The sequence below is a fragment of the Canis lupus genome, chromosome 13 (assembly GCF_003254725.2).
Source record: "Canis lupus dingo isolate Sandy chromosome 13, ASM325472v2, whole genome shotgun sequence".
In the NCBI taxonomy this organism is placed as follows: domain Eukaryota; kingdom Metazoa; phylum Chordata; class Mammalia; order Carnivora; family Canidae; genus Canis; species Canis lupus.
The window spans coordinates 42705405-42993762 of record NC_064255.1 but is presented as its reverse complement, the minus strand read 5'-3'; the positions used below and the strand labels follow the sequence as shown (position 1 = coordinate 42993762).

General features: G+C 38.4%; 1 protein-coding gene and 2 long non-coding RNA genes across 23 annotated transcripts; 1 reads left to right on the top strand and 2 right to left on the bottom strand.

The window, feature by feature from the left end:
• Positions 1–48005: 48005 nt before the first annotated feature.
• LOC112652340 (uncharacterized) lies at positions 48006–68491 on the bottom strand. 2 transcript variants are annotated; one of them, XR_003131382.3, is made up of 4 exons: positions 67907–68491; positions 54041–54403; positions 53418–53534; positions 48006–50211 (listed from the first exon to the last, which is right to left on the bottom strand). It is a non-coding gene; the product is annotated as an uncharacterized LOC112652340 (long non-coding RNA). The 2 variants fall into 2 exon arrangements; XR_003131381.3 differs by lacking the exon at positions 53418–53534 and having other exon boundaries at positions 67907–68484.
• Positions 68492–72282: 3791 nt separating this feature from the next.
• On the bottom strand, positions 72283–106617 carry LOC118353819 (uncharacterized). Its single transcript, XR_004813223.2, has 4 exons — positions 106479–106617; positions 104095–104189; positions 96001–96229; positions 72283–73880 (listed from the first exon to the last, which is right to left on the bottom strand). It is a non-coding gene; the product is annotated as an uncharacterized LOC118353819 (long non-coding RNA).
• Positions 104397–266827, top strand: GABRA2 (gamma-aminobutyric acid type A receptor subunit alpha2). 20 transcript variants are annotated; one of them, XR_007401660.1, is made up of 12 exons: positions 106563–106695; positions 109323–109438; positions 155788–155855; positions 175629–175849; positions 178204–178286; positions 182964–183107; positions 184153–184305; positions 212901–213103; positions 218753–218932; positions 224448–224627; positions 226498–226612; positions 266524–266827. XR_007401660.1 is itself a non-coding variant. In XM_025435663.3 (11 exons), exons 2-11 carry the CDS (start codon positions 106625–106627, stop codon positions 224742–224744), a joined length of 1536 nt encoding a protein of 511 aa, XP_025291448.1. In that variant the 5' UTR covers positions 104397–104532; positions 106618–106624; the 3' UTR covers positions 224745–232482. The 20 variants fall into 20 exon arrangements, 13 of the variants coding, with proteins under 13 accessions (XP_025291448.1, XP_025291447.1, XP_035565954.1 ...); XR_004811296.2 differs by lacking the exon at positions 266524–266827 and adding an exon at positions 225533–225659 and having other exon boundaries at positions 226498–232482; XR_007401661.1 differs by lacking the exons at positions 224448–224627; positions 266524–266827 and adding exons at positions 219849–219985; positions 225533–225659 and having other exon boundaries at positions 226498–232482.
• The last annotated feature ends 21531 nt before the right edge of the window (positions 266828–288358 follow it).

Sequence of the window (288358 nt, the reverse complement as noted above, 5' to 3'; positions counted from 1 at the left end):
TTGTTCAGCATTGTATTTGTAGGATTTGGCATTGTAAGTTCATCTCCAATACATTAATTTGTTATTTGATGTTTTTATCTTTATTGTGTTCCTTCTACATTCTTTTGTTTTCAGTTCTCTTTTTAATGCCAGAAAGTCTATTTTCCTTTTCCTCTTAGTCCTAAAATGTAGCCCTTTTGGATCCTAAACCAAACCTGGGAGCCTCCCATCCTTAGTGGCCTCTGGACTCCAGTTTTTGTCCTTGTGCATGAATCTCTCCAATGCTCTGCTGGAATTCTGTCCTTCAGTGATCTTCTCTATAATTGGCATTTGCCCTCTGGAGAAAATACGGTCCTATAATCTAGACTTATCTCCCTGGCCTTTCTTTCTCTCCCATATCTTGGCCTTACAATTCCTGCCTTGGGAATGCCTTAGTATCACCAAGCAAGTTAGTTTTTGTTCCAGATTTTTCTTATTCTTCTTATTGAGAATGTCACTATGAACAAATGGGTTCATCTTTACCAGAACCTTTTGATAAAGTTTTAATCATTCTTTAAGATAACAATATTCTAGGGCACCTGGGAGGCTCAGTGGTTGAGCATCTGCCTTCGGCTCAGGGTGTGATCCTGGGGTCCTGGGATGGAGTCCTGCATGGAGCTCCCAGCAGGAAGCTTCCTCCTCCGTCTGCCTGTGTCTCTGCTTCTCTCTCTGTGTCTCTCATGAATAAATAAATAAAATCTTAAAAAAATAGCTAATATTCTTAATGCCTTGAATTTACTGTAAGTGCTGTCATCAATTTAGAATTTTACTGATTATTTATTTTTAAGTGGAAAACTCGTCATTCACAAATGGAGTAGCTTTCCAAAACATTTAAAACCTTAAAAGAAAAGATCAATTATAAAAGCTTATTTTTACTAATTCTGTTCTAGAAAAGCTCTAGGAAATCACATATAGGACTTCTAAGTGCTGAATTTAAAATTATGTTTCCTTGAAAAGAAATGCAGACTTTTAGCATAATTTTTACAAAGTATTTTCTGTCAGAAATAAGTTTAATACTGACTATAAACCAATGTAACTTGAAGAGAAAATTTTGTATTCTAATTTGACATCTGACCAAAGAACTTGGAGAGAACATTCATATTTAGATGAAATGTATTTATAAAGCTATTTCATTATGAAAAATTTTTTCTAACTTCATTGATAGGAGAGGATCAGTAACTTCTCTATGTCACACAGCAAGTAAGTAACAAAGATGGACCTCAAACACTCCTAACTGCTCTAAATAATCCAGATGACTCATAGCATCACCAAAACCTCTTTATTTTTTTAATAACAAATTTATTTTTTATTGGTGTTCAATTTGCCAACATATAGAATAACACCCAGTGCTCATCCCGTCAAATGCCCCCTTAAGTGCCCATCACCCAGTCACCCCCACCACCCGCCCCCCTCCCCTTTCACCACCCCTAGTTCGTTTCCCAGAGTTAGGAGTCTCTCATGTTCTGTCTCCCTTTCTGATATTTCCTACCCATTTCTTCTCCCTTCCCCTCTATTCCCTTTCACTATTATTTATATTCCCCAAATGAATGAGACCATATAATGTTCTCTCAAAATTCCCCTTTAAGAAGAAGTCCAATGGAACAATCCACAAAAACAGGGACTGAATAGATGTCATGAAGACACTAAACTCATATCTTTCAATAGTAACTCTGAACGTGAACAGGCTTAATGACCAAAAACTCTTTAAATCTTAGTCCTTGTCTAGATGCTATGCTCTTCCTTCCCTATATTTCTTAAAACAATTTCTTGAAAATGAAAGAGCAATGCCTTCTTTGTGAACTTCATCACTTCCTTTTTTTGTAGTTCGAATTAGTAAGGAACATTTATATTTCCAAATTTTTGGAATTTTTCAAAACTAGACAAACAATACCTTAAGCCAATGGGTAAAGATATTAAAGACTGGATTCTTGCTTTCGCTGAAAGGTTGGACAAAATTATTTCAAGATCACCTGCCAAGTTCAATAGGATACAGTGTTACAACTAACTTCAAGTTGTTTTATTATTTAAAATAAATAATTTTAAATGTTTTGAAAATAACTGTAAAACATTTTATAATAGTGGTTTTTTTCAAATATATGTAATGTTAATGTGCAAATTACTTTAAAAGTTTTTGAAATTTATATAAGGACCCCATAAAGCTCTAGGACTATTTTCTCTTTCTATTTGCCACTTACAATTCTCTTGCTAAATGTATATAATTTGTTTTGCTATAAATAGTCTATCTTTAGAGCCCAGCCAACATGGTGTCTGATAATGACTCTCTGACATCAATCAGCAGTGCATTTCTCTCTCAAGAAAATGATGTAGTTTATGTGTAATGTGTATTGTCTTTGTGGTACATAAGTATCTATATGGTAATTAAACCATCAGCTAGTGCAATCATGTGTTATTAGGGGGAAATGCTTGTGATTAGACTAAAAGATGATTATTATATTAATATTTCAAATGGCAGAGTGTGTCTGAGGAGAAGCTATTTCTAGAAGGATCTGGGATGCTGTCCTTCAGACGCATAGGCCAATCTTAAATTCCATAACTAAAATCCTAACTACATTAATCTAACATGGACCTGCATGACTTTTCCCACAGACGACTAGAGATTCACTGGATTTAGAGAGAAGAGGGAAGTAGAGTATGCAACCATAAGAGGAGCATCAAATCAAATAAATACTGAACACTTCCATCTGTACTCAAACAACAGGCTCGATGCTACTGGTTATAGACACAAGTTCTGAAAGCTTTGCCTGACCTCAGAAAGGCTGTATTAGCAAGAAGGCAAGAGTATGCCCATGCTTTTTAATTGAACAATGCAATATAAATGTATTCGTTTTTTATTGCTGCTGTGACAAATGATCAGCAGTAGATTAAAGCAACACAAATTTATTATCTTTCAGTTCTGCAGCTCTGAAATATCATCAGGCTAAAATATAGAGGTCTCTCAGAGTTGATTCCTTTCTGGAAGCTTTAAGGGGAGAATTGATTTCTTTGCCTCTTCCCATTTCCAGAACCTGTCCACATTCAACCCCTTGGGGCTCCATCACTCTATCTTCAAAGTTAGCAATATCAGATTTCTTTCTTACCCTTCCTCTATCGTTGTATCTCCATCTGGCATCAGAGGAGAAAGGTTCTCCACTTTTAAGGACGCATGTGCTTAGATTGGTCTCATCTGGATAATCCAAGTTAGCATTATCTAGTATTCTTAACCTTTATCATAACTCTAAATTTCCCTTTGCTGTGTAAGGTAACATATTCATAGATTTTGAGAATTAGAGTGTGGACATTTTGGGGGGGGTGTCATTATTCTGCCTAACAGACGTACTGAAAAGGTAATTTAAAAATGAAGCTTAAATTATAGTATAGATAAAGGAGAGAGAGAGAGAGCTATGTGGGCAAGATGGAAAGGAAGAGCTTATCACGGAGGTAGAGGATAAAATGATTCTGAAAGTACATTATTTGCTTTTTGATGTCTTTTCTGCCTCTTGAATTAATTTTATTTCAGAATAATCAATTATTTTATCAGGGTTTTCCAAGTTATTAACATAGATGATAAATAACATCATTTTAAATATTTTCTCAATTTATCCACAAAACATCCCGACTGTAGAGGTATTATTATTATCCTTGCTATGTAGATAAATAAAATTAGATTAAGTAAATTGCCTCAAATCACATATCTTGTATGTATTTATTTTATCTTGTATGTATTAAAACTAAATTCAAACCTACCTGATTGGCACCTGTGCCCACAGTTAACTACCATACTCTATGATGCTTGTTTATATTTTCCTTCGAAAATCTAGTACTTGTTGTGGTATTTTCCTTTTTAAAACCATGTTTATACTTATTTTCTAGATATAAAATATTATATTTGATGTTCCTTACATGCTATTTTTGTATGTTATTTTCAAGTGTATTGATTTCTCCTTTCATGTTTATAATTTTCTTACTCCTTTTTTCTTCTAATTTATTTTTTCTTCAAACATCTGGTGTTGAATGCTTAATTATATTTTCTTCAAAAAGTGTAAGGCATGAAATTAACTTCTGAGTATGAATTTTACCGTATCTCAAAAATATTGAAAGGCAATATGTTCATTCCAATTATTTTAAGAAAGTTGGTAATTGCATTGTTGAAATTTTCCCCCATGGGAATTCATGACTATTACAGACAAATAAAAATCAAGAAACCAAAATAAGTAAGTAAGTAAATAAATAATCTTATCACCTAGAGATCTAGAGGTGTCAAGATAGTTCTGGTTAGTCATTTGGTGAGCAGGATTCAAGAATAAAATTTTTGTATATATTTACAAAAATAAGATAATACATAAACTGTTTACTTCCCTTGTAGAAACATAAGAAAGAGGTGTTATCATGTCAACAAATCTATCTTTTCATCATCATTTTTGCTGATTGCATAGTAGGCCTTCAATGAAGATATTATAATGTATTTAAGTCTCCCTAATTTTCCCAATTTTGCATTAGTATAAGCAACATTCCCTTTTATAATATAGTTAACTAATCCTCTATAATTTTCCCAATTTTGCATTAGTGTAAACGAACACAGCAATGAACATCTATGTACTTCTGGCTTTGTCTATCTACTCTTTCCATAGATGCTATTTGCCTCTGATTATCTGCTTTGTATAAAATAGTATTAGTATATTGCTAAGTAAGTATATGAGTTCTCCTCTCAGTTTTCTTGGAGCTGAATCTCTTTACCAAAATGTGAGTTTGAGCTAGTCATTTAGGCCTTCTGTGCTGGTTTTCTCATGCATGGCTAAATAATAATACTGACCTCATGGGATTGTGGTGAGAATTAAATATGACAGTTCATGTAAATGATTTACAAAACTGCCTGCCATACATTGTCAATAAATGTTAGCCCTTATAATTTGGATTTATTCCTAGAAATGAAATTCAAAGTGTCAGAGGGAAATCACATTTTATGGTGATGTAAGACTGCTAACATACCATTTGAACTTAGAAAATGTTTAAAAGATAGCTTCTCCTACAGTACACAGGTGTCTTAAAAAAAAAAAAAAGCAACTAATGAAACATAAGCCTTTCCTGATTTTAGACATTGAATTCAAAGAGCAGTTCTAGGGGATTAGTTTATATCAGGGAAAAGTATCCAGAGAAATAGGTGGAAGATTCTGTTACTTTGAAAATGAAAGAAAAAGCAATAAAATACACACCTAAAAACAGATCATTAATATTCAACATGTATTTCCAATTGTTTTATTGTTTTCAATCCAGTTAGTGCCCATACCATAATATGTGTATAAATATTGTCTTATGGAGTCATTTCATATGTCTGTAAAACTATTAGGAAAAATTTATATTTAAAAAATGAAACTTTGCTTCAAAAAATAGAACTGTTGTATTAATAAAAGAAGCTTATGTTAGGGAAGTGTAAAAATGCCATCTGTGAATACTGTTAATGCTCAGTTAGCCATTGGATATCTGCTGGCTAGATTTTCTGTCAGAAAAAGAATCATTTCTAAAAAAAAAAAAAAAGAAAAAGAAAATCATTTCTGTAGATAAGAGATGATGGTTTCCAAAAAATCACTAAAAATGCATACATTTATGCCAAGCGTCCTGAATAATAATGTAAATAAACAATTTTTTGGACTGAATGTAACTCATCACAAAATGGTTACTTGGTCTATTTTTGTGGGCCAACCCTAGATTAATACTTCAGGGGCAGAATGACTTCTTGACATCAGGAAGGCTATGTATCTAATGCTATTCACAGAGAGTTCACAGGACAAAGTAGAAGAGAGGAGAGATGCTCAGAAAAGGAGCCCTGGAGATCTGCTGAAGGTCCTGGACCCTTCCTTGAGTCTTCAGCTGATACCAATCAGTGGTTTTATGTCAAGAAACTGCCCCAGGCTGGAGAAAAAAGAAAATACCCCAAACAGTAATGAAAAACCATTCCAGGAATTCACATGGACCGGGAGATGTGCATGTGCACAGCAGGCAAAGTGAATAAACCCCATAATTCATAAGGCATTGGGTAGCAGACTCAGACAAACTTTGCTTCAGAAATGGGGCAAAATCAGCCTTAAATAAATGCTTTTCTGATCCTGCCAAACGAAGACTAAAGGTTTTGAAGTAAATTAACTGTCTTGTAGGATAAATTTCAAGAATACTTACTGAGAAGTACAACAATATACTTGTATATACGTCTATACTATACGTATGTATGCATTAGTGTAAGTTTCTATCCTATAAACATCGTCTGTTTACATGCATATGTGTAGACTTACGTGTACAACTGATATCGCATGTTTTGATGAACAATATATTTTCAAGTAGAGAACCACATTATAGGTGAGTACTTCATTAGAAGTGTGGTGCCCATGGTTAAATTTTCTGATTTCTATTTTAGGATTCTGACAAAAAGAAGGACAAATATGTGAATTATACCTTCACACAGAATGACAGCATGATACATCACACAAAAGATTTACATTATAAAATGTATTTTGGCAGAATTACATTTTCATCTGGCACACTGCAACAAGAACACATTGAAGTAGATCATTTCATATAGTGCTATCATCCTAGTTTATCACATTAAATTAATAATTTGCTGTATGAATTCAACTGGGCCTGTAGTTTTCTTTGCAGTCAACTTTAAAATGTTTATAGTTTTAAGGCAGTAATAAACATAATGAGTTTATACCTAGTTTTATATTTCTGCATGTCAAAGAAATAATTTAACTGAGACAACATGAGATTATTTTTGGGAAGGATTTCATATAGTAATTAAGCTAGATTTTTCATGGCCACTGTATTATATGGGGAAAGAAATTCCTAACAGGTCCAGGGGGTTGAAGTCATGTCTGGAAACATTTTAACTATTGACTTTGGACAAGATTCTTGAATTCAAATGATGAAAGCTGCTGTCTAATTTAGATTTTTTGATAATTTTCCTCTTTTCCTTCATTAAAATGCAACTATTTGCATTCCATTTACTTTGGCCTTCTGTACTATCTAAAGTAAAATAAACAAAAACAGAAACAAAAAAACTTGTACCTTGCCAGAAATTGCAACCCAATATCTGCAGTAGAGGGAGATTTGGGAGAGATAGACCTCTTGTTTCCTCTTGTTACTGGAACCATGCTTTCTCCCCGTATATTTCACTAGTGCAGTATCAATGTAAAGAAACACAGAATCAGCTTGTATGTATTGGTGGCAAGCAAGGAAAAACAGCCTTAGGCAAATTAAATGAAAAGATGACTTATTAGGAGTCTGTGAGATACCAAAAGCTAAAAATCTGGCTTTAGAATTTAAAAAAAAAAAAAAAAAAAAAAAGGACCGACCCCAGTGATCTAAGCAGGCAGTGGAGACAATCACTTCAGAGCACCCCATTTGAACTGAAGGGGCTCCATCCATGTGCTGTCTGTTATGCCATCATAAAACAATTATGCCAATGCTTAGTAGCTTAAAACAACCATTTTATCATGCTTATGGAGTCTGCATGTCAGAAATCCAGACAGGGCCCATCATATTGAGACCTTAGCTAGAAAGACTCAACAATAGGTTAAGGCACTGTATTGCTGGATGCTGAAATTATTTCCAGGCATCTTCTTCTTCTTCTTTTTTTTTTTTAAGATTTTATTTATTTACTCATGAGAGACACAGAGAGAGCCAGAGACACAGGCAGAGGGAGAAGCAGGCTCCATGCAGGGAGCCTGATGTGGGACTCGATCTCAGGACCCTGGGATCATGACCTGATCCAAAGGCAGATGCTCAACCACTGAGCCATCCAGGTGTCTCTCCAGGCATCTTCATTCTCAGTTGACAGTTGATGCTAGCTGTAAGTTAGGGCCCTCAACTGGAGCATTTTCACAAAGTCTCTCCATATACTGTGGACTTCTTCATAACATAGTGGCCTCAGGGTAGTCAGAAATTTTATGTGGTCACTCCAGGTACTATAAAAAAAAATGTCCCAAATACAAGGCAAAATTTTCAAGCTTTTGGGGACCTACTTTTAGAAGTCATATACTGTCATTCAGCCATATTCTATTGGTTGAGTTAGTCATAAGCCAATTCAGATTCAAGTGGGAAGGATAGACACTTTGCAAAGGGAGTGTGGTAACTTTCCTGACTAATGTAGAAGACCATGCAGGCGGGGGGACGTTGTGGTCACCTTTGGAAAATATCATGTCATTACCTCTTTCCTATTTAGACATAAGGACACGTTTGATTTCAGTGAGCATCTGAATGGACAGGTTTATGCCTATATTTCTGTCTAGAATCTCACCTCCTTTACCAGGAAGAACTTTGTGGAGAAGATGATCATCTGATTTATTTTTATTTTTATTTTTATTTTTTTTGCAGGTTATTAATTGTTCTTTTTTAATAATAAATTTATTTTTTATTGGTGTTCAATTTGCCAACATATAGAATAACACCCAGTGCTCATCCCGTCAAGTGCCCCCCTCAGTTCCCGTCACCCATTCACCACCACCCTCTGCCCTCCTCCCCTTCTACCACCCCTAGTTCATTTCCCAGAGTTAGGAGTCTTCATGTTCTGTCTCCCTTTCTGATATTTCCTACCCATTTCTTCTCCCTTCCCTTCTATTCCCTTTCACTATTATTTATATTCCCCAAATGAATGAGACCATATAATGTTTGTCCTTCTCTGATTGACTAACTTCACTCAGCCTAATACCTTCCAGTTCCATCCATGTCGAAGCAAATGGTGGGTATTTGTCGTTTCAAATGGGTGAGTAATATTCCATCGTATGCATATCTTCTTTATCCATTCATCTTTCGATGGACACCGAGGCTCCTTCCACAGTTTGGCTATTGTGGACATTGCTGATCATCCGATTTAGAGAAAGGGAACTATTGGAGGGAAATGGAGGCTGGAGGAAATATCCAAGAGGAGATTTAGAGTCCAGTGTGCCTTTTGGTATCATAAATGTCACAGCAGCATGCAAAATACACCAAGGGCAATGACTCTATGAACTTCATAAGGTTTCTTAAAACTTTGAATTTCCTTGTGTTTGTCTGTTTCTTCAAAGAGATTTGAAGTGAAAACCTTCATACCAAAAAAGCATGTATTTGTCTTCGAGCGTACCAATAAAATGTTGAGCTGAAGTAAAGATAAACCTCTACGGGGGCAAATGTGAGCAAGGAAGGAGCCTCAGGAGAAAGAGTGTGTAGCGTTAACAGTTAAAGAGGAAGGAAAAGCAGGCTGGGCCTGTGGGGATTACACAGGAAAAAAGAAAACAACAGGAAACTGGCCTTCACCTTAAACATAACCCTTGGGATTTTGCAATCTGAAATTCCTGGAAAGGTGATACAGTGGCTTACAGCAAGTCTGAAGTTAACTCTGTCGGCTATGTCAAACTAGATCCAAAAAACATAAAACAAACAAACAAACAAACAAAAACTTAAACATGATAAACATCTGGATGTCAGCCAGGAGCTGTGTGCAATGGCTAATGCAGAAGGATGATTCTTTTATCTTAGGCCCTTCCATTGATTCTACCTCTTTTCTCCTTTTTTCCTCTCTCTTTTCTGTACTTCCCACTATTTTTTGTTTATCTGTAAGTCATGTTTAGTGTTGGCTCTCCTTTTACAATTAGTGAAGGCAGGAGGAGAAATGAAAGTATTAAAAATCATCTAATTCAACAGTCTCATTTTAACAAGAAGGCAGCCTCAGAGAAGTAGTGCCGTGCTCAGAGTCAGCGTGGATGCTTGGTACTAGCAGAGTTGCCAATGAATGTTGCTTCCACGTGTTTCCTGGTATATGAACCTGCCTTTCCAGCCTTGCTTGAGGCTGAAGTCCCAGACAAGGAAGATGATAAAACTATCAGAAGGTCCTATGCCAATTTGAGCTCTCTGGGAAGGTGATGGCATGAGTAGGAAAGGCATGAGATTTGGGGGGTAAGGTACCTATGAAGAATAAAGAAGAAAAAAAGAGCTTTCAGATCACAATGCTAGTCTGACACTGTGAAGGAGGAGGGAAAGGAAGGAAGAGACCCTAATTCCTATATTGTTCTGAGACAATGTAAGCAAGGCTGTTGGAATGTCCAGAGTGAAGATTGATCGTCAGAGGATCCCACATTGGGCAGCAATATCTCAGCTCTAAAATCACTTGTCACTGTTCAGCCGTTGGCTGAGAGCAGCCTGGAGGTGATGAGAACACTGCAGTTGATCCCAAGTGTGCAAGCTGCAGACTTCGGTTATGCTCCTTGCAGCAGATTCTCTCTTGAAGCCATTCTGAGTCACAGCTTGCAATGACTGCTCGGTTGGCTCCCGTGTAACCTACGTCACATGGGTCTGTGTATTAAAGTGGGCAAGTGGATCAGTTATCTTCTGCTGTGTAACAAATTACCACAGACATAGTGGCTTGAAACAGCATAGAGGTATTATCTCACAGCTTCTATAGCTTAAGTCTGAGCACAGTTTCTCTGGGTCATCCACGAGGCTACAGTTCAAGTGCCTGCCAGGGCTGGGTTCTCATCTGAGGCTCAACTGGAGAAGGAGATGATTCTCCAAGCTCAGATGGTCATTGGCAGAGTCCAAGTCCTCACAGATTGTCCAATTTCAAGCTTCATTTGCTTTTTGCCTGTTGACCAGAGACCATCCTCGGTTCCTTGCTATGTGGCTTTCTCAGGTAGGCAACTTACCTTTCCAGAGCCAGCAAGGAGGAGATTCTTCCGGTAAGATGGGCTTTATAATCTTAGGTAATGTAATCCTGTACATGTAATCGTGTTTATCCCATCATTTTTGTTGTATTCTGTTGGTCAGAAGCACGTCACAGGTCCCACCCATACTCACTCAAGGGGAGGCGACTACAGAAGGGCATGAGTACCAGGAGGTGTGGACGATTGGGGCCATCTTAGACTTCTGCTTTAGAGAGCCTGTATTTATTGGGCCCACGGGGTGACTGAGCTTTTGTATATGCGAGCATTTGAGTTCTCCCCTTTAAGACTAAACCTTGAGAGATTCAAATATAGGGGTGTTCATTATCTCAAATTATTTTGAATATTCACAAGTAGAACAAGTTTATTCACTTGCTGTAAGTTATATACATCATCAGAATGGGTTTGATAGTGAAAGTTGGGAGACACTAACTATGTAAGTGTCCTAATGACTGAATATATTTCCCCCTGCCCACTCCATTGAATTCCACGCTGCCAAAATACCCTTTCACTTAGATTCATCCAAACTGGATTAAGTCACTTAATATTCTTGAGCATCAGTTTCCATACTCATTAGTCTCCTGATCCCATCTTAGGAACCTTAAGTGCCTGAAGTTATCCCCTCAAGTATGAATGCTCTCCCCAGACTTTGCAATCACCTCCTATAGGTCTTTGTTGAAAAGCCATTTTCTCAGTGAAATGTATCCCACCACTTTATTTTAAATTGCAACCTACCCCTTGCTTCAGTGCTCTTGATTCTTTTTACCCTCCTTGACTTTTATTCTTTCTCACAGTATTTATGGCTTTCAAGTACACCATATATTATTACTCATTTATGAGATTTCTTTTTTATTGTCTGTCTGTGCCTTTCAGAATATAAGTTTTATGAAAGCAGGGATATTCACCACCTTTGTTCATTCACCTAGCTCAGGTATTTAGAGAAATAATGTAGATAGTAGGAACTCAACAACAAAAAATACTAATAGAATGAATTAATGTCTGAAAACAACTCTCTGGGATACATATTATTATTACCTTCAGGTTACAAATGAGCAAACAGATGCACAAATAGGTAAGCAACTTTCTCTGGTTGTTCAAATGATAATTGACAGAGTCTAGAGTCAAATTCAGGTCGTGTGATGATGGAGACTGAGCTCAAGACACCAGGCAATATTGCTTTGCATGGAAAGAAAGAAAAAAACATGCAGACCTGAAACTTTCATGTTGCCCATAAAAACAGATAACCCTTCTTAACAATTTTGCTTCTCTGTCCTATTACTATGTCTCTAGAAGTTGAAGCACACATTTTCATAATTTTCAGAAAAATACAACAATAAACAAGTCCATCACACAGATGCATATTTTACATTTAAGTATCGTTACATTTTCCCCTCCAATAGTACACACAGTATTCTCTCTCCTAGAATTCTAACATTTTCCTTAGCAAGTAAATCTCAATAGTAGAAAGGAAACAAATACTATTAATAGAGTTCCTTTTTATCTTTCTAGATGAATTCATCTTTCTAGATGAATCCTTAGCAAGGAGAATAGCTGAGTAGATTTAAATTAATGACTGTTTGGAGGTTGTCAAGCACTTTATAGATCTCAGTATTTGGTCTAGTTCATTATTCTTCGTGGATCTCACTCTCACTAAAATACATCTTTACAGTCAAGTTTCACATCAAATCTGGGTCAAAATTATCTAAGCTTGACCTTGAAGGAAACTATGAAAATAAGACGATAATTGCATGATCTAATCAGGGGATTCTTGAGCAAATTCATTGCCATTATGAATGCTTTTAATAAAAATCTTTCACAGATAGTTTTCCTAATTGCCAACTACATTGCAAGGATCGTAACAGAAGAGTGTTGGGTAAGGAGGCAGGAGACCCAAGGTCCTAACCCTAGTGTTATCGTTGTAGTACAGTGTGGCCTCATGTAAATAATTTTTTCTCTTTCAATTTCAAACATTTCATCAATTGGGGAGAGTCACCTTGTGGCTTCTGCTGTGACTTCCTGCCCTAATAAGACCTTTGAATCCATGAGAAGTGAGAAATCCCTCTTTAATAGTAAGGTTACATGAAACAGACTTTCTACTCTGAGACTATGATTTAAAGCCTGCTGAACTAAAATCTAGGATCTGAGTATATATCTAAGGAACTGGTGAACAGATGGCCCCCAGTTGTCTACTGGCTTCATTTATTTTATATTAATGATGGAAGGAACCTCAAGAAGGATGATTGTTGTACACTTTCCTTGGATCCTATATCAGTCAGCTATTATCAATAATAAAACCCATAACAAATCACTGCAAAGTTGCTTGCAACAATAAATATTTATTCATATCCTCACAGGCCAGAAGGTTGAATGGCTTGTTGATCTAAGCTCTATTGGGCAGTCTACACACCTGGGTAGCTGGTTCAGCATCCAACTCTTGGTTTCAGCTCAAGTCATGCTCTCAGGCTTTCTATAAGCTAAGTCTGGCTCTGGGTTATCATTTGGGTTCCGGGCTCATATATACTTGATGTTGTTTGTTCTAGGGACCAAGTTGATGGGACATCAGCTATTACAAAAAAAATGGTCATGGCATATTTCTGAACCACAAGAAATAAGCCAAACCACGCGAGGCTTTTACTTCTGTTACATATGCCAATATCACATTGGCCAAGGCAAGTCATGTGGGCAAGTCTAATATCAAGGAGTAAGAAAGTATCCTTTCTTGAGGTATAGCATGGTTGTAGATTTAGGGTAGTGAAGAGTTACCAATAATACTTCAATCTATCACAAAGGCAAGGTGAAGGGAAACATGTGTTCCTGAAGCTAGCTTCATGGACTGGTTTGAACCCTATCAAAGGAAAAAACAAATTCTCAATTTTGACACATCTTACAGGCTTTATCAGAATTCAGTCCCTAGTAGGGACTGGAGGAACATAGTGCTGTTCTGTTTGTGGGAGATCATGACAGTATTTTATTTAGGGTGAAGATGTCTGAGTTGCATTACTATGGGCTGGGAAGCAGTGCCATGTGGAGCAACAGTAGCATCAGTAAAACTAGTGGTTTGTGACTTCCAAGTGCTTCTTTGAGTGGTAGCCCTCACTGAAGAATATGAGGACTTGAGCAGATTTTTTCATAAATGGTCGTCTCATTTTCCTGGGTCTATCTCAAAATTAAATGGAGAAAAATAACAGGTGTTAGGACTAAAACATGTATCCTGAAAATTCTTATATTGAGTCCTAACCTCCAGTACACCCTAAGATGTGACTTGCTTAGAGATAGAGCCTTTAAAGAAGCAATTAGGTTGAATTAAATCATAAGATGAGGCCTAATCCAATAAGTCTGGTGTCCTTATGAGAAGGAGAAAAGACATCAGGGATGGACATGCACAGAGAAAGACCATGTGAGGACACAGCAAGATGGTGCTGTCTCTAAGCCAAGAAGAGAAGCTTCAAGAGAAACCAAACCTGCTGACACCTTGATCTTGGACTTCCAACCTCCAGAACTCTGACAAAATAAACTTCTATTGTTTAAGCAACCCAGTCTGGTGACTGGTATTTTGTTAACACAGCCCTAGCAAAATAATGCAGATTTTGGTATTAAAAAGAAGGGATCTACTATACCAAATACCTACAAATGTGGAAGTGACTTTGTGGAAGTGGGATGGGGAAAGGCTCGAAGAGCTTTAAGGTGCATGTTAGAAAAGTGCAAATTGCCTTGAAGAGACTTTTGGTAGAAGTATGAATATTAAAGGTAATGAGGCTCATGAGGTCTCAGTTGGAAATGAAGAATGTTATTAGAAACTGGAGGAAAGTGATCCTTGTTATAAAGTGGCAAAGCACTTGGTTGAATTGTGCTTAGTGTTCTTTTGGAAAGTGGAACTTGTTTGTGATGAATATAAATATTTAACTGAGGAGATTTCTAAGAAAAAATGTCAAAGGTGCAATCTGGGTTCTCCTTACTATTTGTAGTACACTGCAGAGCACAGGGACGATTTTAATAAGGAATTGTTAAACAAAAAGGAAACAGACCTTGAATATTCTGAAAATTTTCAGCCTAACCACACTGAAAAAAGCATGTTCTGAAGAGAACACCAAGGATTGTTGGTTGGAAGCATACTTTGGTAAAGACATTATTGGTGTGACTCTTGGCCAGCAAGCTAGGAAAGAGTAATGCTGAGATTTGAGCCAGGGATCCAGTTCTAGAGTTTGAGTTTTTACGTTCAAGTCTCCCAACTATTACATTTTGTTACAGAGCTATCTATCTACCTATCCTGTATACTAGGTGTGTATATATATTATATACATTCATTACATGAGATACACATGTGGTAATTTCTTCATCCCCCTATGGAAAAGATTTTAAAAGACAGGACATGTGAAGCTTAAGAGGAGCGAAAGTACTATAAAAATCATAGTACCATATGATTTTGCTTTTTTGTGGAATCTGAAAAACAAATCGAACAAAAGCCAAACAGAGAGACTCTTAAATAGAATAAACTGGTGGTTGCCAAAGGGGAGGTGAGTAGTATGATGGGAAAAATAGATAAAGGAGATTAAGAGGTACAAACTTTCAGTTACAAAATAAATCACAGAAATGAAAAGTACTGCATAGAGGGATCCCTGGGTGGTGCAGCGGTTTGGCGCCTGCCTTTGGCCCGGGGCGTGATCCTGGAGACCCGGGATCGAATCCCACGTCGGGCTCCCTGCATGGGGCCTGCTTCTCCCTCTGCCTGTGTCTCTGCCTCTCTGTCTCTCTCTGTGTGACTATCATGAATAAATAAATAAAATCTTTAAAAAAAAAAGAAAGAAAGAAAAGTACTGCATAGGGAATATAATCAGTAATATTGTAATAATGTGGCATGGCGACAGATGGTGACTATGTTTATCATGGTAAGCATCAAGTAATGTACAGTATTATCAAACACTGTATTGTACACCTGAAACTAATATAACATATATTAACCATACTTCAATGAAAAATTTAAAATTAAAAAAGAAAACTACCAGTGCTGAGGGTGATTGGAAAGTGAAGAGGACATTTTTCAGCATGAGAATTTGTGTCCATCAACATGATGTGGAAATGTTTGGGACAAACCTGTGTTTTCTGGAGTGAGTGGAAAAGTAACTTACATTTACTAGAAAGGGTGTGTGAGGGTCTCCACATCTTATTGTCAATATCTCATGAGGATTTTAATATATGAGGATTAGTTATCATTGAAAAATGCTGCAGGTGTCCGAAATTAATTGAAAACTGGGAAGAAACATTTTGTCTGTAGTAAGCTCATTGACAGCTTCTAAGAAACGCATTTATTTCAGTTGAAGGATAAGAAAGTTCCAGCTTACTGGACTCTTGTCAGATTTTCTTTCTTTCTTTCTTTCTTGCTTTCTTGCTTTCTTGCTTTCTTGCTTTCTTTCTTTTTTTTTTTTTAATGTGTTTTGTGGGACACCTGGGTGGCTGGTTCAGCATCCGACTCTTGGTTTCAGCTCAGGTCATGATCTCAGGGTTGTGAGATCAAGCCTTAGGTGGGGCTCCTCACTCAGCGAGGAGTCTGCTTGGGATTCCATTCCTCTCCCTCTCCCTCCACCTGTGCATGTGCATGCACACACATGGGTGACCCCTCCCTAAAATAAATAAATAAAGCAAAATCTTTGAAAAAATGTGTTTGTTTTTGAGATTATATACATCTGGATTTTTATGTAAAATTGCCATTTTTAAATGTTGGGAAGTAGTTAAAATTAAGTATGGTGAAGGCAATGAAAAGTGTCTATGTGCTGAACAGAGACCCAAGGGCTCATTTGTCATTTCTGGCCTGCCCAGTCAGAGTGATGAAAAAAGAAAAGAATAAGCAAGTCTCATTGCAGACCAGGTAAGTCTGGATAACAAAAACGTATAGTGCAGTCAGTAGGCTTGGCCACAATTACTGGTGTGGGGTTGAGGAAGGGAAATAGGTCTACCTAACATAGAAGTTTTGTTATGTGGGTCTGGCAGGTGATCTACAGACAGAAAGGAATCTATATGTGAAGGGAGGGGCATTCAGGAACCTATGATTGGCAAGCTGAAATAATTTGGAGATGCACTCTTTTCTCTTGCAAGGATAAGTTTATAGAAAGAATAAATAATAGGCAAATTATCAGAGACACCAAAATGAGACAAATGAGGCCCCTAGGGTACTGAATTTAAGAAGGTACTTACTTGCAAGGTCATGAAGATCAGGGCTTGCACAGACCTGGGAGTGAATGCGTCCTGAACATCGTGTGCCCTGGATGTATCAATTGCCTCACTGTAGTGCTGGTTTTGGTGCTTATATTATGTCCAAAACAATGATCTATTCCTTTTTCATCTGATATGGCTATATTTCTGTTTGGGAGTAGCAAATCTCAATGAAAAGTAGTAATGAAAGAGTATTGAAAAGAAAAAAAAAAAGATCTGGACACTAATGGCCTATTTTGTGATGACAAATTTACAACCATTTGCCCAAGCAAATCAATTTTTATTTTATACTTATAGATTTTCAATTATACCTCCAAAGTCTGCTATAATTTCACTTTCCTGGTTTGCATATTTATTCATTTCAAGGTATTTATTGAGTTCTTACCTAATGTGTCATAGTGCTAGGCAATCGATTATACATTGGTGAATAAAACAGAAAAGGGGGCTGCCCTTTGGAGTTGATGACAAATGAGAGAGAAAGAGACATTTAACATGTACATTAACTAAGTTAACAAGGACTTATCGTTGTGCTAAGGACAATAAAAGAAAGAGCTGACCATTATTGGTTCATATCAGATACAACAGTCAAGGATCACCTCCAAGACCTAAAGATCAGCCATCTATAAAAACTTTGGGGATGCAGTGTGATTGAGAAAAATTCCTGCCAGAAGTCCTGAGACATCTGAGAAAGTAAACTATATAACATCTTTTTTTAAATATTAAAGATAAAACTGAAACAATTCATGCATACTTTAAAAAATAGGAAGATATTTTTTTTCAAGTACGTAGAATAAAAGCAAAACACATTTGGTTATACCACGAAGATGCTGCTATTAAAGTTATTTTTTTATTTCTCTTTAGTTTTGTCTCATGCCACACTTTAATAAAATTCGTATTGCTCCTTGAACACTCTTCTGCTCTTCTCTTTCTTCTTTCTTTTCCTTCTCCTACTCTTCCTTTTTTATTCTTAGACATTTAAGATTGATTTAATTTTAATTTTAATTTTAATTCCCATTTAAATTGAGAGCCACAGTGGCTCAGTCCAACTCTTGGTTTCGGTTCAGGTCATGGTCTTTTGGGTCCTGGGATTGAGCCCCATGTTGGGCTCTGTGCTCAACAGGGAGTCTGCTCGAGGATTCTCTACTTCTGCTCACCCCCTCCCTACTCATTCTCTCTCTCTCTCTCTCTAAAATAAATAAATAAATCTTTTAAAAATAAAATTGTTTTGGGGTATTTTAAGTTTTTTGTTGCTGTTGTGAATGAGGTCTGGTGTCTATGTTTTCTTTTCATAATTTTCATAATCTATACAGTCTAAATGTTTCACTGTACAGAAATTTTAAGAATAGAAAAAATTCTAAAGAAGAAAGAAAATCACCCACAAATGTGTTATTTGGTTAATGTTTGCAGCATAATCTTTCAGGTGTATGTTTATACTTATAAAACAGAGCATCTTTGTTAGTCATATGTAATGATTATGTTTTGTAATTATCATTTACTTATATACAAGAGAGTATTGAATTTTTCTATATATAGCATGCATATGCCATTATCCCATTGTACCTAATTACTAAGACTTTTAATCAAATGCTTTATCTTCATCTATTGAAGTAATCGTTATTTTCATATTTCACCAATTGATGAATAACAGACTAGATTTATAGATTTTTTTGGAATAGTAATGACCTTGCGTTCCTGGCATAAAATTTATTCATGGTATGTTATTTCCATTTATTTTGTATGAATTTCCATAAATACTATACGAAATTTACTATAATTACTCATTCCACATATCAAAAGTTTTCTTCTTATGCGAGAATCTTCTGATAGGACTTAATACTTCCTCTATTTTCATCACTTTCCTCCAAACACTGTTATTTCATTGACCTTGCCATAGCTCACTCTGAAGTCCACTTATATGACATTAAAACATAATCTAATACTTTAGCCATTTTAATAGTGGAATTCTATTACAAAGAGAAGTGTGCTAGAAAATGTTTATCTCTTGACTCTTTAGGAAAAAAAAAGATCATAATTTGTAACATTTGTTTGTTGCCTTGGTGCAGATATTCCCACAAGCTACCAATGTGACATCACTGAACATGGATTTGAGACTTTCAGTAACTTCTAGAATCTGGCTCTAGCACCCTACTGAAACTGATGGTGCAGGAATTAGTCATTAAGATAGCTGAATATAAGAAAAGTCTTAATAGTCCTAATATCTATAAATGGAAATGGCCTTATGCAATAAGATAGGATTGTCCATATTTCATATGAATAATTCAAGAAGCTTTTGAAGGCTTGCCATTCGATATATTGCAGTACAAAAGTACCGGAACTGGAGCAGAGACCTAGACATCAATTTGAGCTTTACCACTGACTGGTAGTTAAATACTTGAGCAAATAACATAAATTTTCTAGTTTCTATATTAGAGGGAACAGGGGAGAGAGAGGGGGACTGTGTGTGTGTGTGTGTGTGTGTGTAAACATATATAGATATATATTTAACTCCAAGTTAAAGGAAATTTCAGTGAGTGAGACATAAACCAACACATTCCTTCATAAACTGTACAAATTAACCATTTCCCAGCTGCCATAAAGATTATAACTGCCTCTCAAGATCATGCTCAGGTCCCTAAGTCCTTAAGCCTTTTCTGACTATATTAAATTTTCATCCTTATTCATTTTCTTCTTTCAATTCCTATGTTCATTTTCCCTATTTCACAATGTAACATGCATATTTGTATCATTTGTCTTATTCACAGATTCGATACATCCTGATTTTTCCTTTTCAGATAGATTTAAACCCCTGAATGTTTGGAGTCATAAAGCCCCCAAATATTTATCAGATTGCCATGTGTATAGCAGCTGTCCAATTAATGACTGTACACTAAATATGAAAATAGAATCTAACTCTAAACTTGAAAGAACAATAAAATAAAGACAATTCTTGTGCAATGTTAACTTAGACCCATGATGGTATATTTGAACTTGAATTTTTGCCATTTTTATTGTTGATTGCCTAATGTAAGTGTCTGACAAATTATAATGCTTATCATTTGTTAAAGGCTTCCTACATTGCCAAGAACCCTACCAGGAGCTTTTACCATCTTTTTCATTGTTACAATACTTCCAATAAGATAGGTCATTTCATCCCTTAGTTTTGAAACAAGGAAATTGTGCCTTAGAGATATTAACCTGTCCAAGGTTATAAAACTTAAATGATTGATCCAGGAATTAAATTTAGTTGTGCCTGTCTCCAAAGCTCAAGTCTGAAAGTATGGCATCACAAGTGCCAAAAGGATGTTCCAGAAGTTCACATTGAAATTAAGAATATATTCAAATTTATGGAAAGAAGAGACGAAATGCTCTGGGTCTAAATAATACTAATGGTTGGCCATATAGAAAATCGTAAGAGAGCTACTTGAATTTAACCTTACCCTAGAAAGAACTCTAATTCTAGCCAGCAAAACTGAATCAGCCATTAATAATGCAAGGTGACGTGCAGAGAAAGACGCTTAGCCCATAAAAGTGATTCATGCACCCTCTTTCCGGAAACAACATTCCATTGGGGCAAATCAAAGCCACAAGCTGCAACTAAGGACACTATCTACATGAGCCAAAAATCACTGAGGTTCACTTTTATTTTTTGATTGTGATTCTAAAAGGTACTTGGCAAATGTTGCAGGATGTTCTGTACAAGAAGGCAAATGGTAATAATTGGGGAAAATTGGGTATTGTACATGAATGGACTTCTGGAGGATCTCTGGCATTAATTTTCCTTTTATTCCCTTTTATAAGTTTTAATTGAGAGTTAGCAATAAAACAATTTTATGTAAAAAAAAGTCATGTTGCTTTAAATTCTAACCAAAAATACCTGGAAGTAAGATAAATATTGTAATAAGATAGATACGTTAAAAAAAAAAAAAAAGCTTCGACCCCCTAGGATTACATTAATGCTTATTTTTATAAACAAAGGTTTCTGTTACACTTAAAATTAGCATTGAGGTTTAATGGTACCCAATTTTTGATACCTTGAGCTAACAGAAAAGATGGAACTAGGTTCACATTTTAAATTGCTTAACTTGTCCATACATTGAGTCATTCAAGAAGTATTTATTAAATGAATAAAAACTCTGTGAATACATGCATGTGTGCATATGTACATGTATGTGGGTACATATATACATATTTCTAGGGTTTTTACACAGGAAAAGTTATAAATACATATTTACAGTCAGATACATATGTGTGTGAATTATTGAAACATAGGGCCTGAGTAAGGAATATTCTCAATCCCTGGCCATCCTGTACCTTGTGTTATAGGAGAATAATAGATTTTAGAAGCAAAGCACTTGGCTTTGAACCCTGGTTCTACCAATAACCACTCTCTAACCTGAGCAATCTCTCGGATGTTTCTGAGTCCCAGATGTCATCTGTTAGTTCACAATAATGTTACTTTTTCAGATCTTTCAGATGTGTTGGGATAAGGATTTCAGATATGAAATATAAAAGAATCCAGATGACTCCAACATTTTAGTGTTATGTGGTCTTAAGTTCTGTATTCACTCTGAAATATTTAGTATTTCAACATAGCTATGTGGGACTTCAGTTCCCTTGTAGGCTGCATCTTTTAAGAAGGATGTGATGTTTGTGATTCTTTCTATAATGACATTTTTTATAATGACATTTTTAATGCAATAGGTACATGATTATGAGAAGAAAAAGGCAAATACTGAAACTATGGACTAGTATAGCTGAATTATCTTCACTTCAGAATTTTAACATCAATTATCATCTTAGGGGCTGGATTTATATTGTTTGTCTTAAAATACATAAGCTCACATGCTTGGTTCTTTGGTTAGCATACAACCTAGTAAGTTCAGATGCCATTTCCTTTTTTTTTTTTTTTAATATTCATGGACTAATTAAGTTGTTTTCCTGATAGAGAGTAGGCTGTTTTTATTTTATTTTATAATAGAGTGTGATTCCAGACATTTTATCAGATTAAGTAGAGTTGGAGAGAAACCAAATATATAATTCAATGGGAAAACAAATCTTTACAAAAATCTAATAAGTTCTTAGAATTTAACAAATAAGTAGCAGAAGTTTGAAACCAATAAGCACATACATGATTCCACATTTATGGAAAATTGGAAATAATATGATTGAAAAAGTGACTCACCATGAGTGGACATGATAATTATAATTTTTAATTAGATAATAATTTGAATCCGGTGATGCTTTCCTTAATTAATCTTTTATTTTGTGTAAAGGTGGCATTGACAAAGCTCTAGTTCTCATATTTAATGAATCACCTCAAGGTGTATGTATAATTTTCTTAATATTTCTAATTCCAAAATAATATACTACATTCATACTTTGTCTCCTCCATATCCATCAAAGTCAGAAACAGTAGAACCATTATTAAAATAAATGAGTATATATCATTCTAGAAAATAAGAAAGGGAACTAACAACAAATAAGAAACCGAAATGAATTCCCCCACTAAAAAAAAAGGAAAGTAGGAGGGAACTAGCACTTGTAGTTCATGTCTACCATTAGAAATAGAGCTCACACTGGTAGCTGAGGTCACCCAGTGAGGCCCGCGGCTGCTTCAGGAAGCTGCGGTTCAAGAACACTGTAGGCAGTGCTGCAAATATGTGTAAACTTAATCAGCGTATACGTAAGAAAATCCAAGCTCATGAAAGGCTAACAAACTCAACAAATAGAATTTGCACAAAGAAACATAGTAGAGCACTTGGATCCTGTCTGTACAATAAGTATATTTAGTGTGTCAGAGAAATAAACAAAGGACTTAAACCCTTTGAAATAAAAACAGGAGACTGTGAAAGAGAGAAAGGCGATGCTGGAAAAGATGGAAAGGTGATGCCGGGAAAGAAGTCAATTCAATGTGTGTGTAATTGTTGAAATGTACTTTTTGTCATTTTGAAGGTGATGTCAGAGAAAATGGTAGTTACCAGGTTTCGTTCTTCTCTTCCTTCTTCTCCTTCCTCTTCCCTTCTTTTAAATTCCAAGTTCCTTGTTTAATTTTTCTTTTTTCTTTCTTTTTTTCTTTCTTTCTTTCTTTCTTTCTTTCTTTCTTTCTTTCTTTCTTCTTCTTCTTTCTTCTTTCTTTCTTTCTTCTTCTTTCCTTCTTCTCTTTCCTTTCTTCTTTCTTTCTTTCTTTCTTTCTTTCTTTCTTTCTTTCTTTCGTTTCTCCTTCCTTCCTTCCTTCCTTCCTTCCTTCCTTCCTTCCTTCCTTCCTTCCTTCCTTTCTTTCTTTCTTTCTTTTTCTTTCTTTCTTTTTTCTTTCTTTCTTTCTTTCTCTTCTTTTTCTTTCTTTTTTTTTTTTATTGTTGTTGTCCTTGTTTTTGCCTGAAACTGAAGTCCTCTTTATTCATTCATTAGGAGATTCCATGAATTTGCATGATTACTTTGCCTCTGTGAGTTATATAGATTTTGGCTCTGTTATCCTATATTCTGAATGTATAAATAAACAAAGGCTAAATAGAGCGAATTAGAGCCAAATGCTTTAGGTTGAACATTTGTCTACTTCCTATGCAGCACAATCTAACTCTTTGATGTCAGACTCAATTTTAAGTAGTTATTGTATTTCCCCATTTCCTCCAATTTGTTCTCTTGAAGACACTGCTTCCTCTGCAGTCCCCTTAAGTAAATAATTTACAAAACACAGACTCCACTTCGGTTTTTTAAAAGATTTTTTATTTATTTGTTCATGAGAGGCACAGAGAGAGAGGCAGAGATATAGGCAGAGGGAGAAGCAGGCTCCCTGCAGGGACCCCAGTGAAGGACTCGGATCCTAGGACCCTGGGAACATGACCTGAGCCAAAGGCAGATGCTCAACCGATGAGCCACCAGGTGCCCCACAGACTCCACTTCAGACTAATTCTCACCTATGAGCTTGTGGAAACCCTTTTTATTTCCCCAGCCAGACTGCCCTCCAAGTTTGCTTCTGGGTAGTGTTACCTCCTCTTATGAAATCCACATTCAGTGAAGACTTTGGTGCTTGATCCACAGACTCCTCCATTCCTGCTGCATCTCAGTATGAATAATATGTTCTCCATTATCACTCATCCGATCTAATCACACCTTCTTGCTGTCACCCTGACACCCCCTAAATCCCCTATTTCCATTTGAAACATCCCATCCTGCAGCCCCAATGTTCTACCTTCCTGACTGCTTGTTTAACCTTTCTTTTTCTTTCTTTGGCCTCACTGAGATTTTCAACTCACTGATTTCTCCTATTTCTCATGACCTGTCACTATCTCCTTCCTTCACTTCCGTCTGTGTTCAGCTTGGACTACATATTCCCTTATTTTAGTCACTGTCTTCCAAACCTGAAACTCTTTGCCTCTATCACAGTGAGCCCAACTGTTCTCTGTGTCTCCACTTGCCCAAGAGTGTGTCTGGAGACGACACAACCAGATTAGAATAAGACAGTCCACAATTTTTGTTCACCAAAATAAACACTGCTTAAATTTTAAATGACATTTTCCTATTTGGCTAATTGTCCTACTTTCCACAATAACAATTTCAGTTCTTTCCATTCTATCCAGACTTCACCATACTAAGCAGTTTCAGAAGTCTCTTACTTCCTGTAGAAAGTAAAAGCCAGCATTCTGGAACTCCTTCAACCTCCCACCACTAAACATAAATACCTCTCTGAATCCTCAGCCATCCTCCTTTTTCCCATGTTTAAAATAGAGAAAACATTCTTTCTCAAGAGCTGCCCAGTACTTCCATTTTCTTTACATTTCTTCATTCTTTAACCCACTCCAATCCAATTAATTGAATTGAAAATGGAAGAACCACTTCAATAAAACGATCTTGGCTATGGAAACCTAAGGAATCTTAATCTGTTCCTTAACTTTGCAGCAGTATGGTCCTTTGTTCCACAATACACTCCTCTTGGTTCCCTTCTTACCATTTCTTTACTACTCAACCTTGTCTCTTGGCTGTTTTTATCCACAAGATCTTTAAATATCTGGAATATCACAGTTCCTAAGTATTTTCCTACTTTCTTTTCTTAGCCTAACCTCCTCGCACATATCCATTTCCAGAACTTCAATCAATAACTATAAACTGAATGTTACTTTATTTATATATTGAGCCAAGACTCTTTTTCCGATTTATAGATCCATAAAATTATTTGCCTACTTGACATTTTACACTTGAGTTTTCTAGAAGCATTTCAAATTTTACACTGCCCAAAATGAACTCATGACTCCTTATTTCCCTGAGATTTCTTGCTTTCCCTAGGCCCCCATACAGGAGAACTCCAAACAGGTCCTCAAGTCAGAAATATGGAAGTCCTTCTTGACACTGTTTTCCCAAACAACATTATTATGTCTTATCTATTTTACTTCCGGATCACTGGAAGTCACCATCTCCCCACCTTTATCCCACTCATCTGTCTCCTAAACTACTGCAATAACTTTCAGAATAGTTTGCTTTTATTCAAATATTCCTTCCATTAATGACTTATCAGTTGAAGGAATGTATGTGTTATTCTAGTTATCACTATTGGAACAATTTACATCTTACCTAGAAACTCATTCTTACTCTCAGATCTGGGACCAATTTAATTTCTTTGGACACTTAAACAGGTATTATATCCTTAGGCCTTTCTTTTTTTGATATTATGTAACTCTGGGGATGACTATTAAATTAATTCATGAAATCCTTCCCTCTCATATCTCTATACCCTCTCTATGGTGAGAGAGACAGACCATCAGGATGGGGATATTTGGTATTTGCCAAGGTCCATTGCTCTATGTTTTAGGATAACCTCTTCTTCTATTAGAGAAAGAAGTGTTCTAAGACCCAGATTACTAAATAGGTCTAATAGAAATTTTGCAGGTGGAACAAATACCCTTTCACTTAAGTCCTAGCTCTGCTTCTCACTGTCAGGGTTTCCATATATGACACTTTTGGTACTATGTTCTTGCTGGGCTAGTTTTATATCCCATGGTACCACCCAGTTTCTCTGCTTTTATTTATTGCTGGAAGCTTGATCAGAACTTTTTCTGATCCTGGGGTGGTTAGCTTTATTCATTTTATCCTGGAGCTTATGTTCCAACATACAGGACCCATGGAATTGTGTGTCTGTTTATTTTGATCTGATTAAGATGGTACTTCCCATTATAGAAAATGTAGAAATTCTCATAGAGCATTCAGTCACAAATCACACAGCCCAAATATACATATATACTCACAGTCATAGACGGCTAACATGGAACTGAGGTCAAAATGTTAAAATCTTGGATTTTGGGAAGATTTTGAAATCACTTGATGCTTTGATAACTAAATAACTAACTAAATATATTGATACAAAAATATAACTAAATATATTGATACAAAAGCTGATATCTGATTATTACTGCTACTTATTGACCAAATGAATTGAATATGAATTTAATATCCACTGAGGAGATAAAAGATTCACTTGATAACCTAGTCAATATACAGGTTATAAACATAATAAATACTGTTCGTATTTTATCCAAATATTTTCAAAATTATTTATTTATTTATCTTCCAAGTTTTTATTTATATTCCAGTTAGTTAACATACAGTGTAATATTAGTTTCAGGCGTAGAATTTAGCGATTCATCACTTTCATACAACACCTGGTGCTCATCACAAGTGCCCTCCCTGAATCTCCATCATCTATTTAAGCCATCCGTCCCTCCACCTCCCATCTGGTAACCATCATTTTGATCTGTTTCTTGACTTTCTTTCTTTTTCTTTTTGAATGAATACAGTCTACACCTTACAAGATGGGTTCTGCATATAAATAGAATCTAAAATTTAAAGTACATATAAAATGGAATAATAAAATCCAAAGCAAAATAGTACTATCCAATGCATATAAAATGAACTCAAATAATACAAAAGTACGTGAAAGAATCTAGCCAACAAATTGATATTGTGTCATTATTTAAAGAATGAAAGAATATTTTAACTGAATGCTACAGTGGCATTTTAGGAAGAACTTTAGGTTAAAATGGAATATTTGTTATTGGGAGAACTTATTTAAGGCCAAGACCTATTTATTGAAGGAATGTTGATCCTCCTGCCAAATCCCGTTGCATCCCTTAGCTGACATGACAGAAACTTACTGATTTTATTCCATGCATTTTCTTATAGAATAAAAAGTACTTCACCCTCCTCCCCCAATCCATAAGGCCAGATCCCAAGCAGGTATTAGAATCCAAGTCAGTAATGAAGTAAGTCTGCTTCTGATGGAATTAGCACAGATTTTAGCCATCTCCCTCTATTATATTTTTCTTCCAAGATCTGCTCCCTCAATACATTTTCTGGAACACTTTAGTATATTATCTGCTTTGCTAAAAAATGACTCACCTATTTCTTGAGGTAAATTATGTTGCCTCTCCTACTTCACAACTGAGACTAACTGAACAGCGAGTAAAATATCCCAAATGGAGCTTTTAACTTGAACACTGCTTTGGAATTATGCTTTTCCTGAGTATTAACTGCTCTACTAATGGTTGTCTAATTCTTCAAATTGCAGTTTGAATTATGGCTATTTTAGACCTACAGATAGAAAAATTCAGATGTTTCACAGGGATTTGGAGAATTAATTTTCCAAGCTAATAAGATTTACTATGTCCTAGAAGAGGAAATAAGTTAAATATTTTGTATGGTTTAATAAGACCCAAAGAAGGGAAATGGGGTCAATATCTGTACACTCACAGAAATGTCTTTAAAATAGTCTCAAAAATTATAGTTTGATTTCTAATTTCCCTAGTAATTTAATTTGCTTTGTCTTTCATCCACTTACCAAAAAAGGCAATATCGAATCTGTTCATTAGACTTTGTCTTTGGGTCCAGTGGTGGGGAGAAAATCCTAGCCCTGTCATCTTCCCTGTGAATCTCAGAGCAGCTTCATTGGGATTCAGTAATAGTTCCAAGTTCATTTCACTTCTTTAAGGCACAAAGTAGGATATAAAATGGGTCCATGCCTCCCTTTCAATGGAATTTTTAATGAATAGTTTAAATACTGTACTAATTTATGTTTTCTTTCTGCCCTTGGAGCAATGACCTAAGAAGAGTGAAGAATCTGTAACTTGACCTCATTAAACCCTGGGGAAGAGCTCATGATTGACCTCATCGTCTGTTTTTTGTTGTTGTTGTTGTTGTTGTTTGTTTGTTTTTATTTCTTTGTTTGGTTTTGGCTCTCTGTTGATGCTCCGTGGAATAAGAATAGAGAGGTGCCAGTGCTAAATATGATTTTAGACTTCATTTTCATTAATGGCTTCATTCTCCTATTTAAAGAAAGTAACTAAATTGCTGGGGGAAAAAGTGCTGACCAAGATTTGTAGCATGTTCAGCAAACTTTAATTGATGTATGACAGCGTACTAAAGACTCTGAGTACATAACCCTGCACATTTCCTTTTTTGTAACTCTAAGATTAAACTTCAGACTAACAACATTCTCTTCCAAGAGAAATCAGCATGAACCTCACCTTTTCCTAGCAACCCCATGGGGAGAAAGCCGTTCTTCTACCTGTAACTGCCAGGCTGCATACTTCAGTAGGGTGACAGTGTGACTATTGCTCAAATAGAGACACTTGGAGAGGAAAACAGAATGCTATTAATAATTAAATAAGGCATAAATTGAGATGTCCCAAGAAAACGAACACATTAAATGACAGTAGAAATCAGAATAAAGTAGGCCAAACAAGTCACTGAACTCGGATTCCAACTTGAATTGAAACCTGAGTTTCATGGTCCCCAGATCTCTCTAGATCCTCTGAGTGTGTGTGTGTGTGTGTGTGTGTGTGTGCATATATTTCAGACTTACCTAAGCAAAGCCCCAGTTTACTATTCCACACTTCCGACAATGAAAAATATGCTCTCAAGTTGTCAAGGAAATACCACGCTTTTGCTCAACTCTCACGGGTTTCTCCCTATTCTTGTCCAGTGGGTCTCAGTTTTGTTTGCTGGTTTTAAACCAAGAACATGGAGGTGTACATACAATAAAATGTACTCGTTAGGTCCACAGCTGCGTGAGTATCCCATGCATTAAGACATAGCGTATATCCATCAGCTAGAAATTGTATGTACTTCAGCTGTCACTTTCCTCTGCCCAAAGTCAGAGACTGGCAACTGCATACCTATAGTTTTTCTAGAATGTCATAGAAATGAAATCCCATAGTATGTAACTTCTGGAGGCTGGCTTCTTTCACTTTGCATAATGCATTTGAGATTTGTTTCTGTTATTGCTTAGATCACTGCTTTGTTGTGTTTTATTGATCTTTTTGGTGGAATACTATTCACCGTACAGCAGCACCACAGATGATCGATTCACTGGTTGAAGGGCATTTGTGTCTTGGGTAATTGGGTTTACAACCACTTTATCTCTGGCATCCAGATCTTTGAGTGAACATTGTTTTTGATTATTTCAGAGAATCACCCAGGGGCAGGATTGTTGGGCTGAATGGTAAATGCATGCTTAATTTTGTAAGATATCACCAATTTGCTTTTCATGGTGCCTGGTTTTCATTCCCACCAGCAACGTGAGAACTGCAGGCATTTCGCACTCTCACCTGCAACTGATATTGCCATTGCATCATTCTCATCCATTCCTGTAGACATGTGGCGCTATCACGTCGTAGGTCTAATTGGCATTCCTCTGTTGGAAGAAATGTTGAATATCTTTGCATGTGCTTATGGCTCATCAATGTATCTTCTTCTGTGAAGCAGCTGTCCAAACCCTATTTTTAATTGTGACCTTATTTTCTTATTGTTGAGACTTTCTTCCCTCCTCATGGTCTCTCCCTCTCTCTCCCCCCCACCCCACAGAAAAAGAGAGAGGAGGGGGGAAAGAAAAAGAAGAAAGAAAAGAAAGAAAGAAAGAAAGAAAGAAAGAAGAAAGAAAGAAAGAAAGAAAGAAAGAAAGAAAGAAAGAAAGAAAAAGAAAAAAAGAAAAAGTACCTGGGTGGCTCAGTTGGTTAAGCGACCAAGCCTTGATTTTGGCTCAGGTCATGATCTCAGGATCGTGAGATCAAGCCTTGCGTCAGGCACCATGCTGCGCATAGAGCTTGCTTGAGAATCTCTCTCTCTCCTTCTGCCCCTCCTCACTTGCTCTCTCTCACTCTCTTTCTCTCGAAAAAAAAAAAAAAAGAGAGTTTCTTTATGTTTTGGGCACCATTCCTTTGCAAGAGTATGTTTTGCATTTTTTTCTGGTAGTCTATAGTTTGTCCTTTCATTTTCAAACTATTTTGAAGGATAGAATGTTAATTTTGATGAAAAATAATTTGCCATGTTTTCCTTTATGATTCATACTTGCGGTGTCCTATCCAGGAAATCTTTGCCTATCCCAAGGTTGCAAAAATTTTTCTTCTAAATTTTCCTCAAGAAATCTTGGATTTCTGCATTTTAGTTTTATGTCTATTATCTACTTTATGTTAATTCTTATATGTGGTGTGAGATATGAGTTGGAGTGGGTTTTTGTTTTGTTTTGTGTTTTGATTATAGATGTCCAATAGCTCCAGCACTATTTATTGAAAATAATTCTTTTCTTTTTTTAATCACCTTGGCTTCTTAAACTAACTATATATATTGTATCTATTTTTTTGTATCTATTTTTGGACTCTTCCATTCTCTTGACCTATGAGTCTATGCTTTTGCCAATATTATACTCTCTTACTCATAGTCTTAAAATTAGGTAGTGTGATTGCTCCTCTTTTTCTCCTTCTTCTCTTTTTTTCCTTTTTCTAATGGCTACTCTAGTTCCTTTGTTTCTCTATATACATTTTAATGACAGTTTGTTGATTTCTACAAAAAAAACAAAAACAAAAAAAAAGCAAAATGTCTTGCTTGGCTTTTAATTAGAATTGAGTTGAATGCATAAATAGATTTGGGGAGAATTGAAATATTAACAGTGTTGACTCAACTTATGGATACAGTACATTTCTCCATTTATTTGTGTCCTTGATATCTCTTTAACATTTTCAGGGTTTTAGTATATAAATCTTAAACATATTGCACAAATGTATTTAAATGTGAAGAATACTTCTATGTTTGCTACAATTGTAATTGGTAATTGATATTTCAATTTCTAATTACCATTACTTAAATGTGAAATAAGATTGATTTTTGCATATTGCTATTATACCTCATTATATCTGAATTTACTTATTGGCACTAGTAGCTTTTCTTATAGTCTTTTAAAGCTATTTTTATGTAGAACATCATGGTGTATATGAATTGAGTCTTCTTTCTTTCTCTCTCTCTCTCTTTCTCTCTCCCTTTCTCTCTCTCCTCTCTCTCTCTTTCTTTCTTTCTTTCTTTCTTTCTTTCTTTCTTTCTTTCTTTCTTTCTTTCTTCTTTCTTTCTTTCTTTCTTTCTTTCTTTCTTTCTTCTTTCTTTCTTTCTTTCTTTCTTTCTTTCTTTCTTTCTTTCTTTCTTTCTTCTTTCTTTCTTTTCTTTGTTTTCTTTCTTTCTCTCTTTCTTCTTTTTCTGTCTTTTGTCCTGGCTAGGACCACCAATATGATGTTGATTAGGAACAGGGAGAGAAGAACACTTGCTTTGATCCTGACACAAGTAGGGAAGCATTTACTCATTTATCATGAAGCGGGATTTAGCTGTAGTTTTGTTATTGTTTTGTTTTTGCTTTTATAGATGTGCCTCATCAGGTTGAAAATGATTCCTTCTATTCTTAGTTTGTGAAGATATTTTTGTCACAAAGGAATTGTTGAATTATATCATAGGTATTGTTTGTTTCTACTGAGGTGGCTATATGTTTTTCTTATTCGGTTTATTAAATGGCAAATTAAATTGGTTTTCATAGGTGAAAATGCATTCCTGCATTCCCAAGATAATGCCCACTTGTCATGCATTATGTTTTATACATTTCTGAATTTGATTTGCAGTATTTGTTGAGGCTTTTTATGACTATAATCATGAGGGGTGTTGCTGTGGTTTTCTCTTCTTGTAATATTTTTGTCCAGTTTTTGTATTAGTGAATCCTGGACTTGTTAAGTGCACTGGGGAGGGTTTTTACCTTCTACCTTCTGGAGGAGTCTATACTGCTGATGTTATCTTCTTTAAATGTTTGGTAAAATTCATTAATGATGTATCTGGGCCTAAGATTGCTTTCGCTTTTAGTTGTTGGTGGTAGAAAGTTATTAACTTAAAATTCAAAGTCTTTAATAAGTATATAATTATAATAAATGCATTATAAATATAGAATTATATTCTATGTATAGAAATATATGCTTCTAGTAACATATGTCTTCTTGAGGAATCTTTGGTACATTGTGTCCTTTGAGAAATTTGTCCATTTTATCAAAATTATATGGTTTCACTCATACGGGGAATATAAGAAATAGTGAAAGGAATTATAGGGAAAGGAGGAAAATAAGTGGGAAAAATGAGAGAGGGAGACAAACCATGAGAGACTACTAACTCTGGGAAATGAACAAAGGGTAGTGGAAGGGGAGGTGGTGGGGGGATGGGGTAACTGGGTGATGGGCTGAGGGGGGAACGTGAGGGGATGAGCACTGGGTGTTATACTATATGTCGGCAAATCAAACTTCAATAAAAATAATTAAAATTTTAGAATTTATGGATATCAAGTGGTTTATAATATTCCCTCATTAGACTATTAATATTAGGGTGACCTGCTGGTGTGTCCTCTTTTTTCTTGCTAATATTATTTATCTTTACATTCTTTTTTCTTAAGCAATATTGCTAAAGTTTAGTGATTATATTGATGTTTTATAATAGTCAGCATTTGGTTTCATTTATTTTATTGGTTGTTTTCTGTTTACAAGTTCATTTCTACTTTTGTTTTATTATTTCTTCCTTTTGTTTGACTTGAGTTTCATTTGCTCATCTCATTCTAGTTTCTTAAGATGAAAATTAATATAATTGTTCTAAGACATATTTTAATATCATCATTTAACAGTATTTTTTCCTGTTTATTAGCCACATCACAGAAATTTTCTTTTTTAAAGATTTTATTTATTTATTTGAGAGAGAGAGAGAGCATGAGCAGGAGGGAGGGATAGAGGGAGATGGAGAAGCAGACTCTCCCCTGAGCAAGGAGCCAGACATGGAGCTAGATCCCAGGACCCTGGGATCATGACCTGAGCCAAAGGCAGATGCTTAACTGAGTCACGCAGGTACCCTACATTATTTTCATTTTCAATAAAATATTAAAAATATTTTCTGATGCTCCTTGTGACTTCTACTTCAACCCATGGGTTATTTAGAACTGTGCTGTTTAGTTTTAGGTCTACTGATGAGCTGAAGGCATATGCTCTTGTTCTTTATTGCCAAGTTCTTCTATTTCTATCATTTTCATTTAATTCCTTTCTATAGTTTCTAATGCTCTGCAAAAACTCCTCATATATTCATTCTTGATATATATCTTTCTCATTATAACCTCTAACATATAGCTATTTTGAATTTTCTACCTGATAGTTCCAACATCTGGTCATCTCTGAGTCCTTTCCTATTGATTCATTTGCCTCTTGACAATGGATTGTTATTCTTCCCCCCCACCCCTTTTGGCTTGCATGTCTTGTAATTTTTCTTATACAGTATACAATATCTTTTGTAGAAAACTGGTAAAAACTGTCAGGGTCAACTTTTTTAGATCTCTGCCAGTAGCACCCAGTGAAATGTTTAATCAAAACCCAGCTGAATCCCAGTGAAGAATAGTGAGCTTCAGGGTATTTAAACATACTCTGGTCCCATCTCCTGCTTTCTAACTCATAAATGTCTTTAAAAAAGAAACCAAACAAGTCTACAGGTACTAGAAGGAGTAAAATGAACCTTATTTGCAAAGAAATGTGGTTGGGTTATTTGTTTGTTTGTTTGTTTATTTACCTGTCTAGTGGCTTCCTGTAGGACCATTACAAAAGGCTTGCCTTTAACTCACCTACCTCACAATTCCCCTAGTGTTGAGGCAGCCCCTGCAGAGACATTTGTTTAAAATTTCTACAGGCAATTATGTTAGTTGCTGTTGCCTTGGGAAATGGATGACAGTTGGAGCAAACAATAGACTTAACTAAAAGTTTGGAAGGAAAGGCTGGGTATTGAGATGCATAAGGCCTTGGTAAGCTCTGACATATTCCTGGAATTCTAGAAGGCGATGCACATACCCATGGCAATGCTATTTATGATTGGAGTGACAATTGTTCACTGGTGGAGGGTTTCTCTCAGTTTGTGTTCCGCTCTCGGTTTTAGCCATCCTGGATACCCGTGCTACAGTGGTGTTCTATTAAGCCATTCTTGTTTTTCCCCAAGGTTGGCTTGTACTTGGTACTTGTCTCGTGTGGTAGAGTTCTTCAAGGCTTAGGCAAGCTCAGTGTGGCCTGAGATACAGGTTTCTGGCAATGTACCTGCTCCCCCTTCCCATGGTAGGCAGCCAAACTGTGACTTGTGTTTGTGGTGGGCATAGAAGACATCCCTATTGGTATCAGTGTAGAGTGATACGCTCAGAGCTGTTAGCTGCCCCCTTCCCTGGGGGTTGAAGGCTTTTGCTTGTGTCTGGAAGTTGTCTGCTGCTGCTTCAGAGACATAGGATGGATTTTGAGAGGAAAGGATGGAAACCTGTGACTTTCCTAGGAGGGATCCAAGACCTTCCTGCATGCCCACCAATTAAAAAGGAGACCCTCTCTTGTATCTCCATCTGTCCTCAGTCTTTCTTATGAGCACCCGATGGAAGTCTGGATGGATATAAGTCTAACTGTGGATACAAATTTCCTTGTTTTGATGGTTCCAGGGGTTCTATGTAGTCATTTCAATCTATACCCATCCTTCATAAATGTATGAAAAACTTGGCTAATTTCTTCTCACTTGCTTGTGTGGTGGCACTATCTGTTCTCATACTCTGCCCTTCTGTAATAAGCCAGTCCTGTTTTTCTTGGGAGAATCTGTCTCTCCTTAGATTTCAGGTTTTTTGTCTGATTTAGGAATTTAGCTCCATTATGTGCTAAGAAAGAGTTATTTTTGTGGTTTATCCATGTGGCTGTTACTCATTATTATCAGGAGAGTGGCAACACCTTCTCCAGAACTCTACGTCCTAGACATACAGGGAACCTCCAGTAAATTTTTGAATCCTAAAAATATATGAAACATTAAAATGAAGGAACGGTAAGCTAAGTCTTCTATGTCATGGTTTCTGTTCCCTAACTGTGGAAATTTATGGAATAAGTTATAATACGTTTTTCTAGAATATTCTTCACGAATAAGACATTTATGACACAGTCATTTCTTTCATGTGACTCAAGTCACTGCTATAAAGTGATTAAAATGTAGTTACCGGACAGCCAGGTGGCTCAGCGGTTTAGCACCACCTTCAGCCCAGGGCATGATCCTGGGGGCCTGGGATCGAGTCCCACATCAGGCTCCCTGCATGGAGCCTGCTTCTTGCTCTGCCTGTGTCTCTCCCTCTCTCTCTCTCTCTCTCTCTCTCTCTCTCTTTCTCTCTGCGTCTCTCATGAATAAATAAATAAAATCTTTTTAAAAATGTAGTTACCCTTTAGCAAAAGGATATTTTTATTTTTATTATTTTATGAAATTGCAATACTTAAGAGTTTTTCTTAAAATGTTTGTCACATGCTGACAAAAGACATTTGAAGAGTAGAGGGAGGACTTGTGTCACTGTACAGATTTTGTTGTACATGTTTTTAATATAAAACTACTAAAATTTTTAAATAATAGACTTTCACACACTGAATTTATTTGTTTTTTGTTTGTTGCATTCCTCTCACTTGATGGTTTTGTACAATTTCCACCCCCAACCTCCAACCAACTAGAAATATTTTTTTATCATGAAACAGAAAGGCTTTTCAAAATTTATGTCACACTATGTGTGGATACTCATATTATCACCATCAATTACTTTCCTATTATTATGTTATCATTATTAATTATTTCATGATTCATGTCTTTTACTGGCTCCATCTAAGCATTTGTTTGAATATTCACCTTTACAGAAGGGTACCTTCTACCTTATCCAGTCTAAAATAATAACTATCCTCCCCAATATCACCATCTATTTGGCTACATTGTTTTTCAGTTTTCCTCAAAGAAAATTAGAACATGACATTATATATTTTTTCATCAAGGAATATGGAGCCTTTATTTTTAACATAATTACTGTATGTTAGAAATATGAGAGTATTTTTTTTAACAAATGTAAATGATTACTAGAAGAAACAATGACAAAAACAACTGGTATTTTATGTGAACCCATAAGAGCTTAAGTTTCAACATCAGCCAAAAAATTTGCATTTTAGTTTCACATCTGACTGTTTTGAGATCTTTCTTTGATTTTTAATGATGCCCTAACAGGCATTGTGATAGCAGACAACATGAGCTAAGAAAGCATTCTCAAACATTGTTATTTTGCCAGTCTCCAGTTCATCAAGGTACTTGTTTATAACAGCATGGATGATAGCCACTTGTTCATCACCAGCCATGAGAGCACTGTCCTTGTTTCAAGAACTCAGTCAGACACACACTAGGACTCAGGAATTGTCAGTGGCAGCATTGAGGTCAGAACTGAACTGGAAAAAAAAAGTAGTGACCTTAGGATAATGTGGCAATTCGTCATAACTGCGACCTTGTTTATAGCCCTGGTTTGGATAATAAACCCAACGTGTAGAATGGACAAACCAACATCAATGAAAGGTAATACCTTTGAAGAATAATTCTACCTTACTCACGGGAATGAACTTGCAAGAGGGCTGGGATTTGTTGTGCACGTTGGCATACCTCAATGCTGCAAGAGTGCCGGGTAGACAGGCAGATTTTGTGAATGAATGCAATGGAAGTATTCATTGGATGAATGAGTGAATGAATGTACAAATTTTTAGCCAAATTCATTCTTTTTTGTGTATCCTGATATGAAAACGCCCGAGAGGCATCACATCATCCCGTATTTCCAACCAAATTTTAAAGTATAAGAAACTGGAGAAGCAAAATCTGGCTACAAAGTGTGTACTAGTAGATGAGAAGAGAAGATATGGGTTGTAGAGGTTGTAGACATAACATAATTAGAACAGATATATATTTCAGAGATACAAAGAAGGTAGATATCAGGCTACCAGATAGCAGCAAGGATAAACTGAGTGAGCAGAGAGCTCTAGAATTAAGAGGAAGTGAGAAATCTGGAACAAACAGTTACTAAAGGATCAGGTAATATTAATAATGTTGGAGGGGGCAGGAATAAGGTTTTAGCCACCCTGTAACTTACATCAGGATGCCTAACTTCCATGTGCATATTACTATTTTAAATGTTAAACATTTGCATTAAAACCTATTTACACTCTTAATTTACCTTGCAGAGTCTCCACCATATGTGTATACAGCGGAAAACTTATTACTCTTACACATTTCAGATGATGATGTCTCAAATGAATGAAGGAAAGGAAATGTTAATTCTTCTAACGAAGCCCTATTCTTTCCATATCAATTCAGGCCTCCTTATCACATCCTGGCCTCCAGTGACACAGAGAAGACGTCTCTGTTTCTTCCAAGGTGATACTAATAAGAGCTAACATTTGTTGAAAGTTGACTCTACATCAGGCACAATTTCTCATCTCTTTGAGATGAGAAGCTAAAGCAAAGAAAAATTAAGTCATTTGCCTAGAATTGTTCAGCCAGGATGCAATCCAAGAAGTTTGGTTTTACAGCCTGTGAGTTGACCACTATGCAAAATGGTTTTCCCAGTGATAACAGTTCTTTTGAAAACAGGAACAGAGCAATGGTTGCAAGCCTGAATATGCTGCTATCATGGTGGGTTGAAGTTCATCACTATCATCTTTATGAAAGTCTTGTTTTCCAAGTCAGACCTGAGTCAATGGCCAGCCTGTTCACAGGGCCTCCAGGATTCTTGGCATACATAACATTCCCCAGAGTCTGTAAGCCAGACTCTCTTCTCTATGTATGACACATTGTGAAATTGAGCCCCAGAGTGGGCTCCACACTGGGCATGGAGCCCGCTTAAGACTTTTTTTTTCTCTCCCTCTTCCTTCGCCCTTTCAACCCCCTCTAAAAAAACCCAAACCCAAACCCAAACCAAACCAAACAAAACCAATTCTTAAAATCTATCTTACAGGATTGTGTGGGGAGGCAGTTTTCTATGTCATTAAATGGCAAGAAGTATCATGGGTGGTATTCTTGAGAAGGTTGTAAATGGCTCATTGTCCAAAATCATCTCTCTCACTAACATGACCAAACATTATTACTTCTACAGTGTTCTCTCTTTTCTAACCTCATATAAGCCCATATAGAGACCAAAGGATTTAAAGGCACATCTGCTTACTTTACAGCTTTATCTAGGCCTGACTTTAATAATCACGATGAAATTTTCTTTACTCAAACAATAAAGGACTCAAAATTGTCAATTATGTCACCTTTGGTAGTCTCACAGCACCTTGGGAATGGTGAAGGGTAGAGTCTAATTTCCCCAGTTTACAAATGGAACCCTGAATAAGGTTATTAGTTTTCAGAGTCCCATTATAGAGTGAAGGCCAGACAGGTACTAGGACAACTATCTGCCAGTGTTTTAGTGACTGTTGTTAGGACTTCCCCGTACCACTAACATCTCCATAATAAAAAAAAAAAAAGAAAACCAGGCTTATAAAAAATGCATAAAATCAAGAGAATCGTGGTCACATGGCCATGTCTGTGCTTAAAAAACTGGGTACCAACCTATTACATACACCCTTTGTTACATATATAATTCTTATAAAGTTGTTACTTTGGAAACTCCTTTTGGTGGACTAGCTTTCCTTAGGAAGGGTCAGCAGGCTGGTCATATATTTTTACTGTAATTTTAGTAATTGGTCCTAAGTGCTCTATTACCTGCATAAGAATGCATCAGCAACACTGTGAAGATTCAGACCCACTAAATTAAGGAGTTACAGATTGTTTAGAGAGATGATATTAACATACGTGAAATAAGATCAGAATGTCTAAAATAAACCTACAAAATGTGGTGACTCTTACCACTAGTACTCCAGGAATTCATAAAAGAAGCAAATTAGTGAGCCCTAGAGAAGACAAAGAAGAGTGCACCAAAGAGCTGCTCTGAAGGAGCAGACCCAGGGTCTGATTCAGAACTCACTTTCCATCCAGGGTGGCAGGCCTCATAACTTCCCTTTAGCAATTTTTGAACATTACTGTTGACCCATCACTGCCATATGCTGCCTATTTTTTTTGCCTTATCAAATGTGAATATTGTTTTTATGTCCCTGTATTACCATAGGGTATGTGTTGGGAATATAATTTGTTTTTTTAGTTCATAAATACATAAATCAAGAGGAACCATAGCCTGATCTGATATAGAGAATATCATAAGATTAGAGTGTTGGCCTTACGTGTTGAGTTGTCTTTCTTGAGGAGGGAGTGAGTATATTTTGTGGGCAGGAAAGAAGAGAGTAAATATTTGTGACAAAGAGAGTAAACCATAGTAGACTTTATACGTTTTCAAAATAGTAGCTGCTCCTTTTTATGGAAGTATTATACACCCCAGTTCTATTGACATCGGGTGTGGCCATGGGATTTTCTGTGCCTCCTCATGTGAAAAGATGTCCTTTTCATGTTGTAATGTGCACACATCAATACCCTTCAACTGTACACCGCTTTGCGGACATCAAGCATCTCCAAGTGACTTGCTTTGTCTAGAGAAATGTGAACATATGTGAAATGTTTAATGACCCCTATCATTTGTGTGTGTGTGTCCTCCACAAGAAAAATGTCATTGTCCCAGGTGAGACTGCGCTATCACTTTGAGACTAGCATAGAGATTGTGTAAAGAGAAGCACAGAGCAATTGGGATGATTAGCACAGCATGCGTGAGAATTTCCTTCCGTTGTAAACCACTAAGAACTAGGAATTGTTTATTATCACAGTGTAGCTTATCCCAGCTGACTGAGACAGAGAGGTAGCGTTCATATTAGCGGTAGGAAAGACATATCCTCGTAGGACAGTAGCAGACATGAGTCAAGAACGTTGCACAGTGTTTTTGAGGAGTGATAGAGAGGTGAACCTGAAGAGAACAGAAGTGCTGCAAAGAAGTGAGGTATGAACATTTGCATGTATGTCTTTTTTTAGGCCTGAAAACCAGGCACCAGAGTTTGGACTTGATATGGTAACACTGCTAAGCATTTAGGTTTTTAGCGAGGGGCTCACACGATGAAAACCCATGTAATGATAACTAATTTGGCTATTAATTATAATCAGAAAAATTGGATGAGAAGGCAACAGAAATTCTGGAAAAGCTAAAGAAAGGGCTGATATTATTACCTGATCATGGTTGAAATGTAGCCCATACCAGAGGAGCTAGGAAGAAAGTGAGGAACAGAACAATTCTTTATGAGTAAAACTATGGAGTTCTCTTTATTTACAGAACATCGAGAATAAAGAAGAGGATGAGTCAAAGGTAAACCTTATAGTTTCAAATCTAAGGAGCTGGGACAATGGAAACATGATGAACGGTGACAGGTAAATTAGTAGAAAGGGCTAATTTTGATTGAACACTTTGTGTTTGGAGTAAATATTTTATTTTTTATTTTTATTTTTTTTGAATTTATTTATTCATGAGAGACAGAGAGAGAGAGAGAGGCAGAGACACAGGCAGAGGGAGAAGCAGGCTCCACGCAGGGAGCCCGACGTGGGACTCGATCCCGGGTCTCCAGGATCATGCCCTGGGCCGAAGGCAGACGCCAAACCACTGAGCAACCCAGGGATCCCCAATTTTTTTATTTTTTAAGATAAACCATTCAGTGAAAAGTTGGAGAGCCTTCTAACCCGGATCAGCTATCAGGTCCCATGATAGAAATTTTTGAATCATCTTTGTAGAGATTATCACTAAAGCTAAGTAAATGAATGAGTCTCCCCAAATAAAACAGCCAAAATACAAGAAAATTTAGGTTGGGGGATTGGAAGGAGGCAGAGAAGTTATAGCATCAAGAAGTAGGATATGCATTTCTACTACATAGAAGTATTATCACAGAATTAACTTTTTTCCCCAAAGTTGGCTTATTTTGGCTTCTCTGTAAGGTCACTATTGGCTTTTCTTGTTTCACAAATGACATAAACTAAAGGGGGTGGGTGGGGAGGAGTTAATTTTGTTAGCGCTGCACTGATAGACATTGGCAGAACTGGAGCTCAAGCCAGAACAATCCTTTCACCCCAAACTTGGTGCTCTTTCCACTTTGCTAATGGATTTTTCTACCAAGCACCCATTCTTTTGAAAATAACAACATCTATACACACTTAGCATTTGAGAAGTCCTCTAAGTTTCTCTAATCATTCCTGAAGAAGGCATGACACAAGACTCAGAGCAATCTAACTCTCCAAGAGACGTGCCTCCACTCTGGACTCATGACTTGTTGATTTACCCATTCTCCGCACAGAGTCCACTCACCATATCGAACCCAGAAATGCTGCCAGCTTGTTCACAGGGAATGCTTCAGACTTATTTCTCTATTACTTTTGAGAACCAGTTCCCTGAGGCAGTAACAAAGCTCCTGAGCAGCCCTTTCATCATCCCATCCAAAATATAAAGTATCTTTTAGCTTTGAAATTGAGCATCGCGAGGGCTGGAAGGGCATAATTTATCCCATGTTCCTATGAGTCACATATTTTAACAAAGCCCAACTTGTAATCTTTTGTCACAATGTTGTAAAAGCTTTTCTTCAGTATTATTCCTGTTCTTGCTTAGATTATTAGGAATAATTTAAGCTATAATTAAAAATAACATTTTAGCTCCCATTCTTCTAGTAGGCATTTTACAAATTATTTTTTTGTTTGCTTCAATCCAGCACTGTGAAATTACCAGCAAATGTTTGGATTTTGGTCCAAACATATGCATTATTTATCGAGTACAAAATAAAGAAAAGTGAAATTCATTGCCATTGCTCTTAGTTGTTTTCTTTTCCCTAAGATTACCTAAATAATTTAGCTTCATAAACTACCACACTTCACTTTGGAAAAGCAGGCCTAAAGACTTTGTTGAGTTGGACCTAGATGTTCAGGTTTTCTGATTGAAGATGCATAGAAAGTGAGCAGCCCTAAGCAGATGTTGGGTGGTATCTGGTGCAGAGGTCTCTACGCTGATAGCTCAGTTCTCCGGGCTCCAGCTCGCCTCCTAGGAGATTGCAGACGAGACTCCAGCAGTTTCCTATTGACCCAGTTGATTGGAACCAAAAACTCTCCATACATGCGTAGCATAGCCCCTGGGAGAATAAAATAATCTAAGCAGAGCTGGATTTGAGAAGCGCTTAAAAAGCCTGGAATTTTCTCAGCGTGCCTAGCACCAGCTGTGATCAGAAGATGTGGTGTGTGTGGTTCTTAGGCTTCTGGATCAATAACTTGGCAGTATGCAGGAAGATGAGCCATTTCACTTCTTCTGCAAGGTAAGAGATATTTCCATCCCCAAATAGCTCCTTTCACTTAAATAGCAAAGTCATACCAACCGAAACTCCTTTTCCAGCTTCATTTGGATCAGTAGATCATCTTTTAAAATGCAGATATCCTGGACCACTTATGGGGTATTTAATACTAGAGTGGAAAGATCCTTCAGATTCCTTTTTTTCCCTAACATTGAATAAAACCCATTCACTCTGAGGACAGTTAAAGACCAGACTTCTGAGGATCTTGAAAGCCAAGAATCCTCTATATTGGTTGTGTTAGGCAATGCTGAACTTTCTTGCACTTCTGCAAGAATGAAAAAAATATGGTTTTAAAAAAATTAGCCCACAATTTCTTGGGTGTGGATTAGATCATTACAAAATGATAGACAAAAAAAAAAAATGATAGACAAGCGCAACCTCAGACCGATGAGTCAGTGGACATTCCTTATTTCCTGCTCTGTCACAAACCTACTATGTGATCATGGACAGTTCATCTTAGTTTCAGTTTTGTCACTTCTAAAATGAGAATGTTGGAGGAAAAAAGGCAGGAACAGACCCATAGATAAAGAGAACAAATGGATTGATGATTGTCAAAGGGAAGAGAAGTGGAGGGATGGGCAAAATGGGTGAAGGGGAGTGGGAGGTACGGGCCTCTAAGTATAGAATAAATCCCAGGGATGAGAGCTACAGCACAGTCAGTAGTACTGTAATAGTGTGCACAGTGACAGGTAGTGACTACACTTGTGGTGAGCAGAGCACAATGCATAGAGCTGTCAAGTCACTATGTTGTGCACCTGAAATTAATGGAGCATTGTGTGTCACTTCAATGCTCACTTGACACTTCAATAAAACACAACACACTTCCATTAAAAAAATAACAATCCTGTCACTTACCTGAAAATCACTGATTAAATCACATTTCACAAGAAAAATAAATAAATAAAAATTTAAAAAATGAGTGTGATGTTAGTTTTTTGTAAATTTGTATATATGCTTTATTTTTTTGTATATATGCTTTAATTAGTTTATTGAGATAGAACTGACATGAAATTTTATTAGGTTCAGATGTACAACATATTATTTGATAATATGTATTAATAACTTATATTACGAAGTGATCATCGCAGTAAGACTAGTTAACATCCATCACCACACAGTTACACATTTTTTTCTTGTGATGAGATCTCTAAAGATTTATTCTCTTAGTAACTTTCAAACATGCAATACATTGTTTGTTTATTTAATGATTTTATTTACTTATTCATGAGAGACAGAGAGAGGCAGAGAGAGAGGCAGAGGGAGAGGCAAGCCCCATGCAGGGAGCCTGATGTGGGACTGGATCCCTGGACTCCAGGATCACACCCTGAGCCAAAGGAAGACACTCAACCACACAGGCGTCCCGACATTATTAACTATAGTTACAATAATTATTAACTGTAGTCACACATTCCAGACAACAAGATATCACCTCCCACTTATTAGAATGGCTATTATAAAAAAGACAATAAATAACAAGTGTTGGCAAGGATGTGGAGAAAAGTTAGATTATTTTGAGATTCCTTCTAGCCCAGATTTAAAATGAAAGCAATCATCACCATAGAATCATAAAACCACGGTGCTTAAAGTTGGAACATATCTCGGCAATCACTCTACCTCCCATCCAATTCAGGAATTCTTCTGTAGCATCATTGATTAAATAATAATCTATAGCTGAAGACTAACTCTGAGATGAAGCTCTTCATCGTATAAAGCAGATTCTTCCAAGAAATAGGTGGAACAGCCAACAGCACGGTTGACTGCTGGAACTCTAGGATTATCCCTTTCTGAGTTTGAAGGGGGTCACTAGCTGAGTGACCTTGGGAAGGTTAACCTCTGTAAGCTTCAATGTCATCATTTGTTTAAAAAGATGATATTTTACCATCATTAGTACTACTATTATCAACGAAGATTTTCTTTCTTTTTTAAATTCTTTTTTAATTTTTTTAAAGATTTAATTTTTATTTATTCATGATAGACATAGGGAGAGAGAGAGACAGAGGCACAGGCAGAGGGAGAAGCAGGCTCCATGCCAGGAGCCCGATGTGGGACTCGATCCCGGGACTCCAGGATCAAGTCCTGGGCCAAAGGCAGGTGCCAAACCGCTGAGCCACCCAGGGATCCCCAAGAATCCCCCTTTCTTAATGTCTCCTTTTAGTAATTCCCATCCACTGACCCTGTCATCCTACTTCTTGGCTATAAATCCCCAACCGACTTCGTTGTATTTAAAGTTCAATACACCCTTTTCAATAGTCTTGATGAAAGCCTTCCTTGCCATTTTAACGAGCATCAGGATGATTTCTATTTAACATTAATTATTAGAAAGTTCTCCTTCATGTTGAGCCTGAGAGCATATCTAGTATCACTTCCTCCCCACTCATCCCAGGAAAGTGCTGGATGCATAAATAACATTTCTATTCCTTCTTTCACAGGAAAATCTTTCAAACACACAAAGAAAGAGATCACATATATCAAATCTTCTTTATTTCAGGTTAAACACTCCCATTTTCTTCAGAGTCCCAGATCATTATCATTTGGGGCCCTCTTCTGTGAACATATTTGAATAGGTCATGTGGCAATCATAACACTTCAAAAGTGAGCATACAATCTGAGAACACAATGACAACATTGTCTTTCTTGGTCTAGGCCCTGCAGTTCTATGAAGTTGACCTGAGATAGCGTTCATAGACGCATTAAACATTGGCAGCTGCATCACACCTTGGCACACAAGTACTGATATGATTCTGGGTTTTCCCTAACTTTGAATCTTTGCAGTTGATTTTTTTTCTTTTAAAACTAAGTATAGGATTTAAAAATAGGGTGGAATTATTCAGGACAGACTTCCTCAAAAAAGGCATTTCTAGTCATCTCATGAAACAATGATGGACATGTGTCTTGTGAACTGAGACTTGAAAAAGATGATGGACCCTAATGATGAAGTGTGAATATTTTCTAACGGTAGGATGGAATACAGAAAGGCATGGAGAAGGGAATTAAAGAAAGTAATATCTCAGCTAAAAGCTGATTTATCATTACTCACTGCTTTGCTTCCTCCATTACCCACATGCCATTTGCTAATTCTGATCTCCATGCCTTGCACCCCTTTCTTAACACTGGGGGATTTGTCTCCAAAGCACCTTAGAGCTGGTTATGTCAGTTTTCAAACTGGATTTTTTCAGTATGTATTATTTTTTTTCTTTGTTTTTTTTCCTTTTTTTTTTCAGTATGTATTATTATTCTCCTGGAACAAAAAAGCAACTTAGTAGAGAAAGTTTTGAAAGTATAGAAAAACATCTTTGATCTGAATTATATATATAGCTATTGATAGGTGTATGGTATATATACATATTATATATATATTATAAAAAATATATATATATATATACTTATACTTATGCCAGTATATATATAATAAAAATGTCTCTTCTTCCCTACAGATTCCACTTCCCAGAGGTAACCCCTGCAATTTACTTGTCTGGGTCCATCCTCCTTTTAAGCTGCAGATTCTTTGAATATGTAAACTGAATTTATTCAATGGTTTTAAGCCCATGATCAAAGATAAAGTCTTTATAAAGATGAGATCCATAAAGTATTGACTCCTCCCAGACAAAATTTCAATACGTGGCCAGTATTGCATATGACATATTACTTAAAAATAATACATAAGGGTGAAAAGGAGAATTCACTACCCTGTAACACAATTACCCGGTAAGTGAGCAAATGTTTTTGTCTGAAAAAAAACTTGGCACAAACTAAGCATTCTTGATGCCATTTAGACCTTTAGAAATTACTCTGGGAAATAAGCTTAAGTTGCACCCAGATAGAGGAATTTTGCCCAAAGACACAGGGTTGTTAGCCTTTTGTGCATCTCAGCAGCATCCAGCAGCACTAAAAATGAAAATTGGATTTAACTATAGCAACAAACATTGTCACATAGGGTAGACGAAACAAAAGTAACCAGGAGAACAAGCGTTAGAGATGATAAAAGCTCAGTATCTTGGCAACCTTTTGTGTTGCGTTATTTTTAAAAAATGGATAATATTGTGCTCTATTTCTAATTTATTCAGCCACTTGCTGAGTGATAGCAACGTTATAACTACAAAAACTGTATGTCATCTTGACATTATGAGTTTTTCTTAAACACAGTAATACTTGTCTCATTTTTTTCTTGTTTAGTTTTGTTGTGGTGGGAAGAAAACCCGAAAAGAGGTACTTACTGGACTCACCTTGGCTGCCTGGCTGACAAGTCACTGTTTTGTCTAGTTTTTTTTTTTTTTTTTAATTTTGAGAAATATATTTCTTAATGTTTCTTTTAGGGAAAGATTAGAGAAAATATGATTTCAGTCTCCTCTTTTTAGAGTGGAAAGAACGTATTAGTCTGGGCATGTGAAATACATTTCATATGAAACGTGAAATACATTTACAAAGTGTATGGTAAAGGCATAAGTGAACAGGGTCATTGAAAGACAAACAGGTACTTAATAAAGTTCCACAAGTACTAAATGCCATTTCTTTTTTTTCTTATTTTTTTTATTTTTATTTTTATTTATTTTTTCTAAATGCCATTTCTTTTTTCTTTTCTTTTTTCTTTTTCTTTTTTCTTTCTTTATTTTTTTCTAAATGCCATTTCTGCGCAGGACACTGTACTGGGTGCTAGCGACGTGGGTACAGGTTAAATATGAAAAAGCCCGTGCCCTCGTGTCTTTCGTAGACCAGCAGCTAATAATAGTCTCTTATAATTTTCATGATTTATATCTTTCAAAGATCTTTTACAGCTAACATGAGGTAAATAGCTTAAAATTTATTTATGCATCATTCATAACTAGCTGGCCTCTTAGTTATTGTTCAGAAGGAGTGCGAACCATTATTAAATTCAGCATCTCTGCTCCTCCTCTTCCATCAAGGCTATGAAGGGGGGGTGATGTTCAAAGCAGCTCAAAGGCAAATCAAAAAACCTCTGTGAAGTGCGCCTCCCTCCCTGCTCCCCAAGTGCACTTGCAGGTTGAGTCCGACCAACTGAAACCTCTCAAATTTGTGAAGATCAGACCAGCAATTTTACAAGAGGCTGTGTCACAATATGTCATGCCCTAAGGTGTTTCTCCTCCTCCTTCTCCTCCTCCTCCTCCACTTCCTCCTCCTCCTTCTTCTTCCAAGGCATGAACACCTTCTCTTTTTTCAAAGTAAACTTTATCCCCAGTATTGGACTTAAACTGAAGACCCTGAGATCAAGAGTCACAGGTTCTATCGACGGAACCGGCCAGGAGTCCCCCAAATTTCTGGATATAGATTCGTACCTCCTGTGATCACCATCCGGCATATCGTAATTCAGTTAATGCCAACAAGCGGGTGTGGTGCTCTTAATCTCTTTTTCTATGTAATTTCTCCCCCCCCCCATTAGTTCTTCTGACGGTTTCGCTATGCCCAGCCCAGTCAACACTTGTCAAATCTATGAGTGAATGAATGAATGAACAACACTTGACCCTTTCTGGGATCCCCTGGAGAGCACTGCCCACCTGTGTTTGCTATGGGTGCTGTTCTGCTTGGACAAGGCCCTAACACTACTGTGATTGCAGCTGCGTCACTCCCCCCACCCCCAACCCACCCCCAACCTGTAAAGGAGTGTCTCCAAAAGACATGTCATCTGTGGCTGTGTCTCCTTTCATTTCTCATGCTTGGGACAGGCTTTCTCTGTTTTTGCTTTTGTGTCTTGTGAAACCCTCCACGTCCCAGTGATCTCTAGGAGCTGCCTGGCAATGCGTGTAAAGCTTTCAACTTTAACTTCTTCAGGATGGTTTTATTATTTCAGTGGTGTCTTCCCATCCCCCCCTTCTGAGTCTTTAGATTTTCAAATTCCACTTCCACTAAAATCCACCAGCCCATTTGCATAATGTTACCCCATTTAATTCTCACTGCAACTTCAGGCTGCAAACATAAGAAAACGGAGACTCCCGCGGGGTGAGTCAGTGGCCCAGCCCTGCAGCTGAGATGGTAAAGCCTGATGTCAGAGGGGCTCGGTGCCTGCCAAAGCGGATGCTTCTCGGCCGTGCTCTGCATCATCATCATCTGGCCCAGTTTTTGCCACCTTCTGCCTTCGTGTCTTTGAAAGATAAAAACCCTGACTGCTGATTCTTTGACATGGATCATCCTCTCATGAGAAATCTGAAACCTCCTGTTAAGTTTTCTGGGCCCTGTTGTGCTAGGAGGACCTTGAAAGGACTCCTTCATGAAGGAGCTGCGTGCAGGGGTGGGAGCTGTGATGTGCAAACACGCATTGGCCCTGGCAATGCTTAATTATACAGATCCTGCTTCCAAATCATGTTCAAATCCCCTCTGTTTATTTTCATCTTCTGTTCTCTTATTTCCATTGCACGAATGCCATTTTGCGCCTTCTTCCTCTCCGAAGCAAGTCAGGCATTGCCAGTGGCCTGGCCTGCACGTTGAGATTTTCAATATCACCTCCCTCTGTCTCCTTTGAGAGCACTGTGCCTCTTGCTTCAGCTTTCCTGGAGTGCCCTTTGTAGATCTGAAATATTTTCATCTTTGGTTTGTCCACTATTGTCAAAATGATGCCATCTGCATAAGGCACCTAGGCTTATTAACTAACCTCCGATAGCATCTCTCTTTTTAATCATTTCCATTTGTCTTCTCTCCGATTTGTTATTTATCTCTTCTTGAGAGGGTCTACAGAGCACACATGAAAATAGAGGACTGTGTGGGTAGACCTGCCTCACTCTCCTCGTCACATTAATTTATTTCTCCCCCCACCCATTGAGCATTAGAATGTGGGTCACTTTGATATATAACATCCTAGCCTATTTTAGCAGCTTATCTGGCAAACGCTATTTTGGATCCAGATTTAAAGAAAGAATTATTATAGTTAATCATCAAAGCCATATTTTTGAGTAAGCTAATTAATAATTTTCCCACCTCTCTATTTTGGCCTGTTTCAGATCTCCTCTGAAATTCACAATCAGCTATTTTTGGATCTCTGGCATATCATTTGCCCTGCGTGTCATGCCTTCTGCTAAGCCTGCCAACCTCTGCAGCGACATGTCTACGAAGCCTGGTGATCAGTGCTCAGTTATGTTTCGTGGCACACATCACTTCTGTTTTATGTGACTTATCATTTTCTCTCTGAAAGAACATTTCCTTGATTTCTAATTTCCCTTTCCGTACCGTCTTATTGTCTATTTTTAACATGTCAAAATGAACCCTAATTTCCTCTTCTTTGCATACTCCATATTTTCTGTCTGATATTTTATTCTTGTCTGACATTTTCTTTATACTTTCTACCTCTATGATATACACAGGTTCTCTCACCTGTATTTAGAGTTTTGTATGTTAGCTTTCACTTATTTCCTCTTCTTTGCTGTTCTGTTCTTGCCCTTTCCATCAAATGCTTCCTCAGTCTTATAGAATATTGACTTTCTTCTTGAATGCCTTGTCTTTACTCAGCCTCTTTCAAAAATCATTCTTCATATACTGGCAACTTTTTCACATACTCCCTGACATCTGATAAGGGCCATCTAAGCTGCACTCTCGTAATCAGTCCTCCTAGAAATTCTTCCTACCCTAAGAACTCATCCTCTGTTGACTGAAGGTTAACTCCTTTAGCTCTAAAACTATCCTACAAAAACCTTTGTAGGCTTTTTTCAAGGATGAGGTTGTCTGCTATTGAGCATCAGGAAAGGCAAGGGACTGAGGTAGAGATGCAGGTTTCCCATGAAATCAGCCTGGAGTGGTTCTGCGTGGCAAGGTGGTGGCCCAGTCAGGCACTTTTTGTCAGGCACTAACGAATGGGGCTTTGGAAGGGGAATCAGACTTCACTTCTTTAGACAGACCTGTAAGAGAAGAGCAGGGCCCACAGCTCTAGCATCCTGACTTCATTATCTTAAGTCTTTTTTTTTTTTTAAAGATTTATTTATTTATTCATGAGAAACACAGAGAGAGAGAAAGAGAGAGGCAGAGACACAGGTAGAGGGAGGAGCAGGCTCCATACAAGGAGCCCGATGTGCGACTCGATCCCAGGTCCCCAGGATCACAGCCTGGGCTGTAGGCAGCACTAAACCGCCGCGCCACCGGGGCTGCCCTCATTATCTTAAGTCTTTGGGCTCATCTTCATCATCCTTCCCTATCAGCTCTAGTGAACTGGACTTCATTTCTCAAATGAACCAGATCTTATTGTCCCTCGCCTTAGGCCCTCATGCTGTTCCCTCTTCCTGGAACAGGTTGGCCTCCCATCCCAACATCCAGTCTTTACCCTTTAGTCTTGGATGGGGTCTTTTCTGTTCTCATTCCTCGGGTTAGATACATCTCATATGTGTTCTCATAACACCTTAAATATACCCCAATGTAGCTTTTGTCATGCTTATAACTATTCGGGCCAGTCTCTAAGTTCTCTGAGAGCAGCACATGCTCCTCTCAAAGGCGTCCTTCAACAATGTGGCTGGAGGGACAGACTGGAGTCATGCTACCTATGACACTTACTGGTTGATGGACTTGAGAGGGTTGCTCTCCTCTCTGTGCCTCATTTCCTCACCTATAAATCAGGGATGTTATACTTGTCACTTTTTGTTTCTGATAATCAAGTGTTTAAAAAAATTCCCAGCCTGACTCCTAGTAAGTGCTCTGTGAAGTGGCTATAAAGTTTATTACAATAATAGTTCTTAGTAATTATTATATATAGTTATATTACATAGTATTGTATATAATATATAATATGTATTGTTATATTATATTATTTTATTTTACTAGTCACAGACACAGTCCCAGGATATCTAGCACACTATTTGCCATAGAAGAGTGCTAAATCAATGCTTGTTGAATAAATGAACAAATGAAAGAATGAACAATATTAAAAATAACGCATTCAGGTAAACAACCGAGGAACACAAGACAATGTATATAACCTAGAACATGTGAGAATGGGAACCTCCCAGAGGCTATACTGGGCTCTTTTTCCTTGTGATTGGCAGATAGATCTAGAAAGGAGCAGACCTTCTGGGGGAAACTTCATCTAAAAATAACTGGGCACTGATAATTAGTATGTGCTTTAGCGATATCCTTTGTTATCTCAGGAAACTTCCTTCCTGGCCTCTTTCCAAATTACACTTCTGCCAAATTTCTCAGCTTTATGAGAAATCTCTGCTTTTCCTATGGCATTATAAGAAGAGGGAACCTCTTTCATATGTTACAAGCTACATTCCTTCTTATGCACTAATCCTACCAACTCTTTCACATCCCCCTTTTCACTGACTTTGTTTTCTCTTTGACAGAGAGTTAGCTGGGGCATGCAAATAAACATCCCACAATCCTATGCTCTTCCAAGTTTCTAGCTATTTTTTGTATAGACTATTTGTTGTTGCTGTTACTCCTTCCGTTCTTATCGCCTTTATGGATAAGCAACCAACGTCTTCTCAATTGGTTGTATGCATAAAAAAGCAGGGTGTTTGTACATTCCTCATTCTTCCTTTTTCCTTTTGAGATATATAGACATTCACATGTCTAATCCCATATCAAATTTTCCTTGATATTGCTGCATCCAAATCTTAATTTTCCATAACCCGCTTTAAAAAAAAATTCATTTATTTATTTTAGAGAGAGAGGGAGTGGGTAAGTGCACCTGAGCAGGGGAAGGACAGAGGGAGAGAGAGAGAATCTCAGGTAGACTCCGTGCTGAGTGTGGAGCTGACATGGAACTCCTCTCACCTTCCTGAGATTATGACCTGAGCCGAAATCAAGAGTCAGATGCTTAATCAACTGAGCCACTCAAGTGCCCCTTCCACAATCCACTTTTGCATTTTGCACTCATTGACTTGATAGCTATTGAAAACTTACAGTGTGGTGTAAGGAAGGTAAAAGCCATAGGTCTTTTAAGGAAGTGCATTGTCTTTTATAACATTAATTTTGTGGTGTTTTGCATATAGTAATAGTAAATGATAATAGTAATAAAAATTCTAGTAAAAATATAACATTTATTCAGCCTTTCCTATGTATCAAGCATTGTTCAAAGCAGTTTACATAAAAAACTCACCTAATTTTCACAAAAAGCCTATGAGTACTATTTGTATCCCTACTTTGTAAATGAGGAAACTGAGTAACAGATCCTAACAATTGCTTGTTATTAAACATACGTTGAACAGAAAGATGTAAATTTTTTAAAAAAATTAAACAGCCTATTATTGTTAATCTAATGAGATTAAAAATTGTTAATTTTTGATATGGTAGATTATACAAGCTCCAAGGAGGGAAAATTATGATATGTGATGTCCTGAAGTAAGTTTTGAATTATGGTTAGTTTGGTCATTGGAGGATAGAGAATATGTGGAGCATAAGAAGAGAAAGAATAAAAATGCAAAATCAACTAAGTGTGGACTTTGACATGGTCTAAATATTTTATACTTTTTATCTAATGTAGACCTCAAATTATTCACATGAGATAGTTCCTATTATTACCTCCATTTTATAGAAAAGAAAATCGAGGTTCAGAGAGCGTCAATATGTGGTCAAGGTCACAGACCTACAAACTGAAAAAGGAAATTCAAGAGACCAATAGCAAACATGAAAAAAATTCAAACTTACTAGTTAAGAAATGCAAACTAGTATAAAGAAATACCATTTTCACTATCAAATCAAGCAAGATCTTAAAAACAATATTGAACTAATGATAATAAAATGGTTGTAGAATGTATATAGGCAATGAGAGTTTTAAATGTCACAAACTGCATGATGAATAAATTGGGAATATATACACAGTGGTCCTTAAACTATTCACTACTTGATCTCAATGATTACATTTTTAAAATTCATAAATAAATGAAATTAAAATACAGGTTTCCCCTGCTACCTGAGAGTGGAACATGCCTGTGAAAACTTTTGTAAACCCAAACAGCATAAACTGAAAGAGCAATTACCACTAATTTACATGGAAAAAAATTTGAACATTCTGAGATCCCACAAATAATCTCTCTGAGGCTTTTCTGATACCTTAGGATACCCCTTGCTCACAGATGCACAAAATAAATCGAGATAAAGCACAGATGCTCACAGACAGAGTTCAAAGCTATGGCAGCTTGCTGCTGAGAGGCTGAGCGTAGTGCCCAGGGAAGGAGCTTAGCGGGGCCCCTCTTGCTAGTGGGGTATGTGCTGTCTCCATAACAGCTCCCTACAAAACAAATGGTGAACATTATTTTCACTTTTTGCCTTGCATCCTAAAAGCAAAAATCCTCTCCAGATCTAATTTGGTCAGCAAAAACAGGAAATAATGCAGGTCTTTTGTGAAAGTGAAGTGGTGTGAAACAAACTTTTAAAAAGTGGGAGGTATCAAAGGGTGCCTGGGTGACACAGTCAGTTAAGTGTCCGACTCTTGGTTTCAGCTCAAGTCATGATCTCAGGGTCTTGAGATCAAGCCCTGTGTCTGTGTCAGGCTCCTGGCTCAGCGGAGAGTCTACTTAGGACTCTCTCTCCCTCTTCCTCTGAGCTTCCCCCACCCCCCTGAGTTTTCTCCCCCCCTCAAATAAATAAGTAAATAAATCTTTTAAAAAACGGGGGTCAGTATGAATATTTACTTAAAGTCTTTTCACTGTGGCTGAATTTATGTTGGGAAAAAATTGGAGAATAACTCAAGTCTGAAAACTAATTAGATGGTTGGTTATATGTAATGCAGCGTACCTTTATACAACGAAATGTCGCATTGCTGGTGCTTTCAAAGACGATCTTTCAGAATGTGTTAGTAAAGGCTGAAGTCAAACAGAAACAACCCTGGATTATTCGGATTAAGTTCTGCTAAAGTAACAAATATCAGCAGTGTAGAGGCTTAAAACATAAAGATTCATTCCTCATTGGTGCAGCATCTGCGGTGGGTTCGGCAGTGCCCCGGGGCAAATGGAGATGAGGCCTCAGTTGGCTTCCAAAGGGTAGATCAGCCTGAGATTTCGGGGTTCACTTCTAATCTTCAGCACCTCAATCCAGTAACCTCAACTAGCCTTGCGGTTTTTGGTAACTGCAAAGAGGTGGGAAACGTATTCCTTTCACCTGCCATAGATTGCAAAAATTAGTGAGATAAAATTTTCTAAAACAGGTGTATATTATTGATCTCAATTTTTTATTGTTTATAACATCATTTAGATACAGATATAGTTATAGATAGAGACAGAGATACATACCTATGCGTCTAAACCAAGGATCAGGGCAAAGGGCCCTTGTCAGATCTGGCTAGCTGCTTGTTTTTATATAACCAACCAGCTAAGAATGGTCTTTAATGTAATGAAAAGGTTGGATAATATTTGGTGACACATGAAAATTATCTGGAATTCAAATTTCAGTGTCTTTAAATAAAATTTTATTGGAAACACAGTCATAAACCTTCATTTGTCTTTGACTGATTTCAGATTCAGCAGAGGAGTTGAGTAGGCACTACAGAGATTCACATGACCCACAAAGCCTAAAATATTTACTATTTAGGCCTTTTCGGAGTTTGCTGATTCACTGCCCTAAATACTTAGGAAAAGTAGGTTTGAAAACAAAATTGTCATAGTACTTACTTGAATGTTCGGGATTTAAGATTTTTTTTAAATTTTTAATATTTCTATTTTCTAAGATTTCTACAATGAATAGATATTATGGCCATGTTTGGGGAAAATTAGAAAATTAATAAAAATAAAAGTAACTCATATGTAGAATCACTACGAATATTCTTTACATGAGTAGTTGCAAATAACTGCCTTCTCTCTAGAGGCCTCCAGCCTACACAGGAGAGGAGGGAATCATTGCTGAAGGGCTGAATTCCTTTCCAGTCTCTTGTCCCAACCCTCTCCCCCTCATTCCAGGCTCCAGCCACACTCCCTTTCTTTCTCTGCAAATAAACTCAACTCATTCTGTCATCGTGGCCTCTACACTTGCGTCTCCCTGGAGAGCCCTTCCTTTAGATTTTCACGGGGCTGACAACTTTGTCATTCAGATCTTAGCACAAATGTCACCTCGTGAGGGATCTCTCCTGACTCCTCTGTGTAATGCTGTACAAAATCTCAGTCAGTCTCTATCACATTTTCCTGTTTTTTTTTTCTCTATGCACATATCACTATCTGCTTTGTTTCGTTCATCTATTTATATTCTTATTGTCTGTGAGAACTAAAACTCCAGGAACACAGACTCCTTATCAGTCATCTGTCACTGCCCTATCCTAGAACATTGGACACTGAATACCAAAGGACTCTATAGAGAAACTGAATGAGTAATAATTGTTTCAATTATAATGCTAAAGGGTAATGTTACACACACATTGACATCCTGAAGAAGCCAGTGGGAAGCCAAATCCCTCCTGGGGAAAGTCTCTGTAGTCAGCAAAATCCCTACCTTGTCTTAGTTACCTACTGACAATTGAATTTTGAATTTAACTGTGCCAGTGGTGAAAAGAGTCAGTGGTTCTTACATCTGACATGATAGTATTGCTGATTGAAGGAAAACATGCAACTGTAAGCAAATTTAGTGACAAATAATTCAGAAGAATGTCTTTGAAAAGTCATGACTTATGGGTCCACTAATAGTGCTTTATTTTTCCACCACATGTGGATGACGGGACAAAATGTATGAATGTGTACCTAACCAACATCAACGTTTATTGGATATCTGGCTTTAAAAAAAGATGAATAAAAGATATTTCTATTTTTAAGAAACAAAGAAAATGAGGGAGAGAGATCTGTGTAATCAGGTTGTAAAGATGAAATATTATAAAGATAAAGTGCATCATCAATATAAATTTAAGATAATATAATAGCCAAGTCTATGTTATGAGCTTCATATCCCAAGTCTTAACTGCTGATGGGAGAAAGTTAGATATTCTTGGAGGTCAAAATGAAACTAAGCTTTGGCATCTTAACCATTTGCCTATGGGATTTCTGAACTTTCTTTACTGTTAGAGGAGGACAGATAAGACTCAGGGCTTAACCAAAAAAGAAGTCTCTTACAGTCCATTATTCTTAAGGGCTAAGACTTGATCCTCTTCTTCATGTTATAGTCTTGGGAATGCTGTCTCTGTTTTGATTTTTTTTCTATAATATGTATTCATATAATATCTTTTAAAATATATAAAACCAGTTATTGTCAAACATGAGTTTACTGGATTTAGGCATTCAGAAAAATAAAAATGTGTGGGAGGAGCAAACTCCATAGATGTAGGGCAGCTAAAGAATCTTGCCCTTCCTCTGAATGTCTTTATCTGTCACATGCCCTTACATTTCTTTCAACTCGTAATTCTCATCAATTTTGTTTTTGTTTTTGTTTTTGTTTTGCATACATCCACTTGGATTCAACATCAATCTTCTCTTTTAAGGGGTCCATTATTAAGGATAAACATTTAGTATTAGTGTCAATTAAATGACGTTCCTATGAAATGCAACGGGTGAAGGAGCAGAAAATACCTAATGTCCAGAAGCAGAAAATATCTAATCTGGAGACAGGTAGCAACTGTGACCTGCTCTCCTTGGAAAATGTTTGGATGCTTGGTGCAATGCAAACCACCTTGATCTGTTATATGGCAAAAGACAAATCCCACAAGCTGTTATTTATCACCCTAAGATACATTAAAGACCAACATGGTGGTCCCAGAAAGATATTTAAAGTCCCATCACTACTGCTTTGACAGATAAGATGTTTTGTCTATGTTATTTGGAATATCTCTCAAAAACAGCATTTACAGTACAATTTACCGTAATGACTTTTATAAACCAGGTGTTGCAGTTTCTCTTCCAACACTGTCACAAAGTCAGCTATGTCCATTAAAATCTATTTCCTATTCTTCCTGTGGATAAAATGAGCAACTCTACTGTAATGCTCGTCTCCATTGTAGTCAGCTGGAGCTGTAGGACTGTGCCTCTCAATGTGAGGTGAATAAATATTATGGGAACCACTTCTAGGCCTGGACCATACACCTTCATCCCTCTGAATGCCAACAGAATGTCAACCCATGCTGAAGAAGGCTTAGCTCTCTTGGATGCATTGCTCCCAAACTATCCAGTCTGTGAATGAGATGTGCAGCAAGGTGGTCCCCATCACTCCCACTGCCCATAAAGTTCACCTGATGGTAAGAAATGAACTGCTAAAAAAAAAAAAAAAAAAAAAAAAAAAAAAAAAAAAAAAGAAATGAACTGCTCTTCCCACACAAAAATTTTATGGAGTGTTTTATCTTAGTGACTAATTGCAGTAAAGAATACAGAAGTCCAACAATAGGTCTAATAGCTCTCCTTCATGACCATAGTGAAGTCTCTTAATTCCTTTAGCCATTTGCACAAATGAACTTTGAGCCTTTAGGGAAGAAAGAATATCTGTTCATCTCTTCTGTAAGTATTCAGTGAGTATGTCCCTCATGCTAACCACGTGTCTACTGGACCCACAAGGGTGAACTGTGTAGTGCTGGTGTGTATTGTAGCTGCGGTTGGGTGGTTCCAGAGCCACTAGTCATAGGATCAGTTTGCTAACTCCACAGGCAGCACATCTATGGTGTTGAAGCAGCTCCTCTGGCTTCTCTTTCTATAGCATCTTTGGGAATTGTTCTGACTGAAACATATTTCTTTTGACCTCCCAGTGAGTCTGCAAACCATTCAATAATTCTCTGCACTGAATGGTTTTCTGCTTCAGCTAGCTTCAGTGGATTCGGCTCTCTGAAACGGAAACCTGGACCCCAAGTATTAAGCATTCCAAGACTATATCTTCAGATGTCTCAGTCTTTGAACTCCAGTTTGAGAAACATTGCAGTTAATGTTAACTGTAATTATTTTAGGGTTTGGGTTGATAAATAACAGGTGACTGCTTATCCAAATTATAAAACAAGAATGGAAATTTATCACTGTCCAATTATAAGAGGGTCACTCAGATAATTCGGAGTAAGTTCATTTTTTTATTAACAGAATGAAATAGTTAATAAAAAAAATCGTTCTGTGTAAATTTGCAGACACCCAGGGAAAAATCCTAGTTTATGGCATATGGTGACACAGTGCTTGGCACAGTCATGAAAAAGCGCTCCATCAATTCTTCACAATTTTTTTTAAAGATTTTATTTATTGATTCATGAGAGACAGAGAGAGAGGCAGAGACACAGGCAGAGGGAGAAGCAGGCTCCATGCAGAGAGCCCGATGTGGGACTCGATCCCGGGACCCCAGGATCACGCCCCGGGCCAAAGCCAGGCGCTAAACCGCTGAGCCACCCAGGGATCCCAATTCTTCAACAATTTTAAACATAATGTTATTGCTAAATGCCAAATGAGATATGATGTGGAAGTGCTCTCTGAAATGGTAAAGTGCTGTACCCATTGTTGAGAGTATCATCTACATAAATGCCTCACATTTCCTTGGTACCATAGGGACAATAGTCCAGTGTCACATTATTGTAACTGAAGGATAATCCTCCGTATATTTTATCTATTGGAGGCATAAATAGAAATTACATAAAGCACCCTTCACTCCACAGACAAGATTCCAGTTAAGTAGCATTAGTATAAACAAGAGGAGTCCAATAATTGAACGCCCGTAGTGATTCTCTAGGTCAAGATAGAAGTCTACGCGTAGAACAGTTTAAATTACTGCTTCTCATGTTCTACTTCACTTTGGGGATCTCCAGCTGCCATTATAACACCTTTCACTAGACTGAACTTGCAATTGAAAATAAATCAATCTTGAGGTGATTGAAATTACTATTGCCTGACTTCTCTTACTTTGTCATTCCACAGGAAACTAGCATCACAAGTGGATAGAGAATGAGCTGACATTTTTTTCTTTCATTTGGTGGCATCACAGGCTTCGAGAAAAGTTAATCATAATGTTATTTTTTTTCTCTGAACACTAACACATGAATTATAAGTTTCAGCATCTGTTTTCCATATTTATTTCAGATATATTATCATCCTCAGTTCATATGTCCTCTGAACTCGATATTAAAATCTCCTCTTAGTTCCAGATCTTACAATTCAAAAATTAAAAAAATCCCTGATATAATATTTCTCTGTATATATCAATATATAATACCCCATGGATGACCTAAATTGTGTAGATCATTTTCTTGATTAATTTCCTAGGTAACAATATTCCATTTTCTTTGAATTCATTAATTCTACTTTTATTGCTCATGACATTTGCATAGTCACTCACAGAACTTCATTTTTGCCCCCACTGACTTCTTCAAGCCCTTTCTGCCTGAAAGACAATAAAGAGAAAAAGCTAGTAGATCACTTCTACTAACTCATAGCTGTTTTGTTCATTCCTTTATAGTCAAGCAACCAATATGTTTTCATTTACCTCATTGTTGTTCAGATTTCACCTCTACTTACTGCCTCTCCACCACGCAGGTCTCATCCTACCTCGCACCTGCAGTCAGGTTTTAGCCACCCTGCCAATTTCCTGATGCGATTCCCCTTTCCCCTCTTCACCTCCACACATTTCTTTGACCTGGTCCCAGCCTCTGAAGGTTATTTATGAGGCTACAAAATTGTTCAAGAATCTATACTCATTCCCCTCTGTCTCTTGCAAATGTTACCAAACCCCAATATTGTAAGACTTATGAAAAAGAGTTCAGGCATGAAAGTGAACAAATGTAAAGATGTTTCTTTGCTACTCAACACCATAGAAACTACAGTATGCTCATCCTCACATTACATTGCCAGGAGGGCATAGAATAGAGAGGGTATTGAGCAATTCCCATATAGAATGTGTTATGAATTTGGAGGGGAAGGGAGATAGCATTAATATCCAATGGAATGCCAGTGTTTTCCAAAACACCATTAAAGGAAAGCTAATCTGTGAAAATCATTTTGGAAAAGCCTGTTGTTAAAATCTGACCATCAACCCACCCATTTTTAAAATCTCAACAATCGTCATGAGCCATAATCTAGGTGGTCTTGTGACACAGTCTACACAAGGCTTGTTCATTTCTACTTCTGTGGAATCGTTTCCACTTTGTGTGTCAGACGTTCCCAGCTAAGATCATCTTCCTTTCCCTCCTCACTAATGATTGCCAGACTGCTATGATTTAGGTCAAAATCCCCCATCCCCCCCCAAAAGCCTTCCTTAATGATCTCCATTTTAGGCTCTTATGCTTTGTGTTAGAGCCATAGTAGATATGCAGATTTTTACTCTTCCATCTAAGGATTACATCCCCATAGATATCAACCTTGTCTTTCTGATTGCAGTGTAAACTTCTTTTCAAAGTGTGAAATTTTGAATTATTTTCTTAATCCTTACTGTGTATGCCTCTAAAATGAGTCACACATAATTTTTTAATGTGATAACTTCCTCATATAAATTGTTGTTTGTATCTACAAATGTAAAATATCCTCCGGCTGCTATACTGAGGAAGCACCCTGCCAATATCCCTGGATACATTTTAAAAGGAAGGTAGCCTCATGGTGAGTGAACAGCTGACAGTGACAGACATTCAGGACTTTCATGTAAGTGAACAGTATCCCTGACAGCTTATGCATGACCCAAGAAAACATCTTGCAATATACTATAAAAGAAGGAACTAAATGGTTTTCAGTAGAGACTTCATCTATAGTGTTTTATAAGAGACAATATATGTATATATCCTACATCTATAATACAAATTATGTAAATGTAAGTATCAAGGGATTAATGCATTTAGGAATGAAATATATTAAAATTTTAGCACTTTTTAATTCTGAGTGATGGATGCGTGAAGGACGATTGTGTTCTTTGTAACTTTCCATGGATTCATATTTCTTCTAAAAATGAAGATAGCAAACCATTCTGCATAATTAACAAGATTTTTTTTTTCTGGAGAACGCTTTATACCTTGATGTCACTTGATTTGAATCCTATAGATCATTTTGTATTGAGTCTCTATGTGGCAGACTTTTTGAGTATAATTGCCTCCGTTAGTGACCCAAGTGTACTGCTTTGCATGAGTTAACAGTTTTAATTTTAATTACTACTTTAGAATTTTGTTATATAAATTGCACAACGTGGTGATTAAGAGTGTTGACCCCCCTGATGCAGTCAAAATCTGCATATAACTTTTGACTCCCCCAAACCTTAACTACTAATAGCCTACCGTTGACCAGAAGCCTTACCAATGACACCGCGATTAGTACTTACTTTATATGGTGTATGTATCATATTCTAAATGCTTCCAATAAAATATGGTAGAGAAAGGAAAATGTTAAGAAAATAACAAGGAAAAAGAAAGTACATTTACAGTACTGGACCGTATTGAAAAAAGTCTGCATATGAGTGGATCCAGACAGTTCAAACTGAGATGTTCGAGGGTCTACTGCACCTCATTTTCGGTACACGTGGGTCTGCTCCAGACAGATACATCCACACTTGACTTACTGAAAAACTGTCCAGCTTCCTGAGTCTGTTAGGATGAGAGTCAGACTGTAAAGCAGGGTTTCTCAAAGTGTGGTCAATGGGCCACCTAGAAGAATCATCTGGACAAGGGCTTGGCTTTGAAGTGAATGGGAGCCTTCACGCATGAATCCCAGGCACCTGTGTCTATGTTCTCACGCACACGAGGGAAGAACATTCTTTCTAGACTGTTGAGCATAAGGCTTTTGCTAGTTTTCTTACTACAGGTATCAGGCTTCTCTTGGTAACACTTCAATCTTAGCAAATAATTTTTTATTGCAACTACATTAAAACTTACTATTCCATGGACACACTCATGCAAAATGTCCTGTACAACTTATTATCAAATATTAAAAATAGAAAACTCTTCTGAAGAGTGGAATTCAGTAATTATAAATTTATTTTAAAAATTTTATGGGGGAAAATATGACTCCTTATGATACTTGTAGTCTAATAATTTCTTTATAATTTTTATGCTTAAGCAATACTCTGCTCACTGTATAAAATCTATTCTATGTTAGTGTGTCACCTCATTAAAATTATAGAGACAGAGTTGACTTTTTTTTTTAAAGGAAAGAAGACAATGAGACAATAGCCTAAGGATTAAAACATATATGACTTTGTCTCAATGCCTTGGACTTCACATATTTATCCAGACATTGTTTTAAATTTGGCTCTTCCTTGAAAATATATTGGCACTTCATAAAATTTAAAAAATATTTTAAAGCGATATTATTCAAGGTATGTTCTGTGGAGAGTGAGTGACCTCTGTACACTCTGAAAGAGAATATTTAAGATTTCATTTTGACTAACATGTGAGTACCAATTAGCAGTGCTCCTTGTTCTCAGTGTCTTGTCTCCTGGATGCTCTGTGCCAAAAGGGCAGCAGAGGAAAAAAGCTACGATGGAAACTCTTCTCAGAAATATTCGACTACTGTCCCTGTATATACACTCTTCTCCTGCTGAAAGGTAAACCTTAATTAATTTTAAGTAGAATAGAAATCTAGGAAGTTTATTTTTATAAAGATAATAAATGAGGTAAATTTTACCAAAGCAGAATGTAGATCATGGATGTCTGGCTTTAAAAATCTCCTCATAGGGGGGCACTTGATGGGATGGGCACTGGGTGTTATTCTATATGTTGGCAAATTGAACACCAATAAAAAATAAATTTATATAAAAAAATCTCCTCATAGGGATGCCTGGGGGGACTCAGGGGTTGAGTGTCTGCCTTTGGCTCAGGTCATGATCCTGGGGTCTCGGGATTGAGTCCCACATGGGGCTCCTTGCAGAGAGCCTGCTTCTCCCTCTGCCTGTGTCTCTGCCTCTCTCTCTGTGTCTCATGAATAAATAAAATCTTAAAAAAAATCTCCTCATAAAGATATGAAATAGCATCATTATTATATTTTACGTAAAATGCATTCTCTTTTGGTTCAAAATAGTCTTAACTCAGTGCCCACACTGCTCTGACTGCCATGATATCTTGCTTTCTCCCTTATAAATAATTAAATTCCACTAAAACTGATGACTTAAGTCCTTAAAAGAAAGGACTTCCAGTCTTAAAGTCATGTTAGAATTTTAAAGCATTTTACATAAGCAGAAAATCTATTTTGTGATGAAATCAACACATTTGACTCTGTAGTTTCAAGTCTGTGATTAGGAGACATCATTTTTTTGACTCAGTAAAATTGATGTACACCATTGTCCCGAGGAGGCCGAAATCGAGGGTTGCATGTCTGTCTTCCATGCACGCTGCTTGTGGGAAAGGTGGAAGGCTGCTGTCCAGCCTGAGGAAGTTGCAGAACTGAAAGAGGATCCTGACTTGCATGCCCTGTGTCACTCCCCCACCCCTCCCCCGGGACAACTAGATTGGCAGCTAGCAGTCACTGGGTAAGGAAAGGGACCATAGAAACTCTATAAACACATGCATTTACTATCTTTACTCACATGTGTTTGTGCAATGCTATGTATTTTCCTTGGTGCCTGTAGACAAGACCAATGCCTTCTTGGCCGTGATTGCTCCCTGCTTCTCCCTCTCCCTCTCCCTCCCCAGTTTCTCAGGAGCAGATGTGCCTTTAATCCCAGGGCCCCTGCACAGCATCCCCTCTGCTCCTACACTCCTCTGTCCCAGATCCCCATCTACTTCCTTCTCTCCCTTTCCAGAAGTACCTGCTACAATGCATTTGGTATATTTTCCCGACTACAGGAGGTGAGCAAGATTTATTTTCATTTTTTTAAACTCTAATCTTATTAAAGAGTTAGACAAATGAATGGCTACGTCAAAACAGATCATTTATTTGACCATTTTGACAGAACTAACCAGTTGTTAACAGGCAGTTCAGCATTTACCAAGGTCTTTCCTTTTTTTTTTTAAAGATTTAATTAATTAATTAATTTTTATTTATTTGAGACACAGAGAGAGGCAGAGACACGGCAGAGGGAGAAGCAGGCTCCCTGCTGGGAGCTCGATGAGGGACTCGATCCCAGGACTCTGGGATCACGATCTGAGCCACCCAGGTGCCCCTACCAAGGTCTTACCCAAGGAAATGCAGGAGCCTTCATGTGCTGAGAACCTTCCAGGCCATGTTTTCTGCTTCTTCCAGAAATTTTCTCGTTTAATTTTCACAATAATTATAATTCACTTTGATAGGCCACATATGAGGCATGAGAAAACTGAAGCCCAGGGTGGCTAAGAGACTTTTTCTGATTTAAAATAGGAAAAAGCTGTGGTAGTGCTGGATAGTCTCATGATAATAAATCATTTCTGAATGAATGAAATAATGCCCGCGTGCATGAGTAAATGAATTAATGTGACACATCCTGCCTCTAATTAGCTTACATATACCATCTGGGGAATATTTACTATCTGAGAAAGGAAGAAGAATTGGGATACAGCTGGGAAATTGAAATCTGACTAATGATAAAGACCACATGTACTATTTCGATAAATTGGACTATATGACATCAGAGGAGGTGAGATCAAAGTAAACCATTTGTAGGTCACAAACATACACACAGTTGTGAATTTGTGACTGAAACCTTCAAGGCTGGGTGAGAAGAGCCCAGAAAATATTAGAGAAAAGTAAAATGCCGTTTTCTTGTTTGCTTTTATGCTTTGTTCCATGTGCACAAAGCAAATATCTGCTTATTGAAGCTCACTTATGCTTAAGTCAATAAAAAGGATGGCAGGAGAGCAAGCAAAGCCTTTATGGTTCACGATGCCAATTTCATAATCGATAGCAGTGGCAAAAGCTGCAGTCACTAATATTGACTATTAAGATGCACAGAAATGAAGCATGGAGGTTGTTTTTCTACCCTTTACCTTATTTTTTCTCCCTCACATAGCTGTGTCTTCATGAAGTAGGTTCATTCACTATTGGTCTGATTGGGTTTGACCTTTATTAACCACCCAATTTTCAAAAATTTCTCTGAAGTGATTTACAAAGACAAAAATATGTGCACTCAGCTCTGTTATGGATAAAATTTAATCCATTTATAAACTTTCCAACAACAAGCTTCCTACACAACTTCTGTACATTACTATGTTTGTATGAGCCTTTGTGTAAAAAATAAAATGATAATATTGGTTTTGCTACATTAGAGTTAAGTGAATTACTTGGGCAATTTATATAAAGTGGGAATATCCAGTGATTAAAGTGTGATTCTATAAATCTGTGATTATTTATATATTAACCTTCACATACATGTTTCAGCCCCTGCAGACATGTGTTTGTTCCGTTCCTCTCACCTGTACTTTAATTTTTATTAATGGCCCTGTTGGGATGGGAATTTTTTTCCTCTACCCTTAGAGATTCTTCTGGTTGATCTAAGAATCAAATTGACATGAGACAGATTAACAGAAGAAAATGAGATTTAATTACATTATATATGCACAGGGAATCCATATAAACATGTGAGCTTCCAAAGATAGTCAGAAAAAAATGAGATATATATGTCATCCTGAACCCAGGAGAAGAGATAGGGGCCTGGTACTTCATTGGGAAGGAAAACAATCCATAGGAAGAAGAAAAAGAGTAAATGTTTGGTTACAACTGTTTGCTGAGTCATGAGGAAACACTCAGACACAGAGAGGAATTTTAACAAACTTTGCTGAATCCCTCCCTGTTGATTGTTCCTTGTTCATATTATACTGTGGGTGTCTCTGATGGTAGTTCCCATCCTGGAGCAGGTGCTGTATCTAAATTATCTTACGGAGTTAGGGGGACTTGCACAGATTCTTCCTGAGTCTTTCAGACCTTGCTTGTTTTAAGCTCAAAAAATCTGCATGTCACAATCAGACATTTTGGGGCCACTGATTTTGAACGCCTGGAGCCCCCTGACTTTTGTTAAATTGAAATAATTCTTTCTTAGACATGCTGAAGAGTGCACTAGTTTAGAGAAGAAATCTGGCACCAGACAAACCTGGGACTGAATCTTGACTATTCCATTTTTCTAGCTTTGTGTAATATGCTATATTATTTTGTTTTTTTACCTGAGACAAACAAACAAAAAAAGAAGGATAAAAAAAAAGTTCATATGTATTTCTTTTAGGCTTGAAAGAGCTAATGCATGTAAAGTCACTTACCACAGTACCCGGCATAAGGAAACATTAAAAAATGATAGCTTTAAAGTTGTCTGTATTATTTTTCTTCTTCGTCGTCGTCTTTTTTTTTTTTTAACTAGAACCTGCCTCATTCACAACTAATAATCAAATCACAATTTACAAAGAGATGTTTGAATATGAAACAAACTATCTGGACAATTCAGATTTTACAATTTGGATATGAAATACAATGAAATTGAAGTACTGACCAAAAAGTCAATGATCTATTTCAGTTTACTGCCTGAGACATGACCTAACTTTGTTAAAAGGTAGTCAGACAGACAGACGAAATATATGCATTTATAGAACAGTTATCACTTTGGTTTTGCATTATTCATTGTCTCTCATTTGTTCTCTAGTACTTGACATGCCTTCAATGCATTTTTAGTTTGGGCATTTTATTAATTGAAATTTCAATTAATCTAAAGTTATCCAGGAAGATTGGAAGCTGCCAAATTTGTTTTTTTTTCTTTGAAAACTTCATTGTGCAGTAATATTCATAGCTACACCCACTCTCCAGCAATTTTGAGTTGTGTGGAATGAGTCATGCAGACATATGCATGTGTATTTTTATCTGGCTAGAAAATGTCATGCCCATCGAATTCTCAGTCTTCCAAATACATGCACTTCTGGGCTTCAAACCTCTTTCTCACTTGCATAGAATGCAAGATAGGGAATGCTGTTCTATAATGTATGTAAGTTGTTTCTTAAATCACCCAGTGGAAACTATTTGGTGCTTTGAAATGTTCTTTTAATGAGAACTACTATTGTGTATATGATTTTTTAATAAACCATTTTTATAAAACCTAAGAGAAAAATAACACAGGTCATTATCTGGAATACAAAATGTGAGGTTGCCTAATAATTAATAGATATATTTTGTTATTTTTGTTTGTTATCACATACTGTATGAAATAACACAAAATGTGCTACGATGGATATCTTATGTTTGAATATTTCTAAGAAAGTTGAACAAACACATGATGAGATTGATCAAAAATATTTTTGAATGATAAGAATTTAAGTTAAATTTCCACATTGATTGATGAAGTATCCGTTATTACTTACTATTATATTAAGTACCCCATAACAATTTGATTTGGCTATCTTACTCCATCAAAACAACTACTTCTACTTATTACTTTCATCTTTCGAAAATAATTTTATGTTATTAGCCTTGTTTAAAGTTCTTTTGACATTTCCCTCACCCTGATACTTCTTACAATCTTGAGAAAATCAAATACTTTGGCTCAAGAATGTCTTACCGTCCACATTAACCATTGAATTATTTGAAGAAACCTAATCTTACTGATCTTGCTATATGTTCTAATTTCCTTCAATGTGATGATGCAAACCAAAAATAAACAAAGATAGCTTTTCTTTAGATACAATACCACCAAAACATTGCAAAAAAGTGACGGTGCCCCTCAACACACGCAGACACCACCTATCCACCCCACCTCCACCAAATGTCAAACTTATTTGAGTCCAGGCCAGAAGTCAGATTTATTTGCAACTCTGCGTTCTGGCCGTAATCACCTTTCCAGCTTAGTCTCTACCATACTGCAGGCATGACTCACCCTTTTGTCAAGTACTCAACACTTCCCAGCTTCTGCACAGGCTTGGTCTTCTAAGGAAGATCGACATTGTGTGCTGGCTGAGGACTGGTCATATGGCTAGAAATGGGGGAAGATAGGGCTGGAGAGGTGAACTGGATCCAAAGTATGAAAGGTTTTGACCCTTTGGATATATATTCTGAGTTGCTTTTATTAGGCAATAGAAATATATTTATGATCTCATAGTAAGAAAGTACTGGAGAAGGATCAACAGTCTGGAAGTTTAAAAGATGTAAAAAAGTGATAAAATAGTGAATGAGGAGAATGCAGCTACATGGGAAGGAGATGGACTTCAGCATACTGGTAAGAGCATAAATTCAAATTCTCGCTGCCCTCCTTACCAGCTGCAGAGATTTGGACACATTACTCAATTGCTCTGATCTCATCAATGAGGACAATATAGCCTCTCCTTATGGATTTGTATGAGGATGAGGATTGAACAGAACAATACAAAGTATTTAGCATAGAGCCTAGCTCAGAGGGAGTCCTCAAGAGATATTGCCTATTTCATTATTAATATTGTTAAGTCAAACGACTTTGGTGGCATATTGGCTCTGAGTGCCAAGATGAAAGAAAGAATAAAAAATCATCCTAAGATTTCTAGCTTGAGTGCCTAGAATGAGAATAACATCAACAGAATTTGAGAAAACAGGAGGCAAAAGAGCTAATGAAGAGAAGCCAATAACTGAATTTTTTGTCTTATCTTTTATTTGAAGGGTTGGCGGGGTGTCCAGGTGGAATTTATTCCGTAGGCAATTAGAACCCGAGGCCCTTGTGGTTACAAATGAGCTGCCAACTCACCATGTGGTAAAAAGTTAGGCTATGACAAGAGCCAAACAGATAACTGTATTTTTCATTGTGCTTTTGATTTTTATCCAGTGAATTAGATTTCATTAAACTGATCATCATGATCATACAGGAATCTAAGTCTGTGTTGAATGAAATCTAATCAAAGACATAAATCATTTCACAATCAAGGCTTATAGTCTAGTCTCATGGATACTGACTCTGAGTCATTTCCTACACTTACATAATTGTATTGTATGTTTTTTTTTTCAGAAGAAGAATGCAGGCATAATTTTGTGCATTTTCATCTACAAAAAAAAAAAATGTTTCTATTGCCTCACAAACACCAAAGATGACTCAGGGAATCTCCCCATAATCAATTCAGGGAATTTTCTCAATGTTGATGACTCCAAGAATTGAACTGTGCTGTTTGGCCTTAGCTGGGTTCTCAATGAAAATAACATTATTCATATCCTGGTGATTTGCCAACACGTTCACTGGAGCAATTATTCTAAAATGTCCTTGGTTTTCTTCACCTGCCCACTCCATTCCTTTACCTGTCTCTTTCAGATTCTCACATTTCCTCTTTCTTTTGAAAATCAAGTTTGATTTCTCAATCTCATCTATTTTGTATAGAAAAATTGCTATGTTCTCTCTCATTGTTTCCAATCTCTACCTTGCTTCAAGATGCTCACGTTATGGGGCACCTGTGTGGCTCAGTTGGTTAAACATCCAACTCTTGATTTCAGCTCAGGTCATGATCTCGGAGTTGTGAGATTGAGCCTCATGTTGGGCTCCCTGCCAGGCATGGAGCTTGCTTGAGATTCTCTCTCTCTCCTTCTCCCTCTCCCTTTTCCCCCCATACCCACACTCCTGCTCTCACTCTTTCTCTCTCTAAAGAAGAAAAAAAAAAGGAGAGAGATACTCACTTTATGATTTTTCTCTACTGCTGATATATAAGGTACATGTTTTGAAAATGTGACCTTCCAGAACAGCTCCAAGATCTGACCCCCTAGTTGTCTTTTCATTTTAGTGTCTTCGACCTCACGGCCTCTGCCCTTAAACATATCTGGTCTATAGTTTCTGAATCATTGCACAGTGAATGTGTTTCTCATAATAGAAAATAGTAAAATCATTTCCACCCAAAGATTGAAATGCCCAGAATAACTTCAATAATGAATGCAAATAAGAAGTTATTCACATTATCTTTATTCCCACTCATAGGAAAAAAATGTTTCTTCTCCCTGCTTAGCATCTTTAGTCCCTATTTTCTGCATGCCTCATAAGATGCTGGTCCTGCAATGCCTTATGTTGGACTTAGTTCTACGCTCTCTGTCTTGCTACATAGCAAGCACCTTGTAGCCTAACTTAATTTTTCATATATTTTTATATGAGTATTGATCATAATATAATGATTGAAGAAAATTTATTTGAAGCCAAGTTACATTAAGATCCTTATTTTAAAAGAAAACATAAAGATGAAGGCTATACATAGGGGAAATAGCTGGTATTTTATATGAACAAAGAACACAGTAACTCCCATCATCTTGGTATTTTCAGGCATGCTTGGGGAGGAAAAGGCAAATAACTATATTGCATTCATTATTCTTATTGAGTCCTATCACCTGATTAAACATGCCATCTGATTTATTTATTCCATAAACACATGATGATAGGGCTGAGAACTTGCCCTTCCTTCCTATCTCCTTCATAGACTGAATTTGTATCATTGAAAATACTGTCTTTCTGACGGGAAAGGAAGATGAGGGAATTGCTGTTCAATGGATATAGAGTTTCCCCAGATGGAAAAATTTTAGAGAATGTTGTACAACACTAGGCTTATATTTAGCAATATTGGGCTGTACACTTAAACATTTGTTGAGAGAATAGATCTCATGTTATGTGTTCTTTGCTACAATAAAAAATAATAACGTCTCTGAAATATGTAGTCCTTCCAGTGTTCACCTAAAGTTCAGTCTTCACCAAGTCACCTATAAAATGCAAATGTCCCCAGAAAATCATACATTACATCTCCAGTGTTCTACAATAGTGCTGTGCGAGGTGTGGTCCAATGACTGGGGCTGGTCTGTGAACTATTGTTACTGATCTGTAATAGGTCTAAAAAATTGAGAGCATGAATACAGAAATTTTTACAGAAATTTAACATTGCTGCATTTTAAATGTTTATTTTTCAACAGTGTGTCTTTATAACAGATTCAAGGGAAATAGAAAGGAAAGAAAGGTTTTTCTTCACAGATAATTTGCTTCTCACTGGGGACCTGTTCCCAAGATCCCGTGATGCTAGATCTTATGGATATAGCTTAATGCTTGAAGGATTTTTAGTGCAGGAAAGTGGAAATAATTACTTTCTATAATGGAGAGTACCCTTGTGGAATTCAGTGTCCCAGAAGATACCACAAGCTGAAAGCCTACATCGATATCTTAGATACATAAATAAATTTAAGGGTGGTAGTAAATTATACTATGTCCACAGTTATGGTAAAGAACAGCCCAGGATTTTCATTAATTTCTGAAGCAAATTTTGAGGGATCATAAACTCCTTTGAGAATCTGATGAAAAACACTGTTCACTGTTCTTGAGAAAGAAAAAGTTTCAAAGGTGCATAGGGACAAATACTTGCATAAAATTTTGGGATATTTGCAGTTTGAGTTGAAGGTAATCTGGTTATAAACATTATACAGTAGAAGAGGAAATCTTAAAAGTTCTCATCACAAGTAAAGAAACCATAACTAGGTAGGATGATGGATGTTAACTGGACTTGTCATGGTGATCATTTCTCAATATATACAAACATCAAACCATTATGTTGTAAACCTGAAACCAATATAATGTCACTTATACCTCAATGAAAAAAAAAAGAGGGGATTCCTGGGTGGCTCAGTGGTTTAGCTCCTGCCTTTGGCCCAGGGCGCGATCCTGGAGTCCCAGGATCGAGTCCTGTGTTGGGCTCCCGGTGTGGAGCCTGCTTCTCCCTCTGCCTGTGTCTCTGCCTCTCTCTCTTTCTCTCTATCATGAATAAATAAATAAAATATTAAAAAAAGGAAATACACAGGAAGACTATGGGCATTCAGGTGTCTACCCAATGGGAGTTTAGTTTAACTTTGATCCAGAATGCTTTCTCACCACGTAGTCAACATAATGAAACATGCTTTGGTGACCCCCACATGGTAAGACACAGAAGTCGGTGCTTGGGATACAGGAATCACTAAGATAAGGAAGCAACAAGCTTCCAACTGAGAGAAAATGCTGCTGCAACAAAAATTCATTATTAACAGATGTCATAGAGAGAACTAACTGCCTTTATAAGCTCTGCTCTTAATATTCCCCATCCCCACCCTCAGTTAGACCCTCTCTTTTATCTCCCTTCCTTACTGCTTCGTTTCTTGGATGACCCTTACTCATTTTTCATGACTCAGAATACTAATGATGATAATGGTAACACGGTCACAATAATGATAATAATTGTTAACATTCATTGAATTTTTTAGGTAGTAGTCATACACATACACATACGCATACACACACATCACAGGTATATGAAATTTGCTCTTTATAATAGCCCAATAAAGGAGATACCATTTTACAGATAAAGTATTGCACAGATGGATTAATTAATTTGTTCAAGATAACATAGCTATTAAGTGATAGAAGTAGACTAGAGATCTCATTTTTGCGGAGAATATTTCTGGGGTAGGTTTATTTCCCTTCTTGTGTGCTCTCAGGTAGCCTGTGTTGATCACATTATAAACCATATAAGAGTTACAGTTTATCACAGCTCAGAGTTCATGGGATACTTCCCTAACTAGATTGGATTCCAGTCTTGTTCATGTTTTTAAGTATCGTTAGTAATGAGCACAGTATCGCTAGCACAGAACACGCAATCAATAACTTTTTGTTGGATATGAGTATAAGCAGATGAATAAGTGCTTGGACAAATGAATAAATGCTTGGATGAATAAATGAACCTAATAATTAAAGAATGATTAACCCAAGGCTGAATGAATGGATCTCATAATTAAGGACCGTAATTAGTAACAAAAATCCTGTCAGGAAGAAGTGACATCCTTGTTTTCCAACTTGGTTGATGAAGGTTATTTCTGTTGGTTCTGGAACAATGGAGCTGCATTTCCCTTGACTACTCGGGGCCGATCCTACAACCAAAAAATTAACAGCAACAATGGAATGAGGGACCATATGCCATCGATCTGCATTTCTCTCTTTGTATCAGCTGGAGACTCCCACATTGACCATGAAGCGCTACCACAGTAATGATAGTTTCCAAAAGAGAAAAATCAATCAATATCTTGTTTATTAATCTACATGGTATCAAACCCCTGCCACAGGTTTTCTTCTTTTCGTGAATTGTCAATCTCAAGTCAATGTAGTCTATTTAGGGCACCTGGGTGGCTCTGAAGGTTATGCATCTGCCTTTGGCTCAGGTCATGATGCCAGGGTCCTGAGGTCGAGTTCCGCATCAGTCTCTCTGCTCAGCGGGGAGTCTGCTTCTCCCTTTACCCCTCCCCCTCCCTGTTCAGGCTCTCTCTTATACTCTTTCTCTCAAATAAATAAATAAATAAAAATCTTTTTAAAAAATGTAGTTCTACTCAGTGACAACTCGAGTAAATGATATGAATTCTGAGTATAGCCTTTTCTCTAGAGACTTTTGCAATGGCCTGTTCTCTGCATCCTGCTACTATCTCTTTCCTTCCAGTCCTTCGCACAAATACCAGATTTTTCTTTCAGGGAGATTATTTTCACCATTGTACTTCTCTGCTCAAAATCTTCAATTATTTCTCAGCTACAGTATCAAAATCGGACTTCTTAGCCTGATGTTCAAGGCTTCTAGAGTTTCTCCAAACTTGTATGCAACTCTTATGTTTGGCTCTTTTCTTGCATCATCCTGTTTTACATTCTTCTGAACATACCTTGCTCCAGCAACATGTTCCTGTTGCCAAGTGGACTGGGGAGATCCCGGGCCCTGGGGCCCTGACATGGCCAGAGGGAGTCCCTGCAGGTTGTTGGTCTGATTGTGAGAATTCAAGGACAGACATGCAGCACAGTGGATGAGTAACACAAGTGGGAAAATTTGCTAACGTGGAAAGTGCACTCTGGAGACCTGAGAGCCAGTGAGCTAGAGAGAGAGAAAGAGAGAATGAGAGAGAGAGAGCTACAACCCCTGGGGGTTGGGTTTCTCTGTTTTATTGACACTTGTGAACTAGGAGGTGGACTATTTATTACTTGGGGCAGGGATGCAGGGCTTTGCATTTTTTCTTGCTAATTTGGTCAGGGGGTTTCTTTCTGTCCTGGTGTGTGCCAGCCTGGGCCTTTCTGGTTTAATCCAGCTTCTTGCGGAATGCTGCCCGGACAGGGTCCTGCCCTTCCCGCTAGCTGGCCATGACTTCCTCCAGGCCTGGCCTCCAGGTAGGGTTAGAACCTCACTAACTGCCCACTCTAATGGTCCCACGCAACTGAAAAATCTTTTCCCTTCTTTTCTGAATCTCCCTATTCTGCTTGTCTAATAGGCCTGCTAAAAACTCCATCATTGCTGCTGAGGGCTAAAGACCATACTTATTTTTTTTCTCTTTTAATTCTGTGGGATTTATTTTTGACACCATTTATTGGGCATTTGGTTTTACACTATCTGCGATCTATGTCCATTCATGCTTTCTTCTCCTACCTTGATGGTCAGCATCATAAGGGCAGAGATCATGCCTTAGACTTTGGCCACCTTCTATATGATCTCGAGTTTCAGTAAGGAGTATCTGCTGAATGCATGGACTTAGGCTCCTGGTGTAAATGCGTCATGAGAGGTGTTCAGAGCAGCACAGAATTCCAGACAGGAAACTTGCCAGGCTGAGTCATTCAGTAACTACAACATGTTTGCAATGTATTTCCTTATCTGGGTGTGCGAATTAGGAATAAAGGAATCTCAGTTTCAAGCGTAGTGAATAAACCTGGGTTTGATTGATTGATGATTGATTGACTTTAGAGCTAGAGAGAGAGAATGAGGAGGTGGTGTTAGGAACAGGGGGAGAGGGACAGACTCTGTGCTAAGCAGGGAGCCCCATGTGGGGCTGGATTTCCCAGGACACTGAGATCATGACCTGAGCTTGAAATCAAGAGTCAGAAGCTTAACTGATCCATCCAAGGCACCCTGCCTCCTTATAATTTAATCATTCATCTTAAAAACTATTGCTGCACATGATCCTTCCCTTGGATTTTATACAGATAAAGTGGTTTTGGCTGCAAGTAACAAAAACGGATTCCATAATAAGGAAACAATTATACCAAAATGGAAAAAAAAAAAAAAAAAAGAAAAAGTTCAAGTAGAACAGTTTCAGATTTGGTTGATTTTGCAAGTCAGTGATGTCATGGGGGCAAGGTATTTTTTCATCTTTCTGTGCTCAAGCCTCCTACTAGTGTAATCCCCTCAGGCTGAGCTTCTTTTTAATTGCAAAATGGATGTTATGGATTCATCCCTTTGTTGAAAATGCCACAGCATTCAGTGGGAGAAACAGAAATCATTTCTTCTTTGGTCTTTCTATATAGGCAGGGAGGAGAAGCCTCTTCCTGTAGCCCCTAGCAGATTTCATAGGTCTGATGAGTTGAAACTGGATTAGGTGCTCAATTCTACACCAATAGATGGCAAGAAGAATACTACTACTACGTTTGCCTCAGCTTTGGAAGAATTCTGGTCTCATGAAGGGAGCAGATGGGTATTCGAACAAAAGTGAGGCTGGGCGGTGTGTTGGAAGTGGAAATGTCTGCTAGTAAGACAGCCAACTGTGGGGCTGAAATTCCAAAGTGCCGGTAGCCAAGGATCCCTCTCAAAAAGGTGAATACTGCTCTTCCCCCTCTGGTTTGTTCTCAAAGGACTGATTAGGCCAAAGCGTATCCTGACGCAGGGGGACACCAGCCCATGGATCAGTGGTTGGCATCCTCTGCTGGGACTTTTATGACCGCACAATACATATATTGTTTGCATTAAATATTGGCTATGACTAAGCTTAAGGTTCTTCTAGGCACCTTTTTAAAGAATAAATTTTAGACTAGATGACTTCCTAAGCCAAGGTCTAACTTAGGGAGATCTTAGACTCAGTGATCCCCACCTCTCCTTCCATTTCTTTCTTTCTCTTAACTGGGTATTTTCAAACCTTTCTCCAGAGGCCCAAAGCTATGTCAAAATCTGTTTATTGGACGTTTTCTAGTGCTGGTCAGTTTTGCTGGAGGGTGGATTTGAACATAAGTGCCTACACCTCAATTATGTGAATTAAAAATTAATCTTTCATGGTAGAAAACAGAGGACGTTTGGGTTTCACATGCCCAAATTATAGATATCAGCTAAAAGAGTGTGCACAAGAATTTAAGAGATTTCATGAGTTTTCCAGTACTCCAAGCTACTCAGTAGAAGTCAAAGCTTGTTGAAAATATATTTCAATTAACCAGATAAAATCTATGCGGGTGTGTGCATGTGTGTGTATGTGTTGGAAGTGGAACTGAGCAAACAGTTTTGAGATGCATGCTTTATATTGTGATGCTAATTAGGTTCATGTATACTGTCTCCATCAGTTTATAGAAATGCTACTTTAAATGCATAAACAAAGTAATTAAGTTGAGTATATAGGAAAAGAAATATATATATACACACATGTATTATGGTGAAATATATATATATAATATATATGTATATATTATATATATATGTTATGGTGTTTTCAAACCACTTGGAAATAATTTTGTTTTTTCTGACCAACTGCTTCTAAAGAAATACTTTCTCAAAGATTATAAAAAAGGAATATCATCGGGATCTCTGGGTGGCTCAGCAGTTGAGCATCTGCCTTTGGCTCAGGGTGTGATCCTGGAGTCCTGGGATCGAGTCCCACATTGGGCTCCCTGAATGGAGCCTGCTTCTCCCTCTGCCTGTGTCTCTACTTCTCTCTCTCTGTGTCTCTCATGAATAAATAAATAAAATCTTTTAAAAAAGTGATGTCATTAGATATTTTCACTTTTCATTTCTTTCTTTTTAAAGTCTGTTTCTGCTTAATTGAACTGAATGCTATGCATACAACTCCCAAAGTCACCAAAGTGTTCAGAATTGTTTAGTGAATTTTATGTAAACATTTAAAAAAGAACAAAAACTTAAACTCTGATGATGTAAGATTTCTGACCTGTGCTCAGAAATCTTTTATGAGATTCTTCTATAAAAATTTTTCTATATTTTTTCTATATTTTCTATTTTTTCTATATTTCCTGTGGATAGATTGATAAGAAAACTGTCTCTCATTTGTCAAGGAGAAGGAATACTAATTGGAATATAGTTTTCAATAGGATAAATTATAATTTCTAAGAATAAATTATGATTTCTTCATCAAGTCAACTTATAAGAAATTAAAAGACATATATTATATACAGGGTTTTAGCTAAATGATTAATTTGGAACAAGAATCCTTTGTGAAGTCGCAGTTCTATCTAGCACAGTACGAGCCCTTCCCAAATTAGACCCCACAGAGTATTTACAGAGTCCAGACTTCTATTCTACTTACCGAGTGCGCTATATTTATTTCTGTGTTTTTCTCAACCTCAAACCTTTGGAACTCAGGGAAGATTTCTAAATAATCTCTGAGTTCCCAGTACTTAGCCACATATCCAGCTCACCCTGGGTGCTCAATGCCCACTGGAAATGTGTCACTCACATTTGGCTCCTTACTTTGGATCACTCAGGATACACGGTTAGAGTTGGAGTTATGTCGGGCCCTGCATATGAGGGGATCCCAATGAGCAGTCAAGGCCATCTTGCTCATGGTTTTTCCTTTTTGTAATCTGAGGCAATATTACTATACTTTTCTATTTTGCCTTTTCTTATCTATGGATTCATTCACTTATTCAAATTACATTTATTAGTGTCTAGTATATGCAGCTACTACTTCAGGTTCTGGGATCCACCTGCAAATGAGACATACAAAATCCTGCTCTCATGAGGCTTACATTCAACTTGGGAAGAGTGCAGTAAGGAAATCATCAAATGGCCATGTAACATAACGTCAGGTAGTACTGATAAACGTCATGAAGAGAAGTATGGGAGATAAAGGGACAGAAAGTTTCAAGAGATACCATCTTTAGATAGAGTGGTCAGGTCAACTTTCTGAGGTGATAATAGTTGATCAGAGATGGTGAATATCTGAGGGAGAATTTTTTAGGATTTATTTATTTATTTATTTTAGAGAGAGAGAGAGAGAGCATGTGTGTTCTAGTGGTGGAAGGGGAGGAGGGGGTGGAGAGAATCTCAAGCAGACTCCCGACCTGAGCGTGGAGCCCAATGTGGCGGGGGGGGGGGGGGGGGGGGAGGGCTTGGTCTCACAAATCTTGATATCACAACCTGAGCCAAAATCAAGAGTTGGATGCTTAATTGACTGAGCCGCCAATGTTTCCCATCTGGAGAAGAATATTCTAAGTAGAGATTAGACAAGCAAGGACCAGAGGCAGAGCCAGTGTGGTATGGCTGACACATAGCAAGAAGAATCTTGTGACTTTAGAATAGTAGGTGGAAAAAGAATGGTAGGAAGTGAGGTCAGAAGTCCTGAACATCTGACATTTTAGGATTGAAGGTAAAGGTAAGGATATTATTTTGGTCTATACACACATATCCTTATATTAATTATTATTAATTATATGTTAATTATTTTAATATAGTATGGGAAACCATTGATGGTTTTAAATAGAAGGTTATGATTCATTTTTGAAAGGGTTATTCTGACTTCTCTGTGAATGATAAACTGGAGGAAGACAAGAGAAAACAGACAGATTAATTAGAAGGCAGATTTGCCATAATCCAGGCATGGCGTGGAATGACCCCAACTGGACTAGGAGAGTAATAGTACAATGAATGAGACATGGTTAGATTCATTTTGAAGGTGAGCCAAGGGGAAATGTGGATGGATTTGATCAAGGCTGAGAAAAAAGAGGAGGCAAAGAGTGGCTAGATGGGTTTTGGCTTGAGTAATTGGGAGAATAACAGTGTTATTTAGTAAGATAGGACAGACACACTGTGAAATAAGCAGGAGGAAGGCAGAGAGGAGCTGGTTTTGAAGCAGAGCAGAAATCATCAATGTACCCTGGGATGCAGAGTCTATGATGATTACTAGACACCCAAATGCACTGTCCTGGATTTCAGAGAAGTGGGCAAAGCTGGAAGTTTAAATTTGGGAGTTATTAGTGCCTTTGATGCATAGATTCAGATGAATTCACCTAGGATTAAGTGTAGAAGAAGAGATGTAGGAGAGCAGAGATGAGAGGTGCTCCAGTGTTTATAGATCATGAAGAAGAATCTAGCAAAGGAGACTGAGGAGAAGCAGCTGTTAAAGGAAACCGGGAGAATGTGGGTCAGAGAACTAGGAAAGAAGGAAAAGAAGACAAAAGGAAAGGGGGAACAAAGAGAAGGGGCAAAAAAGGAAAGGAAAGGAAAGGAAAGGAAAGGAAAGGAAAGGAAAGGAAAGGAAAGGAAAGGAACAAAAATAGCAGTTTATAGTGAGTATCTACTTTCCTTTTTGTTTTGAATGTTTCTTCCTATTTTCTATAAACCCCCCAAAAGTGAGATTGATCTTGTGACCTAACCTATGTGTTAGAAATATTCAGTATGGGACTAACACATTCCATCTCCCCAGCTTGTGAAATGATGTCTACATGGTCCATTGTAGGATGTGCTGTTCTTGCGACCATCAAAGAGTCACCTGACTTAGCTTGCACTTAGCTCCTCACTTTGCAACATCGCTCAGGAGCTGTCCAGTAAATGGTCCAGAGGTTGGGACTATGTCTATTAAATTTATTCAGACTCAGGTCTGAAGGATATTTTATCTATTAAGATCAGCTTTGCTATAGTTTATAAATACTTTGAAAATAACTATATCAAATGTCTTCTTATCGGGTGTCCCAACAACTGGCCCCAGTGATTCCCATTGTCTACTTATAATGCACTGACTGATAACGTTAGTCACCAGTTGCTCCCAGCCACAGGCTTCTTCTCCTCAATGTCTGTGCCCTTCTACTTCCTCTTGGATTAGGATGTTTCTCCAGATTGCATTTGTTGCCAATTTGTATATGGCAATTGTATTTATCAGGGCAAATCCTAACTTGATGGGATATTTATAAATTGATATCACATGAAAACAAAATTTGCTCCATTGTTAGATATTGATGAACGTGGGTTGCTAAAGCAAGTCTGAGGCTTTGGGTTGGAGAGATAACTAAAAACTAAGATGAAATTATACAGATTAAGGAAGGATTGTAGCTGAGTCCTGGATTGTAATCAAGTTTTGAAAGCAGATTGCTTCACCTGCCTCTTCTAACTCTCATTAAACTGGAGGAGGGGAGGGAGGAGAGCAAAAAGGAGGAATGGAAGGCTGTAAAAAGAAATCAATAAAGAAAGACAAGAGAAATAAGCAAAAAAAAACAAAAAAACAAAACAAAAACAAATTGGAACTAAAAAGATGTATTTTGGATGTGATTCATGTAAGAGAGACAATGTAAAACTTTAATTCAATCCAAAGAAAATGCCACATCTCTGCATCGCCATATCAAATATTCACAAATAAATGCACGTGCATGTTTTCAAAGTTAAAACTAAAATGTTTAAGAAATGTCTGTCTCATTTTTACCAGATGCACTGTAAAACTAACTTTTATACCTACCATTGACTTTCTTATTAGATTGGTATTTATGTGTATGTATTTATTTCTGGCTTAGAATAACTGATAAGTTTCTCTAAGTAGGCTCTATGTCCTCCATGGGACTTAAACTCATGACCCTGAGATCGAGAGTTGCACGCTCTACTGACTGAGCCAGAAACACTCCCTAATGATTGATTAGTTTCATTTTAAGGGGGCCAATGTGTTGCTGCAAAACAACCCAAGAAAAAATAGCTTATTATGATGAAAGAATTTAAGAATCAATTGAACTGTCTCTTTGAACCTTTCATCCTATTCTTGTCATTATATATGCATTTATTCTTGTCATTACATATTCATTTAAATAAAGCTCAAAATTAAATTTAAAAAACATAAAGTACACTTTGCAAATTTGGCTTGAACAGTATACAGTTACCAAAATTTATCTGTTTCACATTTGTTAATTTTGAAAAATGTAACATAAATAATGTAACTGAATATACTTATTTGGAAAACACAAGATGAAACAGCTGAGTCTTCTAAAAAAAAAAAAAGGAGAGAAAATTGATTCAAAAGAAGAAAGAAATGGCGGAAAGAACTACAAAGGAAAAACGTTTCCTGTGTCAATTTAAAAATTCTCAGAATAGAATGCGTTCGTGTCTAGTTGGGTAGAGAATTGTGCAGACTTTTATGATGTTTTTAAATCTGAAAGTCTGTGTTAACCAACTTTTATGTGATTTAGTAAAGAAAGAATAGCCCAGCTCCAAGCTTAGATTTACTGGGAGTTCCCTGTGCGATAGTTCCCATTTTTGAGTATCTACTCCAAGCCAGGCGCTATGCTATCCCATTTAACCCTTTGAACAATCCTTCCAGATGAGTATTGTCATCCTCATTTTCTATATGAGAATTAGAGGCGTAAAAAGAGGCGAAACACACAGTCAATGGCCAAATAGGGGTGTGAGCTAACCTCTGCCTCGTAACCAAAGCTGCGTGTTTCACTACCCCCCAAACTGTCTCAGTTCATCTGTTCCTGTCCCAGTGTCTTCTGCAAATTGTGGGTAAAATCACCTGCCTTCCCTAGGCTAGGTCAGACGAAATGAAAAGTGAAACAGTTCCTGGTGTGTTGCAAATGTCAGGTCGTGTTTCTGATTATGATGATCTCTCAAAGAAAGTTCGAAAACCGTTGGAGAACAACAGAGTAGAGGAGCTTGTCTTAGAGAAATGGTGCTGCCCATCTGTCCCGTCTTGTCACCCCCATGCTCCCAGCAGGGGCTCTGTCAGGCTGGACACCTAGTCCTGCATTTTTCTGAAGCTTATCAGTGGCTCAGGGAATTGTCAGATGAACTTCCCAGAGAACTGCCTTTCATAATAAGGAGGAACCAGAGATTGTGGAAGTCCTGCTTCTCCTTTTAACAGGAGCCAGTGACCAGCTATCAGCAAGGATGGTTGCTCCCGATAAAAGGAAAATGATAAAATGGACACTGCAGAGAATTACTTTCTTGTCTATTATGTAAAAGGTGGGAATATTATTTTGTGAATACATTGGAACACATGCCTGATTTTGTTAAAGTGTGGCCTCAATGATGAGACCTGTGAAATATGCCTAAAAACAAAAACAGGACGACCCACCCCAGATTTATTTAGGAAACAAACAAAAAAATCCCGAGGGAGAGATAACAAAAATGTAGTGTCTTTTTCAATAGAGTTTAATAAGTCAGTTTTTAAATTTGTCACTGAACTAAATGGGTCTTGATTATATCAGAAAAAAAAAAAAAAAAGCCAAGACTACAGGTTAAAATGGATGGCGGCCACATAGAAGTGGCTTGGGGGTAATTATAATTGACATTTTACTGAACAGGATTGAAGATAATGTACCTCATGAGTGAGTTTTAGGGCAGTCAGTGTGAACAATAATAGTATTTAAGTGATAGTATCGAGTAATAATATTTGTCAGGAGCATGTCCTGCCAGAAACTCACTAATAGAGTGAATCTTTATAATCATTTTTCCTGAACATAATGTGTTAGCTTTGACTTGATACCGCAGGGAGCAGAGGGAGTAGAAGAGGGTGAAGGGAGGGTTAAGATACATATTAATTAAATAATAAGAAACCAAAAAGCAACTGTTCAAATTCCCATCCTGGGGGGCCTGGTTTCCTGGTGTCAGCAGATGGTGCTTCTTCTAGTTTCCCACAGTGTCCTAAATGAGAAAGTTTTCCAAAATACGTAGCTAAAAAAAATCAGAGTTTTCAATCTGAAATTCAAGTTAAATCGCCCAAGAAAACAGAAACAATACCTTACAGGTGAACTTTTCTTATGTGCCTGACTCGTGAGAGGACTGTGATGGGATCTCGAAAGAAAATGCTCTACTCATCAAATTCTCAAATGGCACTGACCTACTGGATTTTAGTGGGAGGGCATGCTGGTGATCACAGAAGTTTGGGAATTTGTATTTTTGTTTTCTTTGGGAAAAAGAAAGGCACAGGAAGGCACAGGGCACAGGAAGTTATGCTGTAAAGAAGTCAGTCTAGCTTTGTGCTGTGCTCCTCTGAACACTCTATGCTACCGCCCAGCCAAACAATCATCGGTATTGTTGAGGCAGAGTTGTTGGTGGAAGAGCGCCTTCTTTCTGAAGGCACAGAAATAAGTATCGTGAAGTTGATAATGGCAATTTTAGTGATGAAAAGAATAATATCATCAGCCATTCTTAGTGCTTTATAGTCGATAACGTATTTTCTTATAGGGCTCATTTGATCTTCATAATAACCATACGTGGTATACAATTAAATAAATATTTTTGTCCCAAATCTTCTTATTCAGTTTAGAAGAGGAGAATGAGGACTCGAGCAGGAAGGTCTTCAGGAGGGAAAGAAAGAAGTGAAGAGAGAGAGTCTCAGTAGGATTACTGACATCACGAGTGTTTGAAAAAACATCTGAGGATATAGCCAAGAAAGTGCGAGATAATTAAAACTTTAGGGAGAAAGAAAATACCGTGAAAGAAAGAAAACAGAATAAGAATTACCCTACTTGGCTCTCTGGGGCAAAATATTTACCTAGCCATAATCATGTATGAACTATTTATTCATTCAACTAGAAATAGTGATAAAACCAAATAGGGCCTATGAGATAGAGAGGTGGGGTTGAGTTGGAAGAGACCTAAATCCTCATAGCAGGAGCTCTGGATAATATCGGAATCAAATAATCAGAAAATATCAGTCTGTGCATGTTGTCTGAACACAGAGCAATAACCACTAGAGAAAACAGTGGGAAGGGGTAAAAGGTTGTTGTCTCTGAGGTGATGCAACTTAGAGGTGGAATTCAGGGTTTAGATTTTCAGTACACATCTCTGTAATATGGGGGGTTTTAATCCCCTGTATATGTCATTTTAATTAGAAGTAGCATTTATTTCAAATAACTTTAAAAAAATCGAGAAATGCTTAACACTAGTCAGAATGATCTATTTATAGGCTTGGTGTCCTGTCCTTATCAGCTGAGGGCAACCCCTGAGAACAGGTTGTAGGGTTAGCTGGGATCCCATATGGCTGGGGCTGGAAGTGGAAGCACCTCTTACACAGAGATGCGGGTGTGTATGCAACAGGCCATAGAAAGGAGAAAACAGATGCAGGGGGAACATTCGGCAGTCATTTTCATAGTCTAAGTAATAGAGTTTGAGTCTGGACTAAAGAGTAGAGTCAGTGAGTGTGGGAAGGATTCTAGAAGTTTTGAAGGCAGAAACAATGGGTTGGATGTTGACTGTGAGAAAAAGAGGGGAATCAACAGGGCTTGACAGCTTGGATCTGGACAATATAAAGAATGAAATTGCCATTTATGAGAAGACTGTGTGAGGAACATATTTGGGGGATTGAAGCCAGGAGTTTAGTATTGGACTTGATAAACTGGCTGTGCCTATTAAACTCCTGGGTGGAAATGTCAAGTAAGTAGATATACGAGTCTAGAATTCTGGAATAGTTTTAAGAGAGAGATATAGACTTGAGAGTCCGTGGATAGATTGTATTTAAAGCCACGAATGAATGAGGTCACCTAAGGAGTGGAGCATAAAGAGTGAAGAAATACAATCTGAAGGTGGAGCCTTAGTCACTCTGAGGTTCGCAGGTAGGGATAAGAAGGATCTGACATAGGAGGGAGACAAAGAGGCAATGGCCAGAAAAGTAGGAGGATAAGTAGGCAGGGTGGTGGCCAAGTAGCCAAGAGAAGAGAGTATTTCAAGGAGATGGGAATAAGCGATTGTTTCACATGCTGTTGAGGAATCAAGTGAATCCTGAGGAGTAAGCGATCCTTGCACATGGCAACACGCAGGCCACTGGAGGCCTCAGCATGAGCTCCCTTGGTAATGTGATTGGGGCCAAAATGAGTCCCAGAAAAAAAATGGGAATACAGATAGTGGGAACTTTGGGTATAGACCTCTTTTCCTGAGTACGGCTGAAAGAGAAGCAAATCTGTTAGGCCGTAGCTATGGGCACATGTAGGGTCAAGAGAAGGTTCTTGGTTCTCGTTTATTTTTTAATGAAGTGTGTTATAGTTTGCCTGCTGATGGGGATGGGACTATAGTCAGGGAAGTGTTCATGCTGTAAAGCAAATGGGGAAAATGAGTGGAGTTAGGCCTTTGAGTAGACAAGAGGGAGCAGGGCCTTGTGCACAGGAAGAAGACATGGGGATGGGTGCAGGATTTCCGGTTTGGTGGCGGGCGTGTGGGGGCAGGTGAAAGCTCCCTCTGACTTGTTTTTGCTTCTATTGTCCCTGGGGAATGAGAAGTAAAATAATCCACAGAGGGTGAGGCAGAGGAATTGTGGAAATTTGAGGACGGGTAAAAAGATAGGAAGTCACCATGTAGCAGATGAGGAGAGAGAAAGCCACCTGAGGAAATGCAGGAGCGTCCTAGAGCACCAGGGGCTGCCTGGGGGATCCTGGTCAGGACGTTGTGTGTGTCTGTCTAGCCACATGCAGCTGCTCAGGGGCCTGAACATGAGACCTAATAGGTCAAGAGTTGGCTTCAACTAACACTGAGTTTTTCCCAAAGTAGTTCAACAACAGAAGAGGGGAGAGAGAAGGGGTCTACACCGGGGAGCGGTTGTGTGGGTGCATCCTGGCCTCAGGTGAGAAAGACCAGAGCACGGTGGATAAGGGGGCTGTGAGCTCAGTGGGTCTCACATACTGGTGGAATTGCAGGAAATGAGGTATGAAAAAAAAGGAGAATGGGAGGTAGGGAGATGGAGGCAGCAAGGAGGGGTAAGAGGCTGGGTATTTTGAAGACATTGGCTTCAAAGGAGCTGAGGTGTTGAGGGAAGATAGGGGTCTGGATGGTGCAATGAACAGCACATGGGAGGCTCATCCACCTCAAGGCTGAGTGCACATGGGACGTAACAGGAAAGAGGGCCCAGTGTACGGGCACTCGGGGCAATTTAGCCTTCCCTGTGGATACAGATTTCAGGCTGCCTGACAGGGAAAGAACGCCAAGGTAGCCTAGTATTTATTTATTTATTTATTTAGAATTTCAATTTTTAATTTTTAATTTTCTTTTTAGTTTTTTTAAAGATTTTATCCATTTATTCATGAGAGGAACACAGAAACAGAGGCAGAGACATAGGCTGAGGGAGAAGCAGGCTCCCTGCAGGGATCCCGATGCGGGACTCGATCTGGAGACTCCAGGATCACGCCCTGGGCCAAAGACAGATGCTCAACCACTGAGCCACCCGGTGCCCCTTATTTTTTAGAATTTTTACAGTGTGCTATACTCTCTCTCTCTTTCTCTTTCTCCCTCTCTCTCTATACACACATAGAGAATATATACATATACATATATATTCTAGAAATAAACATTTTAAATATTTTTCTAATAATATATCGCAAAGCAGAAAAAAGGTGTAGTATCCATACCTATGCATTTATTCTCTTCTATTATTGGATGAGAACGAAAGGAAAACAAAACTGGTTTCAAGAAACAGTAACATAACGTGCTCCAATTACTTGATTGTCAAGCTACTTTCTCTGCATTTTGCTAACTTAAATCTTACACATTAGCACAAGTTTAAAATATTCCTTTTGTGGCTTAAATATTCGCCACTCAGCGTTTTGCAAATGACTTCATAGTATTTTGTTAGCAATAACTTCCTTTGGCTCCTTTGCCAAGTAGTTGATATCCAGATGCTCGTAAGCACAATAATGTGTTGGCATAAACTAATTATCTGCCATGTGCAACTATTTATACATCCTCACTACATTAGTAAGATATGAAAGCGATTTACAATTCCCTTTAAATAGCCACATGCACCTGCAGGCAGTTTTGGTTCAATAACACAGAAATGAGTGATAAAGATAGGTTAGGCATCTTTGTTCTTTCTGGCTTTAAGAGTTCAAACGATGATGAACAAAACAGTTCCTTTCGCTTTGCAGCATTGCAAACACTGTGACAACTTTCTCTGTAAATTCCTGAATTAATTCTGGAGCTTTGTATCTTGGAAGCAAAGAAACCAGAGTTCTATAAACTCATGGAATTCAGGCAGATAAGGCAGTTATGTTATTATTGTTATTATTATTAATTATTTGGGAGAAGTAGATAAAAAAATGTGAGATTGGTGATTTGATGTTCAAATGAGAGAAGTGAGCGGAAGAACATAGTTCTGAATTCACTTCATAGGGATTGAGTTTGAATCCTGTGTCTATACCACCAACATAACTCTTAGGCACTGTAAGCGTGGTACTTGGGCCCACAGGTTTTTTTGTTTTTTTTTAGGAGACTTTTTTTTTTTTTAAGATTTATTTATTAATCTGAGAGAGAGAGAGTGAGAGAGAGCGCAGAGGGAGGGGCAGAGGGAGAGGGAGAAGAGTCTTAAGCAAACTCCCCACACACGCTGAGCAAGGAGTCCTATGTGGGGCTTGATCTCAGGACCCTGAGATCACGACCTGAGCTAAAGCCCAGTTGGTCACTTAACTGACTGTGCCACCCAGGCGCCCCAAAGACTCAGAAAATATTTTAATTTTAGTTTCTCTTAAAATCAGAAAGAAACTATTGAATTTAATAATAATGAATATTTAATAGTGAGCCTAGGCTGGATAATAATTGTCTTTATAGTTAGGCAATTAACAAAATACTGCTTTCATTTTATTGTCATCGTTGTTGTTGTTGTTGTTATTATTATTATTAATAGAGGAAGGGTTCCACAAAGGCAAAAAACAGCCTGGGGTTTATGAAGTTATCATACAGGGTGAATGGCTGTGTCATGTTGGATGAATAACTTGGAATAACGTAACCGGGTTGAACTTTATTTATTCTCCTAATCTTTATTTTTTTCTTTTTAAAAAAAAATTGTGTTTATTTATTTGAGAGAGTGAGAGCAAGCAGGAGGGAGAGCACGGGGAGGAGGCAACAAAAGGAGAGGGAGAAGCAGGCTCCTCACTGAACAGGGAGCCCAACACAGGGCTCGATCCCAGGACCCCAGGTCACAACCTGAGCCAAAGGTAGATGCTTAACCCTTGAGCCACCCAAGTGCCTCTCTCCTAATTTTTAAAGCAGGGCTAATGGCTGAGAGGGCTGTTATAAGAGCCTGGAGAGATGCTATATATATAAAGTTCTTTGCATAGTGTCACGCACAGTCAATAAATGTGGTTTAGTATTGTTTTACTAAAAATGGAGAATCTTGCTTCCATAGTAAAATGGCTTAGGAGCTCCATCTTTCTGTCTCTGTCTCTCTCCTTTAACACTGCCTGGTATATTGTTACCGGAGGAAGCTGATTGAGAGGTTTGGCAATAGAATTAGAAAAATTCTAATTAAATTCTAATTAAAAAATTATATTGTAATGATAAGGGTGCCTGGGTGGCTCAGTAGGTTAAGCGTCTGCCTTCTGCTCAGGTCATGGTCCCAGGGTCCTGGGATCGAGCCCTGCGTGGGTCTCTCTGCTCAGTGGGAAGTCTGCTTCTCCCTCTCCCTTTATGCTCTCTCTCTCTCTCTCTCTCTCACAAATAAATAAATAAAACCTTTTAAAAAAAGGCAACTAATGGCTTTATAAGTTAACTGCTGGTTTTTAACTACCCAGTCAACTAGATTCCTTAGTATATGCAGAGCCCGTGTACTATGGGACCATGTGTCCATTTACATTTATTTTTTTATTTTGATGATTTGTAAATGAATGAAAAACTAAGTCTCTGACCAAACTCCTAAAAAATATATGACTATAGACAATCTGTTTCAATTTGATAAAGGGATTGTGCATAAACTCTACTTCTACCAGAGGAAATATGGTAGACTTCTTATGAAAAGTAATTGATGAAAATAAAGTCATAGTATCTTTCCTTCCCTGGCATCCAGGTATGGAAGCCAGAATTCCAGCCAAATAGAAAAAAACAGAAACATTCCTAATTTTATTTGCTGCTTTTTTTATTAAAAAAAAAAAAAAGATGATGGAGAGTGAAGAGAAAGAGGGACCTGAACGTTCATCTTCTCCAAATAGCCTCTGGTGTAAATGTCAATCTGCACATGGGGACAATGAAGACCTTCCCAAGGTCAGATGGTGTAAAACTCTGCTTGGTTCCCTGTTCCTGCCGTGTTCCAACCTTCCCAATCCTGGTTATTAACTCATTAATCATGCCCTCCCCCAGGTAGGGAAGCTAACAGTATCTAATGATTTCTTGGCCAGTAGCTCAGACTCGCTACCTTTTCATTTTTCTTGAACTCCAATCTGTGGCTATAAATCTGTTGTCTTTCAGTTTCAATCCCCCTCATGCTAGCATGCGCCATGGTGAGCCTTCTTTGGGGAAAGATACTAAGACTTAAAATATCTTTGGCTCTGACTTATGTACCAACAACCGTGTTCAAGAGTTGCTTTCCATTTTATCTGCAAGTGTTCTAGAAATAAAACACCTTTTCTGCCCCAAACTCTCTTATCTATGCTGTAAGTGTCTTTTCTCAGGGAGACCCTGTCCAAGTTTAAGAGCCTAGACTCAGACGTGAGTAAGCCTTCCCTTTCTGCACCCACTCCAGCCAACTTGTGTCACTATTGCTACCTTTAGCCCTATGCCAACTAGAAAGCCCTGGCAACGTTTTCTTAAACACCAGCTGCTCACTCCTTGTTTTCTCATTTTCAAACTCTACAGTTCCTTTGAACAGTTCCAAATTACTCAAGTGTGCCAAAACCAATTCGGTCCTTTAGTGAATGTCAGGTTTTCTTGGTAAACATCAGTAACCACCTCTGGTTAGAGGCAATCCTCACCCTGCAACCTCTCTAGCAGATGTTAAGTCACAGTGAAAACAAATCTTAAGCCAACATCTGCCACATAGAATACATTTATTAACAGGCAGGCATAATCACTGAACTTCTTAAGCTTAATTAAGAAGGGTTTATTCTTTCAGCCTCAGGGTCACAGATGAGCACCATCCATGAAAAGCACTCACTCTGAGTGAGGCGCAAGAGGTTCTAATGGCAGGATCTGCAGCCTGTGTAACTGGAACCAGTAGCAAAATGTCTCCAGGTAAAAGGTCCTAGGAATGGAGTGTTGCACTCAGGGCATTGGTTGTTGTCAAGTGTGGTCTTCTCATACTTCAATCATGCAAGGGTCTTTCTTAAACTCCCCTTTACTTTTCACATATCCCCAATCCCATTACTATCCCCAACAAAAGGTTATTTCCTATAGGTCTAATGTAAATTAATTAACCCAAAGGGGCTGATTGATCGTGAGACATTTCCTAGGCTAATTAACTTTCTCTAGAGTGTTAGTTAAATTTAATATGTCCATACACATATCTCATACTACTTACACTGAATTGTTTACAGTTAGTTACGCCCAGAAAATATAACAAGCAAACTAGCTGGTGGGATGGTGGTGGTGAAAGGATCCTTCAATAATGTCCTAGATGACTTAATAAAGTCAAGTGAATAAATAAAGTGAAGTTATTCAGGATTATAAATCAGGCACACTCTAGGTAGAAGTGGATGATAGGATAGGTATAGAGGGCACTTAAGGTCTTGTAACTCTTGAGTCTATAGTTTCCTTTTTTTTTATAGATTTTTTTTTAATTTTCATTTATTTATGATAGTCACAGAGAGAGAGAGAGAGACAGAGACACAGGCAGAGGGAGAAGCAGGCTCCATGCACCAGGAGCCTGATGTGGGATTCGATCCCGGGTCTCCAGGATCGCGCCCTGGGCCAAAGGCAGGCGCCAAACCGCTGCGCCACCCAGGGATCCCAAGTCTATAGTTTTCTAAAGTCAGTGTTCTTCTTTATCCATCAGGCTTTGTTAGCCTTTGCTAGGATTGCACTATTTTATAGGCCAGAACCTTTCTCACTGTTAGATAAAATGCTAGGAAAAGGCAAAAGAAGAAAATAAACAACAATAACAACAACAAAAAGAGCCAGGGGGACACAGAGTCAGGGGGCCTCTGTGATTTGAGGCCCCCAGAGGACTAGGAAGACCAAAATAATAATTGATTCTTTAGAGAAGGGATATTAAAGAGGGAGCCAAAGCAGGAATCAGGTGTGAAAGTATAAAGTGGGATCCTACTTCACCAGAACTAAGTATTGGCTGGGAATTAATCTCAACTGAAGAACTCTATTACTTACTACAACTAAGAGGACAGATCAAAATGGAACCCCAAGAAGGTTGACTTGAAGTCTGGTCATCAAATTCTGGTTCTAGGACATTCCACATTATTTAGCTCTACTTATTTTCAGAGTTTAAGGTGGGATCCATACTTGGGAGCAGTTAAATGACCTACAAAAATTTTATAGGAACAAAAAGCATCTCCTTGCTTTTTTTCCCAATGTTTTCCTAGTGTTAAGAATAGTTAGGTAATCTCTCACTCTCTCCATAGCTTATGTAGATATCCATAATTTCTACCAAATAATAGAAAAGTGAAAGCCCAAGAGTCCATGTTATCTGTAGAGAGATCAACATATTAGAATTTGATTTGGAAAAACATCAATTACTTGACAATTGTCAGGCAATGATAACTAAGAATTCAATCTATTCTTCTTTAGTTTTATTTCTGCTTTTAGATACTTTGATAAAACTTCAATTGATGTGAATTGTTGTTGTTTAGTTGGTTGCATTTTGTGAGTTAAATAGTAGAAATATTTTAGGACAATCCTCTGACAAAAGACAACCTGTGCTAAAACACCAGGGAATTCCTGCATTGAGTATATAGGTAACGATGGGTAGGTGACATCGACATGAGTATTTACAGAATTATCAGGTGGGAGGATGTTTATCTGCACAAAACATATTTTTTCACCTGTCATGTCAACTTGTTTTACGATTTTATGACCGATGGCTGGTATAATCATGCAGAATATCAATGTTCATTTGACCGAGTCAAATCCATCCATATATCCATTTATCCATTCTTTCAACAAATTTGTATTGTGAAAGGGACACAGAAATAAATAAATCATTAGCTTCCATCCTCAAAGAGTTCACATCCCACCTGGGGAGACAGGTGAACATATTTTGGCAACCTAGTGTGAGCAGAAGATGATACATAATGGGGGCCTGAGGGAAGGGCACAGGTGAAGGGCATGCACCAATACAGACGATGCACACTGACCTTTTACTTTAGTTTTTGGTACAAATCACAGATTATTTCATCAAACTGTTTCTTGAAGAGGTGGCGAATCTGTTTGTTTGCTGTGGGAATGCAAACTGGTGCAACCACTCTGGAAAACAGCACAGAGCTTTCTCAGAAAGTTGAAAATAGAGCTACCCTATGACCCAGCAATTGCACTACTAGGGATTTACCCCAAAGATACAAATGTAGTGATTCGAAGGGGCACTTGCACCCCAATGTTTATAGCAGCAATGTCCACAATAGCCAATCTGTGTAAAGAGCCCAGATGTCCATCAACAGATGAATGGATAAAGAAGATGTGTTACACACACACACACACACACGCATGCACACACTGGAATACTACTCAGCCATCAAAAAGAATGAAATCTTGCCACCTGCAACAATGTGGATGGAACTAGAGGGTATTATGTTAAGTGAAATAAGTTAATCAGAGAAAGACAATTATCATATGATCTCACTCATAGGTGGAATTTAAGAAACAAAACGGAGGATCACAGGGGGAGACAGGAAAAAATAAAATAAGATGAAATCAGGGAGGGAGACAAACCATAAGAGACCCTTAATCATAGGAAACAAACTGAGGGTTGCTGGAGGGGAAAGGTAAGGGGATGGGGTAACTGGGTGATGGGCATGAGGGAGGCCATGTGATGAGCACTGGGTGTTAAACAAGACTCATGAATCACTGACCTCTACTTCTGGAACCAATAATACATTATATTTTAATAAATTGAATTTAAATAAAAATATGTAAAAAAATAAAAATTAAAAAGAAATAAAATAAGGCCGACCTATAGTTGGCTTTACATTTTATAAATTGAATATATAAATGTTTCTAATTCTTCTCTTGGAGAAACAAAGGTAACTAATTTTCTAAGTCACTTTTTGGGTACCGATCAGACAATATTCCCCCAGGAGCTAGAAAGGAGCCTTCCAAATAGTAATTGTTGAAAGAAGGTATAAAAGAACCACCTTGTTACGGAGCTTAACATGAAACTCTTTTAGTGAGTTCAGAGATTGGCAAGCTTTTTGTCTTAAAGGATCAGACAGAAATGTTTCGGGCTTTATGGGCCACATGGACTCTGTCACAAAGACTCAGTCATTGTAGCACAGATGAGCTAAATACATAAATGAATGTGCATGGCTATGACCCAATAAACTTTCATATACAAAAGCAGGTGGTGGAACAGATTTGTGGAACAGCTATTTACTGACTCCTGAGTCTTAATTGACTAGTTCGGATCATGCTATAAATATATGTATATACAAATGTGCAAATATTCATTTAATTATATATTAATGCTAGGTAAAATACATGTCTCTTAACATACACTTGGATTTATAAGGATATAGAAGAGACGAACAGTTAGGATTTAGTAAAAATTGGTACAAAAAGATAATTATCATTTGTAATAGAATTCCTAGAGAAATTAGATAGGATAATTTTTTTATAAGATAAGAATAGGTAAGTAATAGAAGGTATGGTTTGTCCACTACAACTCCTTCATGACAAAGATCTTACCAAAGACTTGTTGAACTTGCATCCACATGGTTCCTGTGGGGGGCTGCAAATTAGTCCTGCAATCTAGCTAAATAAGGATAGGTCACCCCATCTAAGCAGAAAATACTAAGGCGAGATCTATTGGAATGCTCAATTCTTGAACCCTGGAAAACACATGTACTTGGTTTAACCCTTTGAGGTCAAGAATCTGTTGAGCTCCACCTTTACCATATAACACCGGATGAGCAGAAAACAGTCTTCCTCTTTTTGAACTGTGCAGGGTTATCTTTCTTATTATTTCCTTTTGCTGGTCTACCTTGATTGAGTTACCTTCCACCCACTTGGCATCAACAAGGTGTGCCCTCTTCTCATTTCTCATGACGTGGTCTTCAGCCATGAGTTCTCCATAGACTCTACGAATGTGGCAACAATCCAAGTTTCTGAACTGCAGTATTTATTTTTAGGGATATGAGATGCTAGTTTTGAAAGTGACATTAGACATCTTATCCTGTGTTGGTTATAGGTTCATTTTTATTCCCCCCTGCCCTCCACAACAACTGTTTATTGAGTGCTTACTCTGTGTCAGGCAAGCAACTAATTGCTGGGGATACAATGTTATGTAAAAAGAAACAGCATCCAAACTCCTGGAACATGTACTATAGTTGGGTAACATGTTAATAAAATAATCACACCCAATAACCAAAAAGAAAAAAACAAAACAAAAAAGTACTGAGACACATTCTCTAGGAGAAAGCACATATAACAAAGGAATCCAATAGAGACTTGTGGGTAGGGGCTAAGTCAGGGTACCTTATGGAGGAAGTGCTTCCTAACTTTTTAATATGAAAGCTGAACAGGTGCGTAATGGGGGCAGGAGCTTTCTGGCAGAGAGCACACGTACTACAACACCTCATGGCAGGAGGAGAAATGGCAGTAGGACACTAGGCACATTCCAGGACCTGAAAGGCTGCTGTTTATGGAGCAAGAGAAACAACGGTTCAAGGGCAGGCAGGAGAGAAGGCATCCAGGATGACGGGCATGATGGAGATCTCGATCATTTACAAGAAATAGGAAATTATCTGAAGGATTTTAAGTTCCACGGTAACATGAACAGATCTGTATTTTGGAAAGAGCACTCAGACCGCTGCACGGAGGCCAGGCTAGAAAGGTCAAGATGGATAAGGCGAGAACAACTTCGATGAGCTCTTTGACACATCTGTGCATTAATTTATTAATTTATTCATTTATTTATTCACTCATTTATTCTTTTTTTATTTTTTTTTATGATAGCACAGAGAGAGAGAGAGAGAGAGAGAGAGAGGCAGAGACACAGGCAGAGGGAGAAGCAGGCTCCATGCACCGGGAGCCCGACGTGGGATTCGATCCCAGGTCTCCAGGATCGCACCCTGGGCCAAAGGCAGGCGCCAAACCGCTGCGCCACCCAGGGATCCCTCACTCATTTATTCTTGATGAGCTCTTTGACACATCTGTGCATTAATTTATTAATTTACTCATTTATTTATTGACTCATTTATTCTTCCTCCTGTTAACACTTATTGAGCACCTTCAATATGAAAAGCACGATAAAGGATCAAAAGAGAGACAAATCATAGTTTCTGGTCCCTTGAGAGCTTATTAAAAACTTATGTATTTTTCTCCTCACAATTTGAATGTGAAATCGTTGCAATGGTTTGTGTTTGAATGATGTTGATTGACTGGCTAAGAGCAGCTGGAACCTAGAAATTTTTGCTCCAGTGACTTGTGTAATGACAACAACATAATTCGTATAAAAATCCATGACTAACTGGCCTTTTCTACCTTGCTGAAAATCTCTGAAAATGCCTTTAAAATTCGCACACTCTATCTTTAGGTCAGAGACAATTTCTTTTATTTCTCTTTATGTCGTAGACAGAGGGAGATAAATCCCTGACGTGACTTTCTATTCGGAACCTGTCCTTGTAACCATCTCGCTTCCGCTTTCACATCTGGCACGTGCTTTCTCAGTTAGGCCTCTTTTCTCACCCCTTCTCTTTTTATCATTTTTTTCCATTTTATTTCTGGAATCTACTGGATGTTTCGGCAATGGGAGTTTCTGCTGGAATTCAGTGAATACCATCCTGTCTACACCGCACCCCCTTACTACTACTTTCAGTGTCTGTCCTCAATAGAGATTTGGAACTGTTTGTCAGAAACAACCCCAGACAATCCCTCTGGATGCTTAGGTGCAGAAAAAAAAAACAAAGGACCATTAAGGGATGGAAACAAAGCGCAGATATGACCAAAGACCAATTGGTTCAGACTTAGGCAAGCAATTATTTGTATGTTGTGACTTCACGATCTTTAAGAAAGCCTTCCCTGCAAAAAAAATATTTTCTGTGCCTCTCCATCCCAGAGTTGGTATTAAGAAAGGACACACAACAAAACTTCCTTTTCACCCTTCAGAAGTCAAAATAGACCAAGTTATTTTATGATTAAATACCACCCCGAATTTTAGAGATTTAAAACAAATATTTACTTCTAGTTCATGCCGCATGTCCAGGGCAGGTCAGCTGGGCACTCTGATCTTCGTTGTCCTCACTCAAGGTCCCACTGAGTGATCGCCATGTGGGGCTGTCACTGGCCACAAGCAGACAGCGAGGAAGGAGAAAGCTTGGTGCATCGGACACTTGCTCATTCAGCCTCCATCTCGAAATGGCCCGGGTCTCTTTTGCTCACCTCTCAATGCTCAGAAGTTTCATTGTCACCTGTAATTTCAATGAGAATAAGGAAATTCAATCTGTTCACACATCCAGGCTGGAAACTGGCAATATTTGCTGGATGGATCTCTTGTCTGTCATAAGTCTTTTTGAAAACGTCTCTCTTCAAAAAGAAAAAGAAACAAAGAAATAAAACAAACAAAAAAACCCCCAAAACATCCTTGAAGGATAATTTGTTATCTCCTAACTCATAATGGAGAGTCTTGTTGTATTTTGTTTCCAAAGCAGTAGCATAAGGATACTGGATACCTGGAAGTCACACACAGAAAAAAAATAATAAATAAAGGAAAAGTGACTTATAACCATATTTTAATCTAGGGTATGCCTGGGAAGATAGCTGGAAGCTTCAATGTGGATTACTGACTTTGGCTCTCTGCATATTACAGATGCGGATCTCTTTTAAACAGAAGACTCCACGCACAGCAATTTCTTTGTCGCAGGCAAACCAGTTGCCAATTCAAAAGAGAAAGTCATTTGACTTTTCCATTCAGTTCATGTAATGAATCAATAAAATACACTTGAGTGGATTTGAGAGCACGACTTATAGAGAGACCTAACACAGAAGCACAGGCAGGGATGCCCAGGCCTCTGCAGTGCTGGCACTCACATTTGCACGCCTAAGTAGACACTCTCTTACCCATATCTACTCTTCTAACCGATTTTCTTCATACAACAGAGGACAAGTGCACAGACAGATGCAGACTTACGCTGTATATGAATATTATTGAGAGACAGACAGGAGAAGGGAACAATAGAGAACAAAAGGTGGAAATGCAGGCCAAGCTGGAATAAAAAGGAAGGGCATGACACACTAAAAAGAGGACATAAAAAAAAAAAGCAGGAAAGAGAGAGAAAGAGAGAGAAGAGAAAGAGCAAGGGAACGAATGAGGGAAGCAATGTATTCATGGGGGGGAAAAAAGACACCATAAGAGAATGTGGGTTCATGTGGAGGGTTCTGACCAATTGTCCTGCAAAGGTGGGAATGTGAATGCTGATGGGAAAGAGTGGATGGGATGGGGACATGTTGAAAAAGAGGAGTCAAAAGACTCAATAAATGTAATGGCAAGGAGCGTAACTCATGTCATCTACTAAATGTCGAGGCACGTGAACTAACAGCTTTCAGCTACTTCAGTGGTATCAGCAAGCTCCGTGTGGTACTACGATCCAGGTGTCGCCTGTACACAAGTTATCAATTCGCAGAATGCTCACGAAGATCACGCGAGGTGGATTCCTAGTTATCCTCACTCTAAACAGGTGAGAACACTAGGGGTAGCAAAGCTAAGGGATTAATCTAGGGTTGCATAGCGAATGAATAGTAGAACTAGGGTTAGGACCTGGGTTTAGCACCAGAGTCTGAGTGCTTATTGCATCTCATTTCCTTGGCAGGAAGAAAGTACTGTGGTCCTCATGGACATACGAAAGTACAGATGCCCAAGTGTTCTCTCATTCATTTATTAAGTTGTTCATCCATTCATCAATTCTTTCTTTCCTTCATTCAATCCTCCAGAATTTCTTGAGGTTATATATGACTGGTTCGGTGCGAGGCATTTGGTAGGTAAAGATGGTTTAGATGAAGCTCATTGCTTTCAAAGGGCTCGCAGGTTATAGGGTAAGATACAAAAGTTAGCACCTAAGTTCAACTGGCGGGTCTTTAGGTTTTGTGTTAAATGCCCGTGCTGTGTTCAGCAGGAGTACAAGGGGTGGTGTGGACAATTTCATCTGGAAAGGTAAGAACTAGTTTATAGGGCTGAGGCTTGACGTGTTACCAGGTAGACGATATGAAAGTGGCATTCTAATTGAAGGGGGCAGTAAAAGCCCAATGCATGGAGGCCTGAAATATTTGGTTGTTGAGAGGAACATAAATATTTTCATTCGTAAAGGCGAGGGGGACAGGATGATGTTGAAAAATTAATGCTGATAATGGAGGATGTATGTGTGCATATGCATGTGCACATGCGTGTGAACAGAGGGGTGGCTCAGTTGGGTAAAAATCTGACTCTTGAGGGGGATCCCTGGGTGGCTCAGTGGTTTAGCACCTGCCTTTGGCCCAGGGTGCGATCCTGGAGTCCCAGGATCGAGTCCCACGTCGGGCTCCCTGCATGGAGCCTGCCTCTCCCTCTGCCTGTGTCTTTGCCTCTCTCTCTCTCTCTCTCTCATAAATAAATAAATCTTAAAAAAAAAAAAAAGAAAGAAACTGACTCTTGATTTTGGCTCAGGCCATGACCTCGGGATAGTGAGATCAAGCCAAAGTTCAGGTTCCACACAGGGCCTGGAGCCTGCTTACGATCCTCTCCCTCTGCCTCTGCTCCTCCCCATCCTTTCTCTCCCCTTCTCTCTCTCTCTCTCTCTCTAAGAAAATAAATAAATAAATAATATGTGTGCAGAAAGAGCCCAGTTGAGGCTGGCAATATAATAAACAGTGGTCAACGGTGCTATGCAAAAGAGTGCACACCCTGTATTTTTATCAAGAAAGGATTGGGGATGATTGAATGACGCTATCAAATTGGTCTTGGGGAGACTCATGTTGGCCGTGGAAAACAAACTGCAGAAAGCAGAACTTGGAGGCAGAGCGACTGGTTAGTAGGCTACTGCTTATTGGGAACGCAGAAGTCCCCGTGAGGACAGAGCTGAGGCCGTGGAGTCGGTAATGGAGAGAGTGGAGAGAATGGATCAGAGACAGCGGAGAGCTGTCTTCATCTTCTCAGCAACAGAAATGTGTGGTGGTGGTGGTGGTGGTGTCGAGAAAAAGAGCCTAGAAGGACTCCCAGTTTTCAGGATTTTGGTGGGGGGATGATGGTAAGTTTGAGAACACCAGAGGAGATATTCTTTGAGGAAAAAAAAGTCTACTGGTGAGCGTTTGAGACAGAGAGCTTTGAGGCTTTCCAGTGGATATGAAAGCTGAGACTGCCCAAGGTCATGCCATTTTTAACTCTGGTACCAAGGCTCCCAATTTGTATTCCAAAGTGCTTAACTCTACAAAGAAATCAGCAATTATTTATTGTGCAACTATGAGCAAGTTCCTTTGGCAAATACAAAGAGGTCTCTAGTAAGGAGAAATGATCTACCTATTATTATTTAAAATCATTTGATATCCATAATTAATTTGCCATGGCATTATTCGCTTTTTCTTAGAAATAATTGGTTTCTATTTTCTCTTTCATGTCTCTTTGACCACGAAACACTCATAGCCTGGTTATATTTTTCATTTATTTCTTCACAATATGTATACTCTCTCTTCCTCTCAAGATGGAACAGTTTTGATGCCAAAAATAATGGTATTGAAATAATTCTTCACTTGGGACTAATCTTAGCCCAATTGAAATGTATGTAAATGGACCTAAATTAGGTCCTGGATTTCCTCTATTTTCTGATGTTGTCGCTCTTTATTGTTATTGGCTTCTCCTGCATAATTTTACCTATAAGGTGTTGTTAGTCAGAAAGTACCCATAGAAACTAGAAATATCGTTTATTCTGGACATAAACTTTTCCTGGTCCTGGGAGTTCTTAAGTGGCTTTTTGTGTCATAGAAAGTGCTTAATTACGTGCTTACTAATAATCCATTTACTAATTGGCATATGGGAACAGCTAGATCTGTGAACTCTTAATTAAATGTAAAGCTCCCCATGTCGCCTTCTTTTTCTTTAAGCTGCATGTTACTCCTTAGTAAAGCTGGTATTGTCTTGGAAACATTGAAAAGTTTTTAGAGTATACACATACGTCTAAGCCTTGGCTATTAATTTATTTGCAGTGAACAAAGTATGTTACTTCATGCTTTCCAATTTTCTCATAGTCTCTCCGAAGGCCATGACCATACCGTCATCATCCTTCCATCCAGAGGGGTCTTGTAAATTGGAGACACTTAGTAGGACTTGTTGAATGAATATATGGCTGTTATTTACCCTACCCATTAATAGTTAAGTATCTCATCCAAAGCCCCAATGGGTAGACTGCACCCAAGAAGTCAGAATTTTGGCTCATGGAGTAACGCAGAGGCAATATGGCATAGTAGTTCAGCCCGGAGGCCATGGGGCCATACTGCTGGGCTCTATCCTGGCTCTACAGGTAGGAGACTAGACTGAGCTGTCTGTGCCTCAAATTTCTCACCAGTGAAAACAGGAATAATAAAAGCCTAATCCTTACCTGTTTAAATTAATCCATGCAAAATATCTGGAATGGGATCTATTGTGTTGTACAAGTGAAGACACTGCACGGTGATTTTTATTATTTGCATTACTATGATTATTATTTGCAAAATATGCCTCAGAGGCAAAAGCTGCCAATCAGGTAGCCTCACGAAATGCACAGCATACTTCTGTTTTGCGTTACCGGAATGTTTTCTTTGCTTTGGGACGTAGTTCAATAACTGGAAAATGCATTTAATCTATAATTTCATGAAAAGAAGGCAAAAGGATTTCCTTTCAAATTACTCTTTGTGACTGTTTGATGTGAGTCGCTTTTAAAATCTCAGAAACCACCAGGATATCCTGAATGCATGATATATTTGATTTGCAAGTTAGATAAGGATTTGCAAAATTACTTTATAAACAGAGTTACTCTGTTTGAGGAAGGTAATATGCAGAGTTCATCCAATCTGGTATACGTGATACTTAGTCATTAGAAAATGAAATGTGACCTAAATACATTAATGTAACAGAGTAGTTTTGGAATTGTTTATAAGGCCAGTTACTCCCACTTTCCAGCTGTTTCTTCTTTCAGAAGCTTGGAGCCTAGTGGACATATTAGAACCATCCATCTCAATTAAACTTCCAGGGAAAAATGGAGCTTGGCCAGGCCACGGTTTTGACCTAAGAATTACCAGATGGGTACTTGCTCTAGTTTTTGTTTGTTTGTTTGTTTGTTTTGTTTTTAATGATAATTTGGTGAATATAGAACAGACTTGCCATCCAAGTAAACATTGAAATTAGTGAAGCATTCTGGGGAAAAGTACAGGATAGCACTTAGTTCTGTGAAAACAAGAAAATTTATGCTTTAGTTCTTAATTTTTCACAGATTTATATACTCATTCGAGCGGATGACTCAGATGGGAAGGTGTAGTTAAAGTGTATATATGTTTATTATATAGAATACATGGCAATATTTTAAAATTTGTAAATACAGTGAGAGGCTATTCTTGTTGAATTCTGGTACTTCTCTTCAAAGTAGGTAAAAATCGGCATGATTAAATTATGTTGTGAGACCAAATGCATCTTGTAGAAACGTATTATCCATATGCTATTCTCATTAACATCCTTATGCCTCTTTTTATTAGTTCAGATTCTCTTTCTATCAATAAGTATCTGTATATTTGTATGAGTTAGTGTATATAATACAGAAAAATGCACATATTACCATATAGAACTTTAAGATTTATGAGTTCCCCAGGGCATACAGAAAAGTAGTTCCCCACAACAGTAATGCCAAGTCTATATGGCTGGGCCCTAAAAAGGAAGCTCTCCAAAATATCTGTTCAAAAAACACAAACAGTCTTATAATAAATTTTTTAAATGTGCAATATTGTAAGATATGGGGAAAGAAAAATCAGACAAAACCAATTTTGTCCCCCCCCCGCCCCCGCCAATTCCTTGTCTTTCATTCTTGTTCCTCATGTGGAAATCTTCTTAGAGACTAGAGTATGAAGGATAAGGAATCTCTAAGGAGTGACCCCCCAATCCCATTTGTGGGAGAGTAATTCAAACAGAAGGTTCTGCGTTGCCCTAGCCTGGGCAGAAACAAATTTAGATTTACTGGCAACCAATTAGTTGTCAATTCTTCTGCAGGATTGGCTGCCTTAGGACATGCTCCAAAAGGAGTGGGTAGGAAGAGCTTAGTCACGACCTCCCCAGGCTGGCTCTCAAATCACAGGCAGTGCACTGAGCTCCATCACAGAGAGAAGAAAGAAATCAGACTGGATCTGTCAGGTACCTGCGGAAGCTGGACGATCCCTGAAGATCCCCGGCAGTGAAATACCAGCATAGATGCAGCGAGACAAGGAGAGGTCCACTGCCTGCAATCAGCTTTTCTGATTTCCAGTTCCCTTCATGTGCTTGGAAATCAAATCACAGCTACCCACTTCAGCAACGTTGCAAAACATTTTGTGGGGAATAAGTAAAAATTGTGGTTTATAATGAATTTTCGGAATCTGGTTTTTATTGAAGTCTGCCTCAAGTAAGTGCACACCCAAATCTATAGGCTGTTCTAACATAGAGTTTTTTAAAAAATGGTGAAAATCATCCCAAAGAGCTTTCAGCTTTGTGAAGTTCCATATAAATGGGTCATATGGCAATGGGATTGCAAACCTATTAAGGGTGCCAATGGGAAAGCCTAATTATTTTTTAGAAATCATTCAAAATAGATGCAAATTTTAAAGCAAAACAAACCGAAGCATCTATAATGCAGCATTAGAATCCAGAAGTTAAAAAAAAAAAAACAACTACACTGGCAAATATGAAAATAATCTATGAAGATATTTACAAAAACTGTGACATTCCGAAAAGAGACATTTTGTTGGAGCATAGCAGTTACCGTGGGGACGCAACCACGAGGTGTTCAACTTCCATCATCAAAACGTAAACAGTTTAGCAGTCGTCTAAGTGGAAAAGTGATAGAGATCTTAATGAAGATGGACCGCCAGAAAAGGAAGACAGGAAAATACAGTAGGGAGTGAAGGGTTCACACCAAGGAGAAGAGGGTTAGATCCCCTCCTTGCAAGGTCTTGAACGGCAGCTTTTTATCTTTGGGAATTTCAATTAGCCTCTGCCATGGGCCAGTCGGGAAGGGAATATTCATGAGGCTGGAGGCTGGGTGGTGAGGAGGCTGGATGGTTGGTGGGGAGGCTGGATGGTTAGTGGGGAGCTGGGTGGTTGGTGGGGAGCTGGGTGGTTGGTGGGGAGTCTGGGTGTTGGGGAGCTGGGTGTTTGGTGGGGAGCTGGGTGGTTGGTGGGGAGCTGGGTGGTTGTTGGGGAGGCTGGGTGGTGGGGAGCTGGCTGGTTGGTGGGGAGGCTGGGTGGTTGGTGGGGAGGCTGGGTGGTGGGGAGCAGGGTGGTTGGTGGGGAGGCTGGATGGTTAGTGGGGAGCTGGGTAGTTGTTGGGGAGGCTGGGTGGTGGGGAGCTAGGTGGTTGGTGGGGAGGCTGGATGGTTAGTGGGGAGCTGGGTGGTTGGTGGGGAGGCTGGGTGGTTGGTGGGGGTCTGGGTGGTGGGGAGCTGGGTGGTTGGTGGGGAGGCTGGGTGGTTGGTGGGGGTCTGGGTGGTTGGTGGGGAGGCTGGATGGTTAGTGGGGAGCTGGGTGGTTGGTGGGGAGGCTGGGTGGTTGGTAGGGGTCTGGGTGGTGGGGAGCTGGGTGGTTGGTGGGGAGGCTGGGTGGTTGGTGGGGGTCTGGGTGGTGGGGAGTTGGGTGGTTGGTGGGGAGGCTGGGTGGTTGGTGGGGGGGCTGGGTGGTGGGGAGCTGGGTGGTTGGTGGGGAGGCTGGGTGGTTGGTGGGGAGGCTGGGTGGTTGGTGGGGGGCTGGGTGGTGGGGAGCTGGGTGGTTGGTGGGGAGGCTGGGTGGTTGGTGGGGAGGCTGGGTGGTTGGTGGGGGGCTGGGTGGTGGGGAGCTGGGTGGTTGGTGGGGAGGCTGGGTGGTTGTTGGGGTCTGGGTGGTGGGGAGCTGGGTGGTTGGTGGGCGGGCTGGGTGGGTGGTGGGGAGGCTGGGTGGGTGGTGGGGAGGCCGGGTGGGTGGTGGGGAGGCTGGGTGGTGGGCCCTCCTCCCGGAGCCAGCATAGGAGGGGAGCAAATGTCGGCTTGGGCTGGAGCCCACGCAGTGCTTGTTCAGAAAGTGGTGATTAACAGGTTAAAAAGAACAGCTTGAAATATTTACCATGTAAAGGTCTTACTCTCCTCCCGTCATCTTGGAAGCAAAGCTGAAATTTACTGTTAGGTTAGCGGTGTCTGTGGCCAGGAAAACTGCACCATCTAGGGAAAAAAAAAGTCTGGATTTTTGGTTCGTAACTAACGAAATTGAAGGGTTTGGCACATATGGACTCCACATGTAATAAGAGAAAAGCAAATCGGCATATTCCCCCCCCCCCTTAAAAGTGTCTGACGTGTGTAACAACTTCTCCAAGAGCTAACCCCTCGGTGGGCTGCCTAACATTCGGCCTTACGTGCAGCACAACAGGGAGAACGTCTCTCGCTCTTTTTTTTTTTCTGTTCAAGTTGCACGTTTTGGATTTTAATGCCTGCGATAAAACGGGAGAGCAGGGAGACGGATCACACACGGCGCTGAAGGCGCGCTCCGGGGATGGCATCCCAACAGGTGCCCCTCCCGGCGGGGAGCCCCGCGCCCAGAATTGAGCCGGGTCCGCGCGGCCGGTGCCTCTGCGCGGGGTGCGGGGTGCAGGGGCGGGGTGCGTGGGGCGGGGTGTGGGTGCAGGGGTGCAGGGGCGGGGTGCGGGGTGCGGGTGCAGGGGTGCAGGGGGCGGGGTGCGGGTGCAGGGGCGGGGTGCAGGGGCGGGGTGCAGGTGCACCCGGCGGGTGCAGGGGTGCAGGGGGTGGGGCGCAGGGGGCGGGTGCAGGGGTGCAGGGGGCGGCAGGTAAACTTTTGTAGATCTTTGTTGGCCAGTCCGACCATCACGCGAGGAAGACGCCGCAGGGGAAGCGCGGCTGAGGGCGCCCCAGGGCGGGGGGGGGGCGGTGGCACGCGGTCTGCGAACCGGCTCGCGGGGCCGCCAGGGGGGCGTCGGCAGCCCTGGGGCTCGGCGGGGCCCCGGTCCCGGTGGCGGCAGGAGTGTGGAGGACCGAGCGGCGCACCCAACGGGGCTCGGGAAACCCAAGAAACTTCCCGCTGCTTCCACGCAGCGCGCGGGGGACTCGGTCCCGCGTGGACGCGCCCGGTGACCCGGGGCGGGGGAGGGGGCTGCCCGGGTCCCGCCCTCCTGCCCTCCCTCCAGCGGGGGTGGCCCCTCCCTTGGAGCCAGGGCAGGTGCAGCGCGGGGGAGCGAGGCCGTACGGGTGTCCGCGTTCCCGACTGCGCAGCGGCCCCCACCCGGGCCCCCGCACCCTGGAGGCCTCGGGGCGCCCCGCGGGGGGTGGGGGGCGGGCAGCAGCGCTCGGGGCGCCCCGGGGAGCCGCCGCAGGTGCAGGTGCGGGGAGCAGCGGGCGGTTCCCCGCGGCGGGGGGGGCGGGGGGGTCCCTGCGCCGCGGGGGAGCTCGGCGGCCCTGCCCGCGGCCTGGCTCCGCCCCTCCAGGCGTGGGGCTCGTGCCCGCTCGGCCCGCGCGCCCCGCCCCCCCCCCGCCCGCCACTACGGCCGCCCCCGCCTCCCTCCGCCGCCGCCTCCCTCCGCCCGCCGCCCGCCGCCCGCCGCTCCCGCTCCGGCTCCCGCTCCCGCTCGCTCGGCTGCTGCAGTCGCCGGCTCGCTCCCCGCTCCCGCTCCCGCTCCGGCTCCCGCTCCCGCTCGCGCTCAAGTTTCCCTTCCGCTCGGACCGGGGCCGGGCAGCAGAGCGCCGAGCCCGCCTGCCGCCGCAGGTAAGGTCGCCGCGCCGGTCCCCGCAGGGACCCCACCCCCACCCCCCACCCCGGCGGGGTCCGGTCCCCGCCGCGTCCCCAGCTCATTGCAAAAAAAAAAAAAAAGCCCCAGAACCCAAGCCCACTCGGGTAGTCCTGGCCCGGAGCGGATCTGCAAGTACGGGCAGGCTCTTGTGCAGTGCTCAACTTTGCACCCCGGGCTGGCGCTCCCCGCGGCTCGCGCTCCGCGGCTCGGGGGCGGCTGTCACGCGCGTGGATCCGGAGCCGGGGCCTCGGGCAGGGGGGGCGCTGCTGGAGGCGGGGGAGCGGGCAGGCGGGCCGCGGGGCCCCAGGGACAGCGCAGCCCGACCAGGGGGCTGGCCGCGGGGGTTGCGGGGGGCGCCCGGGGACCCCCCTGCGCGCGCCTCCCCCCTGCGCTCCCGCCGGGTCCCCTCTGCGGCCCCCACGTCCGCTCGCGGTCCCGCGTGTCGCCCTCGCGCGTGTGCCAGCTCGACAGTCCGCCCACCACGGACCGGGCTGGGGCCAGTGCGAAGTCGGAGCATTTGGTCATCCTGCCGTCAGGACAGAAAAAAAAAAAAGACAAAAAAAAAGGGAAAAAAGAAAAAAGAACAAAAAGGAACAAAAAAGAAAAAAGAAGAAGAAAAGGAAGAGAAGGGCAGACCAGACCCCCTCCCCCGCCCCGCACCTGCTCCTCCCTCCCTCCCTCCTCCATCCCCCCCCCCCCCCCATCCTCACACCTTACGCTGCTCCGAGGGAATAATTCTGCAGCTTTCACTCCGATTCTCAATTGAACCGACATCCTCTGGGGGCTCCCCGGCTGCGGGAACGGGATGTAATCTTAAGTGTATTTTTCCCCCCTTGCATGGCTTTGCGAAGAGCGGCAATGAAGGCGAAATCCGACACCTACAACATGCGGCTGCTGCTGCTGGTTGTCCTGCTGTGGGACCCGGCCAGGTGAGACGTCTGTTCCTTGGGTTGGACTTTTTAAATTCAGGGTAAAGGGTGTGTATTTTTTTTTTCTTTTTGTTTTGTTTTGTTTTTCTTTTTTTTTTTTCTTTCTTTCTTTTTTTTTTTTTTTTTTTTTTTGGAATGCGGTTCCAGGCTGGGGCGGCCTTTGAGAAGCTGAAGTATTTTGTAGAGTCCGTTCTAGGTGAAGAAAGGTTGTATCAGAAAATTGAACTGTGAAGTCGCAGAGGCTATAAAAAAGTTCACCGCTTCGTGTCTTTTTGGTGATAAAATGCCAAAGCGATCGGAAACGTTTTCTTGGAAAGAAAGGAAAATCACCTAAGAAAAGAATATCCTTTGAATGGCATTTTTTTTTTTTTTACAATGGATTGAAGTGGTTAAGTTATATGCGTTTATAATAACACCAAAATTCAGTAAAATAGCCAGCAGGTTTTTTTTTTTTAAAGCCAAACATATAAGCACAAGCTAAAAGGATTTGATTAACTTATTTTTTTTTTCTTCCTTCCTCCTTTCTTTCTTTCTTTTTCTTTATTTTAGTGGTTTTGGCTCTTTGAGTCCACATAGAGAACCCAAAGGATGTGTGAGTCTTTAACCTCTAGGTGGAGGTAGTATACAACTTCATAATCACAAACAATAAAACAAAAGCCTGATTTATTAATCAACTTTTCGTATTATTGAGTTAGAGCTCTTTTATTCCTAAAATGGTGACTGTCATGAATAGTGCTTATTTTAAAGTGTAACTACTTTTGTTTTGCCTGTGTTCTACAAACATGCAATTAATTTTTATTGCTTTCAATAACACCATCTTATTTGTAGTCTTTTCTGATTTGTAGCATCAGTGGGCATTTTTATTATCTAAATTTTGATACGATTTTCAAAATATCAGAGGACTTCAAATACAAGAGATACAAGGATGTTCATGTAACCATTCATTATAAAATTATGTCTTTACTATTTTCATTTCCCTTTTCATTTTTCATTTTCCTGTCCGAGGAATTGTCAGACTATGAAGATACTTTCTAGAATTCAGAATGAATCTCTTCGTTAGGGCTTGTTTTTAATTGAAAATTGGCTCCTCATTTAACATCTTAATATTGGATTTAGAAAAATAGAGTATGACACGTGACTAAAGAACACTTTTCAGTGAAAACCTCTATGTGGAACTTTATGATTATCATAGTGATTGGTTTTAAGATTAGCCGAAGGTAATATAGAAACTTTTGGTGCTGGGGTTTTGATGAACTGATTTGCTTACATAATTTTTAAATGTTTACCTTTATATCAGTGGTTTAATATTTTCTCTGCCCTGAAGACAACATTCCTTTGAAGTTGGTTACCCATTTTTTAAATGTATCATGACTATTTTTAGTTACTGTGTAGTCATTTAAATGCAAATGGACTCTATCAATGATATTGTATCCAATACACCTTGATCAGAATGCAGTTATGCATGATCTTTGATTTTAAGGGACTGAACACCCCATGGTCAATTAATAACCATGGAGGATCCTCAGTGCTAAACCCTATTTTGCTCTACTAGTTTTCTGTTCTATATTTGACCAGTAATGCTCATGCCAGTATTTTATTCTATTATATAAATGATTCTTTTTTTGGGCCAGTAATTTAAATCTCTGAATCATTCTAGGGGAAAAAAAAATGGCAGTGAAAAGGGACATTCTGTTTTATGCATCCAGTTGCTTCTGCACCAAATTGCTGGATGTCACAAAATCAGGTCTCTGGCTTTCTGATGGAGAAATAATGGAGAAAATCACTGTTTCTAACCCTCTTCTGGCGATATTTTAAGACCAGTTGTTCTTTTTGCAAATTTATCACGTACACACCAAAGTAGTTAGGCATTTTAATCTTTAGGCAACCCCCGTGGCTCTCCTCAGAGGCCGGTCAGGAGGGGGACTCCTCCCAGGCTCCCTGCAGCTGTGTGTGCGCCACTGCTCCTTCCAGAGCCCACCTCCACTGCCTGGCTTCAGTGGAGCCTGGAAGACAGCCAGTGGAGTTTCCCCGATGTCTATATTGCACTTGGCCATTGGGTGGAGGTATACCCTAAGTAAGGAAATAATCGTGCTTTAAAAAGAGAAAAATGACATAAAGAAAAAAAGAAAGGCACTTAAAAGGAAGATAGGGAAATCTTCTGCCTCCAAGGAGCCAGTTTATTTTCCAGTTAATATTCAGGCTGCCCAGGTGTTACTCCAGGAGTCGTTTGGGTTATTGTACCTTTCTTGATGCAGAACAACATTACTAGTAGTGTCTGTGTCTGATCATCTACAATCATAGTATATAGTCGAGGGGATGGCTTTTCGAAAAAATGAATACTCCACACTGAATGCTAAATGGTAGAAAACCTGACATTTTAACATCAGACTTTCTGATAATCTGGTATTTAGTGTCCATTTTCAACGGCTTGTTTATCTCCTCCCTAGACATGCTGGCATTTGTAGAAGTGATAAAAAAAGAAAAATGGGTGGCCCCTAATAGTTTAGAGAGACTTTAAATTCAAACCAAGGAAGAAGAGTATGTTGGCACTTGTGCAACACACAGATGTATGTGTATACGTATGTGAATATATATAAATATATCAGCTTGTAAAATTATCTGTTTAGGTTGGTGCTGGCTAACATCCAAGAAGATGAGGCTAAAAATAACATTACCATCTTTACAAGGATTCTAGACAGACTTCTGGATGGTTACGATAATCGGCTTAGACCAGGACTGGGAGGTAAAAGTAGTTTTACTTTTTTTAAGCTCTGATGAAATATAATGCTTTTAAAAGTTAAGAGTAATATTCATATGTTCATACATTTTATAGTTGGATGCATGTATTAAAAAAAACGTAGATAATAGAGAGTGAGGTATAATCCCAAATAATGAAATAAACATTATTTGGGATTCCGTTTACGCACACACAATGTATTTAACATGTTTTTTTAAGAATGCCTGAAGTCACACAGAGCCCAGACTTTCTGCATGAAGAGTTCTTAATTTATTTATGATGGCTAAGTTTTTCAAACTTAAATGATATTAAAATGAAACATTGCTGGGCAGCTATGCTTGTGTAGTAGCTTCACATTTATAGGTGCCTATTTCACCGCAGTACAGATATGAAGAATTGAGACACGTTAAAAAAAAAGTATCTGGGTTGTATTTCAACAAATACAAAGTCTAGGCTTCTATGATGATATTTCTTTTCACATGCACATGATATTTCTAAAATGTAGCCCAGGTTCGGCATTCTTGAAACTTTCAAAACGTCTTAGCTATGCATTAGCTGTAGGCCTAAATGTATTGGACTGTGGCACAGTTTGATTTCAAATTTAAATGTTAATTTTCAACTCAGAAAAACAAAACTATCTTTATCCACAAAGATAAAGGAAATTAGGCTTGGCTAAAAAGTTAATTTTTTTACTATGTTAAATTTTAACTATCCTCTAATTATCCTTAGGTAGGTGATACTAAGGAGTTTAGGTGAAGGTAAAGTAGGTGTATAATTCCTAAAGGATTCTGAATCAGCATAGTTACTCATGATACTACGATGATCTACTACATGATACTAATCAAAGATTTATGTAGTTAGCCAGGTTGTTACTAGGCTGGCAACTTTGTAATGTGAAATTTCTTGTAAAGATGTGTATGCAAATACTAGATATTTATGCAAATACTTTCTTTGAAAAATATAGGTGGTGGTTAATTCTATGTATATTTTCCAGTGTGTGGTTTGGATTGTCCAGGAGTCAGAAAAAGTAAGAAAAGACCCAACTTGTTGTTAAATAATCTGCCGTTTAATGCTGTTAGTTTTTACTGGAATCCCTGAGACGTATCTCTCATTTTAAGAGAAGTCCGGGGTGGGATGGTGGAGGGGGGGTGGATAATATTCAGAAATATGTCTCCTTGTATCATTCAGAGCAGATTCAATTGCTTAATATACACTTAGTTTTCTAAAAGGAAAAACTAAATGGAATATAATATTTCTTTAGTAATGAATATGTCTAATGAGCATGAATATGAGGAATCACTCTCCACGTTAGCATATGACAATGAACTATTGCCAAGCTTCTACTGTAGAAGCAAGAGTCTGTCATAATTCATGATGGTGGTTTAAGAGGTAGATTGCACTGAGGCAGATATTTTTCCTAAGTCATAGATTCTATTTTTTAATAAAATAAGGTCTTTATATCTGAGCTAGGCCTTGGGTTTTGTGTCTGAGTTTTTAGGGGAAATATCTGTACCTGAGGGTATGTGGCAGGAGAGTAGAAACTACCTATTTCAAGACGTGGGTCTTGCCATTTAGCTCTTCATATTTATTTTGTAATATCTCTTACATTCTTTTTTACTTCCATTGTCACTACTCAAATATGGGTCCTCGTCACTATGTTATTTGGGTTAATGCAGTAAACTAAGTGGCTTTTCTTGTCTAGTGTCTTCCTTCCCCAGTCCTTCTCTGATATTGGACATATGCTAATATTTCCCAATCAGATCAGTTTTCTTTTATTCTTACGATGCTTTCCATATGCTTGTCTCTCTCTCTCTCTCTCTCTCTTTTTTTTTTTTTGATCATATATCTTCATTGGCTCCCCAGGAATAGGGGATAGATATACCCAGGAATAGGGGATATCTTCATTGGCTCCCAGGGGGCAGGAATAGAAAAAGGTAGTAGAAGGGATATAGATCCAGGTGAGCTTCTGTTCCATCCACTCACAAAGCTGTGTCTTGGCCAGATAATTTCTGTTTCCTTTCATTTAAAATGGTCATTGGGATCCCTGGGTGGCTCAGTGGTTGAGCGTCTGCCTTTGGCTCAGGGCGTGATCCTGGAGTCCCGGGATCGAGTCCCACGTCGGGCTCCCTGCATGGAGTCTACTTCTCCCTCTGCCTGTGTCTCTGCATCTCTCTCTCTCTGTGTGTGTGTGTGTCTCATGATTAAATAAAATAAAACAAAATTCACAAAAAACATAAAACGGTCATGATATACCTACCTTTCTGCCTTATAGGATTGTTGAGAGAATTATATAAACAAAAAGTGTATACAAAGCTGGTGCTACGTAGTAGCAATTCAACAAATATCTAGTTCTTTCCTCCTCCCTTAGATTCCTCATTTGCCAGTTAAGGTTTTCTATTTTATACTTCTCAGGCTTCATTTTGATTTTTCCTCCCGTTCATTTTGTATTGCAAACACGTTTGTTTGTTTTCTCTTGATAATCCATCATATCTGCTTCCTTGGCCTTTGATTGTATTATTTCCTCTCCCTGGAAGTACTATTCTCATCCTCTCTGATGACTGAAACCCTTCCTTTTCTATAAAGACCACCTCAACCCTGGTCCTCTAGTAAAGATCTTTCTTGATTGTGTTGAAACACGTAGATTCAGTCTTCTCTCTGTTGGATTTCTTCAGTGGTTGTGGGCTCTGTCTCTCATTCAGAACCTAGTATGTGCTATCTTGGATTATTTATCACCTTTTTGCGTGTGTCTCTTGTTCGCTTAACAAGATTGTAAGCTCGTGGAGGCAAGATATTGTATCATAAATTCTCTGTGCTCTCAGGGACTCAATATTGATTTGCATATTGTAGCCACCAAATAAGTGTTGCTTGCTTGATTAACTTTTAACCAGTTGATCATCCATAAAATGGGGCTCCTCATATTTAGCTGACATTTTAATTGGAAATGTTGATGTTAGGCATCATGCTGCAGGAAGTGAGCGGCGTAGTGAAGACCTACCGAACTTCAGGTTGTGGGGATTTTGGTAAAATCCCAGCTCTGGTACTGAGCAGTCCTGTGACCTTTAAAGACTCAGCCTGTCTAGGTCCACATCTGTCATCCTAAAGTATGATTACTCATACTATTCTTGAAGTGTTCCTTGAATATTAAAGACAGTGATATATGCAAAGAATTGAGCACAGTGACTGGCATATGGTAGAGAATAAGGAACAATACCTAAAAGACTTTCAAAAACTTTCTAAATGTACTCTTGTAAGTTAAATGATTATTACTTCTGCATCCAATATTCTTAGCCTACATGTTCATACGTCATTTCAAATAGAAAGTCCAAGGAGATTACTTGCAGCGGTATGTCCCAGAAATTAATAAGGACAAAATGGGTTTGATTCAAATGTAATATATCAAACTGAGTATGTCTGTTGATGACAAACCTGGATAATAATCTTAATTATTATTTTCTTTTCTTTATAACCTTTATGTAAATGAGTCTATAGGAAAGCGCAATCAGGCTTGAACTACAAGTCAGAAAAATGGTTCTTTTCACCCGGCTCTACCCCTTACTAGATTTTACCCTAGCCAGATTACATAGGCACTCTGACTCTTGGTGTTTTCTTGGGGAAAATGGCAATAATAGTATTTTATCCTGAAAGGAGGAGGGTAAATAATAGTATTTTATCCTGAAAAAAGGAGGGTAAGTTCACATATATGATAAAGATGGTACAATACATTGAGTGATAGAATTTCAAGATATTTTATGATTAATAATAAAGTCTCTTTAAAATTTGAGTTACATCATGCCACTGAACTGCTCAAAATTCTGCAATTATTTCTACTTGGTTCAGAATAAAAATCAGATTCCTTATGGTGGTCTCCAAGGCCCTGCATGATCTGTCCCCTTATTCTTTCTCTGACCTCACCTCACACAGCCCACCTTCTTACTAACACAGCTGCGGTCACATTGGCTTCCTTTCTGTTCTTTGAACACACCAGGATACTCCTTAGAGCTTTTTCCCTGGCTCTTCCCTCTTCCCTGGATATCCTTTGATCTCATCTCAATGAGGCCTACCCTTCCCAACCAAATAAATACTATAACCTAATCCACCTTCTTAATAATTCTGATCCCACTTGCTCAGCTTCATTTTTTTCTTTTTTTTCCTTAGTACTTGTTACCTTTTCGTATTTAAGATAATTTACGTCTCTATCACTATTTTGTCAAATGCTTATTTTTGTCCCTTCTGCTAGAATTGTAGGCTCATTGAAGTCAGGGATTTGTGTCTGTTTTGTGGCTCGATTCATTGATGCATCATCTGTCTTAAGCCTCTAGGACAGTACCTGGCGTATAGTAAGCCCTCAAATATTTCTTGAATGAATCTGAATTTTATTCCATTATTTTATTTTATTTTTACTTTATTTTATTTTTACTGTGCTATCATGAAAGGAATTGACGATAGAACTTACCTTATCCTTGAATCAGAGGAGCCGTTGTCGTTTAATTAACACGCTGGCCTTCCACTATTAGCATCAGCATATTTTAGGCTGACATCTTGGTGAATTAGAGCTGTCATTATACCGGTTCCTCAGATCCTGACAATGTTAGTCGTGATTCTGTCTTGAACTGTGTGATTTGGGGTGATTCATTTATCCCATCTGTGACTTAATTTACTCATCTGTGAAATGGCGGGAGAGGATCTACTTATTCTATTTATATCTCCCAAGGATATGATGCGGTTCAAGTAAATTAAAATTCTTGAGCAAGCATAATGTGACACACAGTTGATGAGTGTTATGATTGTCAGGAACATGAAGAGAATTCTTCCAGAAGAACATCTCAGGAGGTAGTGTCTTTGAGAACACGCCGAGAAAATACGGGTAGGTCTTGTGCACTTGGTAGGCTTTACTTCTTTGTGAGCCTGGAGACCTGCGATGGGCTTGCCTTGATATCTTATCAACCAAGACCATATGTTTAGATTAGCTAGAACTAATCACTGAATTCATGTTTCTTCTTCATTTTAGCCATCAGAGCTAACAACTAGGAGTATCACACGTGGATTTTTACATTCCATAAGAGGCTTTCAAATTGTTAACTGAATAAAAAGAGCAGCTTTTGTTTTTGGGACCAATTTTATGGGGTCATTGGAAAAATGAATGTGTAGACAGGCCTCGTACACTTGTGACAGCTAACATCCACAATGCTCAACAGTGACAACTATTAGAAATGACAAGGCTTGGTATCTAAATTATAGATTCAGTCTGGAAAATCTAGATTGAGAACCATGCTTAACTGCATTTTGAAAAGCTGTTTTGAGGAGGTCATCCAGATACATTTTTTTTTCCTTCCATGCTCTAGTTTTATACTCTGAAACCTTGAAGAAACTTTATGCTTAAAGCCATTAAAAAAATCCGATGTCAGATCATAGGCTTAGGGTCTGAGGGTCAGTTTCCAACTTCACTCTTGGATATTTGCCTTCTGGCTGTAAAGAGATGGATGACGACACGTTTCTATGAATTTTAACTACTCTCAAATTTATAAAAATAAAATATAGGCTGTTTAGTGGGAAAAACTAACAGGGAGAAATCTGAGCTCCTCCAGAACCTACGAGGGATTCTGACCTCAAAATAGCATCCTATTGCTTTATAAATTAATGCTTGAGATCGGTGCCTCTGGATACCAGCACCTTCGGGTTTGAATTCTGTTGCTGCTGTATGATAACCGCCGTACTTTCAGCATCTACTCAATCTCTCCTTGCTTTGGTTTCTTTATTTGTAATATGGGAGTAAAAATGTGTGACTTCCTGGTTTGTTGGGGATTCAATTTTTTGTTTTCTTGACATCCAAAAGTCGGTGTATGGCAAGCAGAGTAGGAACTCAATCCATATAAGTGTTATTGCTGCTGCTGTTGCAACAGAATGCAATAGCGCGTGTCACCTGGTGTTCCACTTAACGTATAAAAGCTCTGACTTCTTTAAAAATGATGACTTTGTAGTAGGCCTAACCCAGTTTTATTTTATCTTTTTAAAAGATTTATGTATTTATTTTAGAGAGAGCGAGAGAGTGAGTGGGAGCATAGGGGGAGGAGGAAAGGGAGAGGGAGAGAGAAACTGAAGCAGACTCCGTGTTGAGCGGGAAACCGATCTCATGGCCCTGAGATGACGACCCGAGCTGAAACCAAGAGTCGGACGCATAACCAATGCTTTACCCGGGGGCCCCCCGTAACCCAGTTCTAAAGAAGGGGGAGGTTGTGCATTTCTTATGCAATCAGTTTCCTTTTTGCAGACACGTGTTCAGATATGTACAGGATCCCTGGAACCAAAGCTGGTCACAAAAGAAGTACGACCTATGTCTTGCTCTTTATGATCCGTGACACGTAATGAGTCAGCGTCATCAGTTCACGGTAATAAGTTCGCCTGTGGGAGAAAAGATGTATTCACGGCCTGACACCTTACTATAGGACGTTGGTGATGATGTTAGGGACGCAAAACCGAAAGCGCGTCCATCAGTCTGAAACCTGGGGTCGCACTCGGCCCTTGAATGGTGACAGCTCTGGGCTTTGCAGCCACCGGGCCCGTGCCTGATGCTTGACGGCACCTGGGAAGGGGACACGCGGTGGAGGCCTCGGGCCTCAACGAACCCACGAGGAACAGTGGGAAGCCTCCACGTGGACCTCGAAGTGGGGAGGAGAGAAGTGGGGTGCAAGGGCATCAGAAAAAGGGAGATGGGGTTGACGAGGTGTGGTGTCCGAGGAAGCGGGGTGGACTCGGGGCCGGGGCCTGGCCTCCAGCTCCTTCCCCGCCAGGGGTGGGGGTAAGGGGTGGGGGGCTGTGTTTCCAGGGAGGCCCGGGGCCCCTGAGAACGTCGTGTCCCCCCTCTGTGCCTCGGCCATCTGGGGTCCCTGCGTGTCGGAGCCGAAGGGGCTCTCAGGGCCTGTGGGGCCTGGGCCGCCACCCTCCCCCCCCCCCCGCCCCGGGCTCCCCCAAGGGCACCGGGAGCAGCGCGTTCCATGGGCTCGCGAGGGAGAGGCTGGGAGTGAGTCGGGGAGATGCCACGCGAGCGTGCGAAGGGCTCGGGTGAGGGCACAAGTGACGTCGCGGCCTGGGGTTCCTGTGTGCCTGGGACCATGTTGCGGGAGGCCGCGGCCTGGAGCCTGGACGTCCCGAGCCCACTGGGACGTCGGCGGGTCTCTGGGTCCCTTGCCGTATCTGGAGGTGACGCCCGGGGATCTTGGCCGGGTCGCCTGTGCCCCCGGCGGCCGAGAAGGGAGCCAAGACAGGCTCCCTGAGGAGGGGCAGCCTGACGTGGCTCCGCAGAGTGTTTGCTCCGCGTGGGGTTTGAACAGCGCAGCTCGGGATGTGTTCTCCGGGGAAGACGGGCTGACACAGGGCAGCGAGCGCCGCCTCCCCCCGGGGCCGCCCTCCAGCAGCATCGGGGGACGCAGAGAAACGCGCGGCCCAGGGGATGCCACTCGCGGTCCATAAACCCCTGCTGAGGCTCTCTTTTCACCTTAAACCATGCTCGCGTAGCAGGCTTTTCTCTCAACCATCGGTGCTAGAAGAGCATCGTCATCAGTCATAATCTTGAGGCGTTATTGCTCTTGCTGTTGGAGGCACACGCAGGTCTTTTTGGGTCTTGCTGGTCTTTATGGTCTTGCCGTTGGAGACACCGGCAGGTCTTTACGGTCTTGCCGTTGAAGGCGCAGGCAGGTCTTTATGGGTCTTGATGGTGTTTATGGTCTTGCTGTTGGAGACACAGGCAGGTCTTTATGGTCTTGCCGTTGGAGGCGCAGGCAGGTCTTTTTGGGTCTTGCTGGTCTTTGTGGGTTTTGCCATTGGAGACACAAGCGGGTCTTTATGGTCTCGCCGTTGGAGACACAGGCAGGTCTTTATGGGTCTTACCGTTGGAGATGCAGGCAGGTCTTTATGGTCTTGCTGTTGGAGAACAGGCAGGTCTTTTTGGGTCTTGCTGTTGGAGGCGCACGCAGGTCTTTATGGGTCTTGATGGTCTTTATGGTCTTGCCGTTGGAGACACAGGTTTTTATGGTCTTGCCGTTGGAGGCGCAGGCAGGTCTTTATGGGTCTTGCCGTTGGAGGCGCACACAGGCCTCGCTGCCTGTGTCTTCTTGCTAGCGTCCAAGCTCAGGTGCCACCAGCATTTCTCTTTTCACCATTTTTAACACCCTGGATAGATTGGACCATACGCATGACCGATGCATGTGTTTCAGGGTTATTTTTTGATTGCTGCAGCTCAATCATATTGTAGGAATCTCTATCGGTAGTGGAGGTGGCCAAGTGAACAGCTTGGCCAGTCCGCAATTCATTACGTTTCAGTGTGTTAACATGGGAAGAGTCAAATTAAATTATTCTAGTATTCTGTTTCTCGACACATGTCTACTGAAGGCTTAGGATGTGCCAGACATTCCTCAGAGGCTAAAGATGTCCAGGCAGTGGGATTGGCCCCTGGTGGTTGACGTCCCTCGGAGGATAGATAAGAAGGTACAGTACGATGCTCAAAATGACTTGAAATATTACAACGTATGTTCCATTATAAGAACATGCTAATGAGGTTTAGAGGAGAATTCATTTCTCCTGTACCCTATAACTGGAGTTGGCCAAGTTCTGTGTCTCTAATCATTGTTCATGCTTTCAACTGTTTCTTACTAAGGGCTGAGTATTGGCTGGGTCTTACTTTAAATGCTGGAGATATTTTGATGAATAAGACCCAGACTTTGCAGAAATTCATATCACACCATTATTTTGGTTCCTTCTGCCTTTGGAGTATCCTGGGCGTTGGTTTCTTCTTTCCCTCCTTAATTAAAAATACCATATGACCACCCTATTTACTTTATTGAACATTATTGCTTGTCTTCTCTCATCATGGGAAGAGTGATTTTTGGTATATTTACTGCCAGGCTGAGAATTTTATCTGTAGAGGACTATGACATCTAGAGAGCATGTCTTTTTGGGTCTGTGGCAGAGGTGTTGAGGGTATTTATGTTAAGAGTAGCATTCTCAGAGGTAGTAAGGTAAGTGGTAATTCCAGTTGAAACTTCTGGGCGCTTCTCAGTTCTCTCTTTTTTTTTTAAATGTTTATTTATTTATTTATGATAGTCACAGAGAGAGAGAGAGAGAGAGAGAGAGAGGCAGAGACACAGGCAGAGGGAGAAGCAGGCTCCGTGCACCAGGAGCCCGACGTGGGATTCGATCCCGGGTCTCCAGGATCGCACCCTGGGCCAAAGGCAGGCGCTAAACTGCTGCGCCACCCAGGGATCCCTTCTCAGTTCTCTTTTTAAAGAAAACTCTAGGGATCCCTGGGTAGCACAGCGGTTTGGCGTCTGCCTTTGGCCCAGGGTGCGATCCTGGAGACCCGGGATTGAATCCCACATCGGGCTCCCTGCATGGAGCCTGCTTCTCCCTCTGCCTATGTCTCTGCCTCTCTCTCTCTGTGTGACTATCATGAATAAATAAATAAAATCTTTAAAAAAAAAACTCTAAAATTCTTTGTGTGTGTGCCTTATTTTAACTTCTTTTGAGCTAGAGAGGAGTTAGATAATAACGAGACATCCTTTTGAAATAAAATAAATAAATTACATGATATGTCATGTAAGGAGTATTAAGTTTATTTCTTTTACATTTTTAATGATCCTGACACCACACAGAGTTCTGGAAACTTGTTTTTGACTTGAAATACCCTCGTCCCTTGAGGTACAGATCTTGTCATTTAAAAGTAATGTATAAGAATAAAATTAATGACTAAATCTAAAAATATTTCATGTGGAGGTTCATCATACTAGGGATATTAGGATGAGATGTAGATCTCTCAAATTCTCCGTTGTTTTTCTTTCTTTCCTTTTTTTTGCATTTTAAGTAACTTTGACGAAGTAGTAGTTTTGATATCTTTGTCTGTTTTTTTATACCTTTTCAAAAAATGCAAAAACTAATACATAGAAAACATGAGCCCATCTCCATCTTCGTTTGATGTAAATTGTGATGTCGATTTTTGTCATCTTGAAGTAAGGTCCTTCTTATTTCAATATTTAAAACATGGAAAAACAAAAGTTTTCACATTATTAAAAAGTACAGTAGTAAGAGCCCCATTTAAAAAATATCTTTATCAGCATTTGGGATGTTGGTTTTCTTTTAGGGGAAGGAATGCAAATTGTAGCACGAGGATTGTTCCAGGAACATGTGTGGTGACATTCCTTCTGCATAAAAGTATTTCACTATTCTCAGAGGATATGTTCAGTTAAGGCATCGTGTTAATTTGACTTAAAATACAATAAAAGAGAAGGTGTGACTCTTTCCTGATGTAGTACCCACAGGAAAAATCCACGTCAAAACAAAGGTAATGCCATTGCAACTATTTTGAGGAGATGGTTAGTAAATTGTAACAGCTTTGGGGGGATATTTCAGGAATAGGATATAATGAGTAAGTAGCACAGTTGGATTTTGTGTCCGAATAGAAGAGCAATGTCACAGGATTAAAGAAGATTGAAGAGAGGATAAAACTTGTGTCTTTTCATAGCATTCCCAGACCTGTATTTAGACTGTGTTTTGTGGGGATGCCGATGGTATTTTAGCAAGAATTATTAGAGAGACATTTGACTTGTATTAAGAAGGGAGAAGGTTCGGGTGCTTTTAGAATGGCATGTCTTAAAAGCTTTCCAAGGACAGAGAAGATCCCCAGACTTGAGACGGAGGAGTGGTTTGGGGAGGACGAGGAATGTTATGGGGGATTCTTAGAAAAGGATGAAAAAAATAAATAAATAAAAAAGAGAGAGAGGTCCACTTTACCTCTACTTCCTCAGAAGATTTTAGCTTTTGAGGCAGAGGATGCTGAGCTCTCCTCCTCAGTTACTTGAGTCGGAGAGTCCAAATATATTCAATTATATGACTTCTTTAGAAGTCTTTGCAGTAGAAGTTAAGCAAATCAGCCATCGTCAGAAAATTAGGGTAGATGGAACAAATTCGTTTCTGTTCCCACGATTACATAAACTCTCCAGTTTCTCAAGAGAGGAAACAGTGGGCTAAAATGCCAGCCAGGTTTACATGGAAGATTAAAGTTTGCATACCGAGAGAGAGGAAGGCTTAATTAAGAGAAAATGGGATCGCAAGCCTGGTGTTCAGGTCGGCTAGAGGGAACTATGGGAGGGCAGATTTAATTAGTTATCTAGGGCATGTGAGAGGATGATCATTGAAGCAAAAACTGTTAGGCTGATGATCGTGCTTTGTAGAGCAGCATAGAGTCACCCAACAGGTAGCAGAGGAAGGGAGCTTCCGACTCTCAGGATGGTGAGTGGGGTGGCTGCAGGGATCGGGGATGTAGGACGGAATAGGGCTGAGTGTGGGGCCGTGTGAAGGTCATCACTGGAGCATTCCTGGGAGGACGGTAAGTCCCTTGAAAACTAAAAATGAAAACTAAGTGTCCTTTCTACTGGTCTTGAGAAGCTTCTGTCTTAATGTTGATACCAGAATTGCAGGGTTGGAGATAACTCACAGGACATCCCTGGACAGAAGCGTGGGATCCGAAGTGCTCAGAGGGCAGCACGCCAGCATGTAAGAGGGGTGAGGTCTTTTCAAAACTGCCTCATTATTCGTAAAACACACAGCATCCAGTAATAGTGCCTGGATTCTTAGAGAAGGGAGATAAAGTTAGGGAGGAGAGTATTTCTGGAATTCTTTTTCGACTCCTGCTTCTTTCAAGGTTCCCAGATTATCCGAGGGGCTCTTGGAGGTGATTCTGGTTGTGCCACCAAGCTGATGGTATGACCCCTGACTTCAGGAGGCAGGAGGGGCCATTTGGGATTGACGTTGTCATCTGTGAAATAGGGGGCTGATGAAAAGTCCCGGGGGACCCGGCTGCTGACCCCGGGGTACAGACATCTAGGTGCAGGGCTGTGGGTCACACTGGGGGTTGCGTGCGTCTGTCGCTCCCCTTTGACCACAGCCACTCCTGGTCTAGACTTTGTCATTTCTGGTGGCGGCTTCCAATGCAGGCATCTTACTCTCAGACCTCCGACGGCCACCAGGTGCAGGGAGCAGCTGCCCTTCCTGCCGCTGTTGCTGCCGCCTTGGAACACTGGGAGGTCAAGCAGAACCTCGCCTCGGATGAAGTCAGCAGGTGCATGTGTGTGTGAGTGGATAGGAAAGTGGGTGGGAGTGAGAAGCACACGTGTCTTCAAACCCTTTTCCTTTTAGGGACCTGTCTTGTCACCTGTCATTTCTATAATTTTGCCCACCTGGTTGGAGAGGGTGGTGTGACCCTTTACCCACTTGTGTTGAAAGATGTTAGGAGAGGATGTGGTCATCAGTCCCAAGTGCCTTCTTCTAGTGCAGCTTTAACTAACGCCAGTGAGAAATAAAGGAGGGAGCAAGCATCGGAACAAAACAAGAAAATGTAGGTGAAAGGATATTATCATAGGCTTTATCAGTTAGGGACGTGTTTGTCGGAGACTAACAGAACGATCTGCCTGCAGTGACCTCAGTCGGGGTCCTTTTTTTCTGGCAAAGAAAAGGTCTGTAGGTGGGTGGTTTCAAGTGCAGACTGAGCCCGAAGTGATGGCATCAAAAGCTTGAGGAACCCAGACTGTTTTTATTTTTCCACTTCCTCTTCCTTGGTGTTGGTCTCTGTCCTAATGCCGTGTCACCTCATGATCCCAAGACGGCTGCTGCAGCTCCAGCTCTTGTGTCCACGGCAAAGGCTGGCGTAAAAGGAAGGGATGGCACTAGTAGCTCTGTTAGTTCCTTTCATTAGAAAAATAGACCTTCCCAGCTCTTGCAGCTGATTTCCACATTTATCTCCTGGCTATTTCAAGCCATGAGAGCATCTGGGAAAATTGGAGATCTATTAGAAAGAAGGAAGATGCGTTTGATATTCAGTCGGCTTCTAGCAATGCCTGTCACATCTACTGATGCTTAATAGAAAAATTACTTGATGTCTTTGTGCCTCAATTTCCTGCTCTGTAAAAATGGAAAATAGGTATTAGTTCCAGTGGTTAGTTGATTTATCTGAAGGGCTTAAAACTTTAATCTGCAGATGAATAACCTGGATAGTGATTGTCAAAAGGCAGATTTCGATTCTGACGGTGACTGTGGAGCTCAAGATGCTGCCTTTGTAACAAGCCCCCGGGTGATGCCGTGCAGCTGGTCCTGGGCCGAAGTGTGCTTCGAGTGGCCAGGAAGTACTCAGCTGAGGCCCCACGTGGTATGACCTTCGGGGGCATCCATACAGCGTAAAATGCAATGCGGAGGTTTCTTGAGGCCTCACTAAACACCGTTGTTGGGGCGGTGATTATTATCATTACTACTGCTGTCGGTTTAGGGTTTACTCTGACAATTGGGAATCCCTGATTTCTATTTCTAAAGGTTCTGGTGATAAACCTTATTTTTATCAGAATATGATCATAGACAAATTCATTGCTTATGATCTGCCTTTGCAACATCGCTGGTAAATAGATTGATCATTAATTCCTGTGGATATGGTGCATAATATTAAATACACTTTCTTTATTTAGTTGTCAGCACACTTTAAATTCTGCTCTGTAAATAAGAACATATCCCTATAACATCGAAAAATCAGCACTAGTCTCCGACAATGCCATGGTGGCCTTTGAACTATGCTTCATTAAAATGTGTTGGATTTTGCAGCTCTTACTAGTTACTATATATAAAACTATATATATAGTTAAAGATTTTTATTTTTATTTATTCATGAGAGACAGAGAGAGAGAGAGAGGTGGAGACCCAGGCAGAGGGAGAAGCAGGCTCCATGCAGGGAGCCCGACGCGGGACTCAATCCCAGGACCCCGGGGTCACGCCCTGAAGGTAGACGCTCAACCGCTGAGCCCCGCAGGCGTCCCTATAATTCTATATATTGACATGAAGGACGTCAACTAAACTAGTATAAATAATTGATCATAAGAAACTAGTTCAATCCGTAATATAGTATCGTGGCGAATAAACTTTCGCCACGTGTGTAATCCCCAGGGTAGAGAAATGATAGCGCTCTCTCTTTGTGTGTTCTATTTAAGATGCTTCAAAATTTTCTTTTTTGGACAGATGAAAAAAAAAAAGTGATCTCCTTTAAAACATATTATACATACTGTGTATTCAAGAGGCTGCCAGAGACCAGATTATAAACCTGGAGGATCCTAAATTCCTAAGAAACCGATTCTATTTTAAATGTAAAGACTCAGAGGGAAAGTGCCTTCTCTGCGATCAGAAGAGGCTGTGACGCTAAAAAAAAAAAAAAAAAAAAAAAAAAAAAAAAGGCTGTGACGGCCACAGAGTGTATAAAAGCCTAAAACCCCCTGTCCATATGCGGGGAACCCCTCGTCCCTCTACGAGCCCCGTGACCTGAGCAGGCCAGGGAGCAGCCGGCGCCTCAGTTTCTACACCACGAAGAGCAGGGGACCGTTGCTAAGACCTGCAGTGTCCCTGCCATCTAAAATGTGTCTCCTCTTGCGTGGCTTGTTTCAAGGCAAATAGAGTAGAAAATAAGGTTCTTGGAACGGGGACCCAAGGCCAGTTTTTCCTTCCCCGCGGTGGGAGGGAGCACGGCATGGGTGTGCAGAGCACGGGGCCGGGAGCACCTGGGCCGCGTCCACGCGGGGCTCCGCATCCTGCGGTGTGACACGGAGGGGCGACATCCCGCGGGGCTTGCCCGTGACCCCTGGGCTCTGGCTGCGGCTGCAGGCCCGCCCCCTCCTGGACCTTGCTGTCCTTCCCCCTTCTCCCCAGTCTCCCCCTTTGGCTTCCCTTGATCTTCGTGCTCCCCAAGGGGCTGGGGAACCTTCAGCGGTTACTGCTCATCTCTTTAATGGTTTTCTCAGAATAATCTCCTTTGATTGCATATCCCCAGGTATTGAGCCATCGGGAGGCCATCTGTGGCCCAGAAGCTGCTCTCTGATGTGGACTTGCGGGTCCTTGTCCCCATGAGGTCCCTTCTATGACCACCTGCCACTCTCAGGAGCAGGTCCAGAGCCCTTAGGTCCTCTCTCCAGACTCTGGCCTCTGATCCCTCCTTTTCTGTCCTCACTTTTCACCTACTGTCACTACCTACCTCTGCTTTAGGGTGACTGCCCTTGTTTCAGTGTTTACAATATATTTGACTTTGTCTAGCCTTTACACAGGCTCTTGCATCTGTTGGGGACATCCATGTTTCTTTCTCCGAGTTCTAGCTTAGATGTCACTACTTTCTAGCTGTGTTACGTGACTGTCACCCCCCCATACACACACACACACACACACACACACACACACAATCACCCACTACTATATTTGGCCTAGCTTAATGGAGCGTTGTGTAACTCTGCGTCCCATCTACTGCAATCCGAGATCTCTACAGGTAGAGACTTGGACCTCCTCCTCTCTTGTCCTAGCCCCAGTACCACGTGTAGGAGGTGGGTGATGGCCATACTGCTTGTTGGATAGACGACAGACTAATGATGCACTGTATACTTCCATACATGAGTTCTGTAAGATTCTTCAAACTCATCATTTTGTCACCGAGGATTGCTTTTCGTCTTGTGGTTCTGAGTAGAGTCCGTATTTGTCCACCTACAAGTGCTAAAGATCTTTCGAGAGCCATTTTTCAAATTCTCTTTACTCCTTTGCAGTCCTCCTGACTCCAATTCTGCTGTCCTCTAATGCACAGATAACAACCAACTGATTGGCTTTTTTTTTTAATTTAATTAGCTTAAAGCATTTAGAAATCAGGACATTTCCAATCAAAATGTGGATTTCGGGATTCCTGGGTGGTGCAGCGGTTTGGCGCCTGCCTTTGGCCCAGGGCGCGATCCTGGAGATCTGGGATCGAATCCCATGTCAGGCTCCCAGTGCATGGAGCCTGCTTGTGTCTCTGCCTCTCTCTCTCTCTCATTGTGTGCCTATCATAAATAAATAAAAAAATTAAAAAAAAAAAAAGAAAAAACAAAATGTGGGTTTCTATTTTTTTTTGTTTTTGTTTTTTTTTTAAACCACAGATCTGGTGAACCCAGGCTGAAATTCCTGATGACAGAAACTGAAGTAGAAAGTGAATTGATGATAGCGATTGAAACTTAAGTAACAGTTTGCTAAATGGAGGAGGTATGTCCTTCCCATTTAGCCAGAGATCTCATTTAGTTCTTGTCACTCAGCCAGGTTGCCTGCTTGGCCAGTAAATGATGTGCTGTCCCCCCACCCCCCAAACACTTGAGTATGTAGACCCCTATCCTATTTTCTGTATGGCCAGATTTTAATTTTTTACTTAAATTTGATTATGTAATTCTTTTGCTCAACATTCTTCAGTGGTTTTCCTTCTTCTCGCTTTCCAGAGCACCATCTCCAATCTGTATAACAGAAATCAGAGTAAGGGGACCCAAACTCTATTTCTCCCTTGGGCAGGTCGATAAAAGAGTGAGTTGACATGGAGACAAGACCTGAGCACATGCCTGCCTTGTAGAAGGTGGCTGAGGTTTAGCTGATTATGGCCATAAGTGCTTGAGATAAGAGTTGCCAAATATTCCAGTTATTTTTCACAAGTAGAAACACCCATTTTTACGGGAAGTTTCTTAATTTTTAAGGGCCAGCCGATTCTAATTCAAATCAAAACAAACGTCCCGAACAAAACACACCTGAGTATTACTAGTTTGCAGCCTCGGGCCCCAAACCAGGATTTTTTTAAAAATTTTATTTTTATAAGGGTTATGAAGGAATCATTTGGGGAATTTGCTAAACACAAATTTAACCAAGCCTTGGAAATTTGGTCCGTTTTGGTTTGGGCCCAGGACTCTGCATTTCATCAAATGTTCTTGATTCCGATGCCAGTTTGGATTCACTGGATGGAATCCTGTGTCTTCAAGTTTCTGTTTGAAAATGATGATATCTTCTTCCGTCCTCCTATAGTACTTCATTTGTATGCTTTCAGTTAAAAGTGAGAAGTCAATGCATGTGTAGTAAGGTCAGCCTGTTACCAGATGGGCCCCATAGCGTTTTCCTCAATAACTTTCAAGAGGGGCTTCTGTGCACTACTCTTCTGACCCAGCTCTGCTTTATAGGGTCAGAGACCTAGTTTTTGTTTATGAAGCTCATTAGTCTGAATTGACTGGCTTATGCGGCAGGGACGACTCTTAGCTTGAAGCATCAAGTTTTATTTCTCTCTCGTTTATTTGGCTCACAACCTGACACTGTCCATGGCGGGTGGATGGATCTGTAGGGGTTGGGCTCCTCTATACATCACCCTTACTCAGGGTCTCAGGCTGATGGACTTCTGCTGTTTGAAATATTGCTGGTCACTGGGTCAGGGAAAGGCCACGTGGCTAGAAGAATATTGTTACTTAAGGTTTCTGCCCAGATGGCCCAGATGTGACACAGTGTCACTTCTGCTCAGATTCTTTGCTCAGAGGAAGGTCTATAGATACGTTTCACTTCAAGGGTGAGGAGAAGTAGACTTGGACATACTCGGCCGCTTAATGACTACCATAATTAGCAAGAAGTACCCCTTTCTCGGGGTGCAGCTCGTCTTCAGTGCTGACCGATAATGCATCGTTTGGTGGCACAGGTCATGTCTTGTTTCAAGATATATAATTTATGAACTATGTTTTGTGTATAACATAATAGCATGTTTATTAGTTAATTGTCATGCTTTCTTTCTTTTTTTTTTTTTTTTTTTTTGACAAATTGGCTTTGTCATCTTTAGAGCCTTTCCCAGCTCCCAGGAATAAAGAGCCTTTGCCACTTGGGCTGTAAAATGCTAGCCTGAATTGCAGGTATTTAAGAGGAGATGGTCTTTGAAGTGTTAGCCTGAGATCTCAAACCTCCGTGACAGTAATTGCCAGGGAGAGTGGAATTAAATGGACGAGGAGCAGAGGCCACATCGTTCTAGTTCACTACTGTGTCCGCAGTGGCTGGCATGGTACCTAGAAGTCATTATTTGTCAATGATTATTTACGTGACTCCAACACTCATATACATAAAAATACATAGACAGGGCCTTACTTAGGGCAGCTACTGATTTGGGGTCCTCACGTGCATTTTCGGCCTTTAACAATCCGTTTTATCTTTAAATTTTAGCGATTTGGACTTCTGACATCTATTACAATGAGTCATCCTTCTCAGAAGCGATGTTGATTGACACATGAGTTCGGTGGCAGTGCTGAACGTTGACTTCAGTCGCACATAAAATTAGAGCCATTAGGATGGGCTTTGTACTTAATACAGTAAAATAGACGAATTCACTGGCCCTTGCTGTTACTGAGTTGGGGGCCATGTGAGCAATGAGCGTGAACAAAAGGCTGCACGGGTTCTGTGGTCTGTAGCGCATGGGGCATGGCCCCACATTCTAGCACTGAGACAGAGGTGCCCAGGGGGCCGCTGTTATATGATAGAAAATATAATAGTGGCTTATGATAGAAAAACAAAACTGCAGAAATGTATTTCGAAAGCCTGAGTAGCACTTCGAGAATTTTTTTTTTTTTTATGTTGAGATTATGCAAAACTATTCTTAGCTTCATGCAGTCCATTTAAATTTCTCAATTGTCCTGTGGCGGCTATCTGATTAAATATCATAAAATATTGCTAATTGTAATGAATGAATAATAATAACTAACATGTTTCGAGTACCAGGTAATATCCTAAGCATTTTACCTATGATTTAATACTCATTATTAGTCCCATGAGGTAGATACTTTGATGATCCTCACTTTCCTAGTAAGACAAAGAGAGCCAGAGACCAATTATTTGTCCTTCATCACACAATTATTTTGTGATAGAGGGGGCATTCCACAGGATGCATCTTTCTCCAGAGCCTTTGTCCGATCAGACGTTAAGAACCCCCAAATCCAACCAAGGTGCTGAATAGCAATGAGAATATCTCTTCTTTGGATGTCAAGAGGTCATTGTTTATTGCAACTGTATGACCATTAGCCCCTGGATGAGTGCTTCTGGAAAGAGAAGGATGGTTTGCAACACTACTCATTTATTTGCTGGGGGGGGGGGTGGTTCTTATTACCACATTTCTTGGTTAGCCTTGACTTCGACTTGTATCTGGGCCTTGGATCTGAGTTTAGATATGAGGAGACAGAAAGAACATTTATTAGTAGAAAATCTCTTAGGGCCGCGGTGAATTAAAGCCAGAATCTTTGATTTTCACTTTGCTGGTTTTACCCCTTACTTGGCGTGAGTCAGAATTTTTCCCGTTATTATGCGCAAGAATAGCTAATGAGGACACAAGATGACCATGTGGTTCAGGTAGATAAACATTTTTTGATACATAACATATTGGTACTTAGATTATTTAAGCAATTAATAATACACTGATGCAGTCATTCATACAAGCTTCAGCTTTGATTGGCTTATTGTAAGTCAAAAAAAAATTTTTTTTAACAATAACTTTGTAAAGTCTCCTTTGCTCTAAGGAAATAAATCCAAGTTGGGAACCAAGTTTTGGGTAAATGCTAAGAAACGGAGGAACACAATAAAATAATGCCCAGCCATTTAAATGTTATTGTAAGTTAAATTTAAAGAATAGGACATCTGAAAAGGTATCTATGAGAGCCAAAGAAATTAAAGATTATTAAATATAAGAAATCCTTCGAAATCTTTTTTTTAGATGCATTTTCTTTTGCCCCCATTTGACTCCTGTTAATTTTACGAGGCAGTAGAGTGTACTTTGGAAAGAGGTCAGGCTTTGGGGTCTGATAAACCTGGGTTTGTATTTTTTGGCTTTAGAAGGTTCTATTTACGTGGTTTTTGTACACATTAGCTACATTCTCTGACCCTCAGCTTCTTCAGAGGTAAAATAGGTATAACATAACTACCATTCACAGAAATGGTAAAAAAAATCAAATGACAATATGTGTGTAATGTTCCCATAAGAGTATCTGGCGTGTGTGGCAGGTCTAGTTCAGTAGTGGCCGACTTCCCAGTTGCCCTGTGATTTTCCCTAGCATGTCGTAACATGGGGGATTTGTTCACAATTTAGGAAATAATAAATTTAAATGAGAGATCCTTTAAAAATAGGACATTCTTTTTAAGAGAATTCATGAAATTGGATTATTTTTAACTACTTACCCTGGGGTTAGCTGTGATGAAGCTTTTCCTTTATGGGATGCCTTTCCAGTAGAAGTTTGTTAGAGAATCAAACTTCAGAAGTTTGTTAGAATCTATGAATCGCACAGTATTTCTTTTCACACATGGGAGCTAAATGAAAGAGAATTTCCAGCTTTCAAGATTATGTCTATGGAAGTACAGAACCAACCAGGAAAGCCAGGTGTTCTGGGAAAGCACGAGGAGGCAGGTAAAAGTCTGGTTTTTTTTCTTTTTTTCCTGGCTCTTCTTTAGAAATTAAAACTCCCATAAGGATGTTGTATCTCCTGTATACATGTAATTAAATCCTAATGTCATGACAAAATAAGGGGTTTATTAAGCTTCTAGTCATCATCACCTATTTCTTTACATCTTAGAAATGATAGCTTTTTAAAATGATTTGAAAGTGTTAGACAATAGACAGTTGTTAAGGCTGATTCCACAACTGCTGTGGTAGATAGAGTTCGAAGATGGCCCCATGGCTCCTGCAGCAAGTTTTGTAAGTCCTTTAAAATCCCCAGCACTGTGAATACATCAGGTCTCAGGAGTAGGCTTGGTTATATGGCACTTTGCCTTAACGAAAGAAAGATTATTCTAGTAGGCTTGACCTAATCTTCTAAACCCTTTAAATCTGGTGCTGGGAGTGAGAGGTGGAGAAGTCAGGAAGAGTTGATAGGGAGTTAAGGTGAAGGAGATGCTCCACTCCTGGAGGGAGCACGTAGCAAGGCACGTGAACACCCACTAGGCCATGAGACATCACCGCCAGCAAGGACGTGGAGGACCTTAGGTTTACGACTGCAAGGAACTGAATTTAGTCAACGGTTTGAATGAGCATGAAGCTCCTCAGTCCCCAGTCTCCAGAAAGGAACACAGCCCAACGGACACCTTCACTTCAGCCTCAGGCCCTGGACAGAGAACGTACTTCCACCAGGCTGGACCTCTGGCCTACAGAACTAAGGAATATGTGTTGTTTCAAGCTGGAATAATTTGCGATGCAATACAAAAGTAAGACAATTGTGATTATTGATTAAAATAGACCATTTAAAAAATGGTTTAACCTGTGCTAGACACAGTATACTTTACATTGTTTTATTCAATTCTTACAAAAACACTATGAGATTAGCATTCTGAACCCCATCTGTGAGAAAAATCACAATGCACCCAGTTTAAGTAATTTGTGCGATCCACAAAATTCTTAGTGTGTGACTCTTGAGTTGATTTCTCGGATTTCAAGTTTTGGGGTCTTATATGCCCTGTGATTGTGTAGGGATGGAATTTCATGGAGATTTCTCGGATTTCAAGTTTTGGGGTCTTATATGCCCCGTGATTGTGTAGGGATGGAATTTCATGGAGATGATAACGTGCCATCTATAGGACAAGATATGACATTGATGTGATTACTTGATCTACAAAATTTCTTATTAATGAAACCCAAGCAAGAGATAAAGGAATTTCATTTTCGTTTTTATGTGATGACATTACCAGCTGTAGGCGTTGTAGTTTTAAGCCGTTGCACGTGAACACATGATTTTCCTTTAAAATTATTATGGATAAGTTGAATTAGGTTCAACAATGTTTTTTCGATGTCAGTTTTTGCTCAAAATTGACGTTAATTCGAATAAAATCACCTATTCTGAAATAACAGACTTTTAAAGCACATTATTAATAATTCATAACAATTATTTTTATTTTTATTACCCCTGCCTGTATTAAATAAATGCCTTTGAAAAGCATTTTAAGATTGTTAATGCTTTTGCATCTTCATTAAATATTTTACGAAATATTCTCAGAATATTAACTTTGTAGCTGAAAGGCTAAACTGTTACACATTAGAAATTCTATATAATGAAGTATAGTTTTTTCTTTAAGAGTTCCACTGCTAAATTGATCTTTGAATTAGTTAAAAAAGTCATTATCTGTTCTCAAATAGGCCATTATATTGTGTTAGTGCATTTCTCCTTCTTTTCTCTTTGATGACCTCTTCTCTTTCCTTTTCAGTACATGTAGATATTTCTTGCTCCCATTTTCATTCTTGATCGTGGTCTCATCTGTTCCCAGGGATTTAGCTGCCGCTGTGTGTTCACATTTCTAAAGTCTTTTCTTAGCTTGGAGACCTCACGCCTGCTGTACCTCTGCAGGTACAAACGTCTGCTAGCTCTTCCCATTAATGTTCACCTATTAGCTCCACACATTTTTAACACTCCCCCTGCCACCTGTCTCCTTTCTGGCCTGTTGAAATCCTTTATTCTTTCATTCCCTACATTCATTATCCATCCTTCAGCATCTATCTTACTCCTGCTGCTTGATTCATTTTCAAAAGCCCCTGGTTTTGAGTATGTCTTATATGGTTAGGGCATATCTATCTTCTTAGACCAAGGATGGCCCAAAGGTTTTTGGCTTGGGCAAATTTGGAGGAAAAAACTGCTGACTTTTACTTAAATGGGAATGATATGAATCCTTGTTATTTTTGTCCATGCCTTAGCTTCCTGAGAAGATTATGAATTTCTTGAGTATAGGATCTAAGTCTTCTTGATTGTCTTATCCCCACAGCACTGAGCACAACACCCAGTGCAGAGTGTCACTCAGTAAATGTTTAATAACTGAATAAGTTGGTTTAACTTCGTCATCTTTGTCCTTCGGCAAACTGTGGCTTTGCTGCATGTAGGTCTGCTTAGACTTGAATTTTTCTCTTCTTAATAATGACCAGCAGCCATATGACAGATGCTTATAACCAGTCATTAAAACTTCAGAACAGGGGATCCCTCGGTGGCGCAGCGGTTTGGCGCCTGCCTTTGGCCCAGGGCGCGATCCTGGAGACCCGGGATCGAATCCCACGTCAGGCTCCCGGTGCATGGAGCCTGCTTCTCCCTTTGTCTATGTCTCTGCCTCTCTCTCTCTCTCTGTGTGACTATCATAAATAAATAAAAATTAAAAAAAAAAAACTTCAGAACAATTCCAAATCATTTGCTTAATAGCTTTTTATGGATTTGTTGTGATGATATCATCCAAAGATGTTTGAATCTAGCTCCATTTCTAAACTGCTTTTCCTGTTGGATAGAATATAAGTTAACCTCTACCATGAGAAATGTTTTTTTTTTTTTTTTAAATGAAGTTTCTTTTTCCAAGCTTTAAGGAATGCCGTCTTTATTACTTTGGATTTCCCGAATGTATCACATTCCTAAAGAGCTATAAGGCATTGTCTCTAGTTTCATTGCTCCCAGAAGTAGGAGGACAGGAGAGGGGACTCTTCTTTTCACCAGTTGCTTTTCTTCTTCCCACCACGCTCTTTTCAGGGATGTGAGTAGAGATCCCACTGCTCTTGCTGTCATTTAGCATTGCCCTGTAGCGTAAAAATACATGAAGAGTCTTTTTATGCCAAAAGTCATTACTTAAAAAAAAAAAGAAGAAGAATTTTGAAGGGTAGAAAGATCACCAGATGTTTTCCAAATATTACGTGGTTTATAAAAAATATATTTGAACCAGGCAGTTGTAAATATGTTGTTTAACGTATACAATACATAACCGAGTAGAGAAATACAGGACATTTATCAAATATTTGACAGGGTTGCCAGTGCCTTTGTTTTGCGTCCTACAGACTGAAGTATAATGAATATCAGGAATGACCACAATAAAAAGTGGGTACTAACGTATCAGAAATGTGAAGTCCCATTAAGGTTTAGCTTCAGAATATCTTTAAATTTGGAATGAGTGATTTGCATTAGACTTAGCAACACAAGGGGAAAGAATGCATCAGAGAACGTTAGGTCTCATAAGGAATGTATTTCAGACTATCTCCTTAAATTTGCAGTGAGTGATTTTCATTAGACTTTAAAACACGAATGGCCAGTGTTTGATAACATTCCGCAGTTCAGTGTCTATCGTTTGGTAGACTCTGGGTTGGAGGAACGTATTTTGGTTAATGCTTCTGCTACTTATTGTCTTTATGACCCTGTGTATACCGTAATATGGAAGTTCTCCAAGTTTCGATTTCCTGTTCCAAAATGAAGGCAAAATTGCAGATCACCACATTTGTAAATGACCACCTGTATCTTGATGGTTGAATGAATGGATGAAGAAATGGGCTGTGCTGATAGTTAATCCATTACCTGTGAAAACAATTCATCAATCCTTCTGTACAGAACATTAGTGTGGCTGAGACAAATAGATCTGTCACAGATGGTTAAACAGGAATTCAAATGGACGAGATCCTACCCAGTAGCCAAGCTAGTACATAGGATCCTCATAACTGACGTGGCGTGTAGATGAAAGGACTCTGATGGAAGAGTATGCAGGGAGTTTCATATGAGACAAATCTAGATCTGTTCCACGGGAGATGGTGGCTATACGTGGACCTAAGGTCAGGAGCGTGCTTATCTAGCCATTTCTACACTAGAACCAACCCAGCAAATACGTAAGCCTAGAATCCCTAACTAGCAAATGTGTGTCACTGGGATGATAATTAGAATACTCTTAAAGAAATGCCAATTCTGTATGCAGAAGCGCTGGGTGGGGTGGCAGGAGGCCCAGGGGGCGTGCTGAGTTCTGTGGTTGGGATGAAGCTTGTGAGGAGGAGGAGGAGAAAATCCAGAGAAGCCTGATGGCCTGTCTCTGCAATGGCAAAAACAACTTGAATGAGCCAGAAATTGTGCAAAGAAAGGCCTCACTGAGATCTTCATCGTCCCCCACCTGCCAAACATCTTCCTTAGTTCCTTATCTCCCTTTCCCTTCCCATCCTCCCCCTTCCCTCTTTCTCTACATGTCTGCCTGGTTCCTTCAACAGGTAAAATCCTAAATTGTGAGCTAAAAAAAAAAAAAAAAAAGGAAATGCCATCTTTGTTTGTCAACATCTTTGTTGACTTCATAGCTGTATTTATTTAGCAATGCCCTACTGTCATAGAGAAAACTATGAGAAAATAATTTTTTTAACGTTGCCTACCACAATCCAATTGAAAGTATGATATGCAGAGCATGTTTTACTTGAATATTGCAAAACAAAACACACATGCCCCATGAAAGCCCTTTACGTTCAAAGTGAAAAAAATTCCTCCTGACCCAGCATGGCATATTAACCAACAGTATCCTCTGAGGAGCTGAGTGTGGGGTGTGCAAGTGGAATTGAGAATCAGAAGTTATGAAAGATTTTCACCTGAGAAGCATCATTACCTCCCGGGGTTTCTGAAGCTCAGAGATAATCACAGAGAAAGAAGAATGCATTCGTGGCAAGAATTGTTCAGGTAGGGTTGGCACTGCTTCCCTAACTGAAGCAAAGAGTGTCGTTGTCGTCGTCATCATCATCATCATCATCATCTTCACCATCATCCTCACTTACTGAGTGCTGACTATGACCCAGGCACCACTGTAAGTGCGTCTGATATACTAACCCACATAATCCTCGTACTGACCTTAAGTCGTATAACCATTCCGGCTGGACAGAATGAAAGCTCTGTGAATGCAGACATTTTAGACATTGTGTGTCCTCGCCCGAGGACAGTGCCTAGCGCTTAGTATCATCAAATATTAGTTGAGTGCGCAGTTGAGGAAACCGAGGCCCTAGTCAAGTGAAATTCAACATTTTGGGTGAGAAGCTTGTAGAATTGCTCTTCTCCAGCTGCTGAGGGTCTATGAGGCCAGTATGAAGGCTCTTTTATTTGCCTCCTAATCCCAACTCAGATAGAACCTAGACATAAAAAAGCCGAGGCATAGAGATCAGGGTGTCCGTTTTGTTACTGATGGGCCTAGATTGGAGATTGTGGCTTAGATGTTGGTTATCCTCAAGCTCCCTAATACTTCCCCCGCCGGGGAGGATTTGGGCCTGAGGATGCATACACCTACTTCTGGTCCCTGTTCCATGTGTGTAGAACCCCAAAAGGACATTCCCAGCTCTGTCTCTAGATGACAGGCTCATGCCTGATGTATGTTTTTCATGGAAGAAAAAGAACACAAGGTACAGGTCTCCGGGGGAGGGAGATGGGAAACCAGAGAAGGTGGCAGAGCTGACACATTCAATTCCTTCTCCCAACCTCACTTGTCATGGAAGTTACTTCTCTCTCAGGGGAGACATGAACAGGCAGTGAATGGGATTGGAAGTGTTATTTCTTTTTTCCTTTTTTTTTTTTTTTTTTCTCAGTGGGCTTCTTTGGATGTTATTATTATTATTATTACTACTATTATTTTTGAGTATAGATGACATACAATTGTCATATTAGTTTAAGGTATAGAACATAGTGATTCAGCATTTCTCTCCATTATGCTGTGCTCACCCCAAGTGGGGCTGAAAAGTGTTATTTCAGTATTGTTCCCTCTGGGGAGGAGAAGGTCTGTGAAAATGTGAGGAATGAGACATAAGGGTTTTCCCTACCAGTAGGTCGAGCCCCCGCAGGGCAGCAGTGTTGTCTTAGTCCTTCCACCTCCCTGGGAAAATGGAATATGCTGCTAATTCTGAAACCATCAGTTTTGTCCCTGATTGTCCTGTGACAATCTCTGCAGACCCAGTGTTCCTGTAAATCTCGGTGATTTAGATATGCAGATTCTGGATCCCTCAAAGGCATACTTATTCCCATACAGCTGCCACCAAGCCCTGTAATTGCCTGATAAACATCAAGGAGAGGAGCTGTTCACTGCCACCAATCTGGGAAGCTGGAAAGCAGTGGCCGCTTCCGCTGAGGGTTTGCTGAACCCCCCAGATAATTGCAAGGACGCGCTGTGCCTGGGCAGGAGTGTGAAGCAGCAGCAGCAGCAGCAGCTGTGGCAAACGGGTTCTTGAATGGGAGATTTGCAGCAAGTCGGAAAATCGACTGGCAGACCGGCTTGGGCAGATTGGTAGGGAAGGACTGGACAGGGTAAAATCAGAGGTCTTGGGAGAGGAGCTCAGGAGCTGAGCCAAGGAAAGGGGATTTTGAGTTTTGGAGGAAGGATGATTCAGGTTCTATGAGGAGCCTAGGAGGACAGGGGTGGAAGACATTGATTTCAGGAGCTCAGAGGGTGAATTTGGAAGGAAGGGGGAGGTACGCTTCCCTGAGGATGGAGGTGGGCTGGGCACTGTGGGCTACAATCCAGCTAGGGATTAGCAGGGTCAGCAGGTGGGAGCCCTAGGTCAAGCAAGAGATGCCACACTGCAGCAGGCTCAGTGAAGCTGGAGATGAGGACCCGGGACTCTTGGAAGAGGTAAATCCATCAGTGCCATTATGACAATAATGGAAGCGAGATGTGAGCAGAGCTCCTGGAACCACATTTAGTTCCAAGCGGTGTGATGAGCTGATGGAGCATATATTTAGAAAGAACCTTTGAGAGTCTTACTGTTGAACCGCCATCCTAATGGACCTAGTTCTATTTTAAAGTAATGCATAAAATTATAAATAAATGAAAACAAGGCAGGAAACTCGTAGCATATCCGACTGTGATGGAGTTTCTTTCAATAGTGCTCTGGTGGTGCTGTGCCCAGCAAAGTCCTGATTATTTGCGGGTTCTTGTGCTCCGGGGGCATATTTGGCAGCGGGAAAGTCAGGAATCCTTCGTGTTTAAATGAGCTACCCTGCAGGAAGTGCTAAAGCAAATGCTTTGTACACGTAACAATTCTTCTCTTATTTTCTTTAATTTAATAATAACTTTGACTTTAAAAAGAAATTTTGAGAATCCATTTAAGAAAAGTTATTTGCAGTTAGAGGGTCTACTGGGGAGAAAATAGAGCAGAGCCTGACCCCAAAGGATATATTATCTCTTCACTGAGCTTGTGAAGGAAGGGACAACTGCTGTTTAAGGCACCATTTAGAAAGACAATCTGTTGCAGTATTTTTAAAGCATGATGGATGTTTAATCCTCAAAAATAGTGTTTAGCGCCTTGAAATGCTAGGAGTCTATTGACTGCTGTACGTTGGTCCGTATTTATACTCTTAAGAAGTGAACAGTTGCAGTTATAAGGACTATTCAGGTTAAGAAAATATGGACAAAAAAAAAAGGAAGCAAGAAATGGGGATTGAAGCCTTTAATATAAATTGCCAGCACTGATATGAGTCACCAGGCAAATGAGAAAGAAAGTGAAGTGTTGGCGTGGGTGGAGGGTGCCTCCGAAGGGAGTAGACCAGGATATTTTTATCAGAATGCACATATTAAGAGTCTACTCAGTTGATGGCTGCCTGTAAGGTATGTATAAAGTGAGTTAGCGTGTGTAATTATATCCAGGCTTCTCCTCCTCCAAGGAATTTTGGAGTCTAAGACTCGAGTGGTGCCGGGTCTGACATAGATAGGGCAAAAGTGGATAATAGCAACTTCAGATGTGAAATGAGCTAATGTGCTCGAGAGGGACAAGTCCAGGTACTGTGTTGGTCAGAGATCAAGAACAGAGGTCAAGCATTTGGGGAATTTAGGGGCAATTCCCAGGAGAAAATGGAGAATCAACACACGATGAAATGAATTAAAAGGATAACCAATTAAAATTCGCACATGTTCCTTGTGTTTTTCTTGCCTTTTTCTATAAAATTCCCATAAAACAACAACAACAACAACAACACTCGTCTCTTCTTTTGAAAATTTTTGTAAATTAGGATTAGACTCTGGGAATATCCTGAGGCTTGATAATTACTTTCTGCTTCCCCGTCTCCCAAGCTTAAATCCTTTCCTACACCTAACAGAACTCATGATTATGCAGAACTGTGTAGTGAATCAAGTTGCTATTTTCAGCAAGTCACGGTGCTAACGTCCAAAGTCTTAGAGTTGGACATGAGTTTCGATCCTGGCTGTGCCACGTACCTGCTGTGTAACCTTGGGCAAGTAACAGACTTTTCTAAATGTCAGTTTCTGCATTTGCCAGAGGAGGAATAGTACCTACCCCACAGGGTTTTGTGAGAGGAGGCAAGGTAATGAGTGCAAAATACTTAGCACAGCATTCGCATACAGTAGGCATTCAGTAAAAGATGGCTTATCTTTAATATGTTCTTTCTTAGATTTATTCATTTATTTAATTAGTCTTCCCTGGGCAGCATGTATTGCCAGCAGCTGCTTTAATCCATTGGAACACATCAGTGAACAGAACAGGCTCCTGCTCCTAAGTCTACATCTTTGCAAGTGGAGCAGAAATAAATAAGCATAGTAAATAAGCATAATATATAGTCTGGCTGTAAGTGATGAATACTAGGGTGAAAATAAAAATTAATAAAAGAGCAGGGGCATGAATAGTGGGGAAACTGAGAGTCAGAGAGCGTGCTCCAGTTTATACAGGATTGTCCGTACTGGCCACATTGAGATGTTGACATTTCCAGGAGGATTTAAAGAAGGTTGAAGGAGTCCCTTCACGTGGACAGCTGGGAAGGAGCATTTTAGGATGGGGAAGGATGAAAGCGCGCCTAGAGCAAGGAGGCCAAGTTGATGGAAGAGGAAATTAGTAGGAGATGAAGTTAGCTATGGGATGGAGGTGATGGGCGCATTACGTAGGGCTTTGTTGCCATTGCATAAGCCTTGGCTTTTACTTTGTGTGGAATGGGTAATTATTTCAGCATTCCAAGCAGAAGCGTGACAAGATTCCATCTTCTTACGTTTCATAAGATCCACTCTGCATGATGTGATGAAAGTAGATTGTTCAAGGGCAAGGATGGAAGCTGGGAGGCCAGTTAAGAGGGCAATGTTATCCAGGTGAGAGACAGAGATGGCTTGGCCCACCGTGGTAGCAGTAGAGATCGTGACAGGTGGTAGGATGTGGGGTATGTTTTGATGAGAGGGCCAACAGATTTCCTCACGGATGGATGTGGGTATGGAAAATGGAAGCCAAGGAGAATTACAAGGTCTTGTCCTTAGCATCAAGAACGGTTGTAGTCAGTATAATAGTTATGATCTTACAGTCTGTGGCTTCTTGTTTTATAGACTTGAAAAGGAACAGTGAACTCGCTCGTGCTTTTTGCATCCTCCACAGCCCTGTGCAAATGATATGCACAAAGTTGGTGCTGAGTAAATAATTAGTGAACCTTTGAGGGGTATGGGGACAACTTGTGCACAGAGAAAACAACAGGCAGGAAAAAATAGTAAGGCCCCTCAGAGAAAACTTCTCTCCTTTACAGCTTGATCTAGGTCCAGCCCTGACTATTCACGCCCCCCCAACGCCCCCCATCAAATTGTCTGATCCAGGCACTTTGCTCCAGACATTCTCTGGAATCAGTACAGATGCCTGCTGCCTTCTTGATCACAGAAAATAGTCTCCCTTGTTAAGAGCCTGAGTAGTGATCTGGCCTCATAGTTTTCTGGCCACAAAGAGACAAGTACTAAGCCTGGAAATGGACACTGGATGAAATTACCTGACTGGATAAGCCCCCAAAAAAGTCTGAATTTCCTCTTACATGGGCAAAAAGGGGAATTCAGTTCTTCTCTTTATGTGGTGATATATTCTTAGGAACTAAAGAGAACTGCCCAGTATTTTCTGGAAATGATGTATTTCATTCCTGCTTTGGATTTATATTCTCGTGAACATTTACAGATGGGACACATAAAAACTTTCACACTGAGAGGAGAAGCAAACATTATTTCTGGGAGGACCAGAGGAAAAATAAATTATGTAGCTCACTTACTATTTCTGTTTTGTCATCGTAATCAGTGAGTCACAAATATAAGCAGAATGTTGAAGCTCAACAGTTGTAAATAGAGTTCAGAAATGTAGTGTCAGTTCCAAACAGGAGAGCCAGTGGGGGGGGGGGGGGGGAGGAGGTATCAAGGCACAAATGAGATACCTTGACTTAGCTCTAACTGTCCCTGTCCCTGTAAACGGGAGGGGTTTTATCGCAGGAGGTGCGAAGGCTCATTGGTCAGTGATTCTCTGCCCTTCCAGCCAAGGGCTGACGACCCACTTCTGAGCTCAGTGAAGGCCAACCTGGGGTGAATCTCTCTGATCTGTTAGTTGGGGTTGTACCGTAGCTGCCTTTACCATCTGGGGAGTGTAAACGGCAGTTTAAAGGACGGCCAGGAATGACCAAGATAAGTAGGGTCAACGGTGGGAATCGCCTTCTGGTAAAATCCCAAACGTGTTGACTCACAAATGTGTATAGCAGATACTTTCATAGGAGGTGGTGCTGGAATCTGAACTTAGGATGGGGGGAAAATGAACTGTTTGTAACACGGTATCGGGGCAGCGAAGGAAGAAGGATTACACTTAAGTGCAAATGAAAGAGGGATAAAGCTACTCGAATATTTACACTGAAATATCTCATGTGAGAGATGTGATCAGAGCTGGGAAATTAGGTGCTTTACACTGATAAATAGTAAATCCAGTCGTGATTTCAAGAGTGGTCTGTAGTTTGCTGCTTTTGAAAAGTCAGTTTTTCATGCCTAAGTCTTGAATGTTCTTACAGATTTATCTCTTCAAATATTCTGACTTTGAAATTTCTGATTGCAAAAAAAAAAAAATGGTATGTCTACATTTTCTTTTAGTAGCAGTTGTCTAAAATAAAAAAAATATTTTTTCGTTCTGAAAAAAATGTGTAGACATAACTGGGATTCAGGGACAGGTCTAGAACAGATCAAAGAGGAGACGATGTTGCGAATCGCAAAGAATGATAGATTTTTGGAACTTGAATTAAATTAAAATGAGCATTTCCTGACCACACCTATGTGTAATATCCAAAGCGATTTTACAAGACCCCCCAGAAAATTCTGTCATTTTAATTTCACAGGTAACTTTTTAAAATCCTTTCACTTCTCTCTTGTATCTAGTGAATCTTTTCTGTTCCGTTCCTTCTGTCCCAGATTTGAGATTCAAATCTCATTTTGAGGTTCGACTCCTATGCTGTAGTCTACTTTCTTAGGTTTGTCTCCCCAGGTAAAAATCAAGGTTTCCTAAAATTCCACCAAAGGCACCTATTTATTACAAGTATAAGTTATTTAGTAAAGGGAATAGCTACGCCCCCTTGTTTCTTCTTAGCTTGCAACTGTGAGTCTCTGGAATAAAATAAGTTGAAGTGATGACAGAGAAAGATTCTGAGGCCAAAAGATAGATAAATAAATAAATGAATGAATGAATGAATGAATGAATAGAAGCATGCTTTGTGGATAAAAGGATGGCATACAAAGCCTTCGTGAATCCCCAACTCTGAGTTCGGTGCCACTTCTCTCTCCCTACCATCACCCACTTCCAACCTTCTCACACCACAACGGTACGGTTGGTGATTTTTGCCATTTATGCACACTTCTATTTGTTTCTTTTCCTTCCAAGACCACAATGGTTGCATACCATGTTCCTTGTCTTTTACCTAAGTGAATTACCTAGCGTAACAGGCACTTGAATATGTTTTACTTTGAAGGAAGAAAAACAGGACAAAAGAGAGAAGAAAGAAAATTCATTTCTCCATTTCTCCATGTCCTTCTGCATGTAGCTGTTGTTAGAAGCTCCAGATTTAAGCTAGAGTGATGTGTCTTTCGATTTAAGTAAGGGGAAGTTCAACACCAAAATTTGTACATAGATATATGTCCACACACACGCATACATATAGCACATGTTAAAATATATTTCCTTATTATTTCTTTATTTTTATTATTTATATATTATATATTACAGATGTGTAATAAATGTATAATGGTATGATTATACTGGCACTACTGAAGATACCGAACAGTCTTAAACTAAAGGAGAAATCCTTGTATTTTTGAATAACGTTTTATTATAGTAGTTATAAGAATGAGATGTAAGCTAGAGAAAAATGTTTCAGTGCAGCTCTGTGCCATATTAGCTACTGAATTTAGATGAGTGATAAATTGAATATGATTATTATATGCTTCATAGGATGATCATAAAAATAATTTTAAATTTATATATAAATATATATAAATATATATAAATAAATGTAAATAGTAAATATATATAAATAAATATAAATATAAATAGTAAATATATATAAATAAATATAAATTTATATATATAAATATAAATTTACATATATATAAATTTAACCTAGTCCAGGCTACAGTATATACAATAAATGCTTAATAGGCAGCAAGTTTCTTTTATTATTACACAATGGGAATTCAACAGATAGGACAAGTCTTAAAGGTTGCTCCATAAGTTTTTAAAAGCTCCTAATTACAGGTTAAGTGTAATCATAACATTTTCTAGTGCTTATGCCTTCAGGAAATAGCATCCAGTGATAGGTGGTAAAGTTAATTACTTTAGGAGATTTCTCTTTTCCTTCTCTACTACTTTAAGTCAAATTTATTTTTAAAAAGAAAAATGATACTATCATCAAATTAGAATATCAAAAAGCTCTGTTACAAGTACAGTTTCTTTTAAGGCTGATCCAGGAGATTTAGGGAAAGATAGCAGTGGTTTTTTTTTTTTTTTTAAAGATTTTATTTATTTATTCATGATAGTCACAGAGAGAGAGAGAGAGGCAGAGACACAGGCAGAGGGAGAAGCAGGCTCCATGCACCGGAGCCCAATGTGGGATTCGATCCCGGGTCTCCAGGATCGCGCCCTGGGCCAAAGGCAGGCGCCAAACCGCTGCGCCACCCAGGGATCCCTGATAGCAGTGGTTAGTAATATCGCCAACAAGGCTCCCCGTGCGTTTATCTCTGGAATGTTGTAGATGAGAAATGTTGTAATTTTAAGTGTGAGAACTGCATCCTACTTGAAAAAAAAGCAATTCTAATTAATACTTTTAGCATCTAAATCTAAAACTTTGCCTTAAGATTTTTCCATGTATGATTAATATAATTCAGGAATTTTACCACCATCATAATACTACTACATGTAATTTATTTCAGATTATCTAACATATAAAGATAATACTTGATTAATTTCAAGTATTGAAATTAAATTAAATTAAATTTCAAGTATTATCTTGATGATTTCATATTTAAGTGTGTCAGGATTCGTACGGCTGTATGCTTGATCATAATCTGCTATCCGCTAGAGTTGAACAAGAAGATCAAAATGAATCTCCTACTTAAGCCATATTTCTAAAGAAAACATAAACTACATGATAGCAAACAGCGAATGATAAATGATTGTTCTTAGGATGTTGCTTTATATCATTTTGTGATTATCTGTGATGCTTCATGTTACTCATATAAAGCAAAGTGCTGGGAGCTTTTGAGTGGAGGGACACAGGACCGTCTGATACCTTCTCATGCATTAAAAGTTACAAGGTGATTTGATTATTTCATTTCAGGCAGTAGTAACATCTGGAACCAACAGAAAGAGTAGTTAAATTCTTGAGGGATGGCAAGGACAGCTTCACAGGGGATTTGTGGTCTGAGCTTTTTTTTTTAAGAACAGGGATTAATTGAGAGGACACTCGATATAGAGGAAAGAACAAGTGTAAAAAAGACAAAAGAAATGAAGGAGAGTGACATGGAGTGTTGTATGGCTGAGGCGTGCTTTATGGAACAGCGTTGGACCAGGATGGAAATACGGACAAAGATCACGAAGAGTCTTATGTGTCCTGCTGTAATCTTCAAACTTGATCTGTAGGCAAAGGAGAGTCGTGGAGAAAAAGTTTGACCAGATGATCAAGAAGAAATATCACATGATTTCCACTTAGAATGAGACTCCAGCAGTATCATGGAAGGTAGATGGGAATTGGCAAGATGGGAGACAGGAAGACTGAAAGAGGCCATTCCAAAGGTCGTTGCCAGTGAGAATGGAGGGGAAAGGAGAATTCGAGAAACTTGTAGTAGGCAATGCAATTGAAAGAGCCTGGTGAGCGACTAAAATGTAAAATATGAGTAAGAAGGTCAGAGTGAGTCTAAGAGTTCGACAGCTGACATAGTGCCTTTTAGCAAGACTAGAAATAGGCATAATTTTGAATATTTGAGAGTCATGTTCAATATGAGCTTTTGAAATCGTTTGGATTGTATTTTCCAAGCGTTATACTAGAATTACATTAAAATGCTTCCCTTCTGTGAAATAGTAAAGAAAGAACAGAAAAGTCCTTTTGCAAGGTGAACGTTATTTTGCTGTTGACAGCAGTATTCTGCGGGGATGGTGAAAAGGTCGTAAAAGAGAGTCAATTAGCACGCTTTAACTTACGTACCTTTTTATAATAAAGACATGAATATGGTAAGTTTTTTTGATCCCTTGCTATTAGCAATATAAATGGGTCATATTTCTTAGTGCATTAAGAATTCTCAATTCATGTTGACATAAAGTAGTTCATGGTCTTAAAAAGATAAAAGTGTATCCTTATTATGTATTAGATATGAGAATCCTTTCTTATTAATATGCATTTGGGGAGCAAAATGTGAATTTATACGGGCATTGTTTCTATTTTTAAATTCCCCCGAGTTAGTTGTTCATCTGGTTTCTATGAGTACTTAGAGAACAACTAATAAACTCCAAGTTCCTAACTCAGGAATGCTAGATTTGGAATAGCCTGTGCCCAGACTGATATATGGACTCTGAGGGTTCTAGCGTTTCCCATGTGCTCTAGAGGTCATCTTTTACAGTTTGAAGGGGGATGGGGTCACTAGGATCTCCTCACTAGAATCTAGCCTGAAGTAATAGAAGGGTGATATCTTTGAGTACATCTTCAGTCTTTTGCTTGTCAGAGGCCCAGGTTGAGCATGTAGCAATTGCCTGATGAAACATCACCTTGAGGAACATAAATTGCTGCTGGTACCCCATACAACTTCCCTTTGGAAACATTCTCTCCCTAGTCTGTCGGGCTGTGGATGTCTCTGGACTGCACTTAGTAAACCCTTAGGAGCTATTTGTTAATGAGGCCAAATGGCCCCACCAACCTGATGGGAATCAGTTTCCCCTTCCCTTTCCTATTTGATTTCTTTCCGTAGGGCTTTGGGGAGAGAATTATGTCTTCAGTTCCCTCACCAGAGTAAGCTGAATCATGAGATAGTGAAGAAAGGCATTTCAAAGAGAGAGGGGCACTACGGATATATTACCTGGTGACAGTTCTAGGGGCCAGAATAGCCCCAAACCCTAAGAGGGATAGATAAAACCTGCAGTAATTTGAACTCAAATTCATTTGTAACCCATAATCAATGACTGTCATGAGAAGATGTACTTAGTCCATTCTTTAAGGACTTTTTGTATCCCCTTCATAAGCATTTAGTCATCTTGATTCTTGTTCAGGATTCTTTTTTTTTTTTTTCCCTCATTCAGGATTCTTAAATGAGCTATACTTTTAAAATTAATCTATTTACAGGAACAGGGAAAAAAAATCAAAGTAAACAAAACTACAAGAACAAACAACATACAAAGAAGCAACAACTAAAAAGCACCAGAAATCTTACTCTGAGAGGAAATTCCATATATTTTAATATATGGCGATATTTCACATTTCCAGATCATCACAAAAAGTCGACGACCACGATGTAGAACTATAGTGAAAGAATGATTGTACGGAAACACAGTACATACTGATTTTATTATTGTTCTTATTCCTTCCTACTTTTATAGGCACTTTGCTGACCATTCAAATGCAGCCTTGTACATGTTCTCCATTCCTTTTTATCAGACTTGTATTGGGTGCCTGCTGGGAGGATGGCATTGGGCAAGGTGCAACAATTCCTTTGTGGTACAATGCCAACAAATTGCATTAGCAGATTCAAAGTTTTCGGCTTTTGGTAGGGAACACTAAGTGCCGCGTACACAAAAGTCACTTAATAAGTATTTGTTGACTTTAGCAAAACTAGATGATGACAAATGGCACATGTAGGTGTTATGGGAATCATCCCAGGAAGCAGAATGTTCTTTGTTGTTGGTGAGAGAGCTAAAGCAAAACACAGCAATGACTAACCCATTTTAAAAGATATGCGTGACATGCTATTTATGATACTCGATAAGCAAAGATTAGGATCCTGATCCTCTCGAAGGGATGTCATCCACAGCTTGATTTTGCTCTCAGTATTGCAAGTTCATGTCCTTCTTAATATCACTGTTAATATCCGAATTACAGGGGTAAAAAGACAGTACCGCTTATTGCTTGGGTAGTTCGCTCCAGTGAATACAATTAGTATCTTTCCTGTGCTTTTAATTATTATCATTTTTTTCTTCTTAGGGTAACTGAATAACGTCTGCATTCAGCTTTGGTTTCTCTCAGACGCACCTTTGAGATACGCATTAGCTTCAGAAGTGGTACCGGGAGGCCCTGGAAGAGGCGATGGCTAGGTGGCACAGGGCAGGGAGGGGAGCCCGAGCAGGCTGCAGGGTACTGCTGGGGAGGCTGGGTTTGGTCTCCCCTCCCTCTGAGGTCCTCTAGGAAGTGGTGTGGGACATGCCTTCGAGTGGTGCTCCCTGAGGAGGAGAGAAGGCCGAGTTGTATCTCCTCCCCACTCCCATGGGTCATTGATGGATGGTTGTTCCCGGAGACAGAAGCTTCTCTGCACGTCTGGTCTGCACGTCCTGCTGCCCTGCGCGGCTGGGGAAGGCCCCAGGCGGAGGATCCAGGGGATTCCAGCAGAACCCTGGGGCACGGAGGGCGGTGGTGCTTGTCAAGGCTGGGGGGACAAAGACTTGGCAGCAGCTGGGCTGTTGGTCTTCGTGGACGTAGGCGGTGTTAGGTGTTGTCCATATAATCGTTTCAATATCAGACGTGTTACCTGAAATCATTGTCTGTTACATTAAGGAGTGATGGACGGGTATTTTGCACGGCACTTGAAATTCCTCTCCTCTCCAGGATCTTCCCTAACTTTCCAGGCACCAGACCTAAAAAGCTCCTTCCGTTTCTTCCCCACTCTCCCTTGTCACTCAATACAGCGCAGGGCACGCCGTCCCTTGCCGCCCCACAGGTGCCGGTGGCTTCCTCGCTGTGAGCCCCGTCTGCTTACCCAGGGCTGGGCCTCCACCCGGATCTTTCCTGTCCACCCCGGCGCTCCATCCGCATTGCCCATGTGCTCAAACGTCTTCCACCTTAAACAAGCAAACACAGAACCTCACCTCCTTCTGTTGCTAGAGCTCTCTTCACCCTCACGGTTAAACTTCTCCAGTTGTTTCAAATCACTCTAAGCCCTTTCCTCTTGTCCCCCTTCTCTCGCACCCCCCTGGCCTCTGCGCATCTTCTTTCTTGCACCAATGGCTCGCAGGTCTCCAAGCACAGTGGGGATTGCAGACCTCACATTGCTTGATCCCTCAGCAGAAGCGACTGCCCATCACTCTCTTCTTCATAAGGCCTTAAATTGCCTTTGTAACACTCTTAAAAAAAAAAAAAAGATGTATTTATTTATTTGAGAGAGAGCATGAGCAGGAGAGGCAGAGGGACAGGGAGAGGGAGATTTCAGTCTGAGCACTGAACACAGGGCCCCACATGGGTCTTGATGTCACCACCTTGAGTTCACGACCCTGCGATCATGACCTGAGTTGAAATCAAGAGTTGAATGCTTAACCAAATGAGCCAGCCAGGCTCCCCACCTTTATAACGTTCTTATCGTTAGCCTTTGGGACACCATATTCTCCTCTACTTTTGATTCCACTACTCTGCTGGACTCTCCTTCCTGGCTAATTTCCTGGCTCATGTTCTTTTATGAGGGTTTTTTTTTTTTTTTTTTTTTTAAAGTTTGTGCCTCTTAATCCCCTTTTTCTATTTTGCTCATCCCTCCACCCACCTTCCCTCTGGCAACCACCAGTTTTTCCTCTGTATTTGAAAGTCTGTTAGGATTTGTTTGTTCATTTTGTTTTTTAGATTCCATGTATAAATGAAATCGTACAGTATTTGTCTTTTTGTGTCTGACCTATTTCACTTAGCATAATACCTTCTAGGTCCATCCATGTGATTGCAAATGGCAAGATCTTTCTTTTTTATATATGAATAATATTCTATCATATGTGTGTGAGTATATGTATATATATACATACATATATATAGAAAGTTGAATGGATAAAGACGATACACACCACAACTACACAACTACTTTATCCGTTCATCTATCTATTGATGGGCACTTGGGTTGCTTCCCTATCTTGGCTGTTGTAAATAATGCTGCTATGATCCTACAGAAATCCTGAGGGGGAATATATTTGTTTTGCATTTGTCTGACATCAAGTTAAATAACCTAGATGAAATGGACAGCTTCATAGAAAGATTCAAACCACCAAAACTAACTCAAAACGAAATAGAAAATCTAAATAAACTTATATGAGAAAAGAGAGATAATTAATAATGATATTAAACATTTGTCAAAGCAAATCATAGGTTTATATGGATTCACTGATGAATCTTACTAAATATTTATAAGAGTTAACACCAATACTTCATAAATTCTCCTTAAATAAAGAAGAGAATGCTTCTCAGCACGTTCTATTAGTCTAGTATTACTCTGATACTAAAGTGAGACAAAGACATTGTAAGAAAGGAAAACCGCAGACTAATATCCCTTGTGAACATAGTTTTGCATACAAACGCTCAAGAAAATACTAAGAAATTAAATCCAGCAACATAGAAAAAGCTATTCACCCAAACCAAGTGAGTCTTATTCCAGGGATGCAAATTGTTTTAATGCATGAAAATAAATTGGTGTAACATAATCATATTTATAGAAAAAAGGGCAAATGATTTGTGAGCATATGCGTATTTCATAAAAAGTATATGGCAAAATCCAACTTATTCATCAGTTAAAAAAAAAACCACACCTCCCTATAGACTAGGAATAGAAGGGATTCCATTTATATGAAACGTCCAGATTACGCCAATCCGTAGACTCAGAAGCTGAAATATTTGTTCTCAGAGCCTGGAAGGAGGGAGGTTAGGGAATCTGTGCAGGGTTTCTCTCTGATGATAAAAATGTTCTAACGCTAGATAGTAGTGATGTACAACTCTATCCTAAAAACCACTGAATTGTACACTTTAAAAAGAGTATGTTTTATATGATGTGAATTATATCTCAGGGAAGGTATTATTAAAAAAAATAAACTATTTGGGTGGATGAGCGGAAGCACTGTTACTATAGAGATGATGGTAGCTTTCACAGTAGTAACGTAGAAGAGGTGAGAAGTTGTTGGATTATAGATATCTGGTTGGAGAGCCAGCCAGACTTCCTGTTGCAGACAGAGAATTTGTGAATGAAACCAAGATCTGTGGCCCAGAGCATTGGAACAACAGTCAGATACCACAGGGAATGTCATTAGTGTGATGGGTTTTGGAGAGAAAAAAAATCATTTTTGTTTGGCATATGATAAGTTTGAGAAACTTGTCAGGTAGCCATGTGGAAATGTCAGCTGGACGGTTACATCTAGGAGTCTAGACTTTAGAAGACAGCTCTGACTTAAAATAGAATTTCAGAAGTCCTTGACTACATGGAATAAATCATCAAGAAGTATAAATAAAGAAGACCAAGAACTGAACGTTGGGACGATCCAATATTAACAAGATGTTGGCACAGGAGTAAGGCAACCAGTAAGGCTGGAATAAAATCAAGAGATTGGGTTGCTGCAGAAATCAAGTGAAGAAAGTGTTTCCAGGAGAGGGAGTCTTTTCTTACACGTTCTCAGAGCATATTATCCTGTCAGTAAGTGGGTATTTATTTGATTTTGCGTAGTATCTCTCTTCACCAGGCTACAGCATTATGAGAGCAGAGGCTATGTCTATCGAAACTGACTCTGAACTAAGAGTGATCATTCATTCGTTGACTTGACAAAAAATTATCAATGTTGTCAGAGATTTTTCTGTGCGGGGTTTTTACTTTTCTGAGCAAAAGTCCCTGTCTTCATGGAGCTTAACTTCTAGAGGGTGAATGTAGACCAGAACTCTCTGTGATGATGGGAATGTTCATCTTGGCTATCCATTGCGGTAGCAATAGTGACAGGTGGATAAAATATGGCTGGTATATAGGAGGAACCAGGTATTTTATTTTAACTAATTGAAATTAAATTCAAATAGCCACATGTGGCTCGTGTCTACCCTATTAGTAGATATTAAGCAGCAAACAGTAAACATGGCAAGTCAATGAACATACAAAGCCAGGGAGAAATGTGAAACAGTTGCACTTCAAAATAGGATTTGATAAAAATTTAGGGAGCACCTGGGTGGCTCAGTTGGTTAAATGTTCAAGTCTTGGTTTTGGCTCAGGTTGTGATCTCAGGATGGTGAGGTCGGGCTCTGCTCTCAGCACAGAGTCGGCTTGAGATGCTCTCCCTCCCTCTCTGTCCCTCTCCCATTTTCCTCCTTGCACAGGCACTCTTTTGCTCTAAAAATAAATAAAATCTTTAAAAAAAATAGAATGGTTGATGTACCCCGTTGAGGTATAATGATTTCTAAGGTTGGTCCTCTTGCATGTTTTACGTTTTTTGTTGTTTTATGCGCTTGTTCTACTGCAACTGTTCATTTCCAGGCTCTACAGATAGTTTATACCAGTCAAATAAAAGGGCCTATTTCAGCATCTTCTAATAATACTACTTTAAAAAAAAAACTCGAACTTTATTCCCTTGATTTCTACACTTTCCTTTCCTCAATATCATGTTTTCCCTTTTGCTTTGATGATTGTAACATCTTCCAAATTGGATAGATTGTCTTCAGTCTCCTCTGATTCAGTCTGCTCACTGTTATGAATATAACAACATTTCTAGTACAGTAGCCTTGCAGGTAAGATTCTCCCAGAGTCCTTCAGTCAGTGCCCTGCTGCCATGGAGAGAGAGGTCATATTCTCAACGTTGTGGCACATCAGGTCTCTTTTGATGCAAGAGATACCCTTGATACCTTTGATGCAAGGAACCTGATACCCCAGTCTTCCTACTTATCTTCCTACTGAACTATTTGCAAAGGATTTTTGGAAGTAAGTTTGGTATATATATATATATATATATATATACACACACACACACACACATATATATAATATATCAAATATATCATATATATGATATATGTATATATATAATGAATATTAGTCATCACAGAGAATGAAATCTTGGTATTTGCAGTGACACGGATGGCACTAGAATGTATTATGCTAAAAGAAGTCAATCAGAGAAAGATGGATAACGTATGATTTCCCTCATATGTGGAATTGAAGAAGCAAAACAGAAGGACACATGGAAAAAGGGGGGGGAAGGAGAGAGGGAAACAAATCACAAGAGACTTTTAATGATAGAGAACAAATTGAGGGTGGATGGGGGATGTGGGTGGAGGGGGTGGGTTAGCTGGGTACCAGTTTATTTATACAGGAGAGCACTTGTGATGATGAGCACCGGGTGTTGTATGTAAGCGATGAACCGCTGAATTCTACTCCAGAAACTGGTACTGCGCTGTATGTTGACTAAAATTTACATGACAATTTAATTTTGTTAAATACTGACTGATTATCCAATGAAGAAACATTTTTTATCAGTTAATGTGAGCCCTTCTTGAAGTTATTTTTTCATTCATTTTGGAGATCTTTCAGGGCCATTTATTATTTTTCTTTCTATCAAGTACAACTATTCAGAAGAGTACAGAGAATAGTAGGATTTATTTCATGGCCGGCTTCATCAAATCTTCATGTTTGCCAAAATTAAGGTCAGTTTTAAAAGAAGGAAAATAATAGGATACATTAGAAACCATTAGAAACCCCCTCTGTAACTGTGAAAAGGTTAGTCCCCTTTCTCTCTCTTCTATGATAGCTGCCTTTCAAATCTGGAATTGGATGATTGCTCCTAAGGATCACACCTTTTATGTTTACCACATGCAGTCCTTATTTCTCCTCAAGTACTTCTTATTAACCTCGGGGTATTTTGCCTTTGGAAAATCTGTATGGAAGATCCTCTTTTGCATATTATGCTGTTGGCATTTCTAAAACTAAGAATTTAGCTTATGAACAATTATTTTGAGGTAACTCATGGTATACATTTCTGTTAAAAGCCACTTACTGTTTGCTCAAAAGTTAAATTTTGGTTTCCACTGAAATAGGGCTTTCTCTAAATACATTCTTTCCATTTGCTTGGTTTAAGTTTCTTCACTAGTATCCTGTTCCATAGGCTTTCAGCCTCCTTCTGTCAATGGACAGTTTGGGCTCTAACTTCACCAGTGATGGTCCCCATTCAGCCATTCATGGCCATTTGTAATGTTGGTGAAATATTTGGGGGAAAAGGTAATATATTCGACATGAACTGTAATTAGAAATTATTTGTCAATCCAAACACAAAACATGTAATATGTGGCAGTCATTGTGCTGAGGACTAGCGATAGGACAGTGGACAGAGGTGACATAGTCGTCGTCTTTTCATGCATCTGAATCCTGGTTGGGGAGATGCACCAAACAAAACCCCCAAATGAGTGAAAACACATTAAGGCATGAAAATAATGGCAAATTTTAAAGAGTTTATGCAAAAATGAAGTGTCGGGGAGGAAATGAAGGAAGCCAACTTCATTATACAAGGGGTGTAGTGAACCTCTGACCTGGAGAGAGGACATTTAAATAGAGACTTAAAGGCAGGTAAGCGATCACCTCAAGGGAAGGGAGAGAAACAGTAGCCAAGGTGAAGGCTCTGAGTCCGGGCCGTGCAAGGTGGGTCCACTCAATGTGATCGGAACTCGAGAAGGTAACTCGTGGTACTTAAAGCGAAGAAGAGACTGAAGGGCCACCAGAATGTGGTCAGTCCATTTATTTACTCTGTGATGGACATCTGTCCATCAGAATATTATAACAGGCATTAGTTAGCAACACAATTCGGCCTTGCGCTAAACGCATACTGGAAAATAAAAGTTGACCAGAAGCTATTATGGATTTTTGACAAATTAGTGTCGCAAGATCCCCAAATAACCGATATTCATAAAATCTTACTTCTTCTGCTTCCTTTCCTTTCCCTTCTCTTCTCTTATGGAAAGCCAAATCATAATAAAAGATAATGTTTTGAATAGATGTGTCAAATATTTGCAGTCATCACACAAAACTATTTTACCAATTCATGTTGATTGTTGGCAACTCTATTGCAACAACCAGGAGTCCCTTTCTCAGTCTTATAGCTATTGGGTATTCATGGTCAGTGTTTGCCTTGCTGACCTTCCTTTTATTGAACTTGCTTAGCTGGAGAATATTCCTTGCAGTGCATACAGCTCTCTCACTGTGCTTATGAAGTCGATAAACCATGAAATCATTTACTTAAGGTAATTTTGCATATCTGTGTTCTGTGTCTTTAGGTGTTGCTCTTGCTGCCTAGAGCTTTGAGGGTAATCTTACATTTCTCTTTGGATTCTTAGCTGCCACTTCCCTGTAGCCACGAGGTACTGGGAACACTCTCCCTTACCCTTTACTTGCCATTCGTCATAAAGTGGATATTCTTCATGTCCTTAGCATGAATATATTCACACATTTTGTCATCTTTCTTCTCTAGTTTTGCTACTCCAGACTACAGAGAATAATTTTATCTGCCTCTCTTTGGCTGAAGACTCCCTCCCTCAATGTTTACATTTTCCTTTCCTGGAACATTTAAAATCAATATCTGTAGTGACTTAAAGTTTTATTGGATTGTTTATGGAATAGGTGTGACAATATTGATTTGGAATGAGTAAGAGGAAAAAGCAAACCAACTCGAGTCCCATTTTCATAATTCCTTTCTAATAGCACATATCATTCACGTCCAGGACCAGCTGCATGATGTGTGAGGCCTAGTCCAAGATGAAAATGCAGGGCCCTTTATTCAAAAGATAATTAAGAATTTCAAGAGAGCAAAAGCAGAACACCAAACCACGCACGGGGCTCGTCTGAGCACAGGGCTGTGTGACACCACACAAGCTGCATGCCCACGAAGCTGACCCTGTGCAGGTCTTCAGGGCAGCTGGCAGCTGAGAATTAGCTTTATGAATATATTTATTGTCCCAAATGAATGTTATGGTAAAATTTAATGAAAAAAGATTTTTGAAAGAAAATAGAATATAAAATAATAAAGTTGAATAAATACATTTATTTGGAACACTATGTTTTTGGTGCAGAGGATTATGGTGAATAGAAATATGTGGCTAATGAGAAAACACTTTTAGGTTCAAGTGTAGTATTATTGACTGTGGTTTACCCTGAGAGCTTAGGAGCCACATTGCCTGGGTTCTGAAGCCTGGCTCTATTTGCTCTACCAAGTGAGGGTCGTTGGGCGCTTTTCCTTACGTGTCTCTGTGTGCATCTGTGTGCATATGAATTGGGATGGTAACAGAATCTACCTCTAGGTCTATCATGCAGATTGTTATATTTCAAGTCATGTGAAGCATCAGCCTTCAAAGTCTGCTGTGATGTTTCAAAATCCTTGTTGCTTTTTATTTTGGCCTTAGTGGATACAATATTCCAGAATTAGTTTAATTACTCTCTCCTTCATGATTGTGAATCAGTGTCCAGTATAATATTAAAAATATTTTGTGATACTGTTTCTGTGGGATTACAAATTGGACAGAGGATGAGACATTCAGTTTGTGATGATAGAAATTAAGGATGTATTATTCACTGAGGGGGGCACTTGACAGGATGAGCACTGGGGGTGATATGCTACATGTTGGCAAATTGAACTCCAATATAAATAAATAAATAAATAAATAAATAAATAAATAAATAAATAAACAAACAAACCAATCAATCAGTCAATCAATAAGGCAGCACTCAACCAGAGGGGGAAAAAAAAAGGATGTATTATTGTTTTTTCCTATAAGTACATTGGAAGAATTTTTCTTTTTTAGTCTTTTCTTTGAGCCTTTCCACTGTCACCATTTGGCTTTTTTAAAAATCAAAGATCCAAATCACCTGGTTAAAAGAGCCATCTAGTTAATTGTGTTACAGTTAGTAAGTTATATAACTTTGAACCTAATTCAAGTCGAGCTTAATGTTTCATACATTCGTAAATACCTTTAAAGGCAAGTTTGGAAGTAATCCATTGTGATTGATGTCAGTTAACTGCTTTTATTTTTTTGTCACTGAGTGATCGTATTTATAGTAATTAACAATTCATTTCTATGCTCTATTGAGAAGATGTACTTATTGACAATCTACAAACAAAACCTCTACCGTCATGAAATACCATCTGAAATATTTAGTTAAAAATCAAATTTAGGACTATATCAAATAGTAACCCTACTAACCACACTTTATTTTTAGTACTGGTAGTAAATTTTTTATAAACTGGTTCAGTTAAGACAGATTTTGAGAAACTATTAATTCTCAGAAATATGTTTAAAACAGAATATGTCTAAATCAAGTGTAGTTTCCAAGTAAGAATGTCATAATACTTCTAGGCATTTAGCATTTAGGATTGTGAGAACCTATGAAATAATTGAGTAATACAGAAATTTTTGTTTGTAAAGGTTGAAAAGAAAGTAAAAAGCAATATTCCTAAATAACGCACAGCTTTCTAGTCATTCCATGTACTTGATACCGTCTCTTTCAGTGGCTCTCGTTATATATTATCTATATTTAATCTCTTTTTCTCATATCAGACAGTATTACTGAAGTCTTCACTAACATCTACGTGACCAGTTTTGGCCCTGTCTCAGACACAGATATGGTGAGTTTTTCATTAAACAGTATTTTTTCTTCACATTGTGTTCCCATTATATGGGGGGAGGTTAGAATAAACCAGTATTTTTAGTATTACAGAATTATGCGTCTGTCTCATGTCGAGTCCATCCAAATATTTGGAAAGTTAAGGATATTTGTTTGTTTCAGTGGAATGCTATTCCTGCTTGAGTGTTTATATTAACCCTTTACATTTTACATTCCTTACAGAGTTTGTCTACCTAGCTACAGTGTGGTAAAAAATTAGTTAAATACAAATAGTTATTTTACTGAGAATCATTTTCTAGGATTCAAGGACCTGCTTGGACTTTGATAAGTAAAATCTGTAAAGTTTATCAGACGGTCGCTTCTTAACAGAATATACTTAAGATCAGGGCTAGAAATGCAGATCTTCCATTGGCATTAAGTGAGGTGGGTCCATCTCACATTTTCTAAACACACACTGTACCTACAAGCTACATACTTAGTAGGCATATGTAAATCGATCTAAAGAAAATGAGAACTTGACATTCTCAGGTTCAATGAAATTGGTATTTATTTTTCTTTAAAATGAGATAGGTAAGAGGGAAATTGGTCTGCTGGGTTAGAAAGTTAGCAGGCTAGCAACATCATAGATAATTATTGATTAAGCATCAAAATTTTAGTAGTCCGTCTTCCATCTCTACTGCTTACTGTAGTGCTCAGTTATAGACATTTTTGTTGAAATACTTTACATTCACCTTCCTTATGACCCAGGAAATGAGAATTAGAGGAAATGCCTTTATCCTTCCTTTGCCTGGTCATCCTCCATCATGTCACCTTTCCCTCACTTCTTGCCTCTCTCCGACAACCCAAGGGTCAGGACACCAAGTTTGGCAGTTTTTCACCAGGATAAACACACAAAAACGAAGTTTTCCTTTAATGCAGACATCAGTAAACATTAGCCAATTTATTGGGACCTCTCTGCCTTTTCTTTAGGAAACAGATACGCCACGTCTATTATTTAAAAATTTTGCTTTGTCTTCCATCGCAGTCACTTCTCTGAATTCATAGTCCTTTTCTTAAATTGATTTGGATGGCTGAGAATATAAAGTGGCACAGGGGTAATGACCTCTCATTTTGGGGACATGGTTGATACCCAAACACTGGCAGGTCTTTGAAGTTCTTTCAAATTCTAATGTGAAGATTTAAGTGCTTTTTTTCCCCTCTTAACTCCAGGCCTTAACCACAATTCCACAGCAACAGAAAAAAAAGTCCTACTTTCAACATAATCCCTCCCCCTCCCTTGTAGTATCTTCTACTGTGATGGAAGAGATTAATCTGCCTCTTTCCATAGGTCAATTTTAAGTGTATGGAAACTTTAAGACATGAAAGACATATTTAGCAAGAATATGTATTCCAAACATTATTGGTTGTCTGTAAAGACAATGTATCTGTGCACTTTGTCTCAGTAGATGCTTCCAAATACTAGAAAGTCACAGTGAGAATGAGCACCTAACCTCTACGTAGAGGTGGAATTCCTCTACGTAGAGGTGGAATTCCTCTACGTGGAATCAAGGAGAGTCAGAACTTCATCTGACACTGAAAAACCAGCAAGATGTAATAAAAGATGCTCTTTTATGGTTACCGTTGGTGTCTTACTACCAGCCAAAACAGAAAGGCAAATAATATAGAACTCCAGATATCAAAGTTTTCAGTGTTGTGTATTTTGTGCTGTGTATATTAATGCTCCAGTTACTTTTAATGGTTTTTGTTTTTTATTGTTTTTGCCAAGGGAATTATCCTACCTAAAAATCAAAAATAGAAAAACATATACTTCTTTTAGACACACGAAATGATTATTTTCTGGAGGTTTTGGATAAACTCATTCATATAATTTAGGCAAAATGTATAAGGTGACTTTTTTCCAGTGGTGGCAATGGATTAGACTAATCCTCCTCCTCTTTGTTCTGACCATACGGTCAGATTACTAGCACACACTTAGAAAGCAGATAGCTTCAACTCAAAATGGATAAAAGACTTGAACAGAACAATTGAAACCATAAAACCACTAGAAGAAAATATTCCATGGAAGAGAAGACATTTGACATCAGTCTTTAGTAAGGGGTTTTTGGATCTGACATCAAAAGTAAAATTGGGGATCCCTGGGTGGCGCAGCGATTTAGCACCTGCCTTTGGCCCAGGGCGTGATCCTGGAGACCCGGGATCAAATCCCACGTCAGGTTCCCGGTGCATGGAGCCTGCTTCTCCCTCTGCCTATGTCTCTGCCTCTCTCTCTCTGTGTGACTATCATAAATAAATGAAAAAAAAAAAAAAAGTAAAATTGAAGAAATGGGACCACATCAAACTGGAAAGCTTTTTCACAGCAAAAGAAACCATCAGCAAAATGGAAAGGCAACCTACACAATGGGAGAAAATATTTGCAAATCATATATCTGATAAGAGGTTAATAGCCAAAGTAAATAAAGAACTGACACAACTCAATAGTAAAAACAAACAATCCAATTTAGAAAAGGAAGACAAACTGAACAGAAGTTTTTACAAAGAGGTACAAATGGCCAACAGATACATGACAAGTACTCAACATTACTAATCATCAGGAAAATTCAAATCAGTGTTACCATGAGATATGACCTTACACCTGTTAGTATGGCTGTCATTATAAAGATAGGAGATAAGTATTTATGATGTGGAGGAAAGGAATCCTTATACACTGTTGGTGAAAATGTAATTGGTGTAGCCACTATGGAAAACTGCAAGGAGGTTTCTCAAAAGTTAAAAAGGGAACTATTCTATGATACATTAATTCCATTTCTGAGTATATATTACAAGGAAATGAAAGCAGGATTTCAGAGAGATTTCTGCACTCCCATGTTCGTTGCAGCATTATTCACAGGAGCCAAGATATAGAAACATTTTATATATATATAAATATATATATGTGTGTGTGTATATATATATATATATATACACACACACACACACACATATTTAAGTCATATATGATTCATATATCATATATGTGAGTACTTTTGGCCATGGAAAAAAAACAAAAACCTGAATTTGCAGCAATATGGATGGACCTTGAAGGTATTATGCTAAGTGAAATAAGCCAAGCAGAGGAAGACAAATACTGCATGATCTCACTTACATGCAGAATAAATTTTTTTAAAGTCAAACTCAGAAACCGAGAGGAGATAAGTAGTTGGCAGGGGTTAGGGGTGGGGAAATAGGGAGAGATTGGTAAAAGAGTACAGATTTTCAGCTACAAGATGATGAAAAAGGTCTGAGGCTCTAATGTAAAACATGGCGACTGTATTTAATAACACTATTGTATAGTTGAAATTTGCTAAGAGAGCAGAGCTTAAATGTTTTCACACACACACAGAAAGATAAATATAAATTGATTGATGTGTTAATTAACTAGATGGGGGAACGCTTTCACAATGTATATAAACCAGTCACTACTGTGTACACTTGAGAGAGCTTATAATTTTATTTGTCAATTATACCTTAGTAAAGCTGAAGTTTAGAGTAAAAAGAAAAAAAAGAAAAGAAACTGATCGTACATTTAGTGTTTCCCATCTAGAAATTCCTTGCAGGTGTTTGTTGGGAAATGTACATGCTTTTACAAATCCTAAATTCTGGGAAAAATCAAGTAAGAAAAAAATAGGAAAAGCACTATAATTCTAATGCAAGAATTAAAGCTTAGCAGTCAGCATAAGGAATTCACTGATGTCAAGTTGAAAGCCACACAGGGAATGCTGACATGTGATGTTGAAGACTCGAAGGTTAAGGACAACATGCCCCGGAACTGGGACAGGACCATGTGTGAGTGAAGCGGTCATTATCAGGCAATCATGCTTCTAGTGGTTATGGGTCTGTGGTTCTGTTCACTGCTGTCATTCTTAAAAGTAGAGTACATTTTAACAAGCAGATGCACAAAAAATGAAAGTAAAAAGCTGGTAGCTGTTGATAGGTATGTGGTCATTAGCAACAGAACAAATTAAAAATCCTTCATCTAAATTGAATTTAAAAATTTTGCTCTCTTCTGTGAGTCTGGCTCAAGAAATAAAAAAAAAAAAATTAACAGGCTTCCAGATATGCTTCAGATCTGGAGGGACACTACCACACATTATATTCAACATTAAAATGCACTCACAATCCAAATCACAGGTTAAATTCGGTTGAGTGGAATTATGTAGTTGGAAACATTTAAACAAAAAAATCACTTACTTTCATTTGTTAGTTTTCCTTTTCTGTTTTGGAGTGTGTGTGTGTGAATGTGCATGTGCGCTCGTATACAGAGACATTCCCTAAAATGGAATACATATTTAACATCTTGTAGGCTCTTGAGACCCTTGAAGGCCCTAGGCCTTTTTCCTAATGATACATTCTCCTTGAATTACCCAGCCTTACGTGGTCCTATAGAACTCTTGGTCGTGGCAGATTTTCTACATTATTTCCATCTTTATTCACCTTGTTTACTCAGTCTTACCAGTGGTTGGCTTCGAGGAAGTCTGATGAATTGCAAGACCACCAAAGAGTCACATACTGTGTCATCAGAGTCCCATCAGAGGAAAGGATCTATAACAGTAGTTCAAACAGGAAAACTGTGATGAAATGAATGATTAACTAGAACAAGGTGCTTTAATAATAAAACAGGGTAAAAGAAGACTCTAAGTAATACAAAACTAGCAAATGTAGAAGGCAGCATCTACTTCTGGGGTGAAGCGTCATGAACAGGCAAGGAACACACACACACACACCCTGCTATCTCACAAAGAAAGGGGAAAGGAGCCGGCATTTGGAGCGGAGAGGCAATATACTAATGATTGGTATAGTTTATAATGTGTGATATGGGAAAGATTTTGAGTGAGAAACAAAAGATAGTTTCATCATTTGTTGGGTATTGTTTGGTATTTGTCCAAATCTAAAGAAGAAAGATGAAGCTGGAGAATATTAAAGTTGAGTAACCTCTAATCACATGTAACACACACACTTACTCATATTGTAAACTATTAGGAAAGTTGGAACTCAAACACATATATACATTTTACAAAAAGAGATTATTTGGTCTTCATGATGACCAAATGGAATAATTTGCAATATTAATATTACTTTTGCTGGAAAGCAAGGTAAATAATAAGGAGACATTTAAATTTATGTCAGCATAGATGGCCAAGAAATGAAACTTCTATGTGACACTCTAAAGAAGAAGAAATTTATTATATATAGAAGGAAGACACATTATTATTACTCACATGTACAAGTGGTCATGAAGATACATAACTCATGTCTTATAGAAGCAGCTTGGTAATGAGAAAAAAGTGAAGAATAAATTTAATTTCACTTTTAATAGCTTAGCTGACACGCTTATTTCTATGCAGTGTGCAGAGATCCAAACCTCTACGTTTTGTTCAGGTCAGTGATGTAGATTTGTTGTGACATTAGCCTGAGAGGAAAAAGCAGCATAGCAAAAAGAATTAAGAACCAAAAGAACACACGCGTGCGCACACACACACACACACACACACACACATTGCTATTTCAGAATCATTAACTAGTGTAATTGTCCAAAGAAAGTTGCAGATCTAAATTATAATTAAAGATTCTAATTACAGTGTCTGCAATTAAGTTTAAAAATCTTTTATTTCACCATTTAAAAAATTCATGAGTAAGAAGGTAATTAAAGTTGGGAATGTACTGGTAGCTGACAGTTGACAAAGTTTGTGGTAGGCATGTGCATTTTAGCAAATTATAACTCACTCCTCTGTTGTTTTGTTTTTTCTTTTCTCCTTAGTTTCTATATAGGTCTTTTCCCATATTAGTAAACATTTTCACTGTGTGTGCATATTCCTCAGGCATAAGTGGTGTAGCTACCAATTACTGCACTAAAACCTAAACTAAGAACCTCAGTCCAAATGGTAATTTCTTGCAGTGCTAAGTGTTAGTGTTGGAAATTGAGCGGTGCAAACTCTGAAGTCACCTCAAGATTTCTGAGGCTGAGTTTCCCCCGTAGGCTATTTATTAGGAAGCAGGCAGTCGGGTAAGTTGTAACCTTGGTTTATTGATCATTTAAATCCCTTTAGTTAAAATAAATAAATAAATAAATAAATAAATAAATAAATAAATAAATCCCTTTAGTTAATACTTTTCTGTCCCTTTGAAAACAGAGTGCATTGTCTCTTACACTCACCAGACGCTGTTGAAATAAATATTACGTATTTTGGTGGTTAACACCATAGGGAGGTTTAGAGAGTCACTAGATCTCGACATTTGGTCAAAAATTGGCCCTGGACTTCGGCGTTCACCCTTCTCAGAAGTTGTCGTTTGTAAATGTAGCTACGTAAGGAAACCTGTTATAAACATGGCAAATACTGTGTATGCCACTGGGAGACTAGTCACATTTACTCACCTCGAGGTTGGCACGAAGAGGCTGATTACTGGAAGGTTATTGATATTTTGGAAGGGTAGAAATTAGACGTTGAGGGCATTCAGCTAGTCAGTTGATATTTTTCAGTACCCTCTTAGGGTCTTTAATAATGTTTCTTAAAATGTGATTCGTAGACACTTGATTGGATTGTCTCCTGGGTTTCTGTACAATCTGTGGGATCATAATTGCTAGTTGTAGGGTATGCCAGTCTGGGTTTTAACAGACTTTTTAAGGTTTCAAGGTGTTTGACTTTATACTGGAGGCAGCAAAAAAAGCCATTTTAGGGTAGGTGGGGTTGGGTACATATAGAAAGCATGTGATGGAGTCAGATTTTCTGCAGCCAATAATTTGTATTAGAGGATGGGGAAAGGAAAAAAAAATATTTTGAAAGCTGTTTTATTCCACACAAGAATGACTGTGGGTTGGGCCAAGGTAGTGGTACGAAAGATGGAAAACTGGAAAAGTTTTGAAAGATCACCACATGATAGAAGTAGTCCGACTCGGTGATCTGTTGGATGGAGGGGTTGAAGGAAGCGCAGGATGAAAGCTTCAGAGATTGGGGGGATGGCACCGTTCCCTGGGATATGATGCGCAGGAGGAAAAGATCACTTTGCTATTGTTCTGGTGTTCGGGGGGTGAGTACTTCTGTTTCGGATACACTGAGTTGGGGTCTCTGGAGAGATTTAATTGGAGATGTCAAGGTGTGGGCATCCGTCCAGAGCTTGGGAGAAAGGCTAGGGTGCAGACGGTTTGGGGAGCCATCTGACGGTAGTGGAAGCCGTGAGCAAGCATAACATTGTGCAGGAAAGGGATTTCCAGGGAAAAGGTCATTGTACTTTCACAGAAACTTGAGAATATAAGAGAATAAAACAGATTTTAGGGGAAGAGGCCGTGGAGGTCTTTCAACATGAAGGGGGGCATCCCCTTCCCTGAAACAGGCTGTGTTTTGGTCCTTAGCAACAGAAGTTAGAAACCGCTGCCTTTTATTCCTTGTCAGAGGCAGGGATGTGCAGTAGTCAGATATTGGGGTGACTTATGGCGGTCAAGGTAGGGTCCTGTATACTGAAGGTGATAGTGTTCATCTAGTAATGGGAAGAGTCCCTGGGTTTTGCCCAGGGTAAAACCTAACCTAGGGAGCGGGGGATGGGGGAGGGATCAGTTTTGGGAAAGAGGGCAAATAAAGGCAGTGGGGACTAGTTTGACTCCATCCTACCTTCCTGCAAGAGGGAGGGTTGCAGGAACCACATACATCAGGGGACAGCTCCCTTGACTTCCTAGGGAGAGGGGCATTCCTCCACCCTCCCCCATTCCTTTTTATAAACTAAATAATAGGGCAGCCCGGTTGGCTCAGTGGTTTAGTGCCTGGTTTAGTGCCTCCTTCGGCCCGGGTCCTGATCCTGGAGACCCAGGATCGAGTCCCATGTCGGGCTCCCTGCATGGAGCCTGCTTCTCCCTCTGCCTGTGTCTCTGCCTCTCTCTCTCTCTCTCTGTCTCATGAATGGATAAATAAAATCTTAAAAAAAAATAAAAAAATAAACTAAATAATAAACAGCTATGATTTCTGAACATGAAGTTATTTTTTTTTTTTAATTGCAGGACACCTGAGTGGCTCAGTCCTTGAGTATCTGCCTTCAGCTCAGGGGTCCTGGGATCGAGTCCCACGTCAGGCTCCCTGCATGGAGCCTGCTTCTCCCTCTGCCTTTGTCTCTGCCCCTCTCTCTCTCTTGCTCTCTCTCTGTGTGACTATCATAAATAAATAAAAATTTAAAAAAAATAAAAAATAAAATTGCAGGACACCTGAGTGGCTCAGTCCTTGAGTATCTGCCTTCAGCTCAGGGGTCCTGGGATCGAGTCCCACGTCAGGCTCCCTGCATGGAGCCTGCTTCTCCCTCTGCCTGTGTCTCTGCCTCTCTCTGTGTGTCTCTCATGAATAAATAAATAAAATCTTAAACATTCAATTAAATTAAAATTGCAGAGGTTGCAGAGGTTTCCAGGGTGGAATCTGTCTACTGGGGAGTCACACAGAATTTGTTTGCCTTAGACCAGAATAATGGCTGTCATCTCCTGGTGCTACTCCCGTGCATTTTCCAGGGGTTACCATTACATGTAGATTGCTGGCAGACACAGAAGGTCTCAGATCCCACGGTGAGGATTTTCCCAGCGGTTTCCTACAACACCGAGAGAGTAAAGTTGAAATCCAATGCAAGAGAGCACTGCAAGGGTAGGGAGAGAACAGGGGTGTCATATGTTATGGAAGAGCCGAGAAGAGGATGCAAATGTGTCATTAGATTAAGAACACGGAGGTATTTGCTGATCGTGGTGAAAGCAACCAGATTGCAGTGGGTTGAGCATGTGGGAGGTGAGGAAATGGAGAAATCGCGGAGGCAACATTTTTTAAGCAGCATGGTTGAGGAGAGGGGGCGAGACAGAGGGCAGTAGCTGTAAGGCATTGAAACTATCAGCGAGGCTTTTATTTTTTAAAGATTGCATTGAAAAAAAAAGATTGCATTGAACATCTCACTGTTTCTCGAACATGCCATTATCTTCAACAACTCTGCGGAGATGTCTCTCCCTTTCCTCGTTCTGTTCCGCTCCTCCTCTGCCAACTGGAGATCTTTCATTTATGCGAGGCCAGGCTCGGATTTCATCTTGTCTGGAGTCTTTGTAGGCCGCTCCAAGTAGGGTCAGTCCTTCTTGTCCCTGTGCTCTTCCACGTGGCGTCCTCACGCTCTGAGGCCTTTACCTAGTGGCTGATGGACACCTTTCCATGTCCGTGGTCTTCACTGCCGTCTGAGCTACTACAAGGCGTGAGTTGTGTTTGTTCATTTCAGCAAGATTTACTAAGAACGTGCTCTGTGTCTGTCACAGTGTGGGAGCCGAAATCCCTAAGTATAACCAGCGCTTGTCCTCAAGTTGTTCACAGTGATGTGGGGAAACAGCGGAGAAGAGTTATCAACTTTGGAACAGTGGGATCATGCTGTTATTGAGGTATTTCTGGGCGACTGTGTAGCAGAGGGTATGTGGGTATAGGATATCTATATCTGACAGGGTTTCTAGGAAAAGAAGATAAACTGGAGAGGACAGACGAGGGGAGTGCTTTAGCACAAATTGGAAGGCCTAGTTGAATTTAGTAAAATGCAAAAATATAGTGTGACTCGAGCCTAGAAGGCTTTCTGGGATCTGGGGGCGAGGGGGAAGATGAGGCTAGAGGAGAACTCACAGCCAGATCACGAAGACATGATAGCCCATTGCCCAAAAAGGAAAGCCCCCAAACCACCCCCAAGTGACACTTTAAAACACAGCGGATCTCTTTTCCCGGAGGATTGGTGCTGGCATGCATGGTTTTTTTGATCTGTGTCAACAGTCTTTTGAACGTAACTACTGTACAAAATAAAAGACTACCGGGGGGTTCGCTTAATACAGTTACAGGGACACACACATGCAAACATACACACTTGACAAACCTGTTAGATCTAAGGGTTAGGGCATTGCATGCAGGTGACTTTTCGCTGTATAAGACACCTGAGGACTTTTCTAGCATCTGCCTCTGCTGATGCCTTTCTCCTTATGGAATTAGAGCTGTTGCCCAGAATCCTTGTTACGTGTTCCCCACGTCATGACAAGCATCCTGAGTAGATCCTGTCGCTTTCTGTTCACTTCCAAATATCAAGGAGTCTGGTGCAGGCCAACTTCAACATCAGTCTTCTAGGCTGGTTAGAAATTCTCTCCTTTTCTCACCCGTGTTCACAGGTACATTTCATTTCTGATGATGCCTCTCGTTCATTCGTTCCTGGGCTAATTATTGTTTGTTTCCTATGTTCCGGCCATAGTTTGTTAGATGCTGGTGTTTTACAGCATCGAAGAAGGTGATCGTAGTCCTTGTTAGCGTGGAGTAAAGGTTGGCCAACATAGGGACTGGTAGGGAAGAGCCACTGTAGCAGAGAGCAGGGAGTTTGGGTAGTTAGTTGGGACACGACAGGTCAGAGGCCCTGCAGTGTCAGTATTGCTCCAGGCAGAGTGGAGGGCAAGGCTGGGGACTGCCAGACACCAGGCTGGAGGAGGAAGGGGACGGAGAGCTCATGCTGGCGCTTGGACTCTAAGAAAGCGTCTGGACTCCAACCCAGTGGCTTCAGAAGTTCAACCGACCCAATTCATCGACACTTCATTTTTGGAGCTCCTTTCCCCACGTTGTGACAAGCATCCTGAGGGGATCCTGTCGCTTTCTGTTCACTTCCAAATATCAAGGAGTCTGGTGGTGGCCAATTTCAACATCAGCCTTCTAGGCTGGTTAGGAATTCTCTCCTCTTCTCACTGATGTTCACAGCTATGGGATGTGCAGTGGGCACAAGGCTATGGTCCACTCTTCCTCTCCCCTTTCTGGGTCTGCTGGAGTGGAGGCAAGGGGAAGGAGATGACAAAAATGGAGGAACATCTCTTTTTACTTAGCTTATTCTGTTGGTTCTCTCTTGGCAATTAATGCCATTTGTAGAGCTGGCAAATTCAGGCTGTCTCATGGAGTGGGTTGGTGCCTTCTTCTCAGTGACCTCTTTGTTGCCCCAAACACCAGCAACCCAAGTGGCTTCCTCTTTAATGGACGTTCTGTGGCTCAGCCCATGCCCCTGGCACTTTATTTGGTTCCCTCTTGCTGCTGGGTGTCCCTCACTTGTCAGGCTGCCCTTTTGTTGAGTATGGGGGATGGGGGGAGAAATATATTTTGAAGGCGATTTGTATCGGGATACCTTCCTTGACATCCGAACTGTTTCTAAGAACTTTACACATATCACCTCACTTCATCCTTATAAGAAAAAGTAGGTTTTATTACTATCACCATTTTTCTAGATCGGTCAACTGAAGTAGTGAGATTAAATAACCTGCTCAAGGTCAAGCACCCTAATCAACCTGACCTCAGAGCCCAATTTTATATTGCTTATTATTTTTGTTCTCTTTTGATCTTACATTTAAGTCAGTTTTCAATGTGGAAAGTAGGCTTTGACAGAGATTCTAAAACTCCATTCTCAGCTCTGCAACTAAAGTCTTTTCTGTAACCTTCCATAATCCATGACTAATATCTATTTATTGGTCCATAAAAGATGGAGATTTCACTCTGACATCCTGCCTCCAAAGATTATTTTTAATGTGTTTAAGCATAATGTAACAAAAAGGGCACTGTGTTAGGAAGCACAATTGAATTCTCTCTCTCTTTTTAAATGGGTGTGGTTTCTGAAGTATCTTCCACCTGTGAAATGAGGATATTTTGCATATTTAATAAGGTTATTACGGAGTTGAAATAAAATTTTTATTAAAGTGAATTGCAATGAGCTGGTGTGACTATTCATCATTTTGGATATTTTGGTTAGATATATTTTAATAATCTACCATCAGGTTCTGAATCTGTAGTATCAGTATCTAATTTGTTCCTGGAACTTGCCCGGCCCCTAGTTGCAAAGAGGAAGCCCAGACATCTTCCCACGCAATGGTCAGAGCAGAGCGTGCAGTAGCTGTGGTATCCTGAGACTCTATGTGAGCTTCTTGACATAATAGGGTTTTATGATCTTGTATTAACTGGGTTGATTGTCACTGGGCTGCTCTGTTCTTAAGCTTCTCCAGTCTTTCTGGAGTTTTGCAATGCTAATATTGGGCTACGTGTTGTTCACACCCCTTTGAGTACCAGCTGGAAGTGTGTGAGCTTAACCATTCTTGCATATTCCAAGGGTGGTGTTTCCTTAATAGCTACATACCTGCTTCATAAATCACATTTTTCTTTGTTAAAGAAGAAATACACTCCTTGAAATGTACTCAGAGGACGCTAGCCTTGATGAACAAAAAAGGGTGAAGGGAAACACATTTTGGTACTTTAAAATATGCTCAGTAAATCAGAGTGAATGAGAAATCACCCCAAGCGCAGTCCTGCCATTTGGTAGTGTTTCAGTGAGTACATAGAATATTTCCGAAATTGGCTACATGCATTGACTTATAATTAATGTAGTCAGGCCCCCCAAAATACTTTGCCTTCACTAAGTTCACATGTTCCTGAAGTCCTCTTTACACAATGAACTGTGCGATAAAGAGTGATTTCCTTGTTTGCATTACAAATCCTGGGAAGACTATTTATTGGCATTTAAAACACTGGCCTGGAAATTCTATCCTTGCCTTGGGTTCTGCCCCCAAAAGCTTGGAAACAGGAAACTGACTCCATTTATCTATAACTCCATCTATAAAAAAGAGAACTTGGATGAAATTTCCTGTAAAGAATTTTTCAGATCTTGAAGTGTGTGGATTCTTCAACTTTTCAGTCTCACCCGGCAGTCAGATTCACGGCTCTTGAGCATAGACCATGGGATAGCTGCATGCGGATCCAGCTTCGTGAATTTCTTGGTTTCTTTCTAAATTGGCTTCTTTGTTGTTTGTATATTTCCCGAGGGATTTTTGTAGCTGATCTTCTTGTTATTTATTTCTTTTAGAATCTCAATTCATGGGTCAAACCAATATAAGTTTGTATAAAGCAGTTGCACTGTTTTGTTATTTCTGGAAATTTCTTGGAATGCACACATCAGGCACTTACTCTGTTAGTACACACTCATGGCAAGCCTGAGGCTTATTTCAAGAAATCTTTCAAGAAAATTCTTTTCAAATACTGAGAATGCGCATTGTATATACATTTAAGGAGATCAAATGCAAATAATTTGGAAATCCTGTTATTCTTAGTGGGTATGCAACAAATATTATTTGATTGAAAAGTCTCCTTACCCTAACATTTTAATCTAGAAAACAAAATCACAAAAACTAGTGAATCAACTGTATTTACTTACGTATTTGTATATCTGTATACTTTTTATTAATATGTTTACATATAAGATAAGCACTAATGCTGAAATTGGAATGATATAGTGTTAAAATGCATATTATTTCAGAAATAATTATTAATTAAATAGATATTTTTGCTCTCACTTAAGATTGCTGCTATTCATAATAATTTTTAGCAGTTAATCTGTTTAAAATGTACTTTATTCTTTTTCAATATTTTTCTTAAGTACTTTAATAGCAATAAAAGATCTGATTCTAAATTTATAGTTTAATACTTCTTTTGATAAGTTATAAATGAAAAAGATATATAAATTCAAATTTAAGAACTGAATCATTGGCCATTTGTTACTGAACCATCGTACTAATTTTTAAAAATGCATCCACCAATTCTAGATGCTTCTCCTCCTAAATGTTTAGTTTTTAAAACAACTTGCTCTTTGCAATGGCTTTATGCCACAGTAACCAGTATTTCAAGGTACAATATGTGCTGAGGATGAATGTCATCCTTAAGAAACAGTGGTTGGAAACCCGTATTTTAAATAGCTTCATTGATAATTATAAATTTGCTTTCAGATTTCTTTTTAGAATTGATTAGTTCATCATTCTTCATGTGGCTAATGGAGAGCTCCTGTTAGGCATAGAACTGATATTCTCTGTTGTTCTTGTTCACTTGTGCGTGTGTAATTATTAGTGTTTTCTTCAACCTGTGATGATCTATTGAAACTGTCTATTTTTATTAGAGTTAGTTTAATCAAAACTGGATACTATAACTTGTACATTCACCTGATCCAAATCACAATACCTGAAAGCAAATGAATGAGACATCACTTGACCATTCCTGTTCTGCCTTCTCTTCCCATAGAATGGGTTCCATGTATGGCCAGCATCAACTTATGGGCACAGTGAGAGTGCCAATATCATTATTTATATTAGCAAAGCTTCACTTACTTCTTATATTTAGATAAGAATTTTACTTAAAGATTCTATATTTTCTTCTTACATCTAAAAGGATGTACATACCCCATTTTGTGAACCACTGCTCTAAGTGGAATATCCTGTTAGTGCTCAGTCTGTCTCTTCATTAAGGTACAATGCAGTTGATTACAGTTACAATTACTGACTTAAAGCCAACCTGCCTCCCTGATACTAGACTCATGTAACTTTCATTAGAATCACATGATGAAGTTTCAGATGTTCTCAAACTATTCATTCACAAAAATCTTTAATTTTCTCTCACAAGGGACGGGCTAGTATGATAGGTTACAGTCATGGCCCCCATTCATTACCCCTTTTTATATCCACATCTTTTTCCACTTGACTTTATAATGCCCTTCCACTGAGAGTTGGATGACTGGCTGTAACACTTATCGCTAAATTCAACCGCGTGACTTGCTTTGGCCAATGGGACGTTAACAGACATCACACAAGTGATGACTTGAAATGATATTAGGGTTTGTTCTTTTGTACTTCTACCATTGTCATGGGAAAGATAAGCCCAAGATAGCCTTGTGGTTCCTGGAGGAAAATAAGAGGCACATGGAGCAGAGCTGAGTCGTCCAGGTGGTCCTAGATAATGGCAGCCTCGATCAGCCCATGGCCAGCTAACCCACAGGTGCACAAGCAAGAACAGTTGAGGTCAACAGAGCCCCTATGTGATCAGCTGACCCCCAGTCTCGGGTCTTCTAAGGGAATAATAAATTGTTGCTATTAGAAGCTACTTCATTTTAGGTGTTTTTTTTACATGGCATTTGCTAAATGATATTAGTTAGTCTCCAGGTTTTACTGGTTAAACTCTGATGTCCCCTAATGGCATTTACAAACTCTGGAGAGAGAGTACTTTAACTTCCTCCATTTGTATCCTCCGTTCATTTCTCTGCTCATTGCACTCTGCCTTCTGAACTCTTTTCTAAACTATGCTCAAGATCTTTCAGCACTATTTGACACTGTTTATCTATAAATGCTTCTTAAATTTTCTTTTTTCTTAGTTTGGCATTTTTCTTTCCTGCTACTGTGTGTGTGTGTGTGTGTGTGTGTGTGTGTGTTTGTGGTTCATACGCTGTAATTTTGTAGAGTTTTTTCTTTATTTTTATCAGTCATGAAATACGTATGTAAGTGATCCCTCCTATCCTCGCAATTTTAACTGTCATTGATAAAAATAATATAGCCTGGGGACATGTCCGATATATTAACAATCACATTAAATGTAAATGGACCAAGTTACCATTATCTCCTAGGATGTTTTTAATAAATTGGAAATTGTATCCTCAGAACATAGTCTCTTATTTTTTTAAAGACTTTATTTATTCATGAGAGATACAGAGAGAGAGATAGACAGACAGACAGAGGGAGAAGCAGGCTCCATGCAGGGAGCCTGATGTGGGACTTGATCCTGGGTCTCCAGGATCACATCCTGAGCTGAAGGCAGATGCTCAACCGCTGAGTCACCCAAACATCCCGGAACATAGTCTCTTATTAAAATGCAGCAAAATTAGGGCAGCCCCGGTGGCGCAGCGGTTTAGTGCCGCCTGCAGCCCAGGGCATGATCCTGGAGACCCTGGATCGAGTCCCACGTCGGGCTCTCTGCATGGAGCCTGCTTCTACCTCTGCCTGTGTCTCTGCCTCTCATTCTCTCTGTGTCTCTATGAATAAATAAATAAATCTTTAAAAAATGCAGCAAAATTAAACATCAGTGACAAAAATAAAGCAACACATCTGGAAATACAAAAACACTTCACAGTGTCTCTCATTGTCTCACTTCACATGTATCTCCTACATAAAGAAAAAGAAAAGTCATAATGGGAATTAAAAATTGTCTTTGAATGAATAATAATGAAAATACTATTAATTATACTTATTATATAGGTGGTGTAATCAAGACTTTGGAATTAATGCAGGGATAGATAAACAATAGAAAAGAAGAGCAATCTCATAAACCTGTCCGTACCTATGTGGACACTATATACATAAGAAAAATAATGCCATTATAGATCTGTGGGGGAAAGATGGACCAGTTGATAAAATGGTTGGGATCCCTGGGTGGTGCAGCGGTTTGGCGCCTGCCTTTGGCCCAGGGCGCGATCCTGGAGACCCGGGATCGAATCCCACGTCGGGCTCCCGGTGCATGGAGCCTGCTTCTCCCTCTGCCTGTGTCTCTGCCTCTCTCTCTCTATCTGTGTGTGACTATCATAAATAAATAAAAATTTATAAAAAAAAAATGGTACTAGAAAGTTGTGTTTCCATTTAGAAACAAACAAACAAAAAAACAACGTTGAATCTTTATCTCATGTGATAAATAATAATTCCAGGACCTAAATGTCAAAGACAGAACTTTTACATCTTAGATGAAATGTACAGGGATATGTTTATGATATTCGCATAGCTTTATAATCTTTATTATAATTTTTACTGGGTAACATATTTAATAAAATATTTATATGTAGAAAATGTGAGTAGTTTCTATGACTCAATAAGAAAATACAACCTAAAAGGAAACTGAGTACATGAAATGAATAGATGCTTCATGAAAGAGAAAACTAAAGGTCTTAATAAATACATGAAACTGTTAAATTTCACTACTCTATAGGAGATTCAGATGGTAGCAGTATCAGTAATCATTGATCATAATGGCTAAAATGAAATATTGTATTTATATCGAGTTGTAGAGAAACAAGAGACTTTATGTGTACAGAACTCTAGGATTTCAATTTGAAAATATGTTGAGCATGCATATACAGTATGTTCTGGTAATACCACTTGTAGATTTACTCTGGAGAAGTGGTGGGCCTACCGTGGTCCACGGGCCAAATCCTGTCAGTTATCTATTTTTATAAATAAAGACTTAATGGAATATAGCCACAGTGACTCATTTATGTATTGTTGATATTTGACAAATAATAATAATAATAATAACAACAACAAAGTTATAACATCAAAGTTGGGTGGTTGTGATATCATTTGCATGTAAAGCCTACAGTGTTTACTGATTGGCCCTTTATGAAGAAAGTTTACCGACTTCTGGTTTAGAGTAATTCTTGGGCCTTTGTCCTAAAAGCATAATATAATAATGTTCTCAGCAGTATTTCTTGCAATAGTGACAGATTGGAAATAGGAAAAAAAATTAAGAACATAGAAAAAGGAGGAATATTATGAAATACTCTTAAATGATACTGCTATGTAGCAATGAAAATGAATCAAAGTACTAGATATATTGCCATTAATGAATTTCAATCATGTAACTTAAAGAATCAATGTCAGGAAAGTATACATGCTCTCTGATGCCATTTACATGAATGTTGAAAATGTGATATAGAAACACACATATTTATGAAGTGAATATTTAAGCACATGTTTGGGAATGATAAACACCAAATCCGAGATAAATATTTTCTCAGAGAGTAGGGGAATATGATTGAGGAGGAATCAGTGTGAGAGAAGACTTCAGTGATATTTGTGTTGGCATTTCTGCTGGTAATGGCTTCGAGATGTAATGATATTCTTTATACTCTTGTATACATCTGAAGACAAACTAAGGTAATACACAAATGAAAGCTATGGTGCCTTTTGTGAAGATTTACAAGCTTGTCAGGAGAGAGAGGAACGACCATCAATTGCAGCATGGGATCTTGTAGGAATAGGAAGCTCTGTGAGTAATAAAGATACATAAACAGCTGACTGTTTTTTCTGGGTGTTCCAGGGACTGGGAGCATGATTGTGAGCAATTTCTGATTCAGGCAGGTAGGAAACTTGCTTTCGGTGAGAAATGGAAAGAAGCGGGGATTGTTAAAATTGCCTACAACATAACATGAGTGCCTGATTGGAGTGGGATGGGGGAGAAAAAGGGACAGATCACTCTGGATAGGTTGACACTTGGGACACCGTGAAGGCTCAGAAACACACAGTGTTGCTGAAACCACTTCTTAAAGAAGAATTCATCTGAAACCTGCTGTTTATAAACCTTGCATATCTCCTATGTAATCTGCAGGAAATGATTGCCCTAGTGACAGCTTCTGAAACAGATAAAACCTATCATAATTTTACAGAAATGGAAAATTTGAATTTAGGTTTTATAAGAAGTTGTAAAATGCATTCAATTTTCCTGGACAAATAAATGTCCTATGTATTCACATTAGGCTTAGATTTGAGGAAGCCATAGCTGAAAAGAAACACTTGAATAAAAACTTAGTGAAGACTCATCTCTTAATCTAGATGTTTAAAAAAAACTATATCTATATGGAATTAAACATTTTTAAAAAGGACTAAACCACTGAGAGTGGGTTTCAATTCAATCATGAAATTTTCTTCTAAAGATCAGGGAGACGCAGCCCAAAGCCATTGCTCATTTCCGGTTGATATGTCATGACCTATTGCTGGTACTTATTCTTTTCATCCATTCAGTTTTCGAGAAATCACTGGGAATCATTTTCTTGATTGAAATGTGTACAAATAATTTTATATTTTCATAAGTATATGGCCTTTTTAATGTGTCCTTTTTTATATGCATAATTTTAGTTAAATGAAATTCCCAGTTGCTAAGGTGCTTATTTCAAATGTGAGGACTGTGGCTTTAGGCTCAAAGGACAGTTGCTGAATTACCATTCTCAGGTGTGTAATTGAATATTTTGGTTATCTATTGTGTGTTTGCACAAACACACATTGACAAAAATGTTAATATCTAATATGTTGTCAGTATTAATCACAATTGTGAATTGTTCCTGTAGTCTGAATTCTATACATTCTCTTCTAAGGAAGACAGAGCGAGAGGAGGAAGGCAGGGAGCAGGGAAATGAGAAAGAGAGGGTGAGAAAGTGAAGCTACCTTAAAGTGTTGGACAGTAATAAAATAGGAATCGATTGCTAGCTCATCTGTACGAATATTCAAGAGTACATTTTAACCTGTGTTTATTTGCAAAATATTTGTATTTTAAGTATTACAATAACTTGTCAAAGTATTTTTATTACAACTAATTTTATAAAATAAGCTTTATTGAAATTGTCATCGCCTGTTCTTGCTAGCAACATAGTATCTCACCATTTTTTTAGAAAAAAGAAATATGATATTTTATAGTTCCTTTGGCATCAGCAGATGATGACTCATACAGATTTGACAGTTGTTTCTTTTTTTCCTTCTTTTTTATTGCTGGGGGGTGGGGGAATGGGTTACTGAGAAGGCTGCCTGCTTACGCTTTTTTGAGATAAACTACTTAGAACACCATCTGAAACCCTGCTCCAAGCATGCTCCTCTCCCACACTTGTAAGTCATAGGATGCAGTAAAGCAGCTTAAGACCTTGTTTAATTAAAAGAGGCCAGAATAAAATATATTTATTTTTTCTTTTCTGAATATGTAGCCAGTTGTGTAAACACACGTGGTTATCTCATTGTAAGTGGCAACGTTTATTGGTAAAGAAATCATCTTTCAGAATCTGCTTCTCTCAGCATAGTAGTCTCTTTTTGTTAAACTATATTATTATTTTAGTTGGAATTTTATAGTGACCTTGTATCTGAAAACATTTATTATTTTCCAAAGAATTCTATTTTATATTTCAGGAATATACAATTGATGTTTTTTTTCGGCAAAAATGGAAAGATGAACGGTTAAAATTTAAAGGTCCTATGAACATTCTTCGACTTAACAATTTAATGGCTAGCAAAATCTGGACCCCTGATACCTTCTTTCACAATGGGAAAAAATCAGTGGCTCATAATATGACAATGCCAAACAAGCTTCTTCGAATCCAGGATGATGGGACTCTGCTGTACACAATGAGGTATGTTTTTAGGCTTGAGATGTTGCATTTAAATATTGAGAAACCCATGTATTAAACAACCAGCCAACCTAGTTGTCAAGTAGTAGAACAATAAACATTTTTATAGCAGATTATTGAGGTAACCACAGTGTGCTTTGTAAATCCCTGGATATTAAAATAAGATAAAATAGGAGTGTGAGAGTGACTCAGTCGGTCAGGCATCTGACTCTTGATTTCTGCTCAGGTCATGATCTTAGGGCTGTGAGTGAGATCCAGCCCCATGTTGGGCTTTGTGCTGGGCATGGAGCCTGCCTAAGATTCTCTCTCTAGCCGCCTCCACCCTCCCCACCTCGCACACATTCACATGCGTTTTCTCTCTAAAAAAACTAAGTAAGTTAGTGTTTATGAGATTGATTCTCATCTTAAGTGTTAAAAACTAAGCATTGCCTTAACTATTAAGAACTGATGATTATTGCCTATTTTCTTTTTTTACATTACATTTTAATTAAGTACAGCTTGAACATCATGATTTAAAATGTCCTTTATACCATCACATACTTTTATTTTTAATATTTAATCAGATATGCCATCAAAATTCCAAGTGATTTTTAAGCAAGCTATTACTTAATATTTGATCCTTCTAATAAAGTCAATCTAAAGGAAAAAAAACTCACTTTATTTTAAAAGGTAGTTTTTATTTAATAAGGCTTATGTACTATAAGCATATATATTAGATTGAACAATACAAATTGCCATTTTGTAAGTGAAATAGTATCATGTAGCATAAATTTCATTTGATTCAACCATTAAAAATTTATCTAAATAGGGGTAACTAGGTAGTTCAGTTGGTTATGGGTCTGACTTTGGCCCAGGTCAAGATCGCAGGGTCCTGGGATCGAGCCCCACATCAGGCTCCCAGCTCAGCAGTGAGTCTGCTTGTCTCCCTCTCCATCTGTCCCTCCCCCTGCTCATGCTCTGTCTCTCTCTCAAATAAATAAATAAACAGAATCTTAAAAAAATTAAAGAAATATACAATCGGTGACTGTATGTTTATATATATATTTATGTAGTATAGCAACTATTCCATTTTAACTCTTCTCATGAATTAATCTTTTAAAATAAGTTACTTATATAAGAAAGAAAACAATCACAAATCTAATAGAGTGATTAAATCTAAAATTTAAATGTTCAATAAAGGCTTTAAAGCATGAGTAACTTTATCAACATTAAATATAGATTAGACATGTATTCTGGACATGTGGCGTGTTATTATTTCATATGAAATGTTAGGTAGTGGGTTTCAGTTGTGTAAATTATTTAACAAGGGGCAAAAATACAATCCTGATCTTTAAAGAAAAAACTCTTAAGGACTCATTACTAAATGACCATTGCCTAAAATGGAAGTGCTAGCTCTCTCTGAATCTTAAAATACAGATGCAGTGTCTCTGTTGGTTTTACACTCTGAACATTCCTGTGGATTATGACAATGATTGGAAATTTTGGCTTTAAACAAAATGTTGGCAGAGAACACACAGAGTTTTGGAAAATATTTCATGGAGTTCTACTTAAATACTCTCTTAGAAGTACATAAGTTATAATTAAATTGTTGGCCACATTTGTTTTGTTCATCATAAGAGTCTTCTAGAAGTTCAGTTTAATACCTTTTCTATCCATTTTACTTGTGTATGAAATGGAGTAATTGATGACTGTCTTTATAACAAGTTTGCTGTGATTACTCTTTAATGTGATCATGTAGATACAGAAAAAAAATTATTGGACAATACATAACTCGTGCCCATATTTTAGGCAATAGTCTAGTTTGAACAAGATATCTCTAAGAGCCACATCTATATATTATCTATATCTACTTGTATATTTAAATCCATGTACCTGTATATAGCATGTGATACTCCTTCATAGTTTACATATTTTTGGAGGGAGTCCTGTGAGCTAGTATTGAATTCTTATATCAGTTTTGCTGTATGATTGCTGATGACGTGAGGGAGGAAAATAACATTCTTTTCGTAATAGAGATTTTTTCTTTTCTTTCTCTAGGATTTCAAATGTTAATAGTGAATGTTAATGTGAAAATAGCCCTTCAAAAATGCGTATATAACTTCTTTACTACTTAACAAACCACAGAGTTCCAAATGGTTAAGTATATGTGTAAATAAATATTGCTACTTGAGTTCATATTTTGCATATGCTAATGTCTTCCGAAGGATCACCTAAACCTGAAAGAGAACATTTAAATGTGCATTAGCCTAATACAATGCTATAATGAAGATCGTACCTCATCCTGGATGCTGTTGAGAACAGCAAGGAGTCTTGACTTGTCAATTTACTTAAACAAAGAGTGAAATTTTTGCTTTTAGGCTTACGGTTCAAGCTGAATGTCCAATGCATTTGGAGGATTTTCCTATGGATGCTCATTCATGTCCTCTGAAATTTGGCAGCTGTAAGTATGGGGATGAAGATACGTATTCTGGGTCTGTCAAATCAAGGGTAGGCAGCAGCATTGCTTCCCTGTACAGTTGCTTCTCATACTGTGGAATGCTTAATATTTGCCCAAAAAGACATAGAAGTAAAAGACTTGCTGGTTTTACTCAAGGAACTAATTGGCTAGCCCAGTTGTACTCTCAAATATCATTGTATTTTAATCACAGTGTTTAAAATCTCACTTGCTTTACTGCTAGTAAAGAACATCGTGTGTTTCTATACATGGATAAAGGTAGTCCAAGAGCTCCTAATGAAGGTCAAGACCGTGTCATTTACCTTCTTTTCCAAGCACTAGCTCCTTAAAAATGCAAAATACATTTTTTTTTTTGTAACTAAGAATGAACTGTAAAGGATAGATTCTATTGTTTATTAAGGTAGTAATCAGCCTGTTGCAAGTGGCAGGCACAGAAGCCAGATCTGTGCTATTATTATCTTCCTATTTTCCAACTAATGGAAAGGATTTTTAAAAATTTCCTAAAATAAACTTGAAGGAGATGATGTAACGGGATTGCTATGTTTAGGCACCTTGTGCTTACATAAAATATTTTAGAAAAGGCTCTGTGCATTTGGCCATTCTCTAGGTCACTGAGGTTATATCTTGTATGTCAAGCAGAAACATTCATTCTCCTGGAATAATTGAAAAGAGGGAAGGTCAAATCATCTCCCTAGGCCCACATTTAGGGCAAGTTCACGATAAATCCACAGACACAGTTCTAAAGCAGCTTCTCTCTTGTGTTAGCATGTCCCATCACCTGACCTTTTCAGAAACCTTGCTCTTTCTGGTATCCCCATCTTTATCCATGCAGGGCACCTTTTGACTTTTCATTCACTTGAACAAAAATGCAGTTCCCTTACCTGGTTAAAAATATGTATGATTGAATAGATGTCTTCACCCCACAGACTATCAAGTGAAAGAAAAGAGAAGAGAATGATGGCTAAGATGAATGCAAACTCCTCTAATTATTTTGATGACCATAGTTTCATGGAATGAGAAGTTCAATCTTGTTTGTTCTGTTCATTCTTACAAAAGGTGTCAGCTCTCAATTTTCTTTGCGAATCTCTTCTTTGTTTAACTACAAAGCCTTCTTTTATTGTCATGGAAACCATCACTTCAATACTGGCATTTTTTCCAAAATTATTTAAGATAGTCAATCATGTTATACAACGTAAACATGATGCGGAAAAAAACTACAGCAGATGCAGCAGAGAAAAACTCATTTGCATTACATAAATGGCATTAAAGAGAAAATTGAAAAGCCTTGCTAACCAAAGGAAAGGATTTATTCGAAATGCGGTATTGGTATAAGAAGGAAAGGAATTTTTCAGTGGACAAGTTATTGCCATTAAGGCACCAAATATAAATGATGTGATGTCTCAATTCTGAATATTAAATAAATATGCCTGAAAATAGTTTAAATAAAATTTTAAAATCCCTTGTCGTGTAGCCACAAAGTAGTGAAATACATGCATGACTTTCTGTATCTAGAAGCAATATAGACAACACACAGAGTTTATTGTTAGGAATTCTTTTAGTAATTGCTTTTTGTTTCATTTTCTTCATGTTTATTTTCTGACACATTGACTAAACAATTTGTTTTGTATATTCTTTTACTTATCCTTGCCAAGAGTAGGTGGTTGATAACTAAGTGTTAAAAAAAATGGACTTTAGGGGGCACCTGAGTGGCACAGAAGGTTAAACATCTGATTCTTGATTTGGCTCAGGTCATGTTCTCAGGGTTTTGAGATTGAGCCCTGCCTCAGGTTCTGCGCTCAGAGCTTGGAGCCTGCCTGAGAATCCCTCTCTCCCCCTCTGCCCCACCTCCCCGTTCACACCCATTCTCTCTCTCTCTCTTTCTCTCTGTCTCTCAAAAAAAAAAAAAAAAAAAAAAAAAGGAGAGGTGTGCATTAAGCATGGTGTAATAGATTAATTAACAAGCTAATCCAAACTTTATAATGTTAGCACAACAGATTTTGACAGAAGCAACCATGGCTTTTTCTTCTAGTCATTTATTTCTCTCTTGCTTAAACGCTCCCTATAATGATAGAATTTCTGGAAATTTATCTTTGTTCTTAAAGGAGCATCTTTTTGTATGTTTATAATTTTGAATTCATGTTTATTTTGCTTTATTTCTGTTGCCTCACATCTTTATATAGCCTCTTGCTGTTTAACATGACTTAAAAGTTCCTAAATGGGAGTCTGGCTGTATTCTGTGCATTAGTCAAAAAAAATTATAAATCATCTTCGGGGATAAAATTAATAATTAGAAATGATTTGGGGATTTTTTTTTCTGGTTGGCAAATATTAAGAATCAGTCAGTATGCATTTGATGTTCAATGCAGATTAGGACTTGAAAATGGATTATGTAACAGAATTAAGTGGAATTATTTAATGAAAATCTAACTTAGGGATGGAATTTATAGTGAGATTTGTACAACATACTATCTTTCTCTGCTTTTATACTTTACTGAAAAACACTGCAGTGGTCTCCTGGCTTATATGTGTGTTGGTGGACTGGGAGTGCCTCTAAGCTGCATTATACGACTTTCTGCTCTATCTTCTCTCACCAGACTCAAAATCTAAAAAACATATTCCTGTCTAACTAATGAAATGCTATAATTGCTTTTTCATAGGAGACACTGGGAGTATCAGTCATCTTCTTTAACATATTCTTGGGCTATTATGCAGATTTCCATGAAAGTAAATAACAAAAGTAAATAACATAATTAAAATAGTATGGGTTTATTGATTAATCTAGCAGGAATGAACCGAGAACTTTTTCTGGGTGACAGGCTCTGTACTAGGTGCAAGGAGTGTAGACATGAACAAATCCCTACTCCTCAGTATCTCACTAGTTTCTTGGAAATGTCACTGCATTTGTGGGATTCCATTTTCTCTTATTTATGTTTAAAAGTAAACATCAAAATTCAGAAGTGGAATCATTATACTTAAAAGGTTCATAATTTATTAATATTCACAACTACTGATGTGCATTTATAGGGAGAAAAAAACAAGCCACTTAATGATCTGCAAATGGATTGCTAGTTATCCACATTACTAATGTTGCTTATTTAATCCTAGCAGCAGAATCATCAATGATCAACTAATTGGAATTAATACAAATTTAGACTTTGGAGTAACTAGAATTCATCCATATGCAAATATAGGAATATATCTGCTATTAAAAAATATATGTACACACATATAAGGATACGCACATACACATAATTTTGTTTTTAGAGTCCTATTTCAAAAATTGTTCTACAGAATATAATTTAATTATGGATATAGGTGAATATGTGTACGATGAAAACAGTATTTCACTGATACAACATTGAGTAGCAACATGCAGAACCCTGACAACATTGTAGTATGTCATTAAAAGACCACACAACAAGTAAGACACAAACTCATAAACATTCACTTTATTGTGACTGATGCTTAAATGTGAATTGGTCTGTGATCGTAGACCTTGGCTCAAGGTATGGAGCAGGGCCATCCCAGAACAATGTTATCAACCTGGAAAACTTGTAGATGGCAGGTAAATGAACTTTTCCAGAGTCCCAGAGATCTAAGGGCAGAGATCTTGCTGGAAACAGCTAGTCCTTTGTCTCTTTCAATTGAGAATGTAGCTGTGATGCTGAATTTGCTCAAGAACCAAGAGTACCTAGTACTTACAAACATTCCCATGAGCAAAAGTACATAGAAGTTCTTCAAAAAGTCAGTAGTATAGCGAGAATTGACTGTTAATTCAACTGTGGAGAGACTTCTGCATGGAGAGGTCAGCTGTCTCCCACTGGGACACACGGGCATGAAGGAGGTGCCAGGGCCAGAGAATGGCTAAGACAAGATATGCTTCCTGCCCTCCAGTGCTAGAATCATCTAAATTCTGCTAAGTTGTTCATCTTTGACCAAACAAATCAGAAGGTTATATCTGTTTGAGTGTTGTCTCCTGACAATCCATAGCTGGGGTGCTGTGAAAGTATAGTCCAGCGAGGCCTGTGTGCATTAATTTCAAAATGAACATCTTTTAAGGACTATTTATATCTTGATGAAACTATAGCACTATTTTTACATGTTACTCGGTGAAGGCTTTGAAGAAAAACCTACAGAACTAAATACAAAGATGGTACTTAAAATAAATACAATGCATTTTGTCAGTATTCTCATATGATAATGTAACTTTTATGTCCAGAGAGTGGTATCATTTTGAATTATAAATACTTCATGAGTGATTGCTATTCCCAAGTAAACCATTTAAATGGGCTTTAGCCATTTATAACCTGGATCAAGGTAAGGTTATTCCAGTGTCTTCATCTATGACTTTGGGACTATGGAGGATATTTTAACCATCACAGGGTGCAGTGGTTTTTGCAGGCTCTGAGGAGGAATTTGTTGTTCATTTCTCAAAGTGGTTACAATGAAAATACTCTATGATCATGATTTTTCTCTCTTGGTCTGCTTCACACTGTAAATATTGAAAATTGTAAATTTCAAAGATTTTTTTTTACTTTACAAAATATGATCTGTATATATCAATTTTTATAATAGTGATTCTATGTAATATATAACCTTTGATGTTGTACTTTATTGGTAGTTCTTACTAAGTGCTTAATTTTTTTTTCTAATTTCCTACAGATGCATATACAACCTCAGAGGTCACTTATATTTGGACTTACAATGCATCTGATTCAGTACAAGTTGCTCCTGATGGCTCTAGGTTAAATCAGTATGATCTGCTGGGCCAATCAATTGGGAAGGAAACAATTAAATCCAGTACAGGTTAGTAAAATGACTCTAAAAAAAATAGTTTCTAAGAAAATTGATGGGTCAGAGTCACTGAAATATATTAGTTTACTTAAAAAGTTTTGGTCTTGGAGCCCAAGAACTAGTAGCATAGATTGTAGGAGCTTTTTAGATATTTACAGTCTCAGACCTGACCCTTCATGAAATCCAGATCTGCATTTTAACAAGATTCCAAGGAGATGTGCATAAAGTTTGAGAAATGCTGGTCTAAAATAAAAATTCAAAAAGTGCATGTCTTTTTAGACAAGCCAATTTTACCTTCAACCAATATCACAATTTTCCTAGTTTTTGAAATCTTTTCCTTCTATTCTGGATAACGTGTGACTATTCAACTCTTGATTTATCGATCATTACTACTGGCCTGTGTGGGAAAGCTGATGCCCTTTCTAAGGGCCACACTCATCTAAGAAAAAGCAGCCGTGTTGAACTGATGACTTTACCTCCGGCAGATATAACCCCAGAGAGCAGAAAGGAGGGTAGTTCTCAGGATTAGATGGAAATGACAGCAGCGGATGAGAGTAGACATACAACACTGAGAGATTCAGAATTGGTGACAGGGTCAACAGTGGAAAATTTGGGCCCAAAGACTGGATCCGTCTTAGAGATGCAGCCAGACATGGAAGCTTTAAAAAGCCAGAGAGTTAGAACAATCAAAGCAGAGGCTTAAAGTTGGTTCCAGTGGGGATGTGAGACCTGAGCAAGTAAGATAATTTATGGCCAGAGAGCCTTTGTGAATCCTGTATCTCCTCGGTCAGGGAGCATGACCTGGAGAGAAAAACAGATGTCGTACCTTGGACATGTAGTGCAAGTTTCTCGGTAATATTAAAAGTCTCTTTTAAATATTCTTGCTATGTTAAAGAGGCATTTAAAGGTTTATATTTTTCATGTTGTATATGTGATAAATTCTTTTTTTTTTTTTTTAAAAATCAGGGACTGTTCTTTCTCAACTCTGTTCTATTTCCAAAATGTTCAAACTATTGAGTATTACAGTTCCTTAAGCTTCTTAAATTTTTTCTTCTAGGTGAATATACCGTAATGACAGCTCATTTCCACTTGAAAAGAAAAATTGGGTATTTTGTGATTCAGACATATCTGCCTTGCATCATGACTGTCATTCTCTCCCAAGTGTCATTCTGGCTTAACAGAGAATCTGTGCCTGCAAGAACTGTGTTCGGTGAGTGAATAGCTACACACGTCCTTGTGCAGCGCATTATGTTTTGTAGCATACTTTCAAAAGCATTCTCTCTCTTGATAACTCACACCAATGATGTGTGGTGTGTGGGACAGGGCAGACTGTCTCCACCTTGTAGATGAGGAAGCTGAGCCTCAGGGAGACAAAATATGGAGTCAGGGTCACACTGTTAATAAGACATGTAGACACCACTCAGATCTTCTCAAAATGCATTTGGTCTTCTTTGTGTTTCACTCTTCTTTTCATTTTGCTTTTCGTTACTTGCCTTCATGTCAGGATAAGGAGAATATTCTTAGAGGCTTTGATTTGGAGCATAACAGTGCTATATTTCTAGGCCTTCTATGTTTATTTTTGCTTTGTTTTGCTTTTAGAGGGACAAAGATGATCTTTGTATTTCCGGTTAGAGAGAGAACGAGAAGAGGGGGAAAAGATCCCTCACTGACCACCACTAGTGTGTTTGATAAAAAAAGCTAATTCTCTTGATTTAAACCATGCAGGGGGCAGGGGTCTGCTTCTCCCTCTGTGCCTTCCCTCATTCATGCTCTCTCTCACTCACTCTCTCAGTTTCTCTCTCTCTCTCTCAAATAGATAAATAAAATATTCAAAAAAAAATAAAACAAACCATGCAGGAGAATGACTGCTTTTTGGGTGAATGAACTAGGCTGAAATATTTTGTGCAAAGTAGACTGCCTTTTTGTGTGTGGCCACCTCATTCATTTAGGAAAGTTTTATTGAGAATCCACTCAGTTGGATATTGCACCAGGCTCTAGGGCTCAGATACATATAAAATACAGTCCTTACTTTCAAGCGATTCAGTATAGTGGAGGGCAACAGAAAAGGCAGAAAGATAATAGCAACACAGATTAGTGCATTGTAAAAGAGGTACATACAAGCTGTTACAAGGTAACGAGAACTTTTTAAGTAGCTTAAATCTTTAACGTTTGAGCTAAATCTTTTTATTTTTTTATTTTTTAAAAGATTTTATTTATTTATTCGTCAGAGACACACAGAGAGGCCAGGGACACAGGCAGAGGGAGAAGCAGGGTCCATGCAGGGAGCCTGATGCAGGACTCAATCCCAGGACCCCAGGGTCACACCCTGAGCCAAAGGCAGATGCTCAACCACTGAGCCCCCCAGGTGCCCAGTCTCTTTCTTTTAAGTTAAGTTTTTTACCTTAATTCCAGTATGATTAACATAACAGCATTATATTAATTCAGGTGTATAATATAATATAGTGATTTAACAATTCTGTATACATCATTACTCAGTGCTCATCATGGTCATGATAAGTGTACTCTTAATTCCCTTCACCTATTTCACCCAACCCCCTATCTAACTCCCCCCTGATATGCTTTATTTTAAATGAGTGCCCTCAGTTCTAGTTATTGGGCTGAGGCTTGAAGGATGAGTGGGAGTTTCTCAGACAGATGAGACGAAGCAAAAATCCTAGCTTAAAAGGTTCCGATTGTGCAGTAACATCAAGGGATGAAAGCACATAGTGTGCTCAGTGACAGTGAGCTGTTTCACTGTCATTGCAGATACATTAGACAGAATTATAGTTTGAAGCCTAGATGAGAAGAGCCTTGTAAGCCATGCTAATGCAGTGTACCTTTATCTTATAGGCTATAGCAACCCATTTTGGTATTCTGAAGGTATAAATATGTAAAACTTTTAGAACAGTGCCTGACATTTAATATGTACTACATAACATTAGCTACTCTTTTTATCATTGCACAAAGATCAGTTTGATTTTCAACACTAGCAATGAATAATTCAAAAGGAAATTAAGAAAATAATTCTATTTGCAGTGGCTCCAAAAGAATAAAGTGCCTGGGAATAAATCTAACCAAGTAGGTAAAAGACTTGTCCATCCATGGAAAACTGTCAAACTTTGCTGAGAGAAATTAAAGAATACCTGATTAAATACCTAATTAAAAAACAAATTAAATGGGAAAGATATCCCATGTTCATGGATTAGAAAACAATACTATTAAAATGGGAATAATCTCTGAAGTGATCTGTAGATTCAGTTCAATACCTATCGAAAGTCCAGTGGCCTTTTTTTGCAGAAATAGAAAAATCCAGTCCTCAGATTCATTGGGAATTGCAAGAGGCTTCAAATAGCCAAAAGAATATTGATAAAGAAAAACAAAGTTGGTGACTTCAGACTTCCCAATTTCAAAACTCAGTACAAAGCTGCATGAATCAAAACAGTGTGGTAGTGTCATAAGGGTAGATGTATAGGTCAGTAGAATAAAAGCAAGGTAGAAACAAACTCACATGTTCATGGTGAATTGATTTTCAACAATGGTGATTGTTAAGACCATTCTATGGGATTTTCAGCCCTTACCAGCAGCTAGATAGATGACCACCATATGCAAAGGAATGAAGTTGGACTTCTACCTCACTCCAGATACAGCAGTGAAAGCAAATGGATACAAAACTTTAATAATATAAAATCTGAAACCATAAAGCTATTAGAAGAAAACATATGGCAAATCTTTACTATCTTAGATCTAGCAATAGAGTCTTAGATTTGACACCAAAAGCATGAGTAACAAAGAAAAAAATAAATAAATTGGATTTCATTAAAATTGAAAACTTTTATGCCTCAAGGAACATTATCAAAACCGTGAAAAGACAACTTACATATGGGAGAAAATATTTGCAAATCGTATCTCTGATAAGGATTTAATATCCTGACTGAATAAAGAATTCTTAAACTTCAAAGATAAAAAAACCAAAAGCTAGATTTAAAAAATGGGCAAAGAACTTTAATAGACATTTTTTTCCTCCAAAGATAGTATACAGCTGGCAAACAAGCATGTAATGTGATATGAAACATTATTGGACATTAAATAACTATAAATAAAAACAACAATAAAATACATTCCACATACACCGGGATGGCCACGGTAATAATAAAACAAAACAAAAGGCAAGAAATAAGCGTTGGTGAGGATGTGAAGAAATAGAAATGCTTTTATATTGCTGGCAGGGAATGTAAAATGATGCAGCCCCTGTGGACAACTCTTTGGCACTTCCTTGAAAAGTTAAACATAGAATTCCCATATGACCCACCAATTCCACCTTGAGGTATATACGCAAGATTAGTGAAAACATATGTTCACGTGGAAACTTGCATACATATGTTTATATCAGCATTATTTCTAATAGCAAAAAGTAGAAATAACCCAGGTTTCCTCTCGTGGATGAATGGATAATCAAAATAATCAAAATGTGCTTTATACTCACAATAGGATATTATTCACCCATAAAAGTGATTAAGTACTATTAGGATGCTACAATGTGGGTGAACTTCAAAAACATGATATTGAGTGAAAAGAAGTGGACACAAAAGGTCACAGTGTATGATTCCTTTCATAAGAATTATCCAGTACAGGCAAATCCATAGAGATGGACAACAGTGCCGTGATTGCCAGTAGATGGAGGCAGGGAAAATGGGGAGTTACTACTTAATAACAGGATATTCTTCTAGGGTGATGAAACTTTGAAACTAGAGAGAGGTGGCGTTGGCAGAGCCTTGTGGATGCATGAATGCCACTGAATTGTGCACTTTAAAATGGTTAATTGTGTACTTATGGATTTCAACTCAGTAAAATAATTTCAAAAACTCATGAGTTGAAAAAAAAGGCAAGGAATGAGCATTTGGACTTCCCAAGATTATTAGACTCATAGGTATCTTTTCAGGTACCTATTTCCAAAATTGCAAATTTTTGAACCAAAAACAACAACAGCAGCAAAAAAACGATGAGGCCAAAAATAAGAGAAAATTTCCATTCAGATGGTTTAAACGAGAAGGTTGCATGATTTTCAGAGCACAAATAATACAGAAGAGAAATTTTAGGAAAAAATTACATATTTGATGTTGAATGGATCTTCCAGAAAGATCTAAATTTTTATTTAAATATGTAACAAGTCAGATACAATAAAATAATGAAGTATTTGTTTAATAAAGGTTGTGAAGAAAATACTGAGGCAAATAAAGACTGAGATTTCATAGCATAAATCACATAGATGCATATGTTTAAAGAGGCCAATAGTAGTCCACTTAAACAGAGATGAAGAGGTGAATCAGTATTTGACTTTGAATGAATAGAATGTGTTAGTGTCAGGGCTGCTATGTTGGACTATAACAAATGTACACGAGTTTTTAAAGATTGGTTATAAAAGTAACGTGTAAAGTTAAAATTCCAGGCTCTATTTGAAGGCATAAATTTTATATGAATTTACAGGGGTGAGGACCCAAAAGTCAGATTTTGAAACTGATTTTTGGGTAGTTGAAACTTGAAACTGGTAGGTGATAAGAGCATTTTGAGTATTATCTCCACAAGTTATTCTCTGTAAAGTTTGTAATAAATGCAATTCCATGTGAATGTAAAAAAATAAAAGATAAATGAAAATCTTACGTCTTGCCTGGAATGGGGCTTGAAAGCTGCCCAGCCATCCTACTCCAGAGGATCTCCCCATCTTTGAACGGCCATCATCTGATTGATACATAACAGTTACCGAGGCCAGGTCTCTACTGTCTTTAAATTTCTCTCTCTGAATTTGTGGTTTACAAGCTAGGGAGAGATCGTTCAATCATCTGCCCTCCTCAGGCCTGTACTGCTTTCTTTGACGGATAACCCACCCACGTGAAAAACTACTACAGTTAAGAGAAAGATGTCAAATTGTTCAACCTTTGAGATCTGGCTTCATGCTGTGAACAGAATAAGAAAGCAGAGACAACAAGACAGTAGGCAGAGGAGATGAAATCACAATGCACATCCCTTGGTATTAGAGACTTGGTTCCATTATATTGGGTTTTATCTATTCAGTTTCTGTGGCTGTAGAAGCCAGCTTGATTTTTTTTCAAAGGGACTGCCTGTGTATCTCACAATGATAAAAGCCTCCTTCGACTTCCTCTGAGTGTTCATGCCCAGTGCATTCATTGCACATCAATAAAATACTTGTCGAGCATCCATTTATGTGCACTGTTCTAGATGTTTGGGGTAAGTCCCTGAATGAAAACAGAACAAAACCCCCTTCGTGATGAGGTAAACTGAACCTCTGTTGTCGATAGTGTAAGGAAGCACCTGGGAGACTTTTACCCTTACACCTGGGTTTTGTGCTGTCCAGGCCCCTGCATTTCCAGTATCCCAGCCTCGTTTTGTCTTTCTATAAACAGATACATTCCCCTATTTTGTGAAATTGCGGTCCTGGTCCTTTCAGTTGATTAATGTCCATTGGCACTTTATATAAATGAGAAATAATCATAACGAATTTGCCAATTATTATGTCCACATTTGAATCCAGATCATTTTTCAAATTTACGGAGAAGTTATGAATATAGGACTATGTTTATGAATATATGAATAAGCTTTCCTATAAGAAAAGTGTACTAGTATATTTGTGTTATTTTGTATTTTGGCTACCTTCTCATGTCCTCCCTTGGACTTCTCTGGTGTGTGTACATGGGGTTGAGGGAAGGGAGAGAAAGGGAGGGAGAGAGCTCTCTGGTGTGTCTTATTATAAGGACACTGACCCTATTCGGCCCTATTAAATCAGGACCCCATCCTTACAACCTCAATTAATTTTAATTACTTCCCTTAGAGACTCCATCTCCAAATACAGCCACACTAAGCATTAAGGCTTCAACATGAATTTGGGAGTGTTGTAAACATTCAGTCTGTAACACTGCAGTAAGCTTTTTACTGTTTCTTGCTTCCACCCTTGTGGGACTTGGTTCCCAACATCTTGGCCAGAGGGATACTTTTCAAAATGTAAGTCAGATCATATCAACCCTGTTCTCTGAACCCACTGGCTCCCAGTGTACTCAGAGTGAAAATGAAAGGCCCTTCAGAGGTCAGGAAGTCCTAATGCAGCATGAACTCCCTCCACCTCCAAGCTCTACTTCTGCTACCTTCCCGTCTCTTCCCCTTCCCCTGATATGCACACTGGCCTCTCCCTTATGAGCATGACAATCATTCACTTAGGGGTTTTGTCTCTTCTGTCTGCTTGGACCTCTTCCCCCCTCATCCCCCTACCCCCACCCCCTAACCCCCACCCCAGATACCTGTGTGGCTCATTCCTTCCATTTCCTTAGGGCTTTTCTAAACTCTCATTTTCTCAGAGAAGACAACCTAACGGTCTAACTTAAAATTGCCAACTGCTTCCCAATGCTGTTTCTGTTGCCCCAGCCTACTCTAATTTTTTTCTCCATCACACGTATCATCTTTTAATATGTTACAGAAAAAAATATATATATATATTTTTACAGAATTTGTCTCCCCCTCCAGAATTTAAATTTCAGGAGTGCTGTTATTTTTGCCCTTTCTAAAGCTATAGAGAATAAGTTGAAACAAAAAGCAAGTGCAGAATGATTTTAGGAAGATGATCGATAAATAGGTGGGCAGATGAGCACATACATTTCTGAGTTCGACAGAGGTAGATCGGCAAAAGCACAACCAAATGAACTAAAAGATAGTTCCCCGATTCTTTAAATTTGGAAGTCAGAGGAGGATTTCCCAAAGAAGTCTGAGTGACCCGTGGAAAGAAAAAGTAAATGGAAATTACCCATTGCAGTTGGCTAGCCAACTGTGTTTAGAAGGAGCTCAGTGCAGGGGGCTGCAGCCATCCTGATACTAATTGCAAGATGATGGGGTTCCCCAAACTACCCTTGGTTTTGAGAATTCACTAGAATGTACAGAATGTACTGAAAGCTGTTACTCTCACAGTTGTGGCTTATTACATGGAAAAGGTCCAGACTCAAGTCAGCCAGGGGAAGAAGCATGGGGCCTGGGTGGTGTCCAGATGCAGCTCTCCCGTCATCCTTTTCACACAGAGCCCTGGACAGCGTCGCTTTCCTGGCATTGATGTGGGACAGTGGGTACAGAGCGTGTTTCACCAGGAAGGCTCACTCGCACCATGGTGTCCGGAGTCCTTGCTGGGGCTTTGTCACATGGGCATGATTGACTAGTCCTGTGGCTGAAGTCCGATTCCAGCTGCCTAGGAGGATAAGCTTGTGCGGCCTGGTGAAAACAAACACACAGAAGCACCTAGAGCCAGTTGTTACTGGTTGGCTGGCCCAAAGCCCCAGGCCCACTAAGCACCCCCTCTCAGGTCTATCAAAGCCTAGAAATTCCTTCCCAGAAGCTGGGGGCCAAGTCCAGACCTCTCTCAGGGGCAAGGTTAAAATTCTTTATTAAACATACAGTACACATTATGAAACCGGATGTTAAATATCTAATTATTAAGATTGTCATTTTGAGTCATCACTATATCTGCTTACGTCACGCCCTTATCAATACGCTTTCTCATTTTCTTCCTCCCTTCTTGCATTCTGACCTTCCCTTTTATCCTGTGTCCTCCATCATTGTCCAATTCTCTCAACATTCAGCATTCCTTTCCTTCACCAGCATGTCCAGCAAGTCCTTTAGTATCAGAAACATCTTGTTGGCAGTGAAATTGGTGAGTGGAAGACATGCTTCTTTTTGTGGTTCCAGAAAGCCCTGCCCAGAATGGGCTCTGTGCACCTGGCATGTGACGCACAGACGCATACTGAAGGTGGTCGTAAAATTGGTACATAAGAAGGACATTCCACTGAAATGTTGAGGGAACAGTCCTCCGTCAGGCAGAAAATTCCCTGATAATGAGATGGTTGTCATTTAATAAGGAGAATCGTGACCTGAAGTAGATTAGATCTGAACACAGACTCTTTTTCTTTAGTAATAAAGCAGCTAACACTATTGAGTGCTTACTGCATGTTTGAAAAAAAATAAATATATATATATGGCACCAGGAACAAAGAGAGTATCTCTCAGGCCTTGTCTGCACTTCTAGACTGAGCGAGTGTGTAGCCTTTCTGAACATGTGCTGGCTACCTCATCAAGGGGCGCAGAGGATCCGTGAAACAGCACGTGCCCAGGGGTTCTCAAGTCTTAAATAAAACATAGAAACAAAGAAAACATAGAAAACATACCTTTCCTGTATACTTCATATACTCAACAAACAGCAAGTCTGAGTATTTCCTGAGAACCTGGGATATTGTAGGTTGTTCTCTGAATCCAAGGGGTGTGTGTGTGTGTGTGTGTGTGTGCGTGCGCGCGCGTGCAGCACCTGCTGACCCGGGGGCCACCCTCCGTCGGCCACTGCTGATTAGGCCAGTGATGAGTCAAAATACACTAATAGACCATGGCCAGAAAAATTAGAGAGCCTTGCTAGTTCTGCTCTAGAGGCAGATTTAGAAGTTGTTTTTGGAATAGAGGTGGCCCGGTTAAGCTTGATTGATGAGGATTGAGGAGAATGAGCTATGAGCAAGGGCACCGGGAAAGAACTGAAAGTGTGTGCTAGTGTTTTGTCTGTTTTTGTTTTTGTTTTTTTTTAATTTTTAGACTTGGTCCAGGATGTGCAGATATCACTTCAATGCAGTTATAACTCTTCAAGTCACTAGAGCAGCCTATCCAATCCTATTTTCTACCCTGAAATCTCATAATAATGAGGAAAAAAAAGTTCTATATAATCACATTATCGAGCCCCGTCTGTTGGTCGTATACTCTCGTAGACACTTCACATTGACTCATTATTTAATTTTGAAAACAAAACGCAACAAAACTCCAGTTAAGAAAATTAATTGTCCCCCTTTTCCAGACAAGAACAGTGAAGGTATGAACCTGGAGGTATATAAGCAACCCTTTCGTTATCAGACAGCAGGTCAGAAACAAAGAAAGAGTTTGACCTTCCAGCTCTCTGGTTCCAATACTTTCCTATTTTCTACGGCCTCGTTAGGTTGTCAAACTACTTTATCCTTCTTTTCCCTTTTTCTTTTAGAGCCTGAAATCAGAAATAATGCTGGGCGATTGCTTCTTACATGGGTAATTTCTGTTTGAGAGTCAGGCTTACTAAAAACATAGGTCAGAATTTGAGGTGAGTCTTCACATGTGAATTTGCTACTTAACTATTAGGATCAGCAGCTGCTTATTGAGGTGTTCTGGGTCCCTGGCCCTATTCCTTGCCCTGAAGTTGATCCCATCCGATTATGGTACAGCAGTTAATACTGAATGACTTTCCAAGTTCTTTTCTTCCAGGTGACATATTCTGTATTTTTTTAAAGATTTTATTTATTTATTCATGAGAGACACACACAGAGAGAGAGAGAGAGAGAGGCACAGGCACAGGCAGAGGGAGAAGCAGGCTCCATGCAGGGAGCCCGACGTGGGACTTGATCCCAGGTCTCCAGGATCACGCCCTGGGCTGAAGGTGGCGCTAAAACGCTGAGCCACCCGGGCTGCCCCATATTCTGCATTTTTAAGCAAAATTAACCTGTGAATCCAGGTCTTTAAAAGTATAGCTTCTCAAAATAGCATCACCTTAGTCATTAGAAACTCCTGTTTAATCTTTGGTGAAGAAATTTGATTATTGCTTTCGACTGAGGTATTTAAAAAAGCATTTCTCTATAATTTACATTGTCTTGGAACTCATCTGTGAGAGTTTGATAACCTTAGAGTGTATATGAGGGAGAATCCAGGTGTTTCAAAAGTGGGTTTTGTTTTTTTGTTGTTGTTTTAATTTTTTATGAGTATATATTTTTCTTTCCTTAAGCTTTGAAATAACAGAATGGAAAAACAATGGCTTTTCTACTCTGATCACTTTATTGTTCATACAGGTTGAGGTCATTAAATATTTAGTTTCACTATAGCAAAATTTTGAGTGCGTATTTATCCTCCGTTTTTAAATTCTCAAGAAAATTCAAGTTATTATCTATTTTCATGTATCCTAGGCTTTGAAGGAAATGATTTCCATTTGGATGACTTTTTTGTGATAAAAAAATTTTTAATACTGCATTATTCATCAAAAGTAATGTAATATCTCCCCAGTTAAATCACCTCAGTAGGCTATAAGAAATCACCAAAACTATTAACATTTGAACAGTCACCCTGCATTTTTATGGCAATGCAATTACAAGACTGAAATAGTAAAAGGACTTGATAACAATAGAGGGTTTACACAGGCTAGTGTTTTATGTAGTCTCCTGTTCTTTTATTGTCTTATTGTCATCCTACTGAATATATTATTTTCTTTTAAATTCATAAAATTGGAATATTACTGTCTTAGTTCAAGCTGCTTCGACGAAGTACATAGACCGGGTGGCCTGTAGACAATAGGAATTTATTTCACACAGTTTTGGAGGCTGGAAGTCTGAGACCAGGATGCCAACACGGTGGGGAAGTCTGAGACCAGGATGCCAACATGGCTGAAAGAGAACTAGGTCTCTGGCCTCTTCTTAAAAGGGCACTAATCCCATTCATGAGGGCTCCACCTTTATGACCAAATCACCTCCTAAAGGCTCTACATCTGTCACACTGGAGATCAGATTTCAACATAGAATTTGAGGAGAATACAGACACACGGTCCATAATCCTTACTATGGTATGTAGCAGTGACACCAGACTGGAGTTTCATGGGTAATGGAGTAGAGTTACGGGGATCCCAGAATGATATTCCTGGCAGGCTGCATTTAACAATTTTTAGATCCAGCCTTACTTTAATCCAGAACTTCCATCTCATTCCTGACACTATTTGAGCTTAGATGTGAACCATACTAGGCTTCTTAGAAATCACCTCTCAAATGTAATAGATGATGACTGATGGGTAGTTCTTGTAAGAGATTGGTCTTAAGCCATAATGACGCCCCTGAATCCATTTGATAGCAAAAGGCAATCAAATTGTGCCTAATCAAGAAGATCAGTCCTGTCCTTTTAGAAATCTAGGAACTGGGTAGTTCAGTCATGAAGATGATGGGTTTAACAAGACCAGAAATAGATGTGAACCCACCCAGAAAACACTTGGGGCTTTCTTGGAACAATAGAAGGATGGAGGGGAATCCAGTTCAAAGCTTTCCTTTCTCTTCTTTTGTAAACCATGTCAAGCTATTTCTCAAGGTAGGAAATGAATGAGCTGAAGTAAAATAGCCCAAGGCTTTCTAGGCATCCCTTTAAGTAGCATAATCCCAGTGTCTTTTGATTTTACGTAAACCACCACTAGATGGGACTCTTGCATCCTTGGTTTGGATCTTAGCCTCTTGCTCCATACTCTGGGGCCTACTGAACTCAGCAGTAACAGGGAAGCTGTAGCGCTCTTTGTTTGACAGGTTCTAAATGGGACATTTGTTTATATCATTTAATGTTCCAGCATATAAAATTTATATTATAATTCCCATTTTAGAGATAAAGTCACTGAGGCTGAGAGATAGAGAGGGGAAAGGAAGAATTTAATATTTGTTGAGCAGTTCTGTGTGCTGGGCATATATGTTTGGACCATCCACCAAACATCTGTAAAAAAAATATATCATTTCCATTTTGCAGATGGGGGGGTTGCTGAAGCTGAGCAGAGTTACCTAGCTGCTGTGGCAGGAGTGGAATCCAAACCCTTGCCTGATTTCAGTGCACATTTGTCTGGGTAGAGCCTCATCTCAAGTAACCTAAATACTTTAACGGATGATATAAACTTAAAATTTATTAAGATCTTGGAATGCCTAGGTGGCTCAGTGGTTGAGCGTCTGCCTTTGGCTCAGGTCGTGACCCCAGGGTCCTGGGATCAAGTCCCACATCGGGCCTGCTTCTCCCTCTGCCTGTGTCTCTGTGTCTCTCTGTGTGTCTCATGAGTAGGTAGGTGAATTCTAATAAATAAATAAATAAATAAATAAATAAATAAATAAATAAATAAAGCAATTATTAAGAGCTTAAGGGCTTCAGGGATGGAAGGATTAGATTCATGATATTGAAAAATACACGCTATGGACATACAACTGACTATTTATAGATTAGGCGTGTGACTTAGTAGTGTGGACTTTTGAGACAGACTGCTGGGTTGGCATCCCACGTCCTACTTGATAGCAGCATGATCTTCAGCAAGGTGCTCAACTCACGCGGCCTGTCTCCTCAACTGCAGATGAGGATGACAGTAATACGTCTCGTAGGCGCTTCCCAGTGGCACTTTTTATTACCCAATCTGGAGTAATAGAAGAATATAAGGCTTAGGTGCCAAAGACTTGCACTGTCTTTACATCACATTTATATCACAATGTTCTGATTAAAACTCTGTTTTATTTTAAAGCTGACTAGACTCTTAACTTGTATATTCCTTCCTGTAGAACTATATATAAGGTCCACCGCTGTTACTGTTCAGTCTTTAAAATTAGTTTTTTCAATCAGCGAACCCACAGATAATGAGAATTCACTGTTGCCAGAGTCTTGAGTTCGGCGGCAGCAGTTTTAAAAAGACACAATGAGCCACATGCCCACAAGCCACTCAGAGTGTGGAGGAGTGAGACAGACGTGTAAATAAGTAAGCGAAGTGAAGGATTATGGGTGCCAAGAGAGAAATCTATTAAAATAAGGTAAGAGCAAAAAGAAGAAACAACTATATTTGAGGAGGAACCCTTCAGAGAAGCCCAAAGGGAAGGAGAATCAAGGGACATAATTATCAAAAGCAACATGAAGCATATGGAGAACAACCAATTATTGACCAGTATATCGTAAGCATGGGATTCATTTCTTTGTAAGGATGATTAGATAGACAGAGAGGCCAGTTCATGTACAGCCCTACCTCTCCTGCTAAAGCCATGGAAACTGCTTGAAAGGTGTTTGAGCAAGGGGTTGAAGTTGACATACGTGGGCTTGGGGTAGAAGACTATGGGGACTATTGGATAAATGCATTGAAATGGTCTAAGGGATACAGAGCGATTGTTAAGAGGTGATTGGCCTTGTCTGGGTGAGAAATAACAAAAGCATAAAATAGGACAAGAGTATTGGTGGAGAGGGAGTTACAGATTTGAGCGATCCGAGGGAGGGCGAGCATGCAGGACACAGTGCATCTGAAGGGGTGAGAAATCTAGTCATTGCAGAACACGCCTAGATTCCTAACTGAGTGACTAGATAAATGTCATGTTGTTCCCTGCAGTAGAGAGTTATGGAAGACATAATAGGTTTTGGTTCAGTTGTGAATGTTTAAAAATTTGAGGCGTCTGTGGGACTATCTCTGTCAGATTAGTGTAGTAGTTTTCGCTGGTGCCCGTTTCCCTAGTCTTACCTTCCTCCATTCCATTCTACACAGTGCAGCAAAAGTGACCTTCCTAAAACTCGATTTCCTTACGTAACCCTCTCCTGCATGAAACCTTCCTGTGGCTCTACTTTGCAGCCACGGTCTGAACTTTTTACCATGATTACAAGGTCTTCATGAGGCCTCCCCAGCCACCGTGAACCCACCTCTTCCTATGTTGACCTACATCAGACCTAGGAGCATGTTTTTTCCGTCATTAAATATATCTTCCCATCTCCTTTTATGTATCACTTCTTCCAGGAAGCCCTCTCTTACTCCAATATCTCGATAAGTATCCTTAGTTTGTCTTAGAGCACCCCCATACCTTCTCCATCACTTGTTATCCTGTCTGTATAACATGCCTACCAATCATCGGCATCGTCTAGTAGGTTATATTCTCCTTGAGAATTTAATCTATGTTTTTTTAATATACTCATGTCTAACAAAGTGACAAGCCTAACATGTTTTTATTTATTTATTTTATTTTTATTTTTATATTTTTATGTAACATGCCTAACCAAGTAGACTGGTTTCTACATTTTTTTTTTTTTTTTTTGGTTTCTACATTTTTAATGAAACAAATGTTGTATGGAAGGTTCAATAAATTTTTACTGACTCCACGTGGAGATATTCAGGAGATGGTCAGATATTTGGGTCTAGAGCTCATGAGTTGGGAGAGGATTAGGAAATGAGAATAAATGATGCTGTCAAAAGAGAGCAGTAACATAAGAAGAGTGGAAGAGCAGTATATTGCTTTGTGGAATATCAACAATTCAGTGACCAGTGCTAAGGGACAGCCTACAAAAAAGAATGCAGGAAGAGTAGTTAAAAGATGCCGTGTGCGTGGGATACTTGCAGCTGTGGAATCTCTATGTAGATGGGACCAGGCTGTCTGCAAGTGGGGCTTGGGACCCCCTGGAAGCTGCACTAGCACAGCAAGCACGCTGACCTGGCTAGCAGGAGGCCAACGTCGGCGTGTTTGGGTTAGTTTTATTATGGAGTTTGGCATGTTAGAGGGTCCATACAAAACAACCCTTTCTTAAAATTTTCATAGGAAAATTTCTGAAGACCCACAAGCCTACGTCTATCAGAGATGATCGTCTTTTAATTAGCTACAGCATACTAGAAATTTGTATTCTAGTGGTGTACACCAAATCAAGACTACCGTTCTCTGCCTCTCTTACTGTTCCGTGGAGTCGTATGACTCATCCTCAAAGACATAGGAGTAAAAGTCAGATGTCTAATTTTCCGTTTGTGGCCTTCAGCTCAGTGAAAAGGGTATGGCTCTCCTCCTTTCCCCTTCTGCTTTTTGGACTGCGGGTCGAGTGTTGGCAAGCTCTCCCGAACCTCCAGAATATGAGCAGCACCTTAAAAACGGCAGAGATGTAAGAAAGAGGAAACCTAGACCTTTGGTGCCAAGGCCATCGATACCCTTGGATGTCTTATATGAAAATTGTTAAATGAAAGTTGGAAGGTGAGGGCTTTCGTTGCATTTTGTCTGCTTTCCTGCTTGCTCACTCTAGAGAGTAGTCTTTAGCTGGTGTTTAGCTTAATACCTTTTCCCAGACTTAACTGTAATGTTACATATATATTGATATACATATTACATATATATGTCATGTGATGCATATATATATATTTATGTAGCCACCCTAAATATATTCTACATACTGTATGCACACTATTATATATATATATATAGTATTTTGAACAGAGTTATTGAGCACATAAATGTCTACATACAAACTGTGTTGCAATGATCATACATTGCTCCAATATTATTATTATTTTTCAAAGATTTATTTATTTATTTATGATAGACATAGAGAGAGAGAGAGGCCGAGACACAGGCAGAGGGAGAAGCAGGCTCCATGCAGGGAGCCCAACGTGGGACTCGACCCTGGGACTCCAGGATCATGCCCTGGGCCAAAGGCAGATGCCAAACCACTGAGCCACCCAGGGAGCTCCCCATTGCTCCAATATTAAATAGTGCAAGGCATCCATCTCCCTAGTTACTGAATTCTGGAAAAAATCGCTGGTATCTGACTATTACTATGTATTTGTGTATTTAGCTCCAAACACACACAAATATACACATTCATTTCTGTGTCTATATCCACACAACTAGGTATATTCGCTTCATAAGCTGTATTCATTCATTCATTTCAAGATTATGTGCCAGACGCTGTGCTAGACCTTTCAGATACAAAGTGAGTAAGAAGGATACGATCCCTACTCTCACAGAGGCTACAGTCTGTTGGAGGAGATGGGAAAGCGGACAAGTGAAGATACTATAACTTCAACTGTTATATTGAATATAACAATATCTGTTATATTCTGTGATATTCAGGGTGCTCTCTGATAACATGGAAAGGGTCCTCAACTTAGATTTGGAATCTTAACTGATCCTTATAGCTTGAGGCTTCAGTACTGATTCTCCAGAGTCCCTAATACTCATATACATTTTCTTACATATGTACTTCATGTTCATAATGATAGTAAATAAACGTTAGTCTATATTCATGAAGATCTTTAACCTATTACTAATTTAACAGTGTATATACATGTTACAGTATGGTCAGTACTATTACTGTATGACCTTTCTTCTTCCTTTCAATCTTAAAATATAATTTTGAGTATGCTTATGGTGAAAGTACTAACTAATTTGGCCAAACTTTGTTAAGTAGTAGTTTTGCCAAAGATACTGTCAAGCCAATTGGTGTGTGTGGGATGAGGGTGAAGAATACTAGGTAACTTGATTAAATAAATCAGGTATGTGGGATTAAAAACTTTGGGTTGATTTCTTGAATTTTTCTATTTTTCATGAGTTATTTTAAAATGATGCAGATACCACCGCAGTATTATAGCGATATGCTCAAATTATAATTCATTTTGGTTTGTTTGTATATGCTTCCTAAGTTCCTCTTCTAAAATTCAGCTAGCAGGAACGTGATGGACTATCAGAGCACCTATGTTTCAAATTTAATTATGCTGGCCAAATTCAGAGATTTGTGAATTTGCCTTGTAGACCGTCAGTCATCTGTTGACATCAGCCCCAGGAGGTTGCCTATATTATATTGATTTCGAAATATTCCCCAGTTTTTCTGATTGTCTGTCAAGCTCAACCACCCAGAACACAACCAGAAATTCAGAAGTAGAAAAAAATAGACATTTGACTAATAAAAAATCTTGTTATAAAAAAATCTTGTATTAAAATCAGGGACTGGGCTTCAGGTTTCAGCACTGACACGTGAAGAGCTTGCAAGTTGTCACTCTCATCCTTGCAACAAGAAAAAGCTGAACAAACTGAAAATTAAAGACTTTCATTGCATTTGTAAGAGAATCAAGGTGACAGGCAAACTGCCATCCCAAATTGTGAAGAGGCAGACAGACACATTCAGAGAGATGCAACTAAGATTTTTTTTTCTTTTTTTTTTCTTTTTTTTTACCTGCAAGAGATGCTGCTTAAAGCATCCTGCACTGGTAGAGCCCCTTAAATGCTCATTCTGATGAATGTCTGGAGACAGTGTCTGGACGAGTGTGACAATGAGAAGTTCCTAAGGCCAGAATCTTATGATGAAGCCTTGCATGTTCATGGGCATTGCCTTCAGGAATCCCACCAGGCTCTAAAGGTAAAGAGCTGAGCAATATGCGTTCCTGTCTACTACAGTGGGAGAAGAAGCAGCAAGCAAAAAAATCATTTTGAAGTACACTCAGTCCTTATCCACAGCAAAGCCATGCCCAGAGGAAGGGACTGGTGAGAGCCTCATCCCCAATGCTTAGAGGCCATTCCTCCCACTCCAGTGCCTCTGGCCTTACTGCCTCACCTGAGGAGCATGAACTAATAAAACATTGTCAACAGAGATCAGAGCTTCAAGGAAATTGATTGGGCGTGCCACAGCCAGCAAGGGAATGAGAAGAGTGGGGAACAGAACTGTGTCGGAGGAGAGACACTTGCGAGGATTACAGCCTGAGGCACAGGCCCACTGGAAGCCTGAGATTTAATCGGGAGATTATAGAACCTTCCCACCACACCAGCGAAGCTCCAGGAGTAAGACAGCAATAGCTTTCAGCAGAAATTGCTGAAGACACAGACTCTCTGGGAGGAAGAGTACTTTGGGAAGTCCAAAGTCAAGAGGGGCAACCACAGCAAAAACACGAAAGCAACCTGGCACCTATGATGAGAGAAGCATGAAACATAGCACCCCAGCAGCCACATTAACAGAAATCCTTCACCAGGGTCTGTTTATCTCAGTTCCTGTGACCCGACTCAACATGGTCAACTTTCAACAAGGAATTACCAGTGATGCGGGTCAATTGTATCTCAATAAAACTGATGGGGGAGTTGAAAAGAATTAGAAGACATGCCAGAAGGAGAAATGAAAAACAAGACACGGTTGAGAGGAAAAGCAGACAACAGAATCAGACTTCGATACGACATAGGTGTTAGGATTATGAGACAAACAGTTAAAAATAACTATGGTTAATCTGTTACTATCCCTAATGGAAAAAGTAAACAACATGCAAGACAAAATCAGTAATGTAAGTAAAGAACTGGAAACTCTAAGAATCAAAAAGAGTGATAGAAAACACAGGAACCCTCTGGGTGGCTCAGCAGTTGAGCGTCTGCCTTTGGATCAGGGCGTGACCCCAGGGTCCCAGAATCGAGTCCTGCATCAGGCTCCCCGCAGGGAGCCTGCTTCTCCCTCTGCCTGTGTTTCTGCCCCTCTCTGTGTTTCTCATGAATAAATAAATAGAATCTTAACAAAAGAAAGAACTAGAAAACACAGTAACAGAAATGAAGAATGCCTTTCATCAGTAAACTCAGTATGGTTGAAGAATGGATCAGTGGTCTCATATACAGAGCAGTAGAAACTTCCCAAACTGAAACTCAAGCAGTAAGAATAAAATAGTTGAATGCACAACAGCAAAAGAGAAGAGAACATCCAGGAACGATGCCAACTGGAATATGAGAAGGTGAAGAACGGGAGAAGAGAGCAGAAGACATTTTGAAGGCGATAATGACCAAGAACTTTCCAAATATTAATGAGCAAACTATAGATCCAGAAAGCTCAGAGAACATCAAGAAGGATAAATACAGAAGCAAAACAAAACAACTGAACAGAACACCTCATTATACCACATGCAAGCCGCAGCAAAACAAAGGTAAAGAGAAATGTGGAAAACCTAAAGTTAAAAAAAAAAAAAAAAAAAAACACCTGTAGAGGAGCCACAGCCAAAGTAATATCGTTACGCAGGGAGTGATTGTGTCACCACCCTGCTTAACGTGAGCTCTATCGTGGTTTCCTATTGCTCATGAAGCCCTGTTACCTGAGCTGATTCAGCAGGTTCTGGATTATCTGGCTCCTGCCTCTCCCTCGGCCTCATCTTCTCTGAAACTCCAATCTGCTCTCTTCCCACCTTCCAGGCTTCTTTCCTTTCCTCTCAAATGCCATGTTTCCTCATGTCCCCGCTTTCCTGGGCCTGTTCTTTCCCCAGTCTACCATGGTCTTCCCCAGCCTTGGGAGAAGGTTCAACTCTAACTTTTCCACTTATTTCCTTAGAGAAGTCTAACTCAAATTCCCAGTCTGGGTAGATCCCCCCAGTCAACAGTTCATCAGAGACCTTATCCAGTTGTGATGGCAGGTTACTTTGTGCTCTTTCAAAAAATGCATATTTTTATCTTTTATCTTTTATGGTTTTGCTCACATGCCATTCACAGCTCTACCATGTGCAGCGCAAAAGGAGGATGAAAAGCATACTTGGAGTTAGAAAAGAGGGAATACGTTTCTTACGGATTTCCTAACAAATTAATGCTTATTGATTGCCGATCATTCAAGTAGTTTGGTAGATATTTATTAATTCATTTAAAAACGAATTCATGACCACCTACTCTCTGCTGAGCATCCTTTTACCTGTAGGAGAGAAGACCAACAAGGCTCTCCTCCATAGATTTACAGGGTTGGGGGGAGGATACCTTCATGTAAACCAACAGAAAATTCAAGAAAGACACAATCTGCTGGGGGTGTGTGTAAAATGAGGTCACTGGTGCCTGTCAAGGTGAAATCCTGCAGAATGAGCAAACTGCCTGTGTACTGAGGCATTAGCAGAATGTGAGCTCCCACGTGCAGGGATCTTTGCCACTTTGTTCATTAGTGTCTTCCCAGGGGCCGTGAAAATACTTGACATTTAGTAGGCACTCAATAATTTATTTAGGGGAAGAAATAGGAATTAGCTGAGTTAAAAAAGAGGGATGAGTAAGAAGGAAAAGATCCTAAGTAAACAGTATGTATATTTCCTAGACTAGCAAATTACCCAAACAGAGAAAATACTCATGACCCTGCAACTTCAACCTCTAATATGAAAATGGCTTCCTTTAGATCATCCAGGCCTTTCGCTGAGAATAGGCATCAGGAAGAAAGGGATTGAGTGGAGGGATATGAGTTGTAAAGTTATAAATCCAGGATGCATTCAGGTAAGTAAAAAAACATCATAATCCTTCACACTGTTGTGCACACTAAAAGTACCTTTTCAGACACTTTCTTCCAGATTATAATTGATAGTTTCTAAATTCTCACAAATTTTAAATTAGTGGAGTTTGAATTAATTAGGTTTTATGACAAGATACATCATCCGAGTTCTCATTTCTGTCTATAACATGAAGCTTCAACATCCTTAGTATTTAGTTGCAGTGCAGTTATGAGTTAAAATTGCAGCCTTAAAATTGTAACCTTTCATAGTGCATTCATACTCTATTTGTAAGTGTCAAAAGAAAAAAATCTAGCACTTGTATTATCAGAATGTGTTTTGTTTTGTTTTGTTTTGTTTTCTGCCATTTCTAGCAGTAACCAGCAGGTGGTATCAAACAATTTTATACTTGTTTTCTGTTGCAGGTTTTTGTGCCTGTTTGGTTTTTGAGCCTACTTCCTAACTTCCATCCCACACCCAACCACAAACACCTACACACTAGCATTTGATGGGAGTAAAGGTCTAAAGGAGGATTTTATTTTATTTTATTTTATTTATTTTATTTATTTTATTTTATTTTATATTTTATTATTTTATTTTATTTATTATTTTATTTTATTTTATTTTATTTTATTTTATTTTATTTTATTATTTCATTTCATTTCATTTCATTTCTCTGATTTAAATCTGTCTTGACTTTGCTTTCAGGGTAATGTATCTTTTAGCTCGTGCCCTGAGCTGTCTTTTTATAATGAAGACACTGCTTGACATGAAGTAACGCATTTGATCACTACATTATAGGAAAACATTCTTCTTTTTCTTTTTTAAGATTTTATTCGTTTATTTGAGAGAGAGGGCTTGCACACGTGGGACAGGGGGAGAGGGGCAAAGGGAAGGGAGAGAGCATCTCAAGCCCGACGCCGAGCTCCAACCTCACCACCCTGAGATCAAGACCTGAGCCGAAATCATGAGTGGAATGCTTAAACACTGACCTACCCAGGCACCCCAGGAAACTCTATTCTTAATCCTCACTTCACAGATGAGCATACTGTGGAACGAAGGGGCTAGGGAATTTCCCCAAGATCATGAGATTCAGATTTAGGCATCAGGCCATGGTGCTCCCAGTCTCTGTGCCGAAATCTCTCCCCCTGCTTTGATTTTATTCTCTTAGGGCATATTTGCATCTAACACTTAGCATTCCTTTACACGATCTGCTCAGCTACTATGAGTGGAGGTTTTGGCACCTATACCTTGAAAAAAAGAAATACTAACGTAGAATAAAACTAGAATTTCAAAGAGCTGCATGTTAGATATGGTCTGAATATGGAGAATGGTCACATATTTCACACATACGCACAGAATTTTAGTGCTAAAAGCACTTTAAGATACTTGCCTTTTATTTTACTGAAAAAGAAACGTAAGCTTCCCAGGGAAGCATTGAGGTAGGGCAGTCACACAGAGGAGTTAAGGACAGAGATAGTCTGTTAAAGAAATGTGGGAATATTTATTTTTGGAGGCCCTAGGAAGTAGAGAAAAATGCCCATTGTTTGAGGGGCGGGCACGTAGAAGGTCTGTGAACTTTCCAGGTACGTGCACCTCTTTAATGCCCAACTCTTCTATTTGTAACGTGATGGGAACAAGCGTAGCTCCCAGACAGAAAGCTGGCATATGAGAATCATATCCTTCTAGTGGAAAGAAAAAAGGGAAGGAGAAAAAAACTTAGTGTTAACAATTTTATTATAGAGTTTACAAAATCAGACGAAAGAAAATAAAATTTAGATATGGGGAAGATATGAATATGGGGAAAAATAGCCTCATAGTAGATTCATATTGAAATTGCTACAATACTTTATTGGTTTGAATGCCTAGGCCCAGATCTAATTTTAAACTAGCGGTGTAGAATTAGAATCGTAATTAAATTTATGGTGTGCCATAATTTGAACTTGCATTTTTTGATAGATTTTCTTTAAATTAACATCAACATAGCCATCAGTCATTCCCAGAAATTCACAGTAGAATTGCAAATGATAAATGTCATCAACTATCTCTTGTTTAAATTAAAATTTTTGTATTTTTTTTCTTATCGCAAAAGCAAAGCAAGTTCACTGCAGGAGAAAAGGAAAAATGTATTCCCTTCAATGTTAATTCCCCAAAGTAACTAATACAATCTTAGATTGTATCCTTACAGATTTTATCTTTTCACATTTTTCTGGCAAAATACCAAAGAAATAAAACTAAAAATCAGTCATAAGCCCATTTTCTATTTCATCCATCCAAACTCCCAAAATTCCTTCTTCCCCAAGGTGGTAACCTTTTTAATTTTATTTTTGAACCTTTTGAATTTTATTTTTCATTTATTTTTTGAAGTGTCCTTTTTAATTTTATTTTTTGTTTACTAAGCTCATGCAGGTATACCTACATTGAGACACAAATCCAAGTACATATATTTTCATGAAAATTGAATCATGAAGTATTTTTAAGCAAAATGTGTTGTGGATATATCTGCAGTCAATAAATAACCCTACCTTACTCTTTGTAATATTGTCGTATTACTAATGTAGGTAATCAACAATTTAAAAAACTTTTGCCCAGTCAATGAATATGCTAGTGTTTGCCACTTTTTTTTACTTTTATAAGACATGTTCATGTAAAGAACATTGTGTATCACTATCACTATGTATTTTCCTGCTGTCATTTCAGGAAGAAAGATTTTTTTTTTGAAAGATTTTTAATAATAGAAGTAGTGATGACAAAAACAAGAATCAAAATAGCTAACATTTACTGAATACTTGCAACGTGCCAAGCTTTGTGCCAAATGCATACTTAACCTAAACAACATAGTCTTTTTTTTTAATTTTATTTTTATTGGAGTTCATTCAATTTGCCAACATATAGCATAACACCCAGTGCTCATCCAGCCACGTGCCCCCCCAGTGCCTGTCATCCAGTCACCCCAACCCCCCGCCCACTTCCCTTTCCACCACCCCTTGTTCGTTTCCCAGAGTTAGGTGTCTCTCATGTTCTGTCTTCCTCACTGATATTTTCACTCATTTTCTCTCCTTTCCCCTTTATTCCCTTTCACTAATTTTTATATTCCCTGTATGAGTGAAACCATATAATGTTTGTCCTTCTCTGATTGACTTACTTCACTCAGCATAATACCCTCCAGTTCCATCCCCGTCGAAGCAAATGGTGGGTATTTGTCGTTTCTAATGGCTGAGGAATATTCCACTGTATACATAGACCACATCTTCTTTATCCATCCATCTTTTGATGGACACCGAGGCTCCTTGAGAGGGTATAGTTTATAATTCAATTTTATAGTTGGGGAAAGTAATGAGAATAGTTGAGGAACTCGCTCTAAGTCACATTAACAGTTGGGGAGCAGGATTCAAACCCAAGCCGTCTGACCGTGAGGCCATCTGAGGACATAGCAATGCTCACTCTTTTATACTACCCTGCCCCATCTAGAAGAATTGCTGGGGCTTAGGGTAGATACCAGCAAAAATGGTGGAGCAAGAAATTCCAAATAAAGGCCTCCTGGTACTGGGGAGAGGAAAGTGGAGCTCCTTCACAAAGTACTGTCATCACTTTATGGTGTCTTCTTGGGAGACATTTGCAAAAGGCTTCCCTTTGTAAATTGCCAGACTCAGAATTCCCTGGTGCAAAAGTTGTAACACGGAAGATGTCACTGAGAGCATTTATAGGCAGATGTTTTAGTTGTTGTTTTTGCCTTTGTTTCCGTGAAAGCAAACACAACCCAAAGCAAGAAGAAGAAAATTAATACAAATTTGAACAGAGATTAGTGGAATAGAGAATAGAAATATCAATGTAGAAAATCAACACACAGCTATTAAGATCAACTAAATTGACAAGACTTTAGCGAGACTGACCAAGAAAAAAAGAGAGAAGACTCAAATTAATAAATTTAGGAAGTAAGAGGGGACATTACTACTGATCTTATGAAAATAAAAAAAGATTTAAGGGACTCTGTTAACAATTGTAGCCCTCCAAATTAGATAACCTAGAATAAATGGACCAATGACTGGAAACAACAAATTACAAAAAAATGACGGAAGAGTCTGTACAAGTCTAAAACAAGTAAAGCTATGAAGTAAGTAATAACAAAAAAAATCAATAAAAATCCAAGGCCAGATAACCTTGCTGGTGAATTTTACCAAACATTGAGAAAAGAATTAACACTATTCTTTCTCAAACTCTGAGAAAATAAATGAGAGATCTTCTTGACTCATACCCAATGACTTGGGCCATTTTTACCAAGAAAACCAAAAACAAAGAAATAACAAGTAAAAAAAAAAAAAAAAAAGCCTCTGCAGATCAATATCCCTTAGAAATATAGATGTCTTCAACCAAATATTAGCGAGCTGAAGTCAGCCACATATAAAGAGGATTAGATGTGATGACCCAATGACATTTATCCCAGGAATGAAACTTTGGTTCAACGTACAAAAAATCAATATAAACAACATTTTTATGGAGTGTAGGAAAAACATGAAATCATCTCAAAACATTAAAAACAAAACACAACATCCTTTCGTAATAAAAACACTCAACAAACTGGCAGGAGAAAAGGACTTTCTCAACCTGACATCGTACTTAGAGGTGAAGATTAAAAGCTTCTGTGCTAATATCAGGAGCAAGATAGGGATGTCTGCCTTTATCAGTGCTGCTCAACATTATACTGCAGGTTCTAGCCAGTGCAGTCAGGTGGGAACGAAAAATAAAAGGCATCCAATTTGGATAGGAAGAATTAAAACTCTATTTACAGATGACATGATTTTATGTATAGAAAAACCCTTAGTAAACCACATAAAAACTATTAGAGCTAATTACATTCAGCAAAGTTACAGGGTACAGCGTCAACACAAAAAATCAGTTGTGCGTTTCTCTACACTAGCAATGAACAATCTGAAGAGGAAATTAATATATTTCCAAAAAAAAAGAGAATATATTTCCACTTACATTAGCATCCAAATACATAAAATACCTGTAAATAGAATTAAAGGCGAAAGACTTGTACACCGAAAACTACAAAACATTACTAAAGGAAATTTAAGAAGCTCTGAATAAACAGATTACATATATATATATGATATATATATGATATATATTACATATGTCTATGAAAAATTATAAAGGCTAACTAGGTATCCTGCGTTCAGGGATTGAGATGACAATACTGCCCCAAACAGTAGCTTAGATGCAACACCTATCAAAATTCCAACAATCTTTTTTGCAGCAATGAGCCAATTTATCATAAAACCACATGGAAATGCAAGGGGAACCTGAATAGCCAAAACAATCTTGGAAAAGAGTAAGAAAGTTGGAGGCCTCAAGCTTCCCAATGTCAACACTAACTCTAAAGCTACAGTCATCAGACCAGTTTGAAATTTGCTTAAGGGTCAATGTGCAGATTAGTGGAATCAAAAGTGCAGAAACAAACCCATATATCTGTGGTCAGTTGATTTCTTCTTCTTTTTTTTTTCAAATGTTTAAATTCTAGTTAACATGCAGTGTGATGTTAGTTTCGGGTGTACATACAGCAGTTCCACACAACACCCAGTGCTCATCACAAGTGTGCCCCTTAATCCCCATCACCTATTTGCCCCATCCCCCTACCCACCTCCCCTCGGTTTGTTCTCTAGAGTTAAGAGTCTGTTTCTTTGTTTCTCTCTCTCTCTTTTCCCTAAGCTCATTTATTTTGTTTCTTACAGTCCAGACTTGAGTGAAATGAAAATTCTCTTTCCCCCACTGACTTATTTTGTTTAACATAATGCTCTATAGCTCCATCCACTTTGTTGCAAGTGGCAAGATTTCATTCTTTTTTTGTGACTGAATAATATTCCATCTCACACACACACACACACACACACACACACATACAGACATACAGACACCACATCTTCTCTATCCATTCATTACCGATGGATACTTGGGCTGTTTCCATAATTTGGCTATTATAGATAATGCTGCTATAAATGTTGGTGTGCATATATCCCTTTGAATTACTCTTTTCATATTATTTGGGTCAATGCCTAGTGGTTCAATTGCTGGATCATATGGTAATTCTATTAATTAGAATAGAATTTTATTAATTCTATTTTTAACTTTTGAGGAACCTCCGTACTGTTTTCCACAGTGGCTGCACCAGTTTGCAACAGTGCAAGAGGGTTGCTCTTTGTCCACATCCTCGTCAACACTTGTTGTTTCCTGTGTTGTTGATTTTAGCCATTCTCACCGGTGTGAGGTGGCATCTCATTGTAGTTTCGATTTGTATTTCCTTGATGATCAGTGATGTTGAGCATTTTCTCATGTGTGTGTTGACCATCTGTATGTCTTCTTTGGAAAAATGTCTGTGTCTTCTACCCATTTTTTAATTGGATTATTCATTTTGGGGGCTCATTTTTTGAGCTGATAAGTTCTTTATATGTTTTGGATACTGACCCTTTATCAGATACTCATTTGCAAATATCTCCCACATCATAGGTTGTCTTTAGTTTTGTTGATTGCTTCCTTTGCTGTGCAGACGTTTTCTATTTTGATGAAATCCCAGTAGTTTATTTTTTGGTTTTATTTCCCTTGCCTCAAGAGACACATATAATATGAAGTTGCTGTCGTATGGTCAGTTAATTTCAACAACAATCCTAAGACCATTCAAAATAGGGAAAGAAAAGTCTTTCAGCAAATGGTACTGGTACAACTGGCTATCCACATGCCAAAAAAGTGATTTTGGACATGTACCTCACAACATACATAAAAATTACTCCCGGGATCCCTGGGTGGCGCAGCGGTTTGGCACCTGCCTTTGGCCCAGGGCGCGATCCTGGAGACCTGGGATCGAATCCCACGTCGGGCTCCCGGTGCATGGAGCCTGCTTCTCCCTCTGCCTGTGTCTCTGCCTCTCTCTCTCTCTCTCTCTCTCTGTGACTATCATAAATAAATAAAAAAAAAATTAAAAAAAAATTACTCCCAAATGGAGCAAGACCTACATGTCAGAACTAAAAGTATAAAACTTTTAGGGAGCACCCGGGGTGGCTCAGTGGGTACACGTCTGCCTTCGGTTCAGGTCATGATCTCAGGGTCCTGGGATCAACCCCAGCATCAGGCTTCCTTCTCAGCAGGGAGTCTGCTTCTCTCTCTTTCTCTCCTTCTCCCCCTCCCACCTCTTGTTCTCTCTCTCTCTCTCAAATAAATAAATAAAATATTTAAAAAATAATGAAAGTCTAGAACTCATAGAAGAGAACATAGGTCTAAATATTTATAATTTTAGGGATCCCTGGGTGGCGCAGCGGTTTGGCGCCTGCCTTTGGCCCAGGGTGCGATCCTGGAGACCCGGGATCGAATCCCACGTCGGGCTCCCGGTGCATGGAGCCTGCTTCTCCCTCTGCCTGTGTCTCTGCCTCTCTCTCTCTCTCTATCATGAATAAATAAATAAAATTTAAAAAAAATAAAACATAAATAAATATTTATAACTTTGGATTAGGTAACGTTTCTTGGATATGACGCCAATTTGTAATTCCTATTGAGAGAGGTTGTCCATTGCCCCACATTCTCCTCAACGCTACCATAGTGTAAACCTTTTAATATTTGCTAACATTTTGATGACTATATGGTTTTAAAAAGGTATCATTATCACTTTGTGTTTCCTTATCTGCTAGGAAGTTAAGTATATTTTCATGTATTGATTTGTCATTTGCATTGCTGTATCGTGGGTGTGTGTGTGTGTGCGCGTGCGTGTACGTGGACATGCATTTAGGGGTTGGGGGGAGGATATGGTTTTGGTCAGGGGTATGTGTGGTTGTACCTGTCATGTCTTCCATTTAATTACTCCCCCGGACCAAAAGAAAACATCCTCGCCATCTCAAACCTCTCAGTTTGGTGCATGAAAGGACAATGTATTTCTGTAAATGTGCTTTTTTTGACTTAGCAGCAGGTGAACTAAATTTATTTTTCTGCTTTTTATTCCTACTACTACCATCATATTCTTAGATGTACTCACTCATGATTAAATAGAATTATTTTGCTGTTTTGAATTACTGACTCTATTGTAGATGAGAAGAGAAAGCTGCTTTATGTATCCTAAGGGAAAGCAAATACTACAATACAATAAAACTGTAATATATGGATGAACGTTTCTTTAACATTTTAACTCTCTTTTAATTTAATGTATCTCGTATGTATATAATTAAACTTCCATTGGATCGCTGATAAAACAGGTAATTGCAGACATTTTGACAGTTGATATTGCAACTTACCTCCTGAGTTATTGCTTCCTTTTCACTTAATTATTGTGACTTCCCTGACTACTGGCAGAAAAGCCTTACAGTGAAAGGGACTAAATTACTTTTTAAACCAACAGAGGCATAAAATATTCCTTAAAAGTAGTGATTTGCATTTTTATAAAGTTTGAGGTTTAGTTGCTTGTTTTATTTTCTATAGATTCTAGGCTTCATTGTGAAAGAAATTACGTTCTCACAATGCTAAGTGATCCAGAATTAATTTCACATTTAAGTAGCTATCCTAAGAATAAAGAACTTTAATCATAGTTCCATTGTGATCGCTGGTGTGGATGATTGGTCCATTGCTGAGCATGATTTAAATAAATGATGAACAAATTCATGTGAGGCTTTGTGTAGGATTTTTAAAAAATGAATGTTAAGGCGCAATGGATCAATTTAAAGTAACTGCTTTCTTCATAGGAAATTCTACTTTCAGTATCACCAGTCTTTTTAACCTTAAGAATACTAAAAAGAGAAGAGGAGATTTGTACAAACAAAATGAAACAAAATGAAAACTGAAAGCACTTCAGTTATTACTTTAAGAATTATAATAGCCGTTTGTGATTATCAGCTTTGCCCTGTTCTTCCAGTTACTATTTTTTTTTTGAAGTGGATAGAAATGGCAATGAAAGTAGCCTTGAACAAAGGAATATTTCCAGTTCCGTTTTGCTAATATCGGTTGATGTTTTGGTACCTGTCTTCCTGCAGGAGTAACAACTGTTCTAACAATGACAACTCTAAGCATCAGTGCTCGGAATTCCCTCCCCAAAGTGGCATATGCAACTGCCATGGACTGGTTTATTGCTGTTTGTTATGCATTTGTGTTCTCTGCCCTAATTGAATTTGCAACTGTTAACTACTTCACCAAAAGAGGATGGGCTTGGGATGGGAAGAGTGTAGTAAATGACAAGGTAAGTGAGAATTTCCTTCTTACAATGATTAAGAGAATCCCCCTAACAGATTTAGCTTATAACAGATCTGTTCCTAAAAATTGACATTAAGAACATTCAAATGCAAATTATATATATATATATATATATGGCACAGATTTAGATATATATGAATCATTCAGATTTCTTTTAAAGTATGCTCTTGCCTGAAATCCTTTAGGAGTACTTATTACAGTATGACTCCTGTTAAAACCACTCCCTAGCATCTGTTGAGCTCTGACTGTGTGTCAGGCATTGTGCTGAGTTTTTTACATATGTCCTATCATGTAATCTTTAGACTTTACAAGTAGGGTCTCTTTTTAATTTTCATTTTTCTGATGAAGAAGCTAAGACTTAGTGAAGTGGTTTACTACCCAAGCTCACACAAATAGTTAATTAAGTATACTTGAAGGCACACCTGACCATTAAACTCATGCTCTTCAATACCACACTGCTTTATAGTGGAGAGATTTGGAAAAGAAAGTGGGCATTAACTTTTACCTTTGTGGGATTTCAGGCCCTCTCAATGGGTTGAAATACGCTTCACCTACTCCCATCTCCGTTGTTTGGATATAAAAGTTCAGGCAATATTGTTTGCTTTCCCATGGTGTATGAAATAAATAAGTAAGTAGGTACTAGAATGTCTAGAAATTTTAAGTTGCTCATGTAGGCTATAGGAGTTATTGTTTTTAAGAGTAATTTCTTTGGGAATTATTGGTGTCTGTTTTTAGGTTGCAAGTACTGAAGCTAGTGAGAGTTTTGATCATTAATATAACAGCTTTCCATTTCTTCTTTATAGATTATTATTCATCTGCATTAAAAGGAGGCTTTGGATATATTACAATGAGATATAACGTTTTTTTAATGGTTCAGTTCCACTTGGAGGGCTTCTTTTAACAACATATTTATTAAAGCACTTCTTCCATTAAATTTGGAATAACATACTTGATTTTGCTCCTTTATCAATTATTTAAATATAATTTTTTTCTCATTTCTAAGACCATCTTGCCACTTAAGTATATAAATGGTTGAATGTTATAGTTTAAAAGTCTTGCTCTTTTTTGCTAAATTTTGTAAACTGTGTAAGTTTTAATAAGTGCTGGTTTATTTCATTTTATAAGCAATGTTTTGCATACTAACAGCCACTGAGTAAATATTAAAGGGAATCTGATTAATTTCCTATGCTTAACTTCTAGATTATTTCAGCATTTCCATTACATTTTGTTGTTGATTTATGTTTTCATTTTCCATATAATGTACTGCTTTTTCATTGCTATCTATGCAGTTACTTCTTTTTAGTTATATTAATTACACATGCGCTTTCATACTTTTTTTGGAGATGAAATGCTAGTTATATTTATAAATGCCAGACATATTTATAAATATGTCGCAAAAGATAGTGGTTTGTGGTATAAATGCTCTGTATAGATATTTAACATATCACTCGTTAATGCTGTGAGGGTGCCAATCAAATGGACGTTGTGATTTGGCATATCAAATAAAATACCTTCTCCCTGAGCTTGGAAAATACAGGTACCTTTCAATGCAAAACCCACATTCTCAATGCATTCTAAAAGCAATGACCTAGTACTAATGAATATTGGATTTGAGTCAAACCACATATCAAATCACACAAAGACAAATCTAGGGTAAAATCATTGATATTCCAACCTAATCTGCAGAAAAACAACAAACTCTACAATAGTTCCGAGTGGCTCAAGTTCATGGTTAAGTTAAACGGAACATTACATCCGGCATGTTGCTTGTTCTTACTCACTTTTCCAGAGCTAGAGGTGCCAGGCACAGTGGCAGACGCTTACTAGGCACTTCAGGATTATTTATGGAATAAAAGAATAAATGAGTTTCTCTTGTTAAGTCCGGTAGTGCAACACCAATGACAAGACTTCTTTGCCTTCATGGAAGGGATTTTGGGACTTGACAGTGGTGAATTTATCAGTGGGTACTCAACCCAATTTCTTGATTCAAATGAATTCTGGGAAGTGCTTCCTAAACCTAGCTAGGAAATAATCAGGTTCTTAGAAGTGAAAGGAAATCAAGTCAAGTGCCCCTAACTAGCATATCTGCCTAAAATAATATTTCAGTACAGTCTACTTTCAGCTACCTCTGCTTTAGTTTTCCTTAGATTTAATTTTTAAGTGGAAAAGATGATGATTTTCTTGAATCACAGAGTTTTTAATCCACTGTCCATATTGGCGTATTTCCAAGTTTATCAGACTGGCAGAAATCTGCTTTTAAGTTGATATCACCGGTAAACACAGTTAAATGATCTGTCGATCCAAAGAGCATGTGATAAGTTCTTAAACACTTGTAAACTGGCCAAGTATTACGTTGCCTCATGAGAAGAATGACTCAAAGATAGGTTTCAGCGGTATATGTTTGAAAAAAAAGATAAGAATTTAACAGACAATTTTTATGTAGACTGTGCTCTGATAATCCTTAAAGTTAGTTTTTGCCAATACATAAACCCAGGAATCACGATTCGTATTCAAGCTGCATTGAGCCCTGTGTTCGAAGACACAGCCTGTCCTGCTCTGTGATCTTGGACAAGATGTTACACCACTGTCTGCCTCATGTGTGAAACAAGAGAACAAAACCATATCATCCTTAAAATGTAGTGCTGAATCAGACGATCCAGTTTGATCCAGTTTTTATGTCCTTCCATATACAAAAGTATCCCATCTTGCAAAATGCCCCAAGTTCTGGACCTTCCCTGATACCCAACACCCTTCCACCTGCCCAGGACTAATTCATTCTTCCAACTCAGCTCTTGTTCTTCCTTGTTCTTTACTCAACCTTGAACCATCAGTTAGTATTTTCTTCTTTCTTCGAAGCCATCTTCTTCTTTTTGATTGCCTTCTTCCTTTCAGTTAAGGAGTATGTTTAATATGCTTACTTTACCGTGGAGGCCAAAACCAAAACTGTCTCCAGATCCTATGTCACCCATTCCCCCATCGACAGATTTTATCCTCCTTTTCTCCATTCAAGCTTCTTGAGAGCGTTGCTTACAAAGTCTGTGTTCTCACTTTCAATTTAGCTCTCAGCTCACTGTAATCTGATTTCTTTTCCATTTATTTTTCTGTTAACTGAAGAACACCGGTAACCTCCACATATTCAGATCAGATAATAATCTTTCATTTTTCTCAAGGGATCTCCATTGAGCCCCGTGAATACTGCTGTGTTTCAGAGCTCCACTTCAGGCCCAAGTCAGCAGTGTTTTCTCTTCGTTCCCTCTTAACAACAGGCCTTAGGATATCAACCTCTTGCCCTCAGATCCTGGCAGCTGCCTCTATTCCTTCTATCCTGAGAGTCTGCCCGAGTTCAGAGTAGATCCAATCTCCCTAGCAACTGCTCTTGTTTATACCCAAAGACAGTCCTTTGGCTTTATTTTATGGTTGTTTTTAACTTTGCTAGTCACGATATGTGATTCGTTTTTAAGGGTTTTACTATGATATTTGTGGGAACTTCTGCAACACTAAGCATACTGTCCACCCATTATTGTCCCCTAATAGATAATCTCTACCCATCGGCAGCACAAATGTCAAGCTTCCGGAAGCCTCTGAGCCCTGCATCCCCCTAATGATTTGATCCATTGTAAGTGTATGTAACTGCCTGCCCTTTTGCATTGAATCCTTTATCACAGTTTCTAATTGCATTTTTATGTCTCCTCTCCACTGATCTTTATAATAATTATCATGTTTATTGCAATAAATCATTTACCCTTGGCCCTTTCACAGGGTCTTGTATATATTAGTTGCTCAGTAAATGTGGGATGAATGAATGAGATAGAACCAGATCACATCTACAGCTCAGGCCTTTGTCTTAACTTCCACAAGTTATTATCCACCACTGTACCCCGTACCTTCCCTTTAAGTTCTAGAATCATATATCCAACCTGTTCCCTAGGCGTTTCTACATGAATATAACATCTCAATCATTACATGCGTTTTTTTCTTAAAAGAAAGAACAAACCAAAAATAAAACCTTCTAAATTGGTTTTCTATCTTTTCCATTCATTTATTCATTCATTCATTCATTCATATCTACAGCAAAACCTAATCTCCCATACCAACAACTTGGGAGTTGTTGACATCTAACCTGTCAACAGATGGAGCCTATTTTCCCCTCTCTCTGTCATGGACTATGCCCTTGCTATATTTCTCACTGTCTCTTACCATGTTTCCCTCCAATCCATCCTCTACATTAGTGCTAGGGTCATCTTTCTAAAATTGGAATCTAATCATTTCATTTTTCAGCTCTTTAAGGAATTGTTGAATTCTTAATGTTAGCTGTTGAACTTTTCAATGAATCATTCAAGCTGCTCAGCTAACGTAGTCCAAGTATATAGCTTTCTCGTAAGTTCGTTTATATGTTGAATAATAAGAAAAACCTTATTGCTATTTACTGTGCACTTACTACTCTATGCCTGGGAATATCTCTGTGTTAGAAATGAGAAACTATGGGATTGGTCATATAAAGTTACTTGCTCAGGATCACATCTAATAGGTGGTGCATCCAAGATTGAATACTGATCTAAAGTCCGTGTTCATATTCCTCCTATAGCCATTACAAACGTCCCCAGATATCCATGCTGCTACACATCTCTGTGACATTAGTTGTGCTGGTCCCTCTTGCTAAAATGCTCCTTCTTTCCTTCCCTAACTGATGAACTCCTACTAATTTCTTAATATCCATCTGATTCTACTTAATATTGAGACTTTCTAAATGAATGTAACTGCCACCCCTATATCATGTTTCTACAGTACTTGGCACAAATTCCTTTTGTGTAACCTTAGTAAATTATACTTTAACTATAAATATTTCTAACAGTAGGCTACATGATCTAGGAGGATAATAGTTTTGTCCTACTCATCATGTTCTCTGCTATTACCTGGCATAACAGTTAGCACATAGTTTCTTTGAATTAAATTAAAAATAAAGGGCTTCAGTGACTCGAGGTTGTTTCTGTTTCTAAATCTTGTCGGTGGTTCTACACTAGCCCAAAAAAGCATATCCTCTGGAAACACACTAGGTATTAAATTATTTAAAACACAGACTTAGCAACATGATATCTAGACTAACATGAAATGTGCCATTGTTTTGTGATTCACGCCATGCAATCCATAGAAAACATCACATTTCAAGTGTTTTTTTTTTTTCATTTATTTGCATTTTTTTTTAACATTTTGCCTTGTCCCAAAAGCATTTCAGGCAGTTTACCAAAAGACTGTATATACTTAAAGTATTATAAAATAAAACATAAGTAGAAGTAGGATATCAGGATGAAGGAAAATAGAATGCAGATATGTCCACCATTTGGGCCAGAACATTAACTATAGTCCAGGGCTAGAGGGGTTGAGCTTTAAATCCTGAGCTTCTTGGCTATCACAGTAAACCATTGGAGGGTGGGTGGCGGGGAGTTAATACTTTGTTTTTTTTTTTAATCAAAGAATGGAAGCATAAATTTTCTTAGGGAAAATATCTTCCTACACTGAATTATATAAAACAATATCATATGGGTTTTATACTAGAGAAAGCTGGGTACTGTTGAAAGTAATGTCAACATTTTCCCAATAAATGCAGTAATGAATTTCATATTGATGTCTCTTGTAGTCCCCTTCAATAAAAGCTGAAGGCATTACATTAACATACAACTCCGTGAAGGCAATTCTTCAAGGAGCTAAGCTAATATGGTCCAAGTATATAGCTTTCTCATGGCCCAATTTAATCCAAGGAAAGACTTTAGAGTACTTAGAGAAGTGGATGGACTGTATAACCTTCAAACAATCTTCTGTAAGTATCACTTTTCTCAGTCAGGACGGTTAGCAGACAGTTAACAATAGCGTTTTCTGACCAAGGAGCATGTTGTTGCTTTACAAGTAATGGGCTTGCTAGTGGCCACAATAGATTAAAAAAGCAACATGGTATATATATAGCAAGAGCAGAAATTTGACACTTTGGCTACCTTGGATTTTTTCCAAAGTCTGTCTTATTAGTGTTACATTTATGAGAGCTCCATTTCCTTATTTGAAGGACAATCTCTGTGATTCTTTCAACTCTGAAACCATGTGATTATTATTTTTATTCATATCCCAGATCACTTTGCTAATAGATGGCTATATTTTAGAGCGTTTGCTCAAGTTATTAACATAATTTTATCTAATACTCTAAGGAAGCTGAGAGTGTTTTGCCCCATGTTTTAAGACATTTTGATTTCTATAATCAGGAGTTTTCCAATCTTAGGTTTTTCCGATTTTAAGTTTTGAATCTTAAATATATATTCAGACATTCTAATGAAGTAATAAACTCAGAATATTCTGACTTTTAAAAAACATTGTTTAAAAAATAGAAAATTTGATTAGCATGGACTAGATTTCCTTTTCATTCCACTTCAGTAACAGCACCAACAAATTCTATAGCAGCATATTTTACTCTTTTTCCCAAATAATGTGTAAAAAAACCAATTTACTGATTTTGCGGTTAGTCATATTTTTCCCCTTCCCACCTGTATCAGTCTCAATTACAAGCAAAACAAGTTCCAAAAACATGTAGAATGGCAAAATTGAGGACTTTCAAGATATTTACATACCAGAATTATAGGACACAGTATGGGAATCTAGTTTTTATCAATCTAATAAAGACCTACTCTATAGAATGCTTTATGCTCATATATATATTATATATTATCTAAATACATTTTTTGTCACAGGAATCATTCTTGTACATGTCATTCATTCTAAAACAAAGATTTTTTTGAGCCTTTTCTGTGCCAGAAACTATGCTAGGAGCTCTGCATTGCACAGTCTATACTTTCAAGGAGCTTACCATTGAGTGGAAGAAAAAAAAGTAAGTGAAAAAAGTATATGTGGCATTATTGAGACAAACACTAGGGTGCTATGGCAGCACCTGGAAGGACTAGTTATTGCAGTTAGAAGTGATTTTAAGTGGAGTTGATGCAAAATGGATCTGACTAGGGGGTCAGTGTAGATTGGTGATCAGTTCCTGGCTCCATTGTGGTATCATTCACATTCATTGTGGTATTATATTCACAGGTCAGGGAATATAAGAGGGTGTGCAGAATTAGGTTGGAAGTACAAGTAACTGGAATTCATTTCTGGATATTTTCTGTTTTAATTACCTATGGAATATGTAGGTAGAGAAGCCTAGTGAAACATAAGTGGGTAAGAATTCTGGTGAGAGATATTATGTCAGTCATCTTTGTATTGGTGACAAAAGCCTAAGAGTCACTTAAAATTAGTAGAAAATAGCAGTAGCCATGTGCCTTCTTTTCCCCCATTCTCCTCCTGTTTGGTTTCATTCTTCATATTTAACATTGTTTTCTTTACTTATATTTTCAGCTATACCTGGCCTTATTCTTATATGAAGAGGCCTACCTAAGACACTCACTGCAGAAATGCAGAATGATAAAATTAGACTATGAGAAATTAGGTAGTGTGAACCGTCAGAGCTTGCCTAATACTCAAAATAAATAAAAATTTTATATAGGGACGTGAGCATTAAAAAAAATTATCTTCTGGCAAGTACTACTGGTTTGAACAGTTAATGCAACAGTAGACTTTATTGGATGATTTGTCTTCAAGGCTCCAAGGGCCTGAGTGTAAGCTAAGGGTTGCACTGAATAAAGTAGAATTAGGCAAAAATCATTGGCCCAACTACTAGCCTGCTGATGGTCTGCCTTGATCAGAGGTTTGCATGATATTCGAAGAAGATTTATAATATAATATATCAATTTGGTTCTTTTTAATAGAAGTTAGTAATGGATAGGGCAAGGTAATATCTCTAGTGATGGCCTAGAGTCGGAATATTTTTTAGTGCTATCACTAGCAGATCTGTTTCTTACAAAGAACAGTAGTAGGATATATTATGTGGACTTAATCTATGTGCTCTGCTTTAGCAGATCTGAGAACTGTAAATCAGCTATGAATTCAATAGTAATTTTTCCTCCATATGCATGTTATTAATAATTTTAAATAGGAACAATTTGCTTTACTGTAGATTTGTGACAATTACTTTTAAATGGACTGAGGAGAGTTATTTTATTCTTTAAAACAAGACTTGTAAGAGCTGAGCCAGAAAGGCTTTCCTGGACTGTGGCTGGGAATTGAGAAGGTTGAGCACCCTGAGGGTGCCCTGTGCTTCATTTAATGAATTGGTAGGAAATTACAGGTGCCAACCACTGGGTTTGACTAAAGATAGTGCTCGTGACTGTTGCACTATTGATTCTGAAAATAACCAAGTTTCCAAGTTCCAAGAGAGAGCATTGTGAAACCAAGCCATCATCTTGGCAGGTACTTGAACCTGCCTCTGAAGTTTATAGTTACATTCAGAAATTGAAGCCATCCTTTGAACAATGAAGAAAAATATGAAATTTTGTTCTGCTAAGTCAATAAAAGTTACAAACATATATTAAAATTATTTTTAATACTGCTTTTTATAGTATCCAGAGTGTTGGGATGAAAAAACAAGCCAACCAACCAACATACAAACATGCAGGGGTGATATTTGGCTGGTTTTATACCGGTACAGCCCTCTGGGTGTTTACAGCTGATATTCATTCAGATTGGTCAGAGTATCAGTTCTGATTTGTTAATGTCTCTGTTTCAGAATTTGTTAAATAATTTTAGCATCATCTGTGGGTTTCTATACAACTGAAGGATACTCAAGTCGGGCAGGAAGGGTGTAGGTAAGAGTCAGTCAGAGTTCTATTCATCTGTATATCCCTCTTGTAAGAAAGGACATTCACATTTGTGTTTCTTTGTCAAGATATCTAAACCATGCACCATAAATCCTGACCTAACTAAAATATCCCTCTTCCAAGATACCTTTTTTGAGCTCCTCTATGCAATGTTTATGTCTTCTTCCAAATATATAAAATATATTGTCTATATATCTGATAAGCCAGTAATCATTGTTTAGCTTGTGATAGACTTATAGCCATTAATACTCTCCACTAAGAGACTGTTTTTCATTGTGGTTTGAATACTCATTTGTTCATTTAATTCTTACAACAGTTCATTATGGCTTTGGTCTAATTACCTCCTTTTTTTTTTGTTTTGTTTTGTTTTGTTTTGTTTTTAACTAGAAGCTGAAGCAGGGAGAGGTTCAGGAACATTTCCAAGGTCCAAATTCTAAATGCAATTTGATAATGTTTTCAATGATGTTTAGGTAGAATTGATATAATGATAATCTAAACACTGTATGTTACATACTTACTTAATGGTTTATAGAGTCTTTTTAGAAGATTGGCCTAGCGATACAGACTTCAACTGGAAAAATTTAAGACGAAGTGTATTCCCAGGTTTCAGATACCTTCCTCAAAGAGAAAGTCATGTAGTATGGTGTTTGGAGCAGAGGTTTAGATGGTCACACACATCTGAGTTTGCGTGCTTTTTCAGGCACTTCATAGGCAAGTGACTGGGTTATGTCAAGAAACTTCTTTAGCCTCCATTTTGGGATTTGTAACATGGGGTTAATAGTCGAATTTACCTCCTCTCCCATAGTGAAGTTTTTACAAATGACACTCTCAGGCCAAACACTCAGCCTGACACATCTAGTGCTCAAATGTGTTAGCTGTCATCTGGCTATCGGTCATGCACTTGGGGATTAACGTGGGAACTACACGTGTCTTTACAGAAGAAAAGCTGTTGCATGGTGTTCATGATGGTAGATCCTCAACCCCTCTCCTTCTGTACTCCAGCTGGGTGAGGAAGAAGGCCTCATCTGCAAGGGAAGGAGGAGGAGGAGGAGAAACCCGATGACAGTGAAGGACAGGAAAACCAGGCTTGTGTTCAGGTCCTCTTGGGACTTTCAGAGCTCCTTTTATCGTCTCATTTTACCTGAACATTTTGAGAATTCTTAATTGAAAATAACTGGTATTCAAAATTGTGTTCTAGGGCAATTGGTCCTCTAAATCCGTTGACTTACACTCTTCACTATTTTGAATGATTCATAGCTGGCTCGATTTTGTTTGCATTTAGATAACTAAAAAGACATTTTATAATAGTATAGACATTGCAGGTAAATGCTATTTATATTTTCAGGTTCATTAATTCAGCTGCAGATTATGTGCCTACCTGGTGGAAGGCATCATGCTAAGTGGAAGTTTATAATGGTATACAAGTAGCACCAGCCTTTATTGACTTTAGATTCTAAGGAGAAAGGAAGATGTCAATCAGATAATCCCACAACTAAAGAAAGGATTTACACAGTTTGAAAAATGCCACGATGGAAGTAAACTGAGTACTGTGAAGAGTGCAGATGGCCAAAAAAACTGTACTAGATAGAGTGGTTAGGGAGGCCTTTTTGAGGACCAAGACTAAGCCAAGACCGAAGGATGAAGGTGGATTGATGACATGAAAAGAGGATGGAGGGAGAGCACTCCAGGCTAGGAAGTAGCATGACCAAAGGCATAAAAAAAAAAAAGAAAAAAAAAAGAAATTATTTCATGGGACTGGTATATAATTCACAAAGAAAAGAAGCCATGATAAGAACTATTGATTTTATTCTCAGTTCTATGAGATAGTATTTAAGAGATTTAAGCTGAGGGATGACATGATCCCATTTCTGTCTTTAAAAAAAAAAAAAAAAAAATCCCTGTGGCTGGAGCGTGTCTAATGATTGGATGAGGTCAAATGAAGCTGGGATAGCACAATACATGTTATTTGGTCCAGGCAGGAGATAATTGTGAGTTAGATAGACTGGGTGGGGATTATGAGGAGAAACAGGTTACGGATGAGCTAGGCTAAAAAGCGAAGTTTGTATTTTATCTTTCTCCCGTATTTTTAATACTTATTTCATCGCCAACTGTTCATTGTCATTGTCCCACCATATGAGTAAAGCATTCGACATGAAAGAGAGAAATCCTATTACCTAGTTAAAGAAGTTAAATTTCTTTATTTGCAAATTGAGGTCATGCATTGTAGATGGTCATTCCTCTTGTTAAAATATGTCTACATTTCTTTTATTCATTCCCTCATCCATTCAACCAATATTTGAATAACTTGTAAGAGTCCAAATGTTGCGTCCTTTATTAAATGCGTGGCTTTGATTGTTTGTTTTTCATGTAAATGACAACAAAAAATGGTTCTCCAGGACAATGATAATCATTGATTTTACTCTGGGACTTTTCCTTACGGTTTTAGGACTCCTTTATTTTCCTAGATTTCGTCTTTCTAGTGGATAATGATGTTTAATCAAGATACTTTTCTTCAGAATTTGAACTGGAGTTTGGAAAACGTTAAGTAGCAGGCTCAACCCACATTCTGTTAATTCTTCTATTTTCCAATAGAAAAAAGAAAAAGCCTCTGTCATGATACAGAACAATGCTTACGCGGTGGCTGTTGCCAATTATGCCCCGAATCTTTCAAAAGACCCAGTTCTGTCCACCATCTCCAAGAGCGCAACCACGCCAGAACCCAATAAGAAGCCGGAAAACAAGCCAGCGGAAGCCAAGAAAACCTTCAACAGTGTTAGCAAAATCGATAGAATGTCTAGGATAGTTTTCCCAGTTTTGTTTGGTACCTTTAATCTAGTTTACTGGGCTACGTATTTAAACAGAGAACCTGTATTAGGGGTCAGCCCTTGAATCTAGACGCAGGTTATCTTTGGGATGTATAGCGACATAAAACCTTGTTTGTTTTGCTATGTACAGTCTGACTAATAACTGCTAATTTGTGAGCCAACATGTACAGTGTGTATATAGCCACCGAGCTCACCAGTAGACCTCTAACGGAGACACGCACCTGCTACCTTGTGGCACCGCAGGCAGAGAGCACCCCATACCCAAAGAGCCATTGCCTTTTTGAAAGATTGATCCCGGGAACTCGTTTAAAGTGGATTTCACATGACCTGACTTGTTTCCTACTGTTCCAACAGTGATGAAGATGGGATCCTATACCACACTTTGTGAACTCTTTTGAGTTAGGTCTTAAATAGGACTATTTTCCACTGTTGCCCTTTACGTGACTTAACACTGTCCTTCTGAGGCGAGTCCTCCCAAGTCCCAGAACCTCGTATCTGCGACATCAATTCCCTTCATTAAGTGCTCAGAATCCCTGCTAGTGTAATTGGAAGCTTAGCACACATCAGAAGAAAAACTAGAGACCTGAAATCAGCTTTTAATTACTCCGCGTAGCATCTATAGCACATGTTACCGCATGACAAGCTCAAATAATTACGAGTCACTCCTGACAGGATGTTAATTATGCCTAGAATTTAGTAACCATCAGAATGTCATGGTCATTACATTTTAGCATCAGAGTTTATTTGAGAGTGATAATTAAAATCCTACAGGTTATTTTAATCATTGGAAACTACCTTAAATTAAAAAAATAATAAAAAAACAAAAAGACAAACGTGTCTTACCCTTTCCAGGTATGTGTTGTATCGAAATTGATCAGCTAAATTTTCTTGGTGCTGGAGACTGGACAAAGCATCCAGCTTGGCTGCTGTGGAGCAACGTTCATACTGGATTAGAAAAGTGTGCCAAAAACTCCCACCGGTGAGAATTCCTAGGTGTCCCAGCGTATCAATGAGCACTTACACGATTCTCCTCTTTCCTGTTTACTGCAAATTTTGCCTTAAGGCTTCTCGTCATCAGGACTCAGAAGCCACTAATTACAAAGGAAAGGGCAGTTAGTTGGCACATTTTTCTGTCTTGAAGCAGTGCTTTCAGATAAGAATTAATGTAAATCTGCTTTTGTAAATTGCAACTTTAAATTAAACTGACTCAAATTTACAACAGCTTTGTATACCAGAAGAGGTTTTGGTAAGAGTTGAACATTTTTAAACAGAAACTTTAAAGCCTCACCAACAGATTGTGGATTAATTCACACGCACACACATAAACGAGTGTGCGCACACGCACACACTAATTAACTAAATTAGAACACACACACACAAATAGCTAAATCGGAAACCAGTTTGCAATTTTATATAACTACTAATTATTAATGAGCAAAATTCATTTTTCTTTTAATATTTAAAATATACTCTCTATACCCCTGAAATGCATTAATAGAGGTTAACAATTGTGTCTCATGCCTAGATTTAACATTTTTGGCAAATCCAAAATCCTTTTAACTCACATCTACATTAGCAGTTATTAGTTGACTTTTACTAATAGATACACCTTTATGATGGTGTTTTTGTAGAAACATAAGTAGTCCAATAGTGGCATTTCTTGCAGTTTTGTACAGTATTTCAGTATAGTGCATAAATAAGTATGTTCATAAAATCAAATAAAAGGAGTATCTTATGGAAATAAGAAAAATCACAACAAAAATTGCTATTCATTTGCCTCGTTTAAATTTCATTTTTTTTCATTTTCTTTGTTTTAGTGTGATTCTATTATGTGCTTTGCATGACTGTATTAATACCAAGGTCACAAAATGCATCTTATTAACAGAATTTGCCGTGAAGACAGCCTCGACATTAAAAATTCCCTCACCAAAGGTAATCCATAATCCTTAATAAAATTGTTACATGAGCTAATAAATGTATTTCTTTAATTCCCTTCCAGTTAGAGCTTCTTTCTCATCTAAATAGTTTTAACATGTGCACTTTATTTATACATTGAAATGGAACATATCCTATTTTCCTACACATTTAAGTATAGCCTAGACCCTCTGTAGAGTTTAGGAAAGTGTGCAAGAGTCTAAGAAAGTGCACCATGCTTTTGAGGGCAAGCAATAAAAATGCTCTGTATGGTATGCATTATTAGACACTTTAAAAATATTGTTCTTATAAGTTATGCATTTCCCCCTTTTTTATTTTTTATTTTTTTATACATTTCCCCCTTAATGTCGGACTATAAATTACAAATTTATAAGTGTGTACATATGTAAAAAATAGTTGTAAATAGCAGTTTCTGTGTGACAACAGAAAAGACTCATCTTTACCTTTGACAAAGGGCTGCACCTACATTGATGGCACCAGTTTTATTAACATTTATGGTAGATTGGCCAGAAAAGTTATCGTCATTCTTATTTTTAGTTTCAATAGCCAAAATCCCATTCGAGCTTAAAAATATCCTTAAAGTTCAGATCTTCAGGTAATGTAGATCAGAATTTTCTCTTATTTTGCCACTTTGCTGTGTTTTTTAATGCACTTCTTAATCTTTTAAAGTTTAGATAAATCAAAGGGAGCTTTTGGTCTTACTGGAGAGAGGGAGGCTGCTCCATGGAAAATGATTTTAAATTATAGAAAGAACCATCGTGTTTACAATTATTCTCCCTTCCATAAACTGGTCTGAAGATGCAAAATAAAAGTGACATGAATTTATTAAAATAAGACCAACTTTTCAGGAAATACATTTTTAATAAACCAACAGAGGTCTCCTTGGCCCATAATATGATGCCTATTTTATGCAGTTGTATCTTGACATAAAGAGTTATGGTATGTACAAAATGTAGATAAATACATGTGCATATACAGAGATAAAGTCTCCTTATTGTATAGCTGCTGCTCTGATTCAGCTAATATTTATTCAACAAATATTTTTTTACCTCCTACTATGTCCATGCCATGGGGGATGATGTTACTAACATTCATATCACACCCACAGAATTTAGTTGAAAATTAAAGTCCATCTTTTTCTAAAGACCTAAGATCAAAGGCTAAATGGAACACATGAATTAATTTAGCACTGAGAGTTGTTCAAATAAGTTATAAGATCATGAGTGTGTTACGATAGTGGCTGCTTTGTTTTTTCCTCCTATTTGTGTTCCTATTTTTTAAAACAAAAATGGAACAAATATAACCATTTAGTAGTGATTTTAAACGTCAGTGATTTTTAAAATGCCAGTGTTACTATTTAGCTATCTTCAGGGATCTCTCTCGAATTTATCTCAGGTGTGGATAAGTGATCCCTTCAGTGATATTTCCTTTTTTTTTTTTTTTCCTAAATGTTTCACGGTTTATTTAAAAAGAACACAGACGCTATTATCTCACTCATATTTTTGTTATATCTCCCTTGTGTGTTTATGATGCGATTCTTTTTATATTCCTGGCTAGGGAACTGAACTCTGTCTGCTATGGTATCATAGATTCTAGAGGGGCGCCAACGCTCTGTGAATACTGTACTTTGGCGTGGCCTGGTATCATTTCAATGGGAGGACAAGGGAAGTAAGTCAAGTCACCTTTTGCAAAGTCATGGTTCTTCAGCATCTATTAAGACTTTTCAAATGCTCCATTCCTGATGTCTCAGACAATGCCAATGAAACACTGAAATGTTTATTATTCAACTTGAAATCCGAGACCATGTCAATAGGTTTATTAATATGAATAGGTTTACCAAACACCAAACTGTATAGGTTGTCCCTGTTGTTAGTCTTCTGGCATTCCTACATGCATTTGTGTATTTTTGAAGCAATTTGAAGATTTTTTTTTTCATATAAAAGATTCAGAATTTCAAGGGAATCAAGCTGATCCATTGCTACCCTGTAGTACATTTATTTTCATTTTTTTAAAATTTAAATTCAATTAATTAACATATAGTGTATGATTAGTTTCAGAGGTAGAGGTCAGTGACTCATCAATTGCGTAGAACACCCAGGGCTCATTACATCACATGGCCTCCTTCATCCCCACCACGCAGTTGCCCCATCCCCCCACTCCCCTCCCCTACAGCAACCCTCAGTTTGTTTCCTATGATTAAGAGTCTCTAATGGTTTGTCTCCCTCTCTGCTTTCATCTTTAGTTTTCCCTCCCTTCCCCTATGCTCCTCTGTTTTGTTTCTTAAATCCCACATATGAATGAAATCATATGATAATTGTCTTTCTCTGATTGAGTTAATTTTCTTATTAGCATAATACCTTCCAGTTCCATCCAGTTGTTGCAAATGGCAAGATTTATATAAAAAGGTACAGAATTTCCAGGGAATCAAGCTGACCCATTGCTATTCTGTAGTGCATTTATATTCCTTTTAATTGAGGTCTCATAGGCACCATGGGTTTTCCTCTTACTAATCCAGAGTATATCGAAATGTACCATTTAAACTGGGGAGGGCTGTGGTTATTTTTAATATCCATGCTTGGAAACCAGAGACACTGTATCAGAATCACTCATAACAGTGTGCACAAGTATGATCTTTTTTCTTTTTTGAAATCATACTTTAAAAGATGAAATCCAGTACAAAATGAAATTTTTAATATCTATAATCTTTTATAACCAACATTTGTATAAAAGATACTACTGTTTTCCGTTAGTGTAATCACTCCTGTTTTCATCATTCAACAACTAATTCAAGACCTCAAAAACAGGGAAAGAAATATCAAAGAGAAAAGCCCACTAGAAAAAAATGAGGCTGTTGCTAATTAAACTTAGTGAAGCATTTTCCCTTTTTAACTCCCAAGAAAAGGGAGAAATTAAACATGCAGAAGTGTACGCAGAAATGTTTAACAGTTACGATTCCATCATGGTAAGCATCATGATTAAAATAACTAAGAGAAATGAAGTTCATGTGAAGGCATACAAGGAAAGGTAATCAAAATATTACTCAAAATCTATTTCTTCTAACAATTTTGTATCATGTTTTTCTTAAAAATTCTTAATCATCCAACATATTTATACCACTGTTTTCAACTTTATTTAGTTGAAATATTCTATATTTGTCTGTATATATATAAAGAACATTTTCTCATATACATAATTATATACCACACGTTAAATCATTTTATGTTGTTGCTGATACATACCATCAGTTAATATTATTGCCAGTAGGGAAGGATAACCCATAGATGTTTCAGTTTATAGTAATGTCCCAAAGAACACTCAGTAAGTTCTTAGATTTGATTAGAAGTGTGTGTGTGTATGTGAGTGTGTGTGTGTGTGTGTGTGTGTGTGTGTATTTTCAGGTGTGAAAGAACATTTTGAGAAATTCGGATAATTTTATGAAATCTAAACAATTTATTTTATTAATTGGATCCAATCTCAAGTGTAGCTCTTATTAACTACCAATTAACGTACTCCATAGTTTTTTTTTTTTCAATAGATCCATAACAAACTTACTGGAATTTAGTCTTGAGCCACACGTATGGTTAGAAATAGTGTTCCTATAAAGTTGTGAACATCTTTCTGATGTATTTCTGGTTGGCTCAAATGATTTCACAATTCTGTTTGTAAGGCAGGATAGGAAAATCTTTGAATTCCAAGTTTGTAAATGGAGGTTTGTGAAAGGTTTCATTAAGTTAAATATCTGGTTAATCATATGCAAATACCTAGTCATCTGTGTTCATTACTGGTTAGTCTCATACCTTTTTGAATTGAAATGGTTCTGAGTTTCTTCTTACAAGAGCTCATCACATGCTAGTCAAAATTCCAAGCCCTTCACATAGAGTACCTCGTTCAGTCCTCACAACAACCGGAAATCACTGTGTGATTCTTAAAATTCTGGAAGTTTAGAATTTCTATATAGCACACCAACATGCTAGTCTAACACATATTTTAGACAAAATTTTTTTAAAGCTGTATTTTTCTTTGCTTTAATTCAAATTTATATTCATGCCATTTGGGGATCATCGATCCATTGAAAAGTCCACTATCTGCTTTTCTATATGCCAAACCAAGCAAACACTGAACCATACAGCAACCAAGAAACCATTTTTGTGAAACTAGTTATTCACAAACATTGGTTACAACTTAGTTTCTAGGAGTATGTTACATTTTTATTTTTTGGACCATGGGCAATGATAGTGTATAAAAATGCTTAAAATTGATTAAACACATTCTTTATTTTGTGTTTTTCTTCCCCCCCCCCCCCATTTTTTTTCCAGTCTTGTTAGGGGGTCAGAGAGGTTTTGTTTTATTTGCTAGATGGTTGGTTGGTTTCATGACATTTAAACTCATTGGACTTAAAGGATTATGTATTGATTTCATCCATTTATTGCAAGCTACTATTAATGGAAAAAAATCTAAACTGACCCTAAATTCATGTCAGAGTTGGGACTGTTAGTGTTGAAATAGCTCAGTTGATGTGAAAATTTCAGTTTGTCATGCTTCGTTTTAAAAGACTTACTTTACCATCACATTGCTAATTCCAGCCTTAATATTAGTGTATAAATATGAGTCTTTCCAACAAAGTTTATTTGTGAGAACAAATGATTTAGGAAAGCAAAGGATTTAGATACAGAATTACTTTAGAAATAATGGCTGGTAGATTCGTTCTCATTTATTTATTTTAAAAATACTAACATAGTAGTTGAAGCACTTGGTTGTGTTCTAGACTCTGCATAATATGTGAAGAAGTCTAATGTATGATTAGAATGGCCTAAATGAAACTGAACCTCGAGCCACAATTTTTATGAATTAAACTTTACCATCCAGGATAAGTCCTTGATTACTTATTAATCTTAGGTGCCTGCTCCATAATTGATTTCAAGTTTGTTGGTATCCTGTTTTTCTCCATCTTCTTCTGAGCAGATACAAATTCAGGTTTTGATGTGCTGTAAAATGAGAAATGTGACCTTTCATGAAATATTCCCTTTAGAGTTGACATGCGTGAAAACTTACAAAAGCTTCTTATCTGTTGCTAAATTTGGAGAAGAAAAAAAAAACTCAGAAAGGAAGTGTTTTCCCCCTGCTACACATAAATAAAAAAATTACATGCATAGAGAATGCATGATACAGCTCCAACCCTAAACTTTAAATATTCACATTAGGTGAAATTTGAAATTTTCTGGGTGACAGTATACTTGTATGGTAGGTTTTCTTGTTTGAGAAAATCATTCGAGAGCTAATAATATTTGTAATTTGTGACCTTGTTGTAATTGGGAAAAGTCACTATTTTTCACATATGTAAGATAATTTGACCGTTATTGAATGTGCCATTATGCTTGCTGTCTAAAAAAACAAAACAAAACAAAAAAACAAAAAACAAAAACCTAAGCAATCACATGCAAATTAATGCTAAACATTATCTTTTTGTATTTATTAAAATTAATTTAAATATATTTGATCTGAAAATTGTGTTCTTTGTACTCTGGTCATTCATACATGTTTGCTTACAAGAATTAAATTTATTGTAAATGTGATTTTTTTATATTGGGATATAACAGTGGTATTTTGTAATAGCAATTTTAAATGTTGTTAATTTCCATATTTCTTTTTAAAATAAAAAGCTATAAGGTGACAAGGAAAGTATAAACCTACCCTGAAATTTTAGGGCGGGGGGGTTCATGAATTGCTAATGTGGATTCCTTTAACACGTCAAGAAAGTGGTGCTGTGGAAAATATAAGTTCACCCAGAAAATTGACTACCTTCTATCATAAAAGTTCACATTTACATGACAGCATTCAATAAAATAAATAACTTTTTTTGTTAGATAGACTCAAGTTCATCATTCTGTTTGTAAAATGGGGAATCTTGCAGCTTTCTTATTCTCTTAATTTAATGCAATATTATTTAAATGACCTATTCAATTATTATTGCAAGTATCACTGAAATGCAATACTTTTAAAAGTAAAAAGGATATGATAGCAAAGCAATTTTTATCAACATGGTAAGTTCTCATGTAATATTTCTCAAGTCTACCCACATTTTAAAATCACCTGAGGACTTGTTTTTGTTTTTTGCTTTCCTTTTAGAATGGGGAGGTGGAAGGGCAAAGGGAGAGGGAGGGAGGGAGGGAGAGAGAGAGAGAGAGAGAATCTGAAGCAGGTTCCCCACCCAGCATGGAGCCAGACCCAGGGTTAGATCTTACAACCCTCACCCCATAACCTGAGCTGAAATCAAGAGTCAGTAGCTTAACCAACCAAGCCACCCAAGCACCTCTCACCTGAGTTTTCAAAAAACAAATAAACAAAAACATTGGTCCTACACAGCTTGTCCAAAAGCTTTTAATTTATCTATATTAGTAAAGAAAAAAGAAACGACCATAAAGTGAAATGAATGTTACAGGTTAATTTTTCATATAATCTAGTGAATTTAAGTGACAATATCAAACTTTACATAACAGTATTCATTCTTGAAATATAATAAGCAATTGATTAGAATTATTCTTACTCTTAATTTAACACCCTATAATTTGTACCCTGTGGTTAATTATGAACAATATGAATGTGTGTACATGACAAATGTCATTTTCAGCCTATGGTTTTGAATTAAGTCTTTAAAAAATTATTTAGATGAACATGTTTTTGCTGCTATTTAATTTACTTAAATTGAGGGAAAGTGCACTCAATTTAAATATCGAGGGTATTTACCCTGAGATGCCCCACGATCACATCTCAGTAAAATTATAGCCAGCAAAATGCTACGTTCTTCAACAGTATTCAGCCAGTTTCCCCAGCACCAATTTAGAGTCCAGGCTCCGTCAAATTCATGTAGATGAAAGCATGCCATCAATGGAAGCATTTATGTCACCTTTGCTCTCAAGAATTCAGGAAAGAAGCAAGTGAGGTTTCAAAGGGCTTTCTCTGGAGTTAGGAGTTTTGTCCCATCTTTAAAATGTAAAACCCAGAAAACTGCTGAGAAAGCAATAAGACTCAAATAATAGTAGTCCCTGAAGATTGTTACACTGCCACATGGAAAAAGGCTTATATTCTCAGGTCTGGGGTCAATACTAACTCTTGAAGGTTTTCTGATATAGACAGAAAACTAGAAAAGTGGAACCACTAGAAGCAAGTGGTAAAAATAGCATTACATCCCTTGATTGCCCCTTGAGAAAATGTTGATTTTATCCCAGGTTCTTGGTTTAAGAAATGAAAAAAATGAATATTTTTTAAAATGTTAACCTTTCTCTAATGCACATTTGGAAGCTTTGATTAATTGGTGTCCATTTACCTGGAAAATTCACTCCTGTGGAACAGTTTATTCCATTTTAATGGTTTAAAATCTTATACATTTCCTCCATGAATCAATAAAAATAGTCTTTCAAAGAATTTCTAAATTCTGCCTTCACCTCTGGAAACGTAAAAACATCTAAACTAATAACTGAAAAATATCCGTTTTGAATTGCTTGTACACTTAACTGTTTAAAAGCTAGCTCTCCTTCCAAACTAAAATGCTCATGAAATCTCAGATAAATGTAAAAATGAAAGAACTGCTCAGTCTTTGAAAGTCATCACGCCTGCCCCCTGGGCTTTACAGGAAGACTTCACGATGGGCGTGTGTAGGGGTCACCCCAAGGCTTATGTCAAACTCCACTTCGTGCCAGACAACAGGGTCTGTACCTGGGGAGGAAGTGTTCATCATTCTCTTATTCTTTCTCTTGTTTTAAACTTTACCTACTATTGATCATTACATTCCTCTTTTGGATGTTCCAGTATCCTAGCCGGGAATGATAATGAACATTTTAGCTCCTCCAGGTAGCTCTAGGTTGTGTTGAAGTTCCAGTACTTTACGGAAAGTTAGGGCTGCTTCTTGAGTCAGCATCTTTGCCATGACTCCTTTGCCCAAGAGCAAGAGCAGCCTCCAGCTACCCTGAACACAGAAGGAACACAGCAGAAGGATAGATGGTGGCTCAGAGTGACCATTGAAGCCTCCGAAGTCAGGGAAGGTAGGACTGGGTTACGGGCTTTACAGATGTGTTAGAGTAACTACTCAGTGCCTGTGGAGCTCCATTCAAATTTCTTAGTACAATAACTAGTCTGATCAGAGCATTTTGGTTCAATCAGCTCTATCATCTAAAGTAAAAAAGAGGGGCACGTGGGTGGCTCAGTGGGTTGAGCGTCTATCTTTGGCTCAGGTCATGATCCCAGAGTCCTTGCTCAGCAAGGGGTCTGTTTCTCCCTCTCCCTCTGCAGCTTCCCCTGCTTGTGCGCTTGCTCTCTCTTTCTCTTTTTCTGCCAAATAAATAAGATCTTTAAAAAAATAAAGTAAAAAAGATAAACACAGCTGCTGAGCCCAACCCTCTCTGCGGGGAGAAGGCAGTGTTGAAGAGGGGCAAAGGTTCAGCATACACCTCAAATACTGGCTATTACACTCAAATAATATACTTTTTTATACTTTGGAAGACTTTTATACTTTCATTAATGGAAGACTCCATTAATGAAAACATTTAAAAATACATTAAAAAAAAGGACAATTAAAAGACTAGTGTTCCCAGTGCTTATATATCCCATTATATTTTCCATTCGATACAAATCAACTACTTACGGATGCTAAAATTTGTAACTGAGATGTTAAGGTGCATATGTCTGCATCATCTATGTAACCTAAAAATATAATGAGCATGGAGGAGAGCAGAGAACACAGGACTTTCATCGATTTTGCCGTAGACATCTCCACTGTCAAAGTTAACGTGTGCTTAGTTTACACTGGGGTGAGAAGTCATCTTCTTTATGACCACTGCCCTTATCAGCATTGCCCCTCAAGACGAATGGAGGTGACTGGTGACTCAGGTAAGTGGGTCCTGATGTAGAAGTGGGGTCCTCCTAGAAGACAAATGTTTTTCATCACCAAAGAAATTTATTAGGAAATACAGTCTGATAGAAAAAAATTCTTCTTGTTGGAAAAAAAAGTGAAAAAGAATGATGTTTTCATCACACGATGTAGAAGAGGTTCCATAGGTGTTTTTTTTTCCAATTTTTTTTGTGGTAAATATATATAACATATGTACTACCTTAACCATCTTAAGTGTACAGTTTAGTGGTATTAAGTATATTCATACTGTTGTGCAAACATCGCCACCATCATCTCCAGAACTCCTTTCATCTTGCAGAATTGAAACTCCATACCCATTAAACCATTATTCCCCACAAGCCCCCTTCCGTTAGCCCCTGGCAACCACTGCTCTATATTTTAATCCCCGTTTTTCCACCACATCCCAGGCTCTAATTAACCCCCATTCTACTCTGCTACTATGAATTCAGTTTTTTAATGAAATTATTTTTTATTCCATATATAAGAAGACAAAACTTTTTTTTCTGTTTGTTTAATTTATTTATTTATTTATTTGTGATAGTCATACAGAGAGAGAGAGAGAGACAGAGACATAGGCAGAGGGAGAGGCAGGCTTCATGCACTGGGAGCCCGACTTGGGATTCGATCCGGGGTCTCCAGGATCACGCCCTGGGCCAAAGGCAGGCTCCAAACCGCTGTGCCACCCAGGGATCCCAAGAAGACAAAACTTTTATGTCATCTTTGCTTTAGAGGATTCAGAAAGAAAGAGACTGAGATATCAAAGCGCTCTCCATGGAATTAGGATTTTTGCCTTCCCTGTTTCCAGGACTAGATAGAGACTAGAGCTTAATATCAAACAAATTATTCAGGCAAGGAATAGTATAGAGCAACCACAAACAACATGTCCCAGCTGCATGAACAGAGCCCAAACGAGGGGACGAGATGAGCGGAGTGGAATTGGAACACCTGTTGTAAGTGAAGGAAATACAGTCCCTATTGATGAACCAGAAGGAACTAGAAAACTTTCATTGTCTTCATTACCCCTCATAATGCAAGCTGGAGAACACTAACATTACATAAAATAGGTAAGATGAAATCAGATTTTGAGAATACAATTTTATTTTAGTAGCAGAAGACAGCGACAAAATAATTACTCTTGGAATTTGGGAAGTGGCAATCAGGAATTGAAGACCTGGTCTTCCCTTTATTCAAACACTAGAATTGGCCATTTTTCTGATATTGAATGCTATGGTTAATTGTGCATGTGGTGTTTTGCTGCTGCTTTATTCAAACATCATTAGTTGGGGTGCTTTTCTATCATTTGGGAAATTTTGATGCAGGACTAGTGGCCACATCTCACATTTAATATATATGTGAGTTATTTGGTTAGCAAGTTTCACAGCAGTACAGTGCTAATTTCTGAAGGAATGATTTTATCATTTCACTTTCCGCTCAGAAGAATGGAGCTTGGTTTCTCCAGGGTATCACTATTAATGACTTGGTAAGCATACGTCATTAGTAAGCGCACGTAATTACGGTTTCTATGATACTGAGCTGAGCCCCAGTCAGTATTTTAAATACTGGGCTGAAATACTAGATCATAATTTATAATTTATTATTTTATTTGAGCAAGGCAGAGACACACTTCTATAACATTTCTTAAACTTAACACTTCTTAAACTTATATTGGGCAAAGAGGCTTTGAGTCATTTAGTGTTTGCATTTCTCAGCTATTTCACAAATAGAAGCTGCATTGGAGGGGAGGGGTCCCGTTTTTGCATGAAGCTCTTGCTGTTTCCATGGCCCTCCACTGACCTGGACTGTGCATGAAACACAGTCACCTTTGTGGAAAACCTGTGCTTGTTTGCACGGCCCCATTCGTATCAGTGGCCTGCTGTGTTGCCCACACTTAATATTTGTTTTCCGCATTAATCTGTAGTAACCTTAATGGCAAGGATCATGGCCATCTTCTGCCAAAAGTGATTGAAATTCAGTGAAATTCTTTGAATCTGTGGGTTGTTTCTTTGATCAGGGCTGGAAAATTTTCAGTCACTGTATCTTTCAAAACCCTTCTTTCTCTTCTGTTCTCTCCCCCAACCCTTTCTGGAATGTTCCTTAGATATATGTTAAGTCTTGTCATTGTATGTTTCATGTTCCTTAGCCTCTCTTTTTGGTTTTCCGCATCTTTAACTCCCTGTGCTACATTCTGGATAGTTTCTTTTGAGCTAAGGCTTCATGACTTGCATTAAAAAACAAACAAACAAAAAACACATTTTTAATATTTTGAATTTAAAATTCCCTGGTCTTTGCATTAACTTACAGTCATTATAAAATTTTCAAGAGGAGTTAATGTAAATATAGATAATTTACATATTCAATAATATTTCACAAAAATCGTGTTAGCCCATGGGGAACCTCCAGGCTGAAACTCTGATCTGTGGCAGAGGACTAGAAGGTTCTCAAGGAAGCTAGCTCAATGGGTTGCCCTCAGGTCCTTGCCCTTAAGAGTGTCGTTTGCTTCATTTTCTGCATGTGGTCGCAGTCCTATGAAACAGCATGGGTAAGTGAATGTCACCATTTTAAGATGACCTTCTGCTTACATTGTTTTTCCAATGCTCTATTGCAGACTTCAGTTCTTTGTAGATATTAAATGATCAATAAATGTGAACAGATTTCTGGACCAAATAAGTCCCTAAAAAGAAACTCTGACAATTGACTTCAGCCAGGTTTTACTTGAAAACTCAAAGGGGAACACCTGGGTGGCTCAGCAGTTAAGGCACCCGCCTTCGGCTCAGGTCATGACCCCCAGGGTCCTGGGATCGAGTCCCGCACTGGGCTCCCAGCATGGCGCCTGCTCCTCCCTCTGCCTGTGTCTCTGCCTCTCTCTGTGTCTTTCATGAATAAATAAATAAAATCTTTAAAAAAAAAAAAAGAAAGGCTCAAAGGGAAGTGACTTCATCTTGATGATGCCGAAACATTCAATCTTGAATCATTCATTGTGAGAGTTGTGCCTTCTATTATTCAATTGAATAACAAAGCAGACTCATCTTATTAAAGAGATAAGCGCCTAGAAGACATCTTCAGATTACATACGTCAGGATGCAGCTGGGGCCATCGTGTTAGTATTTGCTATTAAAAAAAAACACACACTTCATTTGTAATTAGCTGCTCATGGAAAAACTGCAAGTATCACCATAAACACTGAAATATGAAACTAAAAATTCAGTGCCGAGAGGAGACAAGTACTCAAAGACATAAAGTCTAAAGGAACTGATTTTGATTTTAGGTTTGAAGAAATCAGAACTATTGAATATAATTTTAGGAAAAAAAAACTCTAAGAACATGAGTATGCTCATGTGAGCTCTGGTCACAATTTATAGGGCAGTAAAGGTGCATACTTCATAAATAAAAATATAAAGAAGTATTTCTCAAAGTAAACCTGTGGCACTATATTAATCCTACCTCAGTTGCAGAAAACAGTCTACCTAGGTATTTTAAGCAGGAACTGACTTACTACAAAGTTTTCAAATTGCCTATGGAATTGTTAGGAAGGCTAATAAAATAGGGGATGAATTTTCAGAAAAAAAAAAAAAAAGTCAATATCTACACTGGAGGACCAGGGCAACAAGGCTGTTATCTCTTCTATGAGTAAGAAATTATTCAAGATCCAAACCACCACTGCCACAATCAAGAAGATTGCTAATCAGGAAGCTAGGATGATATTGTTTGGTCCAGGACCACCTTGCACTACATACAAGTTTTACCAGCTAAATTCTTATTCTGTGTCCTCTTAACATCTATCAGGTTAGTCACTGGGATGTGTGATATTGCTGCCACCATAATAAAATCAACCACCATGATTGATTCTGCTTGCCCACAGAAACAGCTGAGAGAGAAGCACAGTCTTCATCTTGCATCAATTGGCCAAATCTCACAGAATTGCATCTGATTGGTCATATATAAATCATCCAGGACTTGTGTTATGTAATATTTAGCTTTCAAACTTCCAAAATAGGGATCCCTGGGTGGCTCAGTGGTTTAGCGCCTGCCTTTGGTCCAGGGTGTGATCCTAGAGACCCGGGATCGAGTCCCACATCGGGCTCCCTGCATGGAGCCTGCATCTCCTTCTGCCTGTGTCTCTGTCTCTGTCTCTCTCTCTCGTCTCTCATGAATAAATAAATAAAATCTTAAAAAAAAGAAAACAAAACTTCCAAAATATAGGAAATCACTCTACTACTAGCTTGCTTTGGCTATTCTATTTCTACAAGCACCCTTCTCATATTTAAATTTACAGAATTTTTTAAAAACCTACAAATAACAATAAACTCATACAAAGCACAATGAAGCCAATACTGAACAGCAAAAAGTGCCTTCAAGAACTCTCCAAAAGGAAAAAAAAAATAGTAGACTTTGAATTTTTTCTTTGGGAGGTGCTCAGTCTCAGTCTTTCATTAGTACAGTCATAATTCTATGTTGACATTCATAACTGTATAAAGCCTATCTCCACAACTATAGGCCATGTGAAATATGGACAAAAGGAGGAGAGAAACAGAAAGTAGGAAAGAAAAAATATATATAATAAGGCAAGAGAAATTATGAATAAATACTTCTGTTCATTGTTTTCCAAATGACGATGAAGCTATGCTTCATAATTATAACTTTTCTCCTAGTCATTTCATGTTTACTTTGTTCTCAACCACATTAGAGGCACTGGCATCTTGTGCCCCTCTCGAATAATATAGGTCCCAGCTGGAGATATCTGACAATTGCAGATAATACTTTTCCCCCAGGGAATCCTGTGTGCTCCACGACTACAATTCTTGCATGGAAACTAGGCATGAACCTGCTTTCTCTTTAAAACATAGCAAATTGCACTTTAGAGACCTTCAGGTGTTTAAGGAAACGTTGCCAGTAGATCATTTAGCCTTCAGACTACAGAACTCTTTCCAAAATGAGGTTATCCTTCATTATTCAAGGGGGTTTCCTGGAGAGATAACCGACTCATTATTTATATGCATCCTGAGGGCAGTTTATCCCTATAATGAAAGTCACTCAACTAGAAAAGGTAGTAGGACATTTGTTTCCTCACTTTATCTGAAGTGATCAATGACACCACCTTGACCCATAAAAACATTCAGGTCACCCTCAACTCACTGGCTGGGGTAGGTAGGGATATGAGACTAGTCCTCAGACTTCCTCCTTGAGGGTCAGGGCAGAGTAGGCAATTGTTAATACAGCCTGTTCTACACGGATTAATACCAAAGGACAAGAGTAAAGGTTAATACAAAAACTTAGGAAATTTCCTGTCTTCCTAAGATGGGCCCTGATAATTTTATAAGATTTACTCAACTGGTTGGGTTTGAGAACCTGGAAGACTACAGGTCAATACTACACGTGTGCTTCATCCTGTTTCTCAAAGTAGCATTGCTAATAGGCTTAGTGAAATGCTATATGAGATAAAGTGAACAGATATAATCTAAGCTTCTATCAGATTTATCAGAGGACTCAATGAAGGGGTACAGACTAGTGGAAAAATTCACCAGAAGCCAAGACCGTATTAGAAGCAAGGGGAAGATCATTTTGAACCAATTCTCCACAGGCCTTTCACATTTCTGCACATCTGCAAGGGCACTGGCTGCCTTTGTTTCAAATTATCTTTTCAGACATGTTTGTATAGTAAACAGCCTTGGAAGATAGAGACAGTCACAGTCAAGTTGTTTACAGCAAGTATGATAAAGGTAATGTCTCTCTCTAGGGCGAAAGTCAAGCTTATTCCTCATCCTCCCCCCCCAAATTAGATTCCCTGAACTGGAAATTCCTCTCTTGTGGTAAAACCCATTGTGTGTACACGTGTCTCCTGAATCTCTTTTTATTGCTCTGTAGGAAATGGACTCAGGAAATGGATGCTTACATGATGATATACTGGCTATTGTTACCGCTTTGAGTAAAAAACTGCCTTCTGCCTCTGAGCCAGGAGTCTCATGTCTTCCACCAGAAAATTCAGAAATCATGGCTAGTTAACTTGTGAACAAGACTTCACGGTTCTTGACAAAATACAACCACCACGACAGTAATAGTAACAATAGCAATGATGATACTTGAAGCAACAATAAGAAAAACCCTCCTGCCGGGCATCTTTCCGTGTACTTTAATAATATTATTTTATTTAGTTTGATAACAGGGCCACAAGTTAGTACTATTATACAGAAGAGGAAATCGAAGCAGATAAATAACTGGGCAAATATTGCACTGTTAGTATATTAATATATTGTAGCATCTGATTTCAAACATAGGTCATAATTCTCCGAAGTCTATGACTTCAACCAATGCAGAAAAACTACTACCACTCAGAATTCAAGTAGCCCCTTTACCACTGCACGTCATAGACTACTCATGGCCCAACTCACATTAGTAAGAACACTGTTTTGTTTTTCTTTTTTAAGTTTATATTTATTTATTTGACAGAGAGAGAGAGAGACCATGCATGTATCAAGCAAGGGGAGCAGCAGAGGGAGAGGGAGAAGCAGACAGCAGACTCCTTGCTGAGCAGAGAGCCCCCGTGGGGCTCAATCCCAGGGTCCTGGGATCATGACCTGAGCAGAAGACAGATGCTTAGCCATCTGAGCCGCCCAGGTGCCCAGAACACTGCCTTCTTAAAAGTGAACCAGGTCACTCAACCAACTCCAAATTCTCATTTCCTTAAGAGTCTATTTTTTCAAAGTCCTCTCGCCACCAGTTATCTTATCATTGTAAAGATGCAGAGCCCAAAAAATAAAAACGGATTTCCTATAGGATAGGAACTGCAGAAAGGTCTAGGTTAGGCAAGTTTCCCAAAGATGTGCTGTAGATCAGCTACCAAGAAAACTAGTATTTCTTCTATAATCAAGAAGCCACGGGGGCCAGAACCAACACTGCTGCCACAATTAAACATCATAACCAAGCAACTGCTATTAGGCCCAGATGCAGAAGAATGCTGTTATCCACAATCCAAATTGGGAAAAAGCCTGTGCCCTGCATCCAACTCCTATGGCGTTAGAAGAGCTGTGAGCTATGGCTAATGTTGATGGAGAAACTTCCAAGTCCTCCAGACTGTGCTTCCCAAGAACAAACAAAACAGGAGATGCCCTTCATTCTTCTGACTTTCACTTTTCAAATCTTGTGTGAGTTTATCTGTTCAGCTGAATCTAGATCAAATCTAGATCTCTAGCAGTACAAGAGTCTGAAAAATGAAGATGCTAGCTAGCCTGGCTCCTTAGAGGCTGATGTATGGGATGTTAGGAACTACTGCACCAAATTATTCATAAGACATTGATTTCAAACGTGGTATAAGTTAGCTCTGCTCCAAATCAACCACAACATTCCAAAAATCACAATTATATGCAGACAGATCTTTTTTGGTTTTTGTTTGTTTGTTGTTGTTGTTTTTTAATTGAAAGCTAGTCAACAGCAGAAAAAGGACTTCACATAGATCTCATTTTCTGATGCCTTCCTGCTAATTCTAATGTAGGTAGAGATGGGTTGGGAACTACCTTTTGAGCTCATGACTACAAACCAGTATGAAAAAGAAAATGATTTGAGATGATGGGGGCCAATTCTTTAAGGAAGGTAGAACTTATATCTGCTATATTGCAGGAAGACTAGGAAAAGGATGCTTGTGGGAAGTAGAATCTATTTGGTAAGAAAAAAATTATGTATCAGACATTAAAATATGATAATGTCAGAAATCAACAGTATTTCAAATTGGCTTGTTCACTAGCAGTTATTTTTTTAAAATTTTATTTATTTATTCATGAGAGACACAGAGGGAGAGGCAGAGACACAGGCGGAGAGAGAAGCAGGAAGCCCGATGTGGGACTCAATCCTGAGACCCCAGGATTACACCCTGGGCCAAAGGCAGCGCTAAACCGCTGAGCCACCCCGGCTGCCCCAGCAGTTATTTTTTTATTTTTAAAGATTTTATGTATTTGAGAGAGAGAGAGAGAAAGAAAGAGAGCATAAGCAGGGGCAAGGAGCACAGGGAGGGGAGGAGAAGCAGATTCCCCACTGAGCAGGGAGCTGGACCCAGGGCTCAATTTGGGACCCTGAGGTCATGACCTGAGCCAAAGACAGATGCCTAACCATCGGAGCCACCCAGGCACCCCTGTTCATTAGCAGTTAGTTATATAGATCTAGAATAAAGGGATTGAGGGGTCTAAGTCAGAATATTTTTTAAATGTTATTGTCTATGTACAGAGCATAATTGAATCTCTCTCTATAAGGCTCTTGAAATTGTAGAAACGTTTAGAGAACTAAATGATGAAATGCTTTAGAAATGTACACTAGGCAAATGTGGCGGAAAAATACCCTAAAATTATAGCATTCCTCAAGCTAAAATGACATCAGCAATGAAGTGCTGCACTGGATAAATTTCCGGGGCTGTTATGTGATAATTTTGTGGGTAGTGAAGGGAGAAATTAAGAGCATGGTACAATCTGTCCTTCGGAAGATGCGCTGTGAAGCGCTCTCATGGGAATGAAAAGTGAATGATTGAATGCATGAAAAGAGAGCAGTTTGTGAACCAAAATACCGATGAATAACGACGGGGCAACTCTTGGGAAAGATACAAAGCCATGGAAGACAGGTGGATTTTAGACTTCAAGTTCAGTTGCCTACTGAATTATAGGAGAGAATGAATGTGAGGCAACTCTGAAATTGTGATTAGAGGCAAATCTATAACAATCACTTTTGCAAACACTTCTGAAAGAGGCAGTGGGAAAGATTTTTAAACAAATAATTTTCAGGCCAATTGAAAAGATAATGAAGTGTGTAGTTCTCTCTTGGCACACACAACAGCTCACTCTGTCCAGAAAATTATAGGGCAAGCAACAGAGAACACTTGGGCTTCATTAAGAAGCGCAGGGCGCTCTGGCCCCTGGGAAACAAGTAGCTCGTAGAGCAAAACGCCAGGAAAGGCATCCACATCCTGCCTATTTGCCTCCTCGTGGTTGTAAACGTTTTAAATTATTCCCTCATCTCCTTCTCTGTAGAAGAAAGAGGAAGTTCTGTTTCTGTAATGAATCCAGCTGTTCACGCAGGTTACGAATAATGGGATGAGTGGGTATGCATATTTAAAGCTAATGTACGAAGGAAGAGAAGTTATTTATGGGATAACAATTGCAGACTGAAAGTCAAGAAAAATGGGATTTGTCTTGCTGAGCTTCTGAGCAAGCAGATCACGGCTGCGTGCGTCCTCACTTCTGAGGTGGTTCCAATGATTATTCTTGGGCTATTCTAGGGGTTGCATAGCGAACTCGCATATGGCACCCTGAACATTTCCATGGGAAGACCTTTTGCTCATCAGAAAATTGACTTAATGGCATATTTTAGAATCAGAATCTTGTCCACAACTCAAGAATTTAGGGACTCGATTAGGAAGGCTCCCTAACATCTCAAAGTACAGAAAATCAAAGGATTAAATCAGCCCTTGGAGGGGTGAACACAAAAGTCAAAAAAAGAAGTTTCACATTCACGTGTAGGTGACAAACTATCTTCCGGGTCTTATGGGCCAGGCTCTAACCTCATTACCAGTTTCAACATTTCAAAACAGAAAATCTGAAATGTAAGCGTTCTGAGCAGCCACAGAAGCCCGGTGGACAAAGACCCTCAGAAGCAAACGTCTGCAGTGCCCAGCTGAGCTCTACCAGAGGACAAGGAGACTTGGCGAACACATCAGAATATCCTGGTCCTTGAAAAATCATCCCTATTGCCAGATGGTTGCATCAGGCACCGTAAGCTTAATTTAAACTAATATTCAATCTTTCACATTCCTTCGTTCTGCTTACTTATGCACCGAGCTCATTTTTCGTCGGCATCTGGCTTCTCGTTTAGGTCGGTCTGTAGTGTGATGATGTGTTGAGACACATGGAGGAGGAACGTTCTTGCTTGCATAATAGCTTTTCTTGTTCTTGTTACAGATGAGCATCGCGATGATTCGGATTCTATACATCCCCTCCACATTTTTATTGCTTGTGAGTCTGTCACCAAGAGAAGAGTTGCCAGCGATCTGTTGACAATGTCTTATTTCTGAATCAGATATTAGGTAGAGGTAAAATCACTCAGGTCACAGGTGGACTCCTGAGAGTCTTTTTTGGAGGAAAGCCTGTATCCCGCACCTCTCTATCACACTATTAGGAAGAACAAAGTCACACATTTATTTTTCTTCAGGTCATAACTTGCTGCTCTAGTTCAACCATAACACTGTTACTTCCTTGTTATATTTCCTCCATACAGTTAATGCTGTTTGTATTTATTATCATAGAGTCTCTGAATGAGATAATATACAGTGCCCAGTACATACAGATTGTTCCATCAATGTTAGAAATCATCGACATTCTTGTGCTTATTACTATTATTCTAAATCCAGTCACCCAAAGGTACTGTCACCACAGATCTTCCTCTCTTCATCCAAACACTAAGTTTTGGGAATTAAGTTTTCCATGGTGCAGTGTACAAGTGCCATTTCTGTTGCCTAATTCCCAATTAACTATAGGAAAATTTGTTATAAAGAACAAATAGGGGCACCTGGGTGGATCAGTGGTTGTGTATCTGCTTTTGGCTCAGGTTGTGATCCCAGGGTCCTGGGATTGAATCCCTCTGCCTCTCTGTGTCTCTCATGAATAAAATAAATAAAACATCTAAAAAAAAAAAGAACAAATAGTGTTAATATTAATATATAGCATTAGTATTAATTAGTGTGTATGGTAGTGGACTTTCTATTTTAGGGGATCTACCAATGGTAGAAGACAGAATCATTGTGTGTCTACTTTTAGGGGACAGACTTGCATAAATGATCCATGTTTTGTTGTTAAATAAAGTTTCCATTATCTTTGTAGTTAGCAAAAATGCCCAATGGAGCGTCACAACAGGTTACTGTTAGACCTTCTCATTGTGATAGTTTGAATTTTTAAATTTTAACTGTGTATCAATGTGTTAATCTTTAATTTAAAAAAAAGTAGAGAAGTGTGTTGGATTCCACAAATCAGAACCATGTGGAACAGAGGTAATGCGACCTATACTGACCTTACTCACAGGAAAATCTCCATCTGTTCATCTCCAGTGCTCCTTGATCATGGGCTAAAGTTGGCCCAGTGTGCCATGACCCTGGTCGAAATGACCATATCTACACATTCAGAGGTTTTCGGAATTATCTTCCATCATCAGGTGGGTGGCTGTCAACAGATTCTGATTTCCAGGCTCCAGCTTGGGAATGAATTCCTTAGGCAACTTGGCCTTGGGTCAGCTTCTGATTCTGCTCTCAGGACCCCTTGGTGGAGAGAGATGGAGAGGTCTTCATTCATAATTTTTTTTTTTAACTTTATATATAGAGAGAGCACGAGCAGGGATAGGAGCACGCAGAGGAAGAGGCACAAGCAGACTCTGTGCTGAGAGTGGAGCCCAACGTGGAGCTCGATTCCACGACCCTGAGATCATGACCTGAGTCAAATGCTTGGGGCATTGGTTAAGCATCTGCCTTTGTCTCAGGTCATGATCTCAGAGTCCTGGGATCCGGCCTTGTGTCAGGCTCTCTGCCCAGCAGGGAGTTGGCTCCTCCCTCTCTCTGCTCCTGCTCTCTCTCTCTGTCTCTCATAAATAAATAAATAAATAAATAAATAAATAAATAAATAAAATCTTTTCTTTAAAAAAAAGAGTCAGATGCTTAACTGATTGAGCCACCCAGACACCTCAAGAGGGCTTCATTCTTATCAGCCTCCCCTTACAGCCTACCAGAATCCAGATTTAACCATTTCTTTATTTCCTTTTCAAATTCTCTTATTTTCTCTTCCTTTCTGCAAAGTTCAGTTCCTATCAATAGTAACTAATGTTATTGAGCTAGGTTTCCTTTGGTAGGTGCTGCACAAATCATTTTTCACAAATATATAGCTATATATTTATAGTAAGCATCTCAACTGACCAAAATAGATTTGCCTGAGCAACATACAATCGACTGCCAGGGTTTTCTCACAAACACGAAGTGATTTTTGTATTCACCTTATTTGCCCAATGAGTTTTATTGGTTTTTATTTGTTTGCTTTTCATTTTGTTTTCTCTGAGGAAGGAATTTTAAAGAGAGCAGTATCTGAAAACTTCTGTAGAAATGTATTAACACTTTCATGTGTGAATTCTCACAACTATCACCATGTGAGTGTCAGGTAGAACCAACCATCCACTCAGAAAGGGATCTTAGGTATTGACCATCTCAGTGACCATCGGGGCCAAAAGAGAACCCTTATAGTCACTGTGGGCTCTGTTTTTGTGTTTGTTTCTACTTTCATCCTCGGTTCCTCAACAGTTGTTGTGTCCAGTTGAAAAAAAATACATTGTTGCTTCTTCTCTGAAGTGTCCCTTGGATCTTTCCTCTTTATCTCAATGCTACTGTCTTCCCTTAGCCTCCATCTCCTTCCCTTGTCCTCTTGAATGACTTCCTTACCTTGCCTCTCTCCATTCTTGTTCATCTTCCATCTCCCCAGTAGAGTTGCTTCCAAAATCCAGATCTGGTCATGGCGGGATACCATTTCATAGCTAACCAATACACAAGGATAAAATTCAAACTAAACAGAGTCCTTCTTGATAGGACCGTCTCCTAAATTACAGACCATATTTTTCTTTGTCCTTTCCTTCAAGCACTTTATCTCCTACCTGCAGTGGGGAATTTCCTGACCTCCCAGTGGGTTGTATGTATTCCTTTGTTGTGATTTTGTATGTATTTCCATTTTCCCTGGCATGCACTTCATCTTCCTTTTCATCCCTGCCTGTTGAAAACCCTCCGAGACACCATTTTACCTGTGAATTATTCTTATTCTTCTCATCCCATGAATCATTTTTATATTTCCCAGCGTTAGTTTTTGTATTTAAGCTTCATTAGAACTTTAAATGGAAGAAATTATTACATTTAAAGAGTAGAGAATGATGTGTATTGAATAAAGTATATTCATTTTGGGTCTGACAGTCTATCTCTTAGGCTCTGTTCAATGTGTCTGAGATTAATAGCCTATGGATGCCTGTGAGTTCCGCAGCTTATTTTAAATCGTGCCTTTAATAAATTCTCTAAGTCGGTAATTCTTCATGATCTATATATTATACTAATACGTTTTTTTTTCGATTTCTCTCTGATGAAAATAACAAGGAGGTTAAAGCTTACATCTGTTTCAAAAATCCTAATTCTACTCAGAATGAAATTAAACTCCCACAATCATATATTACAATTTATGATCTTTCTTTGCACACTTTCAAGGGTCTGAAATTATGCTCATAGCCTATCCAATTTAAATCACTTGGCGATGCTAATGAACTATGCTATTATGCTATTTCTCCCACCTGGGAAACACAAAAGAGATGCAGATGCCCATTAACAGCAGCAATCTCGGCCAAGCCTGACCACCTCTGCACATTGAACACAGCTCTTTGAAAATAACTTCTGACATACATGGCTGTTTGAAATTTTATAAGCCATTTAGCATGAAAAAATTTCAGAAACATAGATTTTTTTAATGTATTTTTAATGTTTTTGTTAAGATTGTCTTTTAAAACATAGCCAAATGAAAAATCAAAGAAAAATGGTTTAAAAACGTTTGAGGAAGCAGAAAACTTTCAAGACTGAAGCCAGCAGGATATCACTGCATAAGTCAGATATATTAAATGGAGATGTGAAGAATAAATGTGAAGAGCAATGTTAAAATATTTTACTAAGATTGATTAATAATATAGTACAAAATTTGAAATAAAAATCCACTTAGTTTGAAGATATGAATCAAATTGTTAACATATATGCCTAAATATATTCTCTTACTACAAAAAATATATTTGATTCCCTATGTCAAATATCAAGGAGAGTTTAGGTAGTAAGGATTTCAATCGGAAAGGATACAGTTTCCTCTCCAAGAATCTACAAAAAATATATAACTCCATTAGGTTTGTCATTTCACACGAGTTGATGATGAGGGTTGCCTATATGTTTATTAGCATCATATGTTTATGCTAATTTCTAAAATAATTCTTTGTGCAATAGCGGTTCTATTCTTCCAGAAGACCTTCTGTATAGCCATTGAGAACATGTCTCTCCAAAGATCATTTTGTTGTCCCCAAGATTACGTATTCGAGAAACCACCGAGGATCCGACACCCATGCAAGTACATGAAGGTTTATTAACAAGCTCAAGCTGGGGTCCAAGTATACCCCACACAGTGGAGCAGGGACGTGGACCCCGAGGGGGGTTCCAGCTGGGTTTTATGGGCTGGTCTAGGGGACCTCCAGGAGGGGGGGAGGAGTTTCTCAAGTTCTGTTTACATTCTGATATGGGGCTTTCAAGGGCATTGAGCCCTGTTCTCATTCTGATATGGGACTTTCTGCCAGGGCTTGAGCTCTGTTCTCATTCTAATATGGGGCTTAACTGCAGTAAGGTAAAGTTCAGCTCTTATTCCCAGGAGCCTGGGATGGCTGTACTTGTGCTAACGCTGAACTTAAAGTGGAATGGCCTTAATTTTCTCAGCCTCCACATCTCCCCCTCTCAGAGGAACCTAAGGAAGGACCCAATCATGGGTCCAGGTCGCTCTTAGAGTGAGCCAGGGGGAATGATTAAACCAGGATTCGAACCAACCTTGTTGCTGTTCTTGCTCCTGTTTACGTCCCAGGGAAGAAGCAACATCCCATGTTTAAGGCAGCACATAACCACCACCCCCCCTTGTTGTAAGAAGACTAAGTCTAATCCCCTTCTATTTTGAAGGACAACCTCAGACTAGGGAGTCTTGGAGGTGAGAAATAAGTGAGAATGGCACAGTCTTAGCTTTAGGGGATTGTCCTTGTCCAGTTGGCCTTTCCATTCTGGAACAAAGTCCTTGAGAATGGCGTGTGGGTCAGCTGGCTGGACATGGGTATAGTGGACCCAGGGAGCAATCCCATCGACCTTGAGAGCAGTGGGAGTGGTCAGGATCATGATATAGGGTCCCTTCCAGCGAGGTCAAAGTGTCTGGTGTTGGTATCTCCACACGTACACCCAGTCACCTGGCCAGTATCGATGGGGGCCCAGGGGTGGCCCAGTGTTGTAGAGGGCCTGCAGCTTAGGCCACAACTGCTCATGGGTTTGTTGTAACATTTGGAGGGAGAAAAGGAGTTGGTGATCATCAAACTCAGCAAGCACCTCAGGTTTTAAATTGGGGATAATAGGTGGAGGAAGACCGAACATGATCTCACAGGGGGTCAGTCCCATCTTACATGGGGAGTTCCTCACCCTATATAGGGTGGAAGGGAGGAGAGTCACCCCAGTCCCCGCCAGTCTTCAGGGCTAATTTAATTAAGGTCTCCTTTAATGTTCTATTCCTCCTCTCTACCTGTCCTGAGCTCTGGGGCCTATATGCACAATGTCATTTTCAGTCTCACCCACGGACTAGGGCCACTCCCCATGTTACCTTAGAGACGAATCCTGGGCTGTTGTCTGATCCAATCTTAACAGGAAAACCATACCTCAGTAAGATGTCTTCCAGCAGTTTCTTGGTCACGGTCTGTGCTGTTGGCAGTCATCCCAAGTAGGCTGGTGGGTAAAGAGAACAGGATCTAAAAGCCCGATTAGATCTCTCGGGTTATCAGAGAACTTTGCATTTTGGGTTCTCCAATTATATAAATCACTGGTGGAGAAGGGCCAGTATAACATTAGCTGTCTAACAGTTTCATTGGGGGCCCCATGGTGGGAGGGGAAGGGTGGGGGAGTCGGCGGCCCCGCATTAGAAGGTGGGGTGCCCTGGTAGGGCGGCAGGAGGATCAGGTTCCCCGAGGAGGAATCCTGCAAGACCGGATAAAGGGGCGCTTGGGGCATAAAGTTGGTCTCCTTCTGGGCTTTCCGCAGGGCTAGAATCTTGAAAGGTCCTGCTTTGGGGGGTAAAAATGGTTTTAGCCAAGGAGGGGGATTCTCAATCATGTCCTGCCAGGCCAGATGTAGGGCACCTGGTCAGGGTGGCCATCAGGTTTGTCCCTGAAGATCATGGCCTTAACCTGTAAGATGGTAGGTAGGTGGAAAGTTCCTTCTCGGGGCCATCCCACATCAGAGGTTGGACATTCTGACATGCAGTGAATTTGAAATCTCTCTCTGTATGTCTGTGCTCAGGTTATGAGTCTTTCCCTAACGTCCGAGAAATGGGAGAGCATAAGAGAATGGGGGGGGGGGTTGTGTCCCCCCATTATGTCCCCGTCCACACCCAGGCACAGGCAGTTGTGATGATTATCAAGGACCCAACAACACAGACAAACATTCTAGTGTGGCTGCAGAGACAAAACAGAGAGTAACCCAAAAGGGCTGCCAGTCGGCTATCCTTATAGACGAGGACCCCATCTTCCTTACAGATGGGGACCCCGTCCTCCAGGTGGGGGCAAGGGACATCTCCCAAGATCCCCCAGATGAGGACCCCATCCTCCTTACAGATGAGGACTTCTGTCCTCCTTACACATGAGGACCCCATCCTCCTTATAGATGAGGACCCCGTCCTCCAGGCAGGGGCAAGGGACATCTCCCAAGACCTCCCAGATGAGGACCCCGTCCTCCTTACAGATGAGGACCCCATCTTCCTTACACCTGAGGACCCAGTCCTCCTTACAGATGAGGACCCCTATCCTCCTTACACATGAGGACCCCATCCTCCTTACAGATGAGGACCCCGTCCTCCTTACAGATAAGGACCTCCATCCTCCTTACTGATAAGGACCTCCATCCTCCCTACAGATAAGGACCTCCATCCTCCTTACAGATGAGGACCCTGTCCTCCAGGCGGGGGCAAGGGACATCTCCTCAAGACTCCCAGTAGAGGCCCGCCAGTGCATCTGTCTAAGCCAATGCTGACCCCATACAGATTGGAATTCCTACAGGTAAAAGTACAGTTTCGAGCTCTCAGAGAATATGCGTGCAAAAGGTGGAAAAAGTTGAGTGCACTCACCACGCGTGAAACCCTCTGGATGGGGTCCTGGAGGTCTCTCGGATCCCGGATGAGTCCCCAAATGTTGTGCCCAAGATTGCAAATCTGAGAACCCACCACGGAGCTGACACCCATGCAAACCCACAAGGGTTTATTAGCAAGCTTGAGCTGGGGTCCAAGTGTGCCCGACACAGCCAGGGACTTGGACCCTGAGGTGGGTTCCAGCTGAGTTTTATGGGTTGGTCTAGGGGACCTCCAGGAGGGGGGGGAGGAATTTCTCAAGTTCTGTTCTCATTCTGATATGGGGCTTTCAAAGGTGTTAAGCTGTTTTTTTTTTTGTTTTTTGTTTTTTGTTTTTTGTTTTTCCTGTAACTGAAGTAAGGTAGAGTTCAGCTCTTATTCCCAGGGGCCTGGGATGGCTGTACTTGTGCTAACGCTGAACTTAAGGTGGAATGGCCTTAATTTTCTCAGCCTCCACAATTTTATTGCTTTGTTTTTGTTTTTGTTTTTTTTGAAACCCATTAAACAATTTTTATTTTATTTGCAACTACAGAAGACAATTTGTCCCAACTTTTTGTCCAGTCCTGTTTCTACCAGGATAGGGGGAAACAGTATTAGAAAGGAAAGTTAGAAAATCTTGAGTTCAATTTCGATCATTTTACTCTCAGACAACAACCTTCAAGTTCTCCACATCTCTTTGCAAGTGTCTACAAAGTTCTTGAACTTCATTAGGACTTACAGCCCACCGACCTCCTCCATTTCTTCACTTCTTAAGTTTTCTTTGGACTCATCTGGGTCCTGTGCTCCACTTATGATAATAGTACTAGGCAAACACCCCAACTTTGCACCGTAATTTCCATCCTTAATACTTCCCTCGTAAAACCTGGATGAGATTGTTTCCAACTACCTGCCTTCTCTCTACTTCATCAAGCATCCAAACCACCCTGGAGAAAAGGGTAAATTGGTACAACGTTAAATCACTGTCACCATCCCTGGAGGCCACTGAGAACCCTCTGTCCATACTAGCTTCTTCCCTACTGTGCTGACTTTCTGAAATGATAATTATTTTACTTCTCCTCTCTGCTCAAAGCTTCATCTCTTCCTCACCAATTAATTCTTAATTTATGAGTCACTTTTTTTTTTTTTAATTGAAAAAAGTAGAAGGTATCTCTTGTGACGGGTTTTCCTCCTACATTTGATCTCTGTCAATTAGAAGTAGGTTTGGATGCAAGTTAATAGTGACTACGAATAACAGTGGCTATCATAAGATAGAAACACATTGCTTTTGTTTAGTCTGAAGGCAGGTGGGCTGGGGCTGACACAGGGCTTTATTTTACGCATTCATAGAGCTTCATCTCCTTCTACCCATTCATTCTTTCTCAGCCTCTACTCCCCAAATCACTTCCTGACTGAGCAAGGCTCCTTCATGCCCACCCTTCATATTTGCATCTAGCCAGAAGGAAGGCGAAAAGGACTAAGCAGAAGGGATATGTGACCCGTGCCAGATTATAAGAAAGATTCTTCTTTGGTCTCACTGTTCAGAACTTAATCACATGAGCAAACCTGCAGCTCAAGAGGCTGAAAAATGTAGCAGTTATTCCAGGCAACCAAGTGCTTAGCCAATAATAGGGATTCTATTACTATCAAAATCTATCTGGAGGTTTGCTAATTTTAATATCTTTTTTTTAAATTTTTATTTATTTATGATAGTTACAGAGAGAGAGAGAGGGAGGCAGAGACACAGGCAGAGGGAGAAGCAGGCTCCATGTACCAGGAGCCCGATGTGGGATTCGATCCCGGGTCTCCAGGATCGCGCCCTGGGCCAAAGGCAGGCACCAAACCGCTGTGCCACCCAGGGATCCCTTAATATCTTTTTTTAAAAGATAGATAGATAGATAGATAGATAGATAGATAGATAGATAGATAGATTCATGATAGACAGAAAGAGAGAGAGAGAGAGGCAGAGACACAGGCAGAGGGAGAAGCAGGCTCCATGCGGGAGCCCGATGTGGGACTCGATCCCGGGACTCCAGGATCAGGCCCTGGGCCTAAGGCAGGCGCTAAACTGCTGGGCCACCTAGGGATTAGGGGTAATAATAAAATTAGGGGTAATTTTATTAATATCTTACAAGAATACATGACTTTTGGCTTTGGTGATGATCTCTCTCTTGTAAGTACATATTTCTTTTTTTGTTAATTTCTGTTTTCTTCATGATTTTTTTCCACAGATTCAGGTTTTATTCTTTCGTGCTTTGGCTACTTTTTCCATTTAAACATTGGAATCTTCAATTGTCAGGTTTCCTACTCTTCTGGTATAAACATTGTCAGCTACATAGTACCTTCAAAATATTGTGTTGACTGCATTTCACAAATTTCCCACGAAATAATTTTTATTATTTAATTATATTTAAATTTAAATTTCCTTTAAAATGCCTTTCTTTAGTCATAGTTACTAAGAAATACACTTTTTAAACATTTCCAAAGTAATGAGGAATTTTTATTTATTTTCTGTTGTTGATTTCAAACTTGAGGAAAGATGTTCTCTTTGATGAAGATTTTTATTTCTAATTTCTTGACACTAGCTTCATAGCTTAGTATATGAGAACAATGTTTATTCTTTAAATGCTGGGTAGAGAGTTCTCCATATAATAACTTTTGAAATAAAATTGTTACTTGTATTACTTAAAATTTTTTTCCATGTCTTCTTTCTTATTTTATCTTATTTTACATTTCTTTCTTTACTTATTTACTTTTTATAAAAATATATTTTATTTATTTATTCATGATAGACAGAGAGGCAGAGATACAGGCAGAGGGAGAAACAGGCTCCATGCCTGGAGCCTGACATGGGACTCCATCCCGGGACTCCAGGATCGTGCCCTGGGCCAAAGGCAGGTGCCAAACCACTGAGCCACTCAGGGATCCCTACTATTTTACTTTTTATTGAAATATAATTAACATGCAGTGTCATATTAGTTTCGAGTGTATAACATAATGATTCAACAACTCTATACATTCTCAGTAATAAGTGTAATGGTCTTCTGCCACCAAACAATGTTATTACAATCTTATTGACTATATAATCTCCATAGGTGCACTTTTCAATCTCTGTGACTTCTTTATTTCGTCACTGGAAGTTTGTACCTCCTAATCACCTTTATTTATTTCACCCACCCCCCCACCCACCTCCTCTCTGGCAACCACCAGTTTGCTCTCTGTTTTTTTTTTTTTGTCTGTTGGTTTGTCTTTTCTTTTTTCTTTGCTTGTTGGTTTTCTTTTTTAAATTCCATACATGAGTGAAACCATAAGGTATTTGTCGTTCTTGGACTTATTTCACTTAGTGTTATATCCTTGAGGTGCATCCGTGATGTCACAAATGGCAGATTGCAATTTTATGGCTGATATTTCATTGTGTATATACATAAAACATTAAAACATCTTCTTTATCCACTCACCTAGTGATGAACACTTGAATTGTTTCCATATCTTGGCTTATAAATAATGCTACAATAAACATAGGGGTGCATATATCTTTTTAAAAGAGTGTTTTCATTTTCTTTGGTTAAATACCCAGTCATGGAACTATACCGGACTATATGGCATTTCTATTTTTAATTTTTGGGGCAATCTCCATATTGTTTTCCACCCTGGTTGCACCAATTTACATTCCTACCAATGATGCAGGAGGGTTCTCTTTTCCCCATAGCCTCACACTATTCGTTATTTATTATCTTTTTGATTCGAGCCAGTTTGACAGATGTGAGGTGATATCTCATTGTGTTTTTGATCTGCATTCCTCTGATGATTAGTGATGTTGAACATCTTTTCATGTGTCTGTTTGCCATCTGTATATTTTCTTTGGAAAAATGTCTCTTCAGATCCTCTGTCTTTGTAAATCAGATTATTATTTATTATTATTATTAGTCTTTAGTTGTGTAACTTCTTTATACATTCTGGATTTTTTTGAAAGATTTTATTTATTTATTCATGAGAGAAACAGAGAGGAGAGAGAGAGGCAGAGACACAGGCAGAGGGAGAAGCAGGCTCCATGCAGGAAGCCCCATGTGGGACTCAATCCCAGGTCTCCAGGATCACACCCTGGGCTGAAGGTGGTGCAAACCACTGAGCCACCCGGGTTGCCCTACACTCTGGATATTAACTGATTATTCGATATATCACTTTCAAATATCTTCTCCCATTCAGTAGGTTGCCTTTTCATTTTCTTGATAGTTTCCTTCACTTTGCATAAGCTTTTTTATTATTTTATTTATTGTTCAAAATTTAGAAATATTTATAAAATTTTCCTTTGCTTCATCTATCAATACCTGAGAAAATTATGAGTGTGCACTTATCATTTTTCCCTGTAGGTTTTATCAGTTTTCACTTTCTGTAGCTGAGACAATTTTAAGGGCAAATGGATTTAGAATTATTGTATCTCCTTGGTGAAATGAATATCTTATAATAATTTTGTGGTGATCTTATTTATCCTTAATAAGGCTTTTTATCTTAAAATATGTTATCTGGATTTAATTTTCATTTGTTGAATATTTTTCCTGATTTAACATTTTCTTATCTTTTGGCTTTATACCTTTAACTATCCTTATGCTTTAAATGAGTTGCTTTTAGGGCAGCCTGGGTGGCTCAGTGGTTTAGCATCCTGCTTAGAATATCTTATCGTTTCTTTGCTTGTGGATTCATGTATTTCACCATTTTAGTAGAGTTTACTCATTTTTTTTTGAGTATCAGATTTCTCCCATTTTCTGTAATCTCCTTTTAATAGTCTGATTAAATGTTAGAAGAGATCACGCTCTATCCTTTATATTGATTCTTTTTTTTTTTTTCCTTCGTAATTTTCTCTCTTCCCCTCTCTGCATTGCATTCTAGGTAATTTCCTGATCTTTCAGTTCACTACAACTTTCATCGACTAATCTGTTGTTTATCTAATCTGTTGTCTAACTCATCTATTGATGTTTTATATCAATATTATATATTATGCTTCTAAAATTCTTTTGCATCATTTTTATATCTCTAGGAATTTTTGATATTCACTGATTTCTTACTCATTTTTTGGTGATTTTATCTTTCATTTCAAAAATGTTTTCTAATAAGATAATCACTGTTATTTTCTATTTTGTTTTCTATTATCTAAAGTGTCGTGGGGGATTTAACTTCATTAGGAATGTTTTGTCAATATGTTTGTTTCTCTGACTCTAGTAATTCCATGTTCTCTTATACATTTGATCTTTGCTTAAGGGTTCAACATTTTTCATTTTACTATGTGAGAATCTAGAGGATGCAGTTGGGTGTCTTTTATTTGAGAGAAAATTTGCATTTGTTCTCACAGGGCTCCAAGGCTTCTACTTTTCTGAGCTGACCTTGTCTCTTGTAAAAACAAGATACACAGGTTTTGTGTTATCACTTTGAGTCTCTGAGCTAGCATTGATATTTCCTTCAGGCTTCCACACCTTTTAACTTACTGGTATTTGTTTGTTTGTGTTTGGTTTTTGGGTGAAGGAAATATTCTGTAGAGATATTTCTTCCTTCTTGAATTCCCAGACATTTGTAAAAATGTTTTATGTAAGATCTAGTTACATTAAGATTCTCTTAAAAAAAAAAAAAAGATTCTCTTCAGAATAGCTAGAGTATTAACTTTGTCCCACAGTTTTTGGGTTTTTTTTTTAAGATTTTATTTATTTATTCATGAGAGATACACAGAGAAAGGCAGAGACATAGGTGAAGGGAGAACATAGGTGAAGGGAGAACCAGACTCCCTGTGGTGAGCTTGATGCAGGATTCGATCCCAGGACCCCGGGATATGACCTGAGCCAGAGGCAGACACTCAACAGCTGAGCCACCCAGGCATCCCTGTCCTATAGTTTTGTAGTTGTCTTTTGTTTGTGAATGATTTCTTTTTTTCAAGTTCCTTGTTTCTACTTGAACGAAGTTTATTCAACTTAAATAACCTAAAATATATTATAGTTTTTAGCATAGTCTGCAGTATATGTAGTATATATAATATAAAGAACCTCCATTGTGCAGAATACTGACGACTGGCTGCTTATTTATTAAATTGTGAATGGTAGTTTCAAACTAAAACAAGTGTTCTTAAGTGTTCATTGACAGGGAGAATGACATTTGAATTTTCATATCAGAAAGAATTTCTTTCATAATTGAGGAAATTAAATTTAAAACTTTCATTTGGGGCACTTAGGTGGTTCAGTTGCTTAAGTGTGTGATTCTTGGTTTTAGCTCAGGTCATGATTTCAGGGTCATGAGATCAAACCCTACATTAGGTTCTATACTTAGTGCAGAATCTGTTGGAGATTCTCTCTTCCTCTCCCTCCCTGTCTCTTCTTCCCCTTACTCATGCACACACTCTCTATATATTAACAAACAAATAAATAATAAAATCTTTAAAAAATAAGTCTTAAAAATAAATAAATAAAAAATAAGTGTTTAATTGAGATACACTGTCAGGTTGTTGCAATTCATCGTAAGTTTCAGTTAATCTTATATATTACCAATTTAAGTATTGAAATACTTAATAATGCAGAATGATTATATCATAAGTGTGCATGAATAAATCTCTGCATTGGTTTTCAGGATACACCATGTTCTTGTTTCTTCTACTGCCCCCCAATGTTATTTCTTTTAATTCATTTTTTGTTGTATATTCTCCTTCTCATCAGTCATTTAAAGGGTGAATGCCCCAGGGTTCGGTTTGGAACTTTTATCTATTCTATCTAGATTCTGTCCTTGGAGGTCCACTCAGTCTCATCATCTATATGCTGAAAATACTCAACTTAATTTCTGTTCTAGACCGCTGCCTTGGACATTAGATCATATATAACTTCATAACTTCATGCTTGATATCTCTACCTAGGTATCTGATGTGTTTTCAAACTCAGTATCTACAACACACACACACACACACACATACAGGCACACACACACAACCACCTATCCTATCCTTAATTCTTATATCAAATGAGAGGAAGTCCAACTTTCATTTGCTCAGATAAAAAAATCATACTTAAATCATTCTTTTTAAATTTTTTTATTTTATTTGTTTTATCATAGTAAGAACACTTATGATGAGATCTAATTTCAAGTTTTTTCAGTGTATATATTATTGTTGACTATAGGTACAATGTTGTGCAGCAGATGTATAAGGTATATTCATCAACTTTATACCTATTTTTAAAAAGATTTTATTGATTTATTCATGAAAGACACAAAGAGAGAGGCAGAGACATAGGCAGAGGGAGAAGCAGGCTCCCTACAAAGAGCCTGATGCGGAACTTGATCCCAGGACCCTGGGATCACCACCTGAGCTGAACGCAGATGCTCAGCCACTCAGCCACCCACGCATCCCAACTTTACACCAATTGATTAGTAATTCCCCATTTCCTTCTCTCAGCCCCTGGAAACCATCATTCCACTCTTTGATTCTGTGAATTTAACTATTCTTGATACCTCAGCTAACTGGATCATGCTGTACTTAGCTTTCTCTGACTAGCTTATTTCATTTAGCATAATATCCTCAAGGTTCACTCCTGTTGTCAGATATTGCAGAATTTCCTTCCTTTTAAAGACCAGATATGTATTTATCTACCACTTTTTTTTCCATTCATTTGTCAATGAATATTTAGGTTGTTTCCACATCTTGGCTATTATGAATAGTGCTGCAGTGACCATGGGGATGTTCATGTCCCCTCAAGATCTTGATTTCAATTCCTTTGGGTAAATATACAGAATTTAGCTTAACTCTATTAACTCAATTTCTCTCGAACTCCACATCCAGCTTATCAGGACATCCACTTGGCTGCACCTTTGAAATATATCCTGAAATTTCAGACCTGTGAATTTACAATTTTCATCAAACTTGGAAAGTTTTTAGCCATTCTGTCTTCAAAATTTTATTTGACCATGTTATTAGTCCCATCTAGTGTATTTTTCATCTCAGCCATTGTAGTTTTTATTGCTAGAAGTTTGATTTGTGTCTTATTTGTATTCTCTGTGTCTCTGCTTGACTGTTTGACCAAAGGTAGTACAGTTATGATGTCTCTTTCCGCTGATTTTAAAATGCAGATCAATTTTCATTGATTGATTATTCTCTCTGTTGTGAGCTGTGTTTTACTGCCTTGAGTAATATTTGATTGAATGCCAGACATTATGAGTTTTGCCTTGTTGAGTATTGAATATTTTTGCATTTTTATACGTCTTCTTAAACTTCATTCTGGGATGTAGTGAGTTTACTTGGAAATGGTTTGATCTGTTAAGGTATTGCTTCTATGATTTGCTGGGTAGGTCCTGAGCAGAGCTGTCTATGACTTATTATCTCCTAGTAGTGAGGCAAGATCTCTGTAAGTTCTCTATTCAATGCCTTATGAATTGTGAGCTTCTCTAATCCAGCTCATGAAACTAGACATTGAAATCAGCTTGTGTGAAGGAACTTGTTGATGTTCCCTCTGTCTCTTTGGATGGTTGGTTCTTCCCTAAAATCTGATTCCTTATGCATTTGCTCTAATGGGTAATTTTTCAAAATACTCAGGGTACCCTCTGCAGATCTCCAGAGTTCTCTCCTTCTGTGTAGCTCTCTTATTTCTGGTAGTATGTCATATGAACTAGCTGGGTTGGTTTCTCTATATTCATCTCCTTAACTTATGAAATCCTCCAGGCTCTGCTTTAGTTATTACACCCATGCTATGGCTTCAAACTCTCTCAAAGCTATACGCCTCAGCTCATTTGTTTTCTATCTTTCAGGTATCCCTGTCCTCCATTGCCTGATATCTAATGTTTTAAAAATATTGCTTTATCTATTTTGTCTGATTTTTTGGAGCCCCTCAGATGTGAGAAAAAAAATCACTTCTCTGTTACTCCAATTGAAACAGCTGCAAAAGTTGTCCTGTGGATTTTTTTAAAGAGGAAAAGAAAAAAAGAGATATATTTTCAAACATAGCTACACATGTAGCTACACATAGCTACACATAAACACAAATTTATTAATACAATTAACTACTTGTGCATATTTTCTTCTTTAAATTATTCCATATAACTTCATTTTCCTAGTTACTCTTACAATGTTTATATTCATTTGAATAAGTTATAATAAATGGGAAATAAAAACCCTTACATTTTTGTAACTTTAATAGATAGATCAATTAGAATTACTCTTTAGAGATAGAAAGAAAATATATTGTCACCCACAATCTAACATATGGAAATAGTTTTCGAGATAATTAAAATTAACTTTCATCAAGAAATGATTCTTGTCACCTAATCTTGATATCTAATATTGAATGCACTTGGGGAATTTATCAAAATCATGCTCAATTTAAATTATTTCATAAAATCCCAGTTGACAAAGATATGGACAAATATGATAAAGGATGATTAATTTTCAATCAGCAGCAGTACTCCCAAGTCTTACTTCATTTGACAGATTACTGGCTCAGAAAAAATTTAAAGTGACTTCATACAATTCTTTTTATGTAAGCCTGTCTGCAAAATCAGAAAAGAACCAAACAATATAGGCAACAGAGATAATACAGGAAAATGAGGGTTAGTGTTCTACTTTGATTGGTGTTGAGACAAGTTAATGTTTTAGGAACAAAAAAAAATAGTGTTTTCTGAGGATTCAGTAAGTAATACATTCAACTTGGAACAAAAAAATAAGTCAGTTTGGACTCAGCATGTGTTTGAGCTTGGTAAGTTAATTAACTTTTCTGACCAGAAGTATCCTCATCTATAAAATCACAATATTAATTCTATCGACAAATTTGCTATGAAAATTAAAGGACATAATACGTTTTGCAGAGATTTATTCAGGCATGCTTATGATATAATCATTCTGAATTATTAAATATTTCATACTTAAATTGGTAATATATAAGATTAGCTGAAACATACTATGAATTGTAGCAACCTGACAGTGTATTTCAATGAAAGATTTATTTTTTAAAGATTTTACTTTTTATTTATTTATTTATTTATTTATTTATTTATTTATTTATTTAATATATAGAGAGTGTGTGCATGAGCAATGGGAAGGGCAGAGGGAGAGGGAGAGGAAAAGAGAATCTCCAACAGACTCTGTGCTAAGCATAGAGCCTAATGTAGAGTTTGACCCTGAAATCATGACCTGCGCTAAAACCAAGAATCAGACACTCAACCAACTGAACTACCTAAGTGCCCCCAAATGAAATTTTGTGGTGATAAGAACACTGCTCATAGAATTGTTGCCAGATGCAAAGTAAAGGAGGGGTTGAGGTTATTCAGGGAAAGGAAAGAAGACACAGTGGTTAGAACAAAGTAGGATGGGAGAAGAAGTCATATTCAAGGAGCCAGATCCTTTCACAGCGTGGTAAGAAATGGTCATAAATATAACTCATAATAAATACTAAACAGACGGACAGTTAGAATGTAGAATTAAGCTCTTGGGATTTGTATCTCATACTGAATAGGTTTTATGAATTGTTATTGAAGCTGTAGCTGGCCTGTTGAAAATCTTTTATTAAGTATTAATGGCCTTTTGATTTTATAACCATTCCACTTGAAGCTAATGTTTCTCTGATGTATTGCTATTATGGTTATGATGAAAGTGTATCTCAAATTTAATACCTTAGTTTTGTACCATAGTTTTATACAATGAAAAAAAGATTTTGGAGACAGAATCATCCTAATCAAAATATAAATTTGATGAAATTTTCAAATACTTTTCTGTAGCAGCAGACTATTTCTAGAAATAAAAACTACTTAACAATGAGAGTTAGCCTCATTTGTAATATTGAAGGCCTCTTGGGAAAGGGATCACTTATATAACCATTCATTTGCAGCTCAAGAAAAAATTTGTCCAGAGATCACAAATTTTCTTCATTTATAGAAGATATTGAATGTTCTAATTGCTCTTATTTACAAGAATTTACTCACCTTAAAAGTACTACCAATACTGCTGCTACTACTGACATTTATTGGATGATTACTATATACCAGACACTGGTATATAGGAATTTTTTGCATATATTAATTTATTTAAATTAATTATCATAACAACTCTGTGAGATACTATTTTTATCATTTTTTTTTCAAGCAAGGACACTAAAATTCAAACAAATTAAGCTGCTTTCCATATTCATAGAGTCAGTATGTACTGAAGTTGGAAACCTAAGCTATTTGGCAATAATAACTACCCAAATGAGTGGGTAGATATAGGTTTTATTTTATTTTTTATTTTTTTATTTTTTTTATTTTTTTGTTTTGTTTTGTTGATTTTTTTTATTGTTTCTGATAGTCACAGAGAGAGAGAGAGAGAGTCAGAGACACAGGCAGAGGGAGAAGCAGGCTCCAAGCACCGGGAGCCCGACATGGGATTCGATCCCGGGTCTCCAGGATCACGCCCTGGGCCAAAGGCAGGCGCCAAACCACTGCGCCACTCAGGGATCCCAGATATAGGTTTTAAAGGGAGAAAAATATCTAAGATTAATTCCCTGATTCTGACTTTCAAAATTGGATGAATAATAAAAAGGGCACCACTAACTATAAAGGGAGAGCATGGGTGGACACAAATGTAGTAAGAGTAGGGAGTTAAGTTGAAGGGAAAGATAATGAGTTTAGTTTTACGAGTTTGAAGTCCTTGAGGACTTGAAGGAACTTGCTGTAATCTGAGCCAGAGCTAGAGATTTAGGAACATTCAGAATATTAGTATTCCCTGAAGCAACGGATGTGGATGACATCAGGAGAAAATGTGTCTGAGACACAGAATTGAATTCTTAAGCACTAGCATGGAGGTACATTGTCATTTGCAAAAGAAATATACGTATGAATGCCTCCAAATAATATTTAAAAAAAGACTGAGAGGATTACTATGTCTTTTACAAATGTACTTTCAATAGGAAAATCTTAACATCTTAAAATTATTGCACTTCATTAACATTCTTGAATTGACCTTTTCTCCTAGCTAGATGAACTAGCTCTAGAGTTATACTGTACAAGCATGCTAATTTGGTAATCTCAAAAAGACATGGAAATGGAATTTACATGTTGGGTTCAACCCTAAAGAACTCAGATCTAGAACAATTTTAGGAACAAGGGCAGCCTGGGTGGCGCAGCGGTTTAGTGCCACCTTCAGCCCAAGGCCTGATCCTGGAGACCCGGGATCGAGTCCCACGTCAGGCTCCCTGCATGGAGCCTGCTTCTCCTTCTGCCTATCTCTCTCTGTCTCTCTGTCTCTCTCTCATGAATAAATAAATGAAATCTTAAAAAAAAAAAAAAACAATTTTAGGAACAAGGGTCCCATTAGTCTGAAATCACAGATTGGCTTGGATCCCTCTTTTACATTAGACACCCACATTCCTGTATTTTGGTATCAGCTGTGTTTCAATCTCAAGATATCTAAACAATTATATTTGGTATTAAATACATCAAGGAAATGATATATTGTATAGACGTAAAGATTCCTCATTAGTCAAAAACTTTAGAAACCTGACACCCTCAAAACCTATTCCTGCTTTATTTTTGTCTTTGGGAAATGACACTAGTTATAGTTTTAGAAAATAAAAAGAAAATAAAAGAAAAATAGTGTTCTAGGTCTGGCTGAAAAAAGTGAATACTTAGAAGAGGCTTTTAGATACAATTTAATATCATTAGCTTTCTTTTCCCTTAGCATTAAGTAATCAACAAGATTATATATATATATATATATATATATATATATATATATATATATGTGAAATTTCATGAAATTTCTAGCAATGTTTTTTTAAAAGTCAATATAGCCTTATTGTAGAACAAATAAATACGCTTCTTGGAATTTTGATCATTTCACTGATCAAAAATGATCAAATTTCATTTGATCATTCATTTGTCCAAATCATATATTTTATAATGATTGCAACCATCATCAAAGAAAATAATTGGAAGGTTAAATGACATTTTAAATTGCATTTTTCTGAAATGAAAGAGGTTTAATCCTTGAGATTACAAGTGTTTGTTTGAATTTCATTTTAATCCAACCTCATAATGTTTATAAATCTTACCCACCTGAGTTATATACATCTTTTTTGGTTGAGTGTAAAGATAATTCTTGCTGTGGTAGGAAAACTGTCAGGAACAAAATGTGTCATGTTTTATTTGTGCAGTAGATTTCATTCTTCTTAAGATCCCAGACTGTCTGCTTTTCTGTTGTTTTTTGGGTGAGAGTATAGAATAATAGAATGTGACATGTTTAGGTGTGATGATTCATTTTGTCTCTCTACTTCTAATCTACTAACACCTTGAACACCGGTTATTTTACCCTTGTCAAGTGCCTGTAGGTTATTAAAAAAAAAAAAAAAGTTCCATTCACTCAGGCATCAAACAAACTGAATAAGTAAAGGAAATTCATATTTATTGGAGGTTTTGTATATACTTTCTGGAACATGCCACTAATTGTATCACTGAATCCCTGGGACAATACTTCAAGGTATGAATAACTGTGCCCATTTTACAGATTAGGAAATTGAAGCCCAGAAGGCTTATTTAATAGCTTGAAGTTTCATAGCTGTTGAAGAATGGAGGTAAAAGTCAAAAACCTTTCTGGTTCCTGGACCGCATCACTCTGATTTTCTTTTAGTTTGGAATTTCACAGATAATAATTACATATTGCATTTTAGAAGCATTTGGTAATAATTGTAATATTAATAACAAGTGCATACACAGTTATTATGTACCAGACACTATCTTACATAAATTATCTCACAACAACTCTGTGATCCCATTATTTTCTTTTCATTTCAGAGATAAGGAAGATAGTTTAATCACCAAACATCATCCAGCTAATAGATAATAAATAATAAAAATTATGATGCCATCCCAGTAGGTTATTTCGGGATCATAGGTCTCTTTAGTAATACATTTACTATAATATTTTGAAAACCATCCCAGATGTTTCTGGATGTTTGGAGTCTACCAAGAATTAAACACCCACAGGACTCTATCCATCCTGATATTAGCAGTTGGTCTTAAATTAACTTTAAAGAAAGCCATACATATATTTATGGCAGAATTAACATATGCTATGGATTTTCTTTTTTTTTTTTTTTTACTTAAAGGATTGTAAAGGAGCCATGCAAGAGAGAAAGGAAGCAAAAAAAGAAAAAAGGCAATTTAAAGCTACCACTGATGTACTCAACCTGTGGCACTAATGGACTGTGTTATTTCCTTTTAAATTAAATGTACTTTTGTTTAAGCAAAATACTCTGATGGGCCCGATTTGACCTAAAAGAAGAGACAAGTGGGGCCAGAGGTGATGAGAAGAAAGATAGTTTCTCTAACTCAGCCTGCACCAGGCACCCAGGCTTCTGAAGATAAAAGAAGGGTCTTAAGTGTCCCAGTGAGTAGATGAAGAGATACTAATTTTATTTGAATTATAAAGGAAAAGGAATCTCAGCAGGCCTGCACTCTTGGGCCATCTCAGCTGACATTTGTGTTTTTATTGAGAACGATAATATGGACCTTCTGATTCAGAGGCAGCGCATCTTGTCGGAAGTCCCCGTCTGATTGAATATCATTGGCAGCTGGCCAAAGAATAGCCTGGATAACAGAGGGGTTGCCTTATTCCTTGTCACATGTACTTAAGGATTTAACTATTCAATTTCTCTTTAATCATGATGCATGATCTTGGATCCTTTACAATCCCTCAGGGCAAAGGAAACTAATTCTACACATATCATGAATAATATGGCATCTCTGAATAAGATGTCAGAATGAACCCTTTAACAGTCAAGCGATTTCTAAGTTGAATATCCTGAAGTCTGACAATTATTTGTTGAAAGTTTGAAATGGAGACTGTACAATAAAACTGTTGATTTCCACCTATCAAAATATTAATATGCCAAGATTCATTCCACTATTCGCAAAAGATTTGTTTGTCCTGTATATATTTTAAACTGTACATGAGGTTTTTCATAGGTTTTTTTTTTTTTAATTTTTATTTATTTATGATAGTCACAGAGAGAGAGAGAGAGGCAGAGACACAGGCAGAGGGAGAAGCAGGCTCCATGCACCGGGAGCCCGATGTGGGATTCGATCCCGGGTCTCCAGGATCACGCCCTGGGCCAAAGGCAGGCGCCAAACCACTGCGCCACCCAGGGATCCCTTCATAGTTTTTTAAAGTACTCAAAAATGTGTTTTGGATTTTTAAAAAATGTTTTAAAAGTCAGAGCTACCATGGAATAATTAGCTAGTGGCCTAACATCTAACATATTTAATACTCAAATATGTATCAAAAATAGGTTGGATATATAATTTTATAGTATTAAAACATATTTTTGTATATATAGAACATATATAGACATACACATTTAGCCAGGTACAGATTGGGAATAATGTATAGTAGTGGATGGACTGCAAACTTTAAAAATCACATCCAATATCATGGCTGAATGTGTGTGATTTCGTTAGTTAAAAAGATCGATTAAACTAATCCATTATGTTAAAACTATTTATACTTGTGAGGTTATAAATTGAAAGTGGGTGTAAGGGAGTCTTCTTGGATTCTGATAACGTTCTGGTTGAGGTGGCTACTGGTTATACGTATGTTTAATTTGTGACAATTCATTGATTTGCACACTTGTGATTTGTGCTTTTCCATATGTGTATTCCATGGAAAGTTTACATTAAAGAAATATATATACATGTGTATTCATGATATATTCAACATCCTCAATGTATTGATCTTATTTGAAAAATGGGTAAAAGTGATTACTATGATGTGTCTTGAGAAACATGCTTGCCAATAAGTCATTAATGGCTGCTCATCAAAGCTAAAATCACCATTAGGCCATTTTATTTTTATAAATATTCTAACCCTAAGCACTAGGTCATTTTATAAACATGATCATTTCCAGGTATTTTCCTTGTTCTCGAAATGAAAAATCGTGCCTGGCTATACTTTTAGTTGAAGAAACATTTAGAATTTGTAACAATAGGTATTTCTGTTTCATAGGTGACTATTAATGATATTTTAAGATGTAGTCAAAGTCTATCACTTTAGATTATTTTTCCAAAGACTATGTTTTTAAATGTCATTACAAATCAGGTATGGAATAAATAAGTTATAGGAATAAAAGGCAGAGCATAAGGAATACCGTCGATAATACCGTAACAGCAACATAATGGGATAGATGGCAACTACCCTTGTGGCGAATACAGCACAATGTATAAAACTTGCCAAATCACTAAGGTGTACACCTGAAACTAATGCAACATTGTGTGTCAACTATACTCAAATAAAAAAATGCAATGTTATTACACAATCTGTATTTTAAGGGTTACATAAATTAATTTTGGCATAAAATGGGGTAAATTATTTTTGGTAAAAATAAATTAATATAGAGTTCTAAAATTACAAAGTTACAGGTCTGAAATTTTCATCAATTTGTTTCCAAGGTCCTTAAGGTTTGGAAAGTTTCTTCATTTTGGAATCCTCTCCGTGTATCATATTTGTCTTGATAAGTTTCAATAAATAATTGACAGTGAGTGAACACCCTTGATCCTTCAATTTGTCTGTAGATGTGAATCCGGATATGAACCCAGGTTGTGTACTTACTGTGATAGTCCTGGTGTACAGAGCTTGGGTAGAAGGAACTGAGAGAAGATACAAAGGAAATACAGAGCGGAAAGTGTCTGATCGGGAGAGGCTGACTTGCTCTTTGGTGCTGAACGAACGCACTATTACCTGGATGTGTATTTCTCCTACTTCTGCAGATACAAAAAGACTTTCAAGTTATTTTCACTTTTCTCAACATCCTCGAGTTGAACTGAAGAAAGGTGTCAAGGATTTTTATTTCTAATCTGACTGATATCCAATTTTACATCATCCATGATAGAAATGAGCTCAATTTTGGTTTTGTTTCTAGTCAATTCTATCATCCAAAGTCTGTAGACTGGAGAATCTGGGGCAGGGAAAAAAACTATATATCCAGATATTCCAGGAAAATATGAAATAAACACATCCATACATGAATACAGTTTATGGCTATCCAGTATATTTTTAGCCTAAAAAAAAAAAATCACAGAAGCATTACAATCCTTGCATTCACTATCCTAAATAGGTACTGGTTTTAAGGAACTTTAAAATATGTAAATTGAGAAAGTAATGTACTCGTATATTATTATAAGAGTGATAAGAGTTGAATTGTGTCTCTCAAAATGAAATGCCGAAGTCCTGATCCTTGATCCCTCAGCAAGTGACCTTATTTGGAAAAAGAGTCCTTGCAGATGTAGCTTGTTAAGATAAGGTTATACTGGACCAGGATGGGCCTTCAGTCCAAAGGCCTATTGTCTTTATAAGAAAAGGTGAAATGGCCCAAGGAGGAAACCACTTGAAGAAGCAGGCCCAGAGGGAAGTTATTTTAACTCTGGTCATGTGATCTCGGTCAATTCACTTCACCTTTTTTTTGAGCCTCGGTTTTCTCATTGATAAAAAACCTGGATTGCTATTAAAAATTAAATGAGTTGAACGTGGAAAATTCCTTAAAAGGAGTCTGAAACTGCTCAACGGGATTCCTTACTATCATTTCACTGTGTCTCTATGTATTCCTTATATTGTATGAAGTTTTGTGTATTGCTTTGTAACTGAGGAGGAAAAGAATAATAAAGATTATTCAGAAAAGACACTTAACGTTTATTGGGAGCTGGCCATGTGCCAGCTCCCAGTTAAATATCATGAACACATGAACACATTATATCATTTATATCTCACATGTATAGGGTGAGTTGTTTTTTAGTCACTTATTACGTACGAGGCTTGCGAAGCTCAAAGATGTGAAATAAAATGTCCAAGGACGCACAACTGGCAAAGGACAGAATAAATCTAGACCATTCAAACTTCAAAACTTGGTTAGCTACTATGCTTTATTACTTTTCTGGGGCCCCCGACAATCTCTCCCCACCACCAAATGTGTGAACTGATTATGCTCCGTGGGTCGTAAATAATGTTGATGCAGTGAAGTTACTTTTTGATTTACTTCTTTGTTCTTTTACATCGTGACATGCAAGTTTGAGGAGAATAATCATATCACTTCTATGTATCACCAGAAAGCCCAATTGTTGAATTACAACCTCAGGGGTTTTCTGGGTGAAATCTGAAACTGGCCCCTGTACACGTAGGGCAAGGAGAGACCACAGGAGGCCAGACGTTGCAGGTTGATATTGGCAGATTTAGTTAAAACACGAGAACTTACCTGGGAGGCTTGCTTGCGCAGCCACAGGTGCAGCAGATCTCTGCCCCTACCCTCTGCTAGAGTCCTGGAAGTTTGTGCAGAGGTCTCACCTGGCTTCAGTCACATATTCAGTCCAGATGGTCTCCGCAGCACCTTACTTTTCCAAACTACATCTTTATAACAGCTGCGAGGGTGTGACTAGTAGGTGGGGGGTATAGTCCAAGGACAGGGGAGGGGTTAAGGAGCCTCTCATGCCCTAGGTCCAGCTCACTGGTCAGCCAGTAGTCTCATCCCCTCAATGACCAATCCCAACACCAATTTAGAGCCTATGGTTTTGCCCACCCTGAAACTCTCGTTCTTTTTATTGACTTCTTGTACCATGTTCACTGCCTTTTTGCAAGATACCACTTTTTAGACAGGACTGTGTATGGGCTATAAATTGGGACTAAGTTTCAATTTAAAGACCAAGAAGAGTATATAATGCCCCCAACCAAAAATCATAAATACCCCTGGCAAAGCCTAACTGTGATATCGTATGTGGTACTTTTCTTGAATGTTGTCAGAGATGCATATGACAATCGCCTCTTATTATCCCAATATGTAAAATTAGGATCTCCAGAGTTTAGAAGTCAGTTTAAAGTAAAATAATGTTTTAGTTTATGTGAACATGTTTCTCATTTAATCAAACATTTAATAGTTTGTTCTACTTTTTCTTTTCTGAAAATCTGATTTTACCTATTCTTGTTACATCTCCCTGAAAATCAATGGTCTGGTAATTATAAGAGGGCTTTATAGCTAGTGGGAAAGATTGATTTTTTTCCTAAAGGAAGACTTTCATTGAATCAGGGTTACATGTCTGAACACTTAGATGTTTCAGATTCTCTTACAACTACTTTCTGATTTTGTTTACATCACTTTACTTCATATTACAGGAAAGAACCAACTTTTCCAAATCTTTTCCTGAATTAAAATGCAACACTTGTTGTCTCCTTAAGACAACAACTCCCAAAATAAATGTATCAAAAATGGTTTTGAAACAGGAAAAATGTATTTCTTGATCACATAAAGTTCCAGTACAGGTATTATGGCTCTCCACAAGATAATCTGGGATCCAGGCTTCTTCATCTGTGGCTCCACTGTCTTTAATACATGGCATTTAGATGTGCAGTGCTTGTCTTCATCAATCTGACAGTTGAGGCAACAGTGTGGTCATTGACACTTAGGAATACTTGTAGTTCAGAAAATGGAAAGATACTTCTTTTGCTTACATTTTGGTTACATTGACTAGCGGTAGACAAGTCCCCAAACCTGTCTACAATATTAGGTAGGACAGGTAGCCTCGTGGTATGTATGGGAAGAGGAGTAAAAGTTTGCTTAATGGATTTGCCAGTCACTTTCACACTCTTGAACCCAGATCATAGTGTAAATGATCAAGGGCAAAGAATTAGAAGAGGACTCACTCGTGCTCTCCTACTATAACCAGAGAAAGAAAACTTATCCATGTGTGGCAAGCCAATGAAATGGGAGATGAGCAGCCAACAAAACATGGCCCAGATGAGTCACAGCCAGGGCATCTATTGCCAATAAAAGCCATTATGGGGGAAAATGCTCTTTTCTTGAGAGGCTCTTGCCTTGGGAGATTGGGAAAATTGTAGGGAGGAAAAAGTCAGTCTGCTATTTCCTTCGGTTTCATCAGCATTTCAGTGAAGAGTCCCTTACCTTAGTGCTGTGATACTGAGGGCTATTCTGAAACACACGTGAGTGAATCAGAAAAGAGAATGAAGGAATGCCATCCTGTCTCTGTCTTCATCTAGTTATTCCTAGGGCATTCCGGATAAATCAGCGTTTCTCATAGAGTTAAATTTAAGATTCAGAACTCATTAACGAGATATGTTTAGTCCCGAATATGGGAGACAACAATATCATACCTTATATTTAATGTCATAGTTATCGTAGAATCATGGGATACTTAAAGGGAACAAAATAAACTTTCTTTTATCCTCTTAAACTATTCACCCACAATGTTAGTTTAAGATTATTACCTTACTTAGTTACTGGGTTTTCAAATAATGTACTTTGCTCGGAACAAAGTATAAGCAAAGCGAAATACCTGGCATCTTTAAACCAGTTGTAGTAGCAGTAAAGAAACCAAGTCTGAGATCCAAGTGAATGCATTGGTTGCACTTGATTTGAGGGGGTCCCATCCCTGCAGCTCTGCTGGATCACAGCCTCGCGGGAGGTCCCCCGACGGTAGTTACCCCCATTAACAGGCAAACTGTTCACATAGCTGCTCTGAAATTTAAGGAGAGTTAAAATTCAGGTTTGACCCATCACACTAGGCCATCAGATCCTGGACGTTGTTGACAGCTTCAGTGTCCTCTTACACCATTCTCAAGGTCATTTACTACACTGCTCCCCATCCCTCTCTGCTTGCAGTATTCGTCCCCCTGGTCTTTTCTAGAATCTTTCCTTTTTGTCACACAGATTTCCTCTCCCACGTGATCACATTCGAGAGGTCTTCCTTGACTACCGGCTGTCATGGGTTGCCTTTCATCCCTACCCCTGACTCACTCTCTCAAATCACTGTTTTGTTTTCTTCGTGGTACTTATTTGTTTTTTGTTTTTGTTTTTGTTTTTTTTTATTTTTGTGGTACTTAAAACTACCCCCAAATGACCTTATTTGTATATTTAATTTTTCTCCTTGTATCCCAAACTTGACAAGAAAAGTACATTCGTCTGTCTTCTTCATTACTGATGTGTTTCCAGACCCAAGAACAATGACTGGCCTAGGTAAGGATACAGTCGATATATGTTGAATGAAAAAAACAGTGGGTGTTGATAAGTGAGCTAGCGCAGCTGACATCTGTTATTTTTAGTATATAGGGGGTTCTGAGTTTGACCAATGAATCGCACATTTCCCCCCGAAATATCATTTGGTCAAACGATTGTGGAGCTTTTCATCAAAGCTGAGTGAATAGGTGAGGCATTTGCCATATTTTTGTGGTTCCTTCACAAGAAAACTGCCCTCTTCCTAATATTGATCTTGGCAGAATTATGTTTATCTCTCAGACATCTGAATTATTTTGTTCATGCTGGGTCAGAGAATTACTGAGTCAGGGTAAGGTACAAAATAATTCTTTAGGAGCATCATTATGTCACAAAGGATAATAAGGCTTTGTAATTATCAAAGATAGCAGTAATAATAATTCATAGTTATCAATAATCTAATTAATAATAAATAGCAATCATTATTAGTTTGACAGACTTTGCAAACAAAGTGCTATATTTCTTTTACACACGAAACCCTGGAGTTAGGTTCAGTTGTCTGTAGACCGTCACTGCTGCAATAATAATGAGGCCAATTTTCCAACTCAACTTGTGTGGACCCTAGAGTTTGTGCATCTTAACCACTTTCTTAATTGTCATCAGCAGAAAACGTTTCCTGAGTCTCGTTGTGTCACACAGAGCTTGGCTATGAACCCAAATCGTTTGATTTCAGAACCTATGTTTGTAATCAGGAGGCTAAGCTATTCCTATCTTGTTTTAAATATTTACTCTGGACTTCTGCAGAGACATATTGTTCTTTTAAAACGTTATTTCGTGGTACATGGCATATTTTTTTAAGGGTCCTCTTGTCAGGAAGTCTCTTAATATGTGCTAAAATATTTTTTTTGAAAATTTGTAACAATTATAGATTGGAGACGATAAATCTCATGCATGCTTATTTTAGAAAAATGAAAAGAGAAAAGGGGAAAAGGCAAAATCATCCACGATCCCCTCCTTACAGAAATAACCACTGTCAAGAAATTTTTGGATTGGAACACAAAATTGCACTTGGTAGTAAGAGAGATGAAATTTTAGAGAATATCAAAACCTTCAAACTCTCAAAACAATCAGAAAGCATTCTGATCATCAGAAAAACCATTTAAAACTCTCAGTTTTCACATGGTGTCATAGAAAGAAGCCACCAAAATGTGCACACAAATTGTCATATACCACGGCCACTCATCCTTTTGGCCCTCAGGTACGCCTTTGAAATACAAAAATAGTAAGCCCTGGCTTATCTGTCTTGTGGATGTTTTAAGGATAAAATTAGATTATAAATGTGGCAGCTCTTTGAAATACCTTCCCTTGCTGAGCACTTGCCCACAACTTCATTCTCTCACTCTGCCCTCTGACCTTTATCCTCACTTGAGAATCACTGTGTCTATGTTGGGGCTCTCTTTGCCTCCTTCAACCCAGCATGGAAAGTCGTTGGACTACATACTCTCTAGGCTAATTTCTCGTTCAGTGCTATGGTTTCTGGGAAGACATAAGTGACAAAACTGCTAAGGAAAAAGAAGGCATGTAAGAAATGTTGGAAAATAGTTTTAAGATGTGCCATAGGGCCAATCTTTGCAGCTCTGAGAATCTCCCCCGAATGAGAAGGCTGGCTGCCAAATGAGGAAGCACTGAATTATTTTCGTATCCTCAGCTTGCTTTCTTCATCCTTGAGGCTCTCATTCTATCATTTCCCATTTCGTTTTATTTTCAAACTCTTTTTTTATGCCTGTCTCTTCTCTACCAATCTTTAACTATCTCCTCTCTACCTCATTATTGTCTTCTCTAATATCTTGCTTTTAGAATAGTCCCGTCACACTGTTGTCCATATGCACTGATTCTACTTCTTTCCTTCCTCAGGTTTATTTTCTTAAAAGCAGTCATGAAGGTAATAGACGCAGTAATAGACATTTCCAGTTAAAAGAATTTTAATTCAGAACTATAATACAGAATCTCAGTCTCACTTCCCAAAGTATTATTTTCAAAATCAGTCTTGGGTCCTGAAGTCCACCCATTGTCTCTTGTCACGTGGCCCTCTTTCAGACCCTCTTATACCCAAGAGCTGAATTCTTCTAGGTGGGGGAGAGAAGCTCTGGTGCTTCATGTCTCTTCTTACAGAGAATATCTGTATTTTTTTTTTTGTATTTTTTTTTTTTAATGGCTCACCTTTTAGACCAGGATGGACTCCTCCCCCTATTGGTTAATTCAAAGTCGACCATCTGGACTCTAATTAAATTTGTAAAATCCATTCACCTTAGCCATATTCTATTAGCTCTACATACATTTAAAGAGAAAGGAATTGTACAATACTGTGGTTTTCAGAAGCTAGGAATCTTGGGAGCCATATTAGAATTCTAGAATCTACTCGTAGATTCCTCAGGGTAATGTTTGCATTTGAAACTGTTTATGATGGTTTTACTATAAATACATCAAAATTTTATGTAGACTCAATTTTATCAGTCTCTTCTTTCTAATTTTTGGGTTTATGCCTTGTTGATTAATCTTTTCCCATTCTAATATATGAGAGTACATATATGGTGTTTTTTTTCAAGTGTTTTTACAGCTTTATTTCCTTCTTTATTTTTTCTTATTACACTTTTTGTATTAATTCTTTGATGCATCTAGATTATTCTTTTTCTCCCTCTTTCCCTTTCTTTAATTCTTTCCTCTGCTTTAAAAAAAATACTGTTACTTAAAGGCCTTCCCAGTTGCCCCAGTGCTATTTATGGATTAATGCATTTTTTACCTGCTGGGTTTAAATGTCACCTTTATCAGAAAAAATATTGTGAGGAGTTCATTCTCTTGCTAAAATCTCAATTCTATTTCATAAATCTATTTTTTTCTGCATCAAAACAAAATGATTTTTTTTTTTTTAATTTCTGTGGCCTTATACGAGTATCTACTCTCTTGGAGGAATATTAGCCACTATTTTCTTTTCTTGTACTCAGAATTTCCTTGCATATTTCCAAATGTTTATCTTTCCAAGTATATTTCAGAACCAGTCTCCCTAAGTAAAAATAATATTGGGTATTTTAATAGGGTTATAATATGCCATATTAATTTAGGAATAATTTACACTATAACAATATTGCATGGTATATTGATGAATAATGGATTTGGTTTAGTTAATTCTTTTGTCCTTTAATAGTTTTACTTTCAGAGATCTTGATGCATTTGATTCAGCAGATGTCCTGGACTTTACTTTCTTGTTTGATTGTATAAATGGAATATTTTTTTCTTATACTTTTTAAAAAGTTGTTTTTTTCCACAGATTTTTGTAAAATCACATTGTGTTAAGAATCACTTTTTAAATATCTTATTTTATTTTTAATATTTTTATTGAATATCTTGAATTCTCCAATCATATAATCAAATAAACTAGAAGTGTTGATATTTTGTCTCTTTCAATCATATTCCTCCCCTTTTCCCCCTCTTGACAAAAGACATCAGATCCCAAAATATTAAATAAGGATAATTATAGTGAGTTTTCTTGGCTTTTTTTTTTTTACCATGAGTGTTCTTTGTCAGAAATTAATCATTATGCTAGAATGTGACCAAAATATATATATTATGAAACCAAATAAATAACCATCTGACTTTTTAAATAAGCATTTTTAAATTTTTTTAACTTTTTAAATCATTATTTGATTTTATTTTTAAATGTTTATTATTGAAGCATAGTTCTATAGATTATACAATGCTCACCAGATAAATGTAGTTAATATCTGAAATGATACAATGTCATTACAGTATTATTGAGTATGTTCCCTATGCAGTACTTTTCATCTTCATGACTTATCTATTTTATTTATTTATTTTTTATTTATTTTTTGACTTATCTATTTTATAACGGGAAGTTTATACCTCTTAATCCCTTTCACCTATTTCACCCACTTCTCCACTACCCTCCCCTCTGGCAACCACCAGCTTGTTCTCTGTATTTATGAATTGATTTTTATTTTGTTTTGTTTTGTTTTTAACATTCCACATATATGTAGAATCATATGGTATCTTTCCTTCTCTGTTTGGCTAATACCACTTAGCATAGTATCCTCTAGGTCTATCCATGTTGTCACAAATGGCATGATTATATGCCTTTGTTTTTATAGATGAGTAACCTTGATTTTATATAAAATGGGTTCTTTTGCTGCACAAAATCTTTTTACTTTGGTGTAGTCCCAATAGTTTATTTTTGCTTTGGTTTCCCTTTCTTGAAGAACCACATTCTTATATAAACCTGTTGCTAAGGCTGATTAGCACCAAGAGATTAGTACCCAGGTCTTCTTCTAGGAGTTTGATGGCTTCAGGACTCACATTTAGGTCTTTAATGCATTTTGAAGTTATTTTTGTGTAAAGTGTAAGAAAGTGGCCCAGTTTTATTCTTTTGCATGCAGCTGCCCAGTTTTCCAATACCATTCACTGATACTACCTTTTTCCCTATATATATATTCTTGCCTTCTTTGTCATAGATCAACTGACCGTATAAGTATGGGCTTATTTCAACTTTCTATCCTATTCCATTGTCCTATGTGTCTATTTCTGTGCCAGTACAATACATTTTTTTATTACTATAGCTTTGTAGTATATCTTGAAATCTAGGATGTTGATATCTCCAGTTTTGTTCTTCTTTCTCAAGTTTGCTTTGCCTATTTGAGGTATCTTGTAGCCTCAAACAAATTTTAGGACTCTTTGTTGTAGTTCTGTAAAAAATTCTATTGAATCTGTAGGTAGCTTGAGTAGAATGGATATTTTAATAATATCATTTCATCATGGTATATCTTTCTATTTGTTTGTATTGTCTTCAATGTAAAATTTATATTTTATGTATAAAATTCAAGTGTAAAAATTTCAACAGTTAGTGATTCTACTACACTGGGCATCCATTACCATAGATCAGCTTTAGAATATTTCACAATCCCAATTTAAGACTACTTTTTGATTTAAAAAATAGGAGTATTTGACTACCAATTTTCCACTGTGTTCTTTTGCCTTATCACATAATTTTTTCTTAAGGTTTTGTTAGTATTTTCTAGCTATTTCATAATTTTAATATTTACTTTTACTAACTAATTTTTTATTAAGATGATATATTTAACACCTTCATAATACTTGGGGTATTATTTGTATTTATTAAATGAACTTAGGACACCTGGGTGGCTCAGTGGTTGAGTGTCTGCCTTTAGCTCAGGACGTGATCCTGCAGTCCCGGAATTGAGTCCCACATCGGGCTCCCTGCATGGAGCCTGCTTCTCCCTCTGCCCATGTCTCTGCCTTTCTGTGTCTCTCATGAATAAATAAATAAAATCTTTTAAAAATTATTAAATTTACTCATTTTCTTTGTACTGTCTTATATTTCCTAGAAAATCTAGAATCTAGAACATCACAATCTTCTAGTATCATCTATTTCTCTTTGTGCTATTTCTGGACTCCTCTAGTATTCTCCTTCCTCTACTCTTTTATGTAATTTGTTTCTTGAGGAATTTATTATTTTCCTTATTCTATTTCTTTCTTCTAAAACATATCTTGTCTGGGTATCACTCATCTACATGGCTTAATTACTATTCCTTTGCTGATAATCTCATGTCAACATAGTCACCTTACACCTTTTGCCAAGCCTTGCACACTTGTGCAGCTATGTAGGAACCTCTCCATTGGACTAATGCATAGACACCTACACTTACAATGTTTAGAATAAAGTTCATTGAGTTCTTCTGCATCTTATTTCCTAACACCCCTTTGCCCTTTTTTGCCTATTTGATGCCAAATAAATCACAAGATACTAACTCTGTTACCCGCTTTATAAGGCTTTTTTTTTTTTCTGTACTATGGAAATACCGCTTTAGAATGTGCTCTGCCCTGCTTCCCTCTCCATTCATTTCCTTTTTTGGCTACCCTATTGTCAACTCCCTTTGTTTACAAGACCTACAGAAAGACATTTCAGGGACACCTGGATGGCTCAGGGTGTGATCCCAGGGTTCCAGGATGAGTCCCTGATCAGACTCCCTTTGCCTATGTCTCTGCCTCTTGATATGTGTCTCTCAAATAAATAAATAAAAATCTTTTTTTAAAAAAAAAAGACTTTTCAGTGTGGTTAAAGGCATGGCCTCCGGCACACAACTGCCTTCTTTCAAATCTGATCTAGTCACTCAGCTGTGTGATTTTGAGTCTCTCTGTGAACTTAATCTCTCTCTGTCTCATGAAATAGTACATCCATTACAGGGTTGTAATAATGATTAATCATAAACATAAATAACAGTGCCTGACAAAAAAATAAGAACCCAGTAAGTATTTGCTTTTATGTTAGGTCCAAAGTAATCTATTTCTTGTAAATTTTTTTTTTATTATTATTTATTTATGATAGGCACACAGTGAGAGAGAGAGGCAGAGACACAGGCAGAGGGAGAAGCAGGCTCCATGCACCGGGAGCCCGACGTGGGATTTGATCCTGGGTCTCCAGGATCGCGCCCTGGGCCAAAGGCAGGCGCCAAACCGCTGCGCCACCCAGGGATCCCCAAAGTAATCTATTTCTTATTACAAAATCCAAAACGCTCTGGAAACAAAAAATTTTGGAATTTATTTGGCAAGGAAATCGGACCCAATCTGATCTATGCATATTTGGAAGCAAGAGGTGTCTTGAAATAACATGATACTATTATTTACTAATTAAAGTGAACATTAACATTTCTCTGCTGAAATAGAGATATTTTTAAATACTGGAGTGCTATCCAAATCCCATTAGGGATGTTACATAATATACTATATAATCACCATATTACCTTTCTAAAATGTGAGAAATTCTGAAGTCGGAAACACATCTGGTTCCAGGATTTCAGAAAAGGGATTATGAACTATATTACATTTTGGACCTTAGATTCAGTATCACCTTCTTGTCAAAGCCTTCCCTGAATTCCAGAACTGATTTAGGAATATCTCTCATATGCTGGTAATTGTGACTTAAGTTAGCCCCAACATAGCACTTTTGGACTATTTTATTTGCTTGTACAGTGTGTGGTCCTTTATCCAACATATTACCTGGCAACTGGTAGGTATTAAGTAATTATTTATTGCAGACTGTCTGAATAAATGTATTGGATAGGACATCCCTACACCAAAACACTCATGTTAACATTTATTTAGTGCCTGTTGGGGATTAAATTGATACTAGGATTGTAACAGCAAATGAGACACAGAACCAGCCTTTGAGTCAGTTGTAATACAGTGGTTGAAACAAGAACATTGGCATGTGAATCACTCTAAAGACATTTATGCTTTGATAATAAATTCTACAGGTGCTTTGGGAGCTTTGAGAAAGCATCTTTGGGATCAAGGCAATATTTCCTAGGAAAAAGCACATTTGAGCTGAGGGTAAAGGAGAAAAAGTTGTGAGCTCTACAAAGGAAAAACACTCTGAGCAGTTAGAGCTAATGTGAAAAATTCAAAAGCATGCTACTGCTAAGTGAGTTTGAGGAATTCGAAGCAAGATTATTTCCTGGAGACAGGAAGGGTAGGAGAGGAGATTGAGAAGAGTCAAAGTCAATTGATATATCTCCCAGAGACTAATTATTAATAATTGTTTTGTATTTGTCAATGGGAGAGTCAAAGAGCAAGTGAAACTGTGCTTGAGAATAATAAACTGTAAATCTATACTAATCGACTAACTTTTCTAGGGAGGGTCCCATAACCTGAGATTCTCTTCAAATTTAACTTTTAACTAACCATGGTTATTTGATAATAAGGTTCTATAAACTTTGGTTTCTTTATCTGAAAATTTTACTGTTGAATTTCTGCCTCTGATGAGGATGACAAAACAGGAAGTACAAAATGATTTTTGTCTAAAGAGGTGACTATAAAAAATCCAGGGTATGATAAATTCCAAGTCATTATCAATACTACTGAAGATTAGAGCATCATCCATTGCAATAATTTTGTTAGCAATATTCTGAGATAATATTTTAAAAGTTCAAATTACTGTTCTGAGGAAGATGAAGATTAGGACTTACTAGACAAACTTTAATAGGAATGGCTGAACTAGTAAATTTTAGAAAGAAAAATATGATCAGATTTAGATCTCTGGAGATATCCTCTATGTGGTTGGCTTTTATAACTCCTGTATATAGTGTTCAAACTTAACCCACCCAAAATACAGTTATTTTAACAATATTAGCAACATGAGGTGTCTGAGTTAAAGTAGAAAAAAGGGACGACAAAAACAAGGGCTGGACATTAGACCCCTTTGTAACCTCTGGCCTCAGACTTCTGTTCTAGAATTGTAGGCTTCTGGTTCATTCATTCAAAATTGGGTATTGAAAAATGGATTTTTTTTCTAGAATATTTGGAAACTTAATTTCTTTTTTTTTTTTGTAAAGACAACATTGAATTGTGTTAAAAAAAAAAAAAAGAATTTTGTTTTACTATTTGGTTCCTAGGCATAATGTTAGATTTTAGGATTTAAAAAGAACCACAGTAAATCAGAGGCTATGTCCAGGTGGTACCAATCATAACCAATGGAAGACTGGTTGTACTGAGCAATAAGAGAACAAATTTGTGGATAAGTATAGAAACTTCCCTTTTCTATATTTTTTTACAGTATTTTTATTGAATGCTTTGGCAGTACTCAATATTAAAATGAGGTTGTATCTATAGAATTATGAAAGGCAGAAGGCAAATAGGGTACCTATTATTTCACTGAAACAACAGAGGAAGGGTAATTTATTTGGAGATTACCTTCAAAGAATTAATTACCAAAAGTGTAGGGTAGAAATCATGAAATCCAAAGTTTCACAAATGATCTTTTTTTCTTTTTAGGTGTAGAGAGTCAATAACACATAAGTTCCACAAGGGAGATTACTTTGCATGCGTTTCACTACACAAGGAATCCCCAGTGCCTGCATGCTACTTGGAAACTGACATGTCATAAATAAAAATAAATAAATAAATAAATAAATAAATAAATAAATAAATAAATAAAATGTTGAGTGAATGAATAAAGAGTGATGACCATAAAATGGGACGTTTATTAGAAGCAGGAGGAGACTACTTGCATGTTTTTGATTAATCACCTTAATCCTCACAGTAAGTCAGCGAGGTAGATGTTAGGATACTCATTTTATAAATGAGGAAATTAAAGCAGAGACAGAAACTACATCACCCAAGTTTGTAGATATGTATCTCTGTACATATAATATTTATGTACATATTATATGTTGTATTATGTGTATTACATACATGTGCTTGTACATAGGCATGTACATCTTACCTCTTACCTACCTGTCCACGCGCCTCCCATCATGTCTACAGGATAGCAGGTGCTCAACAGATGTAACTCTACTTCTCTATTCCTCTTATTAAAGGTCCTATATTTAACATGCAGATTAAATAAAATCTCACAATGAATTAATAGTTAGCCTAGTATAATACTCGAAGTTCATCAGGTGATTTGAACAGCGAGATTTTCTTTCTCTCTCTCCTTCTCCTCCTCTCACGTATATAATAATAATTGGTCTGTCTAGCTTTCTTTCTCAACGACTTAGGAAAAGATTTTTGTGTCTCAAAAATTATAGCCACCTTACTTATTCAGAAATTTTATTCATTTCCATGAAAAACTGACGTTTCTCTATATTTCACACAAATTACAATGTAATATACTTTATATATTATTTGAATTTGTGTCTAGGGATGTTGAAAGGCCAAGAGCTTAAAAGGTAGATACAGTGAATCAGAGAGCTAAGGAGACATAAAATTTAAAGTAATATATTCGTTTTGATTGTGCTAACCTTTCCCCACAGACTTTGAATAAAATTACTTCTGGAAAAGAACGAGTGCTCGGAGGCTTTAGGTTGTTGAGAAAATGAGGTCAGTACATAAAGAGTGGTTAAATGCATCCATAAAAATGATGACTTAAAATTCTGGTATCCTTGAAGGAAGTATTTATCAAGTCATATAGAAGATTTTCTTACAAAATTTCAGTATCTGAACATTGTCCATTTAGGGATTATTTAGCAAGGCATATTTAAATATCTCAATATATCATTTTCAGAATTTATTCTTTATAAATAATTCAACTACTTCACTGTGATTTGTGGTCATTTGAAGAGAATTTTAGGTCTTTCTGCCAAATAGTGGGCCAAAGGTACTAATTCATCTTTATTTTTCCAATAGTAAAAATATTACAGATTTTTAAGAAGAGAAACAAATCCATTAGGTAAAGTGTGTGCTCAGACTTATCATACACTGTTTACTATTGCATCCCTAGCCAGAAAATATAGAAATTTTAGCTTTTTTATGTAATATAATGCTTTGAAATATTTTGATAGTATTCATTTAAACCATAGTGAATTATTTTGAGCCACTCCCATCCACAAACATTTTTAGATCAAGTTGAGAAATTATCTCACATATCCTTGTGGTATATATTTAGTTTTCCTTCCAAGTTTCATGTGGCTACGTGACTTGCTTTGGCTAAAATAATATGTGTTTTTTTCCTAAATGAAAGCCTTAAAATCCAGTGCATGGTTAATTGCATTTTATGCCTTCTGCTACCATAAACTTGAGAACATGTCAAGGTGGAGTTCTTGCCAGCCCAGGTCTTTGAGTGGCTCCTTTGCTGACCTGTGTTGTATATGGAACCTGCATAAGAAATGTACTTATTGCCCAATTCTGTTCTTCTTTGTTTCTGCATTATAATTTAGCATCTTACGACTGATACACTATTTGGTAAAAAAAGTATCGATTATATTACATGTATTTAAAAGCATAGAGAAAGTCATACATGAAAATTATTGTCAGTAGCTTTATCTAAAAAAAACCCAACTGGACACATATGGTGCACTGTGCTGTAGTACCTAGGAATATGTAATTAATCATTGTGAATTATGACTATGTTAATTAAAATCTAGTCTTCAAGGTTGTTGAGAGAATTAAACCTGACAATAATTGTATGGCTAGTACAGCATAGGGCACAGTGGGCACTCTTACAGGAGGCACCCGTCTTTCTTTAGCTTTTAACTGGGAAAGCTCTAACCAGTTTATTTTTTATTTATTTTTAAAGATTTTATTTATTTATCTGATAGGGAGAGAGAGAGAGAGAGAGAGGGCACATGCTAGCACAAGTAGGTAGAGCACCAGGCAGAGGGAGAGGGAGAAGCAGACTCCTTGCTGAGCAAGGAGCCAGATGTGAGGCTCGATCCTAAAACCCTGAGGTCATGCCCTCAGCTGAAGGCAGATGCCCAACCATCTGAGCCACCCAGGCACCCTAACCAGTTCATTTTAAGCAATAATTTAGAATGTGACTAAAATCAGTATTAACCGTAAAAAGCTCGATTATTGAATTCTCAGATAACTGCATTAATAAAATGCCTTCGCTCACAAAAGGATTATAGTCTAACTTGTTTTCTCTTTGTTTTTTTATTTTATTTTAATTTAATTTCCATATAGTTAGCATACAGTGTTATAGTATTTTCAGGTGTATGGTATAGTGATTCAACAATTCCAAATATCAAAGGGTTACAGTTTTTAATTAATGCATAAAGTCCTAAGTTATCAGTGATCTCTAGGATAAAATAGTCACACTAGGTGGGTTTGTGTGTATTGGTCACTCACAAATTAATATAAATACTAAATTATATGTGTATGTGTGCCATAAAATAGTTGGTATGCCAGTGCTGATACATGATATACACCATGTTTCCTCATTGCTATATGCTTACACATATGATGTTTAATGCATATTCACCAAGTGCCCAATAAAGTGCCACATAGTACGATCAGATATAGTTGTTGCTCTTCCAGAAGTATCCATTTTTTCCACAATATTCTGATTTTTTTGATTTATAAAAGAGGTATCATTAATGATTTTATACATCTTATTTTATTATTTTTTTAAAGATTTTATTTATTTATTCATGAGAGACAGAGAGAGAGAGCATGAGAGAGAGAGAGGCAGAGACACAGGCAGAGGGAGAAGCAGGCTCCATGCAGGGAGCCCGACGTGGGACTCGATCCTGGGTCTCCAGGATCACGCCCTGGGCTGAAGGCAGACGCCAAACCGCTGAGCCACCTGGGCTGCCCATATTTTACACATTTTAATATTAGAAATAGTGTCTGATACATAGAAATGACAGAAAGAAGCACCTAAACCTGATTGGGATTTAAGTTATTTCTGTATTTTAATTTTCCTGTGATGAAAGTGGCCATTTATATCCACAAAATACCCAAAGTCTGACAAATTTCTCCCACATTTCCTCCTGCCACCACTTTAACTTTGTCCTCCATCAATTCACAGAAATTACTGCAATAACTTTCAACTGGTTTATTGAAGTCTGTCCCCCTCTTCTTATTAATTCTGCATCAAATCACCAGAGTAAGTCTCCTATCTGTACTCTGTACAAATAAAACAAGTACAGCAACACCAGGAGGCAGCACTCCTAGGTCTACCTTCAAATCTGTCCCATATTTCTATATCCAAGTGGTACAAACCGGATGTAAGAATATGGGACACCGGAGTGGTCAGTTGCTGACCCTGTATCCTGGCAAGGGTTTGTCTTTCCATATGCAGGTTAAGTTCCACATTAAGCAATTTCTTCCCTCACTAAACCCTTAAATAACTGTATCCCATAAACGTCACTTGGCATTTATTATTTATGGCATGGTATTATGAATTCCTTTGTGTTGTATCCACACGTTATTTCTGTAACTAAATTTTAAACTCCTAGAGAGAATGTTTTGTATCCCCTCAAAATAACTCTGACACTTCATGGATATTTTATCAATTTAATTCTAAAAATGGATATTCTTTAATTTTTGAAAAAAGAACATTGAAAATTGTCACATAAGCAAGAGTTTACACGAGCATTATTCTCAAAAATGATAAACATAAATAAATACATTCTGAGACTTCAAAAAACAATGATTTTTATATTCCCTAATACTCAGAAAATGTTAGTAGTTTCAAGATCTCTTTTTGGGAAAATCCATTGAATAAAATAATTGATTTCCCCTCTCCAATGGCCTCCTCTTCAATACCCAGCCTTCCCCTTTTGGTATCTATAAATAACTATCCAAGCAAGATGACTTCCATTTTAGTGATACTATCTCAAGATGGAGAAGAATAAAAAAGATCCCCAAAATATCTTTTAGAAGAGAAATATGATTAAGTTTTTTAAAAAGGAGAAAGAATGAAGGAATGAAAGGAAAAAAGGATGGGACACCTGGTTGGCTCAGTGGTTGAGCATCTACCTTCTGCTCAATTGGTGACCCCAGGGTCCTAGGATTGAGTCCCATATCAGGCTCCCTGCAGGGAGCCTGCTTCTCCCTCTGCCTGGGTCTCTGCCTCTCTCTGTCTCTGTCTCTCATGAATAAATAAAATCTTTTAAAAAAAGGAAAAAGGAAAAGAATGAGAGAAAGAAATGAAGGAAGGAAAAGAGGGAGAGAGAGAGAGAGAGAAAGAATGTTTGCTTTTTGTCAGAGTAAACAACAAAGATAAAGTGGTAAGAGTGCATTTGTTAGTGAGCAAATGGAGCCTCTGTGTTAACGAAACAATGGGTGATGTGGTTGTAACCTTAGGTACAAAAATAAAGATTGAAAAACATGAGGAGAATTCATAAAATGTAAGAAACGTAAACAGAATTTCAAGTCAAATTTTTGCCAGTGCGTGGGGAGCCAAAATTCACATTGGGGAGGACGATGCCTTTCCCACTCTCTTGCACAAAGCTGGAGGCGGGGAACAGCAGGGTTAACTATTACAAAGTCCCAGATATCTTAGGAGCAGAAAGACAGTCTATTCTCTTCTCTGGGAATCTGGGAGGTCAGTAGAAAGAAGAGAGAAAATTCTCAGTTTACAAAGACTAACTACCCATTGCTTAACTTCTAGAGGTTAAAAAATAAGTCCTATAAATGATTACATACCTCCTTTCTGTTTCCAGATCACCTTAAGAAATAATACTTTCAGGGCAATTTCTTATAAAATATTTGGTAGCAGAAAGGTAGAGCTAGTTTTGAGGCTTTTAGAGAGATGACTAAAAAAAATAATTTAAAAAAAAGGCTAACTAAATGTAACCAAACAGTAAATGCTTCCAGAAAGGAATTATAAAAGAATTCTATCATTTTCCTTCTCCTGGCATTAACCAAGGACAAGGACAGGATTCGACTCTGGTGAATCTTTGGGTTTGTCAGCTAAAGATCCAGATTCAGGGAAAACAAATGTGCTCCATGTTAGAGATGGTGCTTGGTCATGAAGGTGGAAGACTTGGAGTTCTGAGCCTTGAGGTTCTTGAGATCTGGCCCTTCTGAGCATGTGGAAGTCTAACTTTTGCCTCTGTGTCACCTCATCATGCCTGATTACATTTCTGTACCAAGCAGCAGTGCCCCCCTGTCCCCTGTCCTCCAATCCACCCAGTCCACAGGGCTCCTAGATTTTGGATTGCTAGTCTCATCGTTCAACCACAAAGACTCTTTCATGCCTGCACCCAATCTAGAGATGACGGCTTTGTGTCAAGCAACAGAGGTCTCTACTCAAGTGCCAAGTCTTGGAATGGAGGATTGATGGTGATCACTCAAATAACACTGCTCGCTGAGCTTCAGAACAACACGATTTTTTTGCTTTCTTTTAGATGGAAAGAAGGGTGTGCTACTCTGAAGGATCCCCACCTTTCCTATCATCATGGCTCATCTTCAATAAAATATATTAAAACCTAATAATAGTGTCAGCTGTGGGATTCATGTTTATGCCAATAATGTGTTAAAATTCCAAAGTAAATGGAGCTTTAAATAGTTACACTTGCCCTAAAAACATGGAGATAATCCAAGCCATCAAGAATACTGATCATCATAGCTGTATGAATAGTAGCTGGGAGGGGTTTGTTGAGGTTTCCATTCTTGCAAATGGTAGGTCAGCACTTAATAGAGT

Bases quoted from the DNA above. Each gene is read 5' to 3' on its own strand.
- GABRA2 (XM_025435661.3), top strand. From the start codon at position 106,604: ATGGCTTTGCGAAGAGCGGCAATGAAGGCGAAATCCGACACCTACAAC. The intron at 175,850-178,203 runs GTATGTTTTTAG...TTTTGCTTTTAG, and splicing joins ACTCTGCTGTACACAATGAG to GCTTACGGTTCAAGCTGAAT. The intron at 183,108-184,152 runs GTTAGTAAAATG...TTTTTCTTCTAG, and splicing joins AACAATTAAATCCAGTACAG to GTGAATATACCGTAATGACA.